The sequence below is a fragment of the Crinia signifera genome, chromosome 2 (assembly GCF_055691185.1).
Source record: "Crinia signifera chromosome 2, ASM5569118v1, whole genome shotgun sequence".
Taxonomy (NCBI): domain Eukaryota; kingdom Metazoa; phylum Chordata; class Amphibia; order Anura; family Myobatrachidae; genus Crinia; species Crinia signifera.
In genome coordinates this window covers 6398741-6687098 of record NC_139218.1, presented here as the reverse complement: position 1 = coordinate 6687098, position 288358 = coordinate 6398741, and the positions used below count along the sequence as shown (strand labels likewise).

Genomic DNA, 288358 nt, shown 5'->3' with positions numbered 1-288358 from the left:
CACACAGGATAGAGTGATATAATGGACATTCTACATACATAATGACAGATACCGAGATTAGCATCCAGCACACAGGATAGTGTGATATAATGGTCATTCTACATACATAATGACAGATACTGAGAATAGCATCCAGCACACAGGATAGAGTGATATAATGGTCATTCTACATACATAATGACAGATACCGAGACTAGCACACAGGATAGTGTGATATAATGGTCATTCTACATACATAATGACAGATACTGAGACTAGCATCCAGCACATAGGATAGCCTGATATAATGGTCATTCTACATACATAATGACAGATACCGAGACTAGCATCCAGCACATAGGATAGCCTGATATAATGGTCATTCTACATACATAATGACAGATACTGAGAATAGCATCCAGCACACAGGATAGCCTGATATAATGGTCATTCTACATACATAATGACAGATACCGAGACTAGCACACAGGATAGTGTGATATAATGGTCATTCTACATACATAATGACAGATACTGAGACTAGCATCCAGCACATAGGATAGAGTGATATAATGGTCATTCTACATACATAATGATAGATACTGAGAATAGCATCCAGCACACAGGATAGCCTGATATAATGGTCATTCTACATACATAATGACAGATACTGAGACTAGCATCCAGCACACAGGATAGAGTGATATAATGGTCATTCTACATACATAATGATAGATACTGAGAATAGCATCCAGCACATAGGATAACCTGATATAATGGTCATTCTACATACATAATGACAGATACTGAGACTAGCATCCAGCACACAGGATAGAGTGATATAATGGTCATTCTACATACATAATGATAGATACCGAGAATAGCATCCAGCACATAGGATAACCTGATATAATGGTCATTCTACATACATAATGACAGATACTGAGACTAGCATCCAGCACACAGGATAGAGTGATATAATGGTCATTCTACATACATAATGATAGATACTGAGAATAGCATCCAGCACATAGGATAGCCTGATATAATGGTCATTCTACATACATAATGACAGATACTGAGACTAGCATCCAGCACATAGGATAGCCTGATATAATGGTCATTCTACATACATAATGACAGATACCGAGAATAGCATCGAGCACACAGGATAGAGTGATATAATGGTCATTCTACATACATAATGACAGATACCGAGAATAGCATCCAGCACACAGGATAGAGTGATATAATGGTCATTCTACATACATAATGACAGATACCGAGAATAGCATCCAGCACACAGGATAGAGTGATATAATGGTCATTCTACATACATAATGACAGATAATGAGAATAGCATCCAGCACATAGGATAGCCTGATATAATGGACATTCTACATACATAATGACAGATACCGAGAATAGCATCCAGCACACAGGATAGAGTGATATAATGGTCATTCTACATACATAATGACAGATACCAAGACTAGCATCCAGCACATAGGATAGCCTGATATAATGGTCATTCTACATACATAATGACAGATACCGAGACTAGCATCCAGCACACAGGATAGAGTGATATAATGGACATTCTACATACATAATGACAGATACCGAGAATAGCATCCAGCACACAGGATAGAGTGATATAATGGACATTCTACATACATAATGACAGATACCGAGATTAGCATCCAGCACACAGGATAGTGTGATATAATGGTCATTCTACATACATAATGACAGATACTGAGAATAGCATCCAGCACACAGGATAGAGTGATATAATGGTCATTCTACATACATAATGACAGATACCCAGACTAGCACACAGGATAGTGTGATATAATGGTCATTCTACATACATAATGACAGATACTGAGACTAGCATCCAGCACATAGGATAGCCTGATATAATGGTCATTCTACATACATAATGACAGATACCGAGACTAGCATCCAGCACATAGGATAGCCTGATATAATGGTCATTCTACATACATAATGACAGATACTGAGAATAGCATCCAGCACACAGGATAGCCTGATATAATGGTCATTCTACATACATAATGACAGATACCGAGACTAGCACACAGGATAGTGTGATATAATGGTCATTCTACATACATAATGACAGATACTGAGACTAGCATCCAGCACATAGGATAGAGTGATATAATGGTCATTCTACATACATAATGATAGATACTGAGAATAGCATCCAGCACACAGGATAGCCTGATATAATGGTCATTCTACATACATAATGACAGATACTGAGACTAGCATCCAGCACACAGGATAGAGTGATATAATGGCCATTCTACATACATAATGATAGATACTGAGAATAGCATCCAGCACATAGGATAACCTGATATAATGGTCATTCTACATACATAATGACAGATACTGAGACTAGCATCCAGCACACAGGATAGAGTGATATAATGGTCATTCTACATACATAATGATAGATACCGAGAATAGCATCCAGCACATAGGATAACCTGATATAATGGTCATTCTACATACATAATGACAGATACTGAGACTAGCATCCAGCACACAGGATAGAGTGATATAATGGTCATTCTACATACATAATGATAGATACTGAGAATAGCATCCAGCACATAGGATAACCTGATATAATGGTCATTTTACATACATAATGACAGATACCGAGAATAGCATCCAGCACATAGGATAGCCTGATATAATGGTCATTCTACATACATAATGACAGATACCGAGACTAGCATCCAGCACATAGGATAGCCTGATATAATGGACATTCTACATACATAATGACAGATACCGAGACTAGCATCCAGCACATAGGATAGCCTGATATAATGGTCATTCTACATACATAATGACAGATACCGAGACTAGCATCCAGCACATAGGATAGCCTGATATAATGGTCATTCTACATACATAATGACAGATACCGAGAATAGCATCCAGCACATAGGATAGAGTGATATAATGGTCATTCTACATCTGTAATGACAGATACCGAGATTAGCATCCAGCACATAGGATAGCCTGATATAATGGTCATTCTACATACGTAATGACAGATACAGAGAATAGCATCCAGCACACAGGATAGCCTGATATAATGGTCATTCTACATACATAATGACAGATACCGAGAATAGCATCCAGCACACAGGATAGCCTGATATAATGGTCATTCTACATACATAATGACAGATACTGAGACTAGCATCCAGCACATAGGATAGCCTGATATAATGGACATTCTACATACATAATGACAGATACTGAGACTAGCATCCAGCACACAGGATAGAGTGATATAATGGTCATTCTACATACATAATGACAGATACCAAGACTAGCATCCAGCACACAGGATAGCCTGATATAATGGTCATTCTACATACATAATGACAGATACCGAGACTAGCATCCAGCACATAGGATAGCCTGATATAATGGTCATTCTACATACGTAATGACAGATACCGAGAATAGCATCCAGCACACAGGATAGAGTGATATAATGGTCATTCTACATAAGTAATGACAGATACCGAGAATAGCATCCAGCACACAGGATAGAGTGATATAATGGTCATTCTACATCTGTAATGACAGATACCGAGATTAGCATCCAGCACATAGGATAGCCTGATATAATGGTCATTCTACATACATAATGACAGATACTGAGACTAGCATCCAGCACATAGGACAGCCTGATATAATGGTCATTCTACATACATAATGACAGATATCGAGAATAGCATCCAGCACATAGGATAGAGTGATATAATGGTCATTCTACATACATAATGACAGATACTGAGACTAGCATCCAGCACACAGGATAGAGTGATATAATGGTCATTCTACATACGTAATGACAGATACAGAGAATAGCATCCAGCACACAGGATAGCCTGATATAATGGTCATTCTACATACATAATGACAGATACCGAGAATAGCATCCAGCACATAGGATAGAGTGATATAATGGTCATTCTACATACATAATGACAGATACTGAGAATAGCATCCAGCACATAGGATAGCCTGATATAATGGTCATTCTACATACATAATGACAGATACCGAGACTAGCATCCAGCACACAGACTAGCCTGATATAATGGTCATTCTACATACATAATGACAGATACCGAGACTAGCATCCAGCACACAGGATAGAGTGATATAATGGTCATTCTACATACATAATGACAGATACCAAGACTAGCATCCAGCACATAGGCTAGCCTGATATAATGGTCATTCTACATACGTAATGACAGATACCGAGACTAGCATCCAGCACATAGGATAGAGTGATATAATGGTCATTCTACATAAGTAATGACAGATACCGAGAATAGCATCCAGCACACAGGATAGAGTGATATAATGGTCATTCTACATCTGTAATGACAGATACCGAGATTAGCATCCAGCACATAGGATAGCATGATATAATGGTCATTCTACATACGTAATGACAGATACAGAGAATAGCATCCAGCACACAGGATAGCCTGATATAATGGTCATTCTACATACATAATGACAGATACCGAGACTAGCACACAGGATAGTGTGATATAATGGTCATTCTACATACATAATGACAGATACTGAGACTAGCATCCAGCACATAGGATAGCCTGATATAATGGTCATTCTACATACATAATGACAGATACCGAGAATAGCATCGAGCACACAGGATAGAGTGATATAATGGTCATTCTACATACATAATGACAGATACCGAGAATAGCATCGAGCACACAGGATAGAGTGATATAATGGTCATTCTACATACATAATGACAGATACCGAGAATAGCATCCAGCACACAGGATAGAGTGATATAATGGTCATTCTACATACATAATGACAGATACCGAGAATAGCATCCAGCACACAGGATAGAGTGATATAATGGTAATTCTACATACATAATGACAGATACTGAGAATAGCATCCAGCACATAGGATAGCCTGATATAATGGTCATTCTACATACATAATGACAGATACCGAGACTAGCATCCAGCACACAGGATAGTGTGATATAATGGTCATTCTACATACATAATGACAGATACTGAGAATAGCATCCAGCACACAGGATAGAGTGATATAATGGTCATTCTACATACATAATGACAGATACCGAGACTAGCACACAGGATAGTGTGATATAATGGTCATTCTACATACATAATGACAGATACTGAGACTAGCATCCAGCACATAGGATAGCCTGATATAATGGTCATTCTACATACATAATGACAGATACCGAGACTAGCATCCAGCACATAGGATAGCCTGATATAATGGTCATTCTACATACATAATGACAGATACTGAGAATAGCATCCAGCACACAGGATAGCCTGATATAATGGTCATTCTACATACATAATGACAGATACCGAGACTAGCACACAGGATAGTGTGATATAATGGTCATTCTACATACATAATGACAGATACTGAGACTAGCATCCAGCACATAGGATAGAGTGATATAATGGTCATTCTACATACATTATGATAGATACTGAGAATAGCATCCAGCACATAGGATAACCTGATATAATGGTCATTCTACATACATAATGACAGATACTGAGACTAGCATCCAGCACACAGGATAGAGTGATATAATGGTCATTCTACATACATAATGATAGATACTGAGAATAGCATCCAGCACATAGGATAACCTGATATAATGGTCATTCTACATACATAATGACAGATACCGAGAATAGCATCCAGCACATAGGATAGCCTGATATAATGGTCATTCTACATACATAATGACAGATACCGAGACTAGCATCCAGCACATAGGATAGCCTGATATAATGGTCATTCTACATACATAATGACAGATACCGAGAATAGCATCCAGCACATAGGATAGAGTGATATAATGGTCATTCTAGATCTGTAATGACAGATACCGAGATTAGCATCCAGCACATAGGATAGCCTGATATAATGGTCATTCTACATACATAATGACAGATACTGAGACTAGCATCCAGCACACAGGATAGAGTGATATAATGGTCATTCTACATACATAATGACAGATACCAAGACTAGCATCCAGCACACAGGATAGCCTGATATAATGGTCATTCTACATACATAATGACAGATACCGAGACTAGCATCCAGCACACAGGATAGAGTGATATAATGGTCATTCTACATACATAATGACAGATACCGAGACTAGCATCCAGCACATAGGATAGCCTGATATAATGGTCATTCTACATACGTAATGACAGATACCGAGAATAGCATCCAGCACACAGGATAGAGTGATATAATGGTCATTCTACGTCTGTAATGACAGATACCGAGATTAGCATCCAGCACATAGGATAGCCTGATATAATGGTCATTCTACATACATAATGACAGATACCGAGACTAGCATCCAGCACACAGGATAGCCTGATATAATGGTCATTCTACATACGTAATGACAGATACCGAGAATAGCATCCAGCACACAGGATAGAGTGATATAATGGTCATTCTACATACATAATGACAGATACTGAGACTAGCATCCAGCACACAGGATAGTGTGATATAATGGTCATTCTACATACATAATGACAGATACTGAGACTAGCATCCAGCACATAGGATAGCCTGATATAATGGTCATTCTACATACGTAATGACAGATACCGAGAATAGCATCCAGCACACAGGATAGCCTGATATAATGGTCATTCTACATACATAATGACAGATACCGAGAATAGCATCCAGCACACAGGATAGAGTGATATAATGGTCATTCTACATACATAATGACAGATACTGAGACTAGCATCCAGCACACAGGATAGTGTGATATAATGGTCATTCTACATACGTAATGACAGATACCGAGACTAGCATCCAGCACACAGGATAGCCTGATATAATGGTCATTCTACATACATAATGACAGATACTGAGAATAGCATCCAGCACACAGGATAGCCTGATATAATGGTCATTCTACATACATAATGACAGATACCGAGACTAGCATCCAGCACATAGGATAGCGTGGTATAATGGTCATTCTACATACATAATGACAGATACCGAGAACAGCATCCAGCACACAGGATAGAGTGATATAATGGTCATTCTACATACATAATGACAGATACTGAGAATAGCATCCAGCACACAGGATAGAGTGATATAATGGTCATTCTACATACATAATGACAGATACCGAGAACAGCATCCAGCACACAGGATAGAGTGATATAATGGTCATTCTACATACATAATGACAGATACTGAGAATAGCATCCAGCACATAGGATAGAGTGATATAATGGTCATTCTACATACATAATGACAGATACCGAGAACAGCATCCAGCACACAGGATAGAGTGATATAATGGTCATTCTACATACATAATGACAGATACCGAGATTAGCATCCAGCACATAGGATAGCCTGATATAATGGTCATTCTACATACATAATGACAGATACTGAGATTAGCATCCAGCACACAGGATAGAGTGATATAATGGTCATTCTACATACATAATGACAGATACCGAGAACAGCATCCAGCACACAGGATAGAGTGATATAATGGTCATTCTACATACATAATGACAGATACCGAGATTAGCATCCAGCACATAGGATAGCCTGATATAATGGTCATTCTACATACATAATGACAGATACTGAGATTAGCATCCAGCACACAGGATAGAGTGATATAATGGTCATTCTACATACATAATGACAGATACCAAGACTAGCATCCAGCACATAGGATAGCCTGATATATTGGTCATTCTACATACATAATGACAGATACCGAGATTAGCATCCAGCACATAGGATAACCTGATATAATGGTCATTCTACATACATAATGACAGATACTGAGACTAGCATCCAGCACACAGGATAGAGTGATATAATGGTCATTCTACATACATAATGACAGATACCAAGACTAGCATCCAGCACACAGGATAGCCTGATATAATGGTCATTCTACATACATAATGACAGATACCGAGAATAGCATCCAGCACACAGGATAGAGTGATATAATGGTCATTCTACATACATAATGACAGATACCAAGACTAGCATCCAGCACATAGGATAGCCTGATATAATGGTCATTCTACATACGTAATGACAGATACCGAGAATAGCATCCAGCACACAGGATAGAGTGATATAATGGTCATTCTACGTCTGTAATGACAGATACTGAGACTAGCATCCAGCACATAGGATAGCCTGATATAATGGTCATTCTACATACATAATGACAGATACCGAGAATAGCATCCAGCACACAGGATAGAGTGATATAATGGTCATTCTACATACATAATGACAGATACTGAGAATAGCATCCAGCACACAGGATAGAGTGATATAATGGTCATTCTACATACATAATGACAGATACTGAGAATAGCATCCAGCACACAGGATAGCCTGATATAATGGTCATTCTACATACATAATGACAGATACCGAGACTAGCATCCAGCACATAGGATAGAGTGATATAATGGTCATTCTACATACATAATGACAGATACCGAGAATAGCATCCAGCACACAGGATAGAGTGATATAATGGTCATTCTACATACATAATGACAGATACCGAGACTAGGATCCAGCACATAGGATAGCCTGATATAATGGTCATTCTACATACATAATGACAGATACCGAGACTAGCATCCAGCACATAGGATAGCCTGATATAATGGTCATTCTACATACATAATGACAGATACCGAGACTAGCATCCAGCACACAGGATAGAGTGATATAATGGTCATTCTACATACATAATGACAGATACCGAGACTAGGATCCAGCACATAGGATAGCCTGATATAATGGTCATTCTACATACATAATGACAGATACCGAGACTAGCATCCAGCACATAGGATAGCCTGATATAATGGTCATTCTACATACATAATGACAGATACCGAGAATAGCATCCAGCACACAGGATAGAGTGATATAATGGTCATTCTACATACATAATGACAGATACCGAGAATAGCATCCAGCACATAGGATAACCTGATATAATGGTCATTCTACATACATAATGACAGATACAGAGAATAGCATCCAGCACACAGGATAGAGTGATATAATGGTCATTCTACATACATAATGACAGATACTGAGAATAGCATCCAGCACACAGGATAGCCTGATATAATGGTCATTCTACATACATAATGACAGATACTGAGACTAGCATCCAGCACATAGGATAGTGTGATATAATGGTCATTCTACATACATAATGACAGATACCGAGTATAGCATCCAGCACATAGGATGGCCTGATATAATGGTCATTCTACATACATAATGACAGATACCGAGATTAGCATCCAGCACATAGGATAGCCTGATATAATGGTCATTCTACATACATAATGACAGATACTGAGACTAGCATCCAGCACACAGGATAGAGTGATATAATGGTCATTCTACATACATAATGACAGATACCGAGTATAGCATCCAGCACATAGGATGGCCTGATATAATGGTCATTCTACATACATAATGACAGATACCGAGAATAGCATCCAGCACATAGGATAGCCTGATATAATGGTCATTCTACATACATAATGACAGATACCGAGACTAGCATCCAGCACATAGGATAGCCTGATATAATGGTCATTCTACATACATAATGACAGATACTGAGACTAGCATCCAGCACACAGGATAGAGTGATATAATGGTCATTCTACATACATAATGACAGATACTGAGACTAGCATCCAGCACATAGGATAGAGTGATATAATGGTCATTCTACATACATAATGACAGATACCGAGATTAGCATCCAGCACACAGGATAGCCTGATATAATGGTCATTCTACATACATAATGACAGATACTGAGACTAGCATCCAGCACACAGGATAGCCTGATGTAATGGTCATTCTACATACATAATGACAGATACCGAGATTAGCATCCAGCACACAGGATAGAGTGATATAATGGTCATTCTACATACATAATGACAGATACCGTGACTAGCATCCAGCACATAGGATAGCCTGATATAATGGTCATTCTACATACATAATGACAGATACAGAGACTAGCATCCAGCACATAGGATAACCTGATATAATGGACATTCTACATACATAATGACAGATACCGAGACTAGCATCCAGCACATAGGATAGCCTGATATAATGGTCATTCTACATACATAATGACAGATACCGAGACTAGCATCCAGCACACAGGATAGAGTGATATAATGGTCATTCTACATACATAATGACAGATACCGAGACTAGCATCCAGCACACAGGATAGCCTGATATAATGGTCATTCTACATACATAATGACAGATACCGAGAATAGCATCCAGCATACAGGATAGAGTGATATAATGGTCATTCTACATACATAATGACAGATACCGAGACTAGCATCCAGCACATAGGATAGCCTGATATAATGGTAATTCTACATACATAATGACAGATACCGAGAATAGCATCCAGCACATAGGATAGCCTGATATAATGGTCATTCTACATACATAATGACAGATACCGAGAATAGCATCCAGCATACAGGATAGAGTGATATAATGGTCATTCTACATACATAATGACAGATACCGTGACTAGCATCCAGCACATAGGATAGCCTGATATAATGGTCATTCTACATACGTAATGACAGATACCGAGACTAGCATCCAGCACATAGGATAGCCTGATATAATGGTAATTCTACATACATAATGACAGATACCGAGACTAGCATCCAGCACATAGGATAGCCTGATATAAAGGGCATTCTACATACATAATGACAGATACTGAGACTAGCATCCAGCACATAGGATAGAGTGATATAATGGTCATTCTACATACATAATGACAGATACCGAGACTAGCATCCAGCACATAGGATAGCCTGATATAATGGTCATTCTACATACATAATGACAGATACCTAGACTAGCATCCAGCACATAGGATAGAGTGATATAATGGTCATTCTACATACATAATGACATATACCGAGACTAGCATCCAGCACACAGGATAGCCTGATATAATGGTCATTCTACATACATAATGACAGATACCGAGAATAGCATCCAGCACACAGGATAGCCTGATATAATGGTCATTCTACATACATAATGACAGATACTAAGAATAGCATCCAGCACATAGGATAACCTGATATAATGGTCATTCTACATACATAATGACAGATACTGAGACTAGCATCCAGCACACAGGATAGAGTGATATAATGGTCATTCTACATACATAATGACAGATACCAAGACTAGCATCCAGCACACAGGATAGCCTGATATAATGGTCATTCTACATACATAATGACAGATACCGAGAATAGCATCCAGCACACAGGATAGAGTGATATAATGGTCATTCTACATACATAATGACAGATACCAAGACTATCATCCAGCACATAGGATAGCCTGATATAATGGTCATTCTACATACGTAATGACAGATACCGAGAATAGCATCCAGCACACAGGATAGAGTGATATAATGGTCATTCTACGTCTGTAATGACAGATACTGAGACTAGCATCCAGCACATAGGATAGCCTGATATAATGGTCATTCTACATACATAATGACAGATACCGAGAATAGCATCCAGCACACAGGATAGAGTGATATAATGGTCATTCTACATACATAATGACAGATACTGAGAATAGCATCCAGCACACAGGATAGAGTGATATAATGGTCATTCTACATACATAATGACAGATACTGAGAATAGCATCCAGCACACAGGATAGCCTGATATAATGGTCATTCTACATACATAATGACAGATACCGAGACTAGCATCCAGCACATAGGATAGAGTGATATAATGGTCATTCTACATACATAATGACAGATACCGAGAATAGCATCCAGCACACAGGATAGAGTGATATAATGGTCATTCTACATACATAATGACAGATACCGAGACTAGGATCCAGCACATAGGATAGCCTGATATAATGGTCATTCTACATACATAATGACAGATACCGAGACTAGCATCCAGCACATAGGATAGCCTGATATAATGGTCATTCTACATACATAATGACAGATACCGAGACTAGCATCCAGCACACAGGATAGAGTGATATAATGGTCATTCTACATACATAATGACAGATACCGAGACTAGGATCCAGCACATAGGATAGCCTGATATAATGGTCATTCTACATACATAATGACAGATACCGAGACTAGCATCCAGCACATAGGATAGCCTGATATAATGGTCATTCTACATACATAATGACAGATACCGAGAATAGCATCCAGCACACAGGATAGAGTGATATAATGGTCATTCTACATACATAATGACAGATACCGAGAATAGCATCCAGCACATAGGATAACCTGATATAATGGTCATTCTACATACATAATGACAGATACAGAGAATAGCATCCAGCACACAGGATAGAGTGATATAATGGTCATTCTACATACATAATGACAGATACTGAGAATAGCATCCAGCACACAGGATAGCCTGATATAATGGTCATTCTACATACATAATGACAGATACTGAGACTAGCATCCAGCACATAGGATAGTGTGATATAATGGTCATTCTACATACATAATGACAGATACCGAGTATAGCATCCAGCACATAGGATGGCCTGATATAATGGTCATTCTACATACATAATGACAGATACCGAGATTAGCATCCAGCACATAGGATAGCCTGATATAATGGTCATTCTACATACATAATGACAGATACTGAGACTAGCATCCAGCACACAGGATAGAGTGATATAATGGTCATTCTACATACATAATGACAGATACCGAGTATAGCATCCAGCACATAGGATGGCCTGATATAATGGTCATTCTACATACATAATGACAGATACCGAGAATAGCATCCAGCACATAGGATAGCCTGATATAATGGTCATTCTACATACATAATGACAGATACCGAGACTAGCATCCAGCACATAGGATAGCCTGATATAATGGTCATTCTACATACATAATGACAGATACTGAGACTAGCATCCAGCACACAGGATAGAGTGATATAATGGTCATTCTACATACATAATGACAGATACTGAGACTAGCATCCAGCACATAGGATAGAGTGATATAATGGTCATTCTACATACATAATGACAGATACCGAGATTAGCATCCAGCACACAGGATAGCCTGATATAATGGTCATTCTACATACATAATGACAGATACTGAGACTAGCATCCAGCACACAGGATAGCCTGATGTAATGGTCATTCTACATACATAATGACAGATACCGAGATTAGCATCCAGCACACAGGATAGAGTGATATAATGGTCATTCTACATACATAATGACAGATACCGTGACTAGCATCCAGCACATAGGATAGCCTGATATAATGGTCATTCTACATACATAATGACAGATACTGAGACTAGCATCCAGCACACAGGATAGAGTGATATAATGGTCATTCTACATACATAATGACAGATACCAAGACTAGCATCCAGCACACAGGATAGCCTGATATAATGGTCATTCTACATACATAATGACAGATACCGAGAATAGCATCCAGCATACAGGATAGAGTGATATAATGGTCATTCTACATACATAATGACAGATACCGAGACTAGCATCCAGCACATAGGATAGCCTGATATAATGGTAATTCTACATACATAATGACAGATACCGAGACTAGCATCCAGCACATAGGATAGCCTGATATAATGGTCATTCTACATACATAATGACAGATACCGAGAATAGCATCCAGCACATAGGATAGCCTGATATAAAGGGCATTCTACATACATAATGACAGATACTGAGACTAGCATCCAGCACATAGGATAGCCTGATATAATGGTCATTCTACATACATAATGACAGATACCGAGAATAGCATCCAGCACACAGGATAGAGTGATATAATGGTCATTCTACATACATAATGACAGATACTGAGAATAGCATCCAGCACATAGGATAGCCTGATATAAAGGGCATTCTACATACATAATGACAGATACTGAGACTAGCATCCAGCACATAGGATAGCCTGATATAATGGTCATTCTACATACATAATGACAGATACTGAGAATAGCATCCAGCACATAGGATAGCCTGATATAATGGTCATTCTACATACATAATGACAGATACCGAGAATAGCATCCAGCACATAGGATAGAGTGATATAATGGTCATTCTACATACATAATGACAGATACCGAGACTAGCATCCAGCACATAGGATAGAGTGATATAATGGTCATTCTACATACATAATGACAGATACTGAGAATAGCATCCAGCACATAGGATAGCCTGATATAATGGTCATTCTACATACATAATGACAGATACTGAGATTAGCATCCAGCACACAGGATAGAGTGATATAATGGTCATTCTACATACATAATGACAGATACCGAGAACAGCATCCAGCACACAGGATAGAGTGATATAATGGTCATTCTACATACATAATGACAGATACCGAGACTAGCATCCAGCACACAGGATAGCCTGATATAATGGTCATTCTACATACATAATGACAGATACCGAGACTAGCATCCAGCACACAGGATAGAGTGATATAATGGTCATTCTACATACATAATGACAGATACCGAGAATAGCATCCAGCACACAGGATAGAGTGATATAATGGTCATTCTACATACATAATGACAGATACTGAGAATAGCATCCAGCACATAGGATAGCCTGATATAATGGTCATTCTACATACATAATGACAGATACTGAGATTAGCATCCAGCACACAGGATAGAGTGATATAATGGTCATTCTACATACATAATGACAGATACCGAGAACAGCATCCAGCACACAGGATAGAGTGATATAATGGTCATTCTACATACATAATGACAGATACCGAGATTAGCATCCAGCACATAGGATAGCCTGATATAATGGTCATTCTACATACATAATGACAGATACTGAGATTAGCATCCAGCACACAGGATAGAGTGATATAATGGTCATTCTACATACATAATGACAGATACCAAGACTAGCATCCAGCACATAGGATAGCCTGATATAATGGTCATTCTACATACATAATGACAGATACCGAGATTAGCATCCAGCACATAGGATAACCTGATATAATGGTCATTCTACATACATAATGACAGATACTGAGACTAGCATCCAGCACACAGGATAGAGTGATATAATGGTCATTCTACATACATAATGACAGATACCGAGACTAGCATCCAGCACACAGGATAGCCTGATATAATGGTCATTCTACATACATAATGACAGATACCGAGAATAGCATCCAGCACACAGGATAGAGTGATATAATGGTCATTCTACATACATAATGACAGATACCAAGACTAGCATCAGCACATAGGATAGCCTGATATAATGGTCATTCTACATACGTAATGACAGATACCGAGAATAGCATCCAGCACACAGGATAGAGTGATATAATGGTCATTCTACGTCTGTAATGACAGATACTGAGACTAGCATCCAGCACATAGGATAGCCTGATATAATGGTCATTCTACATACATAATGACAGATACCGAGAATAGCATCCAGCACACAGGATAGAGTGATATAATGGTCATTCTACATACATAATGACAGATACTGAGAATAGCATCCAGCACACAGGATAGAGTGATATAATGGTCATTCTACATACATAATGACAGATACTGAGAATAGCATCCAGCACACAGGATAGCCTGATATAATGGTCATTCTACATACATAATGACAGATACCGAGACTAGCATCCAGCACATAGGATAGAGTGATATAATGGTCATTCTACATACATAATGACAGATACCGAGAATAGCATCCAGCACACAGGATAGAGTGATATAATGGTCATTCTACATACATAATGACAGATACCGAGACTAGGATCCAGCACATAGGATAGCCTGATATAATGGTCATTCTACATACATAATGACAGATACCGAGACTAGCATCCAGCACATAGGATAGCCTGATATAATGGTCATTCTACATACATAATGACAGATACCGAGACTAGCATCCAGCACACAGGATAGAGTGATATAATGGTCATTCTACATACATAATGACAGATACCGAGACTAGGATCCAGCACATAGGATAAACTGATATAATGGTCATTCTACATACATAATGACAGATACCGAGACTAGCATCCAGCACATAGGATAGCCTGATATAATGGTCATTCTACATACATAATGACAGATACCGAGAATAGCATCCAGCACACAGGATAGAGTGATATAATGGTCATTCTACATACATAATGACAGATACCGAGAATAGCATCCAGCACATAGGATAACCTGATATAATGGTCATTCTACATACATAATGACAGATACAGAGAATAGCATCCAGCACACAGGATAGAGTGATATAATGGTCATTCTACATACATAATGACAGATACTGAGAATAGCATCCAGCACACAGGATAGCCTGATATAATGGTCATTCTACATACATAATGACAGATACTGAGACTAGCATCCAGCACATAGGATAGTGTGATATAATGGTCATTCTACATACATAATGACAGATACCGAGTATAGCATCCAGCACATAGGATGGCCTGATATAATGGTCATTCTACATACATAATGACAGATACCGATATTAGCATCCAGCACATAGGATAGCCTGATATAATGGTCATTCTACATACATAATGACAGATACTGAGACTAGCATCCAGCACACAGGATAGAGTGATATAATGGTCATTCTACATACATAATGACAGATACCGAGTATAGCATCCAGCACATAGGATGGCCTGATATAATGGTCATTCTACATACATAATGACAGATACCGAGAATAGCATCCAGCACATAGGATAGCCTGATATAATGGTCATTCTACATACATAATGACAGATACCGAGACTAGCATCCAGCACATAGGATAGCCTGATATAATGGTCATTCTACATACATAATGACAGATACTGAGACTAGCATCCAGCACACAGGATAGAGTGATATAATGGTCATTCTACATACATAATGACAGATACTGAGACTAGCATCCAGCACATAGGATAGAGTGATATAATGGTCATTCTACATACATAATGACAGATACCGAGATTAGCATCCAGCACACAGGATAGCCTGATATAATGGTCATTCTACATACATAATGACAGATACTGAGACTAGCATCCAGCACACAGGATAGCCTGATGTAATGGTCATTCTACATACATAATGACAGATACCGAGATTAGCATCCAGCACACAGGATAGAGTGATATAATGGTCATTCTACATACATAATGACAGATACCGTGACTAGCATCCAGCACATAGGATAGCCTGATATAATGGTCATTCTACATACATAATGACAGATACAGAGACTAGCATCCAGCACATAGGATAACCTGATATAATGGACATTCTACATACATAATGACAGATACCGAGACTAGCATCCAGCACATAGGATAGCCTGATATAATGGTCATTCTACATACATAATGACAGATACCGAGACTAGCATCCAGCACACAGGATAGAGTGATATAATGGTCATTCTACATACATAATGACAGATACCAAGACTAGCATCCAGCACATAGGATAGCCTGATATAATGGTCATTCTACATACGTAATGACAGATACCGAGAATAGCATCCAGCACACAGGATAGAGTGATATAATGGTCATTCTACATACATAATGACAGATACCGAGACTAGCATCCAGCACACAGGATAGCCTGATATAATGGTCATTCTACATACATAATGACAGATACCGAGAATAGCATCCAGCACATAGGATAGCCTGATATAAAGGGCATTCTACATACATAATGACAGATACTGAGACTAGCATCCAGCACACAGGATAGCCTGATATAATGGTCATTCTACATACATAATGACAGATACCGAGAATAGCATCCAGCACACAGGATAGAGTGATATAATGGTCATTCTACATACATAATGACAGATACTGAGAATAGCATCCAGCACATAGGATAGCCTGATATAATGGTCATTCTACATACATAATGACAGATACTGAGACTAGCATCCAGCACATAGGATAGCCTGATATAATGGTCATTCTACATACATAATGACAGATACCGAGAATAGCATCCAGCACATAGGATAGAGTGATATAGTGGTCATTCTACATACATAATGACAGATACCGAGACTAACATCCAGCACATAGGATAGCCTGATATAATGGTCATTCTACATACATAATGAAAGATACTGAGAATAGCATCCAGCACACAGGATAGAGTGATATAATGGTCATTCTACATACATAATGGCCGATACCGAGACTAGCATCCAGCACATAGGATAGCCTGATATAATGGTCATTCTACATACATAATGACAGATACTGAGAATAGCATCCAGCACACAGGATAGAGTGATATAATGGTCATTCTACATACATAATGACAGATACTGAGAATAGCATCCAGCACACAGGATAGCCTGATATAATGGTCATTCTATATACATAATGACAGATACCGAGAACAGCATCCAGCACATAGGATAGCCTGATATAATGGTCATTCTACATACATAATGACAGATACTGAGAATAGCATCCAGCACACAGGATAGCCTGATATAATGGTCATTCTACATACATAATGACAGATACCGAGAATAGCATCCAGCACACAGGGTAGAGTGATATAATGGTCATTCTACATACATAATGACAGATACCGAGAACAGCATCCGGCACATAGGATAGCCTGATATAATGGTCATTCTACATACATAATGACAGATACTGAGAACAGCATCGAGCACATAGGATAGCCTGATATAATGGTCATTCTACATACATAATGACAGATACCGAGACTAGCATCCAGCACACAGGATAGAGTGATATAATGGTCATTCTACATACATAATGACAGATACCGAGAATAGCATCCAGCACACAGGATAGAGTGATATAATGGTCATTCTACATACATAATGACAGATACTGAGAACAGCATCCAGCACATAGGATAGCCTGATATAATGGTCATTCTACATACATAATGACAGATACTGAGAACAGCATCCAGCACATAGGATAGCCTGATATAATGGTCATTCTACATACATAATGACAGATACTGAGAACAGCATCCAGCACATAGGATAGCCTGATATAATGGTCATTCTACATACATAATGACAGATACTGAGAACAGCATCGAGCACATAGGATAGCCTGATATAATGGTCATTCTACATACATAATGACAGATACCGAGACTAGCATCCAGCACACAGGATAGAGTGATATAATGGTCATTCTACATACATAATGACAGATACTGAGAATAGCATCCAGCACACAGGATAGAGTGATATAATGGTCATTCTACATACATAATGACAGATACTGAGAACAGCATCCAGCACATAGGATAGCCTGATATAATGGTCATTCTACATACATAATGACAGATACTGAGAACAGCATCCAGCACATAGGATAGCCTGATATAATGGTCATTCTACATACATAATGACAGATACTGAGAACAGCATCCAGCACATAGGATAGCCTGATATAATGGTCATTCTACATACATAATGACAGATACTGAGAACAGCATCCAGCACATAGGATAGCCTGATATAATGGTCATTCTACATACATAATGACAGATACCGAGACTAGCATCCAGCACACAGGATAGCCTGATACTGTATAATGGTCATTCTACATACATAATGACAGATACTGAGACTAGCATCCAGCACACAGGATAGCCTGATATAATGGTCATTCTACATACATAATGACAGATACTGAGAACAGCATCCAGCACATAGGATAGCCTGATATAATGGTCATTCTACATACATAATGACAGATACTGAGAACAGCATCCAGCACATAGGATAGCCTGATATAATGGTCATTCTACATACATAATGACAGATACTGAGAACAGCATCCAGCACATAGGATAGCCTGATATAATGGTCATTCTACATACATAATGACAGATACCGAGAATAGCATCCAGCACACAGGATAGCCTAATATAATGGTCATTCTACATACATAATGACAGATACTGAGAACAGCATCCAGCACACAGGATAGAGTGATATAATGGTCATTCTACATACATAATGACAGATACTGAGAACAGCATCCAGCACACAGGATAGCCTGATATAATGGTCATTCTACATACATAATGACAGATACCGAGATTAGCATCCAGCACATAGGATAGCCTGATATAAAGGGCATTCTACATACATAATGACAGATACTGAGACTAGCATCCAGCACACAGGATAGCCTGATATAATGGTCATTCTACATACATAATGACAGATACCGAGAATAGCATCCAGCACATAGGATAGAGTGATATAATGGTCATTCTACATACATAATGACAGATACTGAGACTAGCATCCAGCACATAGGATAGCCTGATATAATGGTCATTCTACATACATAATGACAGATACCGAGAATAGCATCCAGCACACAGGGTAGAGTGATATAATGGTCATTCTACATACATAATGACAGATACCGAGAACAGCATCCAGCACATAGGATAGCCTGATATAATGGTCATTCTACATACATAATGACAGATACTGAGAACAGCATCGAGCACATAGGATAGCCTGATATAATGGTCATTCTACATACATAATGACAGATACCGAGACTAGCATCCAGCACACAGGATAGAGTGATATAATGGTCATTCTACATACATAATGACAGATACTGAGAATAGCATCCAGCACACAGGATAGAGTGATATAATGGTCATTCTACATACATAATGACAGATACTGAGAACAGCATCCAGCACATAGGATAGCCTGATATAATGGTCATTCTACATACATAATGACAGATACTGAGAACAGCATCCAGCACATAGGATAGCCTGATATAATGGTCATTCTACATACATAATGACAGATACTGAGAACAGCATCCAGCACATAGGATAGCCTGATATAATGGTCATTCTACATACATAATGACAGATACTGAGAATAGCATCCAGCACACAGGATAGCCTGATATAATGGTCATTCTACATACATAATGACAGATACCGAGACTAGCATCCAGCACACAGGATAGCCTGATACTGTATAATGGTCATTCTACATACATAATGACAGATACTGAGACTAGCATCCAGCACACAGGATAGCCTGATATAATGGTCATTCTACATACATAATGACAGATACTGAGAACAGCATCCAGCACATAGGATAGCCTGATATAATGGTCATTCTACATACATAATGACAGATACTGAGAACAGCATCCAGCACATAGGATAGCCTGATATAATGGTCATTCTACATACATAATGACAGATACTGAGAACAGCATCCAGCACATAGGATAGCCTGATATAATGGTCATTCTACATACATAATGACAGATACTGAGAACAGCATCCAGCACATAGGATAGCCTGATATAATGGTCATTCTACATACATAATGACAGATACTGAGAATAGCATCCAGCACATAGGATAGCCTGATATAATGGTCATTCTACATACATAATGACAGATACTGAGAATAGCATCCAGCACATAGGATAGAGTGATATAATGGTCATTCTACATACATAATGACAGATACCGAGACTAGCATCCAGCACATAGGATAGAGTGATATAATGGTAATTCTACATATATAATGACAGATACCGAGAATAGCATCCAGCACATAGGATAATATGATATAATGGTCATTCTACATACATAATGACATATACTAAGAATAGCATCCAGCACATAGGATAGAGTGATATAATGGTCATTCTACATACGTAATGACAGATACCGAGAATAGCATCCAGCACACAGGATAGCCTGATATAATGGCCATTCTACATACATAATGACAGATACCGAGACTAGCATCCAGCACATAGGATAGCCTGATATAATGGTCATTCTACATACATAATGACAGATACCGAGAATAGCATCCAGCACATAGGATAGAGTGATATAATGGTCATTCTACATACATAATGACAGATACCAAGAATAGCATCCAGCACACAGGATAGAGTGATATAATGGTCATTCTACATACATAATGACAGATACCGAGTATAGCATCCAGCACATAGGATAGAGTGATATAATGGTCATTCTACATACATAATGACAGATACCGAGAATAGCATCCAGCACATAGGATAGCCTGATATAATAGTCATTCTACATACATAATGACAGATACTGAGACTAGCATCCAGCACATAGGATAGCCTGATATAATGATCATTCTATATACATAATGACAGATACCGAGAATAGCATCCAGCACACAGGATAGAGTGATATAATGGTCATTCTACATACATAATGACAGATACCGAGAATAGCATCCAGCACATAGGATAGAGTGATATAATGGTCATTCTACATACATAATGACAGATACTGAGACTAGCATCCAGCACACAGGGTAGAGTGATATAATGGTCATTCTACATACATAATGACAGATACTGAGACTAGCATCCAGCACATAGGATAGAGTGATATAATGGTCATTCTACATACATAATGACAGATACCGAGAATAGCATCCAGCACACAGGGTAGAGTGATATAATGGTCATTCTACATACATAATGACAGATACTGAGAATAGCATCCAGCACACAGGATAGCCTGATATAATGGTCATTCTATATACATAATGACAGATACCGAGAACAGCATCCAGCACATAGGATAGCCTGATATAATGGTCATTCTACATACATAATGACAGATACTGAGAATAGCATCCAGCACACAGGATAGCCTGATATAATGGTCATTCTACATACATAATGACAGATACTGAGACTAGCATCCAGCACACAGGATAGCGTGATATAATGGTCATTCTACATACATAATGACAGATACCGAGACTAGCATCCAGCACATAGGATAGCCTGATATAATGGTCATTTTACATACATAATGACAGATACCGAGATTAGCATCCAGCACACAGGATAGAGAGATATAATGGTCATTCTACATACATAATGACAGATACCGAGACTAGCATCCAGCACACAGGATAGCGTGATATAATGGTCATTCTACATACATAATGACAGATACAGAGACTAGCATCCAGCACATAGGATAGCCTGATATAATGGTCATTCTACATACATAATGACAGATACTGAGAATAGCATCCAGCACACAGGATAGAGTGATATAATGGTCATTCTACATACATAATGACAGATACCGAGACTAGCATCCAGCACATAGGATAGCCTGATATAATGGTCATTCTACATACATAATGACAGATACTGAGAATAGCATCCAGCACACAGGATAGCGTGATATAATGGTCATTCTACATACATAATGACAGATACCGAGACTAGCATCCAGCACACAGGATAGCCTGATATAATGGTCATTCTACATATATAATGACAGATACCGAGACTAGCATCCAGCACATAGGATAGCCTGATATAATGGTCATTCTACATACATAATGACAGATACTGAGACTAGCATCCAGTACACAGGATAGAGTGATATAATGGTCATTCTACATACATAATGACAGATACCGAGATTAGCATCCAGCACACAGGATAGAGTGATATAATGGTCATTCTACATACATAATGACAGATACCGAGACTAGCATCCAGCACACAGGATAGCCTGATATAATGGTCATTCTACATACATAATGACAGATACTAAGAATAGCATCCAGCACACAGGATAGAGTGATATAATGGTCATTCTACATACATAATGACAGATACCGAGATTAGCATCCAGCACACAGGATAGAGTGATATAATGGTCATTCTACATACATAATGACAGATACCGAGACTAGCATCCAGCACATAGGATAACCTGATATAATGGACATTCTACATACATAATGACAGATACCGAGACTAGCATCCAGCACACAGGATAGAGTGATATAATGGTCATTCTACATCTGTAATGACAGATACCGAGACTAGCATCCAGCACATAGGATAGCCTGATATAATGGACATTCTACATACATAATGACAGATACCGAGAATAGCATCCAGCACACAGAATAGAGTGATATAATGGTCATTCTACATACATAATGACAGATACCGAGACTAGCATCCAGCACACAGGATAGCCTGATATAATGGTCATTCTACATACATAATGACAGATACTGAGACTAGCATCCAGCACACAGGATAGAGTGATATAATGGTCATTCTACATACATAATGACAGATACTGAGACTAGCATCCAGCACACAGGATAGAGTGATATAATGGTCATTCTACATACATAATGACAGACACCGAGACTAGCATCCAGCACATAGGATAACCTGATATAATGGACATTCTACATACATAATGACAGATACCGAGACTAGCATCCAGCACACAGGATAGAGTGATATAATGGTCATTCTACATCTGTAATGACAGATACCGAGACTAGCATCCAGCACATAGGATAGCCTGATATAATGGACATTCTACATACATAATGACAGATACCGAGACTAGCATCCAGCACATAGGATAGCCTGATATAATGGACATTCTACATACATAATGACGGATACTGAGAATATCTACAGTGCGTATGATCAGTGTAATTGAGTATTGCTCCTTGTACATAGATAATGGTGAATACTGAGACGGCATCCAGCACATAGGATAAGATATGGGAACTGTGCAAAACTGGAGCAGACAATCACACTACAGAATAAGCCGGTACAGTGTGGCCTCGTGTCCTGCCTCAGTATAGGAGCTGGTCGTGTGTCCTGCCTCAGTATAGGAGCTGGACGTGTGTCCTGCCTCAGTATAGGAGCTGGTCGTGTGTCCTGCCTCAGTATAGGAGCTGGTTGTGTGTCCTGCCTCAGTATAGGAGCTGGTCGTGTGTCCTGCATATAGGAACTGGTCATGTGTCCTGCCTCAGTATAGGAGCTGGTCGTGTGTCCTGCATATAGGAACTGGTCATGTGTCCTGCCTCAGTATAGGAGCTGGTCGTGTGTCCTGCCTCAGTATAGGAACTGGTCGTGTGTCCTGCCTCAGTATAGGAGCTGGTCGTGTGTCCTGCCTCAGTATAGGAGCTGGTCGTGTGTCCTGCCTCAGTATAGGAGCTGGTCGTGTGTCCTGCCTCAGTATAGGAGCTGGACGTGTGTCCTGCCTCAGTATAGGAGCTGGTCGTGTGTCCTGCCTCAGTATAGGAGCTGGTCGTGTGTCCTGCCTCAGTATAGGAGCTGGTCGTGTGTCCTGCCTCAGTATAGGAGCTGGTCGTGTGTCCTGCCTCACTATAAGAGCTAGACTTGTGTCCTGCCTCACTATGGGGGGTTATTCTAGTCCATTCTTTCTGACAAAATCCTTCTTAGATGGACAAAACCATGTGAACTGCGGGTGGGGCAGATGTAACTTGTGCAGAGAGAATTAGATTTGGGTGGGGTTTTTCTTCAAAGTGAGATCTATATTGAAGTGTAAAATCATGCAGTCAGTATTTTCCCTGCACAGAAACAAAATAACTCACCCAAATCTAAATCTCTCTGCACATGTTACATCTGCCCCCCTGCAGTGCACATGGTTTTGTCCATCTAAGAAGGATTTTGTCAGAAAGAATGAACTAGAATAAACCCCTATAAGAGCTGGTCATTTGTCGTGCCTCAGTATAGGAGCTGGACATGTGTCCTGCCTCAGTATAGGAGCTGGTCATTTGTCCTGCCTCAGTATAGGAGCTGGACGTGTTTCCTGCCTCAGTATAGGAGCTGGCCGTGTGTCCTGCCTCAGTAAAGGAGCTGGACATGTGTCCTGCCTCAGTATAAGAGCTGGTCATGTGTCCTGCCTCAGTATAGGAACTGGTCGTGTGTCCTGCATCAGTATAGGAGCTGGACATGTGTCCTGCCTCAGTATAGGAGCTGGTCATGTGTCCTGCCTCACTATAGGAGCTGGTCGTGTGTCCTGCCTCAGTATAGGAGCTGGTCGTGTGTCCTGCCTCAGTATAGGAGCTGGTCGTGTGTCCTGCCTCAGTATAGGAGCTGGTCATGTGTCCTGCCTCACTAAAGGAGCTGGTCATTTGTCCTGCCTCAGTATAGGAGCTTGGACGTGTGTCCTGCCTCAGTATAGGAGCTGGTCATGTGTCCTGCCTCACTATAGGAGCTGGTCATAGCGCCCCTGTCCTTTACCGCACGCTCGCTCCATCATACATGGGGGAGAAGCGGCATCAGTACACATAATGGGCGGTATTCAATGTGAATACCGGCGACATGCAGCGAATCCTGTTTAGGATTCGCTGCACATTCGCCACTGGCCGCCGCGTTCCGGAGCCTCGCCGGCTCCGGTATTCAACGAGTCAGGGGCTCGCTGCCCCTGACCGGCGAAAATGAGCTCCTGCGGCGAACGCCGCAGGGAGCCTGAGGACGGTGGCAGGCAGGGAGATGGAAGTCTCCCTGCCTGCCCCAGAGCGTATGTGGGGGGGGTGCCAGCAGGGGACCGGGGGGGGGGGGCTCCCCGGGTGCCAGGCAGCACAGGCTGCCCCCCGGGGGTGCCAGCAGGGGACCGGGTATATTCACTACACCCGATCATGCATATGTAACGATCGGGTGCAGTGAATATATGAATATCTAATGAGCGGCTCGGCTCCGTCGCCCCCTGCTGACTGGTCAGTGTAAAAAATATATATATATATATTTTTTTTTATTAAATATATATTCATGTGCTTACAGCACATGAATAAAAGTAGCATGCCCCTCCTCAGAATAAAATTCCTGATTTTTTTACACCAAATGTAAAAAACAAAACACTTTATTTTAAAAGTTCACATTCCACTTCACCATAAAAAGATAGCGATTGCTACTCGGTGAATCATGGCGAAAAAAAACCTTGAAATGTATTCGCCATCTGGTCATTGAATAGGGTGATTCACCGTTTTTGTCAAAAATTCGCCTTACAGCACAAAATCGCCATAAAAACCTGGCGAATCAGCCTCATTGAATACCGCCCAATGTGCGCTGATACCCTTCTCCCCATAACGATCTTTCATACATCTGCCCCATTGTGTCTTATCAATAAGAGTGTCTGGTTGTCAGATCTTGCTAATAAGAAATAACTGTTGCAGTCTATTATTGGAAAACAGTAACTGTTACAATAAGTATTACAAGTAACAGTGTAAACTGTTTAATGTATCATTTTAAATATCACTAAACATTTGATGTATTTGTTTATTACATCATAATACACTTCAACGTATTTAGCTGTTAATATATTGGCTTATACTTGGCATAACCATGGCCCTTATTCTGATTGACGCGTACTTTACCGCATACTTTCGGATCGCGTCTTTTCGGCGTCTGCGCATGCGTGGAGAACGCAACGCGCATGTGCCACGCCATGACTCCGTACCAGTTCGGCCAAATCCCGTACAAAACTGTTCCCCGCAATCAGTCGGGAAATATGGGCGTATTATGGGCGTCATGCGGAATGTCACATGGGCGTAGTTTCAAAGTGGGCAAAACGGGGCGGAAACATGGGCGGACACGGGGGAGTACACTTATGTTGGGGGGCGTACATTCGGATACCACTCCGAATGCACGCGATCAAAAGGGGAAGAAATGTGCGGTGTCCACAAGTGTACTATTGCTTTGCGGACACCACTCGTTCATGCGGTAGGCGAACGTACGCCTAATGACTACAAGCATTAACACCTGAACCCAATAGAATCTACTCCTTTACTCATTACTCACTAATAGGACGCTTGTCAGTGCTTTAATTGAAACCATTGCTGCTTCAAGGAACCCTTACTAAACACCCACATATCCTGTACTTGTCAGACACTTTAAAACTGCTAACAATGGACATGACAGAATATTAATACTAGCAATACACATGTGTATTCGACATGTACTCATGAAACCACACATTTTTGGGTAAAGTAAAAAAAGTTTTTTATGAGGATAGGTAATTGAATAAGTGGGTCATGTGATGTCTTGCAGAAGATACTTCATAGTGGGTTGTTTGGCGTAAATACTCCGCTTACGTGCGGTAGCACCGCTTGGCTCCCGGTCGGATGCGGTATTTCCGAGCATACTCTGTAATACTCTGTAATACCGTGCCGAATCGGAGTGTTTCTCCCGCACACGCATGGTTTGTATGTCGTCCGTAAACACGCCCTGTTCTTAAAGAGTGAGTCCGTCCGAATGCGGAGGACACGTGGGCGTTTCTACGGACGATGGCCGCATGCGGCAAAACACCGTAGCGTGCGGACCGCTCCGTAAGAATGCGGGAATATCCGCACCATTCAGAATAAGGGCCTTATATGCTGTAAAGCAGCCCAATCATGTTCCCAGCATAGGGGATGCAAAACTGTTTTTCAGACTGTTTTTCAAACAAATAGGGTGAGATTCTATGCTTTGCGCTAAATGCGCATGTTTTATTCGCGCACCACATCGCCGCAAATCGCATTTTTCTAAATCGCACTTTTCAGTCACAATTCGATTATTTAATGTGAAGCGCATTTGAGGCTGAAAAGTGCGAAGAGGTGCGAATTGCGGCGAAGAGGTGCGATTTTTAGTAACAAAAAAGTGCGATTTAAAGTAACAAAAAAATGCGAGTTGTTCCGGCGGTCATGTGCGAGTTTTGGACCATCCGGAGTGCGATTTACAAAACTGTCTCTGCATGACTAAGAACCCCCAAACCTATTGGCCCACCTATGTCCCCTCCATTATGCATCACACCCCCTATATAAAGGGGCATTGGCGCCATTTCACTCTTTGATAGGAAGTAAGGAGCATGGAGAGGAGCAGTGGAAGCGTGAGTTCAGGAAGAGGTGTTGGTGGCAGAGTGAGGAGTGGCAGAGTGATGAGTGGCAGAGGGAGCAGTGGCAGAGGAAGCAGTGGCAGAGGGAGCAGTGGCAGAGGGAGCAGTGGCAGCAGCCAGTCAAGTGTGAGAGGCAGCAGTGTGGCAGGCAGCATGGCCACAGCAAGGCCAGCCTCAGCCCAGACCCTGGCCTTCCAGCCCCAGCAGGAGGAGGTGGAGGATCCGCTGGCATCCCCATCCTACAGCCAAGCCCTAGACCATACCCCACACCAGCTGCAGGAGGGCCACATGTCAGAGGTGGAGGAAGATGCTGGTGAGGAGGAGGAAGACACTGGCATGGAGGAGGAGGAGGGCGACATGGCTGGTGGTGAAAATGAGGAGGAGGAGGAGGAGGTGGTAGCTGGTCGCACCAAAAGTGGCCGCATGGTCAGGTTCTCCTATGATGCCAGTGTTCGAGCGTCTGCTTGGCAAAAGTAATTACAAGACCACTGCCCAGCGCAAGCGGGCTATATGGAAGGACATCACCCAGGCGGTGAACGCTGTCAGTAATCACAAGCGGCTGGTCCGCAATGTGAAAAAGCGCTTTAATGATATAAAACGCCAGTTAAAGCATAAAATGGCCCTGGAGATGGAGGAGGCCACCAGGACTGGAGGAGGAAGCCCCACCACTGTGTGCTACAATGCGTATGAGGTGAAGCTGAAGCGCATCATCCCCCCTGAGGTCCTGCCTGGCATGCATGTGGCGGATTCCGACAGGCCACAAACGCCACCGCGAGCTGGTAAGTGTGACCCCATGCAAACTTTAACATACATGCCAATGTATTATACCTGTAATGTGCACTTGTATTGTTATGCTTTGTAAAGTGCTGCTGTGGAACTACATAGCCCAGCAAGGTCATGTACAAGAAAATGGCTGCTCCTACTATGAAATTGCTGATAATGCTGGGCCTTGTAGTTCCTCAACTAATCTGATTGATTAACAGTGTACTATTCTTTGCAGCAGACTAACATGTATGTGTACAAAAACCCTGTGGTGTACTGGTGGTTTAGCTGCCATGCCAACATACCACCGATTAGCCCATAGTTGTCATGTGTACAATAGTTTACTACTAAGTTTTAACTTAAATATTTGACTTAAAACCAAAAAAAGGTGGTCCAGATATAATGCAGTCCTTTTCCATTGGGTATTGTCCATTATTGCCATTTGAATGCATGTTTTCTGAAAATGCTTATCCATTGCAAGGTCCATAATGCCTGGCCATCTTTCCTTGTACAGATTGTCCGTCCCGAAGTACTGCGGCATCCAAGAGAAGAAGGCCCGTTGCTGCGGAATCTGCGGAAGCAGGTAAATGACTAAACAACACCCCATTACACATACAGTACACACACCCATGTCACATCAACAATATCTCACACTACATTCAGCTCCTGCTGCTACATTGCAACAGAAATGAATGTAATCTGAGCTAGGCATGTGACATATTATTAATGTCAATGTTACATGCTGTATCGGGGTACATGTGTAAGTTCATAACACCCCCAGGTATGTGCGTCAGCCATCTATAGCCCTATGTAAAAAAGTGTAGATGACAGTGTGGCCTATATATGCATCAATACTTACCTCTTCATCTGTATCCACAGGTGCTATACAACTAGGGAGCAACACAACCGATTCTTCAATAGTGGTGCTAGACGAAATGGACATCATTCTTGATCCGGTCGACACCTTTGCGGCAGAGGAAGAAATGCAGACCTCGTCCCAGAGTGATCTTCCCCCAAGTGGGGTGTCTCCCAACCCACCCCCAACCACCCAGCAACCCCATACACCAGCTACAGCTTCCCAAGTAGCTAACTCCTTGGTTAATTTCAAGGACAAACAGCTAGAATTCATGGCCTCCCAAAGCCTCCAAATTGGTAATATACAGGGGTACATGCGTGACACCTTCCTGCAGTTACGCAAAATTGCACGTAGTGTACGGGTAGGTGTAGGCACTCAAGTGCGCATTGCCAACAGTATTGACACCCATTTTGCAGAACTAACGGCTGCAATAAGGGAGCAGAATAGCCATATTGGGAGCCTGGCCCAAAGTCTCACAGCCCTAACCCACACATGCACAGCGCAGACCAATGCCCTCCTAGCTATGCAGGCACAAATACAGCAGCAGCAGGAAGGCATTGTGGGAGGTGGCACTACCTCAACCCTCAGCAGTGTCTCCAGCACCCCAATAAGTGTCTCCCCCACTTCCCCCACTTCCCCACCCCGTCGTAGTGTGAGGACCCGTGGTGGGCATAGTGCCGGCTCTAGAAGTGGTGTAGGGCTGCCTGATGCTGGCCGAAGGTAGCTGCTACATCAGTGTTTATACTTATTAAAATGCCAAAGATCTTTGTAAATGGCCCCACAGTTGGTATTTTGCACATGTAAAAATGCAGAATGCTTTACACCAAAAAAAGTAAAAGTTGCAAACCGCATACCATTGTTTCTGTGTCTTTTTCTCAATATAAATTAATGTGTGAATTCTAACATATTGTAATGGTATATGACTATGGGATTGCAGTAAAGTCGTGTGGTATAACTCCTTGGCTGCCAAAGGTTGTGGATCTACATTTTCCAGCAGGCTCTGACACTCATGGTTTGGACTGTAATGGTTGTAGTGCATACCTCCCAACTTTTCATGTGAAGAAATAGGGACACTCGCGCGGCGAAGCCGCACGAGCGCCCGAAAAGGTGGCGTGGCGTATGCAAATGAGGGCGCGGTTTATGCTAATTAGCCGCGACCTCATTTTCATACGAGAATAGACGCTGTGCGCATGCGCACAGCGTCTATTCTACTACATTGGGGGGTCTCCCAACTGCCACCCCCCCCGCAGCGGGACAATGCCTGCCGCGGGTGGGACGTCGGGACAGGACCCGAAAATCGGGACTGTCCCGACGGAATCGTGACAGTTGGGAGGTATGGTAGTGTGTCTGGGCATGCTGGCACATGTAGTTCCACAACACCAGTGAGCCATGTTTCACTGCAAACGTCATTCATACATGTACCAAGAGTACTTACAAGGTAGATATCAGCAAGGGATAGGTCAGCACCACCATGTGCATACGTTGTGGACTGGTGTTGGGTTAAATGTGTGTGGAAACAGATGGTATTGGTCAATAATTTGTTTATGAGTACACTTACAACACAGGTACATTTTGGAGTACAGGCCACATGTGCTTACCAGAAAAGTAACGGCTGCTGATGTATGTCCGCAACAACTTCTTTATAGCAAGTAACAGTTGAGTCAAATGCTTGGACAAAGTGGCCTGTGATACCACCAAGGCCCATGAGGTCACAGACTGAGTGGAGGCTGTGGACAAATAGGAGAGGGCACACATTAATTAGTGCTGGCCAGACACTACATAGTTGGCACCCACAAAATGGGACAAATCCTCTCTCACCTGCTCATATAACTCCGACAGGATAATGGGGTTCAGCGTAACCATCCCCACAACCTGTTGGTCCGACAGGTAGTCCAGGTACAGGTGAGCACCATACATACGTGGGGTACCCAGTAGTGGGGGGGCTACCAGCATCTTTTGCCCACCTTCCTCCCTCCTGCGTTGCTCCTCCAAATGGGACACATCGCAGATAAGCAACTTTAAAATAGTCATAAAAATCTACATGAATTAAACCCTCACAGGTGTCCTTACTGATGTTGGGGTTAATGTAGGGGGGTTGGTGAGTGATAATGAAGGCACCTGTGTTGAAATTAACCATGTGTGCACTTGACCAAAATGAGTTCTGTGCAAATGCGCCAAACAGAACCATGTCTGAAATAAGTGCGATAAATAGACACCTAAAAAGTGCGAATTTCAAATGCGCATAGCATTAAATAAGCGGTTTGTATACTTTTGCATTGGAAAACATCTGGATGCGCTAAAAGTGCGAATTAATCTCGCACTTTTGGTCCGCATACCTTTACGCACAAAATATGCGATTTCAGTCCCTTAGCGCATCACATTAAATTTGCGATTTCTCTGAAAAATGCGATATCGCCATTTTGTGGTCTAAATAACACCAAAAAACGGAAATCGCATCCCATAGAATGTCACCCATATACTGCCACAAGTAAAGATAATAAACAGAAGTGTATAAAATCCTGCACCTAAAGAACAGAGTGTAACGCATTGTTACTGAGCTTACTGGAGCATTCAGTAAAGAGTTTGTTGGACATTAGAAGACACAGAGGTGCACTATTCTACCGTATTGAAGGCAAACAAAAGGGATTTAACCTGTTTTTTTTTTCCCACCAAGTTTCTTTTCTTGATCACATCAATTACAGAGGGTCCTCTCTCCCCCCCCAAAAAAAACACGTTCCGGAGAAAACACCATATTCACAATTAAAACCATGAAAATGGGTCATTTATCTGGGATTTTTTCTCCGGCCAAAGTCAGTCACTTTGCACTAGGACAAGCTCATACTCTCTTTTACTGAGCTAAAGTATATTAATAATCCACTCTTCATGACATTATTTTAACTAGATTGGAGCATCTTCACAGTTTTCGTCATTTTCACCAAAAAAGTGAAACTTCAGGCCTCTTGCCAGAACAGAAGATGTTGACTCAGATGTCTCAGGGTGTCTTGTCCCCGAGTGGCAACCGGGTGTCTTGTTCCTGAGTGACACCTGAGTGTCTTGTCCCCAGTGACACCCGAGTGTCTTGTCCCCAGTGACACCCGAGTGTCTTGTCCCCGAGTGACACCTGAGTGTCTTGTCTCCAGTGACACCCGAGTGTCTTGTCTCCAGTGACACCCGAGTGTCTTGTCCCCAGTGACACCCGAGTGTCTTGTCCCCAGTGACACCCGAGTGTCTTGTCCCCAGTGACACCCGAGTGTCTTGTCCCCAGTGACACCCGAGTGTCTTGTCCCCGAGTGACACCTGAGTGTCTTGTCTTCAGTGACACCCGAGTGTCTTGTCCCCTAGTGACACCTTTCTCTTGCAGTCTGCAGTAGGACTAGAATGAGGTTCCGAGTATTCGGTGACCTGGAATTAACCTGTAAGATGTGATATGTTATCTGCTGCATGAGGATCATAAAACAGGAACTGATAGAGATCCAGCTGTACGGGAGGAATGTGCACACGCCAAGCCTACACGTGTTCATATCCCGTGTACTATCGTGACTGAGACACCATCATAACATACCCGACTATTGAGGGACAGTCCCGTTTTATTGGAACCGTCCTGCTTCCCACCCAGGCCTGGCAGTGTCATATTGATGGCCATCGGTGCAGTCTCCCATACCTCCCAACTTCTGTCCGTATGAAAAGCGCCCGAAAAGGGGGCGGGGTGTATGCAAATGAGGGCGTGGCTTATGCTAATTAGCCGCAACCTCATTTTCATACGAGAATAGATGCTGTGCGCATGCGCACAGCGTCTATTCTACTAGATTGGGGGTCTCCCAACTGTCACCCCCCCGCAGCGGGACAATGCCTGCCGCGGGTGGGACAGCGGGACAGGACCCGAAAATCGGGACTGTCCCTCTAAAATCGTGACAGTTGGGAGGTATGGTCTCCCATGGGCCAATCAGAACATGGGGGTGGGCCTTCACAGGTGCCGGGGGAGGAGCTATGCTCCGTGTCCCAGCACTTTGAAAATAAACACAAGCAAGACATTGGTTTTGCTGTGCCATCGATGGAGGGAAACCATCTGGTTCTCCGCCATCAATAGCACAAGTATTCAACATCGGCCATAAAGCATCGATGATTTTGAATCATCAATGGTCGATGACCATCCCTACAGTGTCATGGGGAGGGGGTGCGCTCCGTCAGCATCTCCTGCAATAACATCTCAGCGGGCACCGCTGAACACAGCCTGCGGCCTAGTTACTCACAAACACCCAGCACTGGGCCTTCTCTCTGTTACAGGCCTCAGACCTTTCCACATGCACACCAAACATTGTTTGAGTCTCCAACATGGGAGCGCCCATATTGGTTTGATTCACAGGAGTTCAACAGCCAATCTGGGAATGGATATTCTGACATCATTCTGCAACAGCCAATCAGCTGCAGGCTCTGCCTATATATACCCAGAGACTGGAGCCAGAAGCCAGTCAGTACAATGTTGTCCTATGAGTAGCAGCTTCCACAGTACTCTAGTACTTCTGCTAATCCGGCACCTGCAGCATTCCACAGTAGCGCACGCAGGGGGGGTTTCTGAGTACCTAGAAACCCCCCAGGATTCTAATGGCCTAGGCTGAAAGCTGAGGGTCTCCTCTTTCCATGGGTACAAGAATTTTAAAAATCGGCCCTTGGGAACCGGAGATATCTGACTTCAAATCAGTGGTCCCCATCCAAGCCTGTTAATTGCTCTTCCCAGTTAGATATTTCAGGTTCTGTCTGACTTAGAGTTTTTCTGAGGATATATTCCAAAAGCTGAGACTCTCCCCCTTTGAGGGACACTAGTAGCTTGTCTCTACTGTTCCCAGAACCAGAGATATCAGCCTTCCAGCAGCTGGTTACTGCTCCAGCTCCTCCACACACCTGGTATGTAGTTTTATATACTCGTTGGCGGATTGCTCTGCCTCCTGAACTCTGATCCCCTAGTCCCCAATACCATTTGGTAGGTGCGATTCTCTAGTTATTAGTTCCATTAAAATCTAAGAAATTTATTTCTGGGAACTGGAGATATCTGCAGTCAAGCAAGCTGTCCTCCCACCAGAAAATTATGAATAATGAACCCACTCCACTATACACCCCTCCTCTGCATATTAAACATCCTCTACCACCCTGGAAGTTATGTATCAGGGCCCCTTCATTCAGCCCAATGCCCCCTTCTCCCACCACATCTCCCACCATCTGTGCAGTAAAGAGGTAATTAGTGGAAATTACTGATCCAGGCCCTACATGCTGAGCGGTTGATATAATAGACCCTACCACCTGCAGGACATCAAAGCTTCCCCCACCCCTACCGCTGGAGGATCGGTAGGGGCCCCAATACATTGCTATGCCCAGGGGTCTACACTGCTGTTATGTATGTATGTATATATATATATATATATATATATATATATATGTGTGTGTGTATAATATTATTATTATTATTATTATTATTATTATACATTTGGTCTATCTTTAATACTTTAACTGACCCGGCATATACTGGGTCACCTAAGTGTCCATCTCTGTGCTTTGCTCCGCCCCTCTGGAAACCCCCTTCTGAAAATCCTGCGTTTGCCACTGATTCCACACTGCCTGCATCCTGACTCCCTCTAGTGTCCAGTCCGGGACATTGCATCCACTATCAGAATACCTGGTCTATGGCTGCTGTTCAGTCTGCCTGCTAATGGTTCCAGTATTGCATCATCCTCACTACAGCCGGCTAGTCACCAGTCAGAGAGGCTGCAATAGAAACAGATCCCTGCTGCTGCCGTTATCATCATCTGTGACCCTCCCCTGTGATGACCATAGTGATAGCCAGTGTGTACTTACCTGCAGTGACTCTCCTCATTGTCCTATTCATACTTACCAGTTCTATCCAGCTTCCCCTGCGTGGGGTTCCTCCACAGACCCCTAATACTCTCCAGAGGCTCCAGCTTCCCCTGCGTGGGGTTCCTCCACGGACCCCTAATACTCTCCAGAGGCTCCAGCTTCCCCTGCGTGGGGTTCCTCCACAGACCCATAATACTCTCCAGAGACTCCAGCTTCCCCTGCGTGGGGTTCCTCTCCAGCTTCCCCTGCGTGGGGTTCCTCCGCAGACCCCCTAATACTCTCCAGAGACTCCAGCTTCCCCTGCGTGGGGTTCCTCCACAGACCCCTAATACGCTCCAGAGACTCCAGCTTCCCCTGCGTGGGGTTCCTCCACAGACCCCTAATACTCTCCAGAGACTCCAGCTTCCCCTGCGTGGGGTTCCTCCGCAGACCCCTAATACTCTCCAGAGACTCCAGCTTCCCCTGCGTGGGGTTCCTCCGCAGACCCCTAATACTCTCCAGAGACTCCAGCTTCCCCTGCGTGGGGTTCCCCCGCAGACCCCTAATACTCTCCAGAGACTCCAGCTTCCCCTGCGTGGGGTTCCTCCGCAGACCCCTAATACTCTCCAGAGACTCCAGCTTCCCCTGCGTGGGGTTCCCCCGCAGACCCCTAATACTCTCCAGAGACTCCAGCTTCCCCTGCGTGGGGTTCCTCCACAGACCCATAATACTCTCCAGAGACTCCAGCTTCCCCTGCGTGGGGTTCCTCCGCAGACCCCTAATACTCTCCAGGGACTCCAGCTTCCCCTGCGTGGGGTTCCTCCACAGACCCTCTAATACTCTCCAGAGACTCCAGCTTCCCCTGCGTGGGGTTCCTCTCCAGCTTCCCCTGCATGGGGTTCCTCCACAGACCCCTAATACTCTCCAGAGACTCCAGCTTCCCCTGCGTGGGGGGAACATGTGTATGCCATATAACTGGTACTAGCACAGGTCATGTGACCTGGTTCAGCGCTCCGGAACATGTGTATGCCATATAACTGGTACTAGCACAGGTCATGTGACCTGGTTCAGCGCTCCGGAACATGTGTATGCCATATAACTGGTACTAGCACAGGTCATGTGACCTGGTACAGAGCATGTGGGTGCCATATAACTGGTACTAGCAAAGGTCATGTGACCTGGTACAGCGCTCCGGAACATGTGTATGCCAAATAACAGGTACAATCACAGGTCATGTGACCTGGTACAGCGCTCCGGAACATGTGTATGCCATATAACAGGTACAATCACAGGTCATGTGACCTGGTACAGCGCTCCGGAACATGTGTATGCCATATAACCGGTACTAGCACAGGTCATGTGACCTGGTACAGCGCTCCGGAACATGTGTATGCCAAATAACAGGTACAATCACAGGTCATGTGACCTGGTACAGCGCTCCGGAACATGTGTATGCCATATAACAGGTACAATCACAGGTCATGTGACCTGGTACAGCGCTCCGGAACATGTGTATGCCATATAACCGGTACTAGCACAGGTCATGTGATCTTGTACAGTGCTCCAGAACATGTGTATGCCATATAACGGGTACTAGCACAGGTCATGTGACCTTGTACAGTGCTCCAGAACATGTGTATGCCATATAACCGGTACTAGCACAGGTCATGTGACCTGGTTCAGCGCTCCGGAACATGTGTATGCCATATAACCGGTACTAGCACAGGTCATGTGACCTGGTACAGCGCTCCGCAACATGTGTATGCCATATAACCGGTACTAGCACAGGTCATGTGACCTGGTACAGAGCATGTGGGTGCCATATAACTGGTACTAGCAAAGGTCATGTGACCTGGTACAGCGCCTTCCGGAACATGTGTATGCCAAATAACAGGTACAATCACAGGTCATGTGACCTGGTACAGCGCTCCGCAACATGTGTATGCCATATAACAGGTACAATCACAGGTCATGTGACCTGGTACAGTGCTCCAGAACATGTGTATGCCATATAACGGGTACTAGCACAGGTCATGTGACCTGGTACAGCGCTGCGGAGTATGTGTGCGCCATATTACTGGTACTAGCACAGGTCATTTGACCTGGTACAACGCTGTGGAGTATGTGTGCGCCATATTACTGGTACTAGCACAGGTCATTTGACCTGGTACAGCGCTGCGGAGTATGTGTATGCCATATAACCGGTACTAGCACAGGTCATGTGACCTGGTTCAGCGCTCCGGAACATGTGTATGCCATATTACTGGTACTAGCACCGGTCATGTGACCTGGTTCAGCGCTCCGGAACATGTGTATGCCATATTACTGGTACTAGCACCGGTCATGTGACCTGGTTCAGCGATCCAGAACATGTGTATGCCATATAACTGGTACTAGCACAGGTCATGTGACCTGGTACAGCGATCCAGAACATGTGTATGCCATATAACTGGTACTAGCACAGGTCATGTGACCTGGTACAGCGCTGCAGAACATGTGTATGCCATATAACAGGTACTAGCACAGGTCATGTGACCTGGCACAGCGCTCCGGAACATGTGTATGCCATATAACCGGTACTAGCACAGTTCATGTGACCTGGTACAGCGCTGCGGAGTATGTGTATGCCATATTACTGGTACTAGCACCGGTCATGTGACCTGGTTCAGCGCTCCGGAACATGTGTATGCCATATTACTGGTACTAGCACAGGTCATGTGACCTGGTACAGCGATCCAGAACATGTGTATGCCATATAACTGGTACTAGCACAGGTCATGTGACCTGGTACAGCGCTGCAGAACATGTGTATGCCATATAACAGGTACTAGCACAGGTCATGTGACCTGGCACAGCGCTCCGGAACATGTGTATGCCATATAACCGGTACTAGCACAGTTCATGTGACCTGGTACAGCGCTGCGGAGTATGTGTGCACCATATTACTGGTACTAGCACAGGTCATTTGACCTGGTGCAGCGCTGCGGAACATGTGTATGCCATATTACTGGTACTAGCACAGGTCATGTGACCTGGTACAGCGCTGCGGAGTATGTGTGCGCCATATTACTGGTACTAGCACAGGTCATGTGACCTGGTACAGCGCTGCGGAGTATGTGTGCACCATATTACTGGTACTAGCACAGGTCATGTGACCTGGTACAGCGCTGCGGAACATGTGTATGCCATATAACAGGTACTAGCACAGGTCATGTGACCTGGCACAGCGCTCCGGAACATGTGTATGCCATATAACCGGTACTAGCACAGTTCATGTAACCTGGTACAGCGCTGCGGAGTATGTGTGCGCCATATTACTGGTACTAGCACAGGTCATGTGACCTGGTACAGCGATCCAGAACATGTGTATGCCATATAACCGGTACTAGCACAGGTCATGTGACCTGGTACAGCGCTCCGGAACATGTGTATGCCATATAACTGGTACTAGAACAGGTCATGTGACCTGGTGCAGCGTTACGGAGTATGTGTGCTCCATATAACTCACTGGTGCTAGGAGAGGTCACGTGACCTGGTGCAGCGTTACGGAACATGTGTGCTCCATATAACTCACTGGTGCCACGAAAGGTCACGTGACCTGATACAGTGCTGCGGAGCATGTGGGGCCATATAACTCACTGGTACCAGGAGAGGTCACGGACCTGGTACAGCGCTGCGGAACATGTGTGCGCCATATAACTGGTACTAGAACAGGTCGTGTGACCTGGTACAGCGCTGCAGTGTATGTGGGTGCCATATATCTGGTACTAGCACAGATGACCTGTGACCTGGTACAGCGCTGCAGAGTATGAGGGTGCCATATTACCGGTACAATCACAGGTCATGTGACCTGGTACAGTTCTGCGGATCAAATGTGCTCCATATAACTCACTGGTGCCACGAAAGGTCACGTGACCTGATACAGCGCTGCGGAGCATGTGTGAGCCATATAACTCACTGGTACTAGCACAGGTCACGTGACCTGGTACAGCGCTGCGGAGCATGTGTGCTCCATATAACTCACTGGTGCTAGGAGAGGTCACATGATCGGGTACAGTGCTGCGGAGCATGTGGGGCCATATAACTCACTGGTACCATACCCTCCAACTGTACTGAATTTGCCGGTACAGTACCGTTTTTAACGGCTCCAGAACTCCTGCGTGCCCGGAATCCCCAAGTGTGCTGGGAGGCTGCGACCAGCGTGTCTGCGGCCGTGTCTGGAGTTGCGGTGAGCCTGGGAAGGAGCACGTCGTGGAGGCGGGCGGGGAGAGATCTCGGACCCGGAGTCCAGTCCGGTGAGGCTGGCTGCAGCGGGGAGATGCACAGGAGGACTCAGGCGGCGGCAGATCACAAGGCGGCAAAGGATCTATACGCCGCGGCAGCCGCTGTCCTTGGATGCGCCCAGGCTGAAGGCATCCCTGGAACTGGCTCCCAGCTCAGCACAGGGTATGTATTCTCAGGCAAGCCCAGTAGCCTAGCAGCCCCCGATCCCCTCCCATTAAGAATCGAATACCCGATTTTCAGGTCCTGTCCCGCTGTCCCACCAGCGGCAGGCATTGTCCCTCTGCGGGGGGTGGCAGTTGGGATACCCCCCAATCTAATAGAATAGACGCTGTGCGCATGCACATATTCTCGTATGAAAATGAGTTTGTGGCTAATTAGCATAAGCCACGTCCTCATTTGCATACACCCCGCCCCCTTTTCGGGCGCTCGCGCGGCTTTGCAGCGCGAGTGTCCCTATTTCACCAACACAGAAGTTGGGAGGTATGGAATCGGGTGCTGCTGGTAACCCCGCTATCCCAACTCACCACCAGGCTATGCATGGAAGTCCCAGTGTGGCAGGCATCCCAGCAACCCCCTCCCACCCCTGGGCAATCCATGCGATGCCCAGTGTGGCAGGCATCCCAGCAACCACCTCCCACCCCTGGGCAATCCATGCGATGCCCAGTGTGGCAGGCATCCCAGCAACCCCCTCCCACCCCTGGGCCCGCCATGCGATGCCCAGTGTGGCAGGCATCCCAGCAACCCCCTCCCACCCCTGGGCAAGCCATGCGATGCCCAGTGTGGCAGGCATCCCAGCAACCCCCTCCCACCCCTGGGCAAGCCATGCGATGCCCAGTGTGGCAGGCATCCCAGCAACGCCCTCCCACCCCTGGGTAATCCATGCGATGCCCAGTGTGGCAGGCATCCCAGCAACCCCCTCCCACCCCTGGGCAAGCCATGCGATGCCCAGTGTGGCAGGCATCCCAGCAACACCCTCCCACCCCTGGGCAAGCCATGCAACTTCCGGCGCAGCTGGCACCCCCACTTACCCCCAGGCAGGGACCCACGGTGCGGCTGGCATCCCTGCTTATGTACGGGCAGGAGTGGTGATCCCCAACACAGCTGAGGGGCCAGGTTGCGGACGTGCGGTAGCGGCCAGTGGCGCAGCCGGCTCCCCCACTACCCCCAAAAATGCCCAGTACACTTTTGGAAAGGAGGCATGGCCACGACACATTTACCCATGGTCACGCCCTGTTTACATGTGACCACGCCCCCTTTCTGAATGTGTACCGATTTCTGCCCTTCAGATGTTGGAGGCGGGTATGTGGTACCAGGAGGTCACATTGACCTGCGGCGCTCTGTTACCTGTACTCCTATTGTGTTATTCATTTGCTGTAATGGTAACTTTGCCTCCCTGTAATGTTCCTCTGTCGGCGCTGCGAAACACTTGTGGCGCCTTATAAATAAAATTATAATGATAATATAACTCACTGGTATATGTGGGCGCCCTATATACCTGGTACTAGCACAGGTCACGTGACCTGGCACAGCGCTGCGGAGCATGTGGGCGCCCTGTAACTCACTGGCACTGGCCTGGTACAGTCCACGAGAGGTCATGTGACCTGGGTGGAAAGTGCTGAGTAACGGCTGCTGTGTCATCATCTGCTACTCTGTATCAGTCCCACTGCCCCCGCCTCCTCGGTGACGTCACAACTCATCCCCGCCCGCCTGCTGTATAAGGCGCACAGACCGCCCCGACCTCCTGTATAACCGCCAGCTTCATACAGGTTCCGGGGCGGTGAGGCAGCCCTGCAGCCTGCGTTCTGGTGCTCAGCCTGCAGGCGGTTGGCCGGGACACAGCTGTCTATACAGGTTCCGGGGTCGCGCCCGTCTCCTCGGTGCTGGCAGTACACATACTTGCATAAGATTCCGGGAGTCGGGAGAGTACGGCCGCGGAATCAGGGTCGCTGCAGCCTGAGAGCAGGAGAGAAGCAGGTGGCGTGTGGGCTCCGTTCCTGGCCGCGGTGCCCGGACTGAGGAGGCTTTGTACCATAGAAGTGTGCCCTGTCCGCAGCCATGGAGGGCCCAGAAGCCCCTGAGGGGGACCATGTCCTGAACCTGGGGCGCCTGGGACTGGAGAACCTTAACCTGGAGCAGGTGACAGAGGAGAGGAGGAAGGAGGTGCAGCAGCTGCTGCTGCCCCACAACCGTCTGGTCTTCCTGCCCTCACCTGTGGCCACCTTCTCCCACCTCCACCTCCTGGACATCAGCAACAACAGCGTGGCCTACATAGGGGAGGAGATCCTGGGCCTCTCCAAGCTGAGGACCCTGCTGGCCAAGAACAACCGCCTGGATGAGTTCTCCCTGCCCAAGGAGCTGGGCAGCCTGAGGCTGGAGGCGCTGAACCTAAGTGGGAACCAGTTCGAGGAGATCCCACCTCAACTACTCCAGATGCAGACCCTCAAGACCCTGTCCCTGGGGGGCAACCGCCTGAAGAGCATCCCCGCTGAGATAGAGAACCTGCTCAGGTACGGGGGTGGGATACGGTCATTAGGTGGACCCATTAATTTTGTCGACAGGATTAGAAGGTCGACACGTTACGCTTTGACGATGTCTGTGTTGACTATGTCAACACTCGGGGGAAAAAACATTTGAAAACCTCATGTTGACATTCTTACTGTCGACCTTAGCCATGTTGACCTAATATGGGTAAACCCAAGGGCCCATGCAATTGGTCAACATGGAAAAAGTCAACAGGTTGACATAGAAAAGATCAATATGAGTTTTTGATTTTTTTTTTGTGTCCATGTTGACATGGACCCCAAATAGTGTGGCGCGTACCCTCCCCTCACTTGCCATGTGTCGGGCTTGGTGCCCCGCTTTCCACGCTTTGCTTTACCGTTCCCACTTGTTCTCCACATGGAAGGTAAAGGAAAAACAAAAGGTGAAAAACATGGCCACACTTGTCATGTTGACCTTTTATTTGTCGACATTTTCTCAATGTTGAGCTACTGCGTGTTGACCTATTGTCGACTTAGCAACCAGAAATGCTGACAAGGCGCTATGCAGGCCCGGTGCTCCTGTGGCTGGCACTGACGGGGCCCGGTGCTCCTGTGGCTGGCACTGACGGGGCCCGGTGCTCCTGTGGCTGGCACTGACGGGGCCCGGTGCTCCTGTGGCTGGCACTGACGGGGCCCGGTGCTCCTGTGGCTGGTAGGGAGAAGTTCTCTATGTACTGGGACAGTGTAACTCCCTGGCTGACATTGCATCAGGTGTAGGTTACCCCGAGTGTTGTTATCTATTTATTTATTTATTTATTTATTAACAGTGTCTTATATAGCGCAGCATATTCCGTTACAGCGTCTTATATAGCGCAGCATATTCCGTTACAGTGTCTTATATAGCGCAGCAGATTCCGTTACAGTGTCTTATATAGAGCAGCAGATTCCGTTACAGCGTCTTATATAGCGCAGCAGATTCCGTTACAGTGTCTTATATAGCGCAGCTGATTCCGTTACAGCGTCTTATATAGCGCAGCAGATTCCATTACAGTGTCTTATATAGTGCAGCAGATTCCGTTACAGCGTCTTATATAGAGCAGCAGATTCCGTTACAGCGTCTTATATAGCGGAGCTGATTCCGTTACAGCGTCTTATATAGCGCAGCATATTTCGTTACAGCGTCTTATATAGCGCAGCATATTTCGTTACAGCGTCTTATATAGCGCAGCAGATTCCGTTACAGTGTCTTATATAGTGCAGCAGATTCCGTTACAGTGTCTTATATAGCGCAGCAGATTCCGTAACAGGGTCTTATATAGCGCAGCAGGTTACATTACAGTGTCTTATATAGTGCAGCATATTCCGTTACAGTGTCTTATATAGCGCTGCATATTCCGTTACAGTGTCTTATATAGTGCAGCATATTCCGTTACAGCGTCTTATATAGCGCAGCAGATTCCGTTACAGTGTCTTATATAGCGCAGCAGATTCCGTTACAGTGTCTTATATAGTGCAGCAGATTCCGTTACAGCGTCTTAAATAGCGCAGCAGATTCCGTTACAGTGTCTTATATAGCGCAGCAGATCCCGTTACAGTGTCTTATATAGCGCAGCAGGTTCCGTTACAGCGTCTTATATAGCGCAGCAGATTCCGTTACAGTGTCTTATATAGCGCAGCAGATTCCGTTACAGCGTCTTATATAGCGCAGCAGATTCCGTTACAGTGTCTTATATAGCAGCATATTCCGTTACAGTGTCTTATATAGCGCAGCAGATTCGGTTACAGCGTCTTATATAGCGCAGCAGATTCCGTTACAGTGTCTTATATAGCGCAGCAGATTCCGTTGCGCTTTACAATAGCAGACAGTGATACAACAAAACAGGGTATTTACAGACAGTCAAAATGTAGGAGGGCCCTGCTCGCAAGCTTACAATCTATAGGGAAATAGGCATTGATACATATGGATACAGATGGGTCAGGTCCCATCTTTGCAGGGGATGGCGCTGGCGTCGCCAGCCGCCATCCCCCGCCAGCGCCATGGCGATGGTGAGAAGGGGATGCGCGCGTCCCCTTCCGACGGCGCTTCCATCTGTTCCCCGGGTCCCCGCCGCCTGCCCGCACCCCCCCCTAACCCCCCCTAACCCTGTCCGTCTCCCTGAGGCGGAGACGGACAGGGTTTCCGTCGCGCTAGCGACAGAGACTGAGACGTGCGTGCGCGTGAGACGCACGCGCGTCTCAGTCTCCTCGCTGGCGTGGCTGCTGGCGGGTCGCCAGCGCGTACGTTCTGGCGACCCGCCAGCAAGGATGACAATAATAACATACTGTAGATACTGTATTCTTTATTGCATCGATTCCACCAGAATGCAAGGTTCTATGACTGGTTCTGGAATTTGATAAGCTTGCCTGAAGAGATGAGTTTTTAGGGAACGCTTATAGGTTTGGAGACTGGAGGAGAGTCTTATTGGGCTTGGGAGGGCATATTTGCCTTAGTAGTCTGACCTTTCTCCCCACAATACTTGCACATAGTGTCAGTGTCGCTGCGGTGTGAGACGCTGAGGGTCGTATTCTGCTCCTTCCCATTGGAAATGTTCTACATTATCCGGATGCAGAGAATATCCTGACCTGGAGGCTTACTAACGGACGGACGCAGCGGTGATCTCACTGTTGATTGGCATCTGCCACATGCATTTATAAAATGGTCTATGAACCCCAAACTGCGTGCGTGCCAATCCAAGTGTCCGATTCTGTTTTTCATTGCATACGGCATCGCTAACTCTTGAGAAAGGGTTGCGTCCCGCGAGTCACTGGTAATGTAGCTGCGGGCAGGCACCAGTCGGGAGGGTGGCAGAGTGGTCAGCGGTGGGGGTGAGGGGACAGGCAGCCTTGGGTACCTGTGCAATGGCAGCTTCCCCTGCCCGGGTCGGAAAACCCGGGTAAGAGCCGTTTCCGGTATTTATCCTGCTTGATTCCCGGGTAGGAATCCCCCCCCCCCCCCCCAATGCATGCGCAGACCCCAAACATCGGGAAAGGGGACAAATGAAGGGCGCCGGGACTGTATAAAGCCGGCGCCGGGACTGTATAAAGCCCGCTCCATCTGTACCATTTCCTGTGAGGGAGAATTAACAAAAACAAATGAACAGCTAACAGAGCTCTGTGTGATCTGCCTGCTGTGACACACACACACACACACACACACACACACGGGTTAATGTGCGGCACTGAAGGCCCCTCCCCACGCTGTGTGCATTGTATGTTCATTGGGTCCACAGGGAAGTCTGTATAAAGTTCATTCCCTTTTGGGGCCTTTTTCCGTTCCCAGAGTGTAAGAGATTCCTAGAAGCTGCGTTCCAGGAACTGTACGTGCATGTATGCTGTACATTCCTGCGTCCTCTGTGCGCTGTATACAGTAACCTATTCCCGCGTCCTCTGTATACAGTCACACATTCCTGCGTCCTCTGTGCGCTGTATACAGTCGCCCGTTCCCGCGTCCTCTGCGTGCAGTCGCACGTTCCCGCGGCCGGTATACGGTCGTTACGTCGACACACCTAAGATTGACATGCATTGAGCCGCCCACTGGAGGTAAACATGGGCTTAGGCCTACACCCGAAAAGGTCAACATGGGCTTAGGTCTGCAGAGTCATTAGGTCGACACCAGCATTAGATCAACAGTCAAAAGTGGTTGACTCAATGCATGTCGGCCGAATGACCCATCAGAATCTAATACATAGATTGTTATACACAGATTCACATTAACATGACCTAGAGCGTTCTGTAATCTTGTCCCAGCAGTGGGAGTACTCCCATCTGACCCCCCCCCCCCCTCCCCCTCACAGTGATCCCCCTCCCGCATAATGAGGATGTCAGTAGGAGAGAATCCGTGCTGGGAGGTGTCACGTTGTTATATACAGGGTCTATTAGTAAGACCTCTGCCAGCAGTGGGAGTACTCCCATCTGACCCCCCCCCCCACCCCCCCCCCCTCACAGTGATCCCCTTCCCCCGTGTAATGAGGATGTCAGTAGGAGAGAGAATCAATGCTGGGAAGTGTCACGTTGTTATACACAGGGTCTATTAGTAACACCTCTGCCAGCAGTGGGAGTACTCCCATCTGACCCCCCCTCACAGTGATCCCCCTCCCCCGCGTAATGAGGATGTCAGTAGGAGAGAGAATCAATGCTGGGAAGTGTCACGTTGTTATATACAGGGTCTATTAGTAAGACCTCTGCCAGCAGTGGGAGTACTCCCATCTGACCCCCCCCCCCCCCCCCTCACAGTGATCCCCCTCCCCCGCGTAATGAGGATGTCAGTAGGAGAGAATCCGTGCCGGGAAGTGTCACGTTGTTATATACAGGGTCTATTAGGAAGACCTCTGCCAGCTGTGGGAGTACTCCCATCTGACCCCCCCCCCCCCCCCCACAGTGATCCCCCTCCCTCGCGTAATGAGGATGTCAGTAGGAGAGAATCCATGCCGGGAAGTGTCACGTTGTTATATACAGGGTCTATTAGGAAGACCTCTGCCAGCAGTGGGAGTACTCCCATCTGACCCCCCCTCACAGTGATCCCCCTCCCCCGCGTAATGAGGATGTCAGTAGGAGAGAGAATCAATGCTGGGAAGTGTCACGTTGTTATATACAGGGTCTATTAGTAAGACCTCTGCCAGCAGTGGGAGTACTCCCATCTGACCCCCCCCCCCCCCCCCCTCACAGTGATCCCCCTCCCCCGCGTAATGAGGATGTCAGTAGGAGAGAATCCGTGCCGGGAAGTGTCACGTTGTTATATACAGGGTCTATTAGGAAGACCTCTGCCAGCAGTGGGAGTACTCCCATCTGACCCCCCCCCCCCCCCCCCCACAGTGATCCCCCCTCCCTCGCGTAATGAGGATGTCAGTAGGAGAGAATCCATGCCGGGAAGTGTCACGTTGTTATATACAGGGTCTATTAGGAAGACCTCTGCCAGCAGTGGGAGTACTCCCATCTGACCCCCCCCCCCCCCCCCCCCCCACAGTGATCCCCCTCCCCCCGTGTAATGAGGATGTCAGTAGGAGAGAGAATCAATGCCGGGAAGTGTCACGTTGTTATATATAGGGTCTATTAGGAAGACCTCTGCCAGCAGTGGGAGTACTCCCATCTGACCCCCCCCTCACAGTGATCCCCCTCCCCCGCGTAATGAGGATGTCAGTAGGAGAGCGAATCAATGCTGGGAGGTGTCACGTTGTTATACACAGGGTCTATTAGTAAGACCTCTGCCAGCAGTGGGAGTACTCCCATCTGACCCCCCCCCCTCACAGTGATCCCCCTCCCCGTGTAATGAGGATGTCAGTAGGAGAGAGAATCAATGCTGGGAAGTGTCACGTTGTTATATACAGGGTCTATTAGGAAGACCTCTGCCAGCAGTGGGAGTACTCCCATCTGACCCCCCCCCCCCCCCCCCACACACACACAGTGATCCCCCTCCCTCGCGTTATGAGGATGTCAGTAGGAGAGAATCCGTGCCGGGAAGTGTCACGTTGTTATATACAGGGTCTATTAGGAAGACCTCTGCCAGCAGTGGGAGTACTCCCATCTGACCCCCCCCCCCCTCACAGTGATCCCCCTCCCCGCGTAATGAGGATGTCAGTAGGAGAGAATCAATGCTGGGAAGTGTCACGTTGTTATACAGGGTCTATTAGGAAGACCTCTGCCAGCAGTGGGAGTACTCCCATCTGACCCCCCCACAGTGATCCCCCTCCCCCATGTAATGAGGATGTCAGTAGGAGAGAATCCGTGCTGGGAAGTGTCACGTTGTTATATACAGGGTCTATTAGTAAGACCTCTGCCAGCAGTGGGAGTACTCCCATCTGACCCCCCCCCACAGTGATCCCCCTCCCCCGCGTAATGAGGATGTCAGTAGGAGAGAGAATCAATGCTGGGAGGTGTCACGTTGTTATATACAGGGTCTATTAGTAAGACCTCTGCCAGCAGTGGGAGTACTCCCATCTGACCCCCCCCCCCCCCCTCACAGTGATCCCCCTCCCCCATGTAATGAGGATGTCAGTAGGAGAGAATCAATGCTGGGAGGTGTCACGTTGTTATATACAGGGTCTATTAGTAAGACCTCTGCCAGCAGTGGGAGTACTCCCATCTGACCCCCCCACAGTGATCCCCCTCCCCCATGTAATGAGGATGTCAGTAGGAGAGAGAATCAATGCCGGGAAGTGTCACGTTGTTATATACAGGGTCTATTAGTAAGACCTCTGCCAGCAGTGGGAGTACTCCCATCTGACCCCCCCCCCTCACAGTGATCCCCCTCCCCGTGTAATGAGGATGTCAGTAGGAGAGAAAATCAATGCTGGGAGGTGTCACATTGTTATATACAGGGTCTATTAGTAAGACCTCTGCCAGCAGTGGGAGTACTCCCATCTGACCCCCCCCCCCCCCTCACAGTGATCCCCCTCCCCCATGTAATGAGGATGTCAGTAGGAGAGAGAATCAATGCCGGGAAGTGTCACGTTGTTATATACAGGGTCTATTAGTAAGACCTCTGCCAGCAGTGGGAGTACTCCCATCTGACCCCCCCCCCCCCTCACAGTGATCCCCCTCCCCCGTGTAATGAGGATGTCAGTAGGAGAGAGAATCAATGCTGGGAGGTGTCACGTTGTTATATACAGGGTCTATTAGTAAGACCTCTGCCAGCAGTGGGAGTACTCCCATCTGACGACCCCCCCCCCCCCCCCCCCCCCTCACAGTGATCCCCCTCCCCCATGTAATGAGGATGTCAGTAGGAGAGAGAATCCGTGCTGGGAGGTGTCACGTTGTTATATACAGGGTCTATTAGGAAGACCTCTGCCAGCAGGGGGAGTACTCCCATCTGACCCCCCCTCACAGTGATCCCCCTCCCCCATGTAATGAGGATGTCAGTAGGAGAGAATCCGTGCTGGGAAGTGTCACGTTGTTATACACAGGGTCTATTAGTAAGACCTCTGCCAGCAGTGGGAGTACTCCCATCTGACCCCCCCCCCCCCTCACAGTGATCCCCCTCCCCCATGTAATGAGGATGTCAGTAGGAGAGAGAATCAATGCTGGGAAGTGTCACGTTGTTATATACAGGGTCTATTAGTAAGACCTCTGCCAGCAGTGGGAGTACTCCCATCTGACCCCCCCCCCCCCCCCCCCCCCTCACAGTGATCCCCCTCCCCCGCGTAATGAGGATGTCAGTAGGAGAGAATCCGTGCCGGGAAGTGTCACGTTGTTATATACAGGGTCTATTAGTAAGACCTCTGCCAGCAGTGGGAGTACTCCCATCTGACCCCCCCCCCTCACAGTGATCCCCCTCCCCGCGTAATGAGGATGTCAGTAGGAGAGAATCCGTGCTGGGAGGTGTCACATTGTTATATACAGGGTCTATTAGTAAGACCTCTGCCAGCAGGGGGAGTACTCCCATCTGACCCCCCCCCCCCCCCCCCCTCCCCCTCACAGTGATCCCCCTCCCCGCGTAATGAGGATGTCAGTAGGAGAGAATCCGTGCTGGGAGGTGTCACATTGTTATATACAGGGTCTATTAGTAAGACCTCTGCCAGCAGGGGGAGTACTCCCATCTGACCCCCCCACAGTGATCCCCCTCCCCATGTAATGAGGATGTCAGTAGGAGAGAGAATCTGTGCTGGGAAGTGTCACGTTGTTATATACAGGGTCTATTAGTAAGACCTCTGCCAGCAGTGGGAGTACTCCCATCTGACCCCCCCCCCCCCCCCTCACAGTGATCCCCCTCCCCCATGTAATGAGGATGTCAGTAGGAGGGAGAATCAATGCTGGGAAGTGTCACGTTGTTATATACAGGGTCTATTAGTAAGACCTCTGCCAGCAGGGGGCATTGTCCTCATCTAGGAGGTACTGCTCCTTGTACAGCTTAGAGGTGGGCGAAGGGATCGCACCACAGGCTGTGGTTTCTTTTCTATTAGGTAAATAAATACTATTTAGGATAAACATTGGCCTGGCCATAGACACGACTGCGGTTACCACCAGCAACAGGTGCTCTGTATTCAGATTGTTCTACATTCTATATGTTATACTGCATTATGTGGCCAGACGGGGGGCTCCCGGCAGCTACCGCGTGACCAGGCAGGGGCTCCCGGCAGCGACCGTGTGACCAGGCAGGGGTTTCCAGGAGCGACCATATCTATAATCTCCTACTTCTTGTATTCCAGCTTGGAGTACCTGTACCTGGGCGGTAACTTCATCTCCTACATCCCACCGGAGCTGGCCAACCTGCCGTATCTCAGTTGTCTGGTGCTGTGTGATAACCGTATTGTCAGCGTCCCTCCGCAGCTGGCACAGTGAGTCCCTGTCTTTATGTCCGTACACTGTACCTAAGGGGCATCATAGCTGGGGGTTGTCTGTTACTGACATGGGGCCTATATTGTCATTGATGGGAGTGTTGTATTGGGCTTTATACCTGCTTTGACACTAAATACCATCTGTCCTCCTTCTGGGTCTAGGGTGCACTCGTTGCGCTCTCTCAGCCTACACAACAACCTCCTCAGCTACCTCCCCCGTGAGATCCTGAGCCTGGTCCATCTACAGGAGCTCAGCCTGCGTGGCAATCCCCTGGTGGTGAGATTCGTACGTGACTTGACCTACACCCCACCCACACTGCTGGAGCTGGCGGGGCGCACCGTAAAGAGTCGGGGTATCCCGTACTGGCCGCAGGAGCTCCCGGAGAATCTGCTGAAATACCTGGACCTGGCCAGCAAGTGTCCCAACCCAAAGTGTGGAGGTGAGGTTGCTGTAGATCGGGTGGGACCCGTTTATGTCCACCATATCTACTTGTGAAAATGTAGCCTTTCTCTCTGCAGTAAATCCTAGCAGGAAGCCACAATATTGTGTTTCTTTTTACTTTGTTGAAACAATGTTGCGCTGTGGAAAGTATCTTACTGTTACTATTGCAGAAAAGCCAATAAGATGTCATCTGGTCTTTCATCTACACACCAGGCAGTATGAATGTCATCCTGTAATTCCCTACTGACTGACCTGCTCTCTCTCCTTCCCCTTGCAGGAGTCTACTTCGACTGCTGTGTCCGTCAGATCAAGTTTGTGGATTTCTGCGGGAAGTACAGGCTCCCCCTCATGCACTATCTCTGCTCCCCTGAGTGTTCCTCACCCTGCAGCTCCCTCTCCTCGCAGAGTGAGTCTGACTCGGAGGATGAGGCCAGCGCGGCTGCTCGCAGAATGCAGAAAGTACTTCTGGGCTGACCGCCGCGAGGGCTCGAATCCTAAACTCGCCAGAGCGGGCTCTGAGGACGTATGGAGGATTTCATCACCTGAAGCTCCTAAAGGAGCAGAGACTACCAGGCCTGTAGAGCCCGCTCCCCAGCACTCTGCTGCCTATGTCCTGCGGCCAGCCGGCCGGCGGTGTACTGCTATCGCTGCCGTATCCCGCGGATGCACAGACTCCTTCTCCTATTGGGTGCTGATTTCTCAGACTGATCAGTGTTCTGTGTAGGAGCTAATACTGACTAACAATCTAGTCTTCCATCGGCCTGTGTAAGGCTGTACTGACCGCACTTAGAGGCTGCTGTGCTTCATCTGATCTCAGGCTTCTGACGCTGGAGGAAAACGCATCACATTTCATGACACGAGGGACATATACTTGTGGTATTTCTGGATAGAGAGTGTGCAGTTTTTCACCAGTTCTCGCACGTAACTCCTGTGGAATCTATAGCATTAAGTAATCACTGTGAGTAATGGGCAACAACCACCGCTGCCTGCACCAATATGGCGCCTGTGTCTTGGTCTCTATATGTTGTTGGTATAGTGACTCTGGTACTGGAGAGAACTGTGGTTTTATGTCTGTGAATATCCCGTGCGCACACATGTGACTTATCTCCTGGACGCTGCTCAGTAACGTGCCATAACCGCTCCTATAACAAAACGGTTATAAAGTTCCAAAGGAATCTGTATACTAATATTTGTCCGGTGCAGGGGTATTTACCCCATCTGTATACAGGGAGCAGTGACATGCCCTGTACATCAGAGATGTAGTATTAATCTTCCAGTGTAAGCCATAGTGCCCCCTACAGGACAAAATGTATGAAAATGTAACAATTATTTATTTTTACATGACCTTATAATTTTACGATTGTAGTTACTTTAATCCATAACTGATATATATATATTTTTTTCTGCAGTGTATATTGTTGCAGTGTGATACATGGGCTTGTAACACTCACAGGTGTATGTGCCGGGGTCTCTGTGTGTGAGTGCAGGCTGTTCGTGTGTGTGTGTTTGTGTGGGGGGGGGGGTACCATTCAAGTAGGGGAGCCCCTCCAACTGCCAGTGAGTCTGTTTGGAATGGCGGTTGATGGCAGTAGCTGTGGCTTCTATATTTGAATTTTGAGCTGTTCCGGAGCCTCCCCCGATAACACAGCTGTAAAGCCACTGTTTGTATAGTAACATTGTTGCTTCTACACAGAACAGGCAAATGGTGCCTGATTCTGAAATGGCCTACATTGAATGATGTTAATATTCTTATTGTCTCACCCCTGGAACTGCTACTAGCGCTGGGGCTGTTGAGCCTGACTAGACGTTGGACTTGAAAGGGTATATTAGTATTTTATCTGTTGCATTATCAGCCACTCAGCTCCTAACTGTCGCATGTTTAAAACAAAAAAAAGCATCATACATGCATCTGTATCATGGGGTCATGCACACCGGCCAGTGCCGCCATCTTCTGGTAACGCAGCCTAATCTCGCGTGTGCCGATCGGTTTCTGTTATGTTATATAATGTAGGAAAAAAAATACAGTAACAGAACAGAAGCCAACCGATCTCTAGAGAGCGCGGCTCCGGGGTAACTATGGCAATAGCATACAATCTCGTAGAGCAAACCACGCACAAGTATAACCGGGACTGCGCAGAACAATATAAGTGGCGCAGGAGAGCGAGGACACCAGTAACACAATGTAGCCATTACAGCAAACCAGTGTACCAAGGAATGGAACCCGTCCACATACAGCGGATATGGATGTAAGCAATGGCCGTACTGGTGATACTGGAGGAGAAGAGTTTAACACACTTGCCATTGGGCCTGATTCAGATGTGATCGCTGTGCTGCTAATATTCAGGGCCCTGTGATCACGTGTATGCCGCCCCACCAGAGTGTAATCCTGGCCTGTGTCAGCCTGCAAATGCTTAGCACAGGGTCCACAAATATCGCAGACCAGCGAATAACTGCAAATCCATAGACTACCCGCTCCCCATGTAATTTTCCCCAGTGTGTGCGTAGCCCAGGACTTACTCAGCGGCTGTGATAGAATCAGGCTGATCGGGGGCAGAGCTGACATCACATGACTTCCCCTCACACACCTGGCCACACCTGCGTATTACCTGACACTCCCAGATAACAGCCGCTCACCATGTAATGATTCCCCAGTGTGTGCAGTGTGTGTGTAGCCCAGGACTTACTCAGCGGCTGTGACAGAATCAGGCTGATCGGGGGCGGAGCTGATGTCACATGACTTCCCCTCACACACCTGGCCACGCCTGCGTATTACCTGACACTCCCAGATAACAGCCGCTCACCATGCAATGATTCCCCAGTGTGTGTGTGTGTGTGTAGCCCAGGACTTACTCAGCGGCTGTGATAGAATCAGGCTGATCGGGGGTGGAGCTGACATCACATGACTTCCCCTCACACACCTGGCCACGCCTGCGTATTCCCTGACACTCCCAGATAACAGCCGCTCAGCATGTAATGATTCCCCAGTGTGTGCGTAGCCCAGGACTTACTCAGTGGCTGTGATAGAATCAGGGTGATCGGGGGTGGAGCTGACATCACATGACTTCCCCTCACACACCTGGCCACGCCTGTGTATTACCTGACACTCCCAGATAACAGCCGCTCACCATGTAATGATCCCCAGTGTGTGTAGTGTGTGCGTAGCCCAAGACTTACTCAGCGGCTGTGATAGAATCAGGCTGATCGGGGGCGGAGCTGACATCACATGACTTCCCCTCATACACCTGGCCACACCTGCTTATTACCTGACACTCCCAGATAACAGCCGCTCCCCATGTAATGATTCCCCAGTGTGTGCAGTGTGTGCGTAGCCCAGGACTTACTCAGCAGCTGTGATAGGATCAGGCTGATCGGGGGCGGAGCTGACATCACATGACTTCCCCTCACACACCTGGCCACGCCTGCGTATTACCTGACACTCCCAGATAACAGCCGCTCACCATGCAATGATTCCCCAGTGTGTGTGTGTGTAGCCCAGGACTTACTCAGCGGCTGTGATAGAATCAGGCTGATCGGGGGTGGAGCTGACATCACATGACTTCCCCTCACACACCTGGCCACGCCTGCGTATTCCCTGACACTCCCAGATAACAGCCGCTCAGCATGTAATGATTCCCCAGTGTGTGCGTAGCCCAGGACTTACTCAGTGGCTGTGATAGAATCAGGGTGATCGGGGGTGGAGCTGACATCACATGACTTCCCCTCACACACCTGGCCACGCCTGCGTATTACCTGACACTCCCAGATAACAGCTGCTCCCCATGTAATGATTCCCCAGTGTGTGCAGTCTGTGCGTAGCCCAGGACTTACTCAGCGGCTGCAATAGAATCAGGCTGATCGGGGGCAGAGCTGACATCACATGACTTCCCCTCACACACCTGGCCACACCTGCGTATTACCTGACACTCCCAGATAACAGCCGCTCACCATGTAATGATTCCCCAGTGTGTGCAGTCTGTGCGTAGCCCAGGACTTACTCAGCGGCTGCAATAGAATCAGGCTGATCGGGGGCAGAGCTGACATCACATGACTTCCCCTCACACACCTGGCCACGCCTGCGTATTCCCTGACACTCCCAGATAACAGCCGCTCACCATGTAATGATTCCCCAGTGTGTGCAGTCTGTGCGTAGCCCAGAACTTACTCAGCGGCTGTGATAGAATCAGGCTGATCGGGGGCGGAGCTGAGGTCACATGACTTCCCCTCATACACCTGGCCACGCCTGCGTATTACCTGACACTCCCAGATAACAGCCGCTCCCCATGTAATGATTCCCCAGTGTGTGCAGTCTGTGCGTAGCCCAGGACTTACTCAGCGGCTGCGATAGAATCAGGCTGATCGGGGCGGAGCTGACGTCACATGACTTTCCCTCACACACCTGGCCACACCTGCGTATTACCTGACACTCCCAGATAACAGCCGCTCACCATGTAATGATTCCCCAGTGTGTGCGTACCCAGCACTTACTCAGGGGCTGTGATAGAATCAGGCTGATCGGGGCGGAGCTGACGTCACATGACTTCCCCTCACACACCTGGCCACGCCTGCGTATTACCTGACACTCCCAGATAACAGCCGCTCACCATGTAATGATTCCCCAGTGTGTGCAGTCTGTGCGTAGCCCAGGACTTACTCAGCGGCTGTGATAGAATCAGGCTGATCAGGGGTGGAGCTGACATCACATGACTTCCCCTCACACACCTGGCCACACCTGCGTATTACCTGACACTCCCAGATAACAGCCGCTCACCATGTAATGATTCCCCAGTGTGTGCGTAGTCCAGGACTTACTCAGCGGCTGTGATAGAATCAGAGTGATCGGGGGGCAGAGCTGATGTCACATGACTTCCCCTCACACACCTGGCCACGCCTGCGTATTACCTGACACTCCCAGATAACAGCCGCTCACCATGTAATGATTCCCCAGTGTGTGCGTAGCCCAGAACTTACTCAGCGGCTGTGATAGAATCAGGCTGATCGGGGCGGAGCTGACGTCACATGACTTTCCCTCACACACCTGCGTATTACCTGACACTCCCAGATAACAGCCGCTCACCATGTAATGATTCCCCAGTGTGTGCGTACCCAGCACTTACTCAGCGGCTGTGATAGAATCAGGCTGATCGGGGCGGAGCTGACGTCACATGACTTCCCCTCACACACCTGGCCACGCCTGCGTATTACCTGACACTCCCAGATAACAGCCGCTCACCATGTAATGATTCCCCAGTGTGTGCGTACCCAGCACTTACTCAGCGGCTGTGATAGAATCAGGCTGATCGGGGCGGAGCTGACGTCACATGACTTCCCCTCACACACCTGGCCACGCCTGCGTATTACCTGACACTCCCAGATAACAGCCGCTCACCATGTAATGATTCCCCAGTGTGTGCAGTCTGTGCGTAGCCCAGGACTTACTCAGCGGCTGTGATAGAATCAGGCTGATCGGGGGTGGAGCTGACATCACATGACTTCCCCTCACACACCTGGCCACACCTGCGTATTACCTGACACTCCCAGATAACAGCCGCTCACCATGCAATGATTCCCCAGTGTGTGCAGTGTGTGCGTAGTCCAGGACTTACTCAGCGGCTGTGATAGAATCAGAGTGATCGGGGGCAGAGCTGATGTCACATGACTTCCCCTCACACACCTGGCCACGCCTGCGTATTACCTGACACTCCCAGATAACAGCTGCTCCCCATGCAATGATTCCCCAGTGTGTGCAGTGTGTGTGTAGCCCAGGACTTACTCAGCGGCTGTGATAGAATCAGGGTGATCGGGGGTGGAGCTGACATCACATGACTTCCCCTCACACACCTGGCCACGCCTGCGTATTACCTGACACTCCCAGATAACAGCCGCTCACCATGTAATGATTCCCCAGTGTGTGCAGTCTGTGCGTAGCCCAGGACTTACTCAGCGGCTGTGATAGAATCAGGCTGATCGGGGGCGGAGCTGACATCACATGACTTCCCCTCACACACCTGGCCACGCCTGCGTATTACCTAACACTCCCAGATAACAGCCGCTCACCATGTAATGATTCCCCAGTGTGTGCAGTCTGTGCGTAGCCCAGGACTTACTCAGCGGCTGTGATAGAATCAGGCTGATCGGGGGCGGAGCTGACATCACATGACTTCCCCTCACACACCTGGCCACGCCTGCGTATTACCTGACACTCCCAGATAACAGCCACTCACCATGTAATGATTCCCCAGTGTGTGCGTAGCCCAGAACTTACTCAGCGGCTGTGATAGAATCAGGCTGATCGGGGGAGGAGCTGACATCACATGACTTCCCCTCACACACCTGGCCACACCTGCATATTCCCTGACACTCCCAGATAACAGCCGCTCACCATGTAATGATCCCCCAGTGTGTGCAGTGTGTGCGTAGCCCAGGACTTACTCAGCGGCTGTGATAGAATCAGGCTGATCGGGGGCGGAGCTGACATCACATGACTTCCCCTCACACACCTGGCCACGCCTGCGTATTACCTAACACTCCCAGATAACAGCCGCTCACCATGTAATGATTCCCCAGTGTGTGCAGTCTGTGCGTAGCCCAGGACTTACTCAGCGGCTGTGATATAATCAGGCTGATCGGGGGCGGAGCTGATGTCACATGACTTCCCCTCACACACCTGGCCACACCTGCATATTCCCTGACACTCCCAGATAACAGCCGCTCACCATGTAATGATTCCCCAGTGTGTGCAGTCTGTGTGTAGCCCAGGACTTACTCAGCGGCTGTGATAGAATCAGGCTGATCGGGGGCGGAGCTGACATCACATGACTTCCCCTCACACACCTGGCCATGCCTGCGTATTACCTTACACTCCCAGATAACAGCCGCTCACCATGTAATGATTCCCCAGTGTGTGCAGTCTGTGCGTAGCCCAGGACTTACTCAGCGGCTGTGATAGAATCAGGCTGATCGGGGGCGGAGCTGACATCACATGACTTCCCCTCACACACCTGGCCACGCCTGCGTATTACCTGACACTCCCAGATAACAGCCACTCACCATGTAATGATTCCCCAGTGTGTGCGTAGCCCAGAACTTACTCAGCGGCTGTGATAGAATCAGGCTGATCGGGGGCGGAGCTGACATCACATGACTTCCCCTCACACACCTGGCCACGCCTGCGTATTACCTGACACTCCCAGATAACAGCCGCTCACCATGTAATGATTCCCCAGTGTGTGCGTACCCAGCACTTACTCAGCGGCTGCGATAGAATCAGGCAGATCGGGGGCGGAGCTGATGTCACATGACTTCCCCTCACACACCTGGCCATGCCTGCGTATTCCCTGACACTCCCAGATAACAGCTGCTCACCATGTAATGATTCCCCAGTGTGTGCAGTGTGTGCGTAGCCCAGGACTTACTCAGCGGCTGTGATAGAATCAGGCTGATCGGGGGCGGAGTTGATGTCACATGACTTCCCCATTATGGTACTACCTATGGTGATAAGCGGGGTACACTTGACCCCAGGGGCCACATTTCAGGCTGTAAGAGGCACTGCCCCCTGCCATGTTTCCTTATAACAGACCATCGCATTGTACTCTGCTGCCCTCTGTGGTGATAAAGGGGTAAGACCGTAGTAACTGTCCCATCAGTGACCAGACCAACGTCATGTAGCCTCTATGAGCCCTAGGTCTTATAATGCGCCTCGCTATGACCATGTGATACATTCTGCCCAATCCGCAGGAGATATAGCTGTGATGTAACAGTACCACATGTGAGGACGCTTCTGTCCCTGTCCACCTGCTTCACATACTTCAGTCATATGTGTCGGCAGATGCACCCCCATCACTGCTTCAGAATCCGGGAGAATGGTTGACACATGAAAAAGTTGACATGGTCTAGGTTGACATTGACAAAAGGTCGACATGAGTTTTTCATTATTTCTTTTTAAAACTGCTGCCTACTCCCCGCTGCTTGGCTCCTATCCCCCTGCTGCTCCTGCCTACCCCCCGCTGCCCGGCTCCTGTCCCCTGCTGCTCCTGCCCCTGCCTACTCCCCGCTGCCTGGCTCCTGTCCCCCGCTGCTGCTCCTTCCTACCCCCCGCTGCCCGGCTCCTGTCCCCTGCTGCTCCTGCCCCTGCCTACTCCCCGCTGCCTGGCTCCTGTCCCCCGCTGCTGCTCCTTCCTACCCCCCGCTGCCAGGCTCCTGTCCCCTGCTGCTCCTGCCCCTGCCTACTCCCCGCTGCCTGGCTCCTGTCCCCCGCTGCTGCTCCTTCCTACCCCCCGCTGCCCGGCTCCTGTCCCCTGCTGCTCCTGCCCCTGCCTACTCCCCGCTGCCTGGCTCCTGTCCCCCGCTGCTGCTCCTTCCTACCCCCCGCTGCCCGGCTCCTGTCCCCCGCTGCTCCTGCCTACCCCCCGCTGCCCGGCTCCTGTCCCCTGCTGCTCCTGCCTACCCCCCGCTGCCTAGCTCCTATCCCCTGCTGCTCCTGCCTACCCCCCGCTGCCCGGCTCCTGTCCCCCGCTGCTCCTGCCTACCCCCCGCTGCCTGGCTCCTGCCTACCCCCCTGCTGCTCCTGCCTACCCCCCGCTGCCCGGCTCCTGCCCCCCGCTGCTCCTGCCTACCCCCCGCTGCCTGGCTCCTGCCTTTCCCCCTGCTGCTCCTGCCTACCCCCCGCTGCCCGGCTCCTGTCCCCCGCTGCTCCTGCCTACCCCCCCCGCTGCCCGGCTCCTGTCCCCCGCTGCTCCTGCCTACCCCCCCCGCTGCCTGGCTCCTGTCCCCCGCTGCTCCTGCCTACCCCCCGCTGCCCGGCTCCTGCCCCCCGCTGCTCCTGCCTGCACCCTGCTGCCTGGCTCCTGTCCCCTGCTGCTCATCTGCCGGTTACTGAGGAGATGCTGCACACTCAGTTCACTGATGACAGAGAGGATCTATACTTCATTTTGGGGAATGAGGAAAACAACTATTTTAATCCAGTTGTTCCTTTACAAATCACGAATAGCCCTGAGGTGTTGTCCTGACACAGCGCTTGTTCCTCTGCAATTATATCACGTCAGGGTAGACAACCAGCAACACACTAACTGTCAGCCACTGACGTCTCCAGTGTGTAGTTACACACCAGCAACACACCAACTGTCAGCCACTGACGTCTCCAGTGTGTAGTTACACACCAGCAACACACCAACTGTCAGCCCCTGACGTCCCCAGTGTGTAGCTCCACACCAGCAAGACACCAACTGTCAGCCACTGACATCCCCAGTGTGTAGTTCCACACCAGCAACACACCAACTGTCAGCCACTGACGTCCCCAGTGTGTAGTTCCACACCAGCAACAATCCCACAGTTAGCCACTGACATCCCCAGTGTGTAGTTCCACACCAGCAACAATCCCACTGTCAGCCACTGACATCCCCAGTGTGTAGTTCCACACCAGCAACAATCCCACTGTCAGCCACTGACATCCCCAGTGTGTAGTTCCACACCAGCAACAATCCCACTGTCAACCACTGATGTCCCCAGTGTGTAGTTCCACACCAGCAACACACCAACTGTCAGCCACTGACGTCTCCAGTGTGTAGTTCCACACCAGCAACACACCAACTGTCAGCCACTGACGTCCCCAGTGTGTAGTTCCACACCAGCAACAATCCCAATGTCAGCCACTGACATCCCCAGTGTGTAGTTCCACACCAGCAACAATCCCACTGTCAGCCACTGACATCCCCAGTGTGTAGTTCCACACCAGCAACAATCCCACTGTCAGCCACTGATGTCCCCAGTGTGTAGTTCCACACCAGCAACACACCAACTGTCAGCCACTGACGTCTCCAGTGTGTAGTTCCACACCAGCAACACACCAACTGTCAGCCACTGATGTCCCCAGTGTGTAGTTCCACGCCAGCAACAATCCCACTGTCAGCCACTGACATCCCCAGTGTGTAGTTCCACACCAGCAACAATCCCACTGTCAACCACTGATGTCCCCAGTGTGTAGTTCCACACCAGCAACACACCAACTGTCAGCCACTGACGTCTCCATTGTGTAGTTCCACTCCAGCAACACACCAACTGTCAGCCACTGACATCTCCAGTGTGTAGTTCCACACCAGCAACACTCCAACTGTCAGCCACTAATGTCTCCAGTGTGTAGTTCCACACCAGCAACACTGCAACTGTCAGCCACTGACATCCCCAGTGTGTGGCTCCACACCAGCAACACACCAACTGTCAGCCACTGACATCCCCAGTGTGTAGTTCCACACCAGCAACAATCCCACTGTCAACCACTGATGTCCCCAGTGTGTAGCTCCACACCAGCAAGACACCAACTGTCAGCCACTGACATCCCCAGTGTGTAGTTCCACAACAGCAACACACCAACTGTCAGCCACTGACGTCCCCAGTGTGTAGTTCCACACCAGCAACAATCCCACAGTCAGCCACTGACATCCCCAGTGTGTAGTTCCACACCAGCAACAATCCCACTGTCAGCCACTGACATCCCCAGTGTGTAGTTCCACACCAGCAACAATCCCACTGTCAGCCACTGACATCCCCAGTGTGTAGTTTCACACCAGCAACAATCCCACTGTCAACCACTGATGTCCCCAGTGTGTAGTTCAACACCAGCAACACACCAACTGTCAGCTACTGACGTCTCCAGTGTGTAGTTCCACACCAGCAACACACCAACTGTCAGCCACTGACATCCCCAGTGTGTAGTTCCACACCAGCAACAATCCCACTGTCAACCACTGATGTCCCCAGTGTGTAGTTCCACACCAGCAACACACCAACTGTCAGCCACTGACGTCTCCAGTGTGTAGTTCCACACCAGCAACACTCCAACTGTCAGCCACTAATGTCTCCAGTGTGTAGTTCCACACCAGCAACACTGAAACTGTCAGCCACTGACATCCCCAGTGTGTGGCTCCACACCAGCAACACACCAACTGTCAGCCACTGACGTCCCCAGTGTGTAGTTCCACACCAGCAAGAGGAGCGCAGTACACTGGTAGTACTCCCACTGTCAGACACTGACATCCCCAGTGTGTAGTTCCACACCAGCAACAATCCCACTGTCAGCCACTGATGTCCCCAGTGTGTTGTTCCACACCAGGAACACTCCCACTGTCAACCACTGACATCCCCAGTGTGTAGTTCCACACCAGCAACACTGCAACTGTCAGCCACTGATGCCACAAGTGTGTAGTTCCACACCAGCAACAATCCCACTCTCAGCCACTGATGTCCCCAGTGTGTAGTTCCATGCCAGCAACACTCCCACTGTCAGCCACTGACATCCCCAGTGTGTAGTTCCACACCAGCAACACTTCAACTGTCAGCCACTGATGCCCCCAGTGTCTAGTTCCACACCAGCAACACTCCAACTGCCAGCCACTGACGTCTCCAGTGTGTAGTTCCACACCAACAACACACCAACTGTCAGCCACTGACGACCCCAGTGTGTAGTTCCACACCAGCAACACACCAACTGTCAGCCATTGATGTCCCCAGTGTGTAGTTCCACACCAGCAACACTGCAATTGTCAGCCACTGACGTCCCCAGTGTGTAGCTCCACACCAGCAACACACCAACTGTCAGCCACTGATGTCCCCATGTGTAGTTCCACACCAGCAAGAGGAGCGCAGTATACTGGTAGTACTCCCACTGAGATCCCCAGTGTGTAGTTCCACACCAGCAACAATCCCACTGTCAGCCGCTGACGTCCCCAGTGTGCAGTTCCACACCAGCAACACTCCAACTGTCAGCCACTGACGTCCCCAATGTGTAATTCCACACCAGCAACACCAACTCTCAGCCACTGACATCCCCAGTGTGTAGTTCAGCCACTGAAGCCCCCAGTGTGTAGTTCCACACCAGCAACACTCCAACTGGCAGCCACTGAGATCCCCAGTGTGTAGTTCCACACCAGCAACAATCCCACTGTCAGCCACTGACGTCCCCAATGTGTAGTTCCACACCAGCAACACTCCAACTGTCAGCCACTGACATCCCTAGTGTGTAGTTCCACACCAGCAACACTCCAACTGTCAGCCACTGAAGCCCCCAGTGTGTAGTTCCACACCAGCAACACTCCAACTGGCAGCCACTGAGATCCCCAGTGTGTAGTTCCACACCAGCAACAATCCCACTGTCAGCCACTGACGTCCCCAATGTGTAGTTCCACACCAGCAACACTCCAACTGTCAGCCACTGACATCCCTAGTGTGTAGTTCCACACCAGCAACACTCCAACTGTCAGCCACTGAAGCCCCCCGTGTGTAGTTCCACACCAGCAACACTCCAACTGGCAGCCACTGATGCGTACAGTGTATATTTCCACACCAGCAACAATCCCACTGTCAGCCACTGACGTCCCCAATGTGTAGTTCCACACCAGCAACACTCCCACTGTCAGACACTGACATCCCCAGTGTGTAGTTCCACACCAGCAACAATCCCACTGTTAGCCACTGACATTCCTAATGTGTAGTTCCACACTAGCAACACTTCCACTGTCAGCCACTGACATCCGCAGTGTGCAGTTCCACACCAGCAACACTCCAACTGTCAGCCGCTGACGTCCCCAGTGTGCAGTTCCACACCAGCAACACTCCAACTGTCAGCCACTGACGTCCCCAATGTGTAATTCCACACCAGCAACACCAACTCTCAGCCACTGACATCCCCAGTGTGTAGTTCAGCCACTGAAGCCCCCAGTGTGTAGTTCCACACCAGCAACACTCCAACTGGCAGCCACTGAGATCCCCAGTGTGTAGTTCCACACCAGCAACAATCCCACTGTCAGCCACTGACGTCCCCAATGTGTAGTTCCACACCAGCAACACTCCAACTGTCAGCCACTGACATCCCTAGTGTGTAGTTCCACACCAGCAACACTCCAACTGTCAGCCACTGAAGCCCCCAGTGTGTAGTTCCACACCAGCAACACTCCAACTGGCAGCCACTGAGATCCCCAGTGTGTAGTTCCACACCAGCAACAATCCCACTGTCAGCCACTGACGTCCCCAATGTGTAGTTCCACACCAGCAACACTCCAACTGTCAGCCACTGACATCCCTAGTGTGTAGTTCCAAACCAGCAACACTCCAACTGTCAGCCACTAATGTCTCCAGTGTGTAGTTCCACACCAGCAACACTGCAACTGTCAGCCACTGACATCCCCAGTGTGTGGCTCCACACCAGCAACACACCAACTGTCAGCCACTGACATCCCCAGTGTGTAGTTCCACACCAGCAACAATCCCACTGTCAACCACTGATGTCCCCAGTGTGTAGCTCCACACCAGCAAGACACCAACTGTCAGCCACTGACATCCCCAGTGTGTAGTTCCACAACAGCAACACACCAACTGTCAGCCACTGACGTCCCCAGTGTGTAGTTCCACACCAGCAACAATCCCACAGTTAGCCACTGACATCCCCAGTGTGTAGTTCCACACCAGCAACAATCCCACTGTCAGCCACTGACATCCCCAGTGTGTAGTTCCACACCAGCAACAATCCCACTGTCAGCCACTGACATCCCCAGTGTGTAGTTCCACACCAGCAACAATCCCACTGTCAACCACTGATGTCCCCAGTGTGTAGTTCCACACCAGCAACACACCAACTGTCAGCCACTGACGTCTCCAGTGTGTAGTTCCACACCAGCAACACACCAACTGTCAGCCACTGACGTCCCCAGTGTGTAGTTCCACACCAGCAACAATCCCACAGTCAGCCACTGACATCCCCAGTGTGTAGTTCCACACCAGCAACAATCCCACTGTCAGCCACTGACATCCCCAGTGTGTAGTTCCACACCAGCAACAATCCCACTGTCAGCCACTGACATCCCCAGTGTGTAGTTCCACACCAGCAACAATCCCACTGTCAACCACTGATGTCCCCAGTGTGTAGTTCCACACCAGCAACACACCAACTGTCAGCCACTGACGTCTCCAGTGTGTAGTTCCACACCAGCAACACTCCAACTGTCAGCCACTAATGTCTCCAGTGTGTAGTTCCACACCAGCAACACTGAAACTGTCAGCCACTGACATCCCCAGTGTGTGGCTCCACACCAGCAACACACCAACTGTCAGCCACTGACGTCCCCAGTGTGTAGTTCCACACCAGCAAGAGGAGCGCAGTACACTGGTAGTACTCCCACTGTCAGACACTGACATCCCCAGTGTGTAGTTCCACACCAGCAACAATCCCACTGTCAGCCACTGATGTCCCCAGTGTGTTGTTCCACACCAGGAACACTCCCACTGTCAACCACTGACATCCCCAGTGTGTAGTTCCACACCAGCAACACTCCAACTGTCAGCCACTGATGCCACCAGTGTGTAGTTCCACACCAGCAACAATCCCACTCTCAGCCACTGATGTCCCCAGTGTGTAGTTCCATGCCAGCAACACTCCCACTGTCAGCCACTGACATCCCCAGTGTGTAGTTCCACACCAGCAACACTCCAACTGTCAGCCACTGATGCCCCCAGTGTCTAGTTCCACACCAGCAACACTCCAACTGCGAGCCACTGACGTCTCCAGTGTGTAGTTCCACACCAACAACACACCAACTGTCAGCCACTGACGACCCCAGTGTGTAGTTCCACACCAGCAACACACCAACTGTCAGCCATTGATGTCCCCAGTGTGTAGTTCCACACCAGCAACACTGCAATTGTCAGCCACTGACGTCCCCAGTGTGTAGCTCCACACCAGCAACACACCAACTGTCAGCCACTGATGTCCCCATGTGTAGTTCCACACCAGCAAGAGGAGCGCAGTATACTGGTAGTACTCCCACTGAGATCCCCAGTGTGTAGTTCCACACCAGCAACAATCCCACTGTCAGCCGCTGACGTCCCCAGTGTGCAGTTCCACACCAGCAACACTCCAACTGTCAGCCACTGACGTCCCCAATGTGTAATTCCACACCAGCAACACCAACTCTCAGCCACTGACATCCCCAGTGTGTAGTTCAGCCACTGAAGCCCCCAGTGTGTAGTTCCACACCAGCAACACTCCAACTGGCAGCCACTGAGATCCCCAGTGTGTAGTTCCACACCAGCAACAATCCCACTGTCAGCCACTGACGTCCCCAATGTGTAGTTCCACACCAGCAACACTCCAACTGTCAGCCACTGACATCCCTAGTGTGTAGTTCCACACCAGCAACACTCCAACTGTCAGCCACTGAAGCCCCCAGTGTGTAGTTCCACACCAGCAACACTCCAACTGGCAGCCACTGAGATCCCCAGTGTGTAGTTCCACACCAGCAACAATCCCACTGTCAGCCACTGACGTCCCCAATGTGTAGTTCCACACCAGCAACACTCCAACTGTCAGCCACTGACATCCCTAGTGTGTAGTTCCACACCAGCAACACTCCAACTGTCAGCCACTGAAGCCCCCCGTGTGTAGTTCCACACCAGCAACACTCCAACTGGCAGCCACTGATGCGTACAGTGTATATTTCCACACCAGCAACAATCCCACTGTCAGCCACTGACGTCCCCAATGTGTAGTTCCACACCAGCAACACTCCCACTGTCAGACACTGACATCCCCAGTGTGTAGTTCCACACCAGCAACAATCCCACTGTTAGCCACTGACATTCCTAATGTGTAGTTCCACACTAGCAACACTTCCACTGTCAGCCACTGACATCCGCAGTGTGCAGTTCCACACCAGCAACACTCCAACTGTCAGCCGCTGACGTCCCCAGTGTGCAGTTCCACACCAGCAACACTCCAACTGTCAGCCACTGACGTCCCCAATGTGTAATTCCACACCAGCAACACCAACTCTCAGCCACTGTAATCCCCAGTGTGTAGTTCAGCCACTGAAGCCCCCAGTGTGTAGTTCCACACCAGCAACACTCCAACTGGCAGCCACTGAGATCCCCAGTGTGTAGTTCCACACCAGCAACAATCCCACTGTCAGCCACTGACGTCCCCAATGTGTAGTTCCACACCAGCAACACTCCAACTGTCAGCCACTGACATCCCTAGTGTGTAGTTCCACACCAGCAACACTCCAACTGTCAGCCACTGAAGCCCCCAGTGTGTAGTTCCACACCAGCAACACTCCAACTGGCAGCCACTGAGATCCCCAGTGTGTAGTTCCACACCAGCAACAATCCCACTGTCAGCCACTGACGTCCCCAATGTGTAGTTCCACACCAGCAACACTCCAACTGTCAGCCACTGACATCCCTAGTGTGTAGTTCCACACCAGCAACACTCCAACTGTCAGCCACTAATGTCTCCAGTGTGTAGTTCCACACCAGCAACACTGCAACTGTCAGCCACTGACATCCCCAGTGTGTGGCTCCACACCAGCAACACACCAACTGTCAGCCACTGACATCCCCAGTGTGTAGTGTCACACCAGCAACAATCCCACTGTCAACCACTGATGTCCCCAGTGTGTAGCTCCACACCAGCAAGACACCAACTGTCAGCCACTGACATCCCCAGTGTGTAGTTCCACAACAGCAACACACCAACTGTCAGCCACTGACGTCCCCAGTGTGTAGTTCCACACCAGCAACAATCCCACAGTCAGCCACTGACATCCCCAGTGTGTAGTTCCACACCAGCAACAATCCCACTGTCAGCCACTGACATCCCCAGTGTGTAGTTCCACACCAGCAACAATCCCACTGTCAGCCACTGACATCCCCAGTGTGTAGTTCCACACCAGCAATAATCCCACTGTCAACCACTGATGTCCCCAGTGTGTAGTTCCACACCAGCAACACACCAACTGTCAGCCACTGACGTCTCCAGTGTGTAGTTCCACACCAGCAACACACCAACTGTCAGCCACTGACGTCCCCAGTGTGTAGTTCCACACCAGCAACACTCCCACTGTCAGCCACTGACGTCCCCAGTGTGCAGTTCCACACCAGCAACACTACAACTGTCAGCCACTGACGTCCCCAATGTGTAATTCCACACCAGCAACACCAACTCTCAGCCACTGACATCCCCAGTGTGTAGTTCAGCCACTGAAGCCCCCAGTGTGTAGTTCCACACCAGCAACACTCCAACTGGCAGCCACTGAGATCCCCAGTGTGTAGTTCCACACCAGCAACAATCCCACTGTCAGCCACTGACGTCCCCAATGTGTAGTTCCACACCAGCAACACTCCAACTGTCAGCCACTGACATCCCTAGTGTGTAGTTCCACACCAGCAACACTCCAACTGTCAGCCACTGAAGCCCCCAGTGTGTAGTTCCACACCAGCAACACTCCAACTGGCAGCCACTGAGATCCCCAGTGTGTAGTTCCACACCAGCAACAATCCCACTGTCAGCCACTGACGTCCCCAATGTGTAGTTCCACACCAGCAACACTCCAACTGTCAGCCACTGACATCCCTAGTGTGTAGTTCCACACCAGCAACACTCCAACTGTCAGCCACTGAAGCCCCCCGTGTGTAGTTCCACACCAGCAACACTCCAACTGGCAGCCACTGATGCGTACAGTGTATATTTCCACACCAGCAACAATCCCACTGTCAGCCACTGACATCCGCAGTGTGCAGTTCCACACCAGCAACACTCCAACTGTCAGCCGCTGACGTCCCCAGTGTGCAGTTCCACACCAGCAACACTCCAACTGTCAGCCACTGACGTCCCCAATGTGTAATTCCACACCAGCAACACCAACTCTCAGCCACTGACATCCCCAGTGTGTAGTTCAGCCACTGAAGCCCCCAGTGTGTAGTTCCACACCAGCAACACTCCAACTGGCAACCACTGAGATCCCCAGTGTGTAGTTCCACACCAGCAACAATCCCACTGTCAGCCACTGACGTCCCCAATGTGTAGTTCCACACCAGCAACACTCCAACTGTCAGCCACTGACATCCCTAGTGTGTAGTTCCACACCAGCAACACTCCAACTGTCAGCCACTGAAGCCCCCAGTGTGTAGTTCCACACCAGCAACACTCCAACTGGCAGCCACTGAGATCCCCAGTGTGTAGTTCCACACCAGCAACAATCCCACTGTCAGCCACTGACGTCCCCAATGTGTAGTTCCACACCAGCAACACTCCAACTGTCAGCCACTGACATCCCTAGTGTGTAGTTCCCCACCAGCAACACTCCAACTGTCAGCCACTGAAGCCCCCAGTGTGTAGTTCCACACCAGCAACACTCCAACTGGCAGCCACTGATGCGTCCAGTGTATATTTCCACACCAGCAACAATCCCACTGTCAGCCACTGACGTCCCCAATGTGTAGTTCCACACCAGCAACACTCCCACTGTCAGACACTGACATCCGCAGTGTGTAGTTCCACACCAGCAACAATCCCACTGTCAGCCACTGACGTCCCCAGTGTGTAGTTCCACACCAGCAACAATCCCACTGTCAGCCACTGACGTCCCCAGTGTGTAGTTCCCCACCAGCAGCAACACTTCCACTGTCAGCCACTGACGTCCCCAGTGTGTAGTTCCACACCAGCAACAATCCCACCGTTAGCCACTGACATCCCCAATGTGTAGTTCCACACCAGCAACACTTCCACTGTCAGCCACTGACATCCGCAGTGTGTAGTTCCACACCAGAAACAATCCCACTGTCAGCCACTGACATCCCCAGTGTGTAGTTCCACACCAGCAACAATCCCACTGTCAGCCACTGACATCCCCAGTGTGTAGTTCCACACCAGCAACAATCCCACTGTCAGCCACTGACATCCCCAATGTGTAGTTCCACACCAGCAACACTTCCACTGTCAGACACTGACATCCGCAGTGTGTAGTTCCACACCAGCAACAATCCCACTGTCAGCCACTGACGTCCCCAGTGTGTAGTTCCACACCAGCAACAATCCCACTGTCAGCCACTGACATCCGCAGTGTGTAGTTCCACATAAGCAACGGGATGCAGTTTAAATCCCAGCGGTCTGGATCCCGGCGTTCAGAATTCCGACGCCGAAATCCCGACAGTTTCTCTCTCCGTGGAGGGAGAATAAATTAGCGTGCCGAGCGCAGCTAGGCACCGGGCCCGCTGCGTGGCGAGCGCAGCGAGCCCGCAAGGGGGGGCGATCAACGTCCCCCCTTTGTCGGGATTTCGGCAGTCAGGATTTTGAACGCCGGGATCCCGACCGCTGGGATTTCATACTGAATCCCCAGCAACAATCCCAATGTCAGCCACTGACATCCCCAGTGTGTAGTTCCACACCAGCAGCAACACTCCCACTGTCAGCCACTGACGTCCCCAGTGTGTAGTTCCACACCAGCAGCAACACTCCCACTGTCAGCCACTGACGTCCCCAGTGTGTAGTTCCACACCAGCAGCAACACTCCCACTGTCAGCCACTGACGTCCCCAGTGTGTAGTTCCACACCAGCAGCAACACTCCCACTGTCAGCCACTGACGTCCCCAGTGTGTAGTTCCACACCAGCAGCAACACTCCCACTGTCAGCCACTGACGTCCCCAGTGTGTAGTTCCACACCAGCGAGTACTCCCATTGTTGGTGACTCAGAATGAGACCCTACACTATGGGAGAAATATACTAAGGTGAAATGGCTATGAATACGCCTATTTGTAGCCATTTCTTGCCATATACGTCCGTAACTCTGTATTTCCCAAATTTACCATAGCCGATATACGGCCATTTGTATTCTTTTGACAGGCGTATTCGTATTCCTATTCAGGAATATGAATGTATACACCATCGAAAGAATATGATTAGCAATCACTGTTCAGTCGAATGGTGAGTCCAAATTTACTAACCATCCTCATTTTACAGCCGAATTTGGGTGAAGCCTGCACGGATCAGTCAGATCAGTCATATCCATCAGATCTGTCATATCAGTCAGATCCATCATATCAGTCAGATCCGTCATATCAGTCAGATCCGTCATATCAGTCAGATATGTCAGATCTGGCATATCAGTCAGATCTGTCATATCAGTCAGATCCATCATATCAGTCAGATCCATCAGATCCATCAGATCTGTCATATCAGTCAGATCCATCATATCAGTCTGATCCGTCATATCAGTCTGATCCGTCATATCAGTCTGATCCATCATATCAGTCAGATATGTCATATCAGTCAGATATGTCATATCAGTCAGATATGTCATATCAGTCAGGTCCATCATATCAGTCAGATCTGTCATATCAGTCAGATCCATCAGATCTTTCATATCAGTCAGATCCATCATATCAGTCAGATCCATCATATCAGTCAGATCTGTCATATCAGTCAGATCCGTGCAGGCTTCAGTGTGTAAAAAAAAAAAAAAATGCTGATGTGCTGTCCCCCCGCCCGCCAATTATCAGCCCCAGACTCAAAGAGCCGGTCCTGATGGCAGAAATTAAGAGGGAAAAGAAGTTGGGGTCCCCCTGAATTTCTGAAACCAGCACCGAGCTCTTGGCACAGCCCTGGTTCCCAAAATACAGTGGACAGTAGGTGTCCCATATATTTTTAAAACCAGCACCGGGCTCAAAAAGCCAGTAGGGTAATGCCACCGCTGGGGGACACACAGCCGAAGCATTAACCCTGTGGCTGATCAGGCCAGGCAGGGACCCAGAGGGAGTGGGGACCCCCCTCTAGAATTAACCCTGCCCTGCCTGAAGCCCAGGGTTGTCCTCAGTGCCCCATGACGGTGGGCACCGGGCTGATTCAAGTGTCGGAAATAGAATGATGGTACTTGTTTCCTAGCACGGCCACAATCTTCTTGGTCGTGTGCCTTAACTTTAAGGCACACGATGGACCCGATTTTCTTTCAAATCAAGTCCATTTTACCGGCAAATGGAAAATCGGGTCCATCGCGTCGGTCGTGTGCCTTTAATAAGGCACACGACGCGACCGACGCGATGGACCCGATTCTCCATAGGCTTCAATGTTAAAAATATTTTAACATTGAAGCCTATGGAGAAATCGCGTCCATCGGGTCCATCGCGTCGGTCGCGTCGTGTGCCTTAACATGGCACACGACGCGACCGACGCGATGGACCCGATTTCTCCATAGGCTTCAATGTTAAAATATTTTTAACATTGAAATCGCGTCGGTCGTGTCGGTCTTGTGCCATTATAATGGCACAAGATAAGATGGACTTGATTAAGTCCATCTTCACATAGTAATTAATGGGAAAGGGGCCAATATGGGCCATTTCTCATTGTATATGGCCCCGTCATGCCCCCACATTTTAAACGCCACCCCACTATTGACGCCAACCCGAAGCGTGGCGAGCGCAGCGAGCCCGCGAGGGGCGGCGGTGCGCGTCCTCCGACCTTTTCATACCCCTACTATCCACGTCGGCGTGGAGTTGAGAATAGAATAGTGTGGCGAGCGCAGCGAGCCACCGAGCCCGAAGCGTGGCGAGCGCAGCGAGCCCCGCGAGGGGACGCGTATAACTTCACAGGTATACGCGGCCCCTCGCGGGGCTCGCTGCGCTCGCCACGCTTCGGGCTCCGTGGCTCGCTGCGCTCGCCACACTATTCTATTCTCAACTCCACGCCGACGTGGATAGTAGGGGAATGAAAAGGTCGGAGGACGCGCACCGCCGCCCCTCGCGGGCTCGCTGCGCTCGCCACGCTTCGGGTTGGCGTCTATCGTGGGGTGGGGTGTACGCCGTGACATTTGGGGGGGTTGGGAATATTTTACATTGAATCCAATGTAAAATCGGGTCCCAGGGACCCGATTTACATTTCATTAAAAAAAAAAAAATCGGGTCCAAAATCGGTCGGTCGCGTCGATCGCATCGCATGCGACCAAATCGCATGCGATGCGATCGACCCGATTTTTCCGACACGACCACCCCGATGTAAATCGGTGTGGCCGTGCTAGGAAACAAGTACCAGAATGATTAACTATTGGGTTCTGCAGCGGAACTATGAGTCCCAGCAGGCCTCCCGACATACTGGGAATTGGAGAACCACAACTCCCAGCAGTCTGCGAGGGGGGAGGAGGACGCGGGCGGCTACAGTGTGCACAGCGGGAGGAGGACACTTGTCGGCAGTGTGCGGGGGAGCCAGAGACCTGGGGCCCCACTGCCGGTACACAGGTAGTGCTGAAGGGTGAGGAGAGGAGGGGGAATTACAATCTGATGGCCCCCTTCCCCTCTTCCCCTTCCTTCCCCCTCTCCCTATCTCATTCTCTCTCTCTATCTACCTGCCACCCCCTCTCTATCCCTGTCTCTCTACCCAGCACTCTCACTCTGTCTTGCTTGCATCTTTCTCTCTCTTCCTCCCTGACATTCTCTCTCTCTCCTGTTCACAGCCTTCCCTTTCTCTCTCTCTTTCTTTCCCTTCTCTCTCTTCCTCCCTGACATTCTTTCTCTCTCTCCTGTTCACAGCCTTCCCTTTCTCTCTTGCTTTCCCTTCTCTCTCTTTCTCTCATGACCACTCCACTCTTCCTGCCTTTCTTGCTCCTCTCTCTTTTTCTGTCTCTTTCTCTGACCCTCTTTGTTGCTCACTTTCTTATAAGTTATGCCCCCTTAGCGGCATTGTAGTGACAAGGTGGGGGGGGGGGGGCTTTAAATATTTTGCTATGGGGCCCACAAAGAACTAGTTAAGCCCCTGCCTGCTGGCTTTTTCTGGTTCTCAAAATACCCCTACTCATTTTGTTCCCCATATTTTGGAAACCAGGACCGGCCCTTGAGCCTGATTGAGCTGGGTTTAAAAATTACAGGGAGCCCCTATGTTGTTTGTTCCCTGAGTTTTTAAAACCAGGACCCCACGCCATTTTTTAAATGACTATTTTTTTTTTCAATTTTTTTACACACTGCAGCCTGCAAGGATCTTACTGATGTGACTGATCTGACCCTTTTTACGAGTCAGATTTTCCCGAATATGGCTGATGCCGGTCGTATAGATTCTTGTCCTGTATTAGTCGTATTTGTATTTCTTAGTAAATTTCCCCCAATAGCTTTTATTTCGTCACTTGTCAGAAGCATTGTCCCCAGGAGCTGTAAGGGGAACGAGGAATGTGTCCACCTCTGTATATTACACTAGTATGCCCGCTCCAAGCAAAAGCTTCGAAAGCTAGTCTGCTACCTTCTGTCTTTGTGCATGTGTGATAATGAGATGCAGGGGGAAATTTACTAAAGGAAATTTGTAAAAAAATAGGTGTATTTGTATTTAGAAATACACTTATTTTTGACATTTAGGGGGAAATTTACTAATATGAAAAACCGAGTTTTTCGTATTAGTATTTTCCCTACGACTGCATACGACTGTTTCAGTCGTATGCAAAGTCGTGTTCCGGAGGGTCATTTACAAAGCAGTCATATATGACTGCTTTGTAACCCACCGATGTCGTAGGAATTCGTATTAGCGGCCGTATATACGGCCGCTAATACGAATTATTTGTAGCAGTCTGCACGGATCAGTCAGATCCGTGCAGGCTGCAATGTGTAAAAAAAATAAAAAAATAAAAATAAATGGAAAAAAAATCAGCGCGGGGTCCCCCCCACAGCCGAAACCAGCACCAGGCTGACAGAGCCTGGAGCCGGTAATTAAAAATCAGGGAACCCGACAAATAGGGGTTCCCTGATTTTTAACAACCAGCCCCAGGCTCCTGCTCTGGGGCTGGTTCCCAAAATACGGGGGACAAAATGAGTAGGGGTCCCCCGTATTTTATGAACCAGCCCCAGGCAAAACCAGCCAGCAGGGTAATGCCACAGCCGGGGGGAGACTTTTTATGCAAGTCCCCCCGGCCAAAGCATTAACCCTACCGACCAGTCAGCCTGGCCAGGGGCCCTGGGGGAGTGGGGACCCCCCCAATAAAGGGGTCCCCCCCCTCCAGGACTTACCTGACCAGGCTGAAGTCTGGTGCTGTCCTCGATGCCCCTGGGCGGTGGGCATTGAGCTGATTATGTGGTAAAAAATAGAACAAACTATTGTTTTTTACTGTGGCACTACAAGTGCCAGCAAGCCTCCCCAGCAAGCTGGGACTTGGAGAACCACAAGTCCCAGCCTGCTGGGCATTAAAGGGCCCGCTGGGTCTTGTAGTGCCACAGTAAAAAAAATAGTTAAATAAAACACACTGACACCCATTTTAAATAAAAGTTTAATACACACATTACATACATACTGATACTTACCTTTCTTGATCCCGTAGGTAGCCCTGGTCCTGATGTCCTGTGTCGTCCTCCAGGTCCATGTCGGCTGTCTGCGTCGTCCTCCAGGTCCATGTCGACGGTCCGTGTCGTCCTCCAGGTCCATGGCGGTGTCCGGGTCCGAAGAAATCCATGTTGGAGCTGTGGAAGGAAATCCTACTCACCTGGTCCTGCGCTGAAGAAGTCTTCTCTTGATCCGACGTAATCCAGGTAATGTTGAAGCTGTCGCCGGTCCCCGCTGTCTCCGCTGTCTCTGCATCGCGCTGAGGAGAGATGCTGAGATGTTTCATATTCGGCGCCTCTCCTCAGACTGAATTCTATTGGCCGCCTAGCAGGCCAATCAGGAGCCGACTTTCTCTTTATTTATCCCCACTCCCCCAGGGCCCCTGGCCAGGCTGACTGGTCGGTAGGGTTAATGCTTTGGCCGGGGGGACTTGCATAAAAAGTCTCCCCCCGGCTGTGGCATTACCCTGCTGGCTGGTTTTGCCTGGGGCTGGTTCTTAAAATACGGGGGTCCCCTACTCATTTTGTCCCCCGTATTTTGGGAACCAGCCCCAGAGCAGGAGCCTGGGGCTGGTTATTAAAAATCAGGGAACCCCTATTTGTCGGGTTCCCTGATTTTTAATTACCGGCTCCAGGCTCCGTCAGCCTGGTGCTGGTTACGGCTGTGGGGGGTCCCCACGCCGTTTTTTTTTTTTATATTTAATTTTTTTTCTATTTTTTTACACTGAAGCCTGCACGGATCTGACTGATCCGTGCAGGCTTAAAGCAAATACGACAGGAAAATGGTGTTCTATTTTCCTGTCGTATTTGCGTGGGTGTTTCACACCACTTAGCAGCCGTATTATCCATACGGCTGCTTAGTAAATCAGAAACCACCATTCTTTTGAATGGTGATTTCTGTCGTATCCTATCGATGGTGTAGACATTCGTATTTGTAAATACAAATACGAATGTTCCATCTTTAGGACTACGAATTGTTGTATTTTTGGGATTGTAAATCCCGAAAATACAAATTCGTAAAAAAAAAGGTGTATTTCTGCCTACGAATACACCTTTTTTCTACGAATCCATTTTGGTAAATGTCCCCCTTACTATCCCGAAAATACGGCAATTCGTATTCGTATTGATGTGCTATTGCCGTATTTTCGGGATAGTAAGGGGGAAATTTACTAAAGGAAATTTGTAAAAAAAATAGGTGTATTTGTATCCAGAAATACACTTATTTTTGACATTTACTATGCCGAAAATACGGCAATTCGTATTTGTATTGATGTGCTATAAATACGAATACGAATTGCCGTATTTTCGGGATAGTAAATGTCAAAAATAAGTGTATTTCTAAATACAAATACACCTATTTTTTACAAATTTCCTTTAGTAAATTTCCCCCGCAGTGTCACTCTCTGCCGGCAGATGGCAGTGTTTCGGATGGGATGCGGTCATTTGGTCTACAGCATGATGGTTGACAGTCATTAGGTCGACACCATTAGGTCGACATGAGAAAAAGTCGACATGGTTCTAGGTCGACATAGGAAAGGTCGACATGGTTCTAGGTCGAAAGGTCATTAGTTCAACAGGTCGTTAGTTCGACAGGTCATTAGTTCGACAATGTCTAGGTCGACAGTCAAAAGGTCTACATGGGGTTTTTCACTGTTTTTTGAGCCGACATGTGGCGACAGGCGGTATTTCATGCCCTACCATCCACTAGGGCATGGTGGGAGAATAAAATAGTGTGCCGAGCGTAGTGAGCGATGCGAGGGGATGCGGTGCACTTGAAACGGTGTCCATGTCGACTGTGTTGACATTCAGGTAAAAAAAACTGTGGAAAAACCCCATGTCAACCGTTTGACTGTCGACAAAGTCATTGTCGAACTAATGACCGGTCGACATAATGACCTGTCGAACTAATGACCTTTCGACCTAGACCCATGTCGACCTTTTCCCATGTCAACCTAGACCCATGTCTACCTTTTCCCATGTCGACCTAATGGTGTCGACCTTATGACTGTTGACCATCATGCTGTAGACCAAATGATGCCAACCCGTTTCGGATATGGCATTTTCCCCCAGCCCACCAGACATACCCGTCATTACACGGGATAAGAGAGGGGCTTACGCCACAAAGTGCATCACTTGCGCCAATGTCAGTAGACACTTTTGGTTGTTGTATTGTGTCCTCCTCCCCTTGGTGGTAAGGGCCTGGAGCTAGGGTTTGGGTAATGCGGAGACACTGGGACGTCACCAGGTAACCTGGACCTGCTAGACTGGAAAGTGTCAGTCACTGGTCGGGGAAGAGTCTGATTACTGTCCTCACTAAAAGCACCAGCTGGGGGACAGTGGCTGTTTCCTAGACAACATCAACACCTGGGCTCCTGCGAGCCGTCCCTCCCTGCAGGTAGCAAGGCGTGTCCCAGGCAGGGAATAGAGGTGACGACGGGAGAAGTGATGAGGAGTCTGTGTGTAACAGGGTGATGCCGACTCACATTACCTGTCGGATACACCTGTAACTTTATACCCGGCGACGGGCAGATCTCCTGCAACATGGGGCTCTCTCTGGAATGGGAGTGATGGACACAGGCTGCAGGACATGTGGTGAGTGACTATTATCCTATATATGTAACACATTATCCCTACACAGCTGAGGAGAATGTGGAGAGACAGGAGTAACATAAGGGTGGGGGGATTTACTAAGATGGGGGTGCTAGGTCACATGGGATGTTGCTACGGGCAACCAATCAGATACTATCTATGATCTGATTGGTTAAAACAATCTATTATCTTCTAAATATATAATAAGTACATCCAGCATCCCATGTGAAACAGAAATCTTATCCATCTGTGGAGACCCTCATCTTCTACTCTACCAGGGGCCCCTAGTCTGTTTCCTCAATACGAGGGCCCCAAAATTCTCTTCCTGTGGATTTAATGACTAATTAACTCATTATTTAAAGTAAGAAATTGTTATTTTGCTGAGAAAATATACAGAGAACAGATCCATAATGTGAGTGACCTAGAACAGACAGCGGACATTTCGGGCCCCCAGACAGCGGACATCTCGGGCCCCCAGACAGCGGACATCTCGGGCCCCGCTCACACCTTATCTCCTGTGTTATGTAATGGGATGTCTGCTGTGTATGTACTGGGGGTGGTAATGGTACAGTAACAGTAACACAGTGAAGGAGAGGGAGTTTAATACACTGACGGCGAGTTATCGGCACTTCTCGTCAACAGGGCATTGAATATACAGATGTAGCCGGTCTCACTCAGGCAGGGGCTGGTGAAACTATTGCCAGCCCCCGTCAGTTCCCGCCAGGAGCACCGTGGCCACGGGGCTACCCGCCACCCCGCCCCCCCCCCCCCCCCAACCCTGCCAGGGTACAGGGTGCCGCTGCTCAGCCGCTGAGAGACAGGGACACACGAGGCCTGGTTCAATGGAGTCCCTGTCAACTTTACAGAGTTGTGTTAGTGTGTGCAGTGTGTGTTCTCTCTATGATTGCAGTGGATGCAGTGACAGTGCCGGTTGTGGTACTGTGTATGCAGTGTGTGTTCTCTCTATGATTGCAGTGGATGCAGTGACAGTGCCGGTTGTGGTACTATGTGCGCAGTGTGTGTTCTCTCTATGATTGCAGTTGCTGCAGTGACAGTGCCGGTTGTGGTACTATGTGCGCAGTGTGTGTTCTCTCTATGATTGCAGTTGCTGCAGTGACAGTGCCAGTTGTGGTACTCTGTGCGCAGTGTATGTTCTCTCTATGATTGCAGTTGCTGCAGTGACAGTGCCGGTTGTGGTACTCTGTGCGCAGTGTGTGTTCTCTCTATGATTGCAGTGGCTGCAGTGACAGTGCCGGTTGTGGTACTATGTGCGCAGTGTGTGTTCTCTTTATGATTGCAGTGGCTGCAGTGAGAGGGCCGTTTGTGGTACTATGTGCGCAGTGTGTGTTCTCTTTATGATTGCAGTGGCTGCAGTGAGAGGGCCGTTTGTGGTACTCTGTGCGCAGTGTGTGTTCTCTTTATGATTGCAGTGGCTGCAGTGACAGTGCTGGTTGTGGTACTCTGTGCGCAGTGTATGTTCTCTCTATGATTGCAGTCGCTGCAGTGACAGTGCTGGTTGTGGTACTCTGTGCGCAGTGTGTGTTCTCTCTATGATTGCAGTGGCAGCAGTGACAGTGCCAGTTGTGGTACTATGTGCTCAGTGTGTGTTCTCTCTATGATTGCAGTGGCTGCAGTGACAGTGCCGGTTGTGGTACTCTGTGCGCAGTGTGTGTTCTCTTTATGATTGCAGTTGCTGCAGTGACAGTGCCGGTTGTGGTACTATGTGCTCAGTGTGTGTTCTCTCTATGATTGCAGTGGCTGCAGTGACAGTGCCGGTTGTGGTACTCTGTGCGCAGTGTGTGTTCTCTCTATGATTGCAGTGGCTGCAGTGACAGTGCCGGTTGTGGTACTCTGTGCGCAGTGTGTGTTCTCTTTATGATTGCAGTGGCTGCAGTGACAGTGCCGGTTGTGGTACTCTGTGCGCAGTGTATGTTCTCTCTATGATTGCAGTCGCTGCAGTGACAGTGCTGGTTGTGGTACTCTGTGCGCAGTGTGTGTTCTCTCTATGATTGCAGTGGCTACAGTGACAGTGCCGGTTGTGGTACTCTGTGCGCAGTGTGTGTTCTCTCTATGATTGCAGTGGCTGCAGTGACAGTGCCGGTTGTGGTACTCTGTGCGCAGTGTGTGTTCTCTTTATGATTGCAGTTGCTGCAGTGACAGTGCCGGTTGTGGTACTATGTGCTCAGTGTGTGTTCTCTCTATGATTGCAGTGGCTGCAGTGACAGTGCCGGTTGTGGTACTATGTGCTCAGTGTGTGTTCTCTCTATGATTGCAGTGGCTGCAGTGACAGTGCCGGTTGTGCTACTCTGTGCGCAGTGTGTGTTCTCTTTATGATTGCAGTGGCTGCAGTGACAGTGCCGGTTGTGGTACTCTGTGCGCAGTGTGTGTTCTCTCTATGATTGCAGTGGCTGCAGTGACAGTGCCGGTTGTGGTACTATGTGCTCAGTGTGTGTTCTCTCTATGATTGCAGTGGCTGCAGTGACAGTGCCGGTTGTGCTACTCTGTGCGCAGTGTGTGTTCTCTTTATGATTGCAGTGGCTGCAGTGACAGTGCCGGTTGTGGTACTCTGTGCGCATTGTGTGTTCTCTCTATGATTGCAGTGGCTACAGTGACAGTGCCGGTTGTGGTACTCTGTGCGCAGTGTGTGTTCTCTCTATGATTGCAGTTGCTGCAGTGACAGTGCCGGTTGTGGTACTCTGTGCGCAGTGTGTGTTCTCTCTATGATTGCAGTTGCTGCAGTGACAGTGCCGGTTGTGGTACTATGTGCGCAGTGTGTGTTCTCTCTATGATTGCAGTTGCTGCAGTGACAGTGCCGGTTGTGGTACTATGTGCGCAGTGTGTGTTCTCTCTATGATTGCAGTGGCTGCAGTGACAGTGCTGGTTGTGGTACACTGTGCGCAGTGTGTTCTCTTTATGATTGCAGTGGCTGCAGTGAGAGGGCCGTTTGTGGTACTCTGTGCGCAGTGTGTGTTCTCTTTATGATTGCAGTGGCTACAGTGACAGTGCCGGTTGTGGTACTTTGTGCGCAGTGTGTGTTCTCTCTATGCTCGCAGTGGCTGCAGTGACAGTACCGGTTGTGGTACTATGTGCGCAGTGTGTGTTCTCTCTATGACTGCAGTTGCTGCAGTGACAGTGCCGGTTATGGTACTATGTGCGCAGTGTGTGTTTTCTCTATGACTGCAGTTGCTGCAGTGACAGTGCCGGTTGTGGTACTATGTGCGCAGTGTGTGTTCTATGATTGCAGTTGCTGCAGTGACAGTGCTGGTTATGGTACTCTGTGTGCAGTGTGTGTTCTCTCTTTGATTGCAGTGGCTGCAGTGACAGTGCCAGTTGTGGTACTGTGTATGCAGTGTGTGTTCTCTCTATTATTGCAGTGACAGTGCTGGTTGTGGTACTCTGTGTGCAGTGTGTGTTCTCTTTATGATTGCAGTGGCTGCAGTGACAGTGCCGGTTGTGGTACTGTGTGCGCAGTGTGTGTTCTCTCTATGATTGCAGTTGCTGCAGTGACAGTGCTGGTTGTGGTACTCTGTGCGCAGTGTGTGTTCTCTCTATGATTGCAGTGGCTGCAGTGAGAGTGTCGGTTGTGGTACTCTGTGCACAGTGTGTGTTCTCTCTATGATTGCAGTGGCTGCAGTGACAGTGCCGGTTGTGGTACTTATGTGCACAGTGTGTGTTCTCTCTATGATTGCAGTGGCTACAGTGACAGTGCCGGTCGTGATACTATGTGCACAGTGTGTGTTCTTGTGTTCTCTCTATGATTGCAGTGTCTACTGTGACAGTGCCTTTTGTGGTACTATGTGCGCAGTGTGTGTTCTCTTTATGATTGCAATTGCTGCAGTGACAGTGTTGGTTGTGGTACTCTGTGCGCAGTGTGTGTTCTCTTTATGATTGCAGTGGCTGCAGTGACAGTGCTGGTTGTGGTACTCTGTGCGCAGTGTGTGTTCTCTCTATGATTGCAGTGGCTGCAGTGACAGTGCTGGTTGTGGTACTCTGTGCGCAGTGTGTGTTCTCTTTATGATTGCAGTGGCTGCAGTGACAGTGCCGGTTGTGGTACTGTGTGTGCAGTGTGTGTTTTCTCTATGATTGCAGTGGCTGCAGTGACAGTGCTGGTTGTGGTACTCTGTGCGCAGTGTGTGTTCTCTTTATGATTGCAATTGCTGCAGTCACAGTGCTGGTTGCGATACTATGTGCGCAGTGTGTGTTCTCGGTACTTGTGTAATATGATCGCATCGCACTACTTAAGGCATGCTATGCGATGCAATGCAATGAAATGTGATTTTTCATTGTAAAGACCCGATTTTTTATTCTATAGTCACCCATGGGTGATTTCATACCCCCACTATCCAACTACGCATGGAGTTGATTGTATATAGTGTGGCGAGCGGACACAGAATACATGTAAAGTAATCCGCGTGCACTCGCCACACTATATAAAATCAACTCCATGCGTAGTTGGATAGTGGGGGTATGATATCACCCATGGGTGACTATACAATTAAAAATCGGGTCTTTACAATGAAAAATCGCATTGTATGCCTTAAGTAGTGGCATGCAATGAAAGAATCGGGCGCCCAGATAATACACAAGTACCGATTGCAGTGGCTGCAGTGACAGTGCTGGTTGTGGTACTGTGTGCGCAGTGTGTGTTCGACCTATTGATGTGGTGTGTGTGTGTGTGTGTGTGTATATATATATGTATGTATGTATGTATGTATGTATGTATGTATGTGTGTATGTATGTGTCAGAGTTATAGTGATGTGGTGTGTGTGTGTGTGTGTGTGTGTATATGTATGTATGTATGTATGTGTGTGTGTGTATGTATGTATGTATGTGTCAGAGTTATAGTGATGTGGTGTGTGTATATATGTATGTATGTATGTATGTATGGGAGGTCGAGACTCTCGCGTGGCAAAGCCACACGCGCTCCCGAAGAGGGTGCGTGGCATCGCGGGATGACGCGTCCTCCGGCCGCGCCCCCGGTTTCCGCCGCTTGTCGGCGCTGAATAGACGCTGTGCGCAAGCGCACAGCGTCTATTCTTGGCAGGCTGCGGGGACTCCCAACTGTCCCCCCCCACCGCGGGACAATGACAGCCCCGGGCGGGGGGCGGAACGTCCCCGAATATCGGGACGTTCCCGCGGTAAGCGGGACAGATGGGAGGTATGGTGTATGTATGTATGTATGTATGTATGTTTGTGTGTGTCAGATTTATAGTGATGTGTGTGTGTCAGAGTTATAGTGATGTGGGGTGTGTGTGTGTGTGTGTATGTATGTATGTATGTATGTATGTATGTATGTGTGTTTGTGTGTGTGTGTGTGTGTGTGTATTGGAATTACAGTGATGTGGTGTGTGTATGTGTCAGAATTACAGTGATGTGTGTGTGTGTGTGTCAGAGTTATAGTGATGTGGGGTGTATGTATGTATGTGTGTTTGTGTGTATGTATTTGAATTACAGTGATGTGGTGTGTGTATGTGTGCGTGTGTCGGAATTACAGTGATGTGGTGGGTGGGTGGGTGTGTTTGTCTAAGCAACGGTAGGCTTGTCTGTACACTGGGCTGGAACCAGTGGTACGGTAGGTTGGTCTGTAGTGAACACCATGCTGGAACTGGTGGTGTGGTAGGTTGGTCTGTACACTGGGCTGGAACCAGTGGTAGGTTGGTCTGTACACTGGGCTGCAGCCAGTGGTAGGTTGGTCTGTACACTGGGCTGCAACCAGTGGTAGGTTGGTCTGTACACTGGGCTGGAACCGGTGGTAGGTTGGTCTGTACACTGGGCTGCAACCAGTGGTAGGTTGGTCTGTACACTGGGCTGGAACCAGTGGTAGGTTGGTCTGTACACTGGGCTGGAACCAGTGGTAGGTTGGTCTGTACACTGGGCTGGAACCTGTGGTAGGTTGGTCTGTACACTGGGCTGGAACCAGTGGTAGGTTGGTCTGTACACTGGGCTGGAACCGGTGGTAGGTTGGTCTGTACACTGGGCTGGAACCGGTGGTAGGTTGGTCTGTACACTGGGCTGGAACCGGTGGTAGGTTGGTCTGTACACTGGGCTGGAACCGGTGGTAGGTTGGTCTGTACACTGGGCTGGAACCAGTGGTAGGTTGGTCTGTACACTGGGCTGGAACTGGTGGTATACTATAGGGGACTGTAACAATTAGATTGTCAGCTTCAGGTACCACACTCCATTCCCTTAGATGGGACTAGGAGGAAGGGAGGGGGGTAGAAGGCAGAAGGCTCGGGTCAGGAGCCAGGCTCTAGTTGCCCTTCCAGTGTAAGAAGAACCAGAGCAATGTCTGTATGTTGTGTATCAGCTCTATATGATGGCATTGTGTACTGACACACTCTCCGCGGCACGCGCCTTAGTGTAGGGTTACCTCTCACATGTGGCGAGCAGCTCACATACACATATCCCCCCCCCCGCACACGTATCATGTGTCCACATACCATTCCCGAGCAGGGAAGGCGGCAGCCATCTAGATCATAACATTCTGTGCCTGGTCTGCGGCCAGCGAGGGAACTAGTGACTGGTGGGCCTGGGTGCGAACGTATGATTTGTGGCCCCTGCCCTCCTACCATCACCAGGAGTGCTCTACATTCACATTATACCGCACACTGTGCCCCCAAATCACATTATACCAGGCGCTGTGCCCCCAAATCACATTATACCACACACTGTGCCCCCAAATCACATTATACCACACACTGTGCCCCCAAATCACATTATACCACACACTGGGCCCCAAATCACATTATACCACACGCTGTGCCCCCAAATCACATTATACCACACACTGGGCCCCAAATCACATTATACCAGGCGCTGTGCCCCCAAATCACATTATACCACACACTGTGCCCCCAAATCACATTATACCACACACTGTGCCCCCAAATCATATTATACCACACACTGTGCCCCCAAATCACATTATACCACACACTGTGCCCCCAAATCACATTATACCACACACTGTGCCCCCAAATCACATTATACCACACACTGGGCCCCCAAATCACATTATACCACACACTGGGGATGCGGTCATTTGGTCGAATGCATTATGGTCGAATGTCATTACATCGAATCCATTAGGTCGAATTGCTAAAAGGTCGACATGATTCTAGGTCGACATGGGAAAAGGTCGAAATGATTCTAGGTCGAAAGGTCATTAGTTCGACAAGGTCATTAGTTCGACATTGTCTAGGTCGACATTCACAAAGTCGACATGGGGTTTTTCACTGTTTTTTGAGCCGACATGTGCTGACAGGCGGTATTTCATGCCCTACCATCCACTAGGGCGTGGTGGGAGAATAAAATAGTGTGCCGAGCGTAGCGAGGCACCGTGCCCGACGCATAGCGAGCGCAGCGAGCGATGCGAGGGGATGCAGTGCACTTTAAACTGTGTCCATGTCGACTGTGTTGACATTCAGGTAAAAAAACAGTGAAAAACCCCATGTCGACTTTGTGAATGTCGACCTAGACAATGTCGAACTAATGACCTTGTCGACCTAATGACCTGTCGAACTAATGACCTTTCGACCTAGAATCATTTCGACCTTTTCCCATGTCGACCTAGAATCATGTCGACCTTTTAGCAATTCGACCTAGTGGATTCGATGTAATGACATTCGACCATAATGCATTCGACCAAACGATCCCAACCCACACACTGGGCCCCCAAATCACATTATACCGCACACTGTGCCCCCAAATCACATTATACCACACACTGGGCCCCAAATCACATTATACCAGGCACTGTGCCCCCAAATCACATTATACCACACACTGTGCCCCCAAATCACATTATACCACACACTGTGCCCCCAAATCACATTATATCACACACTGTGCCCCCAAATCACATTATACCACACACTGGGCACCAAATCACATTATACCAGGCGCTGTGCCCCCAAATCACATTATACCACACGCTGTGCCCCCAAATCACATTATACCACACACTGTGCCCCCAAATCACATTATACCACACGCTGTGCCCCCAAATCACATTATACCAGGTGCTGTGCCCCCAAATTACATTATACTGCACACTGTGTCCCAAATCACATGATACTGTGCGCTGTGCCCCCAAATCATATTATACAGGCGCTGTGCCTCCAAATCACATTATACCGCACACTGTGCCCCCAAATCACATTATACCGCACACTGTGCCCCCAATCACAATATACCACGCGCTGTGCCCCCAAATCACATTATACCAGGCACTGTGTCCCCAAATCACATTATACCAGGTGCTGTGCCCCCAAATCACATTATACCAGGTGCTGTGCCCCCAAATCACATTATACCGCACACTGTGCCCCCAAATAACATTATACCACACACTGTGCCCCCATATCACATTATACCAGGCGCTGTGCCCCTAAGTCACATTATACCGCACACTGTGCCCCCATATCACATTATACCAGGTGCTGTACCCCCAAATCACATTATACCGCACACTGTGCCCCAAATCACATGATACTGCGTGCTGTGCCCCCAAATCACAATATACCACACACTGTTCCCCCACATCACATTATACCAGGCGCTGTGCCCCCAAATCACATTATAGCATACACTGTGCCCCCAAATAACATTATACCGTGCACTGTGTCTCCAAATCACATTATACTGCACACTGTGCCCCAAATCACATTATACCACGCACTGTGCCCCCAAATCACATTATACCACGCATTGTGAACCAAATCATGTTAAACCTTGCATTGCGCCCCCAAATTAAAGTAGACCACACACTGTGCCCCCAAATCACATAATACCACACACTGTGCCCCCAATCACAATATACCAGGCGCTGTGCCCCCAAATCACATTATACCAGGCGCTGTGCCCCCAAGTCACATTATACCGCACACTGTGCCCCCAAATCACATTATACCACACACTGTGCCCTTAAATCACATTATACCACACACTGGGCCCCAAATCACATTATACCAGGCGCTGTGCCCCCAAATCACATTATACCAGGCACTGTGTCCCCAAATCACATTATACCAGGTGCTGTGCCCCCAAATCACATTATACCAGGTGCTGTGCCCCCAAATCACATTATACCGCACACTGTGCCCCCAAATCACATTATACCACACACTGTGCCCCCATATCACATTATACCAGGTGCTGTACCCCCAAATCACAATATACCGCACACGTGCCCCAAATCACATGATACTGTGTGCTGTGCACCAAATAACAATATACCACACACTGTGCCCCCACATCACATTATACCAGGCGCTGTGCCCCCAAATCACATTATAGCACACACTGTGCCCCCAAATAACATTATACCGTGCACTGTGTCTCCAAATCACATTATACTGCGCACTGTGCCCCAAATTACATTATACCACGCACTGTGCCCCCAAATCACATTATACCAGGTGCTGTGCCCCCAAATTACATTATACTGCACACTGTGTCCCAAATCACATGATACTGTGCGCTGTGCCCCCAAATCATATTATACAGGCGCTGTGCCTCCAAATCACATTATACCGCACACTGTGCCCCCAAATCACATTATACCGCACACTGTGCCCCCAATCACAATATACCACACGCTGTGCCCCCAAATCACATTATACCAGGTGCTGTGCCCCCAAATTACATTATACTGCACACTGTGTCCCAAATCACATGATACGGTGCGCTGTGCCCCCAAATCATATTATACAGGCGCTGTGCCTCCAAATCACATTATACCGCACACTGTGCCCCCAAATCACATTATACCGCACACTGTGCCCCCAATCACAATATACCACGCGCTGTGCCCCCAAATCACATTATACCAGGCACTGTGTCCCCAAATCACATTATACCAGGTGCTGTGCCCCCAAATCACATTATACCAGGTGCTGTGCCCCCAAATCACATTATACCGCACACTGTGCCCCCAAATAACATTATACCACACACTGTGCCCCCATATCACATTATACCAGGTGCTGTACCCCCAAATCACATTATACCGCAGACTGTGCCCCAAATCACGTGATACTGCGTGCTGTGCCCCCAAATCACAATATACCACACACTGTTCCCCCACATCACATTATACCAGGCGCTGTGCCCCCAAATAAAATTATACCGTGCACTGTGTCTCCAAATCACATTATACTGCACACTGTGCCCCAAATCACATTATACCACGCACTGTGCCCCCAAATCACATTATACCACGCATTGTGAACCAAATCATGTTAAACCTTGCATTGCGCCCCCAAATCAAAGTAGACCACACACTGTGCCCCCAAATCACATAATACCACACACTGTGCCCCCAATCACAATATACCAGGCGCTGTGCCCCCAAATCACATTATACCAGGCGCTGTGCCCCCAAGTCACATTATACCGCACACTGTGCCCCCATATCACATTATACCAGGTGCTGTACCCCCAAATCACATTATACCGCACACTGTGCCCCAAATCACATGATACTGCGTGCTGTGCCCCCAAATCACAATATACCACACACTGTTCCCCCACATCACATTATACCAGGCGCTGTGCCCCCAAATCACATTATAGCACACACTGTGCCCCCAAATAACATTATACCGTGCACTGTGTCTCCAAATCACATTATACTGCACACTGTGCCCCAAATCACATTATACCACGCACTGTGCCCCCAAATCACATTATACCACGCATTGTGAACCAAATCATGTTAAACCTTGCATTGCGCCCCCAAATTAAAGTAGACCACACACTGTGCCCCCAAATCACATAATACCACACACTGTGCCCCCAATCACAATATACCAGGCGCTGTGCCCCCAAATCACATTATACCAGGCGCTGTGCCCCCAAGTCACATTATACCGCACACTGTGCCCCCAAATCACATTATACCACACACTGTGCCCTTAAATCACATTATACCACACACTGGGCCCCAAATCACATTATACCAGGCGCTGTGCCCCCAAATCACATTATACCAGGCACTGTGTCCCCAAATCACATTATACCAGGTGCTGTGCCCCCAAATCACATTATACCAGGTGCTGTGCCCCCAAATCACATTATACCGCACACTGTGCCCCCAAATCACATTATACCACACACTGTGCCCCCATATCACATTATACCAGGTGCTGTACCCCCAAATCACAATATACCGCACACGTGCCCCAAATCACATGATACTGTGTGCTGTGCACCAAATCACAATATACCACACACTGTGCCCCCACATCACATTATACCAGGCGCTGTGCCCCCAAATCACATTATAGCACACACTGTGCCCCCAAATAACATTATACCGTGCACTGTGTCTCCAAATCACATTATACTGCGCACTGTGCCCCAAATCACATTATACCACGCACTGTGCCCCCAAATCACATTAGACCACGCATTGTGCCCCAAATCATGTTAAACCTTGCATTGCGCCCCCAAATCAAAGTAGACCACACACTGTGCCCCCAATTCACATTATACCATGCACTTTGCCCCCAAAATATATTATAACGCACACTGTGCCCCCAAATAACATCATACCACGCACTGTGCCCCAAATCACATTATACCACACACTGTGCCCCCAATCACATTTTACCACACACTGTGCCCCCAAATAACATTATACTGTGCCCTGTGCCCCCAAATTTCATTATACTGCACACTGTGCCCCCAAATTACATTATACCGCACACTGTGCCCCAAATCACATTATACCGCACACTGTTCCCCCAAATCACATTATACCGCACACTGTGCCCCCAAATCACATTATACCACACACTGTGCCCCCAAATCACATTATACCACACACTGTGCCCCCAAGTCACATTATACCGCATGCTATGCCCTCAAATCACATTATCCTAGTGAGTAGTGAGTGAGCAGTAGAATAATATCTGTGTTGCATAGGCCCCACCCCCATAGGGATGACACACCCATTTTCGGTGCCAGTGTCCCAGATTCATCATTCTAAATGTTGGGTGGTGAGCATAAATCCCTAATTAATGTATTACTTTCAACTGCGTCATGTAAGTGTAACTGGGATGCTCTCTGTATTGCACATTAGTCCTTTGGTTCCCAAACTGTGTGCCGTGGCACCCTGGCGTGTTTTGGGACACTTGCAGGGGTGCCTTGGGTTAATGGTCCATGATTAATTAAAATTGATATTGGTTAGTATAGTAGGGAAAACCCATAATAAGATATGTGGACAAACAGAAGTGAATCCTGCCCCTCAGCACATCACTAACCCATACCTCCCAACTGTCACGATTCCGTCGGGACAGTCCCGATTTTCGGGTCCTGTCCCGACGTCCCACCCGCGGCAGGCATTGTCCCGCTGCGGGGGGGTGGCAGTTGGGAGACCCCCCAATGTAGTAGAATAGACGCTGTGCGCATGCGCACAGCGTCTATTCTCGTATGGAAATGAGGTCGCGGCTAATTAGCATAAGCCGCGCCCTCATTTGCATACGCCACGCCCCCTTTTCGGGCGCTCGCGCGGCTTCGCCGCGCGAGTGTCCCTATTTCTTCAAAAGAAAAGTTGGGAGGTATGCTAACCCTAAGCATGACATATAAACACAATCTACTTCATTTCATATGTTCATTGGGTGCCGTACTCTGGGGTACCATTTGGGAACCCCTGCACTGGTCACTAGATGTGTGATATACAGCCGGCAGGTTACGGTACTGCTCCTGGAGAATGTATTTAGCTGCTTGTTACTGTATTATCCTGGTGAAGTGTTACAGGTAACAGTATCCAGCAGGTTGGAGTGACAGCGGGTAACAGTATCCAGCAGGTTGGAGTGACAGCTGGTAATGAGATCCCCACAGCCGCTACCCTCTGTCTAAACAATGCCATTGTTGTGGTTTAGTGGAATTGACTGATCTGTTGCTAGGAGCCGTCTTATGGGCAATAAACGGCCCGACCCCTGCATTATGTGCAGTTACATTGTATCACTGTATAATTATAGCGTGACAATAGCATCGACCTGTCTATCTGGGCCAGCCATGTGACTTCACCACAGGTACCCCCCCCCCCCCCTCCTCCCATAGCCCAGCTACAGGATGCTCCGCAACTGGATTTCCTTTTTCCAATTGCAGCTATTTAGTCTAATATATATATATATAAGGGGGGAGTATCAGAGTGCGCTAGTATACAATCAATACAGATTTGAAAATTTGATATTTAATATAAAATGTACAAATATATATACAATGTACAGAAATAAAACAAGCCCTTATTAGGGTATCACAAATACACAAATGGTGAACAGACATAAATAATTATTGCTCAGTTCAGGAGATCTTGATCACAAATAGATTGTGATTACAGTACAGATGCTAATTAGGACAAGACAGGCCCCCATACACTATGCGATTTTGGGACGATTTCATCCGATTTCGCCACTTTGTGCCGATAATCGGATGAAATCGGCCCAAAATCGTAGGTATGTGACATTTGATCCGATCCGATGCGCGGTCCCGTGCGCATCGGACCGGATCAGGGAGGTCGGACGGTCTGTACATACGATCACGTCCGACCTCCCTGTATGCATATGCCTGCCACCTGACAGGCATATGCATACAGACACCGGGGGAGTAGTGGGGGCGGCCAGCGGCAGCGGGGGCGGCCAGCGGCGGTAGTGGGGTCGGGCAGCGGCGGCGGGGACGGGCGGCGTTTGCGGTGAGCGCAGTGTACTTACACATAGCAGCAGCGGCGGGGACGGGACGCGCAGTGGCGGCTATTATATTTTTAAAATACTTGTCAAATGACCGGCCGCTCTCTGATTGGCCGGAGAGCTCTCAGCCAATCAGAGAGCGGCCGGTCATTTGACAAGTATTTTAAAAATATAATAGCCGCCACTGCGCTGCCCGTCCCCGCCGCTGCTGCTATGTGTAAGTACACTGCGCTCACCGCAAACGCCGCCCGCTGCCGCTGCCCGCCCCCCCCCCCCACCGCCGCTGCCCGCCCCCACTACCGCCGCTGGCCGCCCCCACCACCGCTGCCCGTCCCCACTACTGCTCACCGCCCTGCAGCTCCCTGGGTTTTTTTTTACATGGGATAAATCGCATGCGATTTATCCCATGTAAAAAATGGCACATCAAGTGCCAAATTGTATGTGAGCCTCCCGGGGAGCTGCCGGGCGGCTCGCAGGTAAATTGGGTCCGACTTGTCCCTAGGACAAGTCGGCCTAATGTATGGGGGCCTGTGACAGAGATATGAGGAGAGAGGGCCCTGCTCGTGCTTAGAGATACGGTGATAAGTTTGATCCTATTAAGGTCGACATGCATTTAGTCAACAGGCCTTAAATAGTCAACATGGGCAAGGTCGGAAGGTCGACACAAGCATTAGGCCGACAATGGGAAGGTTGACAGTTAATAGCTCAACATGAGTTTTTCACAGTTTTTTTTCCCTCCATCCACTACAGTGTGGTGGGAGAATAAGCCATGCGAGGGGATGCGGTACACGTAGCCGGTGTCCATGTCGACCGTGTCGACATTTGGTACAGAAATTTAAGAAAAACAATCATTTAAACCTTTTGACTGTTGACCTTCCCATTCTCCAACCTGCTTGTGTCGACCTTCCGGCCCCGTCAACTTTGCCCATGTCGGCCTACTTCAGGTGTCCAGTGCTTGTCGACCTAATTACCGATAGAAAACAATGAAAACACATTTATAGGTCTTCCGCCCGTATGTGTGAGTAAGGAGCGTTTTACTGACATAGAGCCGTTTATGAGCACAGAAGCCGCAGCTTCTGATTCATGTTCTGGTGTGATCCGAGCACAGAAGCCGCAGCTTCTGATTCATGTTCTGGTGTGATCCGAGCACAGAAGCCGCAGCTTCTGATTCATGTTCTGGTGTGATCCGAGCACAGAAGCCGCAGCTTCCGATTCATGTTCTGGTGTGATCCGAGCACAGAAGCCGCAGCTTCCGATTCATGTTCTGGTGCAATCCGAGCACAGAAGCCGCAGCTTCCGATTCATGTTCTGGTGTGATCCGAGCACAGAAGCCGCAGCTTCCGATTCACGTTCTGGTGTAATCCGAGCACAGAAGCCGCAGCTTCTGATTCATGTTCTGGTGTGATCCGAGCACAGAAGCCGCAGCTTCTGATTCATGTTCTGGTGTAATCTGAGCACAGAAGCCGCAGCTTGTGATTCATGTTCTGGTGTGATCCGAGCACAGAAGCCGCAGCTTCTGATTCATGTTCTGGTGTAATCCGAGCACAGAAGCCGCAGCTTCTGATTCATGTTCTGGTGTAATCCGAGCACAGAAGCCGCAGCTTGTGATTCATGTTCTGGTGTCATCCGAGCACAGAATCCGCAGCTTCCGATTCACGTTCTGGTGTCATCCGAGCACAGAATCCGCAGCTTCCGATTCACGTTCTGGTGTGATCCGAGCACAGAAGCCGCAGCTTCCGATTCACGTTCTGGTGTGATCCGAGCACAGAAGCCGCAGCTTCCGATTCACGTTCTGGTGTGATCCGAGCACAGAAGCCGCAGCTTCCGATTCACGTTCTGGTGTAATCCGAGCACAGAAGCCGCAGCTTCCGATTCACGTTCTGGTGTGATCCGAGCACAGATGCCGCAGCTTCTGATTCATGTTCTTGTGTGATCCGAGCACAGAAGCAGCAGCTTCTGATTCATGTTCTGGTGTGATCCGAGCACAGAAGCAGCAGCTTCTGATTCATGTTCTGGTGTGATCCGAGCACAGAAGCAGCAGCTTCTGATTCATGTGTTAGTGTAATCCGAGCACAGATGCCGCAGCTTCTGATTCATGTTCTGGTGTGATCCGAGCACAGAAGCAGCAGCTTCTGATTCATGTTCTGGTGTGATCCGAGCACAGAAGCAGCAGCTTCTGATTCATGTTCTGGTGTGATCCGAGCACAGAAGCAGCAGCTTCTGATTCATGTGTTAGTGTAATCCGAGCACAGAAGCCGGAGCTTCTGATTCAAGTTCTGGTGTGATCCGAGCACAGAAGCCGCAGCGTCTGATTCCCGTTCTGGTGTGATCCGAGCACAGATGCCACAGCTTCTGATTCACGTTCTGGTGTAATCCGAGCACAGAAGCCACAGCTTCTGATTCATGTTCTGGTGTGATCCGAGCACAGAAGCAGCAGCTTCTGATTCATGTTCTGGTGTGATCCGAGCACAGAAGCAGCAGCTTCTGATTCATGTGCTAGTGTAATCCGAGCACAGAAGCCACAGCTTCTGATTAAAGTTCTGGTTTAATCCAGACACAGAAGCCGCAGCTTCTGATTCATGTTCTGGTGTGATCCGAGCACAGATGCCGCAGCTTCTGTTTCAAGTTCTGATGTGATCCGAGCACAGAAGCCGCAGCTTCTGATTCACATTCTGGTGTAATCCGAGCACAGAAGCCGCAGCTTCTGATTCATGTTCTGGTGTGATCCGAGCACAGAAGCAGCAGCTTCTGTTTCGTGTTCTGGTGTGATCTGAGCACAGAAGCCACAGCTTCTGATTCACGTTCTGGTGTAACCCGAGCACAGGTGCAGCAGCTTCCGATTCACGTTCTGGTGTGATCCGAGCACAGATGCCGGAGCTTCTGATTCAAGTTCTGGTGTGATCCGAGCACAGAAGCCGCAGCGTCTGATTCACGTTCTGGTGTGATCCAAGCACAGATGCCACAGCTTCTGATTCACGTTCTGGTGTAATCCGAGCACAGATGCCACAGCTTCTGATTAAAGTTCTGGTGTAAACCGAGCACAGAAGCCACAGCTTCTGATTCATGTTCTGGTGTGATCCGAGCACAGGAGCAGCAGCTTCTGATTCATGTTCTGGTGTGATCCGAGCACAGAAGCAGCAGCTTCTGATTCATGTGCTAGTGTAATCCGAGCACAGAAGCCACAGCTTCTGATTAAAGTTCTGGTTTAATCCAGGCACAGAAGCCGCAGCTTCTGATTCATGTTCTGGTGTGATCCGAGCACAGAAGCAGCAGCTTCTGTTTCGTGTTCTGGTGTGATCTGAGCACAGAAGCCACAGCTTCTGATTCACGTTCTGGTGTAATCCGAGCACAGATGCAGCAGCTTCCGATTCACGTTCTGGTGTGATCCGAGCACAGATGCCGCAGCTTCTGATTCACGTTCTGGTGTGATCCGAGCACAGAAGCCGCAGCTTCTGATTCACGTTCTGGTGTGATCCGAGCACAGAAGCCGCAGCTTGTGATTCATGTTCTGGTGTGATCCGAGCATAGAAGCCGCAGCTTGTGATTCATGTTCTGGTGTGATCCGAGCATAGAAGCCGCAGCTTGTGATTCATGTTCTGGTGTGATCCGAGCATAGAAGCCGCAGCTTGTGATTCATGTTCTGGTGTGATCCGAGCATAGAAGCCGCAGCTTGTGTTTCATGTTCTGGTGTGATCCGAGCACAGAAGCCGCAGCTTGGGATTCATGTTCTGGTGTGATCCGAGCATAGAAGCCGCAGCTTGTGATTCATGTTCTGGTGTGATCCGAGCACAGATGCCGCAGCTTCTGATTCACGTTCTGGTGTGATCCGAGCACAGAAGCCGCAGCTTGTGTTTCATGTTCTGGTGTGATCCGAGCACAGAAGCCGCAGCTTGTGATTCATGTTCTGGTGTGATCCGAGCATAGAAGCCGCAGCTTGTGATTCATGTTCTGGTGTGATCCGAGCACAGATGCCGCAGCTTCTGATTCACGTTCTGGTGTGATCCGAGCACAGAAGCCGCAGCTTGTGATTCACGTTCTGGTGTGATCCGAGCACAGAAGCCGCAGCTTGTGATTCACGTTCTGGTGTGATCCGAGCATAGAAGCCGCAGCTTGTGATTCATGTTCTGGTGTGATCCGAGCACAGAAGCCGCAGCTTGTGATTCACGTTCTGGTGTGATCCGAGCATAGAAGCCGCAGCTTGTGATTCATGTTCTGGTGTGATCCGAGCACAGATGCCACAGCTTCTGATTCACGTTCTGGTGTGATCCGAGCACAGAAGCCGCAGCTTGTGATTCACGTTCTGGTGTGATCCGAGCACAGAAGCCGCAGCTTGTGATTCACGTTCTGGTGTGATCCGAGCATAGAAGCCGCAGCTTGTGATTCATGTTCTGGTGTGACCCGAGCACAGAAGCCGCAGCTTGTGATTCACGTTCTGGTGTGATCCGAGCATAGAAGCTGCAGCTTGTGATTCATGTTCTGGTGTGATCCGAGCATAGAAGCCGCAGCTTGTGATTCATGTTCTGGTGTGATCCGAGCACAGAAGCCGCAGCTTGTGATTCATGTTCTGGTGTGATCCGAGCATAGAAGCCGCAGCTTCCGATTCACGTTCTGGTGTAATCCGAGCACAGAAGCCGCAGCTTCCGATTCACGTTCTGGTGTGATCCGAGCACAGAAGCTGCTGCTTCTGTTTCGTGTTCTGGTGTGATCCGCAGCTTGTGATTCATGTTCTGGTGTGATCCGAGCATAGAAGCCGCAGCTTGTGATTCATGTTCTGGTGTGATCCGAGCACAGATGCCGCAGCTTCTGATTCACGTTCTGGTGTGATCCGAGCACAGAAGCCGCAGCTTGTGATTCATGTTCTGGTGTGATCCGAGCACAGAAGCCGCAGCTTGTGATTCACGTTCTGGTGTGATCCGAGCATAGAAGCCGCAGCTTGTGATTCATGTTCTGGTGTGATCCGAGCACAGAAGCCGCAGCTTGTGATTCATGTTCTGGTGTGATCCGAGCATAGAAGCCGCAGCTTGTGATTCATGTTCTGGTGTGATCCAAGCACAGAAGCCGCAGCTTGTGATTCACGTTCTGGTGTGATCCGAGCATAGAAGCTGCAGCTTGTGATTCATGTTCTGGTGTGATCCGAGCACAGAAGCCGCAGCTTCTGATTCATGTTCTGGTGTGATCCGAGCACAGAAGCCGCAGCTTCTGATTCATGTTCTGGTGTGATACGAGCACCTGCGTCACACTCAGGCCCACAGACAGACGCATAGCTGTGCACCTGCGTCACACTCAGGCCCACAGACAGACAGATAGTTGTGCACCTGCATCACACTCAGACACACACACAGACAGACAGATAATTGTGCAGGGCACTTGTGTGCGACTCTGAACCAGGCCCAGGATTGTTGTTGCCCTCAGTGCAGAACCAATGATAATGCCCAGCTGCTGGCTACTACTTCTACACGGGTACAAATATGCGGAGTGTGGCTGTTGGACTGATCTCAGGGCCTTCTATAGAGTTATACAGGAGACAGGGCCAGATTAACGGGGGGGGGGGGGGGGGGCAGTAGCACTGGGCCCCCTGTGGTTGGCATGTATTTTAAGCTAAAGGTTTTGTGCATGGCAGTGGGATAGTGCTGCAACTTCACCTATCTGCCAATGTGACAATGATTAATGGTTCTGAGTGTACATATCCACATTAATCCCGCACCCTGCAGTTACCCATTGACCAAGTTTATACTGCCTCTACTCCATACTTGCCGACTATGGAGCCAGCGCTGTTAGGGTGGGGCCATCGACGGGAGGAAAAAGAGCCGGCTTCGGGGCGGAGCCACAGATGGGTTGTCCTGTTGGGGGCGTGTCTATGGTAATCACATCATTTTAGCCACGCCCCATTGTGCAATGCCAGTATTTCAGGACACCCCCGCCGAGGGGCAATTCGCGGGAGATGGAGGGTTATGCTGGAGGGTTTCCCCCCTTTCCGGGGGGGCTGGGAGGGGGACCCGATTTCCGGGACCCTCCCGGCCATTCCTGGAGGGTAGGCAACCTTGCTCTACTCTGTTTTGGCAGTGTAATATTCTCCCGTGCAGTTTGTGGCCAGTAATGACAAATGAGAGGGGGCCCCCTGTCTATAGTGATCCGGCCCTGACAGGAGACGTATAGAGTTGTGCGAGCACAGGTATCACTTGGTGACGGTGACTGCGGCCCGTGGTGTGGCAGGTCACATTATTATGATCCCATGTGGAGCAGCCAGTGCCCTGACATGTGAAGTGTGCGTCTCCACGTTACATATGAAGCTGTGTCTGGCATCTCCTGCTGGGAATGATATCAGCTCAGAGAACAATCCCAGCGGCTCAGTGGCAGTTACCCCAGGCACTCACTGCCCTGACGCTCACAAGCTGCCCAGGCTGGAGACGGTGGAGGTAAGAGCATAGCCGGGGGCTTGGCATGCAGGGGATGGAGGGGAACCGGTGTTGGGCTGGCTGCAGGAGCCCGCGTTACGTCTGCGCTATCACTGTCACTCTGCCTCTTGGGAATGATTTAAATCACATTTTTATTGTGTTCACTAATTATTTTTTCAAAGCTTTCTGTAGTACAGGAAAGGAAATGAGTGTAACAGGTTGGGACATATAGCAGTGAGTCAGGGAAAGTCAGGAGCACATTCTGTACAACAGCAGCAGAGGGGTACGCACATCACAGGAGTGCCGAGAGGTAAGCAGAGGGGTACACACATCACAGGAGTGCAGAGGGGTACACACATCACAGGAGCACATTCTGTACAACAGCAGCAGAGGGGTACACACATCACAGGAGTGCCGAGAGGTAAGCAGAGGGGTACACACATCACAGGAGCGCAGAGGTAAGCAGAGGGGTACACACATCCCAGGAGTGCAGAGGGGTACACACATCACAGGAGTGCCGAGAGGTAAGCAGAGGGGTACACACATCACAGGAGCACAGAGAGGTAAGCAGAGGGGTACACACATCACAGGAGTGCAGAGGGGTACACACATCACAGGAGTGCCAAGAGGTAAGCAGAGGGGTACACACATCACAGGAGTGCAGAGGGGGTACACACATCACAGGAGTGCAGAGGGGTACACACATCACAGGAGTGCAGAGAGGTAAGCAGAGGGGTACACACATCACAGGAGCGCAGAGGGGTACACACATCACAGGAGTGCAGAGGGGTACACACATCACAGGAGCGCAGAGGGGTACACACATCACAGGAGTGCAGAGAGGTAAGCAGAGGGGTACATACATCACAGGAGTGCAGAGGGGTACACACATCACAGGAGTGCCGAGAGGTAAGCAGAGGGGTACACACATCACAGGAGTGCAGAGGGGTACACACATCACAGGAGTGCCAAGAGGTAAGCAGAGGGGGTACACACATCACAGGAGTGCAGAGGGGTACACACATCACAGGAGTGCAGAGGGGTACACACATCACAGGAGTGCAGAGGGGTACACACATCACAGGAGCGCAGAGGGGTACACACATCACAGGAGCGCAGAGGGGTACACACATCACAGGAGCGCAGAGGGGTACACACATCACAGGAGCGCAGAGGGGTAAGCAGAGGGGTACACACATCACAGGAGTGCAGAGAGGTAAGCAGAGGGGTACATACATCACAGGAGTGCAGAGGGGTACATACATCACAGGAGTGCCAAGAGGTAAGCAGAGGGGTACACACATCACAGGAGCGCAGAGAGGTAAGCAGAGGGGTACACACATCACAGGAGTGCCGAGAGGTAAGCAGAGCGGTACACACATCACAGGAGTGCAGAGGGGTAAGCAGAGGGGTACACGGTACACACATCACAGGAGTGCAGAGGGGTACACACATCACAGGAGTGCCAAGAGGTAAGCAGAGGGGTACACACATCACAGGAGTGCAGAGGGGTAAGCAGAGGGGTACACACGTCACAGGGGCGCAGAGAGGTAAGCAGAGGGGTACACACGTCACAGGGGCGCAGAGAGGTAAGCAGAGGGGTACACACATCACAGGAGTGCAGAGGGGTACACACATCACAGGAGCGCAGAGGGGTACACACATCACAGGAGTGCAGAGTGGTAAGCAGAGGGGTACACACATCACAGGAGTGCCAAGAGGTAAGCAGAGGGGTACACACATCACAGGAGCACAGAGGGGTACACACATCACAGTAGCACAGAGGGGTACACACATCACAGGAGTGCAGAGAGGTAAGCAGAGGGGTACACACATCACAGGAGCGCAGAGAGGTAAGCAGAGGGGTACACACGTCACAGGGGCGCAGAGAGGTAAGCAGAGGGGTACACACGTCACAGGGGCGCAGAGAGGTAAGCAGAGGGGTACACACATCACAGGGGTGCAGAGAGATAAGGAACCAGGATGGCACATTGTCACCAGGCGCCAGGGGTGACCGCACACCTGATGCCAAAACTGGGACATATCTGCAGCCAGTGAGACCTCCAGAAACGGCTACTCACCTACAGGTCTGACCTCTGCCACCAGCCCCTTCTCTGGTGAGGTTGTCAACTTGTGGTCTCTGGTTCTACAGATGATGATAACAAAAACTGGCCCTTTCCTCCATCTCCTGGTGACTGTATTAGTATGTTTCCTTTCTCTATTCTCTGCCTTGTAGCCTTGTGTATACAGCATCTGCCCTGTGTGCTTCTCACTGCCACCCTAGCTCTTATAGAGACACCACTATACTCAGTGCTGTGTATGGGAATCTCTGCCTTGTAGCCTTGTGTATACAGCATCTGCCCTGTGTGCTTGTCACTGCCACCCTAGCTCTTATAGAGACACCACTATACTCAGTGCTGTGTATTAGGCTGGGAATCTCTGCCTTGTAGCCTTGTGAATACAGCATCTGCCCTGTGTGCTTGTCACTGCCGCCCTAGCTCTTATAGAGACACCACTATACTCAGTGCTGTGTATGGGAATCTCTGCCTTGTAGCCTTGTGTATATACAGCATCTGACCTGTGTGCTTGTCACTGCCGCCCTAGCTCTTATAGAGACACCACTATACTCAGTGCTGTGTATGGGAATCTCTGCCTTGTAGCCTTGTGTATACAGCATCTGCCCTGTGTGCTTGTCACTGCCACCCTAGCTCTTATAGAGACACCACTATACTCAGTGCTGTGTATTAGGCTGGGAATCTCTGCCTTGTAGCCTTGTGTATACAGCATCTGCCCTGTGTGCTTGTCACTGCCACCCTAGCTCTTATAGAGACACCACTATACTCAGTGCTGTGTATGGGAATCTCTGCCTTGTAGCCTTGTGTATACAGCATCTGCCCTGTGTGCTTGTCACTGCTGTTCTATAGCTCTTATAGAGACACCACTATACTCAGTGCTGTGTATGGGAATCTCTGCCTTGTATATACAGCATCTGCCCTGTGTGCTTGTCACTGCCACCCTAGCTCTTATAGAGACACCACTATACTCAGTGCTGTGTATTAGGCTGGGAATCTCTGCCTTGTGTATACAGCATCTGCCCTGTGTGCTTCTCACTGCCGTCCTAGCTCTTATAGAGACACCACTATACTCAGTGCTGTGTATGGGAATCTCTGCCTTGTAGCCTTGTGTATACAGCATCTGCCCTGTGTGCTTGTCACTGCCACCCTAGCTCTTATAGAGACACCACTATACTCAGTGCTGTGTATGGGGATCTCTGCCTTGTAGCCTTGTGTATACAGCATCTGCCCTGTGTGCTTGTCACTGCTGTTCTATAGCTCTTATAGAGACACCACTATACTCAGTGCTGTGTATTAGGCTGGGAATCTCTGCCTTGTGTATACAGCATCTGCCCTGTGTGCTTGTCACTGCCACCCTAGCTCTTATAGAGACACCACTATACTCAGTGCTGTGTATGGGAATCTCTGCCTTGTAGCCTTGTGTATACAGCATCTGCCCTGTGTGCTTGTCACTGCCGCCCTAGCTCTTATAGAGACACCACTATACTCAGTGCTGTGTATGAGAATCTCTGCCTTGTAGCCTTGTGTATACAGCATCTGCCCTGTGTGCTTCTCACTGCCGCCCTAGCTCTTATAGAGACACCACTATACTCAGTGCTGTGTATGGGAATCTCTGCCTTGTAGCCTTGTGTATACAGCATCTGCCCTGTGTGCTTGTCACTGCCGTCCTAGCTCTTATAGAGACACCACTATACTCAGTGCTGTGTATGGGAATCTCTGCCTTGTAGCCTTGTGTATACAGCATCTGCCCTGTGTGCTTGTCACTGCCGCCCTAGCTCTTATAGAGACACCACTATACTCAGTGCTGTGTATGAGAATCTCTGCCTTGTAGCCTTGTGTATACAGCATCTGCCCTGTGTGCTTCTCACTGCCGCCCTAGCTCTTATAGAGACACCACTATACTCAGTGCTGTGTATGGGAATCTCTGCCTTGTAGCCTTGTGTATACAGCATCTGCCCTGTGTGCTTGTCACTGCCGTCCTAGCTCTTATAGAGACACCACTATACCCAGTGCTGTGTATGGGAATCTCTGCCTTGTAGCCTTGTGTATACAGCATCTGCCCTGTGTGCTTGTCACTGCCGTCCTAGCTCTTATAGAGACACCACTATACCCAGTGCTGTGTATGGGAATCTCTGCCTTGTAGCCTTGTGTATACAGCATCTGCCCTGTGTGCTTCTCACTGCTGTCCTAGCTCTTATAGAGACACCACTATACCCAGTGCTGTGTATTAGGCTGGGAATCTCTGCCTTGTAGCCTTGTGAATACAGCATCTGCCCTGTGTGCTTCTCACTGCCGTCCTAGCTCTTATAGAGACACCACTATACCCAGTGCTGTGTATGGGAATCTCTGCCTTGTAGCCTTGTGTATACAGCATCTGCCCTGTGTGCTTGTCACTGCCGTCCTAGCTCTTATAGAGACACCACTATACCCAGTGCTGTGTATGGGAATCTCTGCCTTGTAGCCTTGTGTATACAGCATCTGCCCTGTGTGCTTCTCACTGCTGTCCTAGCTCTTATAGAGACACCACTATACCCAGTGCTGTGTATGGGAATCTCTGCCTTGTAGCCTTGTGTATACAGCATCTGCCCTGTGTGCTTCTCACTGCTGTCCTAGCTCTTATAGAGACACCACTATACCCAGTGCTGTGTATTAGGCTGGGAATCTCTGCCTTGTAGCCTTGTGTATACAGCATCTGCCCTGTGTGCTTGTCACTGCTGTTCTATAGCTCTTATAGAGACACCACTATACCCAGTGCTGTGTATGGGAATCTCCACCTGTGGGGGCAATGGTATATAACGGGCCAAGTGGTTCTTATCTGCTGCCCAAATCTCTGCTTCTGTGATGACAGATATAACAGGGCTCCGATTCCCTGTATCATATACGAGGTGACTACTGTTAGTTCCCCTCTGTATGGACTGTTACAGTTATCTGCATCAATACCTCTAGGACTTCATAATAATACATAGTATCTGATTGGTTGCCCAGAGCAACAGCTTGTCTCTCTGTAAGTATATTGCTACTGTATATGTCGGTATACTTGGCTATTTTTGAAAACTAGACTCATTATAGTTATAGTAAGATTATAGTTGGTAGTAGAATTATTTTGCTGAGCCCTGTTGAAGGTGTGTTGGTAATAACATTGCTGCATGCGATAGTGTATGTATGTATGTATGTATGTATGGTATGTATGTATGGTATGTATGTATGTATGTATGTATGTATGGTATGTATGTACGTCTGTATGTATGTATGTATGTATGTATGTATGTATGTACGTCTGTATTTATGTATGTATGTATGTATGTATGTATGGTATGTATGTACGTCTGTATTTATGTATGTATGTATGTATGGTATGTATGTACGTCTGTATTTATGTATGTATGTATGTATGTATGTATGTATGTATGTACGTCTGTATTTATGTATGTATGTATGTATGTATGTATGGTATGTATGTACGTCTGTATTTATGTATGTATGTATGTATGGTATGTATGTACGTCTGTATTTATGTATGTATGTATGTATGTATGTATGTATGTACGTCTGTATTTATGTATGTATGTATGTATGTACGTCTGTATTTGTGTATGTATGTATGTATGTATGTATGTATGTAAATATGGTATGTATTTACGTCTGTATTTATGTTTGTATGTATTGTAACACTGTAGGTGTATTTGTGGTGCAGTCTTTGTGGACAACTGGCCGCAACCAGTTTTATTCAGCAGAAAATAAAATAAACATCAAAAGAAAATACCTGGCCTGTCCGGCACTAACTATACACAGGGTGCTCCTAACTGTCACTAAAGAAAAATACAAAGTTTCCCAGTCAACACTGGGTGGCTCACTTGTATAAGGCAGCTTGTTTCTCACACAGAGATTCTGCAGTCTCCCCAGGCAGTCTGCACACACTGCTCAGTCTGGCAGCCTTTTCTCATCCCACTCGCAGCTGCTCACTGATTAGCCCTCTGTGAGGTCAAACACCTGTTTCTAAAAGGTGTTGGACAAGAACCTGGGACAAATATACCTGCCCTCAAACACTACTCTTGTCACAGTATGTACTGTATGTATGCATGTATGTATCTATGTATGCATGTATGTATGTATGTATATGTATGTATGTATGTACATACGTCTCTATGTATGTATGTGTATGTATGTATGTATGTTTCTATGTTCTCACCCAGGAAGCGGGTGGCCGGGTTACAGTATCTAGGTCGACATTGAAATTTGACACGCAATAGGTTGACACAGACGAAAGGTCGACGTGCACTAGTTCGACAATGGCCAAAAGGTCGACATGTAATAGGTAGCCATGGTCAAAAAGTTGACATGGCCAAAGGGCTACATGAAAAGGTCAACGTGAAAAAGGTCGACACAAGTTTCTCACAATTTTTCCGTTTTTTGTACTTTACCATCCACATGGACTACAGCTGGGAACAGGCCGGAGCTTGGTCAGCGGAGCGGGCCATATGGGGGTACACTAATTGGGGGTCCATGTCTACAGTCTGCCCCTGAAAAGTGTGTCAGGGACATTGTGAAGGTGACACTCACACCTCCCAACATTTACATACTGGGATTCCCGAAAAGAGGTGTGGTCTCTCAGGAGGGGCGCGGCTTCACAGCAATGCTGCAGTCATGAGCCACGCCCCCATTTTATTCACTGTGGGGGCGTGGCCAGTGCTGTGAGAACTGCCGGCCACGCCCATTTTCTCTTGTTCTCCATGAATAGACGCTGAGCGCATCCTCACAGCGTCTATTCAGGCTGCTCTGCTGAGCTGTGAGTGACAGGGAAACCCCCAACTGTGGGTCACAGCTGCCCAAAGATGGGACACGGGACAGTCACGAAATATTGTGGGTGCTATTTACACACATATGTAGATGAGCCCCATAGCAGTCAGTAAGAGCTAGTGTACTAGACACTGGTACGTGTCAGGGCTTGATCATGTATTGTGTGTGTTACACGTGGTTCCATATAATTGGCCACGACAAACCTTATCTCAAATCACTGTCCCTTATACCCCGTGCAGGGAAATGCCACCGATGATTCTATTTCAATCATATATCTCTGGTTTATTTCTTTCCAAACATCTGCATAATGTGGGTTAGGTGAGATCAGGGAGATTGCTGACTCTGCCGGGACTCAGGGAGATCGCTATTATTCCGGGGAGTCTCCTGCAGAATGCAGGAGGGGAGGCGTAGTGATCTGAAGGTGCACGTCCCTTCTCCTGTACTGATACTCCTGCTGTGTGCTGCATTACATACTGCCCTAGCTGTCCGCTCTGTTGTGTATGCTGTGTGCTGCATTACATACTGCCCTAGCTGTCCGCTCTGTTGTGTATGCTGTGTGCTGCATTACATACTGCCCTAGCTGTCCGCTCTGTTCTGTATGCTGTGTGCTGCATTACATGCTGCCCTAGCTGTCCGCTCTGTTGTGTATGCTGTGTGCTGCATTACATACTGCCCTAGCTGTCCGCTCTGTTGTGTATGCTGTGTGCTGCGTTACATACTGCCCTAGCTGTCCGCTCTGTTGTGTATGCTGTGTGCTGCATTACATACTGCCCTAGCTGTACGCTCTGTTGTGTATGCTGTGTGCTGCATTACATACTGCCCTAGCTGTCCGCTCTGTTGTGTATGCTGTGTGCTGCATTACATACTGCCCTAGCTGTCCGCTCTGTTGTGTATGCTGTGTGCTGCATTACATACTGCCCTAGCTGTCCGCTCTGTTGTGTATGCTGTGTACTGCATTACATACTGCCCTAGCTGTGTCCGCTCTGTTGTGTATGCTGTGTGCTGCATTACATACTGCCCTAGCTGTGTCCGCTCTGTTGTGTATGCTGTGTGCTGCATTACATACTGCCCTAGCTGTCCGCTCTGTTGTGTATGCTGTGTGCTGCATTACATACTGCCCTAGCTGTCCGCTCTGTTGTGTATGCTGTGTGCTGCATTACATACTGCCCTAGCTGTCCGCTCTGTTGTGTATGCTGTGTGCTGCATTACATACTGCCCTAGCTGTCCGCTCTGTTGTGTATGCTGTGTGCTGCATTACATACTGTCCTAGCTGTCCGCTCTGTTGTGTATGCTGTGTGCTGCATTACATACTGCCCTAGCTGTCCGCTCTGTTGTGTATGCTGTGTGCTGCATTACATACTGCCCTAGCTGTCCGCTCTGTTGTGTATGCTGTGTGCTGCATTACATACTGCCCTAGCTGTCCGCTCTGTTGTGTATGCTGTGTGCTGCATTACATACTGCCCTAGCTGTGTCCGCTCTGTTGTGTATGCTGTGTGCTGCATTACATACTGCCCTAGCTGTGTCCGCTCTGTTGTGTATGCTGTGTGCTGCATTACATACTGCCCTAGCTGTCCGCTCTGTTGTGTATGCTGTGTGCTGCATTACATACTGCCCTAGCTGTCCGCTCTGTTGTGTATGCTGTGTGCTGCATTACATACTGCCCTAGCTGTCCGCTCTGTTGTGTATGCTGTGTGCTGCATTACATACTGCCCTAGCTGTCCGCTCTGTTGTGTATGCTGTGTGCTGCATTACATACTGTCCTAGCTGTCCGCTCTGTTGTGTATGCTGTGTGCTGCATTACATACTGTCCTAGCTGTCCGCTCTGTTGTGTATGCTGTGTGCTGCATTACATACTGTCCTAGCTGTCCGCGCTGTTGTGTATGCTGTGTGTCACGTAGACGTAACCTAATTATCACCTTTCTGTGTTACAGAGCCCCACAAGCACAATCTACTGAGCCTTGCCTATGTGGTGTTCTATACGAGCCTTTCCCCTATAATGCTGGCATATGCTGCCCTCTTGTGTTAGATCCGAGGTACTGCACCAGCAGCTAGTACACCTGAGCACTCCACAGAAAGTAATGGGGGAACGAACTCCAACAACGGAACTGTCCTTTTGAAGTGGAGTTACCCACTGCAGGTGGCTGAGCGCACGCCTGGATTTCAGGACGGCAGGGAATGGAAGAGCTACAACAGTCACAATGACTGCACATTTATAGCACCTTATTGATCTGTAAGATAAAGACACTTATTGTTGGACTGGTGTATTAGATACAGATTCTACTACCGGCACAGGAGGATGATGAAACCCGCGGCTCCCACGGTTCGGAGGCAGTGCCGTGTTCTGCATGCCAGTGTATGACCCCTGCAGTGGGCACAGGGTATGGAGCACACCCTGAATTGCAGCTTACTGTCAGAGAGTCACATTGACACGTTGCTGGACAGGACGGAGGCTCTGCGTGTGCTGATCGATCTCTGCTGGCTGTCCAGGGTGAGATGCGATGCTCTGTATATAATAATATAGAACCACACCGGTACATGCCAAGGGCCCTGGGTACACAGACACCAACATATACAACCCCACAGGGTACAGGGTGCCATAGATACCTAGGATAAATGTATATACGATGGACGGCAGGTTATAACATACCTATACAATAATAACATACTGTATATACTGCGCTGTATAGGTGGGTGGGTGGATATAGCAATAACACAACATGCATGGTGTAATAACGCCCTCATGCATGTAATGCACAACGGAATCTGCTGCGCTATATAAGACGCTGTAACGGAATCTGCTGCGCTATATAAGACACTGTAATGGAATCTGCTGCGCTATATAAGACACTGTAACGGAATCTGCTGCTCTATATAAGACGCTGTAACGCAATCTGCTGCGCTATATAAGACACTGTAACGGAATCTGCTGCGCTATATAAGACGCTGTAACGGAATCTGCTGCTCTATATAAGACGCTGTAACGCAATCTGCTGCGCTATATAAGACGCTGTAACGCAATCTGCTGCGCTATATAAGACACTGTAACGGAATCTGCTGCGCTATATAAGACGCTGTAACGGAATCTGCTGCGCTATATAAGACGCTGTAACGGAATCTGCTGCGCTATATAAGACGCTGTAACGGACTCTGCTGCGCTATATAAGACACTAACGGAATCTGCTGCGCTATATAAGACACTGTAACGGAATCTGCTGCGCTATATAAGACGCTGTAACGGAATCTGCTGCACTATATAAGACACTGTAACGGAATCTGCTGCCCTATATAAGAAACTGTAACAGAATCTGCTGCGCTATATAAGACGCTGTAACGGAATCTGCTGCGCTATATAAGACGCTGTAACGGAATCTGCTGCGCTATATAAGACGCTGTAACGGAATCTGCTGCGCTATATAAGACGCTGTAACGGAATCTGCTGCGCTATATTAGACGCTGTAACGGAATCTGCTGCGCTATATAAGAAACTGTAACGGAATCTGCTGCGCTATATAAGACACTGTAACGGAATCTGCTGCTCTATATAAGACGCTGTAACGGAATCTGCTGCGCTATATAAGACACTGTAACGGAATCTGCTGCGCTATATAAGACACTGTAACGGAATCTGCTGCTCTATATAACACACTGTAACGGAATCTGCTGCGCTATATAAGACGCTGTAACGGAATCTGCTGCACTATATAAGACGCTTTAACGGAATCTGCTGCGCTAAATAAGACGCTGTAACGGAATCTGCTGCGCTATATAAGACGCTGTAACGGAATCTGCTGCGCTATATAAGACGCTGTAACGGAACCTGCTGCGCTATATAAGACACTGTAACGGAATGTGCTGCGCTATATAAGACACTGTAACGGAATGTGCTGCGCTATATAAGACACTGTAACAGAATCTGCTGCGCTATATAAGACACTGTAACGGAATCTGCTGCACTATATAAGACACTGTAGCGGAATCTGCTGCACTATATAAGACACTGTAACGGAATCTGCTGCGCTATATAAGACACTGTAACGGAATCTGCTGCGCTATAGAAGACACTGTAACAGAATCTGCAGCGCTATATAAGACACTGTAACAGAATCTGCTGCACTATATAACACACTGTAACGGAATCTGCTGCGATATATAAGACACTGTAACGGAATCTGCTGCGCTATATAAGACGCTGTAACGGAATCTGCTGCGCTATATAAGACGCTGTAACGCAATCTGCTGCGCTATATAAGACACTGTAATGGAATCTGCTGCGCTATATAAGACACTGTAACGGAATCTGCTGCGCTATATAAGACACTGTAACGGAGTCTGCTGCGCTATATAAGACACTAACGGAATCTGCTGCGCTATATAAGACACTGTAACGGAATCTGCTGCGCTATATAAGACGCTGTAACGGAATCTGCTGCACTATATAAGACACTGTAACGGAATCTGCTGCACTATATAAGAAACTGTAACGGAATCTGCTGCGCTATATAAGACGCTGTAACGGAATCTGCTGCGCTATATAAGACGCTGTAACGGAATCTGCTGCGCTATATAAGACACTGTAACGGAATCTGCTGCGCTATATAAGACGCTGTAACGGAATCTGCTGCACTATATAAGACACTGTAACGGAATCTGCTGCACTATATAAGACGCTGTAACAGAATCTGCTGCGCTATATAAGACGCTGTAACGGAATCTGCTGCGCTATATAAGACGCTGTAACGGAATCTGCTGCGCTATATAAGACGCTGTAACGGAATCTGCTGCGCTATATAAGACGCTGTAACGGACTCTGCTGCGCTATATAAGACACTAACGGAATCTGCTGCGCTATATAAGACACTGTAACGGAATCTGCTGCGCTATATAAGACGCTGTAACGGAATCTGCTGCACTATATAAGACACTGTAACGGAATCTGCTGCCCTATATAAGAAACTGTAACAGAATCTGCTGCGCTATATAAGACGCTGTAACGGAATCTGCTGCGCTATATAAGACGCTGTAACGGAATCTGCTGCGCTATATAAGACGCTGTAACGGAATCTGCTGCGCTATATAAGACGCTGTAACGGAATCTGCTGCGCTATATTAGACGCTGTAACGGAATCTGCTGCGCTATATAAGAAACTGTAACGGAATCTGCTGCGCTATATAAGACACTGTAACGGAATCTGCTGCTCTATATAAGACGCTGTAACGGAATCTGCTGCGCTATATAAGACACTGTAACGGAATCTGCTGCGCTATATAAGACACTGTAACGGAATCTGCTGCTCTATATAACACACTGTAACGGAATCTGCTGCGCTATATAAGACGCTGTAACGGAATCTGCTGCACTATATAAGACGCTTTAACGGAATCTGCTGCGCTAAATAAGACGCTGTAACGGAATCTGCTGCGCTATATAAGACGCTGTAACGGAATCTGCTGCGCTATATAAGACGCTGTAACGGAACCTGCTGCGCTATATAAGACACTGTAACGGAATGTGCTGCGCTATATAAGACACTGTAACGGAATGTGCTGCGCTATATAAGACACTGTAACAGAATCTGCTGCGCTATATAAGACACTGTAACGGAATCTGCTGCACTATATAAGACACTGTAGCGGAATCTGCTGCACTATATAAGACACTGTAACGGAATCTGCTGCGCTATATAAGACACTGTAACGGAATCTGCTGCGCTATAGAAGACACTGTAACAGAATCTGCAGCGCTATATAAGACACTGTAACAGAATCTGCTGCACTATATAACACACTGTAACGGAATCTGCTGCGATATATAAGACACTGTAACGGAATCTGCTGCGCTATATAAGACGCTGTAACGGAATCTGCTGCGCTATATAAGACGCTGTAACGCAATCTGCTGCGCTATATAAGACACTGTAATGGAATCTGCTGCGCTATATAAGACACTGTAACGGAATCTGCTGCGCTATATAAGACACTGTAACGGAGTCTGCTGCGCTATATAAGACACTAACGGAATCTGCTGCGCTATATAAGACACTGTAACGGAATCTGCTGCGCTATATAAGACGCTGTAACGGAATCTGCTGCACTATATAAGACACTGTAACGGAATCTGCTGCACTATATAAGAAACTGTAACGGAATCTGCTGCGCTATATAAGACGCTGTAACGGAATCTGCTGCGCTATATAAGACGCTGTAACGGAATCTGCTGCGCTATATAAGACGCTGTAACGGAATCTGCTGCGCTATATAAGACGCTGTAACGGAATCTGCTGCGCTATATTAGACGCTGTAACGGAATCTGCTGCGCTATATAAGAAACTGTAACAGAATCTGCTGCGCTATATAAGACACTGTAACGGAATCTGCTGCTCTATATAAGACGCTGTAACGGAATCTGCTGCGCTATATAAGACACTGTAACGGAATCTGCTGCGCTATATAAGACACTGTAACGGAATCTGCTGCTCTATATAACACACTGTAACGGAATCTGCTGCGCTATATAAGACGCTGTAACGGAATCTGCTGCACTATATAAGACGCTGTAACGGAATCTGCTGCGCTAAATAAGACGCTGTAACGGAATCTGCTGCGCTATATAAGACGCTGTAACGGAATCTGCTGCGCTATATAAGACGCTGTAACGGAATCTGCTGCGCTATATAAGACGCTGTAACGGAACCTGCTGCGCTATATAAGACACTGTAACGGAATGTGCTGCGCTATATAAGACACTGTAACGGAATGTGCTGCGCTATATAAGACACTGTAACAGAATCTGCTGCGCTATATAAGACACTGTAACGGAATCTGCTGCACTATATAAGACACTGTAGCGGAATCTGCTGCACTATATAAGACACTGTAACGGAATCTGCTGCGCTATATAAGACACTGTAACGGAATCTGCTGCGCTATATAAGACACTGTAACGGAATCTGCAGCGCTATATAAGACGCTGTAACGGAATCTGCTGCGCTATATAAGACGCTGTAACGGAATCTGCTGCGCTATATAAGACGCTGTAACGGAATCTGCTGCGCTATATAAGACGCTGTAACGGAATCTGCTGCTCTATATAAGACACTGTAACAGAATCTGCTGCGCTATATAAGACGCTGTAACGGAATCTGCTGCGCTATATAAGACACTGTAATGGAATCTGCTGCGCTATATAAGACGCTGTAACGGAATCTGCTGCGCTATATAAGACGCTGTAACGGAATCTGCTGCGCTATATAAGACGCTGTAACGGATTCTGCTGCGCTATATAAGACGCTGTAACGGAATCTCCTGCACTATATAAGACGCTGTTACGGAATCTGCTGCGCTATATAGGACACTGTAACGGAATCTGCTGCACTATATAAGACGCTGTAACGGAATCTGCTGCGCTATATAAGACGCTGTAACTGATTCTGCTGCGCTATATAAGACGCTGTAACGGAATCTGCTGCGCTATATAAGACACTGTAACGGAATCTGCTGCGCTATATAAGAAACTGTAACGGAATCTGCTGCGCTATATAAGACACTGTAACGGAATCTGTTGCACTATATAAGACATTGTAACGGAATCTGCTGCGCTATATAAGACACTGTAACGGAATCTGCTGCGCTATATAAGACACTGTAACAGAATCTGCTGCGCTATATAAGACATTGTAACGGAATCTGCTGCGCTATATAAGACACTGTAACGGAATCTGCTGCGCTATATAAGACATTGTAACGGAATCTGCTGCGCTATATAAGACACTGTAACGGAATCCGCTGCTCTATATAAGACACTGTAACGGAACTTGCTGCGCTATATAAGACACTGTGACGGAATCTGCTGCACTATATAAGACGCTGTAACGGAATCTGCTGCGCTATATAAGACACTGTAACGGAATTTGCTGCGCGATATAAGACACTGTAACGGAATCTGCTGCGCTATATAAGACGCTGTAACGGAATCTGCTGCGCTATATAAGACACGGTAAATAAATCATTATAACTGCATGTCCAGCACAATAATCCCCCAATACACAGTAGCCCCCGCCGGGGTCACCCAGCCCCACCGCCCGTGGAATGAGCTGGATTTCCCCATGTGATGCAGTTACTCATTGTCTCCCCTGCAGGCACCAGACACCACCCAGATCTCAGACGCTGTACATGGGGTCATGGGCACCCTGCTCACCTGCGGTCTCCTCCTCTCCCTCTTCTTCTTCATCTTCACTGTACGATTCCGGAGAAACAGGTACTAGCTCTGCTCTTCTGGAAGACATAGACTGTGGTGAGCGAGTATAGTGCGGGTTACACTGAGTGGCCGTGGTACAGGAATCATTAACTCTTTCATTACCTGGCACTTCTGGCTATACACTGTATTATATGTACCTGCTATGGTGTATTGCTATGCCCCTATGTCCTGTCCTGCCAGTGCTGGGAATATGTGGTGTAATCTCCAGGCTGCAGGTATTGTAGAGCCAGGGGGCATGTGGGGTCCATAGCACAGATTCCGTGGGGTGGTACTGCTCCTTCAGGGTGGGGGGCTGGGGAAGGGGTGGTACTGCTCCATCAGGGTGGGGGGCTGGGGAAGGGGTGGTACTGCTCCGTCAGGGTGGGGGGCTGGGGAAGGGGTGGTACTGCTCCATCAGGCTGGGGGGCTGGGGAAGGGGTGGTACTGCTCCGTCAGGGTGGAGGGCTGGGGAAGAGGTGGTACTTCTCCATCAGGGTGGGGGGCTGGGGAAGGGGTGGTACTGCTCCGTCAGGGTGGGGGGCTGGGAAAGGGGTGGTACTGCTCAATCAGGGTGGGGGGCTGGGGAAGGGGTGGTACTGCTCCGTCAGGGTGGGGGGCTGGGGAAGGGGTGGTACTGCTCCGTCAGGGTGGGGGGCTGGGGAAGGGGTGGTACTGCTCCGTCAGGGTGGGGGGCTGGGGAAGGGGTGGTACTGCTCCATCAGGCTGGGGGGCTGGGGAAGGGGTGGTACTGCTCCGTCAGGGTGGAGGGCTGGGGAAGGGGTGGTACTGCTCCATCAGGGTGGGGGGCTGGGGAAGGGGTGGTACTGCTCCGTCAGGGTGGGGGGCTGGGAAAGGGGTGGTACTGCTCTGTCAGGGTGGAGGGCTGGGGAAGGGGTGGTACTGCTCCGTCAGGGAGGGGGCTGGGGAAGGGGTGGTATTGGGGGGGGTATGTAATCACTTTGCGTTGTGTTGTATGATGTAATGTGACTGATGATCTGTCTGTGGATCAGGATAGTGAAGATGTCCAGTCCCAACCTGAACCTGGTGACCGTGCTGGGCAGCGTCTGTGTGTACATCAGCGCTTACATGTTTGCGGTGCAGGAGAACGCCTCCGCCATGGAAACGGTAATGCAGGTGAGTGACAGCCATATCGCCCAATCTCCTCTCTTACTGGGGTGACGCTAGTGCCAGTGATAAGGTTATTACATGTCTCCAGGCTGGGTAGATAACAATGTTGGGATTGGTACGAAATCCCGGCGGACGGAATCCTGGCAGTCAAAATTCCGACCGCCGAAATCCCGGCGTGGATCGTCCCCCCCTCCCCCCTTTGTGGGCTCGCTATGATCATCACACTAATTTATTCTCCCTCTATGGGTGTCATGGACACCCATAGAGGGACAAAGTACCAGGATTCCGGCGTTGGGATTTTGATCGCCGGGATTCCGACCGCCGGGATTTTAACTGTATCCCTACATAACATACGTAACACTGCTCCCCACTTACTGACCACCCGACATGTCCCCTCCCACCCGGTACATAACGTGCTGCTCCCCACTTCTGACTCCCCAACATGTCCTTTCCCACCTGGTACATAACGTTCTGCTCCCCACTTACTGACCACCCAACATGTCCCCTCCCACCCGGTACATAACGTGCTGCTCCCCACTTCTGACTCCCCAACATGTCCTCTCCCACCCAGTACATAACGTTCTGCTCCCCACTTACTGACCCCCCAACATGTCCCCTCCCACCCGGTACATAACGTGCTGCTCCCCACTTCTGACTCCCCGACCTGTCCTTTCCCACCCAGTACATAACGTTCTGCTCCCCACTTCTGACTCCCCAACATGTCCTTTCCCACCCGGTACATAACGTTCTGCTTCCCACTTCTGACTTCCTAACATGTCCTCTCCCACCCGGTACATAACGTTCTGCTCCCCACTTACTGACCACCCGACATGTCCCCTCCCACCCGGTACATAAAGTTCTGCTCCCCACTTACTGACCCCCCAACATGTCCCCTCCCACCCGGTACATAACGTGCTGCTCCCCACTTCTGACTCCCCAACATGTCCTCTCCCACCCGGTACATAACGTGCTGCTCCCCACTTCTGACTCCCCGACCTGTCCTTTCCCACCCGGTACATAACGTTCTGCTCCCCACTTCTGACTCCCCAACATGTCCTTTCCCACCCGGTACATAACATTCTGCTTCCCACTTCTGACTCCCCGACCTGTCCTTTCCCACCCGGTACATAACGTTCTGCTCCCCACTTCTGACTCCCCAACATGTCCTTTCCCACCCGGTACATAACATTCTGCTTCCCACTTCTGACTCCCCAACATGTCCCCTCCCACCCGGTACATAACCTTCTGCTCCCCACTTACTGACCCCCCAACATGTCCCCTCCCACCCGGTACATAACGTTCTGCTCCCCACTTACTGACCACCCGACATGTCCCCTCCCACCCGGTACATAAAGTTCTGCTCCCCACTTACTGACCCCCCAACATGTCCCCTCCCACCCGGTACATAACGTGCTGCTCCCCACTTCTGACTCCCCAACATGTCCTCTCCCACCCGGTACATAACGTGCTGCTCCCCACTTCTGACTCCCCGACCTGTCCTTTCCCACCCGGTACATAACGTTCTGCTCCCCACTTCTGACTCCCCAACATGTCCTTTCCCACCCGGTACATAACATTCTGCTTCCCACTTCTGACTCCCCGACCTGTCCTTTCCCACCCGGTACATAACGTTCTGCTCCCCACTTCTGACTCCCCAACATGTCCTTTCCCACCCGGTACATAACATTCTGCTTCCCACTTCTGACTCCCCAACATGTCCCCTCCCACCCGGTACATAACCTTCTGCTCCCCACTTACTGACCCCCCAACATGTCCCCTCCCACCCGGTACATAACGTTCTGCTCCCCACTTACTGACCCCCCAACATGTCCCCTCCCACCCGGTACATAACGTTCTGCTCCCCACTTACTGACCCCCCAACATGTCCCCTCCCACCCGGTACATAATGTGCTGCTCCCCACTTCTGACTCCCCGACCTGTCCTTTCCCACCCGGTACATAACGTTCTGCTCCCCACTTCTGACTCCCCAACATATCCTTTCCCACCCGGTACATAACGTTCTGCTTCCCACTTCTGACTCCCCAACATGTCCCCTCCCACCCGGTACATAACGTTCTACTCCCCACTTACTGACTCCCCAACATGTCCCCTCCCACCCGGTACATAACGTGCTGCTCCCCACTTCTGACTCCCCGACCTGTCCTTTCCCACCCGGTACATAACGTTCTGCTCCCCACTTCTGACTCCCCAACATGTCCTTTCCCACCCGGTACATAACATTCTGCTTCCCACTTCTGACTCCCCAACATGTCCTCTCCCACCCGGTACATAACGTGCTGCTCCCCACTTCTGACTCCCCAACATGTCCTCTCCCACCCGGTACATAACGTGCTGCTCACCACTTCTGACTCCCCGACCTGTCCTTTCCCACCCGGTACATAACGTTCTGCTCCCCACTTCTGACTCCCCAACATGTCCTTTCCCACCCGGTACATAACGTTCTGCTTCCCACTTCTGACTCCCCAACATGTCCTCTCCCACCCGGTACATAACGTTCTGCTCCCCACTTCTGACTCCCCAACATGTCCTCTCCCACCCGGTACATAACGTGCAGCTCCCCACTTCTGACTCCCCAACATGTCCTTTCCCACCTGGTACATAACGTTCTGCTCCCCACTTACTGACCACCCAACATGTCCCCTCCCACCCGGTACATAAAGTTCTGCTCCCCACTTACTGACCCCCAACATGTCCCCTCCCACCCGGTACATAACCTTCTGCTCCCCACTTACTGACCCCCCAACATGTCCCCTCCCACCCGGTACATAACGTTCTGCTCCCCACTTACTGACCCCCCAACATGTCCCCTCCCACCCGGTACATAACGTTCTGCTCCCCACTTACTGACCCCCCAACATGTCCCCTCCCACCCGGTACATAATGTGCTGCTCCCCACTTCTGACTCCCCGACCTGTCCTTTCCCACCCGGTACATAACGTTCTGCTCCCCACTTCTGACTCCCCAACATATCCTTTCCCACCCGGTACATAACGTTCTGCTTCCCACTTCTGACTCCCCAACATGTCCCCTCCCACCCGGTACATAACGTTCTACTCCCCACTTACTGACCACCCGACATGTCCCCTCCCACCCGGTACATAAAGTTCTGCTCCCCACTTACTGAACCCCCAACATGTCCCCTCCCACCCGGTACATAACTTTCTGCTCCCCACTTCTGACTCCCCAACATGTCCCCTCCCACCCATACTTAACACTGCTCCCCACTACTGACCCCCAACATGTCCCCTCCCACCTTGTAGATAACGCTCTGCACATCCCTGATATTTGGCTCTTGCAGTACCAGGGCACTGTAATAGGAAATGACATCATTAGCGCAGGCCGCCTTGGTGATCAAACAGGAAAGCAGATTACACCTAGATAAGGTTCTGCTCCGAACACAACATTACTAAATATATGGCAGCAGGTCTCCTGTTCTCCACGTCTGTACCGGGAATGGTTCTCCCGATCCCTCGGATCATCCAGGTGTCTCTGGTGAATGTGTGACAGCAGACGATGCCCACCACACGCCCTCAGGGCTCATAAACCCGGATGTTAGGGGTACAGGTTGCCTTGGGGCCCTTGTCACCCGCCCAGTACTCTGCAATGGATGTTCATTAGAACAATGATGATGAATATTCTCTATAATACCTGGCGCAGGACTGATGGTATTCTATCCAGTCTTCTGCTACACCAAGCAATGTAAATGGTCCTTATACTCCTACTCATGGTGTTCTTCCTGTCCCAGATCCGGATCAGCCTCCTGTACGTTGGTGTCACGCTGGTGTTTGGGCCATTGCTGGGGAAGAGTTGGAGACTTCATCGGGTGTTCACCCACAGAGTCCCCGATAAACGCGTGGTGAGTGATACACAATGTTCTATAATGTGCTCTAGCAAATATAAAAACTGAGCCCTTAAAGTGATCATAGTACGATGTCAGCATCCTATAACAGTGCAGTACGATGTCAGCATCATATAACAGCGCAGTACGATGTCAGCATCATATAACAGCGCAGTACGATGTCAGCGTCATATAACAGCGCAGTACGATGTCAGCGTCATATAACAGCGCAGTACGATGTCAGCGTCATATAACAGCGCAGTACGATGTCAGCGTCATATAACAGCGCAGTACGATGTCAGCGTCATATAACAGCGCAATACGATGTCAGCGTCATATAACAGCGCAGTACGATGTCAGCGTCATATAACAGCGCAGTACGATGTCAGCGTCATATAACAGCGCAGTACGATGTCAGCGTCATATAACAGCGCAGTACGAGGTCAGCGTCATATAACAGCGCAGTACGATGTCAGCGTCATATACCAGCGCAGTACGATGTCAGCGTCATATAACAGCGCAGTAAGATGTCAGCGTCATATAACAGCGCAGTATGATGTCAGCGTCATATAACAGCGCAGTACAATGTCAGCATCATATAACAGCGCAGTACGATGTCAGCATCATATAACAGCGCAGTACGATGTCAGCATCATATAACAGCGCAGTACGATGTCAGCATCATATAACAGCGCAGTACGATGTCAGCATCATATAACAGCGCAGTACGATGTCAGCATCATATAACAGCGCAGTACGATGTCAGCATCATATAACAGCGCAGTACGATGTCAGCATCATATAACAGCGCAGTACGATGTCAGCATCATATAACAGCGCAGTACGATGTCAGCATCATATAACAGCGCAGTACGATGTCAGCATCATATAACAGCGCAGTGCGATGTCAGCATCATATAACAGCGCAGTGCGATGTCAGCGTCATATAACAGCGCAGTGCGATGTCAGCGTCATATAACAGCGCAGTACGATGTCAGCGTCATATAACAGCGCAGTACGATGTCAGCGTCATATAACAGCGCAGTACGATGTCAGCGTCATATAACAGCGCAGTACGATGTCAGCGTCATATAACAGCGCAGTACGATGTCAGCGTCATATAACAACAGCGCAGTACGATGTCAGCATCATATAACAGCGCAGTACGATGTCAGCATCATATAACAGCGCAGTACGATGTCAGCGTCATATAACAGCGCCCGATGAAGCACTGAAGAACAGTCTGCGAGCTCATTGAGGGCCAGATGTATCAAGCTTCAAAAAGTGATAAATGGAGAGTGAGAAAGAACCAGCCAATCAGCTCCTACCTGTCATTTTTCAAACCCAGCCTGTAACATGGCAGTTAGAAGCTGATTGGTTGGCTCCTAATCACTCTTCATCTGGCCCTGGATGAGGTGTAGGAGATGGAGCCTCTCACAAACAGTTTGAGGATATGGGAGTCCCGAGTGATCACCAAAGTTCCCCAATACACAGTCCAATATTCAGCCGTCTGCACAGGATATAGGATCATAGGCACTCACCGGGATGTAGACAGAAATGTGCACTCGGACCGTGCTTGTAATTCTGATGTAGGGTGACTGCACATGCAGGGTGACAGGCGCAGGGCCGTCTTAACATTAGGAAGGGCCCCTGGGCAACCTAGTTCACTGGACCCCCCCCCCAAATTAGTTTGCCCAGGAGCCCACAGTCACCTCCCCAACCCTCACCTCTCTGGCTCCGTGCGGCAGCCAGTCAGCTTCCGGCGGCCGGGGATCCGATCATCTTCGCTGGGGGATCCGGGCAGCGGGATCAGGGCAGCGGCGGTAGCTAGGAGCCTGCCCTGAAGTGGCAAACGCTATTAACTGGCAGGGCGGGAAGCGCTGTTGCATTTGAAAAGACTGGCCAGACGCTGATTGGCTGAATTCAGCCAATCAGCATTCAGCCAGTCATTTTAAATGCAGCAGTGCTTCTCGCCCCCCCTGCCGGCAAATAGCGCTTCGCCGCTTCGGGCTCCTAGCTACCACCACCGATGCCCTGATCCCCCTGCCGGATCACCCAGTGAGGGTGATCAGAACCCCGGCACACGGACCCCCGAAATTAAATTCACTGCTAGCTAGGAGGTGAAGCGCTATTTGCCGGCGGGGTGGGAAGCGCTGTTGCCTTTTCAAAGACTGGCCGGATGCTGATTTTCTGAATTCAGCCAATCAGCGTCCGGCCAGTCTATTCAAATGCAACAGCGCTTCCCGCCCCGCCGGCAAATAGAGCTTCGCCGAATCAGGCTTATAGCTACCGCCACCGCCCTGATCCCCCTGCCCGGATCCCCCAGCGAGGGTAAGCGGATTCCCGGACCCCGGCCACCATCTTTCCCATTGGGCTGGGCTGGGGGCCCCTAGGTCCTAGGGCCCCCGGGCAACTGCCCATCGTGCCCAATGGGAAAGACGGCACTGGACAGGCGCAGCAGTAGCCGGCAGCCACAGAGGACAGCAGGGGATAAAGAGCAGGGAGAGTGTGCTTGTAATTCTGATGTGGGGTACCAATGACTGCGCACGCAGGTTGGCGCCATGTATAGGACGCGGTTCAGTGCTGGCTGTGCGATTACATCAGAACTAACCACTGAAATTTCATCAATATTGATAAAATAAAGGTTTCTTTTTTTATCATCAATTAAAGGGCCCCAAAATATATTTTTATCTTTGATATAGCTTAGAAACATAGAAACATAGAATTTGATGGCAGATAAGAACCAGTTGGCCAATCTAGTTTGCCCCTGGCTTACTGTAGATAGTACTTAATGTAGCCTCGGTCACTACAATAGTAAATAATTTGGGAAGTGTGGGAGTAGAGAGTTTTAGCGTGGAAGGAAATCTGAGATGTGCGGCCAGCGATCAGGAACACGCCGCCCGCTAGAGTCAGATCCCGCTAGAGTCAGATCCCGCCTTGCTAATGAATGTGCTCGCTGTGCGAATAGACGTGTACGGCTACAAATCTATACTCAGCCATGGGAATATGTCCAGAGCCCATGGTAACAGGGTCACCATGGAATCATTTCCCACTGGTCACCATTAATCGCAGGCTCAGAGTAACCCTCAACAATAATAATATATAGAGAAATAAGACGAAGGGCACAAGATGTGCGGTGATTACTTCTGTAAATAAACAGGAAGCGGTTAATGGAATAAACCTCCTGCCGCACAGGCATGCTGGGTAATACCTCCTGCCGCACAGGCATGCTGGGTAATACCTCCTGCCGCACAGGCATGCTGGGTAATACCTCCTGCCGCACAGACATGCTGGGTAATACCTCCTGCCACACAGGCATGCTGGGTAATACCTCCTGTCGCACAGGCATGCTGGGTAATACCTCCTGTCGCACAGGCATGCTGGGTAATACCTCCTGCCGCACAGGCATGCTGGGTAATACCTCCTGCCGCACAGGCATGCTGGGTAATACCTCCTGTCGCACAGGCATGCTGGGTAATACCTCCTGCCGCACAGGCATGCTGGGTAATACCTCCTGCCGCACAGGCATGCTGGGTAATACCTCCTGCCGCACAGGCATGCTGGGTAATACCTCCTGCCGCACAGGCATGCTGGGTAATAGTACGTGTTCAAAAACGTATACAATATACAATGTTTCCTTAACTACGTATTATTGGAATCCTTTAGGCCAGTGGTACTCAAACTCGGTCCTCAGGACCCCACACAGTTCCCGTTTTCCAGGTCACCCGGCAGCTGCACTCATTACTCATTGACACATTTTAAAAGATCCCCAGGTGGGGCTAATTATTTCACTTGATTCTGTGAGGAGACCTGGAAAACATGCACTGCGTGGTGTCCTCAGGACAGAGTTTGAGAACCTGTGCTTTAGAATAATGCTGGGCACACTCCAGAAATATTTGGCCTCAATTTCGCCAATTTCAATACAATCTCGCCTAATTGTATGTAAATTGGGCATGATTTGGCATGTTTCAGATCCGATCCGATGCGCATCTCGCCGGTTATTTGGTCATTTTGCAGATCGGATCGGATGCAGATTGTGAGCAGATTGTGTGCTCCGGCAGATCCTGTGCTCCGGCAGATCCTGTGCTCCGGCAGATCCTGTGCTCCAGCAGATCATGCGACCATCGCTTAGTCGTCTCACAATCTGATCGCTCTGGTGTGTACCCTACATTAGACTTTGCCGGGCGCAGGGGCAGCTACTAAATATTTTCAAATGACTGGCCGGACATTGATAGAATTCTCTCAGCCAATCAGTGTCCGGACAGTCATTTCAAAATATTCAGCAGCCGCATCCCACCCGCCGCCTGGCAAATTGCGGCTACAAGCTCCCAGCTGCCACCGCCGGTTTATTTTATGGACTTCTTCCTTTTTATTTACAAAAGTAATTACCGCACGTCTTGTGCCCTTTGTGCTGTCTTATTTCTCTTTTTATTGTTCTTCTTTTAATATTAGGGAAACTTATACAGAGGTTCCCATAGGCTGCTGCAGGGGGCTGAAGATGTGTGGACTTTGTATTAAATGTACTTTATAGCTCAAAGCTTTTGATAGATCTAAGCACCTTATAGGCTGTGTGTTTTGATGTAATAAGACTAGCCCTGGACTTACTCAGCGTCCTCGATTAAATCAGGGATCACATGACGCCACCACACCTTACAGGAATCTGTCTAATACACAGTGGCGTAAATTGCGCAAGGCAGCCCCCGCCACTGCTTGGGGGAGCGGGGGCTGCGTGGGCGCCTGCTCCCGCCCGGGGCACTGAGCAAAGCGAGGTGGCTGGTTTGTGCTGCTGGTGACCGTGCGCCGCGCCGCACAGGAGAGTCGGCCGGGGCACGGGCGCAGCCATGACAGTCTGACAGACTCAGTGTCAGACTGTCCAATGGGAGGGTAGGCGGGCGGGCGGCTGTCCAATGAGCAGGCGGGGGTAAGGCAGCAGCAGTGACTGCTGGTTACGCTCAGCGGCGTAGCTAGGCACCGGCACCTCCGCCCTGCTTCCCCCAGTTTGCCCGCTCGCTGTTCCCCGCTGTGCCGGCTTGAGACGGCGTCCCGGCGTGTTCGCATGACCAGGAACTGCGTTTTAAAAATTGGGCGGGTCCCCTGGGACGCGCCTCACGCTAGTTGGTCGGGCAGCTCAGGATCGACATGCCTGGGCGGCAGCAGCGCAGGAGCACTGCAGCGCAGGACAGGAGTCACCGGCTGGGAAGAGGAGCCAGGAGCGGCAGATGGGGAGGACGGCAGCCCGCCCCATGTCACAGCAGGTCTGTCTATTATCTACAATACCCGAACAGGCAGCTGTGGGTGGCCCTGGGGAAATGTCAATGTCTGTGTGTGGGGATTCGCATGTGGTCCACCCCGGAGCAGCGCCCGCAAATCTAACTATTTCGCAGATGAAAAGGAGGGTTTGTGGGCACTGGAAAGGTGTTACTTCTTCCCCCTCCTGTATATCACATGTTTTTGCCCTCAATCTCCTCAACGGTATATACATCTGCTGACCACCCCCTGTAGGTGTCAACCTGGCCATTTGCGCTTACCTGCATGTGCCTGCCAAACCCTATGAGTGACAGCCTACCCCCCCCCCTTGCTTTTGCATGCATGTGCAAACCCTCCCCTTTTTGCATGCATGGGAAAACCCTCCCCTTGTAAGTGACAACCTGAACCCTTGCTCTCCTCTGTAATGTGTACTGGGCATAACGGTGTGTGCTATAATGTGTACTGGGTATAGCGGTGAGTGCTATAATGTGTACTGGGCATAACGGTGTGTGCTATAATGTGTACTGGGTATAGCGGTGAGTGCTATAATGTAGGAGCCGGACTGGAGGCAAAGCCTGGGGGTAGGCTCCCCTGACAGGGTTTGTAGGGAGCTGACTAGCTGGACAGTCATAGAAGGGGTGTCTAAGGAGAGGGTCATAGGGGGAGGGGCTTAACAGGGTGTTGGAGGGGTATATAAGCAGAGTGCAGGCAGGAAATAGGGGTCACTGGGAGATTTTTCTGAACAGCTAAGCAGCACTGCATCTCCCATGGCTTCCCCAAACGCTGATGCTGAGGTATCTGCAGCGCTGGCTGCCCTCAGGGAGGCAGCAGGCACCAGAGGGACAGAGTGGCTGCAGCAGCAGATGTCAGGTCTGCTGGGGGGACTGGGAGCAGCAACGCAGGAGGCTGCTCCAGCGGGCGCACGGCCTCGGAGGTCCAGGCCTCCGGAGCGCTTCAGCCCATCCGTGTCCCCCAGGGTTCAGCGCCATTCTAGGAGCCCCGTCAGGGACCCTCCAGGCCAGGCTGCGGGCCGGGCACCTTCCGCCCGCAGGACCAGGTCTGGGAGGAATCCAACATGCAGGCGGAACCCTCCGCGCGGGGGGAACCCCCCCCACGTGCAAGAAGATCCGGCGTCACGTGGGTCTGGACCTGGAGCGGCGGGGCATGCGGGGCATGCTGCTGCCCAGCGCGGGGTGAGTCGTGCCAGGGGGGCAGAAGTACAGGCTGTGGACCGCAGGCCTGGTACACGGAGCGAGAGACGCACAGCTGGCTCCGCCTCCAACGCGGTCACGCCGGCTGGTGCTATACCTGAAGGTCGGGAGGACAGGAGAAGAGAGATGGCAGCGTCAGCAGACGATGGAGAGATACCTGGTCCTTCTTCATCTGGGACCCGTCAGGACACTGGACCTGCGGCTGCTGGGTTCACAGCCCCCAGGCAGCCTGGTGAGTCTGTCTCTATGTCTATTAATGCTTTAGCTCAAAGTCAGGGGGGGGGAGGGTTAGCCCCCCAGGGGGAAATGAGTAGGGGCTTTACCGAATTATTGAGTGGTTTTGCAGATTGGCTGGTGGGTTTGCGGCAGGGGGCGGGGCCGTCCCCGGCGGCAGCATGGGCACCGCAGAATTCGGGCACACCAGCTAGCATTAGTGTGCCGGTCAGTAATAGTGTGCCTGTTAGCAGTGGGGTGCCGGTTAGCAGTGGGGTGCCGGTTAGCAGTGGGGTGCCGGTTAGCAGGGCAGTGTGGTGACGCAGGATGAGAGTGGGAGGCTTAGTGACACTGCGAAAGGGGAGGTGTATGTATGTTTTGAGGGGTCATTGGGGGCCCACCTGAAGCAGGAGGTGAGGGAGAAGATTTGGAAAGGGGAATATGTGGATATATTTTCATTACTACCCTTAGAGCGTTTTAACCTGGATAGGCCCCGCAAGGAGGAAAAAAAGGAGGAGGAGGAACGGCGGCGGTATCGGCTGATACCGCGGTCATTCACAAATTGGTTACAGGCATTTGCTATTTTAGCTAGTGTGATTGGGGAGAAGGCACCTGACAATTGTTCAGGCTTATTCTGTTACATGGATGCGATAGGAGAGGCATACCGTGTGTACGGGGGCATGGCCTGGCTCAGGTATGATGAGCAGTTTAGGCAGAGGAAGGCGGTTCGCCCCAACATTCGTTGGGATCATAAGGATATTGCTTTATGGTTAAAGGTAACGGCCCCCATAAAAAGTGGGCAGCCCTTTCGTGGGGATGGGGGGGGGCCGAGAGAGGCCACAAGCGGGACGGCCATGCAGAAGGGACTCTGCTTTGCCTTCAACGACGGGTCATGCCGGTTTGGAGCAAAATGCAAATTCAAGCATGAATGTTCATCATGTGGAGGGAACCATGGGGCAAATAAATGCTTCAGAGGGAAGTCCCGAGACAGTAGTTCAAAAGGGGGCGACACCAGTTCGGCTGGAAAGGATGCTGGGTTATCTGCGTAGGTATCCTGACCAGCGGACAGCCGCCTTGTTGGAGGAGGGGTTTAGGGAAGGTTTTAAGATACCTTCTGACGTGCAGGTGTCAGGAAGTTTTAGGAGGAATTTGAAGTCTGCTAGGGAGCATCCTGAAGTGGTGCAGGAAAAACTGTTTAAGGAGGTGCAGCTGGGTCGTATGGCTGGACCGTTTAGGGCGGCACCGTGGCCAGATTTGATAGTCTCTCCGTTGGGGGTGGTGCCAAAAAAGGAGGCGAACAAGTTTCGTCTGATACACCATTTATCCTTCCCAAAAGGGGCGTCGGTCAATGATGGCATTGACCCCGACATCTGCTCGGTGGTTTATACATCCTTTGATGCGGCCGTTAAGTGGGTGAAGCGGTTTGGGAAAGGGGCCATGTTGGCAAAGACTGATATTGAATCGGCATTCCGGTTGCTGCCTGTTCATCCAACCAGTTTGCGCTTGTTGGGATGTTGTTGGGATGGGGAGTTTTTTGTTGATCGTTGTTTACCGATGGGGTGCTCCTTGTCGTGTGCTTATTTTGAGGCCTTTAGTTCCTTTTTAGAGTGGGTGGTTAAGGATGTCTCTGGGTGCAGTTCAGTTATTCATTACCTAGATGATTTTTTATGTATTGGTCCCGGGGGGACCGGTGTATGTGATTTATTGTTGAGGACTGTTGAAAGGGTGTCGGCAGACTTTGGGGTCCCGCTTGCTCCGGGAAAGACGGAGGGCCCTGCGACTGTGATCAGTTTTTTGGGTATTGTCATTGATACTGTGAATATGGAGTGTCGCTTGCCTGAAGAAAAGTTACTGGGTTTGAAGGCCGAGGTAGGGAGGGCGTTGCTGTTGAAGAAAATCAGATTGAGGGAATTACAGTCCTTGCTGGGTAAGTTGAATTTTGCGTGTCGCATTATGCCGATGGGCCGCATTTTCAGCAGGAGGCTGGCAGCAGCGACAGCAGGGGTGGTTCTTCCTCATCATTTTGTCAGATTAGGTAGTGAGTTGAAAGGGGACTTGCGGGTGTGGGCATCTTTTCTGGAAACCTTTAATGGCAGAGCGTTGTGGATGTCAGACACGTGCGTGGCTACAGAGCTAGACCTTTTCACAGACGCCGCTGGGAGTGGCGGTTTTGGGGCTTATTGCCAGGGACATTGGTGTGTGGGCCGGTGGCCGGAGTCTTGGGTGCAGAGAGGCTTGGTTAAAAATTTAGCATTGTTGGAATTGTTTCCTATTTTGGTTGCAGTTGTTGTTTGGGGTGAGCTGTTCCGCGATAGGAAGATTTGTTTTTACTGCGATAATTTGGGGGTGGTCATGGCTATTAATCAATTGTCGGCATCTTCACCGCCGGTGGTTACTATTTTGCAGCAGTTGGTATTGGAATGTCTGGCTTTGAATTTGTGGGTTGTGGCTAGGCACGTTCCCGGTGTCTCTAACGGCATTGCGGATTCTTTATCTCGTTCACAGTGGGAACGATTCCGGGAGTTGGCGCCAGAGGCGGACAGGGAGGGGACCGGGTTCCCGAGTCGGCTCTGGGCTCTGCTGGACGGGTAGTCGATCAGCTCATCAGGGAATCCTTGGCCCCAAATACATGGTCGGCATACAATCAGGAATGGCGGAGCTGGTTAGAATGGCGTGAGGTAGTAGGTTTGAAAGAGGATGATGACGAGTTGGCTGTCTTGCTATACATAGGCCATTGTAAGGAGATTGGTTGGTCAGTGGCTAAGATCACGCGCTGTATGGCGGGCTTAGCTTTTGGGTTTCGTGCAGGTGGGAGGCCTGATGTCACAAAGAATTTCCTGATTGCGCAGGCTTTAAAAGGCTGGAGAAAAGGACATGTAGTACAGGATCAGAGAAGGCCGGTGTCCTTCCAGTTGTTGCAGAATATGGGCAGGAAGTTGGGTGAGGTCTGTAGTTCCAATTTCGAGGAAAGGTTGTTCGGGGTAGCCTTTTCGCTTGCCTTCTTCGGGGCGCTGCGGATTGGTGAACTCGTGAGTCCAAGCGTCTCCAGGCCGGGAGGTTTGTTAGGGGAGGATGTGGATTTATACTCGGATAGGGTGGAGCTAGTGGTGAGGAGGTCTAAGACGGATCAATTAGGGAGGGGGAAGAAGGTAGTTCTCTTCTCTGTACCGGGCTCAGATATGTGCCCGGTAGCACGGCTGAGGATATTTAAGGAAGTCAGAGTGGGCAGAGAAAGGGATCCTTTGCTGATGCATGCGAATGGGTCCTTTTTATCACGGTTCCAGTTCACAAGCGTGTTTAGAGCAGTCCTGCGGACGTTGGGCCTCAAGGGGGAGGAATACGCGGGTCACTCTTTCCGCATCGGGGCCGCAACTGAGGCTGCTAGGATGGGTTTGGGAGATGAGCTGATTAAGCGCATTGGGCGATGGGAATCGTCTCGTTTTCGTTCATATGTTCGTTTAGGGGATTGTTGAGGCTGATTGTGTTCTTTCTAATTTTAGGGCATCCCCCGTGCCTGATTTGGATTTTAGGACATTCATATGTCTTTTGGGGAGCTTTGCGGGCTGATGTCAGACCGAACGGCCGCCAGCTAGGTTTGGATAGAGAGGAGGCAGTGGTTCGATGGCTGGGGAAGCGCGGTATGGTATGGAGTGGAATGTTACAGGAATTTCACCGTTTTGTTCGGCTCGATAGGGCTCCCGACATATTAGTGTTGCACGTGGGAGGGAATGACCTTGGGAGCAGACCATTTAGGGAGTTGATACGGGATATCAAGTTTGATCTCCTACGTTTATGGGCAATGTTTCCAGAGGTGATCACAGTTTGGTCGGATATTGTGCCGCGCCGTTATTGGAGGGATGCAAGGTCGGCTGACAAGATCAATAAGGCACGGATAAAAGTCAACAGGGCAATTGGGCGTTTTATGGCTAGAAACGGCGCGGTAGTGGTGAGGCACAGGGAACTTGAGTCTGGTGCCGGTGCTTTTTGGAGAGGAGACGGTGTGCATTTGAACGCTGTAGGGATCGATGTTTGGTCCTTGGGACTACAGGAAGGGATAGAAACAGCGTTCCGGATGTGGGGGGGTCGCCCGGGGTCAAGGGCTTAACCCCGTGCTTGGTGGCGGAGGGGGGTCCTCGAGGTTAGTGGCATTGAGGCTTAATTATGCGGCGGGGAGGGCCCCATGAGGGGGCTGGACTCCCCTGGGTGAGGCTAATTAATGAGCACTGGGTGTTGACAATTGGTGCCCTCGAGCCAATCGCTATCGGCTGGGGGTAACAACTCCTGGAAGTGCTTAGAGGTGTGGATTGATTTATTGAGGGCCTCGGGGACCACCTTCCGTGGGGAATGTTTTTGATTATTGTTAATTTTGTATTGTTTCAATAAAGATGGCTGCTGTGGCCAATTTTATCCAACAAGAGAGTTATGTCATTTGTGGGGGGATAATTGGGCACAGCGATTAGACAATACCCTGTCATGTAGGAGCCGGACTGGAGGCAAAGCCTGGGGGTAGGCTCCCCTGACAGGGTTTGTAGGGAGCTGACTAGCTGGACAGTCATAGAAGGGGTGTCTAAGGAGAGGGTCATAGGGGGAGGGGCTTAACGGGGTGTAGTAAGGGTATATAAGCAGAGTGCAGGCAGGAAATAGGGGTCACTGGGAGATTTTTCTGAACAGCTCCCACCCACCCTCCCTAATTTTATAATTTTTAGGAAGAATTATTGATAGGTTGTCTTTTGTCACAGTGGCCTGTGCGGAGGGGGGTCCTCGAGGTTAGTGGCATTGAGGCTTAATTATGCGGCGGGGAGGGCCCCATGAGGGGGCTGGACTCCCCTGGGTGAGGCTAATTAATGAGCACTGGGTGTTGACAATTGGTGCCCTCGAGCCAATCGCTATCGGCTGGGGGTAACAACTCCTGGAAGTGCTTAGAGGTGTGGATTGATTTATTGAGGGCCTCGGGGACCACCTTCCGTGGGGAATGTTTTTGATTATTGTTAATTTTGTATTGTTTCAATAAAGATGGCTGCTGTGGCCAATTTTATCCAACAAGAGAGTTATGTCATTTGTGGGGGGATAATTGGGCACAGCGATTAGACAATACCCTGTCATGTGTACTGGGCATAACGGTGTGTGCTGTAATGTGTACTGGGCATTACGTTGTGTGCTGTAATGTGTACTGGGCATAACGGTGTGTGCTGGAATGTGTACTGGGCATAACGGTGTGTACTGGGCATAACGGTGGGTGCTGGAATGTGTACTGGGCATAACGGTGTATGCTGGAATGTGAATTGGTACTACTATGTGACCACACCACTTCCCCCAAAAAAACATGCCCTAAATTTTTAGCGCGCGCCTTCGGCGCGCACTGTCCCTGTTTTCCGGTTTATATTGTTTTTAGTATATATGTATCTTTATGCGAGTGGGCCAATTCATACTTCCCCCCGACCCACATATGCCATGCTGGGAAGAAGGGGAGAGAAGGCTTTATTCGGTTGGACCCAGAAAAGGTCAGGTAGGACCCCAATTTTAAGAAGTGAAGAGTCCCCAGGACCCACTTTTTTGGGTGGTTTTCGCAAAATATATTATAAAATATATATATAGGGGGCGCAATAAATTTTTTGGCAGGGGGGAGCAAAATTTATAGTTACGCCACTGCTAATACAGCACTATGACCTATTGGGTAGAATTATTACTGTCCAGCGATCCATCGATGGTATCATTGAGGGGCAACCTCGATAGTGTGAAACCAACTGCAAGGAAATCATCGCTGGTTTCACCCACTAGTGGTCACCCCGGCATTACAATACAGTAGGCTGTGGGCCAATACAAGTCTGGAGGAAGAGTTTCATGGCAGTTGATGTGGTTCCCAGTTGCAGCCCCCCCCCCCCTCCTGGATTCGCCATTGGAGAGGAGCCCTCCTCATAGCTCAGAGAGTTAGCGTGTCGCTGATCTGTCACTTTTGTCCTGCAGATTATAAAGGACCTGACGCTGCTCGGCCTGGAAGCTGGCCTTCTGTTTGTGGATGCCTTGCTGCTTCTGTCCTGGGTTCTGTCTGACCCTGTTCTCTGCACCCAGAATGTGAGCGCCAGTATCACGGTGAGACCCCCTGACCAATGCACTGCTCATACTTGCTGTATATACCTCCATGGCAGACAGAAAGCTGACGTACTGCTACTGACCTATGCCCCTGACAATGATATACTGTGCCACATGTAACGGACAGTGTAATGGTCAGCATTACCGCCTCACAGCACTGAGGTCATGGGTTCTATCCCCACCATGTGTTATATATACGGGGCAGTACGGATGGTGTAATGGTTACATTACTGCGTCACAGCGCTGAGGTCATGGGTTCTATTCCCACTATGTGTTATATATACGGGGCAGTACGGATGGTGTAATGGTTACATTACTGCCTCACAGCGCTGAGGTCATGGGTTCTATCCCCACCATGTGTTATATATACGGGCAGTACGGATGGTGTAATGGTTAGTATTACTGCCTCACAGCACTGATGTCATAGGTTCTATCCCCACCATGTGTTATATATACGGGCAGTACGGATGGTGTAATGGTTACATTACTGCCTCACAGCACTGAGATCATGGGTTCTATCCCCACCATGTGTTATATATACGGGGCAGTATGGATGGTGTAATGGTTACATTACTGCCTCACAGCGCTGAGGTCATAGGCCAGGGAATAGGGAATATAGATTAGTAGCTCCACTCTGTTTGGTAGCTCACTCTCCATTCTTGACTAAGCATTGTTACCATTCTGTATATCAGTCTGTATTACAGACATAGGGCCTTATTCTGATCGGAGCGGCCAAACGTGCGTACGTTCGCTATTAACGTACGCTATCCGCACGCGGCCGTTGGGGTTAAGTCCTCCCACAACTCAGCCGCATACGTACGGCCAGAAACAACGTCGAAGGGGAGTGGCGTACAAATGTGCGTACGCCAACGTACACGGACGGGCCAGCCCTTACACTCCGACAACTGGCGTACAATTGAGCGTACACCACCGTTTACGGACGTCTCTCGTCCGTCTTCCCACCGACTTCTTGCGGCTATCTGAGCGTACGCCAGCTTGCACAGACGGGTCCCTATAGTTTTCAATAGAAAAGTCAGCTTATGTCACCGCTCGTGAGAGTGAGCGTACGTCCGTGTACGCTGACATACCCTTCACATATATGGACCTGCAAATCTTGCCTTTCAACTATAATTATGAAAATTAATTAATTGATTGAATTAATTATTGTGCAAAATAGTGGGCATGGGCTTAAAACATTGCTGAAACATCCTTTGTAGGTGTTAGATGTGGTTTATGTTATTGTATCATAAATACAAAACCTATGTTTGTATTAGAGTGAACACGTTGACACATGTCGACTTTTGTAGATTGAGTGTGCTACTGTGTAATGTCTATGAAAGCACGTAGTGAATGTGTCTAACTGTTTAACAAATACCTACCTTAGCATATATAAGCAGGTCTTACAAAGATTCTTACCTTAAATTAAACAAACCTTTAAATGTAGAGAAGTATGGAAAGATAAGCTTCCAATGTGTTTGAGTGCTGTGTGTGGCTTGCAGGTAGTAAAATAATGGTTTGGACTTAATAGACTGCAGCATTGCTTATTACATTCAGGTGTATGTGTTTGGTAGTAAGCAGCGTAAATTAGCAAACCCAGGCGCACGCTGGCATGCGGTATCTGTAGGGGTGGTTTGAGATGGCGGTTGGCGGCCGCCTGTTTTGTGTCCGAAATGAACGGTGCTTTAGTCGATCGTGCGGTAGTAGCACCGCTCATTTTTGGTGCACACCCCCGTGTACGCCCATATTTACGCCCATTTTCCCTCATTATTTCGGCCGCTCCCCTCATCACGCCCCTATGCCGCCCCCAATGCCCGTACACTCGCGTATAGGTTTTTTCGCACGTAGAGACCCGTCCGTAAGCGTTGTGGAGTGTTCGCGCCTGCGCATTAGCGAATGTACGCATGCGCAGATCATAAAAAACCCCGGGACGTCCGCGTACGGCCCGGCCGCTCCAACCAGAATAAGGCCCATAGTCAGTCAGGCTGCTGCGGGCCTATAACTACAATCACACATGCTGCCTCCTGCTGCCTTACTCAGAAGCCCCTGAGATCTGCATGTTTGTGTACTGCCCCCAAGACAGATGTGATGACCATACCTTACTTTGTCTCCCCACAGGCCGCTCGTCAGGGGACCTTCTGCACGGTGAACAGAGCACGCTCCTGCTCATCCCTGTATGCAGACTTCTGGATCGCCCTCCTGGTGGGCTTCAAGGTAGGAAGTTTATTGTGAAGGCCCAGATTGGTGTCTTCCCAACGTTCCTGGTAAGAAGAAATGCTGGGTCACCTGGAGAGGAACTTAACCCTTTGTGTGTCAAAAAAGGCATGGGGTTCCCCCCCTGATCATAACCTGCCCCAGTCTCATTGAGCCCGACCTGGTTCCAAAAATACAGTGGACAAAAAACTGGGGGTCCCCTGTATTTTGGAACTAGCGCCGTGTTTCAACAGCCCGCAGTGTCATGTAACAGCCGCGGGACACTTTTTACATAAGGTCTTCGGCCGTACCATGTGCAACCTGGCTTGTCAGCTCTGGATAGGGTACCTGGGGGAGTGGGGACCTCCCCAATAAAGGGGTCCCCCCTCAGGCTTCACCCGTCCAGAGCTGAAGCCCAGGGCTGTCCCCGGTGTCCTTAGGCGGTGGATGACGGGCTGATACGTGTAAAATGACAGTTAAGTTTGTTTTTTTACAGTCGAACTACACGTCCCAGCAGGCCTCCCCTGCCTGCTGGGACTTGGGGAACCACAAGTCCCAGCATGTGGGGCATTAATGTGCCCCCTTGGACTTGTAGTTCACCTGTAAAAAGAATGTTCAAATAAAAATACACACACAGAAAAGTATAACTTTAATACATACACTAATTTGAATCCGCGGGGTGAGCTGACTCTCCTCATACTGACTGCGGGGTGAGCTGACTCTCCTCATACTGACTGCGGGGTGAGCTGACTCCCCTCCCACTGACTGCGGGGTGAGCTGACTCTCCTCCCACTGACTGCGGGGTGAGCTGGCTCCCCTCCCACTGACTGCGGGGTGAGCTGGCTCCCCTCCCACTGACTGCGGGGTGAGCTGGCTCCCCTCATACTGACTGTGGGATGAGCTGACTCCCCACCCACTGACTGCGGGGTGAGCTGACTCCCCTCCCACTGACTGCGGGGTGAGCTGGCTCCCCTCATACTGACTGCGGGGTGAGCTGGCTCCCCTCATACTGACTGCTGGGTGAGCTGGCTCCCCTCATACTGACTAGGGGTGAGCTGACTCCCCTCCCACTGACTGCGGGGTGAGCTGACTCCCCTTCCACTGACTGCGGGGTGAGCTGGCTCCCCTCCCACTGACTGCGGGGTGAGCACATTATTACATCTCACACAAAGGCTCAATATCACAGGAAGATGCCAGCTTCAGACATAACCCTAAACAAAGTGATATTGCTCAAATTACCAAATTAGTCATGTGACTGTGGTTGCTATAGTGAAATATAAATGTATTACTGGAAGAATAAGTGAAAAAAATACAAGAAAAATTGATCTAAACTAAACAAACAAAAAAACATAAATTATTGGCTGTTTAGGACCTAACCACTGAAAACCTCCCTTCTTCCCACCTTTATACAGGGTGTCCTCCTGGTGTACAGCAGCTACTTGGCTGGCCTGACCAGGAATATCAGCACCCCGCCAGTTAACCAGTCTCTGGCGATCATGGTTGGTAGCAGTCTTGTGGTTGTTTGCACTGCGGCTGTGTTCTTAGTGACCCGCTTCTTCCACACCTGGCCCGGCCTGGTCTACGGAACGACGTCTGGAAGCATCCTCATCTGCACTACCACAATTAACGGCCTCATCTTCATTCCACAGGTAACAATCCACAGCCACACTGGTCACTCAGTGGGGGTGGGTTGGGACATTGCAATTTAAAAAAAAATTCTATTTACAGACTTGGGGCCTAATTCAGCTTGGGCTGTAGTTTTGGGAATCGTCGCAAAACTGCAACCCACAGGGGTGGAATGTGGGGTCTTCACCGAGCACAGGGTAAAGCTGCACTGCACGCCAGGTCCTGCCTAGCGATGCATCCGTAAAATGCTGCGGGCGCATCACTGAAGTGAGATCGCTTCGCTATACATCAAAGTGCTCGCACATCATCAACTGCCCCTAGGTGAAGCAAGACGCTGGATGGCCATTTTTCGGGTTGCAGCGGCTGCATGTGACATCATCCCCCTTTCCAAAACGGTCCGTACACGTTTGCGTTGTCTGGATTTTGCCCCAGTAATGCTGCAACACTGCCTCTGCAAACATTCATTAGCCCCTCCCTGTTGGCGCCCCCCATTCGCATCCGTGACCGCAGCTTAAGTGCATGCGATTAGCGATTTCCAGAGATCTGTGCGACTAGTTGACGTAAGCAGTGTATACAGAGTGCGATACAGTGTCACTATATAGTCCAAATCTAATCCAAAATGACACTGAATCGCACAGTGTTGGCCGCATTCGATGCTAAATCGATCCCAATGTGTGGCCCCACAGCACTGAGACCGTAAGCAGAAATAGGCTAGGCAGGCAAGTCTATTTACTGACTTACAGCTGAATACAATAGAGGACAGGTACAGGGCACATAACCATAGCTGCATCAGCAGGCAGCACTGACATAAGTATCAGGGGGCAGAAAACAAGAGATCCGCAGCGCCCTATTACAGAGTATATAACCCAGGAGACAATGACTTACAGCTGAATACAATAGAGGACAAATACAGGGCACATAACCATAGCTGCATCAGCAGGGGATACTGACATAAGTATCAGGGGGCAGAGAACAAGGGATCTGCAGCACCCTATTACAGAGTATATAACCCAGGAGACAGTGATTTACAGCTGAATACAATAGAGGACAAGTACAGGGGACATAACCATAGCTGCATCAGCAGAAGACACTGACATAAGTATCAAGGGGGAAGAGAACAAGGGATCCGCAGCGCCCTATTACAGAGTATATAACCCAGGAGACAGTGACTTACAGCTGAATACAATAGAGGACAAGTACAGGGCACATAACCATAGCTGCATCAGCAGGGGACACTGACATAAGTATCAGGGGGCAGAGAACAAGGGAACCGCAGCACCCTATTACACAGTATATAACCCAGGAGACAGTGACAGTGACTGACAGCTGGATACAATAGACGACAAGTACAGGGCACATAACCATAGCTGCATCAGCAGAGGACACTGACATAAGTATCAGGGGGCAGAGAAGAAGGGATCCGCAGCGCCCTATTACACAGTATATAACCCAGGAGACAGTGACTGACAGCTGTACACAATAGATGACAAGTACAATACACATAACCATAGCTGCATCAGCAGAGGACACTGACATAAGTATCAGGGGGCAGAGAACAAGGGATCCGCAGCGCCCTATTACAGAGTATATAACCCAGGAGACAGTGACTTACAGCTGAACACAATAGAGGACAGGTACAGGGCACATAACCATAGCTGTATCAGTAGAGGACACTGACATAAGTATCAGGGGACAGAGAACAAGGGATCCGCAGCGCCCTATTACAGAGTATATAACCCAGGAGACAGTGACTTACAGCTGAACACAATAGAGGACAGGTACAGGGCACATAACCACAGCTGCATCAGCAGAGGACACTGACATAAGTATCAGGGGGCAGAGAACAAGGGATCCGCAGCGCCCTATTACACAGTATATAACCCAGGAGACAGTGACTGACAGCTGGATACAATAGACGACAAGTACAGGGCACATAACCATAGCTGCATCAGCAGGGGACACTGGCATAAGTATCAGAGGGCAGAGAACCGCAGGATTGTGTAAGAGGGGGAAAAGCGCATGAGAGAAGAGGGTCCTGCTCGTGATAGCTCACATTCTATAGAATGGTTGACATTTAACTAATTTCTGACAATGCCGCAACCTCTACCTGAAACTGAACACCAGCAAAACTACATGTAACAATGCCGGAATAATCCAGAAACCGGACATTTCTGTCAAGCAAATGTTGTGGCATGAAAGGATCTTTAGTTTCATCGTCACAAAATACTATTACACACCCTTAATCCACACACAGACGGTAGATAAGGACACGTAGCAGGGGCACGCCACCATCAAAGCCCATCGCTAGCTTCAGCCCTGTAACTTTTGTACGGATTTGGGGGAAATTATTATCTTTTTGACTACTTATAGAAAGATTTACAAGAAAACGTCCCGTTCCCTTTTCTGTAATATGACCTCTTCCCCAAATCGGAGCCTGCAACTTCTTACGTGACCTAAAAATAGTAACATAAACACTTGTAAAATCCCAAATGTCTCTAGAGTTCTGCAGAAAGGAATAGACGCGCAGCACATTTGCAGAGCCTCCGATTGTATGTCCACAAATGACACATTTTATTTTGGGTGAATTGCAGACATATAGGGTTACATTAAGGTCAGATAAGGAGCTTTTATATCCAGGTCCCTTAATGTCTCAAGCCACTCCCCTAATACATTGCTTCAATTACCGCAGGGGTGAGGTACGGGCAATAGGGTGGTGTTTGGAGTCGTTTTGAAGTGGGCTGTGGACCCAAGGAGAAAGCACAATTTGAGGCGTGGGCATCTGGGCACTAATCCTCTATAGGCGTCATTGCCTGCCATTAAAAAGGACAAATCTTACAAAACTGCACACATACAACAACAAAGTGCACTCATTATTTTTAAAGAGACAATGGCAGGCATTCAATGCTGTTTGCGAGTGGTGACAGTGAGCAGGGCTTCCTGCTCGCTGTCACCACTCACCCTGACAGTATTCAACACACCCTCCGCATACGCCAATTCCCCCTCGCTCCGTTTTTTGAGCGAGGGAGATTTGGCGGACGCGGCTCCAGAAGCATCAAGACTCGCGGCTAAAAACAGCGAGTTTTCTGCAGTAGCCGCGGGTCTCGCTGTTTTGGGGAATTCTCGCCGTCCTGTGACGGTGAGGATTTCCCCAGAACGTTGAATAGAGCGAGTGGCCGGCGTGGGGGTTAAACAGCGAGGATTGCTGGTTTTCTGCAATCCTCGCTGTTTAACCCCCTCGACGGCCGCTCGCTGCAGCATTGAATACCCCCCAATGTGTAGGCTTGTCACCTTGAGGGTGGAAGTATTCAACTCATAAGCTTGTCACCTAAAGTGGTGGAAGCATCCATTGCACAGGTCTGTTGCCTAGAATGGTCAAATCATTAGTCTTGTAGGTTTGTAGCCTAGAGTGGTGGATGCATCCATCTTGTAGGCTTGTCACCTTGAGCGTGGAAGTATCCATCTCATAAGCTTGTCACCTAGAGTGGTGGAAGCATCCGACAAGTACAGTTGGCTTTATACCTAGGGTGGTGGAAGCATCCATAACTTAGGCTTGTCATCCAGAGTGGTGGAAGCATCTGTCTTGTAGGCTTGTCACCCTGAGTGGTGGAAGCATCTGTCTTGTAGGCTTGTCACCCAGAGTGGTGGAAGCATCTGTCTTGTAGGCTTGTCACCTAGAGTGGTGGAAGCATCCGACAAGTACAGTTGGCTTTATACCTAGGGTGGTGGAAGCATGCATAACGTAGGCTTGTCAACTAGAGTGGTGGAAGCATCCATCACATAGGCTTGTCACCCAGAGTGGTGGAAGCATCTGTCTTGTAGGCTTGACACCCAGAGTGGTGGAAGCATCTGTCTTGTAGGCTTGTTTGCTTAGTGGTGGAAGCATCCATTTCTTAGGCTTGTTATCTAGAGTTTTGTAAGCATCCATTGCATAGGTTTGTCATCTACAGTGGTGGAAGAATTTATCACATAGGCTTGTCCCCTAGAGTGGTGAAAGCATCCATTGCATAGGTTTGTCATCCAGAGTGGTGGAAGCATCCATCATGTAGGCTTTTCGCCTGAAGTGGTGGAAACATCTGTCCAGTAGGCTTATCACCTAGAGTGGTGAAAGCATCCATTGCGTAGGTTTGTCCTCTAGAGTGGTGGAAGCATCCATCATGTAGGCTTTTCGCCTGAAGTGGTGGAAACATCTGTCTAGTAGGCTTATCACCTAGAGTGGTGTAAGCATTCATTGCGTAGGTTTGTTCTCTAAAGTGGTGGAAGTATACATTACCTAGACTGGTGGACGCATCTCTCATGAAGGCTTGGAAGGATCTGTCATGTAGTCTTGTTACCTGAAGTGGTGGAAGCTTCCATCGCATAAGCCTGACACCTAGAGAAGTGGATGCCACCATCACATAGGCTAAAACAGTATTGATTCAATAATAATATCTCTGATGACATTCAATATGAATAATATCTATCATAATCTTCTCCGTTCGACTCCCTGACTTCTTGTTACCAGTAAATTATATAGCGCACACATATTCTGGAGCGCTTTACAGAGAATACTTAAACATTCACATAATTCCCTGCCCCAGTGGAGCTTACAATCTATATTCCCTACCACATGTACATGCACACAGACATTTTAGGGGTAATTTTGTTGAGAGACAATTAACCCACCAGTATATTTTCTTCCCAAGTACAGTCTCTGTGAGTGTAACAGTGAACTACACATCCCATCATGCCCTGCTGCAGTTTTACTATGTGGCTCCCGATACTCCCAAGCAGGCCACCTGTAAGATCTTATATCTGCACCTGCTTCTGTGATATGTGTAGTATGAGAATGCTTGTGCTGTGCACCCCCAGCTGTTGCAGTGGAGGCAGTTTGAAGAAGAGCCAAGTCAGACGAACATCCAGATGGCCAAATATTTCAACAGTCCCAGCAAAAGCATGAGGTCGATGTACAGTGAGGAGCAAATCTACCAGCTGTTGGGCGAGAACACGTCGATGAGACGTCTGCTGACCGAGGTAAAACTCCTGTCTGATTTCATGGGGGCAAAGTTACTTTTGGGACCTTTCCAAGCGTGCATCATGAATATAACTCCCACTGGGGGTTGGGGGTTTCAGAGTGACCAGAGCAGCTTGGACAGGAGGTGACACTTTCTGTCCAGGCTTCTTTGTTCTTGATCTTTATTTAAAAGTGTATATACTAATTAGAGTCAAGCTTCCCAGTTAGAAGGATTCATCATTCTTGCCCACCTAGAAGGCTCGTCCAACTGAAGCAATGTGCAGAGGGCCTAATTCACATCGGTACGCAATGGCCGATTATCACGCAACAGAGTGATTATCGGCCAAATGCGCATGTGCTGAGATTGCAATGAGTAACACAGCTCAGTTTTAGACATGTTAAGTTTAATAAAGCGCTGGGACATCCAAGAAGAGATAGCAGCAGAGAGACAGTTGGTGAGATGAGAGAGGGACAGAGAACAGACGAGAGCCTTCTCAGTCATAGCATTGACATGGCTATCTCTTCATCATCAACAAGTATATGAAATGAATGAGAAGACTATGTTCTTTCATGGAGCGACTTCTCGGAATTCCCTCATTGCTGGTGCAGTGTAGTGTAGTGCAGTGTAGTGCAGTGTAGAGCTCAATGACTGTCTCTCTCTCTCTCTCTCTCTCTCTCTTTGACTTGCACTAAACGGTGTCATCTGTGTTGGATTTTCTCAACAGAAAACCGCTGTGATAGAAAGCCTACAGGAGCAGGTGACGAACGCTAAGGAGAAGCTGGTCCAGCTCCTGAAGTCTGAATGTAGCGTGATCCCAGATGCTTCCGCTATCTCTGCGTCAACACTGACTCTTCAGCTGCACAAAGACTCCCAGGAGGAGCGTGTCAATGCAGAAAGCAAAGGGCCAGCTATCAATGATCCAGGAGATGACACAAACCACCTCCTGTATGTCCAGCCAGGTCAAGGCTATACCTCCTCTAGATCGAACGATGAAGGATTCCAGTCCCCTAGTGAAGAAGGATGTGAATTACAAATCAAAGTTCCCCCATCCCCTAACTGCGCAGTCCTAAAACAAGAGACTGAAGCAGCTGCCCTGTCTAAAAACGTCAGCTTTGCAGACGGTGCCTCCAAATCTCAGCAGGAGCTCAGAGAGAGAGTTGCAGACCGTCCGTCCGAGGCTTGCGAGCAGTTGTCCACAAAGGTGAACTATGTCAGTAGCGAGAAGCTGCAGGATATCCTCAGGGAACTCAGCATAGAGACTAGGTCGGGCTCTGGGAAGTCTTCTCCTCGGTGGCAGAGACGCGCCAGTCACAGCTCCCACGGTGAGGCCGCAGCACATCCCAGCGAAGGGTTCCGCAATGTTTGCCTCAGCTTGTCGCCTTACATAACGCGGAGAAGACGGGGCCATGGATACGGCTGTAGGAACGTTACCCGTTTCTCACAGAACTCCAGACCGGTGCCTCCACAGGCTCGTTATTTTATAAACCGAGGTTGCCCAGACAGATCCAATGAAGCTGATGTGTGCGGAGATGACCTGTTAAATCCCACTCATGAGGTGGGACTGGATGACCGCTGCCTTCCATCTACCCCAGCGAGGAGTGTGGAATTGTGCTTCCAAGCTGAAGAAAGGATCCAAGTGAATGACGGCTTATGGATTACACAACTATCAGACCGTCCCAACCCCAGTACGCGATCTAGTCGTGTCACCAACTGGGGCCATATGGAGTCAGAACTAAGGAGCACTCACAGATCCCAGGCTCCCTTCTCCGAGTCAGATTCCAGTAGCTCCGAGGAGGCTCTGTGCTTCTGCCACAGGCCCCACTGTGACATCTGTTCTCTGAATACATGGGACTCCAGTGACAGCTGCAACACCGAAACAGAGGCGGACAGCTACCTACACAGGTGGCCGAGGCATCTCAACCATTCCAAGCCAGTCATAAACTTTAATGAGGACCTTCAGCCGACGTTTGTTTGATGAAAGCACACAGGTGGCCGAGGCATCTCAACCATTCCAAGCCAGTCATAAACTTTAATGAGGACCTTCAGCCGACGTTTGTTTGATGAAAGCGAGTTGTGCTTTTGTCTTGCCCTCGCTGCCTGAGGAACACGTATCAGTCTGCAGCCATTGGAGCACAGTTGCTGCACCGTCTGGTCTCAGCGCTTTGGCGTGTACGCAGCCAGAAGTTGTGCGCTAGTCTGAATTTTGATTGTTGTGAAGGTTTTTGGTTATGTTTATGTTTGAGCTACACGAACACGTTTATGTGTCTCACAAGAAAAGTGTTTAGTATATTTCTCATTAAATTATTAAGAAATCAGAGTGTTTTTTCTTGTGTAAAATGATGTCATAGCAGCCACAGAACCTGTGTAATTAATATGTGTCCAGAATGAAAGGGATGAGGTGGTAACCCTAGTCACACCCCTTTCACACCAGTGACCCGTGCCCAGGGCTTAAAGTGGTCCCGGAGAAGTGATGGAACTCCCTTCCCTAACAACGGCAAGCACCTCCCCACCTCCTCCCCCCCCCCCCCCGAATTGGGCAGAGCCTAGACCAGTGTCAGGAAATTTGTGCCCTACCTCCCATAAAGGGACCAGGGGCGTAACTAACTATTTAGCGCCCCCCCTGCCGCACGTTTATTCGGCGCCCCCCCCCCCACACACCTAACCTGCCCCCCCTTCTTACCCGCAGTCTGCGTCTCGCCCGGCTCTCTGTCGGGACCTTCCTGACGTCACGGTCCCGGCCGGCTCCTGCTGCTACAATGAAAACGGACTCTTAGAAAATGGCTGCCCCCATACTGCAGACAGAAAACTGTCTGCAATATGGGGGCAGCCAGTTTCTAATTGTCAGTTTTCATTGCAGCAGGAGCCGGCCGGGACCGTGACGTGACGAGCAAAGCTTCACTCCGCTACCACATGGATGGTAATATAAACGTATGTGTCGACCATGGCAACCTTTTATCTGTGTCAACATATTATACATGTCGACCAAAGGCATGTCAACACAATGTCTGGATCCCTTCTACTGTGCACAGCGGCGGCGCAGCGTCAGGTTAAAGCTGGACAATGCACTTTCACCTTCATTTTAATTTAGACATTAAGGGGGGAATTCAATTGGGTAAGGGTCATTGGGACAACCCAATTAGGTTGACATGCATTGGGTCGATCACCGAAGGTCGACACATAAAATAGGTCGACATAGCTAAGATTGACAGCGTTTGAAGATTGACACAAGCAGTAGGTTGGGAAGGTCGACAGTCACACGGTCGACATCATTTTTTCACGTCCGTCCCCCCCCCAAATGTTGACATGGACACCATCAAAGTTACTGTGTCTCCTGGCCATGCTTTGGGCAGAGTAACTATTTTATGCTCCCACCACGCCGTAGTGGACGGTAGGGTATGAAATATCGCCTGTCGGCACAATTAAAAAAAGCAAAAAAATCTAATGTCGACCTAATGCTTTTGTCAACCTATTTTATGTGCCCTTTTGACCTTCAGTGGTGGACCCAATGCATAGCGACCTAAATAGGATCGTCCTAGTGACCGTACCCCATTCAATTAGCTGCTGACAATTTTTGGGGATAAAAACCCCCCAAAAAACGTTTTAAATGAATGCCCTTTTTTGGGGGTTTAACGTTTTCATGTCCTGAGTGTTTTTGTGATAGTGGTGCTGATAGTGGTGCTGATAGTGATGCTGATAGTGATAGTGGTGCTGATAATGGTGCTGATAGTGATGGTGATAGTGATAGTGGTGCTGATAGTGATGCTGATAGTGGTGCTGATAGTGATGCTGATAATGGTGCTGATAGTGATGGTGATAGTGGTGCTGATAGTGATGCTGATAATGGTGCTGATAGTGGTGCTGATAGTGATGCTGATAGTGGTGCTGATAGTGATGGTGATAGTGATGCTGATAATGGTGCTGATAGTGATGGTGATAGTGGTGCTGATAGTGGTGCTGATAGTGATGCTGATAGTGGGGCTGATAGTGATGCTGATAGTGATGCTGATAGTGGTGCTGATAGTGGTGCTGATAGTGGGGCTGATAGTGATGCTGATAGTGATGCTGATAGTGATGCTGATAGTGGTGCTGATAGTGATGCTGATAGTGGTGCTGATAGTGATGCTGATAGTGATGCTGATAGTGGTGCTGATAGTGATGCTGATAGTGGGGCTGATAGTGATGCTGATAGTGATGCTGATAGTGATGCTGATAGTGGTGCTGATAGTGGTGCTGATAGTGATGCTGATAGTGATGCTGATAGTGATGCTGATAATGGTGCTGATAGTGATGGTGATAGTGATGCTGATAGTGGTGCTGATAGTGATGCTGATAATGGTGCTGATAGTGATGGTGATAGTGGTGCTGATAGTGATGCTGATAATGGTGCTGATAGTGATGGTGATAGTGGTGCTGATAGTGGTGCTGATAGTGATGCTGCTAGTGATGCTGATAGTGATGGTGATAGTGATGCTGATAGTGATGCTGATAGTGGTGCTGATAGTGATGCTGATAATGGTGCTGATAGTGATGCTGATAGTGGTGCTGATAGTGATGCTGCTAGTGGTGCTGATAGTGATGCTGATAGTGGTGCTGATAGTGATGCTGATAGTGGTGCTGATAGTGGTGCTGATAGTGATGCTGATAGTGGTGCTGATAGTGATGCTGATAGTGATGCTGATAGTGGTGCTGATAGTGATGCTGATAGTGGTGCTGATAGTGGTGCTGATAGTGATGCTGATAGTGATGCTGATAGTGATAGTGATGCTGATAGTGGTGCTGATAGTGGTGCTGATAGTGATGCTGATAGTGATGCTGATAGTGGTGCTGATAGTGGTGACTATCAGCATCGATTGAATGACTCCCTCCCAGCCAGGAACTGACTGGCCGTGGTCACTTTCCGTGGCTGATGAATTCCTCTAAGTTGCGGTTTAAACTCTCCGAGATATAAATGGTTCCGTATATTTGGCAACTTGCAATAACAGCCTCAGGAGACATAGGGGGTTATTCTGAGTCCACCAAACGCTGCCTTGCTAGTGGTGGCCTGGCACACACTGGCTGCAAATGGATGTTTTACATAGAAATCATTCACTTGACTCTCAGGTCACTTAGATTTGCACCCTCAGGGGGAACACCGCAGCAGCAGCACCACCGACGTCACGGGCCGATTACCATGGGAACGCCCAGCATTTACATGGGAATGCTGGGCATTCCCATTGGCACGACTGTATGCCGCCACCCCTCCGGGCGCATGCATTTGATGAACAGTCTGTTCGCCGTGGCCACACACACCCGGCGTGTGAACATGCGCAGAAATGACCCTGTGTATGCGCATACACCCACCATCGGTCCCGTGTGAATGTTCTGGTCCGTGCGAACAGACCAGAATAACCCCCAGAAAACCATCGCAGCACAAACAACTTTAAAAAAAAAAAAACTAAAACTTGGCAACAAATACAAAAATTGTAATTCATCACTGAACACTCAGCGACCCGCACTGTTGTCATGTTACTGGAATGCAAACAATCTTTCCACTTAAAAAACACAAACAAACACCCTAGGTATGTTACTGAGAACATTACATTAAACACGGGGTATTCCTACTCCGGTCACATGACACTACTCAGGGCCGGCGCCACCACTAGGCAGCTCTAGGCATTTGCCTAGGGCGCCGGCCACTGGAGGGCGGAAGAAAGGAGCGGGAGGTGTGCCCCCTCCCCCCCGATGGAGGTTAGCGGCAACTATCCCCCCCTCACCTGACACCCCCCGAGTGATGCGGTGGCGCCCGCGCACCCCCCCTCACACGGCACTATCCCCCCTTGTGGAGCGATGCAGCGGCAGTCACATCACCCCCCCCCCCCCCCCCCCCGGTGGAGCGGGCAGGCACTGGGCCCCCTGGATGGGGGTAAGAGCCGATTCCCCCCCCCACCCCCCCGTAGAGCAATGCCCGCACGATGCATCACCTCACCCGGCCCTGACACTACTAAATGCACCTTTATAGCCCCAGGCTGCCAAAAGCCAGGGAATACACGTAATTATACATAGACATAAAGCCAGCGGCTACACTCTTTCCTGAGCGCTCCCATCAGTGTATCTCATGTGTGTAGTCTGTTACTATGAGCCCGATACAGATGTCGCGGTTATTATTTTCTGTGTATGACTGGGGCAGATTTATTAAGCTGGGAGAAGAAATAAACTGGAGATAAAGCGGAGAAAAGGTAAAAGGAGATAAAGCACCAGCCAATCAGCTCCCAACTGTCTTTTTCAAACACAGCTGATTGGCTGGTGCTTTATCTCCTTTTACCTTTTCTCCGCTTTATCTCCAGTTTATTTCTTCTCCCAGCTTAATAAATCTGCCCCTCAGTCACACTGCGCATTAGGGTGGTCGCAAGGTATAGGTGGGGACGACACATTTGTTTTCATGATCTCTTTTGGGAGACCCCTAAATAGTTGCCAATTTGTATGAAAAAGGGATTGCCAAAGTTTCGGCTTGATGGGATAATGTTAAGATCTGCCTCATCAGCCCTAAAAATCTTTCTCTAAATGTATAAATCATTTAAAGTTGCTTTTGAGGTTTTTATTTTTTTTTTAATGAAAATTTAGACATAAAGGTTATAATAAATATGGCATTAAAATCTTTCCGGCAAGCCACCGATGACGAGATAATAAAAGCTCAATCGATGTGGTAGCAGCTCAATTTTTGGGGGGATAAAGAGGTCGACTTCTTTATTTGGCCTCAAACATTGAACTTCTTCAATAAATGTAATATCGCAACAGACTTTTTATGTACTGATCCAGATGTTTGGTTTGATAATGAAGATTTCTAGAAGGGGTAGAAAATAGTCAGGGGTCTAAAGGTGCCCACACTAGAACGATTTTGTTGATGATTGGCCGCTTTCCGACTGGTCGAAAAATCAGCCGACTTTTACCGATAATCGATTGAATGTGCGCTCCCGCTGATCTTTTGCTAAATCTTCTGATCTTACATGCTGTATGAAAGATTAGAAGATTTGGCAAAAGATCCATAGGAACGCACATGCTACCTTGAAATCTTAAGGTGCCCACACACTAGAAAGATCTGCGATCATAAGATGTGCGCATAAATAGCCTTCAAATCTTTTGCCTGTCCAGGACAAGCGCACATCTTTACCAAAGATTTTTCGGTACTTGTTTCCTAGCACGGCCCCCGTCGTGGTACATCACATGCCTTAAGTTAAGGTACTTAAGGCATGCGATGGACGCGATGGACCCGATTTTCTGTGTTTAACTGGCTCAATTGCCGGTAAAACTGAAAATCGCGTTGATCGCGTCCATCGCGGCCCCTAATAGGGGGCCGCGATGCGACCAACGCGATTTCCCCATAGGGAACAATGTTAAAGTGAAAATCAGGTTGATCGCGTCCATCGCAGGTCATTATAATGGCCCGCGATGCGATCAACCCGATTTCACATAGGTGACAATGTTAAATGGGCCAATATTGACGCCAACCCGAAGCGTGGCGAGGTGCTACGGTTCACTTCAAACTGTGTCCATGTCGACTGTGTCAACATTTCGGCCAAAAAACTGTGAAAAAAACATGTCGACCTTTTGACTGTCGACCTAATGGCAGTGTCGACCTAATGACATGTCGACCTAATGGTATGTCGACCTAATGACATGTCAACCTAATGGTATGTCGACCTATTGAGTTGTTGAACTAATGGTGTCGACCTAATGGCTGTCTATCTTCTTGTTGTCTACAAATGGTCCCGCATCCATACAAATGGGGTGTTTTGGGGCATTTCACATTAAAATCAATGGAAAATCGCGTCGATCGCATCGCATGCGATTTGGTTGGCATGCATTGCGATCTACGCAATTTTTTCCGACGCGGTGGGGCCGTGCTAGGAAACAAGTACCGATTTTTCTTAAGATCCCGTGTGCGTTCCTATAGATCTTTTGTTAAATCTTCTGATCTTTCATGCAGCACGTAAGATCAGAAGATTTAGCAAAAGATCCACGGGAACGCGCATCGGACCGAAATCGGCCGATTTTCAACCAATTATCGGAAAACATCGGAGGATATATCGGAAATCGGCCAAAAAATCGTTCTAATGTGTGGGCACCTTTAGGTGAAGATTGTCCAGGACGGACAAAAGATTTCAAGGCTAATTTATGCGCACATCTTAAGATTGCAGATCTTTATAGTGTGTGGCCACCCTAAAGACCCCCATACATAGATACCTTAAGGCCCCCATACATTAGGCCGACTTGTCCTAAGGACAAGTCGGACCCAATTCTCCTGTGAGCCGCTTGCGATTTATCACATGTAAAACAAATGGGGAGCTGCAGGGCGGTGAGGAGCAGTGGGGCGGGTAGCGGTGATGCCAATGAGGAGCAGGTGGGGTGCAGCACCAGTAGTGGGGGTGGGCGGCGGGTGCGGCGAGTGCTGCTGACCTGGCCGGGCATGTGAGCACAAATAGTGGGGGCGGGCGGCGGGAGCTGCTGACCTGGCCGGGCATGTGAGCACAAATAGTGGGGGCAGGTGGCGGGTGCCGGGTGCGGCGAGTGCTGATGACCTGGCCGGGACGGGCAGTGCAGTGGCGGCTATTTAGATTTTCAAAATACCTGTCAAAGAGCTCTCAGCCAATCAGAGAACGGCCGGTCATTTGACAGGTATTTTAAAAATCGAATAGCCGCCACTGCACTGCCCGTCCCCGCTGCTGCTATTTGTGATAACAGCATACCCGGCCAGGTCAGTGTGTGCTGGTGCTCAGGGACCCGCTGCCCGCCGTGCTGCTCCCGGTCAGTCTGTCAGGTGGGCAGGCATATGCATACAGGGAGGTCGGACGTGATCTTATGTGCTGACCGTCCGACCTTCCTGATCCGGTCCGATGCGCACGGGACCGCGCATCGGATCAGATGTCACACACCTGCGATTTTGGGGCGATTTCACCCGGTTATCGGCCCAAAGTGCCGAAATCGTATGAAATTGTCCCAAAATCGCATAGTGTATGGGGGCCTTTACTTGATTGTCCCGGAAGCTCCCCAGGAGGGATCACATGCGATTAGGCACTTCATGTGCCAAGATTTGCATGTGATCAATCGCAGCTTCTCTGCCTCTTGGCTAAGATCAAGTGTAGTATCTGTTCTTATCAGTGGGTATGGACTGGCCCCTGGCAGAGAATAGAGAAAGGCTGGACTGAGTAGCTGCTCTGATGGGCGGAGGGGATGGGTCCCTCATGCCTGGAAAAGTCTGCTGAGTACGTTCACCTCTGCCAGATGGTGGGACAGTTCTAGCGCCGTAATTCCACTGGTAGGAGGAGAGGGGGGGGCGGACACTGGGCCCAGTAGGTGAATTTCTTGATGGGGTTTGTAGCCCCTGAAGGATGAGACAGCGAAAGGCCCATTCTAGTATCCATTCCCAAGGAGCGGAGAAACGCTGGGACTGAGTAGATTGCCCCCATTCCATAGGTTCATAGCCTCTGATGGGGAGCCAGCGAAAAGCCCAGCTTAGTACCTTAACCTTGGGATGCGAGAAACACTGAGACTGAGTAGATTGCTCTTCTGAGGGGGCCTCAACCCCTAAGGGAGTAATTCAAAAAGCCCAGTGGAGAATCCATTCCCATTCCAGGGGCTGGAAAGTGCCCTAGGTGGGGGCAGAGACACACTTGGTCAGATGCTTACTGGCTGGAGCCCAAGGCTGCACTGTGCCCCCGGGGAAACTTGGGGGTGCCAAACATGCACGGGTGATCCTAAAACCACTATGCGCAAGTATGGCACTTGCACAGCGCACTCTCCCTTTAGGTTAGCGCTTCACGTCCTTACCCTGGGTCTTGTGGCTGGGGTAGGACAATTTTTCACACCCCCACCCTGGCCTTCTGGCTGGGGTCTCTTTATTATTTATTTCTCTTCCTTCTTCACGTTCGTTCACTTTTCACATTTTCTGTAGTGTGTCACGTTTTTTGGGGGGTTGTGTGTATGACCCTTATGGGCCATCCACTCCACAATGTACCGAAGCTCTCATCCTTTTGGGGAAAGCTTCAGTCCCTCGAGGGCAACCCCAAACCGCAAGGCTGAGGAAAGCCTACTGCGTGCGGAGGACTCACCGTCCCAACCCTTCCGAGGGTTGAGGAAAGAGGGTCCTTCTAAGCCTTGGCGAAGAGGACCCACCAATACCTTTTTTTCCCCTCTTTGGCCTTATGCCTGAGAAGGGTTAGGGGAGTAATGGGGCCCTTACTCCGTTGGAAGAGGGTCCATAAGAATGTACGGCCCCCTATGCACGATTTAGGTTCATCCGCGACCTAGCTCTGCAGCGGGATCGGGTGCTGTATCTGCGACCTAGGTTTTCAGCGGGATCGGGTGATGCATTTGCGACCTAGGTCTCCAGCGATATCGTGTGATGTATCAGTGACCTAGGTCTCCAGCGGGATCGGGTGCTGTATCCGCGACCTAGGTCTCTAGCGGGATCGGGTGCTGTATCCGCGGCTTAGGTCTTCAGCGGGATCGGGTGCTGTATCTGCGACCTAGGTCTTCAGCGGGATCGGGTGCTGTATCCGTGTCCTAGGTCTTCAGCGGGATCGGGTGCTGTATCCGCGACCTATGTCTTCAGCGGGATCAGGTGCTGTATCCGCGGCCTAGGTCTTCAGCGGGATTGGGTGCTGTATCCGTGACCTAGGTCTTCAGCGGGATCGGGTGCTGTATCCGCGACCTATGTCTTCAGCGGGATCGGGTGCTGTATCCGCGACCTATATCTTCAGCGGGATCGGGTGCTGTATACGCGACCTATGTCTTCAGCGGGATCGGGTGCTGTATCCGCGACCTATGTCTTCAGCGGGATCAGGTGCTGTATCCGCGACCTATGTCTTCAGTGGGATCGGGTGCTGTATCCGCGGCTTAGGTCTTTAGCGGGATCGGGTGCTGTATCCGCGACCTATGTCTTCAGCGGGATCGGGTGCTGTATCCGCGACCTATGTCTTCAGCGGGATCGGGTGCTGTATCCGCGACCTATGTCTTCAGCGGGATCGGGTGCTGTATCCGCGACCTATGTCTTCAGCGGGATCGGGTGCTGTATCCGCGGCTTAGGTCTTCAGCGGGATCGGGTGCTGTATCCGCGGCTTAGGTCTTCAGCGGGATCGGGTGCTGTATCCGCGGCTTAGGTCTTCAGCGGGATCGGGTGCTGTATCCGTGGCTTAGGTCTTCAGCGGGATCGGGTGCTGTATCCGTGGCTTAGGTCTTCAATGGTATAACTCTTACCCCAAGCACAGCTGCACTTTAGAGAGGATCCCCACAAGCCAATTCAGTCCTCCCAAAGGACCGGGACACCTCCAGCAGCACATAAGGATTATACCAATTGGACTCCCACTTTATCTCTCTCCAATCGTGCTGGGACTTTTGCGTGACCAGAGCAGGTTATATAAAATGTCTTTTTCTTGGCAGGTCCATATATCATATTGCTTTTATTCATTAATTGCCACACTGTCTTTTTTATCGCTGTTTTTTATTATATTTCACTATTAATAAATATGTATTGTACAATATATTGTTTGTATCATTAAAAGAGCGCTGCATACCCCCCCCTCCTTTTTGTGCTGTATCCACAACCTAGTCTCAAGTGGGATTGTGTGCTGTATCCGCGACCTAGTTCTCCAGCCGGATTGGGTGCTGTATCCGCGACGTGGTTCTCCAGCAGTATCGAGTGCTGTATCTGCGAACTAGGTCTCCAGCTGGATCGGGTGCTGTATCTGCGAACTAGGTCTCCAGCTGGATCGGGTGCTGTATCTGCGAACTAGGTCTCCAGCTGGATCGGGTGCTGTATCTGCGAACTAGGTCTCCAGCTGGATCGGGTGCTGTATCTGCGAACTAGGTCTCCAGCTGGATCGGGTGCTGTATCTGCGAACTAGGTCTCCAGCTGGATCGGGTGCTGTATCTGCGAACTAGGTCTCCAGCTGGATCGGGTGCTGTATCTGCGAACTAGGTCTCCAGCTGGATCGGGTGCTGTATCTGCGAACTAGGTCTCCAGCTGGATCGGGTGCTGTATCTGCGAACTAGGTCTCCAGCTGGATCGGGTGCTGTATCTGCGAACTAGGTCTCCAGCTGGATCGAGTGCTGTATCTGCGAACTAGGTCTCCAGCTGGATCGGGTGCTGTATCTGCGAACTAGGTCTCCAGCTGGATCGGGTGCTGTATCTGCGAACTAGGTCTCCAGCTGGATCGGGTGCTGTATCTGCGAACTAGGTCTCCAGCTGGATCGGGTGCTGTATCTGCGAACTAGGTCTCCAGCTGGATCGGGTGCTATATTTGCGAACTAGGTCTCCAGCTGGATCGGGTGCTGTATCTGTGAACTAGGTCTCTAGCTGGATCGGGTGCTGTATCTGCGAACTAGGTCTCCAGCTGGATCGGGTGCTGTATCTGCGAACTAGGTCTCCAGCTGGATCGGGTGCTGTATCTGCGAACTAGGTCTCCAGCTGGATCGGGTGCTGTATCCGCGAACTAGGTCTCCAGCTAGATCGGGTGCTGTATCTGCGAACTAGGTCTCCAGCCGGATTGGGTGCTGTATCCGCGACGTGGTTCTCCAGCAGTATCGAGTGCTGTATCCGCGACGTGGTTCTCCAGCAGTATCGAGTGCTGTATCTGCGAACTAGGTCTCCAGCTGGATCGGGTGCTGTATCCACGACCTAGGTCGGTAGTGGAGAGTTGGATCCCCCAAGGATTGCGTACTTGGCTTTACTAAGAGAGAGGTTAGTTTTCAGGGATTTCAGTAACTCCAGGGTAACACTGAACTGTATATTTTATCTTTACGGCTCATACCGGATCCCGTCAGGATGGCATTAGGTTATGATGTAACACAACAGGGATACAAGGAGGATTTAAAAATTTGGAAACTATTCAACATTTTGTCAAAACACTTGATAAAGTCTTACCAATCATGTCCTCATTTTCCTTTGACTTTGTAGTGGGGTAGTTCGGACTATCCAGGGAAGTAATGAGCAGCCAAGTCTAGCTGACTGGTTGGCCCATTGCAGCCACTCTATTTCCAATTGGTCGCCCTACTCACCTACTAGGACAGGGCCAGTATATCTGGTGCTATGTGAATGAATGGAAGGGGTGGAGGCTGGTTTCTGTTCAATGTAAGGAATATACAGGGCTTGTCCGGAAAGTAACGAGACTAAGGACCTAATTCTGGTCCACACATAATGCTGCAAAATTAGCATCTTTGCGTGTGGATTAAACGCTGTCCGCATAAACGCGGCCCCCCTCTCACACACCGAGTTGCCCCACACGCGTGCGAATGGATCCATTCGCAGCTTGCATGCGGGGAGGAAATCGTTCAGATGTAAGACCCCCCCCACGGGCGCATTAGCTTGGGAATGCCCAGCGTTTTCATCCGAATACCCATGAAACACTGGGCATTCTCTTGGACACGACCACTTGCCGCCGCCACCACCCCCCCCCCCCTGCTGCAAACGGGACAGAGAACAAGCAGTTGGCAGTGCCCACTCACACCAAGCAGTTGCACATGCCCATAATTGCTTATGCGCAGTCTTTAAACATTGCTCCCCTATGTGGACGCTCATGGGCAGAGCAGATTAGAATGACCTAAATCTGGAAAAGCCATCCATTGAACATTCAGATACATGGGGTACTAATCTTCAAAGTATGACCAGTGATCATCGATACACCATTGACAGCGTGCCTACCAAGTGTCACAAACCGTGGGTCTCAGCCCCGTCTGAGACCACGTCCATTACCTTCCCGGTGGTCAGCGCTGAGAGTTAAGCCTCTGGTCGGTGTCAGTGCCTGGCGAGATGTCCCATGTTTAGCTGGTGTTGACCCGTGTAATCGACATGCCGGCACGCTGGAGTCCGCGCGACATGGGCGCCGCCATGACACATGCGCTCAGCTGACCAGAGGGTCCAATCCCGCTGCTCAGCCTGGGTAACCTCTGACCCACACACCTGCATACCTTCAGGTATGCTCAGTCTTTCCCTGTACTGATTGGTGCTGCTGCAGCTAACCAATCAGCAACACGCAGGGGGGATATATTCCGGCCTCTGATACTCAGTCATTGCCTTGAACTTGTGTTCATCTGTTCTCAGTACCTCCTGTGTTCAGCTGTTTCCAAGGCTCCTGGTTATCCGGACTCCCCGTGTACCTCTCGCAGTACCTGCGGCTACTACCTGGTTTGTCATCCCCAGAAGACTCTGCTAATCCACTCTGCAGTCGAGTAACTGATTCCTGCTAATCATCCTCACCTGGCATACCATCTCCAGAAGCCTCCTGCAGTTACCACCTTGCAGTTGAGTGATCCCGACAACCTCGCTGTCGACATCTGTGTTGACACTTTCACACTGTGCCATCTAGAGACTGTTCCATCTGCCAGTGTCTTCAGTGTCATTCCTACAGTCATCTCCGACCCTCACAGCTCCAGTCCCAGCCTACGTCCAGAGGGCCAGGGCAGGGGGCCGCGACCTGCCTGTCAGACGCAGCCAAGTCCATATCCCCTTGCGGGGGTCCCTGGTGAATACCGCTGGCAGGTTAGACTCCGCGCCTCTGCTTTTGGTCTCTGTTAACACTCTGGTACGCTAGGTCCTGCCCCTGTGCATGTCATACATCAGGCCTCCGGCCTTCCACTACTCAGCGCCCTCCACTGGTCCACCACGGTCAGAGTCGGGAACACAACAGACCACAGACCTGACAGTAAGTTCAAGGCCGATGGACTCGGCTCAAGACCCAAGCGTGGGACCAGCGGTTCTCCAAAATGTCGCTGCCAGAATGGAGACCCAAGAAGCCACTCAGCAGCAGGTGATCAAATTCTTACAGGATGTGTCCAGTCGGTTGGATACCCTGCAGCAATCCCTGTCGACTTCTATGTCAACTTCCCCCGGAAATTCAGCATCACCAGCCCCACCTTCTCGTCTCCAACTGCCCGCCCCCAGCAAATATGATGGCGACCCCAAGACCTGCAGAGGGTTTATCAACCAGTGCCAAATCCAGTTCGCATTGGTTCCTCATAATTTTCCCACGGCCAGAATTAAAATTGCATATATTGTGTCATTATTAACTGGTTCCGCCCTAAATTGGGTGTCACCTTTATGGGAGAGAGCAGATCCTCTGCTGGCGGACTATGACCAATTCATCCAGACCTTTCGCCGCATATTCGATTTGCCAGGTCGACCCGTGTCAGCAGCTACCGACATCCTCCAGATCAAGCAAGGGTCTCGCCCCATGGGGCAGTATGTAATCCACTTTCAAACTCTCGCGTCTGAATTACAGTGGAACAATGAAGCCCTGACAGCTGCATTCTGGTTGGGAGTCTCTGACCGGATCAAAGATGAGTTGGCCTCTCGTGATCTTCCTGACCGATTGGAAGATCTTATTTCTCTATGTGTCAAGATTGATCTACGTCTTCGTGAGAGAGGACTAGAAAAACATAAGAAGTTAATTCCCAAAGTTTCTCCCAAGATTCGTTCTGAGTCTCCTACGCGTGAAGAACCAATGCAAGTGGGTAGATCACGACTGACTCCCGAAGAACGTACCCGTAGGCAGCGCAATCGTTTGTGCCTATATTGTGCTGCTCCCAGTCATTTCATTAACAATTGCCCCGAGCGTTCGGGAAACGACCAAGCCTAACCTGTAAGGGAGGAGTCAGGTTAGGTCAAGTGGCTAAGTCTCCTCCAGACTATGACTTTGTTTTGCCAGTATCTTTGGATACCCCTGCCGGTGCCCACTCCAGCACCGCCTTGGCAGATTCCGGCTTGGCCGGAAATTTAATTTCACAAGAACTGGTTACTAAACTGAAGATTCCCATGGAACTGTTAGTTCCACATCTAGCTGTTACGGCAGTTGATGGCAGCAGAATTCCAGGCAGTGAGGTTCGTTTCTGTACCAGCCTCCTCACCCTCAGAGTTGGCATGTTGCATCAGGAGCAGATCAAATTTCTCATCCTTCCCAAATCTTCTTATGAAATCGTCCTCGGTCTCCCCTGGTTCCGTCTTCATAATCCCAACATCAATTGGAAGACATTACAGATCGAGCAATGGAGTTCTCATTGCCAACAGCACTGTATCAAGTCAGTGGTGCCCACTCGTTCAGCCAATGCGAAAGTTCTCCCTGAGCTCCCCGAAGTCTACAGTGAATTCACTGATGTGTTCTGCGAGCAGTCTGCTGATACTCTACCTCCTCATCGTGATTGGGACTGTAAAATTGACCTTCTTCCCGGGAAATTTCCCCCTAAAGGTCGAACTTACCCTTTGTCTGTTCCTGAAACCCAAGCCATGTCCGCATACATTCAGGAGAATCTTCAGAAAGGGTTCATCCGGCGCTCGAGTTCCCCAGCAGGCGCAGGTTTCTTTTTCGTAAAGAAGAAAGATGGAGGCCTTCGTCCGTGCATCGATTACCGAGGGTTAAACAATATCACGGTTAAGAACAGTTACCCTCTTCCTTTAATTACAGAACTCTTTGACCGGGTGAAGGGTGCCAAAGTCTTCACCAAACTGGATCTCCGTGGTGCATACAATTTGATACGAATCCGTGAAGGCGACGAGTGGAAGACCGCATTTAATACCCGGGATGGTCATTACGAGTACCTGGTAATGCCATTCGGTCTCTGCAATGCCCCAGCAGTCTTCCAGCAATTTGTAAATGAGGTCTTCAGGGACATGCTCTACGTTTGCCTTGTGGTATACCTCGATGACATCCTCATTTTTTCAAAAGACTTATCCTCTCATCAAACTCAGGTCAAGGAAGTATTGTCTCGTCTTCGCCGAATCAAACTGTATGGCAAGATTTCCAAATGTACCTTTGAAGTTCCTTCCGTACCCTTTTTAGGTTACATCATTTCTGGCTTTGATTTGCGTATGGATCCAGAGAAAGTGGAGGCTATTAATGGGTGGTCACAACCCACTTCCCTCAAAGCAGTCCAACGCTTTATAGGATTTGCCAACTACTACAGTAAATTCATTCGAGGCTTCTCCACACTGATTGCACCCATTACCGCACTCACCAAAAAGGGGCTAATCCAGCCAGCTGGTCTCCAGAAGCCGTCGCAGCCTTTCAGTTTTTGAAGCAAGCCTTTGTCACCGCACCTATCCTGTCTCAGCCCGATGTCGATCAGCCCTTTTTCCTTGAGGTGGATGCCTCTAACATAGGAGTAGGTGCTGTGCTATCCCAGAAAAACAGTGATGAGAAACTCCACCCCTGTGGGTTTTTCTCTCGCAAGTTTCTTCCAGCAGAAAGAAATTACTCCATTGGAGATCAAGAATTACTTGCCATCAAATTATCCCTCGAAGAATGGAGATATTTATTGGAAGGTGCCAAGTTCCCCGTGACGATCTTCACAGATCATAAAAACCTGCTTTACCTCCAGTCTGCCCAGTGTATGAATCCCTGACAGGCTCGTTGGTCTCTGTTTTTCTCTCTTTTCTCTTTTAAACTGTTGTACCGTCCAGGCACCCAGAATGTAAAAGCTGATGCTTTATCCCGTTCCATGGAAGAGGATTCAGACCTACAAGAGAGTCGGCCCATCCTTGACCCCATCGCCTTTGTTCCCACACAAGTGTCACCTGTGCCTCCTCCAGGTAAAATCTTTGTTCCCACTGAACTTCGTCAAAAATTACTCTCCTGGGCACACAAGTCATTATTTTCTGGGCATCCCGGCGCCCAGGGGACATTAAAAATTCTTCAGAGATCCTACTGGTGGCCACAGATTGGAAAAGAAGTGAAGGAATTTGTGGCCTCCTGTCCAGAATGTGCACAGCACAAAGTGTCCCGACAAGCTCCAGCCGGCCAGCTACATCCTTTGTCTATTCCATCTCGTCCCTGGACTCACATTTCGATGGACTTTATCTGCGACTTACCCAAATCTCAAGAATACAACACCATCTGGGTAATAGTTGACAGATTTTCCAAGATGGCCCGGTTCATTCCATTACCCGGGCTACCATCCGCTCCTAGTCTGGCTCAGCTGTTTGTACAGCATATCTTCAAAAGTCATGGCTTGCCTAGTGAAATTGTGTCCGATCGTGGGGTACAATTTGTAGCACGGTTTTGGAGAGCTTTGTCCGATGCATTCCAAATAAAATTTAAGTTTTCCTCAGGCTATCACCCCCAGTCCAACGGCCAGACAGAAAGGGTAAACCAGGACTTGGAGACCTTCCTTCGTCTTTATGTATCATCCTCTCAAGATGACTGGTCTAGACTCCTCCCATGGGCTGAATTTGCCCATAACTTCAGGTATCACACAACCACTGGTCATTCCCCTTTCTTTACAGTCTATGGTCAACATCCTCAGGCCCCCAATTTTGAAGCTTTACCTGCGATAGATGTACCTGCAGCCGCAGCAGCCGTTAACCATATCTCTCAAATCTGGAGAGAGGTTCATTCTAACATCAAGAAAGCTTCAAAAAGGTACAAGTTCTTTGCAGATCGCAAGAGAAGAGCTGTCCCTGAGTTGTGTCCAGGGGATAAAGTGTGGCTTTCTACACGGAATCTCAGGCTGAGAGTTCCTTCTATGAAATTTGCTCCCAGATTTGTCGGCCCTTATACTATTATACAAAGGATCAATCCTGTGGCGTATAAGTTGAAGTTACCCAAGTCGTTACGCATTCCCAACTCGTTTCACATCTCTTTGTTACGTCCTCTCATCCTGAATCGCTTCCATACCTCTTCCCCATCACTACCCAAAGTTCGAACCAGCAGGGGAGTAGAATTTGAAATCAACAAAATCATTGATTCTCGTCGGAGGTATGGGCGTCTCCAATACCTCATTGACTGGAGAGGATATGGTCCTGAGGAGAGGAGTTGGGCGGATGCGGAAGATGTACATACTCCTCGATTACTCAAAATGTTTCACAAAGAAAATCCGTCCAAGCCTAAAGGGTGTTCGGTGCCCACCCTAAAAGGGGGGGTACTGTCACAAACCGTGGGTCTCAGCCCCGTCTGAGACCACGTCCATTACCTTCCCGGTGGTCAGCGCTGAGAGTTAAGCCTCTGGTCGGTGTCAGTGCCTGGCGAGATGTCCCATGTTTAGCTGGTGTTGACCCGTGTAATCGACATGCCGGCACGCTGGAGTCCGCACGACATGGGTGCCGCCGTGATACATGCGCTCAGCTGACCAGAGGGTCCAATCCCGCTGCTCAGCCTGGGTAACCTCTGACCCACACACCTGCATACCTTCAGGTATGCTCAGTCTTTCCCTGTACTGATTGGTGCTGCTGCAGCTAACCAATCAGCACCTAGCAGGGGGGATATATTCCGGCCTCTGATACTCAGTCATTGCCTTGAACTTGTGTTCATCTGTTCTCAGTACCTCCTGTGTTCAGCTGTTTCCAAGGCTCCTAGTTATCCGGACTCCCCGTGTACCTCTCGCAGTACTTGCGGCTACTACCTGGTTTGTCATCCCCAGAAGACTCCTGCTAATCCACTCTGCAGTCGAGTAACTGATTCCTGCTAATCATACTTACCTGGCATACCATCTCCAGAAGCCTCCTGCAGTTACCACCTTGCAGTTGAGTGATCCCGACAACCTCGCTGTCTACATCTGTGTTGACACTTTCACACTGTGCCATCTAGAGACTGTTCCATCTGCCAGTGTCTTCAGTGTCATTCCTACAGTCATCTCCGACCCTCACAGCTCCAGTCCCAGCCTACGTCCAGAGGGCCAGGGCAGGGGGCCGCGACCTGCCTGTCAGACGCAGCCAAGTCCATATCCCCTTGCGGGGGTCCCTGGTGAATACCGCTGGCAGGTTAGACTCCGCGCCTCTGCTTTTGGTCTCCGTCAACACTCTGGTACGCTAGGTCCTGCCCCTGTGCATGTCATACATCAGGCCTCCGGCCTTCCGCTACTCAGCGCCCTCCACTGGTCCACCACGGTCAGAGTCGGGAACACAACAGACCACAGACCTGACACCAAGCTTGGGCCGCCTCCTGGAAGGCATTAACCAGAATGTCTTTGAGTGTCCTTGTTGCGGCCGATTCTACTTTGCCTGCGGTCTGAAAACGGTGTCCTATTTGGCCGCATATGATCAGGATGAACAAAAAGAAGTACGCCAGGGCCAGATCTGGACTGCAGGGTGGTAAAAGCAGCCTTGTCATGTTGTGCTTGGCCAAAAACTCTCTCACTTGCAGCAGTGTGTGCCTTGGGGCATAGTCGTGATTGAGGACCCGGGTAGCTGCAGTCTCCTTGCGGACGTGCAGGGGGGGGGGGGGATGGTGTTTCTCAACAGAATGAGCACTTCCATATAAAATGCATCATGACAAGTTTGATCAGTAGGTAGAAATTCCTTGTGGACCACACCCTTTGAGTCCAAAAAGACAATGAGCAAGGATTTGGTCTCTGATTTGTTTATTTGGCCCTTGTTTGGGTGAGGCGACGGTAGTGTGTGATACTCTGCGCACGCTCCGAAAGTTTGCCGGAAATCGACAAAACTTGATCGCATATCGTTGCTCAATGGTACGCTCCATCTCGAATCCTCAACCAAGATGAAAAGGACACTTCATTTACAGGTACACTGTAAAGGCTCACAGGCAACTGCTGCTGAAGGGAACTTGCAGCTGAGACAACCCTCCACCCATCCAGCCCTACAGCGCCGCCATGTGTCTGTCTGCTGCCCTGCAGTCCTGATCCTAAGTAGGCAGTCCTGAAAAATCAGGAATCTGTAAAAGAAAGCGAGTGGAAAGCGTTATTTGAGGGGAAAAATGCAGAGTAAATGTGGGAAACCCTAAAGCATTCGCTAGAAACACCAAAGTTAAAAAGGTTAAAAGCAATAGGGAAAAAACCACCATGGTTGGACAAAAAGGTAAGGACAGCAATAAACAATAAGACAGGAGCATTTAAAATGTATAAGGCTAATGGGAATGATGAGGAGTTCTTAAAGTACAAACAATTAAATAAAATTTGAAAAGTGGTAATCAAAGTAGGGAAGAGCGCATAGCCACGGAGAGTAAAACCAATCCCAAGAAGTTCTTTAAATACATAAACAGCAAAAGAATAATAAAATAGAACATAGGTCCCATAACCAACATCAATGGTTATAGCTGTACTGAGGATAAGGACAAAGCAGAACTGATAAATACATCCCATATGTTGTACCTGGAACCGTCAGGTACAACATATGGGAGGAGCCTACAGTGGAACCGTCAGGTACAACATATGGGAGGAGCCAACTCCACCTTAGTATTGAATCCTCCACAGATGAGATTAATAAGAGGCTCCGCAACATTAAAACAAACAAATCCCCAGGTCCGGATGGGATTCATCCTAGGGTTCTAATGGATGCTGTAATATACAGAATACAAGACTTTAATCAAATACGATTTCTTAAAATATAAATTGTAATAATTGTTAAAGACCAATAACTGTGAGAGGGCAGATTATGAGCTCATTCACATGTGCGGCCATGTCTCCTGAAGATACGCATAGGGCTGAATCAGGCCCATTGTTCAGGAATGGTTTCACGATTATGACAGATATCAAGGTGTTGACTTGACCTCCAAATCCCCCAGATCTTAATTGGATTGAGCACCTGTGGGATGTGCGGCAGAATTTCATGTCAAGTGGGCCAGTTTTGTCTGGGGGACTCAGAATAAGGGCCCAGGTTGAATGTGATGCGCATCAGAGCCTGAAGATTGCACAGGCTGCACTAGAAATATGTGGCCAATGCTCAGGCAGGCTCGGTTGGGATCGCATACGATACATAGTATGCAAAAGGGCTGCATACGGTCTGTCATATGCTGCCCCTCGTAGTGTATGGGCACAACATGCAATGGTACGAAGACTATGCAGGGCAAGATAGGAAAATCACCAACTCAGCAATGTGTAAGATACTGCCGCAGTGGATGAAGAGAAGTCTGTACAGCTTCTGGTAGTAACTTCACACATCGAGGTAAAGTCCCGCACACCTTGACAAAGCCACATCTATGGGCGAAACGTATTGGTGACACTGCTGGGACCTACTTTGGCTTTACTGCATCACCGGCAAATTGATCTGGACTCTGCACTTTAATCTTTCCCCACTGGGTAATCGACCACAACGACCAAGTATAAGTATACTCTAAGGAGGACCCACTGTGGCCAAACCAGTCCACCATTGGACCAGGAAACCCCCAGTGGTCAGCTTGGTGACTTTCCAAGTATTCTCGCACCCTGGAGAGGATCTCTTTTTGGTACTCCTGAAACACAGCACGGGATAAAGAAACCCCTCAGGACTTTCTGGTCTACATTGGACGCCAGTGACAAATTTGGAATCCAATTGGACTACACCCTAGGAACTGAACTGTCCAGAGAAGGTTTTTCACATTTTTTCCTTATGTAGGTCCCAGCATTTTAACAATTTCCTGTTACTGAGCAGCTCTTAGCTTTTTAACTAATTTACATTAATTGTTATTTTATCATGTTAAAAATGTCTCATTAAAGTGTCTTTTTATTACCTACTATAATTTGGCATCTTAATATTTTCCATTTTGGAACTGAGGGGCAGATTTATTAAGCTCGGTGAAGTGATAAATTGTCTGTTTTTTTATCACCGGCCAATCAGCTCCTAACTGTGAAGTTACAGGCTTGGTTTGAAAAATGACAGGTAGGAGCTGATTGACCGGTGATAAAAACCAGACACTTTATCAGTTCACCGAGCTTAATAAATCTACGGTACTTGTGTATTTTGGCGGCGCCCGATTTAAGCATCGTACGATGAACGTATCGCATCGCATGCCATGTACCCGATGGCATGCGATGCGACGAGATTTTGACCCCCTATACGATGAAAAATCGTATAAGCACCCTAAAGGGTGCTTTTGAGCACCCTAATGGGTGCTTACAATGTTAAATGCACCCCCACGCCACCCCCTCACTATAAACGTGAACCCGAAGCATGGCGAGCGCAGCGAGCCCGCGAGGGGCGGCGGTACGCGTCCTACGACCTTTTCATACCCCCACTATCCACGTCGGCGTGGAGTTGAGAATAGACTAGTGTGGCGAGTGCAGCGAGCCACCGAGCCCGAAGCATGGCGAGCGGACGCGGATACCTTCAAAGGTAAACACGTCCCTGCGCGGGCTTCACAGGTATCCTGTGCATGCAATGCAATGTGATGAAAACAAAGTACAAAAAGTAAGTGCAAGCACATACTTTTTGTACTGTGCGATGAGGTGCCACGGGAGTGCACACCTCAAAGCACAAATCGCACAGCCCTGCATCGCAGCGTGTATGGGCTGCTTACCCCTTAATTTTTTAGCGCGGTGCACAACCATTCTCCTTTTCTCTGTATCTGTTCCTGGACTTCCCTGGTAATGTAGGATTGCCAGCACCTGTGCTGACACCTTTCTTATCAGTTACCTAGCTCCTCACAGGTGCATTACCAGGGAAGCCCAGGAGCAGAGCATTGTGTCCTCCTGGAGAGGGGCATGCTGAGAGGTATGGATAATGTATGATTGCCAGCACCTGTGGGGAGCTAGGTAACTGATAAGAAAGGTGTCACCACAGGTGCTGGCAATCATACATTACCGGGGAAGCCCAGGAACAGAGCACTGTGTCCTCCTGGAGAGGGGCATGCTGGGAGGTATGGATAATGTATGATTGCCAGCACCTGTGAGGAGCTAGGTAACTGATAAGAAAGGTGTCACCACAGGTGCTGACAATCATACATTACCAGGGAAGCCCAGGAACAGAGCATTGTGTCCTCCTGGAGAGGGGCATGCTGGGAGGTATAGATAATGTATGATTGCCAGCACCTGTGAGGAGCTTGGTAATTGATAAGAGAGGCGTTTCACCACAGGTAATGGCAATCATACATTACCAGGGAAGCCCAGGAACAGAGCATTGTGTCCTCCTGGAGAGGGGCATGCTGGGAGGTATGTATAATGTATGATTGCCAGCACCTGTGGGGAGCTAGGTAACTGATAAGAAAGGTGTCACCACAGGTGATGTTAATCATACATTACCAGGTAAGCCCAGGAACAGAGCATTGTGTCCTCCTGGAGAGGGGCATGCTGGGAGGTATGGATAATGTAGGATTGCCAGCACCTGTGAGGAGCTAGGTAACTGATAAGAAAGGTGTCACCACAGGTGCTGGCAATCATACATTACCAGGGAAGCCCAGGAACAGAGCATTGTGTCCTCCTGGAGAGAAGCATGCTGGGAGGTATGGATAATGTATGATTGCCAGCACCTGTGGGGAGCTAGGTAACTGATAAGAAAGGTGTCACCACAGGTGCTGGCAATCCTACATTACCAGGGAAGCCCAAGAACAGAGCATTGTGTCCTCCTGGAGAGGGGCAAACGCAGGAATTTCTGAAGGGGGTTTTCAGAGATGCGGAGCAAAGTACGGAGATGGACACTTAGGTGACCCAGTATATGTTTTGATGTCCCGCGGGTGGTAGGGGGTATTATATCAACCCCTCAGCATGTAGGGCCTGGATCAGTAATTTCCACTAATTACCCCTTTACTGTACAGATGTGGGAGATGGGGGCATTGGGCTGAATGAAGGGGCCCTGATACATAACTTCCAGGGTGGTAGAGGATGTTTAATACGCAGAGGAGGGGTGTATAGTGGAGTGGGCTTATTATTCATAATTTTCTGGTGGGAGGACAGCTTGCTTGACTGCAGATATCTCCATTTCCCAGAAATAGATTTTAATGGAATTAAAAACGAGAGAATCCCACCTACCAAATGGTGTTGGGGACTAGGGGATCAGAGTTCAGGAGGCAGAGCAATCTGCCCACGAGTATATAATACTACATACCAGGTGTGTGGAGCTGGAGCAGTAACCAGCTGCTGGAAGGCTGATATCTCTGGTTCTGGGAACAGTAGAGACAAGCTACTAGTGTCCATCAAAGGGGGAGAGTCCCAGCTTTTGGAATATTCCCTCAGAAAAACTATAAGTCAGACAGAACCTGAAATATCTGACTGGGAAGAGCAATTAACAGGCTTGGATGGGGATCACTGATTTGAAGTCAGATATCTCCGGTTCCCAAGGGCCGATTTTAAAAATTCTTGTACCCATGGAAAGAGGGGACCCTCAGCTTTCAGAAAATGGCCCTTAGATTCCTGGGGGGGGGTGTGTGTGTGTTTCTGGGTACTCGGAAACCCCCCCTGCGTGCGCTACTGGTATGCTGGGAGGTATGCATCGGATAACCTCATGGGCCCCACACAAATGCCATTGGGGCGCGTCCTGGGTCCCACACAGTCATATCTGGGGCAACACAGCCATCTCTGCTTTTCCCACTCTACCAATGCAGTGCCAGTACTGGCACAGGTGATAACACTCCCTAGATAAGAGCAGCAACCACCTCACCCCCCAATATAAGCGCATCTATCTATTCCTACTGGGCTCACTCCTTGTTTCTATAGCAACTCCTGCCAACCAGGTTAGAGATGTGTCGTTCGCGAACGATCCGGTTCTTTTGAACGGATCCATCAAAAGAACGAGCGAGCCGCCGATCCCAAAATGGTGATCCGGATCGGTTGCGCTTTGCATTACATACAATACAATGCACATTGCATTGCTTGAGCTCAGCACTGCCCCCTTTGGCAGCTGAGATATTTTCTTCTAATTGGCTGCTTGTGCTGCTGCTGCTGCTGCTGTGTCACGTGCAGATCTAGATTCTTCTGAATCTGGAAGCCCTGAGGGAGGTCTGGTGACTACACATCAACAGCAGACTAAGCAGAGCAGAGGCATTGGCACTGGCAGGCATTTCAAGATTGCTTCACCTGAGTTCACCAGTAGTATCACAGAAAGGTGTGTAGTAGAAGTATGAACACACAGACACACAGACATAAATTAGGCAGTGCACATGTGTTTTTTTTTTTTTTACTAGATCTGTGTTTGCTGGGCTGTGTAGTACATTTAACTTTAATTTGGAGGGGGAGGGGGCCTTCTTTTAACTTTCATTTGGGGGGGGGGGGAGGGGGGGCTCGGCAATGAGCAAATTTAGTCTCCCTTGGCAACGAGCAAATTAATACCCCTTTTACACCGCTGCAAAACCCCGGGTCTTCAGCGGGTCAGACCCCTGTCAGCGGCAGTGTAAATGGGACACGCCGTGTCCCTTTATACGGGACTTCTACCCAGGTCCTGGGAACTGGATTGTTCGTCAGACAAGCGTTGGTCAGACAGTCACTAGGTCGACATGCAGAAAGGTCGACATGGGAAAAGGTTGACATGGGAAAAGGTAGACATGGACGTTAGGATGACATGAGGAAGGTCATAAGGTCGACATGGGGTTTTCGCTGTTTTTTGACCCGAATGTCAACACAGTTGACATGGACACAGTTGGAAGTGAGAATCGGACCCTCGCATCGCTCGCAATGCTTTGGGCACAGTGTCTCACTTCGCTCGCCACACTATTATAATCTCACTCCATGCCCTAGTGGAAGGTAGGGCATGAAATACCGCCTGTCGGCACATGTCGGCTCAAAAAACAGTGAAAATCCCCATGTCGACCTTATGACCTGTCGACCTTCCTCATGTTGACCTATAACCATGTCGATCTTGTTCCACGTCGACCTTTCAGCATGTCGATCTAGTGTTGTTGACCTAATGTCGACCTAGATCAGTCGACCAAACGACTATCTATGTTAAGTGCACCACCTAGGTCAGGGTTAGAGAACCTTTGGCCCCAGCTGTTGTTGGACTACACATCCCAGCATTCCCTGCAACAGTGTTATCATGGCCAAATAGCAAATTGTAGCAGGGCATGCTGGGATGTGTAGTCCAACAACAGCTGGAGGGCCAAAGGTTCCCCATCTCTGACCTACGACTTTGCTCTGTTTCTGGACTTCCCTCTTAACGAATGATTGCTATTACCTGTTCTAAACAGGTAAATGGGCAAGAAAGGTGTTTCCACACAGGTAATAACAATCAAACATTAAGAGGGAAGTCCAGAAACAGAGCATTGTGTCCCTCCTGGAAAGGGTCATGTTGGGAGGTATGGTACACTAACTCAAACCATAAATAACTGTCTTTTTTACACAAACTGATCCGTAGAGCCGCCCAAAGGATCTAGATCTTTTCAGTGACCGACCCGGGTCGAGCCGGGTCCGCGAAAAGATCCGTTTTGCCCATCTCTAGGTCGCTTAATGGATGTCATAGGGCGCGCTTCCGGCGTCTGTCAGAGCCTCCGGGCCACGCCCACTTCCGCCCGGACACTCCTTGCGCTGTCAGCTGCTCGTTTGAGCCAATCAGCGTCCACGATTGATTTCTCCTCTCGCCTCGCCTTTTTCCTGAGGCGTTAATCAAGAATGGCAGGTGGATGACCAATCGGCGGCCTCCATACACCGGAAGGCGGGGAAGACATGTGTTGTGCTCTGTAAATGGGCAAGGCTCTGAGGACGCTCAGGCATGAGCTAATCAGCAGCGAGTTATCCCAGCAGCCAGCCACGGTAGGAGGGGTCCGAGGAGAGCGCTCAGTGAAGCTTGACGGCTGCGACCATTGGTCGCTTCTCACCTCGGGCCCCGCCCCCTCTCTCCATCCGCAAGCGTCATTGGCCGGCGGGCGCTAGCGAGCGCCGTAGGAGGAGCGAGGCGATAAAGGGACGTCATGAAGGAACGGGCTGCTGCGCTCCCCTCCCCTACTCCCATTCTCCAAGCCCAAGTACGCAGTGTCCGTAGCGTAGCCGCAGTACTGCGCCCGGGCGCTACGTCACTGGGGAGAGAGGGAGGAGAGCATTGCAGGAGAAGGGAAAAAAAAACCGACAGGCGAATGCGGTCAGTCCGCGGACGGAGAGTGACAAAGGGAGAGCGAGCGAGCTGGGAGCCGAGACCGGGCCGGGCAACGGGGGGAAGCACCGGACTCTCCGCAGCCTGACACTGCCGAGCAGCCGCTATCCGCCGAGCGGGGACCCGGATCACAGCCGCTCATTGTCTGGGCCTGCTTCTGAGGGGAAAGGGACCGCCATGAGCGCACTGTCCGCACCCCCTGCTGCGTGAGAGGGGTCTCTGGGGCAGGACTGACCACCCCCCCCCCCTCCTAAATACCTACCTCCCCCATCCTGACACCCCCCACATCTAATATCATCTGCCCCCCTCCCCCAATCTGAGACATCCCCCTCCCCAAATATCACCCCCCACCTGAAACATCCACCCCCCAAATAATCATCTCCTCACCAATGTGAGGAGCGCCCCCAAATCACCCCCCCTACATGAGGGCCCTAAAATTACCCACCTCCAACATCATCCACCCCCCTGTGTGAGGGCCCCCAATAGCATAATTGCCCCCCCCCCCCAAAAAAAAAATCTGAGGGATACCTAAGCATCCCCCACCCCTAAATTCTGAGACACCTTACAACCCCCCCCCCAAGAGTGAAGCATACTGCAGTCACCTACACCCCAATCTAAGACCCCCCCCCCCCCCCCCCACCACACACACATTATCTGCCCCTGTCCCAGTTCGCTGCCACGGCCTGAGGCCCCTCTCCCCACATTCTATCCTGCCCATCTCCCACATGGGCCTGTAACCCCCCCCCTGCTGCTGCTGTGCACTGGAGCGCTGATTCTGGGGATGCTGGTTAAGGAGTCACCTGCACAGACTTAGGGGAGGAGGGAGACCGTGACATTACACAAGGGGTGGAGGACCACCACTACCTATACGCTCCCCCCCCCCCCCCCCCCCGAATCTTCAAGGGGTGCAAGGTTGCTCGGCTGGGGTCCCGGGCCTTGATGTACTGTCTTCTGTTGCCTGGCTTTTATAAAGAAGAGTGAAGGAGAGGAAGAGCACCATGTCGGGGAGGCCGCGAACCACATCCTTTGCGGAGAGCTGCAAGCCTGTGCAACAGCCATCGTCATTTGGCAGCATGAAAGTCAGCCGTGAGTATCCACTCCATCATTAGTGTCACTTACTGAGTGCCAGCCTATTGTGCTTCGTGGTGTAGCCTGAACTGTAAATGGGCACCTACTGTAGGGTTATCGCTGGCTGGCGGAGGTAGGTATCCCCTGTCCTGCCTAGCATGTGGGGGATACCAGGTTCTGCTGATGTGTAAGAATGGGTGGGTGAGGCATCCGCTACTCCTATGTCCAGCAGTCGCTCGGCATAACATTGCAGGTATTAAGGATATCCCCACATATATGTGGCCATTCTATATTCAGTGAGTGAGTCCCCTGTTACATCATGGATACCGCGGTTTGCGCCTGGCCCTCTATTAGTGAGTTGGTGTGATACATTGTGGCAACGAATATTGTACCTAAAGGCTGTGATACATTGTAGCAGCACATATTGTACCCGGAGGCTGTGATACATTGTGGCAACGAATATTGTACCTGAAGGCTGTGATACATTGTAGCAGCGCATATTGTACCCGGGGGCTGTGATACATTGTAGCAGCACATATTGTACCCGGGGCTGTGATACATTGTAGCAGCGCACATTGTACCCGGGGGCTGTGATACATTGTAGCAGCGCACATTGTACCCGGGGGCTGTGATACATTGTAGCAGCGCACATTGTACCCGGGGGCTGTGATACATTGTAGCAACGAATATTGTACCTAAAGGCTGTGATACATTGTGGCAACGAATATTGTACCTAAAGGCTGTGATACATTGTAGCAGCACATATTGTACCCGGAGGCTGTGATACATTGTAGCAGCACATATTGTACCCGGAGGCTGTGATACATTGTGGCAACGAATATTGTACCCGGGGGCTGTGATACATTGTAGCAGCACATATTGTACCCGGGGGCTGTGATACATTGTAGCAGCACATATTGTACCCGGGGGCTGTGATACATTGTAGCAGCACATATTGTACCCGGAGGCTGTGATACATTGTAGCAGCACATATTGTACCCAGAGGCTGTGATACATTGTGGCAACGAATATTGTACCCGGGGGCTGTGATACATTGTAGCAGCACATATTGTACCCGGGGGCTGTGATACATTGTAGCAGCACATATTGTACCCGGAGGCTGTGATACATTGTGGCAACGAATATTGTACCCGGGGGCTGTGATACATTGTAGCAGCACATATTGTACCCGGGGGCTGTGATACATTGTAGCAGCACATATTGTACCCGGAGGCTGTGATACATTGTAGCAGCACATATTGTACCCGGAGGCTGTGATACATTGTGGCAACGAATATTGTACCCGGGGGCTGTGATACATTGTAGCAGCACATATTGTACCCGGGGGCTGTGATACATTGTAGCAGCACATATTGTACCCGGAGGCTGTGATACATTGTAGCAGCACATATTGTACCCGGAGGCTGTGATACATTGTGGCAACGAATATTGTACCCGGGGGCTGTGATACATTGTAGCAGCACATATTGTACCCGGGGGCTGTGATACATTGTAGCAGCGCATATTGTACCTGGAGGCTGAGTTACATTGTACCCGGAGGTTGTGATACATTGTAGCAGCACATATTGTACCCGGGGGCTGTGATACATTGTAGCAGCGCATATTGTACCCGGGGGCTGTGATACATTGTAGCAGCGCATATTGTACCTGGAGGCTGAGTTACATTGTACCCGGAGGTTGTGATACATTGTAGCAGCACATATTGTACCTGAAGGCTGTGATACATTGTAGCAGCGCATATTGTACCCGGGGGCTGTGATACATTGTAGCAGCGCATATTGTACCTGGAGGCTGAGTTACATTGTAGCAGCGCATATTGTACCCGGGGGCTGTGATACATTGTAGCAGCGCATATTGTACCCGGAGGCTGTGATACATTGTAGCAGCGCATATTGTACCCGGAGGCTATGATACATTGTAGCAGCGCATATTGTTCCCGGAGGCTATGATACATTGTAGCAGCGCATATTGTTCCCGGAGGCTATGATACATTGTAGCAGCGCATATTGTACCCGGGGGGGGGGGGCTCAGTACCCACCCTGCCACTCATCCCCTAATAGTGAAGCCGGTCAGAGCAATGTGTAACTGAGAACAGCTTCTGGCTGTGGTAATAATGGCGGTGACCTCCCTGCCTGTCCTTGCAGGCTGTGTTCTGCATTGCTGTGACTTATTACACAACCGCCCAGCGTTACTCCTACAGGCTTGCGACCCCTCTGCGGTCAGACAGATCAGGCAGAATCCGCCATTGCTGCAGGTCTCCAAGGCAGCTCCATGGTTAATACTATAGAGGCTGCTGCCATAATGAGGAGCTGTGTCCTCTCCATCTCTATGGTACATAATGGTCCTGCTGTCTGGGAGCCAGTAGCCGGGGCGGTCGCGTTTGATGCTGTCTATCAGCGCCTCTCATTTACTGCCTCAGTGATGTTTCCTTGCATTGTGCGGGGAGCTGCAGCTGTCTTGGGTAGGCTTGCAGACGGCCCCACCTTAAATGCAGGCGTACGACTCCCCCAGCATCAGCAGGGCCTCTCTCACCGAGCTCTGTGATGTATGATCCGTCCCTCGCATCCGCCTGTCCCTGAAAGGGCTGCTGTCATGGCAGATGAGCCACCAGCACTGTCCTCATCTCCCCCCATTTTCCAGCAGCCTGGCTTCCTCCTGCCCCACCCTTTTCCAGGAGGAGTACTGACCCACAGATCAGGCATCTTCTGCGGATACCCTGGTTGGTACCCGGCCCCTGCAGCTGCTGTACAATAATAAGAATGGCCCGTTGTAGTCGGCACAATGCCATCTAGTTCTCTGTATTCATGTGACGGGTGCCGTAATGCAGCTGATACTCAGATGTATTCTGGGGTTGGGATTGTACAGTCTTCCATTCATCTCCTCACCGCGTGCCGGTCGGTGCTGCACAGATGCAGGTCCCTGTGTAGGTATACAGCGCAGATGCAGGTCCCTGTGTAGGTATACAGCACAGATGCAGGTCCCTGTGTAGGTATACAGCGCAGATGCAGGTCCCTGTGTAGGTATACAGCACAGATGCAGGTCCCTGTGTAGGTATACAGCACAGATGCAGGTCCCTGTGTAGGTATACAGCACAGATGCAGGTCCCTGTGTAGGTATACAGCACAGATGCAGGTCCCTGTGTAGGTATACAGCACAGGTGCAGGTCCCTGTGTAGGTATACAGCGCAGATGCAGGTCCCTGTGTAGGTATACAGCGCAGATGCAGTATACAGTGCAGATGCAGGTCCCTGTGTAGGTATACAGCACAGATGTAGGTCCCTGTGTAGGTATACAGCACAGGTGTAGGTATACAGCACAGGTGTAGGTATACAGCACAGGTGTAGGTATACAGCACAGATGCAGGTCCCTGTGTAGGTATACAGCGCAGATGCAGGTCCCTGTGTAGGTATACAGCGCAGATGCAGGTCCCTGTGTAGGTATACAGCGCAGATGCAGGTCCCTGTGTAGGTATACAGCGCAGATGCAGGTCCCTGTGTAGGTATACAGCGCAGATGCAGTATACAGTGCAGATGCAGGTCCCTGTGTAGGTATACAGCGCAGATGCAGGTCCCTGTGTAGGTATACAGCGCAGATGCAGGTCCCTGTGTAGGTATACAGCGCAGATGCAGGTCCCTGTGTAGGTATACAGCGCAGATGCAGGTCCCTGTGTAGGTATACAGCGCAGATGCAGGTCCCTGTGTAGGTATACAGCGCAGATGCAGGTCCCTGTGTAGGTATACAGCGCAGATGCAGGTCCCTGTGTAGGTATACAGCGCAGATGCAGGTCCCTGTGTAGGTATACAGCGCAGATGCAGGTCCCTGTGTAGGTATACAGCGCAGATGCAGGTCCCTGTGTAGGTATACAGCGCAGATGCAGGTCCCTGTGTAGGTATACAGCGCAGATGCAGGTCCCTGTGTAGGTATACAGCGCAGATGTAGGTCCCTGTGTAGGTATACAGCGCAGATGCAGGTCCCTGTGTAGGTATACAGCGCAGATGCAGGTCCCTGTGTAGGTATACAGCGCAGATGTAGGTATACAGCGCAGATGCAGGTCCCTGTGTAGGTATACAGCGCAGATGCAGGTCCCTGTGTAGGTATACAGCGCAGATGCAGGTCCCTGTGTAGGTATACAGCGCAGATGCAGGTTCCTGTGTAGGTATACAGCACAGATGCAGGTCCCTGTGTAGGTATACAGCGCAGATGCAGTATACAGCGCAGATGCAGGTCCCTGTGTAGGTATACAGCGCAGATGCAGGTCCCTGTGTAGGTATACAGCGCAGATGCAGGTCCCTGTGTAGGTATACAGCGCAGATGCAGGTCCCTGTGTAGGTATACAGCGCAGCTCTGCTTCCTTCTCATTATCTTGCTCATTTGCTGACTCTTTATGTTGCATTGTTAATGCCGGATTGCACCCGAATACTGGAACTGGCCAGGTCTTATGTAGGCCCAGACCCTCTCACTGACACTCCCACAGGCCCCAAATGCCCTCACAGACCCTTAACATTTGTATATGAAAAATATTTATTTATTACTAGCTATTTATATAGTGCACACACATTCCGTAGCGCTGTACAGACATAATTACTATTCCACAGCGCTGTACAGAGATTATTATTACCAGCTATTTATATAGAGCACACATATTCCACCCATGACCTCAGTGCTGTGAGGCAGTAATACTAACCATTACACCGTCCGTACTGCCCCGTATATATAACACATGGTGGGGATAGAGCCCATGACCTCAGTGCTGTGATGCAGTAATGTAACCGTTACACCGTCCGTACTGCCCTGTATATATAACACATGGTGGGGATAGAACCCATGACCTCAGTGCTGTGAGGCAGCAATGTAACCATTACACCATCCGTGCTACCCCGTATTTATAACACATGGTGGGGATAGAACCCATGACCTCAGTGCTGTGAGGCAGTAATACTAACCATTACACCGTCCGTACTGCCCTGTATATATAACACATGGTGGGGATAGAACCCATGACCTCAGTGCTGTGAGGCAGCAATGTAACCATTACACCATCCGTGCTACCCCGTATTTATAACACATGGTGGGGATAGAACCCATGACCTCAGTGCTGTGAGGCAGTAATGTAACCATTACACCGTCCGTACTGCCCCGTATATATAACACATGGTGGGGATAGAACCCATGACCTCAGTGCTGTGATGCAGTAATATAACCATTACACCTTCTGACTGCCCCGTGTATATATAACACATGGTGGGGATAGAACCCATGACCTCAGTGCTGTGAGGCAGTAATGTAACCATTACACCGTCCGTACTGCCCCGTATATATAACACATGGTGGGGATAGAACCCATGACCTCAGCGCTGTGAGGCAGTAATATAACCATTACACCGTCCGTACTGCCCTGTATATATAACACATGGTGGGCATAGAACCCATGACCTCAGTGCTGTGAGGCAGCAATGTAACCATTACACCATCCGTGCTACCCCGTATTTATAACACATGGTGGGGATAGAACCCATGACCTCAGTGCTGTGAGGCAGTAATGTAACCATTACACCGTCCGTACTGCCCTGTATATATAACACATGGTGGGGATAGAACCCATGACCTCAGTAATGTGAGGCAGTAATGTAACCATTACACCATCCGTACTGCCCCGTATATATAACACATGGGGGGGATAGAACCCATGACCTCAGTGCTGTGAGGCAGTAATGCTAACCATTACACCATCCGTACTGCCCTGTATATATAACACATGGGGGGGATAGAACCCATGACCTCAGTGCTGTGTGGCAGTAATGCTAACCATTACACCATCTGTACAGCCCCGTATATATAACACATGGTGGGGATAGAACCCATGACCTCAGCGCTGTGAGGCAGTAATACTAACCACTACACCATCCGTACTGCCCTGTATATATAACACATGGTGGGAATAGAGCCCATGACATCAGCGCTGTGAGGCAGTAATGTAACCATTACACCATCCGTACTGCCCTGTATATATAACACATGATGGGGATAGAACCCATGATCTCAGCGCTGTGAGGCAGTAATGTAACCATTACACCATCTGTACAGCCCCGTATATATAACACATGGTGGGGATAGAACCCATGACCTCAGTGCTGTGAGGCAGTAATGTAACCATTACACCATCCGTACTGCCCCGTATATATAACACATGGTGGGGATAGAACCCATGACCTCAGTGCTGTGAGGCAGTAATGTAACCATTACACCATCCGTACTGCTCTGTATATATAACACATGGTGGGGATAGAACCCATGACCTCAGCGCTGTGAGGCAGTAATGTAACCATTACACCCTCCGTACTGCCCTGTATATATAACACATGGTGGGGATAGAACCATAACCTCAGTGCTGTGAGGCAGTAATGTAACCATTACACCATCCGTACTGCCCTGTATATATAACACATGGTGGGGATAGAACCCGTGACCTCAGCGCTGTGAGGCAGTAATATAACCATTACACCATCCGTACTGCCCGTATATATAACACATGGTGGGGAAAGAACCCATGACCTCAGGGCTGTGAGGCAGTAATGTAACCATTACACCGTCCGTACTGCCCGTATATATAACACATGGTGGGGATAGAACCCATGACCTCAGCGATGTGAGGCAGTAATGCTAACCATTACACCGTCCGTACTGCCCCGTATATATAACACATGGTGGGGATAGAACCCATGACCTCAGTGCTGTGAGGCAGTAATGTAACCATTACACCATCCGTACTGCTCCGTATATATAACACATGGTGGGGATAGAACCCATGACCTCAGTGCTGTGAGGCAGTAATGTAACCATTACACCGTCCGTACTACCCCGTATATATAACACATGGTGGGGATAGAACCCATGACCTCAGCGCTGTGAGGCAGTAATACTAACCATTACACCATCCGTACTGCCCCGTATATATAACACATGGTGGGGATAGAACCATAACCTCAGTGCTGTGAGGCAGTAATGTAACCATTACACCCTCCGTACTGCCCTGTATATATAACACATGGTGGGGATAGAACCATAACCTCAGTGCTGTGAGGCAGTAATGTAACCATTACACCATCCGTACTGCCCTGTATATATAACACATGGTGGGGATAGAACCCGTGACCTCAGCGCTGTGAGGCAGTAATATAACCATTACACCATCCGTACTGCCCGTATATATAACACATGGTGGGGAAAGAACCCATGACCTCAGGGCTGTGAGGCAGTAATGTAACCATTACACCGTCCGTACTGCCCGTATATATAACACATGGTGGGGATAGAACCCATGACCTCAGCGATGTGAGGCAGTAATGCTAACCATTACACCGTCCGTACTGCCCCGTATATATAACACATGGTGGGGATAGAACCCATGACCTCAGTGCTGTGAGGCAGTAATGTAACCATTACACCATCCGTACTGCTCCGTATATATAACACATGGTGGGGATAGAACCCATGACCTCAGTGCTGTGAGGCAGTAATGTAACCATTACACCGTCCGTACTACCCCGTATATATAACACATGGTGGGGATAGAACCCATGACCTCAGCGCTGTGAGGCAGTAATACTAACCATTACACCGTCCGCACTGCCTATATATATATATATATATATATATATATATATATATATATATATATATATATATATATATATATATATATATATATATATATATATATATATATATATATATATATATATATGTATGTATATATATATATATATATATATATATATATATATATATATATATGTATATATATATGTATATATATATGTATGTATATATATATATATATATATATATATATATATATATATATATATATATACATATACATAGTGGGGATAGAACCCATGACCTCAGCGCTGTGAGGCAGTAATGCTAAACATTACGCTCAGGGGACACTATCGATGTGCATACATTCATGCACTTTATCGCACCGATGTGGTCGAAATCAACAGATTGTATGAAAAATCGATGTTTTGGTTTTTGCCAATGGATCTGGGAATATATTGCAATTTTACCAGGGGTGTTTATCTTTTTTTTTTTTTTTATTGCAGGCAACTAATGGGCGCAACGGGAAAAAGTGCTGTTTTGTGCGACCCAAACAGCTGATTTTTTTACACATTTCAGTTTGCCACATCCCGGGATCTGTGGGTGGAAATATCTGTCATCACTAATGGGAGTCTGATTGAAGCAACAATTGAATAGCTCCGACAGATGATCATTCGTTTAGATGCGCATAAAAATGGAATCCCCCTCCTATAGAGTCATGTATTACATAAGACATTATGAGGAATTCATGTGGTTTTTTTCCCGGGTCCTGTCGGAGCTAATCAATTATTTTGAAGATGTGGCGCAAGGGCTGCAGGTGCCCATTACTTCTGCCGCGGATTCCCCAGTGGCGACCAGATATGCGCGCTAAGGGGATACGGTCATTCGTCAGACTGCATTTAGGTCTACAGTCATTAGGTCGACCCCACTAGGTCGACTGGCAGGAAGGTCGACCTGACTTAAGGTCGACATGGGCCAAGGTCGACATGACTTAAGGTCGAATTTGCATAAAGGTCGACATGAGGAAGGTCGACTGGTCATAAGGTCGACATGGGTTTTTCACTGTTTTTTGAGCCGACATGTGCCGACAGGCGGTATTTCATGCCCTACCATCCACTAGGGCGTGGTGGGAGAATAAAATAGTGTGCCGAGCGCAGCGAGGCACCGTGCCCGAAGCATAGCGAGCGAAGCGAGCGATGCGAGGGTCCGATTCTCATTGCCAACTGTGTCCATGTCGACTGTGTCGACATTCGGATCAAAAAACAGTGAAAAACCCATGTCGACCTTATGACCAGTCGACCTTCCTCATGTCGACCTTTATGCAAATTCGACCTTAAGTCATGTCGACCTTGGCCCATGTCGACCTTAAGTCAGGTCGACCTTCCTGCCAGTCGACCTAGTGGGGTCGACCTAATGACTGTAGACCTAAATGCAGTCTGACGAATGATCCCATTCCGCGCTAAGTTGTGCTTTTGGCCAATAAAACAGCACCTCAGCACCGCACCTAGTATTATAGATGGATTCAGCCAATCCAGCTGCATTCGGGTGAGACAATTGGGTCCTGTGGCCGGAGAGCCCGGCACACGGGGTTAATGACGGTCACAGCACTGAAGGGGTTAACCTTCCGTGCTGCGGCGCCATTCTGGACAAGGGCACTTGACATGTTTTAAACTGTATGAGGAGCACTAAGCTGGGACTGCACTAAGCTGGGACTGCACCATATATTTTGTATATTGTATTGAGGAATGCATTCTAAACTTAAAATGCACTTTGTACATTTCTGGAGGAAGGAATTTAGAAGTCTGTGACGAGGAAATGAGACGTTAAACAGCCCTTGTGCTAACGATGTCTGTCAGTGGCCACTACACAGCAGATAGCAGGCTTTGTGTCTGTAGTTCCTGTGCAAAGGTGTTAGTAAGGAGCCCCTGCAGCCAGGATGTCTTTCCTGGGCTGCAGGGCTAAAGAAGCCCAGCGCTGAACACAATATATAAAACCACACTGAAAGTGATCACAAATGTATGACCCACTGTTATGAAATGTATTAATGTAACATGCACTTACTGTACTTGTTATGTCCCAAGGGAATCCAGAGTCCTGTGTGGGCTGCTGGGTTCCCCCCAGTCTTTACCCCCAAAACAGAATGCTTTCCCAGATAGCCTCCAAGCTGGGAGCTGCAGGGAACAGCAGCTTTCTAACAAGCTGAGTGGTTCCCTGGAGCTCCATGGGGCTCTCCGTCGGCGGGCAGGGGATCAGTGCTGCCCTTCTCTGGAGCTCACGCCTGGGCTAGAGGTGTTCAGCTGGTCCCCTGGCAGGCTCCCCGGAAGTTAGTTTTGGAGGGAAACCTTCCATCTAGCCAGACAGACCGGCACCTGGGTGGTATCTGGCTCCCCCCCAGGTGGGCTGTGGCTCAGAGGAGTAACCACTCCCCTCTGTACATAGGGGTCAATGCTGAATGTGCCCAATGCATGCACATCTCTGGCACTTAAGGTGATTGGTTGGAGGTCACAGGCTGGGCATACCCCCCCCTGTGGTAATGTGTGTTGGAGTAGCATAAAAGGAGGGCAGCTGCCTGTGTAAAATTGTTCTTCTGCCTGACTTGAATGCTGTAACATCTGTATTCTGTGCCTCCTAGCGATAGGAGAGGGCCCTTTTTAAGGGCTTATATTTGAGCAAATAAAACATCTTGGCTTAAGGCGACGCTTTCATCTTGCGACCAACAGAATTATTGCAATAGTTCTGTTCTCCGGCTGTTCTGGGTACAGTATCCAGCGTCTCCCAAGTTCCGCTCTGCCTGCTACCGAAGCAGAGGTCTGGTCCGTGACGAGTGGGGAACCAACCGATGCCAGTTGGGGAGTGTGTCAGCAGCGGGTCAACGCACACACTCCAGCAGGTAGTACTCAGGTGGCAGTGTTTGGGCCTAAAGAGGTAGCGGTGGTTCCAGGCGCCACCTAGTAGGAGTCTGGTGGTGGCAGCGATATCCCCGCCCACTGCGGAGTCAGTAACAGGCGGTTACTGACGGTAACAGGTCCCGTGAGACCAGGAACTGCCATCTGTGGACCCGAAGGGCGTAGCCAGAGCGTAAGGGCAGGCGTCCGGTCACAGGTCCCTATCTGTAAAACAATTGAATAGCTCTGTTGTGGCATCCATAACTTACAGGTGTGCAAAAAAACAATTTCATTCACCCCAATAGTTTAGTTTTTGGGTGGCATAAAAACAAAAATTGTTCAGAGAGAGCCATATTTGTTTTTCCTCCAGAGAGAGATAATGAGGTGGATTCTGATGTAAGTGATAAAGGCTCGTTCCGAAAGTCCCTTATTAGGGTAACAGGATTGAAAAGCTTTCATGTAGAAATGCTGCATTAAATTCCCCTCCTGCTAGGCTGATGTCCCGCTAGGGTTTCCCAGCTAGAAGCTGTAGCCCATCTTCCGTTTGGAGATCCTGCTACCCTGGCATGTTGGATGGATTGGACGCTGCGATGCGGCTTGTTGGATATTGCTTACTCTAGAGGGATTACTAATGCTGCGTGTCGTTTGTCAATAATTAATGATTAATTAGCAGGGCACCGATCAGCAGCGGTGGTGAAACCAGTTCCAGTGCTTCTGGTTCCATGTAAAGTGCGTTTTTGGGTGGTGGTTCTCCGATGCCAGCGATGACCAGCCTGGGTCTTCAGCAGGTTAATGGAAGCCCTTGACGGGCGCAGATTGAAAGAAACTGTTTAGACCGCTGTTTGTATTGCAGTCGCAGTTTTACAAGGGGCGTCTTTATTTATGTCTGGGCAGAGGCTTTCTGAACTCTCTTATTAGCGTTCCAAGCTGAATTAGCCCCCATGTGGGAATCGCTGTTCTCACGCCTAGGTCAGCTGACACTTCGGTGGGTAGGATGAGCAGCCTGCGGAACCACAAATTCTGTGCTATATTATATTCGCTTATTGTAGCGCGCACAAGATGGCGGCCTCCTGTGTGACTTCTAACACAAAGCCTTTTATTGCGTAGTGATGGAGCGTCATGCTCTGGTTGGCAGGTATTCAGTATCCATCCTATCCTAATAGCCGGCATGAGGTAATAACACCGGCACTTGTCATTAGCATCAGCCCTCAGACCACGAGACCGGTGCTTGACGCGTCACTGGAACGCATACTGCGGTCCAAGCACCGTTACTAGCAATAGCCGCGCCGGCTATTGAGCTCAGTCACAGCTCTTATTGTCAATTAACCAACTTTTGCCTATTTTTACAAACATTTGGCTCTTAGCTCCCATTATTACTCAGCAATATAATACCTCAGTCACCAAACTTTAGTTAATTCACCTAGGCTAACGTCAGGTAACTATGGAAACCAGCTGCATCGGTCCCCCCTGTTATATCATTTAAAGTGCAATGTGCTACCAAAGTAAATTACACCCCCAAAAAATTACAAATACACAAAAAAGTACATACATCATCTCAACATTAAAAAAGACCATATGCCAATGGCTACCAATACCGAAATTTTTTTATTTTGATTTTCTTTTCCATTTCACTCTTATTTCATAGAATATGGGATATCATGTTCCCATCACTTTTCATTGGATGATACAACAGCCTGGTGAGTTCTCTCTACAAAATTGGATTATATCTATCTCTATATCCATAACTATACTGAGGAACACACTATACATACATACATACATACATACATAAACACACACACGGGGGGGTCCGCACGAGCATGGGAAGAACATACAAACTCCACACTTACAGCAATGGAGAAAATCAGACCCCAGACCTTATTGCTAACCCCTACACCCACTGCACTGCCAAGCTGGGCGCATCATGCTTCCAGTGCACCTATTTCAGACCAGGCGCCCCCGTATTGATCTGCTATGCTTGTCACTGGTCCCTGCTGTACGGATCCAGGTGTGTCCGTTACATCCTGTCCCCCTGACAGCTGCTGCTTCTCCCCTGCCTGTCACTGGTCCCTGCTGTACGGATCCAGGTGTGTCCGTTACATCCTGTCCCCCTGGCAGCTGCTGCTTCTCCCCTGCCTGTCACTGGTCCCTGCTGTACGGATCCAGGTGTGTCCGTTACATCCTGTCCCCCTGACAGCTGCTGCTTCTCCTCCTCCCCTGCTCTGCATTTGTGGTGTGAATGGGGTATAACGTGACTGCCTCTGTGCGGACTGGAATGTGTCTGACAGTCAGGCTGGAATTCCAGACGGGCTTATTGCTGCGGGGTGATAGGTCGCTGAGGAGTTCCTTGCAGTAGTCTGATCACTGTCCTGCGCCTTCAGTCCTCTGTCACCCATGAATCACTCTTCCGCTCGTGTCCTGGAGCTGTGCCATGTACATAAATCTCAGACTATAGTCAGTGATGTTACAGGGATCGCCTACAGATAGATCCTCCCGGCTTACTGCTGTGTATCCTAAAGGAATAGATCAGCCGGTGTTTGAGGAACACACTATACCGTACGCTCCGTGGGTGACCTATCGCTAATGCCGAGCTCGCAGGCAGACGCGCGCATCCATATCTATACTGAGGAACACACTACACCGTACGCTCCGTGGGTGACATCGCTAATGCCGAGCTCGCAGGCCGACGCGTGCATCCATATCTATACTGAGGAACACACTACACCGTACGCTCCGTGGGTGACATATCGCTAATGCTGAGCTCGCAGGCAGACGTGCGCTTCCATATCTATACTGAGGAACACACTACACCGTACGCTCCGTGGGTGACATCGCTAATGCCGAGCTCGCAGGCCGACGCGTGCATCCATATCTATACTGAGGAACACACTACCGTACGCTCCGTGGGTGACCTATCGCTAATGCCGAGCTCGCAGGCAGACGCTCGCTTCCATATCTATACTGAGGAACACACTACACCGTACGCTCCGTGGGTGACATCGCTAATGCCGAGCTCGCAGGCCGACGCGTGCATCCATATCTATACTGAGGAACACACTATACCGTACGCTCCGTGGGTGACATATCGCTAATGCCGAGCTCGCAGGCAGACGCGTGCATCCATATCTATACTGAGGAACACACTATACCGTACGCTCCGTGGGTGACATATCGCTAATGCAGAGCTCGCAGGCAGACGCGTGCATCCATATCTATACTGAGGAACACACTATACCGTACGCTCCGTGGGTGACATATCGCTAATGCCGAGCTCGCAGGCAGACGTGCGCATCCATATCTATACTGAGGAACACACTATACCGTACGCTCCGTGGGTGACATATCGCTAATGCAGAGCTCGCAGGCAGACGCGCGCATCCATATCTATACTGAGGAACACACTACACCGTACGCTCCGTGGGTGACATATCGCTAATGCCGAGCTCGCAGGCAGACGCGCATCCATATCTATACTGAGGAACACACTATACCGTACGCTCCGTGGGTGACATATCGCTAATGCTGAGCTCGCAGGCAGACGTGCGCATCCATATCTATACTGAGGAACACACTATACCGTACGCTCCGTGGGTGACATATCGCTAATGCCAAGCTCGCAGGCAGACGTGCGCATCCATATCTATACTGAGGAACACACTATACCGTACGCTCCGTGGGTGACATATCGCTAATGCCAAGCTCGCAGGCAGACGTGCGCATCCATATCTATACTGAGGAACACACTATACCGTACGCTCCGTGGGTGACATATCGCTAATGCTGAGCTCGCAGGCAGACGCGTGCATCCATATCTATACTGAGGAACACACTACACCGTACGCTCCGTGGGTGACATATCGCTAATGCTGAGCTCGCAGGCAGACGCGCGCATCCATATCTATACTGAGGAACACACTATACCGTACGCTCCGTGGGTGACATATCGCTAATGCCGAGCTCGCAGGCAGACGCGCATCCATATCTATACTGAGGAACACACTATACCGTACGCTCCGTGGGTGACCTATCGCTAATGCTGAGCTCGCAGGCAGACGCGTGCATCCATATCTATACTGAGGAACACACTACACCGTACGCTCCGTGGGTGACATATCGCTAATGCCGAGCTCGCAGGCAGACGCTCTCTTCCATATCTATACTGAGGAACACACTATACCGTACGCTCCGTGGGTGACCTATCGCTAATGCCGAGCTCGCAGGCAGACGTGCGCATCCATATCTATACTGAGGAACACACTACACCGTACGCTCCGTGGGTGACCTATCGCTAATGCCGAGCTCGCAGGCAGACGTGCGCATCCATATCTATACTGAGGAACACACTATACCGTACGCTCCGTGGGTGACATATCGCTAATGCCGAGCTCGCAGGCAGACGCTCTCTTCCATATCTATACTGAGGAACACACTATACCGTACGCTCCGTGGGTGACATATCGCTAATGCCGAGCTCGCAGGCAGACGCGTGCATCCATATCTATACTGAGGAACACACTATACCGTACGCTCCGTGGGTGACATATCGCTAATGCTGAGCTCGCAGGCAGACGTGCGCATCCATATCTATACTGAGGAACACACTATACCGTACGCTCCGTGGGTGACATATCGCTAATGCCGAGCTCGCAGGCAGACGCGCGCATCCATATCTATACTGAGGAACACACTATACCGTACGCTCCGTGGGTGACATATCGCTAATGCTGAGCTCGCAGGCAGACATGCGCATCCATATCTATACTGAGGAACACACTATACCGTACGCTCCGTGGGTGACATATCGCTAATGCTGAGCTCGCAGGCAGACGCGCGCATCCATATCTATACTGAGGAACACACTATACCGTACGCTCCGTGGGTGACATATCGCTAATGCCGAGCTCGCAGGCAGACGCGCGCATCCATATCTATACTGAGGAACACACTATACCGTACGCTCCGTGGGTGACATATCGCTAATGCAGAGCTCGCAGGCAGACGCGTGCATCCATATCTATACTGAGGAACACACTATACCGTACGCTCCGTGGGTGACATATCCCTAATGCCGAGCTCGCAGGCAGACGCGTGCATCCATATCTATACTGAGGAACACACTACACCGTACGCTCCGTGGGTGACATATCGCTAATGCCGAGCTCGCAGGCAGACGCGCGCTTCCATATCTATACTGAGGAACACACTATACCGTACGCTCCGTGGGTGACATATCGCTAATGCCGAGCTCGCAGGCAGACGCGCGCATCCATATCTATACTGAGGAACACACTATACCGTACGCTCCGTGGGTGACATCGCTAATGCCGAGCTCGCAGGCCGACGCGTGCATCCATATCTATACTGAGGAACACACTATACCGTACGCTCCGTGGGTGACATATCGCTAATGCCGAGCTCGCAGGCAGACGCGTGCATCCATATCTATACTGAGGAACACACTATACCGTACGCTCCGTGGGTGACATATCGCTAATGCCGAGCTCGCAGGCAGACGTGCGCATCCATATCTATACTGAGGAACACACTATACCGTACGCTCCGTGGGTGACATATCGCTAATGCCAAGCTCGCAGGCAGACGTGCGCATCCATATCTATACTGAGGAACACACTACACCGTACGCTCCGTGGGTGACCTATCGCTAATGCCGAGCTCGCAGGCAGACGTGCGCATCCATATCTATACTGAGGAACACACTATACCGTACGCTCCGTGGGTGACATATCGCTAATGCCGAGCTCGCAGGCAGACGCTCTCTTCCATATCTATACTGAGGAACACACTATACCGTACGCTCCGTGGGTGACATATCGCTAATGCCGAGCTCGCAGGCAGACGCGTGCATCCATATCTATACTGAGGAACACACTATACCGTACGCTCCGTGGGTGACATATCGCTAATGCTGAGCTCGCAGGCAGACGTGCGCATCCATATCTATACTGAGGAACACACTATACCGTACGCTCCGTGGGTGACATATCGCTAATGCCGAGCTCGCAGGCAGACGCGCGCATCCATATCTATACTGAGGAACACACTATACCGTACGCTCCGTGGGTGACATATCGCTAATGCTGAGCTCGCAGGCAGACATGCGCATCCATATCTATACTGAGGAACACACTATACCGTACGCTCCGTGGGTGACATATCGCTAATGCTGAGCTCGCAGGCAGACGCGCGCATCCATATCTATACTGAGGAACACACTATACCGTACGCTCCGTGGGTGACATATCGCTAATGCCGAGCTCGCAGGCAGACGCGCGCATCCATATCTATACTGAGGAACACACTATACCGTACGCTCCGTGGGTGACATATCGCTAATGCAGAGCTCGCAGGCAGACGCGTGCATCCATATCTATACTGAGGAACACACTATACCGTACGCTCCGTGGGTGACATATCCCTAATGCCGAGCTCGCAGGCAGACGCGTGCATCCATATCTATACTGAGGAACACACTACACCGTACGCTCCGTGGGTGACATATCGCTAATGCCGAGCTCGCAGGCAGACGCGCGCTTCCATATCTATACTGAGGAACACACTATACCGTACGCTCCGTGGGTGACATATCGCTAATGCTGAGCTCGCAGGCAGACATGCGCATCCATATCTATACTGAGGAACACACTATACCGTACGCTCCGTGGGTGACATATCGCTAATGCCGAGCTCGCAGGCAGACGCGTGCATCCATATCTATACTGAGGAACACACTACACCGTACGCTCCGTGGGTGACATATCGCTAATGCTGAGCTCGCAGGCAGACGCGCGCATCCATATCTATACTGAGGAACACACTATACCGTACGCTCCGTGGGTGACATATCGCTAATGCCGAGCTCGCAGGCAGACGCGCGCATCCATATCTATACTGAGGAACACACTATACCGTACGCTCCGTGGGTGACATATCGCTAATGCCGAGCTCGCAGGCAGACGCGCGCATCCATATCTATACTGAGGAACACACTATACCGTACGCTCCGTGGGTGACATATCGCTAATGCAGAGCTCGCAGGCAGACGCGTGCATCCATATCTATACTGAGGAACACACTATACCGTACGCTCCGTGGGTGACATATCCCTAATGCCGAGCTCGCAGGCAGACGCGTGCATCCATATCTATACTGAGGAACACACTATACCGTACGCTCCGTGGGTGACATATCGCTAATGCCGAGCTCGCAGGCAGACGCGCGCTTCCATATCTATACTGAGGAACACACTATACCGTACGCTCCGTGGGTGACATATCGCTAATGCTGAGCTCGCAGGCAGACATGCGCATCCATATCTATACTGAGGAACACACTATACCGTACGCTCCGTGGGTGACATATCGCTAATGCCGAGCTCGCAGGCAGACGCGTGCATCCATATCTATACTGAGGAACACACTACACCGTACGCTCCGTGGGTGACATATCGCTAATGCTGAGCTCGCAGGCAGACGTGCGCATCCATATCTATACTGAGGAACACACTATACCGTACGCTCCGTGGGTGACATATCGCTAATGCTGAGCTCGCAGGCAGACGCGCGCATCCATATCTATACTGAGGAACACACTATACCGTACGCTCCGTGGGTGACATATCCCTAATGCCGAGCTCGCAGGCAGACGCGTGCATCCATATCTATACTGAGGAACACACTATACCGTACGCTCCGTGGGTGACATATCGCTAATGCTGAGCTCGCAGGCAGACGTGCGCATCCATATCTATACTGAGGAACACACTATACCGTACGCTCCGTGGGTGACATATCGCTAATGCTGAGCTCGCAGGCAGACGCGCGCATCCATATCTATACTGAGGAACACACTATACCGTACGCTCCGTGGGTGACATATCGCTAATGCCGAGCTCGCAGGCAGACGCGTGCATCCATATCTATACTGAGGAACACACTACACCGTACGCTCCGTGGGTGACATATCGCTAATGCTGAGCTCGCAGGCAGACGCACGCATCCATATCTATACTGAGGAACACACTATACCGTACGCTCCGTGGGTGACATATCCCTAATGCAGAGCTCGCAGGCAGACGCGCGCATCCATATCTATACTGAGGAACACCCTATACCGTACGCTCCGTGGGTGACATATCGCTAATGCCGAGCTCGCAGGCAGACGTGCGCATCCATATCTATACTGAGGAACACACTATACCGTACGCTCCGTGGGTGACATATCGCTAATGCCGAGCTCGCAGGCAGACACGTGCATCCATATCTATACTGAGGAACACACTATACCGTACGCTCCGTGGGTGACATATCGCTAATGCCGAGCTCGCAGGCAGACGTGCGCATCCATAACTATACTGAGGAACACACTATACCGTACGCTCCGTGGGTGACATATCGCTAATGCAGAGCTCGCAGGCAGACGCGCGCATCCATATCTATACTGAGGAACACACTACACCGTACGCTCCGTGGGTGACATATCGCTAATGCTGAGCTCGCAGGCAGACGCGTGCATCCATATCTATACTGAGGAACACACTATACCGTACGCTCCGTGGGTGACATATCGCTAATGCCGAGCTCGCAGGCAGACGCGTGCATCCATATCTATACTGAGGAACACACTATACCGTACCCTCCGTGGGTGACATATCGCTAATGCCGAGCTCGCAGGCAGACGCGCGCATCCATATCTATACTGAGGAACACACTATACCGTACGCTCCGTGGGTGACATATCGCTAATGCCGAGCTCGCAGGCAGACGCGCGCATCCATATCTATACTGAGGAACACACTACACCGTACGCTCCGTGGGTGACATATCGCTAATGCCGAGCTCGCAGGCAGACGCGCGCATCCATATCTATACTGAGGAACACACTACACCGTACGCTCCGTGGGTGACATATCGCTAATGCCGAGCTCGCAGGCAGACGCGCGCATCCATATCTATACTGAGGAACACACTATACCGTACGCTCCGTGGGTGACATATCGCTAATGCCGAGCTCGCAGGCAGACGCGCATCCATATCTATACTGAGGAACACACTATACCGTACGCTCCGTGGGTGACATATCGCTAATGCCGAGCTCGCAGGCAGACGCGCATCCATATCTATACTGAGGAACACACTACACCGTACGCTCCGTGGGTGACATATCGCTAATGCAGAGCTCGCAGGCAGACGTGCGCATCCATATCTATACTGAGGAACACACTACACCGTACGCTCCGTGGGTGACATATCGCTAATGCCGAGCTCGCAGGCAGACGCGCATCCACAGTGTTCGCGAAAACCCTCAAAAAACATGGGTCCCTGGGACCCCTCACTTATAAAAATTGGGGTCCTACCGGACCTTTTCTGGGTCCCAACAGAAATGAAGGTTCTAAATATCTAACAACTTAAACAGAAAGAAAGGTAAAACTGTTTTGTAAAGCAGTACTGCTTTGGGGGGACAAAATTACGTCAGTACCAACACTGGCATCCTGACTACTGCCAGGAGATCAGAGCTGGCATCAGTGAAGATACAGGCGCCAGGATCCTAACTATTTGGATGCTGATTGCGAGTATGCTGGGGCGGGTTGGGGTGAGGAAGGAGAGTTTAGGTACTAATGCTGTGTACACACGGGGGCGATAGGGGCTATAATCGCTGGGAATATGGTCGCAGGCGACCATATTGCCAGTGATGGAAGTGTGCCCCGGCGATAAATTGCCGGGTGCGCGCTCCCATTTTCTGCCCCATTGTAATCACTGGTCGCAGGAGCTTGCTCCTGCGACCAGCTAATTACCTCTGCGGCTCCCCCAGCAGAGGTTCCTTTTCAAAGGAGACACTGAGCAATATATTGCTCAGCAATATATCTCCCCCCCCCCCCGTGTGTACGCACCTTAAGGGTAGGCAAGGTTAGGGTTAGGCGCAGTGGGACCCACACTGTACAGTGTCTTCTAGGGGCACACTGACATACACATAATGTACAGGGTCTAGGAGCACACTGACATACACACATACTGTTCAGGGTCTAGGGGCACACTGACATAAACACATACTGTACAAGGTTTAGGGGCCACTGTCCACTGTACAAGGTATAGGGGCACACTGACACACACACTGTACAGGGTCTAGGGGCACACTGACATACACACATACTGTACAAGGTCTAGGGGCACACTGACACACACACTGTACAGGGTCTAGGGGTACATTGGTACACACACACACACTATTATAAAGGAACACTGACACACACACAGGGACCAGAGGCCTGCCTTCCCCATCGACGAACAGGAATAGGAGAAGTACAGGGCCGGATTTCCCACTAGGCCCGTGAGGCACGGGCCTATGGGCGGCACCTGCTGGGGGCGGCAAACAGTTGCATGATTTTTTTTTCTTTTAAAAATATAATTACCTCACGGAAAGTGCCCACCTACAGCTGTACCTGCGGCACTTGTAAACTAGCACGGGGGATCGAGTGTTGAACACCCGGCGCCAGAGAGGCAGCCCTTTAGTGCCAGCGAGTCAATGACAGGAGCTTTGCCCTTCCGGCGCTGGGGATCGAGTGCTGCTGACCTGACAGTCAACAGCTTCCGGCGGCGACCATGAGACGAGAATAGCCCTGGCAGCAGCTGCCAGGGCCGGGGACTACAAAATGAGCAGCGGCGGCAGGCGCAGGGGAGGAGGAGAGAGAGGAGCAGTTTCAGGTGCCTTGGAACACAAGATGAGCAGCGGCGGCAGGCGCAGAAGAGGAGGAGAGAGAGGAGCAGTGACAGTTGCCGGGACCACAAGAGGAGCAGCGGCGGCAGGGGACAAGGAGAGAGAGGTGCAGCGGCAGGCAGCCCTGTAGCACAGGGATCAACTTCTGCTGAAGACCTGGTGTAAGGGGGATGCCACATTGCTATGCTGGGGAGAGGGAGCTGAAGACCCGGGGGAAAGCAGCCCTGCAGTGCTGTTGAAGGTACATGCACTGTTTTGGAGTGGGCAGAGCTCTCCCTATCCCCCCTCTCCCTCCCTCCCCCCTCTCTCTCTCTCTCTCTCTCCTTCTCCCCCCTCCCTCTCCCCCCCTCTCCCCTTCTCTCCCCCCCTCTCCCCTTCTCTCCCCCTCCCTCTCTCCCCCCATCTCTCCCCCTTCCTTTCTCTCCCCCCTGCCTCTGCCTATCCCTCTCTCCCCCTCCCTCTTTCCCTGCTCTCCCCTCCCACTATCTCCCCCCTCTCTTCCCCTCCTTCTATCTACCCCCTCCCTCTACCCCCCTCTTTCTCCCCTCTCTCTCCCCCCCCCCCCATCCTCTCTCTCCCCCCCCCCCCTTCTCTGTCTCCCTTTTATCTCCCTGCCTATATTGAGGGGGGGGGGGGGGCGGCAAAAAAAGTGGTGCCTAGGGGCGGACTAACACTTAAATCCGGCCCTGGAGAAGTACCTATTTGCTGGTCTGCCCTATGGGTGACCCTGGACGAGGAGCGTGTTCGCAGCGGTGCTTTCTTCAGTGGGGCCGGGGAGCACATTTTGTGTTTCATCCGGCTGCGGAACTTGGTGGGCTGGCAGGGGCTGCAAGCAGCTGCTGTCGCTGGCAGACAGAGGGATAGTCTCCGGTGCAAGTGGCGCGTGTTTAAGGCAGTGACTAGTGACTGGGAGGGGGGGCAGCTTGCGCCCCATAGCCGCTGCATCCCCGTAGCTATGCAGTGTCAGTCCCCCACATCATGTCATTCTATAACACCTGAGCCCCCACAACAAAAATCCAGCAGCTGCCTCACAGCACAGGCACCACTTCACTTTCCTCCCCTTAAGCCCCCACACATCCCAGCAATCATTAAGCCGCGGCCTCTCTCCTTCCCCCCAGCATGCCTCTTCCTCAGTCTCCACAGCACAGACAGTGTCACTGGCTTCCCATCATTAGCCCCTGCCCCCACTTTGTATGTGCATACCCGGTCACGGTGGTTAAGACGATCCGGAGCTCCAGGAGGGGGTACGCACACTGAAGTGCTCAGCACGCGGGAATACAGCAGACAGTAAACTTGCCATTATCCCAGCAGTGGGTCACCTTGGCAGAGCGGCAGCGGGTGTCCTGCGCGGCATCCTCCGCCGCTTCCTCCCACAACGTTTTGCATGCGCATCGCTGACTCCGCCCTGCGGCATGCTGTTGCCCTTTAGGATGGTCTCCTACGCAGCCGCATCACCACAAAGCCAGCAATTGAGGATCCCTCCTCCATAGAACATGCTAAATGCCGGGTCGGGCGGAGCGCGTCCCAGGGGACGCAGCCATCTTTGAAAAACGAGTCCCCACTATGCAAAAGTGAGTAAAATACTCGCTATAGCGAGTATTTGCGAACCCTGATCCATATCTATACTGAGGAACACACTACACCGTACGCTCCGTGGGTGACATATCGCTAATGCCGAGCTCGCAGGCAGACGCGCGCATCCATATCTATACTGAGGAACACACTACACCGTACGCTCCGTGGGTGACATATCGCTAATGCCGAGCTCGCAGGCAGACGCGCGCATCCATATCTATACTGAGGAACACACTATACCGTACGCTCCGTGGGTGACATATCGCTAATGCCGAGCTCGCAGGCAGACGCGCATCCATATCTATACTGAGGAACACACTATACCGTACGCTCCGTGGGTGACATATCGCTAATGCAGAGCTCGCAGGCAGACGTGCGCATCCATATCTATACTGAGGAACACACTACACCGTACGCTCCGTGGGTGACATATCGCTAATGCCGAGCTCGCAGGCAGACGCGCATCCATATCTATACTGAGGAACACACTACACCGTACGCTCCGTGGGTGACACATCGCTAATGCCGAGCTCGCAGGCAGACGCGCATCCATATCTATACTGAGGAACACACTACACCGTACGCTCCGTGGGTGACATATCGCTAATGCCGAGCTCGCAGGCAGACGCGCGCATCCATATCTATACTTAGGAACACACTACACCGTACGCTCCGTGGGTGACCTATCGCTAATGCAGAGCTCGCAGGCAGACGCGCATCCATATCTATACTGAGGAACACACTACACCGTACGCTCCGTGGGTGACCTATCGCTAATGCAGAGCTCGCAGGCAGACGCGCGCATCCATATCTATACTGAGGAACACACTATACCGTACGCTCCGTGGGTGACATATCGCTAATGCCGAGCTCGCAGGCAGACGCGCGCATCCATAACTATACTGAGGAACACACTATACCGTACGCTCCGTGGGTGACATATCGCTAATGCCGAGCTCGCAGGCAGACGCGCGCATCCATAACTATACTGAGGAACACACTATACCGTACGCTCCGTGGGTGACATACCGCTAATGCCGAGCTCGCAGGCAGACGCGCGCATCCATATCTATACTGAGGAACACACTACACCGTACGCTCCGTGGGTGACATATCGCTAATGCCGAGCTCGCAGGCAGACGCGCGCATCCATATCTATACTGAGGAACACACTAGACCGTACGCTCCGTGGGTGACATATCGCTAATGCCGAGCTCGCAGGCAGACGCGCGCATCCATATCTATACAGAGGAACACACTACACCGTACGCTCCGTGGGTGACATATTGCTAATGCCGAGTTCGCAGGCAGACGCGCGCATCCATATCTATACTGAGGAACACACTACACCGTACGCTCCGTGGGTGACATATCGCTAATGCTGAGCTCGCAGGCAGACGCGTGCATCCATATCTATACTGAGGAACACACTATACCGTACGCTCCGTGGGTGACATATCGCTAATGCCGAGCTCGCAGGCAGACGCGCGCATCCATATCTATACTGAGGAACACACTATACCGTACGCTCCGTGGGTGACATATCGCTAATGCCGAGCTCGCAGGCAGACGCGCGCATCCATATCTATACTGAGGAACACACTATACCGTACGCTCCGTGGGTGACATATCCCTAATGCCGAGCTCGCAGGCAGACGCGTGCATCCATATCTATACTGAGGAACACACTATACCGTACGCTCCGTGGGTGACATCGCTAATGCCGAGCTCGCAGGCAGACGCGCGCATCCTTATCTATACTGAGGAACACACTATACCGTACGCTCCGTGGGTGACCTATCGCTAATGCTGAGCTCGCAGGCAGACGCGCGCATCCATATCTATACTGAGGAACACACTATACCGTACGCTCCGTGGGTGACATCGCTAATGCCGAGCTCGCAGGCAGACGCACGCATCCTTATCTATACTGAGGAACACACTATACCGTACGCTCCGTGGGTGACCTATCACTAATGCTGAGCTCGCAGGCAGACGCGCGCATCCATATCTATACTGAGGAACACACTATACCGTACGCTCCGTGGGTGACATATCCCTAATGCTGAGCTCGCAGGCAGACGCGCGCATCCATATCTATTCTGAGGAACACACTATACCGTACGCTCCGTGGGTGACATATCGCTAATGCCGAGCTCGCAGGCAGACGCGTGCATCCATATCTATACTGAGGAACACACTACACCGTACGCTCCGTGGGTGACATATCCCTAATGCCGAGATCGCAGGCAGACGCGCGCATCCATATCTATACTGAGGAACACACTATACCGTACGCTCCGTGGGTGACATATCGCTAATGCCGAGCTCGCAGGCAGACGCGCGCATCCATAACTATACTGAGGAACACACTACACCGTACACTGAGTCATTCCCCATATACAGTAATTACATGGTGACCAGTCACCTCTCCAGCCCCGAGCAGTCATCTTCTCTATCAGTCTGCGGCCACATTAGTTACATCTCGTGCTGCTGCGCCGTATTCCAATGAGCTATAGGCGCCAGCAGCAAAGTGTGGTATATTGTACAGTGTGTGTGATGTCCTATAGAGAAATGCACTTGTAGAGGGGTGGTTATTCAGTTTGCACACTAGGGGGTCTCCCACGTGTCTGTGTGTAACATGTACGGCAGGTATTGGGGGGAGGTATATGAGATGCACACTAGGGGGTCTCCCCACGTGTCTGTGTAACATGTACGGCAGGTATTGGGGGGGAGGTATATGAGACGCACACTAGGGGGTCTCCCGCGTGTCTGTGTAACATGTACGGCAGGTATTGGGGGGAGGTATATGAGATGCACACTAGGGGGTCTCCCGCGTGTCTGTGTGTAACATGTACGGCAGGTGTTGGGGGGAGGTATATGAGATGCACACTAGGGGGTCTCCCGCGTGTCTGTGTGTAACATGTACGGCAGGTATTGGGGGGGAGGTATATGAGACGCACACTAGGGGGTCTCCCGCGTGTCTGTGTGTAACATGTACGGCAGGTGTTGGGGGGAGGTATATGAGACGCACACTAGGGGGTCTCCCGCGTGTCTGTGTGTAACATGTACGGCAGGTGTTGGGGGGAGGTATATGAGATGCACACTAGGGGGTCTCCCGTGTATCTGTGTAACATGTACGGCAGGTATTGGGGGGAGGTATATGAGATGCACACTAGGGGGTCTCCCGTGTGTCTGTGTAACATGTATGGCAGGTATTGGGGGAGGTATATGAGACGCACACTAGAGGGTCTCCCGCGTGTCTGTGTGTAACATGTACGGCAGGTGTTGGGGGGAGGTATATGAGATGCACACTAGGGGGTCTCCCGTGTGTCTGTGTGTAACATGTACGGCAGGTATTGGGGGGGAGGTATATGAGACGCACACTAGGGGGGTCTCCCGTGTGTCTGTGTAACATGTACGGCAGGCATTGGGGGGCGGTATATGAGACGCACACTAGGGGGTCTCCCGCGTGTCTGTGTGTAACATGTACGGCAGGTATTGGGGGGGAGGTATAGGAGACGCACACTAGGGGGTCTCCCGTGTGTCTGTGTGTAACATGTACGGCAGGTATTGGGGGGGAGGTATATGAGACGCATACTAGGGGGGGTCTCCCGTGTGTCTGTGTGTAACATGTACGGCAGGTATTGGGGGGGAGGTATATGAGATGCACACTAGGGGGTCTCCCGCGTGTCTGTGTGTAACATGTACGGCAGGTATTGGGGGGGAGGTATATGAGATGCACACTAGGGGGTCTCCCACGTGTCTGTGTAACATGTACGGCAGGTATTGGGGGGAGGTATATGAGATGCACACTAGGGGGTCTCCCACGTGTCTGTGTAACATGTACGGCAGGTATTGGGGGGGGAGGTATATGAGACGCATACTAGGGGGTCTCCCACGTGTCTGTGTAACATGTACGGCAGGTATTGGGGGGAGGTATATGAGACGCACACTAGGGGGCTCCCGCGTGTCTGTGTAACATGTACGGCAGGTATTGGGGGGAGGTATATAAGATGCACACTAGGGGGCTCCCGCGTGTCTGTGTGTAACATGTACGGCAGGTATTGGGGGGAGGTATATGAGATGCACACTAGGGGGTCTCCCACGTGTCTGTGTGTAACATGTACGGCAGGTATTGGGGGGAGGTATATGAGATGCACACTAGGGGGTCTCCCACGTGTCTGTGTAACCTGTACGGCAGGTATTGGGGGGGAGGTATAGGAGACGCACACTAGGGGGGTCTCCCGTGTGTCTGTAACATGTACGGCAGGTATTGGGGGGGAGGTATAGGAGACCCCAACTAGGGGGTCTCCCGCGTGTCTGTGTAACATGTACGGCAGGCATTGGGGGGGAGGTATATGAGATGCACACTAGGGGGTCTCCCACGTGTCTGTGTGTAACATGTACGGCAGCTATTGGGGGGAGGTATATGAGATGCACACTAGGGGGTCTCCCGCGTGTCTGTGTGTAACATGTACGGCAGGTATTGGGGGGAGGTATATGAGATGCACACTAGGGGGTCTCCCGCGTGTCTGTGTAACATGTACGGCAGGTATTGGGGGGAGGTATATGAGATGCACACTAGGGGGTCTCCCGCGTGTCTGTGTGTAACATGTACGGCAGGTATTGGGGGGAGGTATATGAGATGCACACTAGGGGGTCTCCCACGTGTCTGTGTGTAACATGTACGGCAGGTATTGGGGGGAGGTATATGAGATGCACACTAGGGGGCTCCCACGTGTCTGTGTGTAACATGTACGGCAGGTATTGGGGGGAGGTATATGAGACGCACACTAGGGGGTCTCCCGCGTGTCTGTGTAACATCTACGGCAGGTATTGGGGGGAGGTATATGAGACGCACACTAGGGGGTCTCCCACGTGTCTGTGTGTAACATGTACGGCAGGTATTGGGGGGAGGTATATGAGATGCACACGTGTCTGTGTGTAACATGTACGGCAGGTATTGGGGGGAGGTATAGGAGACGCACACTAGGGGGCTCCCACGTGTCTGTGTGTAACATGTACGGCAGGTATTGGGGGGAGGTATATGAGATGCACACTAGGGGGTCTCCCACGTGTCTGTGTGTAACATGTACGGCAGGTATTGGGGGAGGTATATGAGACGCACACTAGGGGGTCTCCCATGTGTCTGTGTGTAACATGTACGGCAGGTATTGGGGGGAGGTATATGAGACGCACACTAGGGGGTCTCCCGTGTGTCTGTGTGTAACATGTACGGCAGGTATTGGGGGGAGGTATATGAGACGCACACTAGGGGGTCTCCCGCGTGTCTGTGTGTAACATGTACGGCAGGTATTGGGGGGAGGTATAGGAGACGCACACTAGGGGGCTCCCACGTGTCTGTGTGTAACATGTACGGCAGGTATTGGGGGGGAGGTATATGAGATGCACACTAGGGGGCTCCCACGTGTCTGTGTGTAACATGTACGGCAGGCATTGGGGGGGAGGTATATGAGATGCACACTAGGGGGTCTCCCGTGTGTCTGTGTGTAACATGTACCGCAGGTATTGGGGGGGAGGTATATGAGATGCACACTAGGGGGTCTCCCGCGTGTCTGTGTGTAACCTGTACGGCAGGTATTGGGGGGAGGTATATGAGATGCACACTAGGGGGTCTCCCACGTGTCTGTGTGTAACATGTACGGCAGGTATTGGGGGGAGGTATATGAGATGCACACTAGGGGGTCTCCCGTGTGTATCTGTGTAACATGTACGGCAGGTATTGGGGGGGAGGTATATGAGACGCACACTAGGGGGTCTCCCGTGTGTCTGTGTGTAACATGTACGGCAGGTATTGGGGGGGGGAGGTATATGAGATGCACACTAGGGGGCTCCCGCGTGTCTGTGTGTAACATGTACGGCAGGCATTGGGGGGGGAGGTATATGAGATGCACACTAGGGGGTCTCCCACGTGTCTGTGTAACATGTACGGCAGGTATTGGGGGGGAGGTATAGGAGACGCACACTAGGGGGGTCTCCCGTGTGTCTGTGTGTAACATGTACGGCAGGTATTGGGGGGAGGTATATGAGACGCACACTAGGGGGTCTCCCGCGTGTCTGTGTGTAACCTGTACGGCAGGTATTGGGGGGGAGGTATATGAGATGCACACTAGGAGGTCTCCCGTGTGTCTGTGTAACATGTACGGCAGGTATTGGGGGGGAGGTATATGATATTCACACTAGGGGGTCTCCCGCGTGTATCTGTGTAACATGTACGGCAGGTATTGGGGGAGGTATATGAGACGCACACTAGGGGGTCTTCCGTGTGTGTGTAACATGTACGGCAGGTATTGGGGGGAGGTATATGAGACGCACACTAGGGGATCTCCCGTGTGTCTGTGTGTAACATGTACGGCAGGCATTGGGGGGGAGGTATATGAGATGCACACTAGGGGGTCTCCCACTTGTCTGTGTGTAACATGTACGGCAGGCATTGGGGGGGAGGTATATGAGATGCACACTAGGGGGTCTCCCACGTGTCTGTAACATGTACGGCAGGTATTGGGGGGAGGTATATGAGATGCACACTAGGGGGTCTTCATATATATATATATATTTGTTAAGCAGAATGCCCATTGCTGTGAGTACTGTGCAGCCTGGCACGGAGTGTACCACCTTGGCATCAGGACACATGCCTGGACTGCCACCTCCTGTAGCACTCCCCTACCAATAACAGCGTTCTAATCCCTGATTGAGGTGTTGGTAATTATTGGCTAGGATGGCTGGGAAATCCGGAGACTTGTTGTGGCCGCTGGAAGTGCTACTATCATAGACTAGTAACCGGTGGGTGACCGGCAACGTAACCACGTACAGGAATAGTTACTGTGTGATGTCATGCATCGTTCTCAGTCTGTCACTCTGTAACATGTCACCGCTGGCTCCGGGTGTGCGACGCGGATGATGTTACAGGGCATCTCCTCCGTGCTATCAGGCGTAATCTCAATGGTAGTAGTTGATAACGCAGCGCTAGGTCTGTGTAACATTAGCAGTGATTACCGATGAATCGCAGAAACCTTGATGGTTGGTATAGGTTCCGCGTGTGTTTATACCAGGGATGGGGAACCTTGACCCTCCGGCTGTTGTGGAACTACACATCCCAGCATGCCTTGTTACAGTTTTGCCATGGGGCCATGATACAACTCTTGCAGGGCATGCTGGGATGTGTAGTTCAACAACAGCTGGAGGGCCGAAGGTTCCCCATCCCTGGTTTCACCTTGCAGCGTTTGCGGGCTAGCAGTGTTGGTTGTGGCATGGGCTGTGCAGTGTTGGGTTACACATCTGGAGTCACTCGTCTAGATGAAAGGAAGGCTGAGAGTGCGGAACACATCTGGTCTGGCATCTGCCGTTGCTGGAGGAAACCTCAAAACAGAGAAGAAAACATAACTCCCCGAGTTCTAATACCTGTCCCTGTACAACGCTGAGGTGCGGCGGGGAACTGGGCAGTGCTGAGGTGCGGCGGGGAACTGTACTGCGCGCTCCCGTGGCTGGAAGCTGCTTGGATGTAAATATGCAGAAATGCAGGTCACGCTGTAGTGCCACAGACCAGTTGTGGTGTATTTTGTTGAATGTTCTTAGTCTGTCATTTGAATGTCTTTAGATTGTCTGAGGCGTCTGGTGGTGATTTACCTGGTAAGCGGTGGATCCAGTGGCAACATCCTAATCCCAATTCCAGCTGCGAGTATGGCTTTACCCCTCTCCCATAGTGCTTCCTGCGGCCTCTACCTGGTTTAAACCTCTCTTGTAGTGCTACTTGCGGCCTCTACCTGGATAAGGCCTCTCCTGTGGTGCTACCTGCGGCCTCTACCTGGATAAGGCCTCTCCTGTAGTGCTACCTGTGGCCTCTACCTGGATAAGGCCTCTCCTGTAGTGCTACCTGCGGCCTCTACCTGGATAAGGCCTCTCCTGTAGTGCTACCTGCTACCTCTTCCTGGATAATGACTCTCCCGTGGTGCTACCTGCGACCTCCTCCGGGATAAGGCCTCTCCCGTGGTGCTACCTGCGACCTCCTCCGGGATAAGGCCTCTCCCCTGGTGCTACCTGCGGCCTCTACCTGGCTAAGGCGTCTCCTGTAGTGCTACCTGCGGCCTCTACCTGGATAAGGCCTCTCCTGTAGTGCTACCTGCTACCTCTTCCTGGATAATGACTCTCCCGTGGTGCTACCTGCGACCTCCTCCGGGATAAGGCCTCTCCCGTGGTGCTACCTGCGACCTCCTCCGGGATAAGGCCTCTCCCCTGGTGCTACCTGCGGCCTCTACCTGGCTAAGGCGTCTCCTGTAGTGCTACCTGCGGCTTCTTCTTGGATAATGCCTCTCCCGTTGTGCTACCTGCGACCTCCTCTTGGATAATGCCTCTCCCGTTGTGCTACCTGCGACTTCCTCCTGGATAATGCCTCTCCCCTGGTGCTACCTGCGGCCTCTACCTGGATAAGGCCTTTCCCGTGGTGCTACCTGCGGCCTCTACCTGGATAAGGCCTCTCCCGTGGTGCTACCTGTGGCCTCTATCTGGATAAGGCCTCTCCTGTAGTGCTACCTCTTCCTGGATAATGCCTCTCCCGTTGTGCTACCTGCGACCTCCTCTTGGATAATGCCTCTCCCGTTGTGCTACCTGCGACTTCCTCCTGGATAATGCCTCTCCCCTGGTGCTACCTGCGGCCTCTACCTGGATAAGGCCTTTCCCGTGGTGCTACCTGCGGCCTCTACCTGGATAAGGCCTCTCCCGTGGTGCTACCTGTGGCCTCTATCTGGATAAGGCCTCTCCTGTAGTGCTACCTCTTCCTGGATAATGCCTCTCCCGTTGTGCTACCTGCGACCTCCTCCTGGATAATGCCTCTCCCCTGGTGCTACCTGCGGCCTCTACCTGGATAAGGCCTTTCCCGTGGTGCTACCTGCGGCCTCTACCTGGATAAGGCCTCTCCCGTGGTGCTACCTGCGGCCTCTATCTGGATAAGGCCTTTCCTGTGGTGCTACCTGCGGCATCAGGCCTCTCCCATGGTGCTACCTGCGGCCTCTATCTGGATAAGGCCTCTCCTGTGGTGCTACCTGTGGCCTCTATCTGGATAAGGCCTTTTCTGTGGTGCTACCTGCGGCCTCTATCTGGATAAGGCCTCTCCTGTAGTGCTACCTGCTACCTCTTCCTGGATAATGCCTCTCCCGTTGTGCTACCTGTGGCCTCTATCTGGATAAGGCCTTTCCTGTGGTGCTACCTGTGGCCTCTATCTGGATAAGGCCTTTCCTGTGGTGCTACCTGCGGCATCAGGCCTCTCCCATGGTGCTACCTGCGGCCTCTATCTGGATAAGGCCTCTCTTGTGGTGCTACCTGCGGCCTCTATCTGGATAAGGCCATTCCCGTGGTGCTACCTGTGGCCTCTATCTGGATAAGGCCTCTCTTGTGGTGCTACCTGCGGCCTCTATCTGGATAAGGCCATTCCCGTGGTGCTACCTGTGGCCTCTATCTGGATAAGGCCTTTCCTGTGGTGCTACCTGCGGCATCAGGCCTCTCCCATAGTGCTACCTGCGGGCTCTATCTGGATAAGGCCTCTCCTGTAGTGCTACTTGCGGCCTCTATCTGGATAAGGCCTCTCCCGTGGTGCTACCTACGACCTTCACCTGGATAAGGCCTCTCCCATGGTGCTACCTGCGACCTCTACCTGGATAAGGCCTCTCCCGTGGTGCTACCTGTGACCTCCACCTGAATAATGCCTCTCCCGTGGTGCTACCTGCGACCTCCACCTGGATAATGCCTCTCATGTGGTGCTACCTGCGACCTCCACCTGGATAATGCCTCTCCGGTGGTGCTACCTGCGGCCTCTACCTGGATAATGCCTCTCCCGTAGTGCTTCCTGTGGATAATGCTAGGTTCCTGTGTAATAGTGGGGTGTTGGGTTATTGGCTGTGTGCCGATGATGCACATCTCTTATATATTTGACTACATCTGTCACTCAAAGTGTGTGAGTGTGTGTATAATGCTGGGTGGAGCCTCTGACTCACATGACTGACTCACATGACAGAGAACCAGCCCAGTGAGCCCAAAGACAGTGCCAGACACCCTCTGCCTCCCCATGTTGCCCAGCACTGCTACTCCACAGCCACCAGGTGAGCGACCCCCGCCGCGACCCCTCCCCCTCCAACGATTCGCGGCGACCCTCCCGCGATTCGCGGCAAAAACACACCCCCCCTCTCGCGATTTGCGGCAAAAACACCCCCCCCTCCCCCGCGACACCCCCCCCCTCCCGTGATTCGCGGCAAGAAGAACCCCCCCGCAATTCACAGCAGCCCCAAGATTAAATGGCACATGCAAAACACTGACATGGCTATGGTCGACAATGAAAAAGGTTGACATGAGTTCTTGATTTATTTTTAATTTTTTGAATGTTTTCATATTCATTCTCATGTGTCGACATGGACACCAATGAAGTGCCACACTTATGTCAACATTTACATGTGTTGACCTTTCTGTGTTGATTTTTTTTCTTGTGGCGTCACACCCCCCCACCCGCGATTCACTGCACCCCCCTTCGACCCTCCCCCCCTCCCACAATTTGCGGCACCCCCCCACGGAACTCCATTGAACCCCGCGATTCGCGGCACCCACCCCGGCGACCCCCCCCCTCCCGCAATTCGCCGCACCCCCCCGCGCGCGATTCGCGAAAGCCCCAGGATTAAATGGCACATGCAAAACACTGACATGGCTATGGTCGACCACCAATGAAGTGCCACACTTATGTCAACATTTACATTTGTTGACCTTTCTGTGTTGATTTTTTCTTGTGGCGATTCGCGTCACCCCCCCACCCCCACTCCCGCGATTCACGGCACACCCCCCCCCCCGCGACCCCCCCTCCCGTGATTCTCGGCACCCCACCCCGTTATCCCCCCTCCAGCGATTCGCGGCCCCCCTCCCACAATTCGCCACAACCCACCACCCCCTCACGCGATTTGCAGCAATCACCCCCCGCAACCCCCCCCTCCCGCAATTCGCGGCACACCCGCGACCCCCCCCCCCCTCCCGCGATTCGCGGACACCCAAGTTGCAATACAGGGCATCTTTCATACAATTCTAACCATATGTCTCACAATACAAACGTTCACAAATTAAGGGGGGCGCAGCCCCTTACGACGGTGTGAAGAGCGCCCGTAGGGCGCGATGAATCACCTAGTGGATTATATAACGCCCTTGGTCACGTCCTGCGATCTGCTGCTGTAATCTCAGCGCGTTACATGGGTTGTTATAACATCTGGTAGCTATGGTGGGACAGGTGGCATTATCTGGCCACAAAGGTGTGAGGGCTGCGTGGATTACCAAGTACCACGTGTGCTCCACTTTATATGGGAACTTTAGGGTTCTTCGTCGGCGTGGCCCCTGTTCCGTGTCTGTCACACTCCTTTGATAGGGGAAATGTCCATGTACAAATCCAGTGTCCTGTCCCTGCCACCTCCGCACTGTGTAACATTTGGCTGCCAGAATTGATGTCTGTAATAGTTACTGTGCTACAGATCCCACATCTGCCGCTGCGCACAGCTACACCGACAGGTGGAGACTTGTCCAACACCTGACAGTCACTACAGGAATGCGCTCTGCTCCGTGCATCCAGGGTTCATGTACTGGGGCCGCGAGTCTGGTCTGACCGGAATACAGATCATCATCCTGTCCTGTCACTCCAGGCGCCTACATCTAGCAGTTATAGAGAGGTGTTTCCACTGCAATAGCTGATCACGTTCTGGGAAACCCAAGGTACATTGTTACAGAGCACAGTAATGCCCCATTACTAGCTCCTACCGAGATCTGCTCATACACCCGCTATTGTCTCTGGTGTCCTCGTACAGCTTCTGTACACCCGTCCTCATCTGTGACGCCCACCTCCGGGCTCCGTACACCCGTCCTCATCTGTGACGCCCACCTCCGGGCTCCGTACACCCGTCCTCATCTGTGACGCCCACCTCCGGGCTCCGTAGACCCGCCCTCATCTGTGACGCCCACCTCCGGGCTCCGTAGACCCGCCCTCATCTGTGACGCCCACCTCCGGGCTCCGTAGACCCGCCCTCATTTGTGACGCCCACCTCCGGGCTCTGTAGACCCGTCCTCATCTCTGACGCCCACCTCCGGGCTCTGTAGACCCGTCCTCATCTCTGACGCCCACCTCCGGGCTCTGTAGACCCGTCCTCATCTCTGACGCCCACCTCCGGGCTCTGTAGACCCGTCCTCATCTCTGACGCCCACCTCCGGGCTCTGTAGACCCGTCCTCATGTCTGACGCCCACCTCCGGGCTCTGTAGACCCGTCCTCATGTCTGACGCCCACCTCCGGGCTCTGTAGACCCGTCCTCATCTCTGACGCCCACCTCCGGGCTCTGTAGACCCGTCCTCATCTCTGACGCCCACCTCCGGGCTCTGTAGACCCGTCCTCATCTCTGACGCCCACCTCCGGGCTCTGTAGACCCGTCCTCATCTCTGACGCCCACCTCCGGGCTCTGTAGACCCGTCCTCATCTCTGACGCCCACCTCCGGGCTCTGTAGACCCGTCCTCATCTCTGACGCCCACCTCCGGGCTCTGTAGACCCGTCCTCATCTCTGACGCCCACCTCCGGGCTCTGTAGACCCGTCCTCATCTCTGACGCCCACCTCCGGGCTCTGTAGACCCGTCCTCATCTCTGACGCCCACCTCCGGGCTCTGTAGACCCGTCCTCATCTGTGACGCCCACCTCCGGGCTCTGTAGACCCGTCCTCATCTGTGACGCCCACCTCCGGGCTCTGTAGACCCGTCCTCATCTGTGACGCCCACCTCCGGGCTCTGTAGACCCGTCCTCCTCTGTGACGCCCACCTCCGGGCTCTGTAGACCCGTCCTCCTCTGTGACGCCCACCTCCGGGCTCTGTATAAGCACAGGCTGATCCTGCCATGCCATCATTGTGCAGTCTGCAGACGTCACATCCACACTTTTGGCCTTTGGGACCTGCTCTATTGGGCACAAAGGTCGATACTGTCCATCTTCTCACATGTCCCACGTGTGCGGCTTCACCTGTTCCCTTATCTCACCTGGAGAACACGACGGTTCTGTTTACTTTGGTCATGGATAAGCGTACCGTGGCAGGCTGCCATACATGTGGCTCCCATGCCTAGCTACCTTTCAGGTGAGACTCTTGTCCTCTGGCTGCTGGAACCCCATAATTCTCAGAATTCAATCCTGACACATTACCCAGAAGAGGAGACGCTCACGCAGTCCTCCCAGATCTCTGCCTGGGGCCATTCATCACCTCGTGGAGTTCTGCTGCAGCGTCTGCTGCCACCCAGTGACCTTCTGCTTACTCCCAGGGCTGTTCCTGTGCAGTTATAATGTATGTGTCATATTCTCCTTCTATGCCGACTGGGATGGTAAAGGGATGAATGAGTTGTAACAAAACAGGAAACCGCACGTCATCCTTGGGCGCCCAGACTAGTGCAGTAATGTGCACTGAGTTAGCAGCAACCGGGCACATTGGGCACACTGACTGTCGCACGCACACACACACACACACTCACTCCCCAAGCAGTATGTCCCATAATGTAGTGCTGGTTCTCAGATCAGCCCCTCCCTGCGTACCAATCAGTGATCTGAGTGTGCTGCAGCCGGTGCTTCTGTGCATTGTAGTACAGAGAACGCTGAGGATGGGACACAGATGTCACTGCACATGAGCCGGAGTAGTGATGTGTTACACAGGCCCCGTTCCCTGCTGCTGAGGAGCGCTCACCCCTGTCACTTGTTTGCTGGTGAGAAGATCAGCACAGTCTGCCCCAGACTCTGAGCATCATGTCCTGGTCTACTCTGATGGCGGTGTGCGGCGGGGTCCTTTCTGCCTATGGCGGTGTGCGGCGGGGTCCTTTCTGTCTATGGCCAGATACAACGGGATCTTTTCTGCCTATGGCCAAGTACAGCGGGGTCTTTGCTGCGTGTGGCAGAGTGCCCTTGGTGTCCTGATTAGTGTGCAGGAAACAAAGGAACGTCTTCTTGTTGTATGCCCATTATTGTAATTTGAGTCTGTAAGTCCAGCGTTGCAGGTGACGGAGCTGTAGTGCAGCGTTGCAGGTGACGGAGCTGTAGTGCAGCGTTGCAGGTGACGGAGCTGTAGTGCAGCGTTGCAGGTGACGGAGCTGTAGTGCAGCGTTGCAGGTGACGGAGCTGTAGTGCAGCGTTGCAGGTGACGGAGCTGTAGTGCAGCGTTGCAGGTGACGGAGCTGTAGTGCAGCGTTGCAGGTGACGGAGCTGTAGGCCGGTGCTGCAGGTGACGGAGCTGTAGGCCGGTGCTGCAGGTGACGGAGCTGTAGGCCGGTGCTGCAGGTGACGGAGCTGTAGGCCACTTTGCTGCAGGTGACGGAGCTGTAGGCCACTTTGCTGCAGGTGACGGAGCTGTAGGCCACTTTGCTGCAGGTGACGGAGCTGTAGGCCACTTTGCTGCAGGTGACGGAGCTGTAGGCCACTTTGCTGCAGGTGACGGAGCTGTAGGCCACGTTGCTGCAGGTGACGGAGCTGTAGGCCACGGTGCTGCAGGTGACGGAGCTGTAGGCCACGGTGCTGCAGGTGACGGAGCTGTAGGCCACGGTGCTGCAGGTGACGGAGCTGTAGGCCACGGTGCTGCAGGTGACGGAGCTGTAGGCCACGGTGCTGCAGGTGACGGAGCTGTAGGCCACGGTGCTGCAGGCGACGGCGCTGCAGGTGACGTAGAGCTGTAGGCCGGTGCTGCAGGTGACGGAGCTGTAGGCCGGTGCTGCAGGTGACGGAGCTGTAGGCCGGTGCTGCAGGTGACGGAGCTGTAGGCCAGTGCAGAGCAATTCAGGTGGCAAAGTTTGTCCAATAGAATCTGTTCTGGCCAATGGGAAGAGCTTGCCTGCCCCCCCCCCCCCTTCATAGGACTGAATGCTGTCTTTCCTCCCCAGACAGATCTGCCTGCAGTCTATTATATCAGATTCGGCTTCTCAGTAACCCCTTGTGCTCCGCAGCATCGCTCGCACACTGTTAAATAAACCAGCGAGTCTGTCCTGCCAGCGCGGTTACGTGGTATTTCCAGCTGTGCCGGATGATGAGCGGTTACGCAGCTAATTAGTGCCAAGCGGGATAATAGTGTTTAGTCATTTGCCTCTTAATGAAGATTAACAATGCCTGCGAGGAGTAAGGAACGTGTCCGCTCTGCCAGTGTGCTGGTGCTGTACATTCCCTGGTCGTCCCCGCACCTACAGCTTCTCAGCTGCTTCCTGCATGTTCCGTGGGGCAGGCGTCCGCACCTCTGTGTTCCTGACATCATGTCTGGAACCAGCAGTCACAGCCTCCGTCACTGGTGAGTTTCCAATCTGTCTGCCCGCACGCTGGCACCAGTCCCGACATCGCCCGTCATACTGCTGTACAGTGCTGACGTGGGCTGACATGTCCTGACTAGGAGGGCGGCCTGAGAGCTGTAACCTATGATTCAGCCCCAACCACAGAGCCCTGCTGCGAGCGTAACGTATATCACGTAGGCTGACTCCGGTCATAGGACCTCTATAGGTATTTACAGGTGGCCTGTCCGATCTGCCCCCAGGGCTGCATACATGAGCACATCGCTCTGCGGATTCCTGGGGATAGCCGTGTGGACACTGTGCTGATGGGGACCCTGCTCCTCCCACTATATACCTCTCAGTCCTTGGGTGATTAGAGCATAGTATAGTTATAACATCGGTGCCATAGTGACCTTTCTCTGACGGGCAATGATGTGTAAATGTGACATGCTTTGTGTCCCCTGCGTGTGTTCCTCACCACCTGCCCTTTTTGCTTTTACCAGGAGACAAAGATGGCAGCAAAGTTACCACTGTGGTGGCCACTCCGGGCCAGGGCCCCGACCGCCAGCAAGAGGTCAGCTACACGGACACAAAGGTCATCGGCAATGGATCCTTCGGTGTGGTCTATCAGGCCAAGCTCTGCGACTCGGGGGAGCTGGTCGCCATTAAAAAGGTTCTGCAGGACAAGAGGTTTAAGGTGAGTGCGACCGGCTGAGAGTAACGTGCCTAATACTGTGGTGTTCTCATGTCCACCGTGGCAATTCCTAATCCATTAACATCACCCATTGCTTCCACATACAGACGCGGCTGCCATTCTGTCGTTAGTATCACCTGCTGCTCCCCGCAGACCAGTCACATCGCTGAGCTGCATTCACTCTGCTGCTTCCAGGGATTTGATTGGCTGCCGCCTCTGCTGTGTGTAGGTGATCACTTTAGCTAAATGCGTTATTTATAGCAAAGTAATTACAAGATACTGAGCTTTTTATAGACGCGTCCAATGTGAGCAAAACAAGGGAACTGTATGAGCGCTCTTGGATTTTCACCACACACTACTGTATTTTGGCTTATCCCATGCTACTTCTACTATGTAACTCTGTCCTCACTGACACATAACTCATCTCCTGATATACTCTGTGCTGCTGGGGACCCTGCTCCTCCCACTATATAACTCTGTCTGTGGCTTCCTGCTGCCTCTATTCCCCTCCTCACGTCATGTCACTGGCCCTGTCACATGCAGCCCTGTCCTCACTAACACATCACTCATCTCCTGATATACTCTGTGCTGCTGGGGACCCTGCTTCTCCCACTATATAACTCTGTCTGTGGCTTCCTGCTGCCTCCATTCCCCCCCTCACATCATGTCACTGTCACATGCAGCCCTGTCCTCAATGACACATCACTTATATCCTGATATACTCTGTGCTGCTGTGGGCACCCTGCTCCTCCCACTATATAACTCTCAGTCTGTGGTTTACTGCTGCCTCCATTCCCCTCCTCACATCATGTCACTGCCCCTGTCACATGCAGCCCTGTCCTCACTGACACATCCCTCATCTCCTGATATACTCTGTGCTGCTAGGGACACTGCTCCTCCCACTAGATAACTCTCAGTCTGTGGCTTCCTGCTGCCTCCATTCCCCTCCTCACATCATGTCACTGCCCCTGTCACATGCAGCCCTGTCCTCACTGACACATCACTCATCTCCTGATATACTCTGTGCTGCTGGGAACACTGCTCCTCCCACTAGATAACTCTCAGTCTGTGGCTTCCTGCTGCCTCCATTCCCCTCCTCACATCATGTCATTGCCCCTGTCACATGCAGCCCTGTCCTCACTGACACATCACTCATCTCCTGATATACTCTGTGCTGCTGGGGACCCTGCTCCTCCTACTATATAACTCTCAGTCTGTGGCTTCCTGCTGCCTCCATTCCCCTCCTCACATCATGTCACTGCCCCTGTCACATGCAGCCCTGTCCTCACTGACACATCACTCATTTCCTGATATACTCTGTGCTGCTGGGTACCCTGCTCTCCCACTATATAACTCTGTCTGTGGCTTCCTGCTGCCCCCATTCCCCTCCTCACATCCTGTCACATGCAGCACTGTCCTCACTGACACATCACTCATCTCCTGATATAATCTGTGCTGCTGTGACACCTGTTCGGCAGAATGTTTTTTTATTGCTGCGCCTCTGGCCCTACTCCAGCATCTGGTGACACGTGACCCTGGCAGTGACTTACTGCTATTAATATGCAGATTGGGCAATAGATGCTTATGATGTTGACATGCCTGTAATGGTGCCATACTCCCCCCCCCCCCCCTCCTACTGTGCTATTCTGGCTTGCCCGCTGCATGTCTCAGGAGAAGGTGCTGTAGCTGCGGGACAGGCATCGGCCGCTGCGTCCTCTAATCTCAATCAAACTTTAATCGTTCAATTAATTTAATTAATGGACTTAATTATAAGTTTTCTTGTGCTCTACCCGGAGACCTCTGAATGTGTAAGTGGGAATATAAGTGTTCCTAGGGCAGCGAGGTTCCGCGCCCGAAGCATATTATATGGGGTGTCACTGTCAATTTACGATGACACCCCAAAAAATGACCATTTGACTGTCGACATTGCCTATATCGAGCTATATAAGCTTATGTCAACCTTTTTCTTGTGACAGCCTAGTGACTGTCGACCTAGTTTGTGTCTACCTAGACATTGTCTATCATCTATACCGTAGCCTCCAGATGCAGCAGGAGGGCGATCCTGGGGTGACCAGGGAAGGAGAGGTGGATCTGGAGGTTCTGTGGGGATGCGGAAGATCCGATTGGTTACATATAGGGCTGGATACGGAACAGGGGGAAGATTTCCCTGTACCGTGTCCTGGACGCGTCGGCAATAGAGCGTGTCCAATAGGAGCGCAGCTAGCCTGCTGTGCGACGCAAAAGCCTGGTCTACATTGTTCCATCATGCACCAGTAATCTAGCAGTGCCATCAGTACGGGACCTTTATAGCAGGTTTTACATGCGTGTCCGGAAGGAGCCTGCGGACAGATCGGAACATGTGATTCCCGGTATAGGTGGTTATACATGCGTGTCGGGAAGGAGCCTGCGGACAGGTCGGAACGCGTGATTCCCAGTATAGGTGGTTATACATGCGTGTCCGGAAGGAGCCTGCGGACAGGTCGGGACGCGTGATTCCCGGTATAGGTGGTTATACATGCGTGTATGGAAGGAGCCTGCGGACAGGTCGGGACGCGTGATTCCCGGTATAGGTGGTTATACATGCGAGTCGGGAAGGAGCCTGCGGACAGGTCGGAACGCGTGATTCCCGGTATAGGTGGTTATACATGCGAGTCGGGAAGGAGCCTGCGGACAGATCGGAACATGTGATTCCCGGTATAGGTGGTTATACATGCGTGTCCGGAAGGAGCCTGCGGACAGGTCGGGATGCGTGATTCCCGGTATAGGTGGTTATACATGCGTGTATGGAAGGAGCCTGCGGACAGGTCGGAACGCGTGATTCCCGGTATAGGTGGTTATACATGCGTGTCCGGAAGGAGCCTGCGGACAGGTCGGAACGCGTGATTCCCGGTATAGGTGGTTATACATGTGTGTTGGGAAGGAGCCTGCGGACAGATCGGAACGCGTGATTCCCGGTATAGGTGGTTATACATGCGTGTTGGGAAGGAGCCTGCGGATAGATCGGAACATGTGATTCCCGTTATAGGTGGTTATACATGCGTGTATGAAAGGAGCCTGCGGACATATCGGAACGCGTGATTCCCGGTATAGGTGGTTATACATGCGTGTCTGGAAGGAGCCTACGGATAGATCGGAACACGTGATTCCCGGTATAGGTGGTTATACATGCTTGTATGGAAGGAGCCTGCGGACAGAACGGAACACGCGATTCTCGGTATAGGTGGTTATACATGTGTGTATGGAAGGAGCCTGCGGAGAGAACGGAACACGTGATTCCCGGTATAGGTGGTTATACATGCGTGTATGAAAGGAGCCTGCGGACATATCGGAACGCGTGATTCCCGGTATAGGTGGTTATACATGCGTGTATGGAAGGAGCCTGCGGACAGAACGGAACACGTGATTCCCGGTATAGGTGGTTATACATGCGTGTCTGGAAGGAGCCTGCGAACAGAACACGTGATTCCCGGTATAGGTGGTTATACATGCGTGTCTGGAAGGAGCCTGCGGACATATCGGAACGTGCGATTCCCGGTTTAGGTGGTTATACATGCGTGTCTGGAAGGAGCCTGCGAACAGAACACGTGATTCCCGGTATAGGTGGTTATACATGCGTGTCTGGAAGGAGCCTGCGGACATATCGGAACGCATGATTCCCGGTATAGGTGGTTATACATGCGTGTATGGAAGGAGCCTGCGGACAGAACGGAACACGTGATTCCCGGTATAGGTGGTTATACATGCGTGTCTGGAAGGAGCCTGCGAACAGAACACGTGATTCCCGGTATAGGTGGTTATACATGCGTGTCTGGAAGGAGCCTGCGGACATATCGGAACGTGTGATTCCCGGTATAGGTGGTTATACATGCGTGTATGAAAGGAGCCTGCGGACATATCGGAACGCGTGATTCCCGGTATAGGTGGTTATACATGCGTGTATGGAAGGAGCCTGCGGACAGAACGGAACGCGTGATTCCCGGTATAGGTGGTTATACATGCTTGTATGGAAGGAGCCTGCGGAGAGATCGGAACACGTGATTCCCGGTATACGTGGTTATACATGCGTGTCTGGAAGGAGCCTGCGGACAGAACGGAACACGTGATTCCCGGTATAGGTGGTTATACATGCGTGTATGGAAGGAGCCTGCGGACATATCGGAACGTGCGATTCCCGGTATAGGTGGTTATACATGCGTGTATGGAAGGAGCCTGCGGCGAGATCGGAACATGTGATTCCCGGTATAGGTGGTTATACATGCGTGTATGGAAGGAGCCTGCGGACAGAACGGAACACGTGATTCCCGGTATAGGTGGTTATACATGCGTGTATGGAAGGAGCCTGCGGACAGGTCGGGACGCGTGATTCCCGGTATAGGTGGTTATACATGCGTGTCCGGAAGGAGCCTGCGGACAGGTCGGGATGCGTGATTCCCGGTATAGGTGGTTATACATGCGAGTCGTGAAGGAGCCTGCGGACAGAACGGAACACGTGATTCCCGGTATAGGTGGTTATACATGCTTGTATGGAAGGAGCCTGCGGACAGGTCGGAACGCGTGATACCCGGTATAGGTGGTTATACATGCGTGTATGGAAGGAGCCTGCGGACAGGTCGGAACGCGTGATTCCCGGTATAGGTGGTTATACATGCGTGTCCGGAAGGAGCCTGCGGACAGGTCGGAACGCGTGATTCCCGGTATAGGTGGTTATACATGCGTGTCCGGAAGGAGCCTGCGGACAGGTCGGAACGCGTGATTCCCGGTATAGGTGGTTATACATGTGTGTTGGGAAGGAGCCTGCGGACAGATCGGAACGCGTGATTCCCGGTATAGGTGGTTATACATGCGTGTTGGGAAGGAGCCTGCGGATAGATCGGAACATGTGATTCCCGTTATAGGTTGTTATACATGCGTGTATGAAAGGAGCCTGCGGACATATCGGAACGCGTGATTCCCGGTATAGGTGGTTATGGCCCTCCTACCTCCATGTCTGTCTGTTGTTACCCAGTTTGTTTTATCACTGTTTACTATTGTAAAGCGCAACGGAATCTGCTGCGCTATATAAGAAACTGCAAATAAATAAATAAATAAATAATACATGCGTGTATGGAAGGAGCCTACGGATAGATCGGAACACGCGATTCCCGGTATAGGTGGTTATACATGCGTGTATGGAAGGAGCCTGCGAACGGAACACGTGATTCCGGTATAGGTGGTTATACATGCGTGTATGGAAGGAGCCTGCGAACAGAACACGTGATTCCCGGTATAGGTTGTTATACATGCTTGTATGGAAGGAGCCTGCGGACAGAACGGAACACGCGATTCTCGGTATAGGTGGTTATACATGTGTGTATGGAAGGAGCCTGCGGAGAGAACGGAACACGTGATTCCCGGTATAGGTGGTTATACATGCGTGTATGAAAGGAGCCTGCGGACATATCGGAACGCGTGATTCCCGGTATAGGTGGTTATACATGCGTGTCTGGAAGGAGCCTGCGGACAGAACGGAACACGTGATTCCCGGTATAGGTGGTTATACATGCGTGTATGGAAGGAGCCTGCGGACATATCGGAACGTGCGATTCCCGGTATAGGTGGTTATACATGCGTGTATGGAAGGAGCCTGCGGCGAGATCGGAACATGTGATTCCCGGTATAGGTGGTTATACATGCGTGTATGGAAGGAGCCTGCGGACAGAACGGAACACGTGATTCCCGGTATAGGTGGTTATACATGCGTGTATGGAAGGAGCCTGCGGACATATCGGAACGTGCGATTCCCGGTATAGGTGGTTATACATGCGTGTCTGGAAGGAGCCTGCGGACATATCGGAACACGTGATTCCCGGTATAGGTGGTTATACATGCGTGTCTGGAAGGAGCCTGCGGACATATCAGAACACGTGATTCCCAGTATAGGTGGTTATACATGCGTGTATGGAAGGAGCCTGCGGACATATCGGAACACGCGATTCCCGGTATAGGTGGTTATACATGCGTGTATGGAAGGAGCCTGCGGACCGATCGGCACACGTGATTCCCGGTATAGGTGGTTATACATGCGTGTCCGGAAGGAGCCTGCGGACCGATCAGGACGCGTGATTCGCGGTATAGGTGGTTATACATGCGTGTCCGGAAGGAGCCTGCGGACCGATCGGCACACGTGATTCCCGGTATAGGTGGTTATACATGTGTGTCCGGAAGGAGCCTGCGGACCGATCGGCACGCGTGATTCCCGGTATAGGTGCTAGGAGTCACCCAGCATCTCCATGGCACATACAGGGAGGTGGTGTCTGCACCGTTATGTACCTCTCCTGTGCCCTCTAAGAACTGGTTGCACTGAGCCTGGTGCCGATCGTGGCGTGACCTGCAAGGGTTCAGCACTGCACCGCGGCACAGTAGGTAGGGGATATCGTGCAGTGTACGGCAGCTGGCGGTGGCACCCCCCAGCACATCACAGAACCGGTCCTGTGATTGATGAGGGGCTGTTCCTGATGGCCTGTCTGTGCCAGCTGTCATCTCCCCCTCTTCATATTGTAGTAGTGCAACAGCTGTAGGAGCAGACACCCAAATCCTCAGCCAGACCCTCCCCCACCAGGACTTCCACACAGAGCAGGGACAAAGGAATGAAGAGGTCACATTAACCCCTCCCGGCCTGTGCAACGTCACACTGAGCCACTGTCACTTACATAATGTGTCTGAGCGCGGGAGGCCGCAGGGAATCCCATCCCCCCCATCCCTTCCCCTCCCTCCGGATGGGTGTATTGGGGAGGGGAATGTCACAGGCTGTGGGATAACGCAGAGTGATAGAGAAGGGTTAATGTGAGGGGGGTGGGGTATTTAAAAATACTCTTCGCTGTCCCTGATAGTTATTGTACCCCTGGCAGTTCTGTGGCTGCAGATCCATGGTGATAAAACCACTCAGAACCAGCAGTGTGTGTTTATATGTATACTGGTGGTGTGCTATGTGTGTGTATATATATATACTGGTGGTGTGCTGTATGTGTGTGTATATATATATGTATACTGGTGGTGTGCTGTGTGTGTGTGTGTGTGTGTGTGTGTGTGTGTATGTGTGTGTGTGTGTGTGTGTGTGTGTGTGTGTGTATATATATATATATATATATATATATATATATATATATATATATATATATATATATATATATATATATATATATATATATATATATATATATATATACTGGTGGTGTGCTGTGTGTGTATATGTATACTGGTGGTGTGCTGTGTGTGTGTATATGTATACTGGTGGTGTGCTGTGTGTGTATATGTGTACTGGTGGTGTGCTGTGTGTGTATATGTGTACTGGTGGTGTGCTGTGTGTGTGTATATATATATATATGTATACTGGTGGTGTGCCATGTGTGTATATATGTATACTGGTGGTGTGCTGTGTGTGTATATGTGTACTGGTGGTGTGCTGTGTGTGTATATGTATACTGGTGGTGTGCATTTGAATGCCCCGCTCTTGCATCCAAGCCATGTACCACTCTTTGGTGGTACATGGCTTGGATGCAAGAGCGGGGCATTCAAATGCAGTGGCTGCGTCAATTGCCAATATATGTTAACAGGTGATTCCTTCTGCAACCCCAAGACGGGCATCGTGTTCAAGTTGAAACAACGCATGAACTGTGATAGTAAATAAGTTATATATGTCATCGTATGCCCTTGCAAATACCTGTATATCGGAAAGACGATCCGGATGCTTAAGGAGCGAATAGGTATGCATCGCTCATCGATTAAGAAAGCTATGACTATTCGTGACCAAACTACCCCACCAGTGGCTAGACACTTTTTCGAAGCAGGCCATACTATGAAGGACTTTAAATTTATGCCACTCTTCCAAATTAAGGCCCCCAAAAGAGGAGGGGATCGTCATCTTACCCTTCTACAGAAAGAATGTGAATTCATTTATAATCTGAATTCCCTTGCCCCAGAGGGCCTTAATGAAGAAAATAATTTGAATGTCTTTCTGTAGTGGGACTACTTGTGTATATATGATGGTATTACTTACCAGTTATAACTTTGGTGACAATTATGCTTTATTGGGTGGCTGTATTGGCCACCATTACCCTTCGTGTGCTAGACTGACTTTAGCACAAGCCATACTGGCGTAATCTGTATATATTCCTCTTCTTCACTAGGGTCACTACTTATTTTTGGTGCATATTTTATTACATATTTGGTGTGTGGTTTTGTAATTATATTCAGATTTCTGTATATAATAACTTTTTTCTTGGCATTTTTCTTAATGTTTGATGGACATAAGTTGAAAAGCATTCCCAATGTGTAGCCTATGATGTGGGCCATCATCGGTAACAGACAGCCATTCACTCACCAGATGTCCACTCTCTACCATGGTTTTAATAGCCTAGTGTTATATGTTGATATTCCGCTTGTATTTAACACTGTATTTACTGCCTGCGCTGACACCTATGTCATGGCCGTGCGTTCCACGGTCTGACTATGGGCGTTCCAGCGGCAGTAGCTAGGACACTTCCTGTACGGGTAGCCCTGCCTTGTTTGACGCGGATGTCATGGCCGTGCGTTCCACGTCCTGACTCCATGCGTTCCAGCGGCAGTGAGGCTCCCATGCGCCAGCGATCTGTCGGCGGGACACGCTGCTCATACCGGAGGGGATGAGCGGCGGTGGACTTGCATGATGGGATCAACGGGCGTTGTTCGGCAGGTAGTCAGTTTCACTTACATTGTATATTTGTGAGATTTGTTTATGCCGATTCCGGAAACCGGATATGCGGTTCACTTGCGGTTCACAGCACAGGTGTACCAGGTGAGTTAGTGTGACAGGTGAGTGCTGTTTGGCCGATTTTGGCGCCATCTGGGGCTTTATATATGGCTTACAATCTAGTTATGCTCATACCCTTGAGGAAGGTGGTCGCACCACCGAAACAGGCTGTCGGGTATACATGCTGTGGAATTGGTGGCAGGTCCCCCTATGACGCTATGATGGGCTGTGGATAAGTAACCTGCACCTACTTACTTGTTTTTTGATTCCTATGTAATGCCATGTGCTGCAACTTTTTCATCTACATAAAGATGTTTCTTTCTTCAACTTGGTGTGCAGACCACTCTCTGTTAAAGGAGAACACCCAGTATATATATATATATATATATATATATATATATATATATATATATATATATATATATATATATATATATATATATATATATATATATATATATATATATATACTGGTGGTGTGCTGTGTGTGTATATACTCTATTTATGCTGGTGGTGTGCCGTGTGTGTATATGTATATGTATGCTGGTGGTGTGCCGTGTGTGTGTGTGTGTGTATATATGTTATATATATATATATATATATATATATATATATATATATATATATATATATATATATATATGTATGTATGTATGTATACTGGTGGTGTGCCATGTGTATATATGTATACTGGTGGTGTGCTGTGTGTGTATATATATATATATATATATATATATATATATATATATATATATATACTGGTGGTGTGCTGTGTGTGTATGTGTGTATGTATGTATGTATGTATATATATATATATATATATATATATATATATATATATATGTGTGTGTGTGTGTGTGTGTGTGTGTGTGTGTGTGTGTGTGTGTGTGTGTGTGTGTGTGTGTGTGTATACTGGTGGTGTGTGTGTGTGTGTGTATGTATATGTATATATATATATATATGTATGTATACTGGTGGTGTGCCATGTGTATATATGTATACTGGTGGTGTGCTGTGTGTGTATATACTCTATTTATGCTGGTGGTGTGCCGTGTGTGTGTGTGTATATGTATGCTGGTGGTGTGCTGTGTGTGTGTATATATATATATATATATGTATACTGGTGGTGTGCTGTGTGTGTATATATATGTATACTGGTGGTGTGCCATGTGTATATATGTATACTGGTGGTGTGCTGTGTGTGTGTGTGTATATATATGTATACTGGTGGTGTGCCATGTGTATATATGTATACTGGTGGTGTGCTGTGTGTGTATATACTCTATTTATGCTGGTGGTGTGCCGTGTGTGTATATGTATGCTGGTGGTGTGCCGTGTGTGGGGTGTGTGGATCATTAGGTCTACACAATGATGGTTGACTCCATTAGGTCGACATTGGTCTAGGTCGACATAAGCATTAGGTCGACACGGTTTTACACATTTTTTTTTTTTTACCAGAATGTCGACACAGCCGACATGGACACTGAAACATAGCGCTGCGTCCCGTCGCATGGCTCTCTGCACTCACCATGCTTCGGACAGTATTATTATTCTCCCTCCACGCCCTATTGGATGGTAGGGCATGAAATTCCACCTGTCGGCACATGTCGACTCCAAAAAGTCTAAACCCCCATGTCGACCGTTTGACTGTCGACCTTGCCCATGTCGTCCTAATGCTAGTGTCAACCTAAAGACCTGTCAACCCAGACCCATGTTGACCTAATGCTTGTCGAACATCATGCTGTAGACCTAATGACCGTATCCCTGTGTGTGTGTGTGTGTGTATATGTATACTGGTGGTGTGCCATGTATTAATACCATGTATTGCCCCCTTTAACATCAATGACAGGTTGTAGTCTCTTGTGGTAGTTGTGGATGAGGCTCTTTATTGTCTCAGATGGTAAAGCTGCCCATTCTTCTTGGCAAAAGCCTCCAGTTCCTGTAAGCTCTTGGGCTGTCTAGTATGAGCTGCAGGTGTGAGATCTCCCCAGAGCGGCTTAATGATACTGAGGTCAGGAGACGGAGATGGCCACTCCAGAACCTTCACTTTATTCTGCTGTAGCCAATGAACACCGGGACTGTAGTTGCTGGGTGAGGTGGTTGGTACTGTGATACACCGGGACTGTAGCTGCAGGGTGAGGTGGTTGGCACTGTGATACACTGGGACTGTAGCTGCAGGGTGAGGTGGTTGGTACTGTGATACACCGGGACTGTAGCTGCAGGGTGAGGTGGTTGGCACTGTGATACCCCGGGACTGTAGCTGCAGGGTGAGGCGGTTGGTACTGTGATACCCCGGGACTGTAGCTGCAGGGTGAGGCGGTTGGTACTGTGATACCCCGGGACTGTAGCTGCAGGGTGAGGCGGTTGGCACTGTGATACCCCGGGACTGTAGCTGCAGGGTGAGGCGGTTGGTACTGTGATACCCCGGGACTGTAGCTGCAGGGTGAGGTGGTTGGCACTGTGATACCCCGGGACTGTAGCTGCAGGGTGAGGCGGTTGGCACTGTGATACCCCGGGACTGTAGTTGCAGGGTGAGGTGGTTGGTACTGTGATACACCGGGAGTGTAGCTGCAGGGTGAGGTTGTTGGTACAGTGATACACCGGGACTGTAGTTGCAGGGTGAGGTGGTTGGTACTGTGATACCCCGGGACTGTAGCTGCAGGGTGAGGTGGTTGGCACTGTGATACACCGGGACTGTAGCTGCAGGGTGAGGTGGTTGGTACTGTGATACACCGGGACTGTAGCTGCAGGGTGAGGCGGTTGGCACTGTGATACGCTGGGACTGTAGCTATAGGGTGAGGCGGTTGGTACTGTGATACACCGGGACTGTAGTTGCAGGGTGAGGTGGTTGGTACTGTGATACACCGGGAGTGTAGCTGCAGGGTGAGGTTGTTGGTACAGTGATACACCGGGACTGTAGCTGCAGGGTGAGGCGGTTGGCACTGTGATACACTGGGACTGTAGCTGCAGGGTGAGGTGGTTGGTACTGTGATACCCCGGGACTGTAGCTATAGGGTGAGACGGTTGGCACTGTGATACGCTGGGACTGTAGCTATAGGGTGAGGCGGTTGGCACTGTGATACACCGGGACTGTAGCTATAGGGTGAGGCGGTTGGCACTGTGATACACTGGGACTGTAGCTGCAGGGTGAGGTGGTTGGTACAATGATACACTGGGACTGTAGCTACAGGGTGAGGTGGTTGGCACTGTGATACCCCGGGACTGTAGCTGCAGGGTGAGGTTGTCGGCACTGTGATACACCGGGACTGTAGCTATAGGTTGAGGCGGTTGGCACTGTGATACACCGGGACTGTAGCTGCAGGGTGAGGTGGTTGGCACTGTGATACACCGGGAGTGTAGCTGCAGGGTGAGGTGGTCGGCACTGTGATACACCGGGACTGTAGCTGCAGGGTGAGGTGGTTGGCACTGAGATACACCAGGACTGTAGCTGCAGGGTGAGGTGGTTGGTACTGTGATACACCGGGACTGTAGCTGCAGGGTGAGGTGGTTGGCACTGTGATACACCGGGACTGTAGCTGCAGGGTGAGGTGGTTGGTACTGTGATACCCCGGGACTGTAGCTGCAGGGTGAGGTGGTTGGTACTGTGATACCCCGGGACTGTAGCTGCAGGGTGAGGTGGTTGGTACTGTGATACCCCGGGACTGTAGCTGCAGGGTGAGGTGGTTGGTACTGTGATACTCCGGGACTGTAGCTGCAGGGTGAGGTGGTTGGTACTGTGATACCCCGGGACTGTAGCTGCAGGGTGAGGTGGTTGGTACAGTGATACCCCGGGACTGTAGCTGCAGGGTGAGGCTGTTGGCACTGTGATACACTGGGACTGTAGCTGCAGGGTGAGGCGGTTGGCACTGTGATACACTGGGACTGTAGCTATAGGGTGAGGCGGTTGGCACTGTGATACACCGGGAGTGTAGCTGCAGGGTGAGGTTGTTGGTACAGTGATACACCGGGACTGTAGTTGCAGGGTGAGGTGGTTGGTACTGTGATACCCCGGGACTGTAGCTGCAGGGTGAGGTGGTTGGCACTGTGATACACCGGGACTGTAGCTGCAGGGTGAGGTGGTTGGTACTGTGATACACCGGGACTGTAGCTGCAGGGTGAGGCGGTTGGCACTGTGATACGCTGGGACTGTAGCTATAGGGTGAGGCGGTTGGTACTGTGATACACCGGGACTGTAGTTGCAGGGTGAGGTGGTTGGTACTGTGATACACCGGGAGTGTAGCTGCAGGGTGAGGTTGTTGGTACAGTGATACACCGGGACTGTAGTTGCAGGGTGAGGTGGTTGGTACTGTGATACCCCGGGACTGTAGCTGCAGGGTGAGGTGGTTTGCACTGTGATACACTGGGACTGTAGCTACAGGGTGAGGTTGTCGGCACTGAGATACACCGGGACTGTAGCTGCAGGGTGAGGTGGTCGGCACTGTGATACACTGGGACTGTAGCTGCAGGGTGAGGTGGTCGGCACTGAGATACACACGGGACTGTAGTTGCAGGGTGAGGTGGTTGGTACTGTGATACACCGGGACTGTAGTTGCAGGGTGAGGTGGTTGGTACTGTGATACACCGGGACTGTAGCTGCAGGGTGAGGCGGTTGGTACTGTGATACACCGGGACTGTAGCTGCAGGGTGAGGCGGTTGGCACTGTGATACGCTGGGACTGTAGCTATAGGGTGAGGCGGTTGGCACTGTGATACACTGGGACTGTAGCTGCAGGGTGAGGCTGTTGGCACTGTGATACACCGGGACTGTAGTTGCAGGGTGAGGTGGTTGGTACTGTGATACCCCGGGACTGTAGCTGCAGGGTGAGGTGGTTGGCACTGTGATACACCGGGACTGTAGCTGCAGGGTGAGGTGGTTGGTACTGTGATACACCGGGACTGTAGCTGCAGGGTGAGGCGGTTGGCACTGTGATACGCTGGGACTGTAGCTATAGGGTGAGGCGGTTGGCACTGTGATACACCGGGAGTGTAGCTGCAGGGTGAGGTTGTTGGTACAGTGATACACCGGGACTGTAGCTGCAGGGTGAGGTGGTTGGCATTGTGATACACTGGGACTGTAGCTACAGGGTGAGGTTGTCGGCACTGTGATACACCGGGACTGTAGCTGCAGGGTGAGGTGGTCGGCACTGTGATACACTGGGACTGTAGCTGCAGGGTGAGGTGGTTGGTACTGTGATACCCCGGGACTGTAGCTGCAGGGTGAGGCTGTTGGCACTGTGATACACTGGGACTGTAGCTGCGGGTGAGGTGGTTGGTACTGTGATACACCGGGACTGTAGCTGCAGGGTGAGGTGGTTGGTACTGTGATCCACTGGGACTGTAGCTGCAGGGTGAGGTGGTTGGTACTGTGATACACTGGGACTGTAGCTGCAGGGTGAGGCGGTTGGCACTGTGATACGCTGGGACTGTAGCTATAGGGTGAGGCGGTTGGCACTGTGATACACCGGGAGTGTAGCTGCAGGGTGAGGTGGTTGGTACTGAGATACACCGGGACTGTAGCTGCAGGGTGAGGTGGTCGGCACACTGATACACCACCTCACCCTGCAGTATATATACTTCACATAGGTCTAAGACTAGACCAGGCCGGCACTCTGGAGACGAACACCATAAGAAAAGAGACTACACCATGTCGGCTGCGGAGATATATATATAGCTTCTTTTTCCTATGATACCCCAGGGTGATGTCCAATACTGAAGTGCCTTATTACTCTATAAGAAGCAGTTCACTTTGTACTACTCATTATACAGCTATCCCTGAATGACCCCCGATGAAGTCTCTCTGTAGATGAAACGCGTTGCATCCTTCTCTATATTGATAATATCTCACTTACGTATGAAGAGATCTGCATTTTGGGGAACTTTTCTCTGCTTTTACGAACCAAAGACTTTTTAGAAAATAAAACACCACCTATATATGGACTTCTCATTTATTATCGAGCCTACGAACGCCACTTGATTAGGAATACAGTTGTCTGTACATTGTTTCTTTGTTTCCTTTCCAATGGGAAGTTGTGCAGGACAGGCAGCCATAGTTCTATACAGTATATTTGTGTATTAGAAATATTCTGTTGAGCATAATTTAAGGAGTGTTTCATATGTATGTCGCAAAAGCTAATCTGCTACCGTCTGTGTTTGGGCGTGTGTGTGTGTGTGTGTGTGTATGTGTATATAGATATATATAGATATATAGATATATATATCTATATATCTATATCTATATCAAACGATGCAGCACTCGGAGGGCTTTTAAAAGTGCTTTTTATTGAAAAAAGTGCATCAACGTTTCTGGGTTCAGGACCCCATCGTCAGGATGGGTTATATATATATATATATATATATATCAGCATGGGACAGCTCGCACAGCACATACACGGTGAAGGATCGCAGTGCATCAGCCAGATAGAAAAGCGGCAGTGTCTCCACGGTACACACGACGGGACTTGGACACAGCACGTCAGGAAGCCACACCCCAACGCGTTTCGTCATCAAGGACTTTGTCAAGGGATTGAATACAGTCCAAATACGGGCAGTGTGACTGTGCTGCCGGCATGCCTGACACTGTGCAGACCCCCATCTGTACGGACAGTGTGACTGTGATGCCGGCATGCCTGACACTGTGCAGACCCCCATCTGTACGGGCAGTGTGACTGTGCTGCCGGCATGCCTGACACTGCGCAGACCCCCATCTGTACGGGCAGTGTGACTGTGCTGCCGGCATGCCTGACACTGCGCAGACCCCCATCTGTACGGGCAGTGTGACTGTGATGCCGGCATGCCTGACACTGCGCAGATCCCCATCTGTACGGGCAGTGTGACTGTGCTGCCGGCATGCCTGACACTGCGCAGACCCCCATCTGTACGGCAGTGTGACTGTGATGCCGGCATGCCTGACACTGCGCAGACCCCCATCTATACGGGCAGTGTGACTGTGCTGCCGGCATGCCTGACACTGCGCAGACCCCCATCTGTACGGCAGTGTGACTGTGATGCCGGCATGCCTGATACTGCGCAGACCCCCATCTGTAAGGGCAGTGTGACTGTGCTGCCGGCATGCCTGACACTGCGCAGACCCCCATCTGTACGGGCAGTGTGACTGTGCTGCAGGCATGCCTGGCACTGCGCAGACCCCCATCTGTACGGGCAGTGTGACTGTGCTGCAGGCATGCCTGGCACTGCGCAGACCCCCATCTGTACGGGCAGTGTGACTGTGCTGCCGGCATGCCTGACACTGCGCAGACCCCCATCTATACGGGCAGTGTGACTGTGCTGCCGGCATGCCTGATACTGCGCAGACCCCCATCTGTAAGGGCAGTGTGACTGTGCTGCCGGCATGCCTGACACTGCGCAGACCCCCATCTGTACGGGCAGTGTGACTGTGCTGCAGGCATGCCTGGCACTGCGCAGACCCCCATCTGTACGGGCAGTGTGACTGTGCTGCCGGCATGCCTGACACTGCGCAGACCCCCATCTATACGGGCAGTGTGACTGTGCTGCCGGCATGCCTGACACTGCGCAGACCCCCATCTATACGGGCAGTGTGACTGTGCTGCCGGCATGCCTGACACTGCGCAGACCCCCATCTGTACGGGCAGTGTGACTGTGCTGCCGGCATGCCTGACACTGCGCAGACCCCCATCTGTACGGGCAGTGTGACTGTGCTGCCGGCATGCCTGACACTGCGCAGACCCCCATCTGTACGGGCAGTGTGACTGTGCTGCAGGCATGCCTGGCACTGCGCAGACCCCCATCTATACGGGTAGTGTGACTGTGCTGCCGGCATGCCTGGTACTGCGCAGACCCCCATCTGTAAGGGCAGTGTGACTGTGCTGCCGGCATGCCTGACACTGCGCAGACCCCCATCTGTACGGCAGTGTGACTGTGATGCCGGCATGCCTGACACTGCGCAGACCCCCATCTATACGGGCAGTGTGACTGTGCTGCCGGCATGCCTGACACTGTGCAGACCCCCATCTGTACGGCAGTGTGACTGTGATGCCGGCATGCCTGACACTGCGCAGACCCCCATCTATACGGGCAGTGTGACTGTGCTGCCGGCATGCCTGACACTGTGCAGACCCCCATCTGTACGGGCAGTGTGACTGTGCTGCCGGCATGCCTGACACTGCGCAGACCCCCATCTGTACGGGCAGTGTGACTGTGCTGCATTAGGCAGGTGACATCCGCGCTGGTTAGACCATTTCCTTTCCTTCTCCATAGACTGGGCAGCAGCCATCTCCTACAGAGCAGCCATAAATCCCAGGCTCTGGCCTGTGCAGCCGCCATGTGTTAGAGATTACAGCGCTGGAGAGCTGGCTGCACATGTCCCTGTACTCTGTGCCGATGTCCCAGCATCTCCATCTCCTGACCTCCAGCGTAACCTTCGCTGCGCTCTTCCTGCTGCTCTCATTCCACTCCTCCGGTCTGTGCTGTTCGGCCATTATGTCACACGTTACAGCTATAATTACCTGCTGTAAGCCTGCCAGGGATTTCTTGGCCCAAAAATAGCAGCGTGGAAGTGTAACAGGCGGGAGATCTGCGCTCACTCCTGCATTGTCCTGTATGGGAACAGGTGTTAGCATTGTACCCTGGTACGTGCCCTCTGATCAATGGGCATCACTTGTTATCTGCCACCCCTATTGCCTATTACATTGGCACCACACAGGCGGTCACAGAGCGGGTGGTAATATGTTACGCTGATGCCGGACAGGCGGTCACACAGGTGGCGGTAATACGTTACGCTGGACAGGCGGTCACACAGGTGGCGGTTATACATTACGCTGATGCCGGACAGGCGGTCACACAGGTGGCGGTAATACGTTACGCTGGACAGGCGGTCACACAGGTTGCGGTAATATGTTACGCTGATGCCGGACAGGCGGTCACACAGGTGGCGGTAATACGTTATGCTGATGCCGGACAGGCGGTCACACAGGTGGTGGTAATACGTTACATTGATGCTGGACAGGCGGTCACACAGGTGGTGGTAATACGTTACGCTAATGCAGGACAGGCGGTCACACAGGTGGCGGTAATACATAATGCTGGACAGGCGGTCACACAGGTGGCGGTAATACGTTACATTGATGCCGGACAGGCGGTTACACAGGTGGCAGTAATATGTGATGCTGATGCCGAACAGGCAGTCACACAGGTGGCAGTACTACGTTACATTGATGCTGGAAAGGCGGTCACACAGGTGGCGGTAATACGTTATGCTGATTCCGGACAGGCATCAATGTTAATACTGTGTACAGCGCTGCAGAATGTGAATGTTAGTACCGTGTACAGCGCTTCAGAATGTGAATGTTAGCATTGTGTACAGCGCTGCAGAATGTGAATGTTAGTACTGTGTACAGCGCTGCAGAATGTGAATGTTAGTACCGTGTACAGCGCTGCAGAATGTGAATGTTAGTACCGTGTACAGCGCTGCAGAATGTGAATGTTAGTACTGTGTACAGCGCTGCAGAATGTGAATGTTAGTACTGTGTACAGCGCTGCAGAATGTGAATGTTAGTACTGTGTACAGCGCTGCAGAATGTGAATGTTAGCATTGTGTACAGCGCTGCAGAATGTGAATGTTAGTATTGTGTGTAGTGCTGCAAAATGTGAATGTTAGTACCGTGTACAGCGCTGCAAAATGTGAATGTTAGTACCGTGTACAGCGCTGCAGAATGTGAATGTTAGTACCGTGTACAGCGCTGCAGAATGTGAATGTTAGTACCGTGTACAGCGCTGCAGAATGTGAATGTTAGTACTGTGTACAGCGCTGCAGAATGTGAATGTTAGTACTGTGTACAGCGCTGCAGAATGTGAATGTTAGTACTGTGTACAGCGCTGCAGAATGTGAATGTTAGTACTGTGTACAGCGCTGCAGAATGTGAATGTTAGTACTGTGTACAGCGCTGCAGAATGTGAATGTTAGTACCGTGTACAGTGCTGCAGAATATGAATGTTAAGACTGTGTACAGCGCTGCAGAATGTGAATGTTAGTACTGTGTACAGTGCTGCAGAATGTGAATGTTAGCATTGTGTACAGCGCTGCAGAATATGAATGTTCGTATTGTGTACAGCGCTGCAGAATGTGAATGTTCGTATTGTGTACAGCGCTGCAGAATGTGAATGTTAATACTGTGTACAGCGCTGCAGAATGTGAATGTTAGCATTGTGTACAGCACTGCAGAATGTGAATGTTAGTATTGTGTACAGCGCTGCAGAATGTGAATGTTAATAGTGTGTACAGCGCTGCAGAATGTAAATGTTAGTACCGTGTACAGCGCTGCAGAATGTGAATGTTAGTACCGTGTACAGTGCTGCAGAATGTGAATGTTAGTACTGTGTACAGCGCTGCAGAATGTGAATGTTAGTACTGTGTACAGCGCTGCAGAATGTGAATGTTAGTACTGTGTACAGCGCTGAAGAATGTGAATGTTAGTACTGTGTGTAGTGCTGCAAAATGTGAATGTTAGTACCGTGTACAGCGCTGCAGAATATGAATGTTAAGACTGTGTACAGCGCTGCAGAATGTGAAGGTTAGCATTGTGTACAGCGCTGCAGAATATGAATGTTCGTATTGTGTACAGCGCTGCAGAATGTGAATGTTCGTATTGTGTACAGCGCTGCAGAATGTGAATGTTAATACTGTGTACAGCGCTGCAGAATGTGAATGTTAGCATTGTGTACAGCGCTGCAGAATGTGAATGTTAGCATTGTGTACAGCGCTGCAGAATGTGAATGTTAATACTGTGTACAGCGCTGCAGAATGTGAATGTTCGTATTGTGTACAGCGCTGCAGAATGTGAATGTTAATACTGTGTACAGCGCTGCAGAATGTGATTGTTAGCATTGTGTACAGCGCTGCAGAATGTGAATGTTAATACTGTGTACACTGCTGCAAAATGTGAATGTTAGTACTGTGTACAGTGCTGCAGAATGTGAATGTTAGTACTGTACCTTGGTGCCTGGTATTGGCTCCTTAGTGCCCTATAAGTGGCCGTAATCTCCTCTCCAGCTGGGTGTCCCAGGAAAGCCCACCCTGTCCCATCACTCCTATCTGTGGCCTGAGAGCAACCACTTAGCCCTGACCTTTCCCCCAGAGCCTGCCTGCTGAGTGATGCTGGGCAGAGGGATCTGTTCTGTGACGTGCCCATGTGTTATATGGGTCTCCGCCACCCATGTAAGATGTGCCTGTTATACCCATCAGCACGTGGCCTAGCAACCTGCACACAGCACAACACGCCCTGCTCTGCTGCATGTGCTCAGGTTACCACGCTGCTCGCTGCGTCTCCTGTAGATGTGACAGGATAAAGGTCACCCGGGGACACTGCCCAGCTGTCTGAGCGCACCTAATATTGTACCCCTGCCCCGTGCACCAGGTGGTATGTGGGGATCTACCTGTGCTGCCTTGTGTATCGCTCACATTACCTGCGTTCTTATTAGCCTCACATATGCATACGCTGTGTAATGCAAGGACCTGTCCTCACCGGGTAGGGGCAGAGGTCCCCGTCCCCATCCCCCATCTCGCCGGGTAATAGGGAGGAGCGCCAGTACATAGAGCTTTCATTGGTGTGTATTATGAATAAATAATATGCATATACAGTACATAGCCCACTTTACTTTGTGTGATATATATGTATTCTGTACATTGGTCCTAAATGATTGTGTAATAGGGAGGGTTACATGTGTACTAATACAAAGAGAAATAATGCTATTTATTTTGTTTTTTTTTCAGAACCGAGAGCTGCAAATCATGAGAAAGCTGGATCACTGCAATATTGTACGTCTGCGCTATTTCTTCTACTCCAGCGGAGAGAAGGTGAGTCGTCTGTGCAGTGTGTATATTACCTGCTGTGTACACTGTCACCTTGCCTGCTGTCCCAGCTCCCCCGTGGTACTGTTACCTGGCCTTCTGTCCTGCCTCCTATGCAGTACTGTCACCTGGCCTGCCTCCTATGCCGAACTGTTCCCTGGCCTGCTGTCCCGCCTCCTATGCAGTACTGTCACCTGGCCTGCCTCCTATGCAGTACTGTCATCTGGCCTGCCTCCTATGCCGTACTGTTTCCTGGCCTGCTGTCCCGCCTCCTATGAAGTACTGTCACCTGGCCTGCCTCCTATGCCGTACTGTTCCCTGGCCTGCTGTCCCGCCTCCTATGCAGTACTGTCACCTGGCCTGCCTCCTATACAGTACGGTAACCTTGCCCGCTGTCCCACCTCCTATGCAGTCCTCCTATGCTGTCAAAACTCCGACAGCCACCCACTATTCTCCCTCGTGGAGGTCCACGACCCCCATAGAGGGGGAATGGAATAGGTGGCAAGCGTAGCGAGCCACCGTACCCGCAGTGTGGCGAGTGCAGCGAGCACGTAAGGGGCTTTGTTGCACTCACCATGCTGTCTGAGTCCGGGCAGTCGGGATCCCGACATCGGGCTAATGACTTTTGGGATCCCGACTGTCTGTACCCTATACCAGGCCCCACCTGGCCTGCTGTCCTGCCTCCTGTGCAGTACTGTCACCTATCCCACCTCCTGTGCAGTACTGTCACTTGACCTGCTGTCCCTCACCCTGTGCAGTACTGTCACCAGTACTGTCACCTGTCCCGCCTCCTGTGCAGTACTGTCACTTGTCCCGCTTCCTGTGCAGTACTGTCACCTGTCCCGCTGTCCCTCCTCCTGTGCAGTACTGTTGACATGCTTTGGGCACGGTGCCTCGCTATGCTCTGCTTTTCATTATATACTCCCTCCACGCCCCAGTGCAGTGGTTTCCAACCTGTGGTACTATTACCCCTGGGGCTACGCTGCAGACTAGTTGGGGGTACTTGAAAATAATATTGGTAATGGTGGAGACAGTATTATTTATTAACGGTTTCTTATATAGCGCAGCAAATTCCGTTGCGCTTTTCAATTGGAAACAGTGATCCAACAAACTGGGTATTTACAGAGAGTTAAAGTAGGAGGGCCCTGCTCGCAAGCTTGTAGGCAATGGCCAGACACGGTGGGACCCGATTCCTGAGCACACACTACTCATTGGAATGTACTGTCGATATTTCACATTCAGAGGAGGGGGCGCTGATAAATGGAGGGGGGGGGGAAGGTTGGGGATCGCTGCCCTAGTGGATGGTAGGGCATGGAATACCTGAAAACCTATTTCAGCCTGTTGACCTTACCAATGCTTGTTTTGACCCTGTTGACCTTAGGCATGTAGACCCTTTTCATGTGTCAACCTAAGTGGTCAACCCAATGTTTTTCAACCTTAATAGTGTCAGCCTAAAGACCTATACCCTGCAGATTTGGGTTATAGTGTTCCATTGTCCTGATGGGAGGATACGAGGATAGTCTCATTAGACCAAGGCCTATTGGGTGGTATCAGCTGCGCGCATTGTCCCACCTGCCTTCTCCCCATAGATGTTCCATGGGAGTCTGAATAGGGCTTATAGAGGCCGCTACAGAGTGCGCCAATGTTTCAGCTCCCGTAACCGGTGACTGGGCAGCGAGTATTGCTCGAGGATGCTGCAATAGCCCTGAGATAATAGTTTTTCATGTAATCGCTTTTCAGGAGGAATTCAGCATTGTTACCATGAGCTGTAAGCGCGGCTTTACTCTCATCTGTATTATTACATGGTTTAGATCTATAATGGGGTGCGGAGGGGGAGAGCTGGGCCGCGGATAGTGAGATCAGGGGTGGGATGTGGAGGGGGAGAGAGATGGGCTGCGGAGAGTGAGATCAGGGGTGGGGGTTGAAGGGGGAGAGAGCTGGGCCGCGGACAGTGAGATCAGGGGTGGGATGTGGAGGGGGAGAGAGCTAGGCAGCGGAGAGTGAGATCAGGGGTTGGGTGTGGAAGGGGGAGAGAGCTGGGCTGCGGACAGTGAGATCAGGGGTGGGGTGGGATGTGGAGAGGGAGAGAGCTGGGAAGCGGTAAGGGAGATCAGGGGTGGGATGTGGAGGGGGAGAGAGCTGGGCAGCGGAGAGTGAGATCAGGGGTGGGATGTAGAGGGGGAGAGAGCTAGGCAGCGGAGAGTGAGATCAGGGGTGGGATGTGGAGGGGGAGAGAGCTGGGAAGCGGAGAGTGAGATCAGGGGTGGAATGTGGAGGGGGAGAGAGCTGGGAAGCGGAGAGTGAGATCAGGGGTGGGGGTTGGAGGGGGAGAGAGCTGGGCAGCGGAGAGTGAGATCAGGGGTGGGATGTGGAGGGGGGGAGAGAGATGGGCTGCGGAGAGTGAGATCAGGGGTGGGGGTTGGAGGGGGAGAGAGCTGGGCCACGGACAGTGAGATCATGGAATGTGGTGAGGGATAGTGCTGGGCAGCGGAGAGTGAGAACAGGGTGGGAGGGGGAGAGTGAGCTCAGGGGTGGGATGTGGAGGGGGAGAGAGATGGGCCGCAGAGTGTGAGATCAGGGGTGGGATGTGGAGGGGGAGAGAGCTAGGCAGCGGAGAGTGAGATCAGGGGTGGGATGTGGAGGGGGAGAGAGCTGGGCAGCGAGAGTGAGATCAGGGGTGGGATGTGGAGGGGGAGAGAGCTGGGAAGCGGAGAGTGAGATCAGGGGTGGGATGTGGAGGGGGAGAGAGCTGGGAAGCGGAGAGTGAGATCAGGGGTGGGATGTGGAGGGGGAGAGTGCTGGGCAGCGGAGAGTGAGATCAGGGGTGGGATGTGGAGGGGGAGAGTGCTGGGCAGCGGAGAGTGAGATCAGGGGTGGGATGTGGAGGGGGAGAGTGCTGGGCAGCGGAGAGTGAGATCAGGGGTGGAATGTGGAGGGGGAGAGTGCTGGGCAGCGGAGAGTGAGATCAGGGGTGGAATGTGGAGGGGGAGAGTGCTGGGCAGCGGAGAGTGAGATCAGGGGTGAAATGTGGAGGGGGAGAGAGCTGGGCAGCGGAGAGAGATCAGGGGTGGGGTTTGGAGGGGGATAGAGCTGGGCAGCGGAGAGTGAGAACAGGGTGGGAGGGGGAGAGTGAGATCAGGGGTGGGATGTGGAAGGGGAGAGAGCTGGGCAGCGGAGAGTGAGATCATGGGTGGGATGTGGTGGGGGATAGTGCTGGGCAGCAGAGAGTGAGAACAGGGTGGGAGGGGGAGAGGGAGATCAGGGGTGGGATGTTTGGAGGGGGAGAGAGCTGGGCAGCCTAGAGGGAGATCAGGGGTGGGATGTAGTGGGGGATAGTGCTGGGCAGCGGAGAGTGAGATCAGGGGTGGGATGTGGAGGGGGAGAGTGCTGGGCAGCGGAGAGTGAGATCAGGGGTGGGATGTGGTGGGGGATAGTGCTGGGCAGCGGAGAGTGAGAACAGGGTGGGAGGGGGAGAGTGAGATCAGGGGTGGGATGTGGAGGGGGAGAGTGCTGGGCAGCGGAGAGTGAGATCAGGGGTGGGATGTGGAGGGGGAGAGAGCTGGGCAGCGGAGAGTGAGATCAGGGGTGGGGTTTGAAGGGGGAGAGTATTGGGCAGCGGAGAGTGAGATCAGGGGTGGAGGGGGAGTGAGATCAGGGGTGGGATGTGGAGGGGGAGAGAGCTGGGTAGCGGAGAGTGAGATCAGGGGTGGGATGTGGAGGGGGAGAGTGCTGGGCAGCGGAGAGTGAGATCAGGGGTGGGATGTGGAGGGGGAGAGTGCTGGGCAGCGGAGAGTGAGATCAGGGGTGGGGTGTGGAGGGGGAGAGACGGATGATGCTGGATCCATACATCTGACATGTTTTACGCTTTGTATGATCTTGTGTTTTCACATGTCATGTACTTAATATGTTTCATCCTGTGACTTCTAAAGGGCTCTGTGTGATCCTGTGTAGTGACGTGTGAGGTGTATGATCCTGTGTAGTGACGTGTGAGGTGTATGATCCTGTGTAGTGAGGTGTATGATCCTGTGTAGTGACGTGTATGATCCTGTGTAGTGACGTGTATGATCCTATGTAGTAAGCTGTATGATCCTGTGTAGTGACGTGTATGATCCTGTGTAGTGACGTGTATGATCCTGTGTAGTGACGTGTATGATCCTGTGTAGTGACGTGTATGATCCTGTGTAGTGACGTGTATGATCCTGTGTAGTGACGTGTATGATCCTGTGTAGTGACGTGTATGATCCTGTGTAGTGACGTGTGAGGTGTATGATCCTGTGTAGTGACGTGTATGATCCTGTGCAGTGACGTCTATGACCCTGTGTAGTTACGTCTATGACCCTGTGTAGTTACGTGTGACGTGTATGATCCTGTGTAGTGACGTGTATGATCCTGTGTAGTGACGTGTATGATCCTGTGTAGTGACGTGTGAGGTGTATGATCCTGTGTAGTGACATGTGAGGTGTATGATCCTATGTAGTGAGGTGTATGATCCTGTGTAGTGACATGTGAGGTGTATGATCCTATGTAGTGAGGTGTATGATCCTGTGTAGTGACGTGTGAGGTGTATGATCCTGTGTAGTGACGTGTGAGGTGTATGATCCTGTGTAGTGACGTGTGAGGTGTATGATCCTGTGTAGTGACGTGTGAGGTGTATGATCCTGTGTAGTGACATGTGAGGTGTATGATCCTGTGTAGTGAGGTGTATGATCCTGTGTAGTGAGGTGTATGATCCTGTGTAGTGACGTGTATGATCCTGTGTAGTGACGTGTGAGGTGTATGATCCTGTGTAGTGACGTGTGAGGTGTATGATCCTGTGTAGTGACGTGTGAGGTGTATGATCCTGTGTAGTGACATGTGAGGTGTATGATCCTGTGTAGTGACGTGTATGATCCTGTGTAGTGAGGTGTATGATCCTGTGTAGTGAGGTGTATGATCCTGTGTAGTGAGGTGTATGATCCTGTGTAGTGAGGTGTGTGATCCTGTGTAGTGACGTGTGTGATCCTGTGTAGTGACGTGTGTGATCCTGTGTAGTGACGTGTGTGATCCTGTGTAGTGACAGGTGTATGATCCTGTGTAGTGACGTGTATGATCCTGTGTAGTGACGTGTGAGGTGTATGATCCTGTGTAGTGACGTGTGAGGTGTATGATCCTGTGTAGTGACGTGTATGATCCTGTGTAGTGACGTGTATGATCCTGTGTAGTGACGTGTATGATCCTGTGTAGTGACGTGTATGATCCTGTGTAGTGACGTGTATGATCCTGTGTAGTGACGTGTGAGGTGTATGATCCTGTGTAGTGACGTGTGTGATCCTGTGTAGTGACGTGTGTGATCCTGTGTAGTGACGTGTGAGGTGTGTGATCCTGTGTAGTGACGTGTGTGATCCTGTGTAGTGACGTGTGAGGTGTGTGATCCTGTGTAGTGACGTGTGTGATCCTGTGTAGTGACATGTGAGGTGTGTGATCCTGTGTAGTGACGTGTGTGATCCTGTGTAGTGACGTGTGTGATCCTGTGTAGTGACGTGTGTGATCCTGTGTAGTGACGTGTGTGATCCTGTGTAGTGACGTGTGTGATCCTGTGTAGTGACGTGTGTGATCCTGTGTAGTGACGTGTGTGATCCTGTGTAGTGACGTGTGACGTGTGTGATCCTGTGTAGTGACGTGTGACGTGTGTGATCCTGTGTAGTGAGGTGTGTGATCCTGTGTAGTGAGGTGTGTGATACTGTGTAGTGACGTGTGTGATACTGTGTAGTGACGTGTGTGATACTGTGTAGTGACGTGTGTGATACTGTGTAGTGACGTGTGTGATCCTGTGTAGTGACGTGTGTGATCCTGTGTAGTGACGTGTGACGTGTATGATCCTGTGTAGTGACGTGTGAGGTGTATGATCCTGTGTAGTGAGGTGTATGATCCTGTGTAGTGACATGTGACGTGTATGATCCTGTGTAGTGACGTGTGAGGTGTATGATCCTGTGTAGTGAGGTGTATGATCCTGTGTAGTGAGGTGTGTGATCCTGTGTAGTGAGGTGTGTGATCCTGTGTAGTGAGGTGTGTGATCCTGTGTAGTGACGTGTGTGATCCTGTGTAGTGACGTGTGTGATCCATGTGACGTGTATGATCCTGTGTAGTGACGTGTGAGGTGTATGATCCTGTGTAGTGAGGTGTATGATCCTGTGTAGTGACATGTGACGTGTATGATCCTGTGTAGTGACGTGTGAGGTGTATGATCCTGTGTAGTGAGGTGTATGATCCTGTGTAGTGAGGTGTATGATCCTGTGTAGTGAGGTGTGTGATCCTGTGTAGTGACGTGTGTGATCCTATATCCTGTATATGCCTGGCTAGTTAGTGTATGACACATGTATCCTGGATAGACACCCGTGACACACAGGTCTCCCTGCCTGGCACTGCAGCAGATGTGCTGGGAGCACGAGGTTGGCCGGTGGGAGCCAGGCTCCGCCCCCCCGGTGGGCCGCTGCCGGGATCCTTTGAAGCAGTCTCATATGACTCCAATTTAATCCGTCCTCCGACCTTAACCCCGTCCTCTTCGGGAAGGTCTGTGGCTGCCCCAGATTATTTTGTGCTTGGGCCATCCCATGTTATTGAGAGGGCTTAGAAAGCAGACAGATTCTAGCTGGATTATTCCCTGAGGGAGAGGATATATATATATATATATATACACACAGTCCACAGGGTGATCGGCACTCAATAATCTAACTCCCAATCTGTATGGCCTGGATGCCTTCCTATGTGCAGTAACAATCTGCACCGTGTATAGACAGCTGGCGGCACTCGCAGTACACAGACGCAGTGTCCGGGGGCGACGTTTCCATCTTTACTGATACTATACATATACAAGTATAAATACCTTTACCAACACCATGTGCAGGTCGTCTGGTTCTAGTGACGTCTCCGTCCGGTGACGCATGCCGGACACGCTGACTGGGTTGCTAGGCGACCCTAAACCAAAACAAAGTGTAATCGTGAACACAAATGTGAAAGTGCAACAAATACAAAAGTTCCTGGCACTAATGAATATCGGAATAACGGATGTAACTATTGCCTTGCAGTAACCTAATAGATATGTTAGTTAAACACATGCAGAGAAAATAATCGAATACCAGAAAATCCAACATTGACACCGGTGTATATAATACCGGATACATAAATGTACGTTTATAAAAACACAGCAAGCTGGTGCACCAGGAGGCGTAAACGAAACTTGCAGCTTGCTGTGTTTTTATAAACGTACATTTATGTATCCGGTATTATATACACCGGTGTCAATGTTGGATTTTCTGGTATTCGATTATTTTCTCTGCATGTGTTTAACTAACATATCTATTAGGTTACTGCAAGGCAATAGTTACATCCGTTATTCATTAGTGCCAGGAACTTTTGTATTTGTTGCACTTTCCCATTTGTGTTCACGATTACACTTTGTTTTGGTTTAGGGTCACCTAGCAACCCAGTCAGCGTGTCCGGCATGCGTCACCGGACGGAGACGTCACTAGAACCAGACGACCTGCACATGGTGTTGGTAAAGGTATTTATACTTGTATATGTATAGTATCAGTAAAGATGGAAACGTCGCCCCTGGGGACGGGAGGCTGCAGGAGATTGTGGATTTCTAGGAACGGTCCCATACCCTGCCTGCACACTGGGAATCACATACAGGAAACTGCACTGGGTGCTCCATTACCTGTGTCTGTAACGCACTGTTCGTCCGTCACTAGGTATAAGTGTGCGGGGTGCTCCATTACCTGTGTCTGTAACACACTGTTCGTCCGTCACTAGGTATAAGTGCGCTGGGTGCTCCATTACCTGTGTATGTAACGCACTGTTCGTCCGTCACTAGGTATAAGTGTGCGGGGTGCTCCATTACCTGTGTATGTAACGCACTGTTCGTCCGTCACTAGGTATAAGTGCGCTGGGTGCTCCATTACCTGTGTCTGTAACGCACTGTTCATCCGTCACTAGCTGTAAGTGCTCTGGGTGCTCCATTACCTGTGTCTGTAACGCACTGTTCGTCCGTCACTAGGTATGAGTGCTCTGGGTGCTCCATTACCTGTGTCTGTAACGCACTGTTCATCCGTCACTAGCTGTAAGTGTGCTGGGTGCTCCATTACCTGTGTCTGTAACGCACTGTTCATCCGTCACTAGGTATAAGTGCTCTGGGTGCTCCATTACCTGTGTCTGTAACGCACTGTTCGTCCGTCACTAGGTATGAGTGCGCTGGGTGCTCCATTACCTGTGTCTGTAACGCACTGTTCCTCCGTCACTAGGTAGAAGTGCTCTGGGTGCTCTATTACCTGTGTCTGTAACGCACTGTTCGTCCGTCACTAGGTATAAGTGCGCTGGGTGCTCCATTACCTGTGTCTGTAACGCACTGTTCGTCCGTCACTAGGTATAAGTGCTCTGGGTGCTCCATTACCTGTGTCTGTAACGCACTGTTCATCCGTCACTAGGTATGAGTGCTCTGGGTGCTCCATTACCTGTGTCTGTAACGCACTGTTCGTCCGTCACTAGGTGTAAGTGTGCGGGGTGCTCCATTACCTGTGTCTGTAACGCACTGTTCATCCGTCACTAGGTGTAAGTGTGCGGGGTGCTCCATTACCTGTGTCTGTAACGCACTGTTCGTCCGTCACTAGGTATAAGTGCGCTGGGTGCTCCATTACCTGTGTCTGTAACGCACTGTTCGTCCGTCACTAGGTATGAGTGCGCTGGGTGCTCCATTACCTGTGTCTGTAACGCACTGTTCATCCGTCACTAGGTATAAGTGCGCTGGGTGCTCCATTACCTGTGTCTGTAACGCACTGTTCGTCCGTCACTAGGTATAAGTGCGCGGGGTGCTCCATTACCTGTGTCTGTAACGCACTGTTCGTCCGTCACTAGGTATAAGTGCGCTGGGTGCTCCATTACCTGTGTCTGTAACGCACTGTTCGTCCGTCACTAGGTGTAAGTGTGTGGGGTGCTCCATTACCTGTGTCTGTAACGCACTGTTTGTCCGTCACTAGGTATGAGTGCGCTGGGTGCTCCATTACCTGTGTCTGTAACGCACTGTTTGTCCGTCACTAGGTATGAGTGCTCTGGGTGCTCCATTACCTGTGTCTGTAACGCACTGTTCGTCCGTCACTAGGTATGAGTGCTCTGGGTGCTCCATTACCTGTGTCTGTAACGCACTGTTCCTCCGTCACTAGGTGTAAGTGCGCTGTGTGCTCCATTACCTGTGTCTGTAACGCACTGTTTGTCCTTCACTAGGTATGAGTGCACTGGGTGCTCCATTACCTGTGTCTGTAACGCACTGTTCCTCCGTCACTAGGTATAAGTGTGCGGGGTGCTCCATTACCTGTGTCTGTAACGCACTGTTTGTCCGTCACTAGGTATAAGTGCGCTGGGTGCTCCATTACCTGTGTCTGTAACGCACTGTTTGTCCGTCACTAGGTATGAGTGCTCTGGGTGCTCTGGGTGCTCCATTACCTGTGTCTGTAACGCACTGTTCCTCCGTCACTAGGTGTAAGTGCGCTGGGTGCTCCATTACCTGTGTCTGTAACGCACTGTTTGTCCGTCACTAGGTATGAGTGCGCTGGGTGCTCCATTACCTGTGTCTGTAACGCACTGTTCCTCCGTCACTAGGTGTAAGTGCGCTGGGTGCTCCATTACCTGTGTCTGTAACGCACTGTTCGTCCGTCACTAGGTATGAGTGTGCTGGGTGCTCCATTACCTGTGTCTGTAACGCACTGTTCGTCCGTCACTAGGTATGAGTGCTCTGGGTGCTCCTTTACCTGTGTCTGTAACGCACTGTTCCTCCGTCACTAGGTATAAGTGTGCTGGGTGCTCCATTACCTGTGTCTGTAACGCACTGTTCCTCCGTCACTAGGTATGAGTTCTCTGGGTGCTCCATTACCTGTGTCTGTAACGCATTGTTCATCCGTCACTAGGTGTAAGTGTGCGGTGTGCTCCATTACCTGTGTCTGTAACGCACTGTTCGTCCGTCACTAGGTATGAGTGCGCTGGGTGCTCCATTACCTGTGTCTGTAACGCACTGTTCGTCCGTCACTAGGTATAAGTGCGCTGGGTGCTCCATTACCTGTGTCTGTAACGCACTGTTCGTCCGTCACTAGGTATAAGTGTGCTGGGCGCTCCATTACCTGTGTCTGTAACGCACTGTTCCTCCGTCACTAGGTATGAGTTCTCCTGGTGCTCCATTACCTGTGTCTGTAACGCACTGTTCGTCCGTCACTAGGTATGATTGCTCTGGGTGCTCCATTACCTGTGTCTGTAACGCACTGTTCGTCCGTCACTAGGTATGAGTGCTCTGGGTGCTCCATTACCTGTGTCTGTAACGCACTGTTCGTCCGTCACTAGGTGTAAGTGTGCGGGTGCTCCATTACCTGTGTCTGTAACGCACTGTTCGTCCGTCACTAGGTATGAGTGCTCTAGGTGCTCCATTACCTGTGTCTGTAACGCACTGTTCGTCCGTCACTAGGTATGAGTGCTCTGGGTGCTCCATTACCTGTGTCTGTAACGCACTGTTCGTCCGTCACTAGGTATAAGTGCGCTGGGTGCTCCATTACCTGTGTCTGTAACGCACTGTTCGTCCGTCACTAGGTATGAGTGCTCTGGGTGCTCCATTACCTGTGTCTGTAACGCACTGTTCGTCCGTCACTAGGTATGAGTGTGCGGGGTGCTCTATTACCTGTGTCTGTAACGCACTGTTCGTCCGTCACTAGGTATGAGTGCGCTGGGTGCTCCATTACCTGTGTCTGTAACGCACTGTTCGTCCGTCACTAGGTATGAGTGCTCTGGGTGCTCCATTACCTGTGTCTGTAACGCACTGTTCGTCCGTCACTAGGTATGAGTGCTCTGGGTGCTCCATTACCTGTGTCTGTAACGCACTGTTCGTCCGTCACTAGGTATGAGTGTGCTGGGTGTTCCATTACCTGTGTCTGTAACGCACTGTTCGTCCGTCACTAGGTATGAGTGCTCTGGGTGCTCCATTACCTGTGTCTGTAACGCACTGTTCGTCCGTCACTAGGTATATGTGCGCTGGGTGCTCCATTACCTGTGTCTGTAACGCACTGTTCATCCGTCACTAGGTATGAGTGCTCTGGGTGCTCCATTACCTATGTCTGTAACGCACTGTTCATCCGTCACTGGGTGTAAATGTGCGTGGTGCTCCATTACCTGTGTCTGTAACGCACTGTTCATCTGTCACTAGGTATAAGTGCTCTGGGTGCTCCATTACCTGTGTCTGTAACGCACTGTTCGTCCGTCACTAGGTATGAGTGTGCGGGGTGCTCTATTACCTGTGTCTGTAACGCACTGTTCGTCCGTCACTAGGTATGAGTGCGCTGGGTGCTCCATTACCTGTGTCTGTAACGCACTGTTCGTCCGTCACTAGGTATGAGTGCTCTGGGTGCTCCATTACCTGTGTCTGTAACGCACTGTTCGTCCGTCACTAGGTATGATTGCTCTGGGTGCTCCATTACCTGTGTCTGTAACGCACTGTTCGTCCGTCACTAGGTATGAGTGCTCTGGGTGCTCCATTACCTGTGTCTGTAACGCACTGTTCGTCCGTCACTAGGTGTAAGTGTGCGGGTGCTCCATTACCTGTGTCTGTAACGCACTGTTCGTCCGTCACTAGGTATGAGTGCTCTGGGTGCTCCATTACCTGTGTCTGTAACGCACTGTTCGTCCGTCCCTAGGTATAAGTGCGCTGGGTGCTCCATTACCTGTGTCTGTAACGCACTGTTCGTCCGTCACTAGGTATGAGTGCTCTGGGTGCTCCATTACCTGTGTCTGTAACGCACTGTTCATCCGTCACTGGGTGTAAATGTGCGGGGTGCTCCATTACCTGTGTCTGTAACGCACTGTTCATCCGTCACTAGGTATAAGTGCGCTGGGTGCTCCATTACCTGTGTCTGTAACGCACTGTTCGTCCGTCACTAGGTATGAGTGCTCTGGGTGCTCCATTACCTGTGTCTGTAACGCACTGTTCGTCCGTCACTAGGTATGAGTGCTCTGGGTGCTCCATTACCTGTGTCTGTAACGCACTGTTCATCCGTCACTGGGTGTAAATGTGCGGGGTGCTCCATTACCTGTGTCTGTAACGCACTGTTCGTCCGTCACTAGGTATGAGTGCTCTGGGTGCTCCATTACCTGTGTCTGTAACGCACTGTTCGTCCGTCACTAGGTATGAGTGTGCTGGGTGCTCCATTACCTGTGTCTGTAACGCACTGTTCGTCCGTCACTAGGTATGAGTGCTCTGGGTGCTCCATTACCTGTGTCTGTAACGCACTGTTCGTCCGTCACTAGGTATATGTGCGCTGGGTGCTCCATTACCTGTGTCTGTAACGCACTGTTCGTCCGTCACTAGGTATGAGTGCTCTGGGTGCTCCATTACCTGTGTCTGTAACGCACTGTTCGTCCGTCACTAGGTATGAGTGCTCTGGGTGCTCCATTACCTGTGTCTGTAACGCACTGTTCATCCGTCACTGGGTGTAAATGTGCGGGGTGCTCCATTACCTGTGTCTGTAACGCACTGTTCGTCCGTCACTAGGTATGAGTGCTCTGGGTGCTCCATTACCTGTGTCTGTAACGCACTGTTCATCCGTCACTAGGTATAAGTGCGCTGGGTGCTCCATTACCTGTGTCTGTAACGCACTGTTCATCCGTCACTAGGTATAAGTGCGCTGGGTGCTCCATTACCTGTGTCTGTAACGCACTGTTCATCCGTCACTAGGTATAAGTGCGCTGGGTGCTCCATTACCTGTGTCTGTAACGCACTGTACGTCCGTCACTAGGTATGAGTGCTCTGGGTGCTCCATTACCTGTGTCTGTAACGCACTGTTCGTCCGTCACTAGGTATGAGTGTGCGGGGTGCTCCATTACCTGTGTCTGTAACGCACTGTTCGTCCGTCACTAGGTATGAGTGCTCTGGGTGCTCCATTACCTGTGTCTGTAACGCACTGTTCGTCCCTCACTAGGTATGAGTGTGCTGGGTGCTCCATTACCTGTGTCTGTAACGCACTGTTCGTCCGTCACTAGGTATATGTGCGCTGGGTGCTCCATTACCTGTGTCTGTAACGCACTGTTCGTCCATCACTAGGTATGAGTGTGCAGGGTGCTCTATTACCTGTGTCTGTAACGCACTGTTCGTCCGTCACTAGGTATGAGTGCGCTGGGTGCTCCATTACCTGTGTCTGTAACGCGCTGTTCGTCCGTCACTAGGTATGAGTGCTCTGGGTGCTCCATTACCTGTGTCTGTAACGCACTGTTCGTCCGTCACTAGGTATGAGTGCTCTGGGTGCTCCATTACCTGTGTCTGTAACGCACTGTTCGTCCGTCACTAGGTATGAGTGTGCTGGGTGCTCCATTACCTGTGTCTGTAACGCACTGTTCGTCCGTCACTAGGTATATGTGCGCTGGGTGCTCCATTACCTGTGTCTGTAACGCACTGTTCGTCCGTCACTAGGTATAAGTGCGCTGGGTGCTCCATTACCTGTGTCTGTAACGCACTGTTCGTCCGTCACTAGGTATATGTGCGCTGGGTGCTCCATTACCTGTGTCTGTAACGCACTGTTCATCCGTCACTAGGTATGAGTGCTCTGGGTGCTCCATTACCTGTGTCTGTAACGCACTGTTCATCCGTCACTGGGTGTAAATGTGCGTGGTGCTCCATTACCTGTGTCTGTAACGCACTGTTCATCCGTCACTAGGTATAAGTGCTCTGGGTGCTCCATTACCTGTGTCTGTAACGCACTGTTCGTCCGTCACTAGGTATGAGTGTGCGGGGTGCTCTATTACCTGTGTCTGTAACGCACTGTTCGTCCGTCACTAGGTATGAGTGCGCTGGGTGCTCCATTACCTGTGTCTGTAACGCACTGTTCGTCCGTCACTAGGTATGAGTGCTCTGGGTGCTCCATTACCTGTGTCTGTAACGCACTGTTCGTCCGTCACTAGGTATGATTGCTCTGGGTGCTCCATTACCTGTGTCTGTAACGCACTGTTCGTCCGTCACTAGGTATGAGTGCTCTGGGTGCTCCATTACCTGTGTCTGTAACGCACTGTTCATCCGTCACTAGGTGTAAGTGTGCGGGTGCTCCATTACCTGTGTCTGTAACGCACTGTTCGTCCGTCACTAGGTGTAAGTGTGCGGGTGCTCCATTACCTGTGTCTGTAACGCACTGTTCGTCCGTCACTAGGTATGAGTGCTCTGGGTGCTCCATTACCTGTGTCTGTAACGCACTGTTCGTCCGTCCCTAGGTATAAGTGCGCTGGGTGCTCCATTACCTGTGTCTGTAACGCACTGTTCGTCCGTCACTAGGTATGAGTGCTCTGGGTGCTCCATTACCTGTGTCTGTAACGCACTGTTCATCCGTCACTGGGTGTAAATGTGCGGGGTGCTCCATTACCTGTGTCTGTAACGCACTGTTCATCCGTCACTAGGTATAAGTGCGCTGGGTGCTCCATTACCTGTGTCTGTAACGCACTGTTCGTCCGTCACTAGGTATGAGTGCTCTGGGTGCTCCATTACCTGTGTCTGTAACGCACTGTTCGTCCGTCACTAGGTATGAGTGCTCTGGGTGCTCCATTACCTGTGTCTGTAACGCACTGTTCATCCGTCACTGGGTGTAAATGTGCGGGGTGCTCCATTACCTGTGTCTGTAACGCACTGTTCGTCCGTCACTAGGTATGAGTGCTCTGGGTGCTCCATTACCTGTGTCTGTAACGCACTGTTCGTCCGTCACTAGGTATATGTGCGCTGGGTGCTCCATTACCTGTGTCTGTAACGCACTGTTCGTCCGTCACTAGGTATGAGTGCTCTGGGTGCTCCATTACCTGTGTCTGTAACGCACTGTTCGTCCGTCACTAGGTATGAGTGCTCTGGGTGCTCCATTACCTGTGTCTGTAACGCACTGTTCGTCCGTCACTAGGTATGAGTGCTCTGGGTGCTCCATTACCTGTGTCTGTAACGCACTGTTCGTCCGTCACTAGGTATGAGTGCTCTGGGTGCTCCATTACCTGTGTCTGTAACGCACTGTTCCTCCGTCACTAGGTGTAAGTGCGCTGGGTGCTCCATTACCTGTGTCTGTAACGCACTGTTCGTCCGTCACTAGGTATGAGTGCTCTGGGTGCTCCATTACCTGTGTCTGTAACGCACTGTTCGTCCGTCACTAGGTATAAGTGCGCTGGGTGCTCCATTACCTGTGTCTGTAACGCACTGTTCGTCCGTCACTAGGTATAAGTGTGCTGGGTGCTCCATTACCTGTGTCTGTAACGCACTGTTCGTCCGTCACTAGGTATGAGTGCTCTGGGTGCTCCATTACCTGTGTCTGTAACGCACTGTTCGTCCGTCACTAGGTATGGGTGCACTGGGATAGGATGGGGGTGAGCAGACCCTGAGGACACCTGGACTCTTCCCTTATTATTGCAGCATTATGTGGGGTACACACCAGGACAATATGGCCCAAAACGAGCCAATTTGGATACAATCTCGACTGATTTGTATGTAAATCGGCCGTGTTTTGGGCCATTTCGCTGCCCTTTTGATGCGATCCCGATCCGATGCGCGGCACCGCGGGTCGGTCGGTCTTTTCTGAGATCCTACCCGCTGCAGGTAGGATCTCGGAAACGACCATTGTAGTGGGTGTGGGTCGCGATCGGATCGCAATCACATCAGGGGCTTTTTCTGTGCCGGTCGGCGGCTCCGTCAGCTTGTGAGCGGGTGGTACGTTCCTGTGACGACCCGCTCACGAGCAGGATCGTCCTCGTGTGTACCCAGCATTACTCATTGTGACTGCCGCTGTGGCCCCGTGACTGGCGCTGTAACAGGTCCCAGCATCTCCTCTGAAGGGGTTACGTCTGATTAAAGCCGCAAGCTCTTGCGCTCTCCACCCATGTCCATCTTAGCGGTGGCATATTCCCAGCAATCCCCCAAGTATACAATTTGTCTCCCTGTAATCGCTTTCTGAAGATTGCCACCCAGTACAGTTCCCAGAGAGCGATCATATCTGTCCTGAGGAATCCGCACTTTCCCAAAGCTAATAGTGCGTACTGTATGTTACATGCAATTACTAGGCAGCCTGGTCGTGTCCTGCGACGGTATAGACACGCTCTGGTCTCTGATGGGAGAATGGTCCGCGCAGTATCCCAGGCACTTCACACAAAAACTAAATATCCCGAGAGTTTTCCAGAGAGCAGACTGGAGACTCTCGTGCCAAGCAGAGGAGTCTCTATGGTCTGCTGAGAACTTCCTGGCCTCAGTGATGGAAGCGCAGTGTCCCATGAGGGGGGAGAATCTGTCCCCATAGAGGGGGAGCACTTTATGCACAGTTTAGGGCCTGGATGTATGTTACAGCTGCATAGTAACTACACACTAGTAAGTTTTACACTGAGAAGTGTGTAGTGTTATGTCTGGTAATTAACATGGTTATAATGGTATATATGGTCCGTATAATGCATTCTCAGACAGTGTCTCTTACTCACTGAGCCAAACTTACCTCTTACTGAGCCATCTCTCACTCACTGAACCATGTATTTTATCTTACAGAAAGACGAGGTCTACCTAAACCTGGTGCTGGACTACGTGCCGGAAACGGTGTACAGAGTGGCGAGACATTACAGCCGGGCAAAGCAAGCTCTACCCATGATCTATGTTAAGGTAGTTGGATATCTGCTGTACTATTGTGTGACGCAACAGTAGCACAGGTATAGCCTTGTGTATCATTCGGATTAAGTTACTGCTTCTGTAGATGGTACAGACATATGAGGCACTCCCAGGTCTTGCCTCTCTCCACCATTCATAACACAATATAATCCGTTTCCAGATCTACCCACTAGCCTGCATTTTACACAGTATGATACACTCCCAGGTCTTCCTTCTCTCCTCCGCTTATTTGATCCTCTGCACATTACACAGTGTAATTCACTCCCAGGTCTTCCTTCTATCCTCCATGCATTGTACAGTATAATCTGCCCCCAGGTCTTCCTTCTATCCTCCATGCATTACACAGTATGATCCACTCCCAGGTCTTCCTTCTCTCCTCCATGCATTGTACAGTATAATCTGCCCCCAGGTCTTCCTTCTATCCTCCATGCATTGTACAGTATAATCTGCGCCCAGGTCTTCCTTCTATCCTCCATGCATTGTACAGTATGATCCACCCCCAGGTCTTCCTTCTATCCTCCATGCATTGTACAGTATGATCCACTCCCAGGTCTTCCCTTTCTCCTTCATGCATTACACAGTATGATCCACCCCCAGGTCTTCCCTTTCTCCTTCATGCATTACACAGTATGATCCACCCCCAGGTCTTCCCTTTCTCCTTCATGCATTACACAGTATGATCCACTCCCAGGTCTTCCCTTTCTCCTTCATGCATTACACAGTATGATCCACTCCCAGGTCTTCCCTTTCTCCTTCATGCATTACACAGTATGATCCACTCCCAGGTCTTCCCTTTCTCCTTCATGCATTACACAGTATGATCCACCCCCAGGTCTTCCCTTTCTCCTTCATGCATTACACAGTATGATCCACTCCCAGGTCTTCCTTCTCTCCTCCATGTGCTGTACAGTATAATCCACTTCCAGGTCTTCCCTTTCTCCTCCATGCATTGTGCAGTATAATCCACCCCCAGGTCTTCCCTCTCTCCTCCATTCATTACACGGTATGATTCATTCTCAGGTCTTCCTTCTCTCCACTGCGCATTACACAGTATAATCCACTTACAGGTCTTCCCTTTCTCCTCCATGCATTGTACAGTATAATCCACCCACAGGTCTTCCCTCTCTCCTCCATTTATTACACAGTATGATTCATTCTCAGGTCTTCCTTCTCTCCACTGCGCATTACACAGTATGATCCACTCCCAGGTCTTCCCTCTCTCCATCGTGCGTTGCATAGTATGATCCACTCCCAGGTCTTCCTTTTCTCCATCGTGCGTTGTACAGTATAATCCGCCCCCAGGTCTTCCTTCTCTGCTCCATGCATTACACAGTATTATCCACTTCCAGGTCTTCCCTTTCTCCTCCATGCATTGCACAGTATGATCCACTCCCAGGTCTTCCTTCTCTCCACCACGCGTTGTACAGTATAATCCGCCCCCAGGTCTTCCTTCTCTCCTCCATGCGTTGTACAGTATAATCCGCCCCCAGGTCTTCCTTCTCTCCTCCATGTGTTGTACAGTGTAATCCGCTCCCAGGTCTTCCCTCTCTCCTCCATGCATTACACAGTATTATCCACTTCCAGGTATTCCTTCTCTCCTCCATGCATTACACAGTATTATCCACTTCCAGGTATTCCTTCTCTCCTCCATGCATTGCACAGTATGATCCACCCCCAGGTCTTCCTTCTCTCCTCCATGCATTACACAGTATGATCCACCCCCAGGTCTTCCTTCTCTCCTCCATGCATTACACAGTATGATCCACCCCCAGGTCTTCCTTCTATCCTCCATGCATTGCACAGTATGATCCACTTCCAGGTATTCCTTCTCTCCTCCATGCATTACACAGTATGATCCACCCCCAGGTCTTCCTTCTATCCTCCATGCATTGCACAGTATGATCCACCCCCAGGTCTTCCTTCTCTCCTCCATGCATTACACAGTATGATCCACCCCCAGGTCTTCCTTCTCTCCTCCATGCATTACACAGTATGATCCACCCCCAGGTCTTCCTTCTCTCCTCCATGCATTACAGAGTATGATCCACTCCCAGGTCTTCCTTCTATCCTCCATGCATTGCACAGTATGATCCACTCCCAGGTCTTCCTTCTCTCCACCACGCGTTGCACAGTATGATCCACTCCCAGATCTTTCCACTCTCCTCCGCACATTACACAATATGATCCGCTCCCAGGTCTTTTCCCCGCTGGACATTGCACAGTATGATCCACTCCCAGGTCTTCAGTGGGATCCGCTCCGAGCGCAGGATTCCAGGTCCCTGATGTTCTCTCTCTCCGCTTGCCTTACAGTTGTACATGTACCAGCTGTTCCGCAGTTTAGCCTATATCCATTCCTTTGGGATCTGCCACCGGGATATCAAACCACAGAACCTGCTGCTGGACCCGGACACAGCCGTGCTAAAGCTCTGCGACTTTGGCAGGTAAGTGGCCCGCTTCCCCAGATCCATGTTAGTGTGACGTGGGATACGCACTAGGAGGCCGTGATTAGGGCGTATCCAGAAGCTGTGTATCTATAGGAGCTCACATTGCCCTCCCCGTCCGCCAGTGTACGGCAGAATATCATTATAGGGTAACAGTACTGTACTTTATATGGATAATAGTGACCAAATAATAGTTTAGTGTTCTTCCGTTCTATAACACCTTGGCTGCTGTGTCTGTGAATGGCACTGGAGCCGGATACACGGTTGGTGCACTTCTGTTTGATGGGTTGGACCTGGGCCCTTGTCCACAATTTTCCTTCTGCTTCTGTATTACATTGGTTCTGTATGAATCTGATCCATCTCTCCTACGTCTGGATTTCATCTTCTACAAAGTGGCTCCATCTAGAGAGATGATAACATGGGGGGGTCCTATGACTTGTGTCCCCTGCAGTTCGGGAGAGCCCGCGTATGCTGATGTACAGAGCAGCTCGCAGAGTTAGTACCTCCAGACTATCACAGAGGTATAGACACAGGGGCATGAATGGCCCTACCGAACCAAACGAGCAAATGTCCTCCTAACCTTCTGTTCCTCGCCTCCGTGTCACCCCTGTCTGTCTGCCCCTCCTCTTTAGAATGTAAGCTCTCACGCGCAGGGACCTCTTACCTCATGTGCTTATTTATTTACAGTGTCTTATATAGCACAGCAGATTCCGTTACAGCGTCTTATGTGGCGCAGCAGATTCAGTTACAGCGTCTTATGTGGCGCAGCAGATTCAGTTACAGCGTCTTATATAGCGCAGCAGATTCCGTTACAATATCTTATATAGCGCAGCAGATTGCGTTACAGTGTCTTATATAGAGCAGCAGATTCCGTTACAGTGTCTTATATAGCGCAGCAGATTCCGTTACAGTGTCTTATATAGCGCAGCAGATTCCGTTACAGCGTCTTATATAGCGCAGCAGATTCCGTTACAGTGTCTTATATAGCGCAGCAGATTCTGTTACAGTGTCTTATATAGTGCAGCAGATTCTGTTACAGCGTCTTATATAGCACAGCAGATTCCGTTACAGCGTCTTATATAGTGCAGCAGATTCCGTTACAGCGTCTTATATAGCGCAGCAGATTCCGTTACAGCGTCTTATATAGCGCAGCAGATTCCGTTAGTGTCTTATATAGCGCAGCAGATTCCGTTACAGTGTCTTATATAGCGCAGCAGATTCCGTTACAGTGTCTTATATAGCGCAGGAGATTCCGTTACAGCGTCTTATATAGCGCAGCAGATTGCGTTACAGCGTCTTATATAGCGCAGCAAATTCCGTTACAGCGTCTTATATAGCGCAGCAGATTCCGTTTCAGTGTCTTATATAGCGCAGCAGATTCCGTTACAGTGTCTTATATAGCGCAGCAGATTCCGTTACAGTGTCTTATATAGCGCAGCAGTTTCCATTACAGGTTCTTATATAGCGCAGCAGATTCCCTTACAGTGTCTTATATAGCGCAGAAGATTCCATTACAGTGTCTTATATAGCGCAGCAGATTCCGTTACAGTGTATTATATAGCGCAGCAGATTCCGTTACAGCGTCTTATATAGCGCAGCAGATTCCGTTACAGTGTCTTATATAGCGCAGCAGATTCCGTTACAGTGTCTTATATAGCGCAGCAGATTCCGTTACAGGTTCTTATATAGCGCAGCAGATTGCGTTACAGTGTCTTATATAGAGCAGCAGATTCCGTTACAGCGTCTTATATAGCGCAGCAGATTCCGTTACAGTGTCTTATATAGCGCAGCATATTCCGTTACAGCGTCTTATATAGCGCAGCCGATTCCGTTACAGGTTCTTATATAGCGCAGCAGATTCCGTTACAGCGTCTTATATAGCGCAGCAGATTCCGTTACAGCGTCTTATATAGCGCAGCCGATTCCGTTACAGGTTCTTATATAGCGCAGCAGATTCCGCTACAGTGTCTTATATAGCGCAGCAGATTCCGTTACAGTGTCTTATATAGCGCAGCAGAGTCCGTTACAGCGTCTTATATAGCGCAGCAGATTCCGTTACAGTGTCTTATATAGTGCAGCAGATTCCGTTACAGTGTCTTATATAGCGCAGCAGATTCCGTTACAGTGTCTTATATAGCGCAGCAGATTCCGTTACAGGTTCTTATATAGCGCAGCAGATTGCGTTACAGTGTCTTATATAGAGCAGCAGATTCCGTTACAGTGTCTTATATAGCGCAGCAGATTCCGTTACAGGTTCTTATATAGCGCAGCAGATTGCGTTACAGTGTCTTATATAGAGCAGCAGATTCCGTTACAGGTTCTTATATAGCGCAGCAGATTGCGTTACAGTGTCTTATATAGAGCAGCAGATTGCGTTACAGTGTCTTATATAGTGCAGCAGATTCTGTTACAGCGTCTTATATAGCGCAGCAGATTGCGTTACAGTGTCTTATATAGAGCAGCAGATTCCGTTGCGCTTTACAATAGGAGACAGTGATACAACAAACTGGGTATTTACAGATAGTCAGAGGTAGGAGGGCCCTGCTCGCAATCTTACAATCTATAGGATCCGTTCTTACTTCAGCAGTCTTAGACTGCACCATAGCTCGCTGTCTGCTGCCACCTGGATACTTATGTTGCAGTAATCGACTGAAGTTCCTATAATAATTTACCCTGTATTTGTCCTGTATTGTCAGCTCCCGATAGATAGACAGCTCCCGATAGATGGATAGATGGAAGGTCCCACCACTGGTCCGGTGGTTTCATTCTCCGGGGGGTTCTGGGAACTATGTAACTGTCACTTATCTCCCGTCTCCTCCTTGTCTTTCAGTGCGAAGCAGCTGGTCCGTGGAGAACCTAACGTCTCTTACATCTGCTCTCGGTACTATAGGGCCCCAGAGTTGATCTTTGGGGCCACTGATTACACGTCCAGCATAGGTAAGCATTGCTGGTCACTGGTGGGTGCTGTGTGGCAGTGGGATAGTTATAGCATGTCTGTGCATGCCAGGAAAGCCAGCTAGCCCTATAGGGACAGTGAGAAATACTGGAATGTCCTGTATGATGAGAGGGGTGGGGATCGGTAACAGCGCCCCCATCCTGTCAGAGAGTGAGATCAGTGCTCCGCAGGTTGTCCTGTATGATGAGGGGTGGGGATCGGTAACAGCTCCCCCCATCCTGTCAGAGAGTTAGATTAGTGCTCCGCAGGTTGTCCTGTATGATGAGCGGGGTGGGGATCAGTAACAGCGCCCCCCATCCTGTCAGAGAGTGAGATTAGTGCTCCGCAGGTTGTCCTGTATGATGAGAGGGGTGGGGACCGGTAACAGTGCCCCCATCCTGTCAGAGAGTGAGATTAGTGCTCCGCAGGTTGTCCTGTATGATGAGCGGGGTGGGGATTGGTAACAGCGCCCCCGTCCTGTCAGAGTGAGATTAGTGCTCCGCAGGTTGTCCTGTATGATGAGCGGGGGTGGGGATCGGTAACAGCGCCCCCATCCTGTCAGAGAGTGAGATCAGTGCTCCGCAGGTTGTCCTGTATGATGAGGGGTGGGGATCGGTAACAGCGCCATCATCCTGTCAGAGAGTGAGATTAGTGCTCCGCAGGTTGTCCTGTATGATGAGAGGGGTGGGGATCGGTAACAGCGCCCCCATCCTGTCAGAGAGTGAGATTAGTGCTCCGCAGGTTGTCCTGTATGATGTGCGGGGTGGAGATCGGTAACAGCGCCCCCATCCTGTCAGAGAGTGAGATTAGTGCTCCGCAGGTTGTCCTGTATGATGAGGGGTGGGGATCGGTAACAGCGCCCCCATCCTGTCAGAGAGTGAGATCAGTGCTCCGCAGGTTGTCCTGTATGATGTGCGGGGTGGGGACCGGTAACAGCGCCCCCATCCTGTCAGAGAGTGAGATTAGTGCTCCGCAGGTTGTCCTGTATGATGAGGGGTGGGGATCGGTATCAGCGCCCCCATCCTGTCAGAGAGTGAGATCAGTGCTCCGCAGGTTGTCCTGTATGATGTGCGGGGTGGGGACCGGTAACAGCGCCCCCATCCTGTCAGAGAGTGAGATTAGTGCTCCGCAGGTTGTCCTGTATGATGTGCGGGGTGGAGATCGGTAACAGCGCCCCCATCCTGTCAGAGAGTGAGATTAGTGCTCCGCAGGTTGTCCTGTATGATGAGAGGGGTGGGGATCGGTAACAGCGCCCCCATCCTGTCAGAGAGTGAGATTAGTGCTCTGCAGCTTGTCCTGTATGATGAGAGGGGTGGGGATCGGTAACAGCGCCCTCATCCTGTCAGAGAGTGAGATTAGTGCTCCGCAGGTTGTCCTGTATGATGAGCGGGGTGGGGATCGGTAACAGCGCCCCCATCCTGTCAGAGAGTGAGATCAGTGCTCCGCAGGTTGTCCTGTATGATGAAAGGGGTGGGGATCGGTAACAGCGCCCCCATCCTGTCAGAGAGTGAGATTAGTGCTCCGCAGGTTGTCCTGTATGATGTGCGGGGTGGAGATCGGTAACAGTGCCCCCATCCTGTCAGAGAGTGAGATTATTGCTCCGCAGGTTGTCCTGTATGATGTGCGGGGTGGGGACCGGTAACAGCGCCCCCATCCTGTCAGAGAGTGAGATTAGTGCTCCGCAGGTTGTCCTGTATGATGAGAGGGGTGGGGATTGGTAACAGCGCCCCCATCCTGTCAGAGAGTGAGATTAGTGCTCCGCAGGTTGTCCTGTATGATGAGCGGGGTGGGGATCGGTAACAGCGCCCCCATCCTGTCAGAGAGTGAGATTAGTATTTCGCAGGTTGCCCTGTATGATGTGCGGGGTGGAGATCGGTAACAGCGCCCTCATCCTGTCAGAGAGTTAGATTAGTGCTCCGCAGGTTGTCCTGTATGATGTGCGGGGTGGGGACCGGTAACAGCGCCCCCATCCTGTCAGAGAGTGAGATCAGTGCTCCGCAGGTTGGCCTGTATGATGTGCGGGGTGGGGACCGGTAACAGCGCCCCCATCCTGTCAGAGAGTGAGATCAGTGCTCCGCAGGTTGTCCTGTATGATGAGGGGTGGGGATCGGTAACAGCGCCCCCATCCTGTCAGAGAGTGAGATTAGTGCTCCGCAGGTTGTCCTGTATGATGTGAGGGGTGGGGATCGGTAACAGGAGCTGCGGCACAGCGCCCCATCCTGTCAGAGAGTGAGATTAGTGCTCCGCAGGTTGTCCTGTATGATGTGCGGGGTGGGGATCGGTAACAGCGCCCCCATCCTGTCAGAGAGTGAGATTAGTGCTCCGCAGGTTGTCCTGTATGATGAGAGGGGTGGGGATCGGTAACAGCGCCCCCATCCTGTCAGAGTGAGATTAGTGCTCCGCAGGTTGTCCTGTATGATGAGGGGTGGGGATCGGTAACAGCTCCCCCCATCCTGTCAGAGAGTTAGATTAGTGCTCCGCAGGTTGTCCTGTATGATGAGCGGGGTGGGGATCAGTAACAGCGCCCCCCATCCTGTCAGAGAGTGAGATTAGTGCTCCGCAGGTTGTCCTGTATGATGAGAGGGGTGGGGACCGGTAACAGTGCCCCCATCCTGTCAGAGAGTGAGATTAGTGCTCCGCAGGTTGTCCTGTATGATGAGCGGGGTGGGGATTGGTAACAGCGCCCCCGTCCTGTCAGAGTGAGATTAGTGCTCCGCAGGTTGTCCTGTATGATAAGCGGGGGTGGGGATCGGTAACAGCGCCCCCATCCTGTCAGAGAGTGAGATCAGTGCTCCGCAGGTTGTCCTGTATGATGAGGGGTGGGGATCGGTAACAGCGCCCTCATCCTGTCAGAGAGTGAGATTAGTGCTCCGCAGGTTGTCCTGTATGATGAGAGGGGTGGGGATCGGTAACAGCGCCCCCATCCTGTCAGAGAGTGAGATTAGTGCTCCGCAGGTTGTCCTGTATGCTGTGCGGGGTGGAGATCGGTAACAGCGCCCCCATCCTGTCAGAGAGTGAGATTAGTGCTCCGCAGGTTGTCCTGTATGATGAGGGGTGGGGATCGGTAACAGCGCCCCCATCCTGTCAGAGAGTGAGATCAGTGCTCCGCAGGTTGTCCTGTATGATGTGCGGGGTGGGGACCGGTAACAGCGCCCCCATCCTGTCAGAGAGTGAGATTAGTGCTCCGCAGGTTGTCCTGTATGATGAGGGGTGGGGATCGGTAACAGCGCCCCCATCCTGTCAGAGAGTGAGATCAGTGCTCCGCAGGTTGTCCTGTATGATGTGCGGGGTGGGGACCGGTAACAGCGCCCCCATCCTGTCAGAGAGTGAGATTAGTGCTCCGCAGGTTGTCCTGTATGATGTGCGGGGTGGAGATCGGTAACAGCGCCCCCATCCTGTCAGAGAGTGAGATTAGTGCTCCGCAGGTTGTCCTGTATGATGAGAGGGGTGGGGATCGGTAACAGCGCCCCCATCCTGTCAGAGAGTGAGATTAGTGCTCTGCAGCTTGTCCTGTATGATGAGAGGGGTGGGGATCGGTAACAGCGCCCTCATCCTGTCAGAGAGTGAGATTAGTGCTCCGCAGGTTGTCCTGTATGATGAGCGGGGTGGGGATCGGTAACAGCGCCCCCATCCTGTCAGAGAGTGAGATCAGTGCTCCGCAGGTTGTCCTGTATGATGAAAGGGGTGGGGATCGGTAACAGCGCCCCCATCCTGTCAGAGAGTGAGATTAGTGCTCCGCAGGTTGTCCTGTATGATGTGCGGGGTGGAGATCGGTAACAGTGCCCCCATCCTGTCAGAGAGTGAGATTATTGCTCCGCAGGTTGTCCTGTATGATGTGCGGGGTGGGGACCGGTAACAGCGCCCCCATCCTGTCAGAGAGTGAGATTAGTGCTCCGCAGGTTGTCCTGTATGATGAGAGGGGTGGGGATTGGTAACAGCGCCCCCATCCTGTCAGAGAGTGAGATTAGTGCTCCGCAGGTTGTCCTGTATGATGAGCGGGGTGGGGATCGGTAACAGCGCCCCCATCCTGTCAGAGAGTGAGATTAGTACTCCGCAGGTTGCCCTGTATGATGTGCGGGGTGGAGATCGGTAACAGCGCCCCCATCCTGTCAGAGAGTGAGATTAGTGCTCCGCAGGTTGTCCTGTATGATGTGCGGGGTGGGGATCGGTAACAGCGCCCTCATCCTGTCAGAGAGTTAGATTAGTGCTCCGCAGGTTGTCCTGTATGATGTGCGGGGTGGGGACCGGTAACAGCGCCCCCATCCTGTCAGAGAGTGAGATCAGTGCTCCGCAGGTTGGCCTGTATGATGTGCGGGGTGGGGACCGGTAACAGCGCCCCCATCCTGTCAGAGAGTGAGATCAGTGCTCCGCAGGTTGTCCTGTATGATGAGGGGTGGGGATCGGTAACAGCGCCCCCATCCTGTCAGAGAGTGAGATTAGTGCTCCGCAGGTTGTCCTGTATGATGTGAGGGGTGGGGATCGGTAACAGGAGCTGCGGCACAGCGCCCCATCCTGTCAGAGAGTGAGATTAGTGCTCCGCAGGTTGTCCTGTATGATGTGCGGGGTGGGGATCGGTAACAGCGCCCCCATCCTGTCAGAGAGTGAGATTAGTGCTCCGCAGGTTGTCCTGTATGATGAGAGGGGTGGGGATCGGTAACAGCGCCCCCATCCTGTCAGAGTGAGATTAGTGCTCCGCAGGTTGTCCTGTATGATGAGGGGTGGGGATCGGTAACAGGAGCTGCGGCACAGCGCCCCATCCTGTCAGAGAGTGAGATTAGTGCTCCGCAGGTTGTCCTGTATGATGTGCGGGGTGGGGATCGGTAACAGCGCCCCCATCCTGTCAGAGAGTGAGATTAGTGCTCCGCAGGTTGTCCTGTATGATGAGAGGGGTGGGGATCGGTAACAGCGCCCCCATCCTGTCAGAGTGAGATTAGTGTTCCGCAGGTTGTCCTGTATGATGTGCGGGGTGGGGACCGGTAACAGCGCCCTCATCCTGTCAGAGAGTGAGATTAGTGCTCCGCAGGTTGTCCTGTATGATGTGCGGGTTGGGGACCGGTAACAGCGCCCCCATCCTGTCAGAGAGTGAGATTAGTGCTCCGCAGGTTGTCCTGTATGATGTGCGGGGTGGAGATCGGTAACAGCGCCCCCATCCTGTCAGAGAGTGAGATTAGTGCTCCGCAGGTTGTCCTGTATGATGAGAGGGGTGGGGATCGGTAACAGCGCCCCCATCCTGTCAGAGAGTGAGATTAGTGCTCCGCAGGTTGTCCTGTATGATGAGAGGGGTGGGGACCGGTAACAGTGCCCCCATCCTGTCAGAGAGTGAGATTAGTGCTCCGCAGGTTGTCCTGTATGATGAGAGGGGTGGGGACCGGTAACAGCGCCCCCATCCTGTCAGAGAGTGAGATTAGTGCTCCGCAGGTTGTCCTGTATGATGTGAGGGGTGGGGATCGGTAACAGGAGCTGCGGCACAGCGCCCCATCCTGTCAGAGAGTGAGATTAGTGCTCCGCAGGTTGTCCTGTATGATGTGCGGGGTGGGGATCGGTAACAGCGCCCCCATCCTGTCAGAGAGTGAGATTAGTGCTCCGCAGGTTGTCCTGTATGATGAGAGGGGTGGGGATCGGTAACAGCGCCCCCATCCTGTCAGAGTGAGATTAGTGCTCCGCAGGTTGTCCTGTATGATGAGGGGTGGGGATCGGTAACAGCGCCCCCATCCTGTCAGAGAGTGAGATTAGTGCTCCGCAGGTTGTCCTGTATGATGAGAGGGGTGGGGACCGGTAACAGTGCCCCCATCCTGTCAGAGAGTGAGATTAGTGCTCCGCAGGTTGTCCTGTATGATGAGAGGGGTGGGGACCGGTAACAGCGCCCCCATCCTGTCAGAGAGTGAGATTAGTGCTCCGCAGGTTGTCCTGTATGATGTGAGGGGTGGGGATCGGTAACAGGAGCTGCGGCACAGCGCCCCATCCTGTCAGAGAGTGAGATTAGTGCTCCGCAGGTTGTCCTGTATGATGTGCGGGGTGGGGATCGGTAACAGCGCCCCCATCCTGTCAGAGAGTGAGATTAGTGCTCCGCAGGTTGTCCTGTATGATGAGAGGGGTGGGGATCGGTAACAGCGCCCCCATCCTGTCAGAGTGAGATTAGTGCTCCGCAGGTTGTCCTGTATGATGAGGGGTGGGGATCGGTAACAGCGCCCCCATCCTGTCAGAGTGAGATTAGTGCTCCGCAGGTTGTCCTGTATGATGAGAGGGGTGGGGATCGGTAACAGCGCCCCCATCCTGTCAGAGTGAGATTAGTGCTCCGCAGGTTGTCCTGTATGATGAGAGGGGTGGGGATCGGTAACAGTGCCCCCATCCTGTCAGAGAGTGAGATTAGTGCTCCGCAGGTTGTCCTTTATGATGTGCGGGGTGGGGATCGGTAACAGCGCCCCCATCCTGTCAGAGAGTGAGATTAGTGCTCCGCAGGTTGTCCTGTATGATGTGCGGGGTGGGGATCGGTAACAGCGCCCTCATCCTGTCAGAGAGTGAGATTAGTGCTCCGCAGGTTGTCCTGTATGATGTGCGGGGTGGGGACCGGTAACAGCGCCCTCATCCTGTCAGAGAGTGAGATTAGTGCTCCGCAGGTTGTCCTGTATGATGAGCGGGGTGGGGATCGGTAACAGCGCCCCCAACCTGTCAGAGTGAGATTAGTACTCCGCAGGTTGTCCTGTATGATGTGCAGGGTGGGGATCGGTAACAGCGCCCCCATCCTGTCATAGTGTGAGATTAGTGCTCCGCAGGTTGTCCTGTATGATGAGAGGGGTGGGGATCGGTAACAGCGCCCCCATCCTGTCAGAGTGAGATTAGTACTCCGCAGGTTGTCCTGTATGATGAGCGGGGTGGAGATCGGTAACAGCGCCCCCATCCTGTCAGAGAGTGAGATTAGTGCTCCGCAGGTTGTCCTGTATGATGAGCGGGGTGGAGATCGGTAACAGCGCCCCCATCCTGTCAGAGAGTGAGATTAGTGCTCCGCAGGTTGTCCTGTATGATGAGAGGGGTGGGGATCGGTAACAGCGCCCTCATCCTGTCAGAGAGTGAGATTAGTGCTCCGCAGGTTGTCCTGTATGATGAGCGGGGTGGAGATCGGTAACAGCGCCCCCATCCTATCAGAGAGTGAGATTAGTGCTCCGCAGGTTGTCCTGTATGATGAGAGGGGTGGGGGATCAGTAACCGGAGCCGCGGCACAGCGCCCCCATCCTGTCAGAGAGTGAGATTAGTACTCCGCAGGTTGTCCTGTATGATGAGAGGGGTGGGGATCAGTAACCGGAGCCGCGGCACAGCGCCCCCATCCTCTCAGCTTAGTGCTCCGCTCAGCAGTGCTGTGTAAATGAGCTAATGGCCCTTACATCTTTATTGCTGCACTTTAATGGTGGCCAAACATCTGTCCCTAGATGACTTTCCATTACCCTCCGCCTAATGAGCGCTGCCCGGGACTGCTGACTGCAAACAATGCATCTCATCGTTCATCTGCTGAGTCACCAGCGCTTGTTGGGGAGAGTGCGTGGGGGAGGGGGAGTTACCTGCGCTGAGTGCCCGGCCTGTGTACGCTTACCTTGTGTGTACTACATTTCCCCCCTTACCTGGAAGCAGTGCGGGGTGCCCATGGCACCAGCCTTGTATTGGGGGTGACAGATGTGGGCGCAGACAGGGTAGTAAGTGAGCCCCCCATGCCTCCTGTCTCGTTGCATGTGTGTTACTGATTCCTCCCATCCCCCCTTTGTTCCATCAGATGTGTGGTCAGCGGGCTGTGTCCTGGCAGAACTCCTCCTGGGCCAGCCCATATTTCCCGGGGACAGCGGCGTGGACCAGCTGGTGGAGATTATAAAGGTGAGTGCGGCAGATGTATGGGCACCGCCAGCCTGTATGCATCAGTTATACAACGTTACACACAGTATTTTGGTCACGTGTGCAGGAGCCGCTGACGTGTAAAATAAGACACACGACACATGGCTTAGCGTGTGTTTGCTATGTGCGCCTGTCCTGCACGTGTCTCTGTGTGTGCACTAGGGCATATGGGGCTCTGTAGGCAGTAGGGAGTCAGTGTAGGGATCTGCAGAGTGCTGACATAGATCTGTCTCACAGGGGGGACTGGGGGAGCGGCAGAAAGTGGCCGGTCTGTGTAGTGACAGCACCACCTCCTCACCCAGTAAGTGGACGGTCTGTGTAGTGACACCACCACCTCCTCTGTCCAGTAAGTGACCGGTCTGTACAGTGACACCACCACCTCCGCTCCCCAGTAAGCTGCCGGTCTGTGTAGTGACACCACCACCACCTCTTCCCAGTAAGTGGACGGTCTGTGTAGTGACAGCACCACCACCTCTCCCCAGTAAGTGGACGGTCTGTGTAGTGACAGCACCACCACCTCTCCCCAGTAAGTGACCGGTCTGTGTAGTGACAGCACCACCACCTCTCCCCAGTAAGTGACCGGTCTGTACAGTGACAGCACCACCACTTCTCCCCAGTAAGCGTCTGGTCTGTGTAGTGACAGCACCACTACCTCTCACCAGTAAGTGGCCAGTCTGTGTAGTGACACCACCACTACCTCTCACCAGTAAGTGGCCGGTCTGTGTAGTGACAGCACCACTACCTCTCACCAGTAAGTGGACGGTCTGTGTAGTGACAGCACCACCACCTCTCACCAGTAAGTGACCGGTCTGTGTAGTGACAGCACCACTACCTCTCACCAGTAAGTGGACGGTCTGTGTAGTGACAGCACCACCACCTCTCCCCAGTAAGTGGACGGTCTGTGTAGTGACAGCACCACCACCTCTCCCCAGTAAGTGACCGGTCTGTGTAGTGACAGCACCACCACCTCTCCCCAGTAAGTGACCGGTCTGTACAGTGACAGCACCACCACTTCTCCCCAGTAAGCGTCTGGTCTGTGTAGTGACAGCACCACTACCTCTCACCAGTAAGTGGACGGTCTGTGCTGTGACCCAGTTCTATCTCTCTGTAGCGGTGCCTCAAAATTCATGTGGAATTAACCTGTCAGGAAAATTAATTGATAATCCCCTTTTATTATGATTCTGAACTCTAGTGAATATGTATGTATGTGTACTGTATGTATATGTGTGTGTACTGTATGTATGTGTTCTCTATGTATATGTGTTCTGTATGTATATGTGTGTTCTGTATGTGTGTGTGTGTGTTCTGTATGTGTGTGTGTGTGTTCTGTGTGTGTGTTCTGTGTGTGTGTGTGTTCTGTGTGTGTTCTGTATGTGTGTTCTGTATGTGTGTGTGTTCTGTATGTATATGTGTGTGTGTGTTCTGTATGTATATGTGTGTGTGTGTTCTGTATGTATATGTGTGTGTGTGTTCTGTATGTATATGTGTGTGTGTGTACTGTATGTATGTGTTCTGTATGTATATGTGTGTGTGTCTTCTGTATATAAGTATGTATGTCTTCTGTATGTAAGTATGTATGTGTGTGTTCTGTATGTATATGTGTACTGTATGTATATGTGTGTGTACTGTATGTATGTATATGTATGTGTTCTCTATGTATAGGTGTACTGTATGTATGTGTTTTGTATGTACTGTATGAATGGGTGTATGTACTGTGTGTATGTGTTTTGTATGTATGTGTACTGTATGTATGTATGTACTGTGTGTGTGTATGTGTACTGTATGTATGTACTGTGTGTATGTGTACTGTATGTATGTATGTACAGTATAATGGCAGGGCAGCCGAGAGGAATGCCGGACCCCGGTAAAAAATGTGGGCGTGGCCTAAGTGTGGGGGGTGTGGGCACCTCCCACACTTAGGCCACGCCCCCAAAATGTTTAGAGGAGGGTGAAAGAAAACTCTAAAAACTGTAATCTCAGCAGCAGCAGACACCTACACACCTGCGGGGCCCCTCCAGCAAGCCTGGGCCCAGGCAATTAGTACCCGCTCCCCCCCCCCTCTCGGCTGCCCTGTATAATGGCAGACTAGATGGGCCACATCCTAAGTTTGCAGTTGCTGGATTCCCCACATGGGCTGTGGAGAGCACAGTATACTAACTTTGGCTCCAGCCTTGTTGCTGCCCCCTAGTGTCCAGATGGGAGATGGCGCACAGTCACTGATGACATTGCAGTTTATGGATTTAGAAGGAGAGGTCATTATTGGCGAGTGCTGCTTCTGGCCGCCATTAGGTGAAAGGTCATTTTATTATTAGGTGGATATTACAGCCGGGGATAGAGGCTCTCCTTGTGTCTGACAGGTCAGGAGCTGCATTCTGACTGAGCTCTGAGACATAAGGTGGTATAAGGTGAGCACCGATTCACTGTAGTCTTGTCTTGTATCCTGATGAAATTTGCGTTCCGCAAATGAAACGTTGATAAACGCTATTACCGTCTCTGTTTGTTTATTGGCCTGAGTGATTGGCCTGAGTGACACCTACAAGTGGTAATATATATATATATATATATATATATATATATATATATATATATATATATATATATATATATATATATATATATATATATATATATATATATATATATATATCTATATCTATATATCATATACTGTCACTACTTCAGTATCTATATAGGCAGTAATGAAAATACATATGCGTGTTGCTATGGGTTACAGCGGTCCTACAGAGCTGCTGGTGGAACAGCTTTAATAAAAGTATAATAATTTGATGTTAGTTTTGGTGCTTACTGTGTATATAATTGGGACGTGACTGATGTATATTACAGGTAAGTGAGAAGCGGCTGCTTAGTGTAGGGCGGCACTGTTGGTGCAGTGGTTAGCATCACAGCACTGCGGTCGTGGGTTCAATCCCCACCATGGCCGAGTGCCGTTTGTATATTCTCCCCGTGCCTGCGTGGGTTTCCTCTGGGTACTCATCTCCTCCCACTGCTTAGTGTAGGGCGGCACTGTTGGTGCAGTGGTTAGCATCACAGCACTGCAGTCGTGGGTTCAATCCCCACCATGGCCGAGTGCCGTTTGTATATTCTCCCCGTGCCTGCGTGGGTTTCCTCTGGGTACTCATCTCCTCCCACTGCTTAGTGTAGGGCGGCACTGTTGGTGCAGTGGTTAGCATCACAGCACTGCAGTCGTGGGTTCAATCCCCACCATGGCCGAGTGCCGTTTGTATATTCTCCCCGTGCCTGTGTGGGTTTCCTCTGGGTACTCTCATCTCCTCCCGCTGCTTAGTGTAGGGGCGGCACTGTTGGTGCAGTGGTTAGCATCACAGCACTGTGGTCGTGGGTTCAATCCCCACCATGGCCGAGTGCAGTTTGTATATTCTCCCCGTGCCTGCGTAGGTTTCCTCTGGGTACTCTCATCTCCTCCCACACTGCAAGGTTCCGTGGCCTCCGCAGCATGGCTCTCTCCCTAACCATCATTCTATAGTGTGACTGATTTAGACTCACTGACCGTTTGTGCCTGGTCCTGTTCATTGTCACATGTAAAGGGGCTGACACAGCATGGATTGTCCAGCAGGTGGCACTCTTGGTGCAGGATCTGCTCTGTACCCAGACGTGGTCCTCTATGCTGAGGACGGTGCCCGGTACAGCGGCTCCTGCACAGCTGAATGTGTTGGAGAATCCTATTGGTCCTATAGAGGTTCCAGTACCGTCCCTGCTTCCAGTGTTGTGCTGCTGCTATTGGATGTATAATGTAACCTGCTTCTGCCTCTTGCAGGTCCTGGGCACCCCTACACGGGAGCAGATCCGAGAAATGAACCCCAACTACACAGAGTTCAAGTTTCCCCAGATAAAGGCGCACCCCTGGACTAAGGTGAGCCTGCAGTATGTGTTCTACCTCACCTCGCATGTCCCTCTCAATTACCTGCCTGTATGAGTGGGGTGTGACTCCCCTTCCCCTGGTATGGGGTGGGAGTGGACTCTCCTGCCCCTGGTGTGTGTGTGTGTGTATGGGGTCAGACTCTCCTTCCCCCGGTGTGTGTGTGTATATGGGGTGGAACTCTCCTACCCCCGGTGTGTGTGGGGTGGGACTCTCCTGCCCCCGGTGTGTGTGTGTATGGGGTGGGACTCTCCTGCCCCCGGTGTATGGGGTGGGACTCTCCTGCCCTCGGTGTGTGTATGGGGTGGGACTCTCCTGCCCCCGGTGTGTGTATGGGGTGGGACTCTCCTGCCCCCGGTGTGTGTGTGTGGGGTGGGACTCTCCTGCCCCCGGTGTATGGGGTGGGACTCTCCTGCCCTCGGTGTGTGTATGGGGTGGGACTCTCCTGCCCTCGGTGTGTGTGTGGGGTGGGACTCTCCCGCCCTCGGTGTGTGTGTGGGGTGGGACTCTCCCGCCCTCGGTGTGTGTGTGTGGGGTGGGACTCTCCTGCCCCCGGTGTGTGGGGTGGGACTCTCCCGCCCCCGGTGTGTGTGTGGGGGGCGGGACTCTGATGTACCTGCAGCATCACCCTGTGATGTGTGGATCTGGTGCTAGGCCGCCATGCCGCTGTCTGTCCCATACAGGTGATCCATAGAGATATTAGACCTTGTACCATGCACGCATGCCTTGCTCACGGCTCATCCATCTCATCCACTCCATAACGAGGCCCTAACGAGCCGCACACTCAGCCAGATCTATTTTTTTTTTTCCTTTAAAGGGTTATGTCTTTTTGCAGGTTTTCCGAGCTCGGACCCCGCCGGAGGCCATCGCACTGTGCAGCCGGCTGCTGGAGTACACCCCCACCGCCCGCCTCACCCCCCTGGACGCCTGCGCCCACTCCTTCTTCGATGAGCTGCGAGACCCCAATCCCAAGCTTCCCAACGGCCGGGAATTTCCTGCACTGTTTAACTTTACCACTCAAGGTACCTACCTGCAGCCTGGGGCGGGGGGACCCCTGATACATGTGCTGAGAGGCCGCTGTGCGACGTTCTGCCGAACCCCTGATACATGTGCTGAGAGGCCGCTGTGCGACGTTCTGCCGAACCCCTGATACATGTGCTGAGAGGCCGCTGTGCGACGTTCTGCCGAACCCCTGATACATGTGCTGAGAGGCCGCTGTGCGACGTTCTGCCGAACCCCTGATACATGTGCTGAGAGGCCGCTGTGCGACGTTCTGCCGAACCCCTGATACATGTGCTGAGAGGCCGCTGTGCGACGTTCTGCCGAACCCCTGATACATGTGCTGAGAGGCCGCTGTGCGACGTTCTGCCGAACCCCTGATACATGTGCTGAGAGGCCGCTGTGCTACGTTCTGCCGAACCCCTGATACATGTGCTGAGAGGCCGCTGTGCGACGTTCTGCCGAACCCCTGATACATGTGCTGAGAGACCACTGTGCGACGTCCACTGTGCGACGTTCTGCCGAACCCCTGATACATGTGCTGAGAGGCCGCTGTGCTACGTTCTGCCGAACCCCTGATACATGTGCTGAGAGGCCGCTGTGCGACGTTCTGCCGAACCCCTGATACATGTGCTGAGAGGCCGCTGTGCGATGTTCTGCCGAACCCCTGATACATGTGCTGAGAGACCGCTGTGCGATGTTCTGCCGAACCCCTGATACATGTGCTGAGAGGCCGCTGTGCGACGTTCTGCCGAACCCCTGATACATGTGCTGAGAGGCCGCTGTGCGACGTTCTGCCGAACCCCTGATACATGTGCTGAGAGGCCGCTGTGCGACGTTCTGCCGAACCCCTGATACATGTGCTGAGAGGCCGCTGTGCGACGTTCTGCCGAACCCCTGATACATGTGCTGAGAGGCCGCTGTGCGACGTTCTGCCGAACCCCTGATACATGTGCTGAGAGGCCGCTGTGCGACGTTCTGCCGAACCCCTGATACATGTGCTGAGAGGCCGCTGTGCGACGTTCTGCCGAACCCCTGATACATGTGCTGAGAGGCCGCTGTGCGACGTTCTGCCGAACCCCTGATACATGTGCTGAGAGGCCGCTGTGCGACGTTCTGCCGAACCCCTGATACATGTGCTGAGAGGCCGCTGTGCGACCTTCTGCCGAACCCCTGATACATGTGCTGAGAGGCCGCTGTGCTACGTTCTGCCGAACCCCTGATACATGTGCTGAGAGGCCGCTGTGCGACGTTCTGCCGAACCCCTGATACATGTGCTGAGAGGCCGCTGTGCGACGTTCTGCCGAACCCCTGATACATGTGCTGAGAGGCCGCTGTGCGACGTTCTGCCGAACCCCTGATACATGTGCTGAGAGGCCGCTGTGCGACGTTCTGCCGAACCCCTGATACATGTGCTGAGAGGCCGCTGTGCGACGTTCTGCCGAACCCCTGATACATGTGCTGAGAGGCCGCTGTGCGACGTTCTGCCGAACCCCTGATACATGTGCTGAGAGGCCGCTGTGCGACGTTCTGCCGAACCCCTGATACATGTGCTGAGAGGCCGCTGTGCGACGTTCTGCCGAACCCCTGATACATGTGCTGAGAGGCCGCTGTGCGACGTTCTGCCGAACCCCTGATACATGTGCTGAGAGGCCGCTGTGCGACGTTCTGCCGAACCCCTGATACATGTGCTGAGAGGCCGCTGTGCGACGTTCTGCCGAACCCCTGATACATGTGCTGAGAGGCCGCTGTGCGACGTTCTGCCGAACCCCTGATACATGTGCTGAGAGGCCGCTGTGCGACGTTCTGCCCAACCCCTGATACATGTGCTGAGAGGCCGCTGTGCGACGTTCTGCCCAACCCCTGATACATGTGCTGAGAGGCCGCTGTGCGACGTTCTGCCGAACCCCTGATACATGTGCTGAGAGGCCGCTGTGCGACGTTCTGCCGAACCCCTGATACATGTGCTGAGAGGCCGCTGTGCGACGTTCTGCCGAACCCCTGATACATGTGCTGAGAGGCCGCTGTGCGACGTTCTGCCGAACCCCTGATACATGTGCTGAGAGGCCGCTGTGCGACGTTCTGCCGAACCCCTGATACATGTGCTGAGAGGCCGCTGTGCGACGTTCTGCCCAACCCCTGATACATGTGCTGAGAGGCCGCTGTGCGACGTTCTGCCCAACCCCTGATACATGTGCTGAGAGGCCGCTGTGCGACGTTCTGCCGAACCCCTGATACATGTGCTGAGAGGCCGCTGTGCGACGTTCTGCCGAACCCCTGATACATGTGCTGAGAGGCCGCTGTGCGACGTTCTGCCGAACCCCTGATACATGTGCTGAGAGGCCGCTGTGCGACGTTCTGCCGAACCCCTGATACATGTGCTGAGAGGCCGCTGTGCGACGTTCTGCCGAACCCCTGATACATGTGCTGAGAGGCCGCTGTGCGACGTTCTGCCGAACCCCTGATACATGTGCTGAGAGGCCGCTGTGCGACGTTCTGCCGAACCCCTGATACATGTGCTGAGAGGCCGCTGTGCGACGTTCTGCCGAACCCCTGATACATGTGCTGAGAGGCCGCTGTGCGACGTTCTGCCGAACCCCTGATACATGTGCTGAGAGGCCGCTGTGCGACGTTCTGCCGAACCCCTGATACATGTGCTGAGAGGCCGCTGTGCTACGTTCTGCCGAACCCCTGATACATGTGCTGAGAGGCCGCTGTGCGACGTTCTGCCGAACCCCTGATGCATATGCTGAGAGGCCGCTGTGCGACGTTCTGCCGAACCCCTGATACATGTGCTGAGAGACCACTGTGCGACGTCCACTGTGCGACGTTCTGCCGAACCCCTGATACATGTGCTGAGAGGCCGCTGTGCTACGTTCTGCCGAACCCCTGATACATGTGCTGAGAGGCCGCTGTGCGACGTTCTGCCGAACCCCTGATACATGTGCTGAGAGGCCGCTGTGCGATGTTCTGCCGAACCCCTGATACATGTGCTGAGAGACCGCTGTGCGATGTTCTGCCGAACCCCTGATACATGTGCTGAGAGGCCGCTGTGCGATGTTCTGCCGAACCCCTGATACATGTGCTGAGAGGCCGCTGTGCGACGTTCTGCCGAACCCCTGATACATGTGCTGAGAGGCCGCTGTGCGACGTTCTGCCGAACCCCTGATACATGTGCTGAGAGGCCGCTGTGCGACGTTCTGCCGAACCCCTGATACATGTGCTGAGAGGCCGCTGTGCGACGTTCTGCCGAACCCCTGATACATGTGCTGAGAGGCCGCTGTGCGACGTTCTGCCGAACCCCTGATACATGTGCTGAGAGGCCGCTGTGCGACGTTCTGCCGAACCCCTGATACATGTGCTGAGAGGCCGCTGTGCGACGTTCTGCCGAACCCCTGATACATGTGCTGAGAGGCCGCTGTGCGACGTTCTGCCGAACCCCTGATACATGTGCTGAGAGGCCGCTGTGCGACGTTCTGCCGAACCCCTGATACATGTGCTGAGAGGCCGCTGTGCGACCTTCTGCCGAACCCCTGATACATGTGCTGAGAGGCCGCTGTGCTACGTTCTGCCGAACCCCTGATACATGTGCTGAGAGGCCGCTGTGCGACGTTCTGCCGAACCCCTGATACATGTGCTGAGAGGCCGCTGTGCGACGTTCTGCCGAACCCCTGATACATGTGCTGAGAGGCCGCTGTGCGACGTTCTGCCGAACCCCTGATACATGTGCTGAGAGGCCGCTGTGCGACGTTCTGCCGAACCCCTGATACATGTGCTGAGAGGCCGCTGTGCGACGTTCTGCCGAACCCCTGATACATGTGCTGAGAGGCCGCTGTGCGACGTTCTGCCGTACCCCTGATACATGTGCTGAGAGGCCGCTGTGCGACGTTCTGCCGAACCCCTGATACATGTGCTGAGAGGCCGCTGTGCGACGTTCTGCCGAACCCCTGATACATGTGCTGAGAGGCCGCTGTGCGACGTTCTGCCGAACCCCTGATACATGTGCTGAGAGGCCGCTGTGCGACGTTCTGCCGAACCCCTGATACATGTGCTGAGAGGCCGCTGTGCGACGTTCTGCCGAACCCCTGATACATGTGCTGAGAGGCCGCTGTGCGACGTTCTGCCGAACCCCTGATACATGTGCTGAGAGGCCGCTGTGCGACGTTCTGCCCAACCCCTGATACATGTGCTGAGAGGCCGCTGTGCGACGTTCTGCCCAACCCCTGATACATGTGCTGAGAGGCCGCTGTGCGACGTTCTGCCGAACCCCTGATACATGTGCTGAGAGGCCGCTGTGCGACGTTCTGCCGAACCCCTGATACATGTGCTGAGAGGCCGCTGTGCGACGTTCTGCCGAACCCCTGATACATGTGCTGAGAGGCCGCTGTGCGACGTTCTGCCGAACCCCTGATACATGTGCTGAGAGGCCGCTGTGCGACGTTCTGCCCAACCCCTGATACATGTGCTGAGAGGCCGCTGTGCGACGTTCTGCCCAACCCCTGATACATGTGCTGAGAGGCCGCTGTGCGACGTTCTGCCGAACCCCTGATACATGTGCTGAGAGGCCGCTGTGCGACGTTCTGCCGAACCCCTGATACATGTGCTGAGAGGCCGCTGTGCGACGTTCTGCCGAACCCCTGATACATGTGCTGAGAGGCCGCTGTGCGACGTTCTGCCGAACCCCTGATACATGTGCTGAGAGGCCGCTGTGCGACGTTCTGCCGAACCCCTGATACATGTGCTGAGAGGCCGCTGTGCGACGTTCTGCCCAACCCCTGATACATGTGCTGAGAGGCCGCTGTGCGACGTTCTGCCCAACCCCTGATACATGTGCTGAGAGGCCGCTGTGCGACGTTCTGCCGAACCCCTGATACATGTGCTGAGAGGCCGCTGTGCGACGTTCTGCCGAACCCCTGATACATGTGCTGAGAGGCCGCTGTGCGACGTTCTGCCGAACCCCTGATACATGTGCTGAGAGGCCGCTGTGCGACGTTCTGCCGAACCCCTGATACATGTGCTGAGAGGCCGCTGTGCGACGTTCTGCCGAACCCCTGATACATGTGCTGAGAGGCCGCTGTGCGACGTTCTGCCGAACCCCTGATACATGTGCTGAGAGGCCGCTGTGCGACGTTCTGCCGAACCCCTGATACATGTGCTGAGAGGCCGCTGTGCGACGTTCTGCCGAACCCCTGATACATGTGCTGAGAGGCCGCTGTGCGACGTTCTGCCGAACCCCTGATACATGTGCTGAGGCCGCTGTGCGACGTTCTGCCGAACCCCTGATACATGTGCTGAGAGGCCGCTGTGCGACGTTCTGCCGAACCCCTGATACATGTGCTGAGAGGCCGCTGTGCGACGTTCTGCCGAACCCCTGATACATGTGCTGAGAGGCCGCTGTGCGACGTTCTGCCGAACCCCTGATACATGTGCTGAGAGGCCGCTGTGCGACCTTCTGCCGAACCCTTGATACATGTGCTGAGAGGCCGCTGTGCGACGTTCTGCCGAACCCCTGATACATGTGCTGAGAGGCCGCTGTGCGACCTTCTGCCGAACCCCTGATACATGTGCTGAGAGGCCGCTGTGCGACGTTCTGCCGAACCCCTGATACATGTGCTGAGAGGCCGCTGTGCGACGTTCTGCCGAACCCCTGATACATGTGCTGAGAGGCCGCTGTGCGACGTTCTGCCGAACCCCTGATACATGTGCTGAGAGGCCGCTGTGCGACGTTCTGCCGAACCCCTGATACATGTGCTGAGAGGCCGCTGTGCGACGTTCTGCCGAACCCCTGATACATGTGCTGAGAGGCCGCTGTGCGACGTTCTGCCGAACCCCTGATACATGTGCTGAGAGGCCGCTGTGCGACGTTCTGCCGAACCCCTGATACATGTGCTGAGAGGCCGCTGTGCGACGTTCTGCCGAACCCCTGATACATGTGCTGAGAGGCCGCTGTGCTGCCATCCCGTCCCGGCGGTCACTGGCCACATGCGGCATTTGTACAGGCCTGCGCTGGCCATTATTACAGGGTGACGCTGACGCACAGACCCCTGACTACACCACAATGGTGTCTGCCGCTGGTCGCCCATCACATAGAGACCCCTCTGCCCGCTGCAGTCAGATCGTGGTGTCATCTTGCATGTACATGTGGAGCAGGGCTTAGTGTCTCATTGTTTCTCTCTGACCCACCACTGCCGCTCTTCATCCACAGAACTGTCAAGCAATCCCTCCTTATCGTCCATTCTGATCCCAGCCCACGCCCGCAACCAGGCCTCTGTGTCTACGCCCACGAACGCACCGGCCACGTCAGGTAAGGAATCTAGCGCGCGGGGGGGGGTGGGGGGTGGTGGTGGTGTATGGGCAGACGTGGTCACTCTCACCGGGTAACTTCCTGATATATGGGAAATTATTTATACTGTTCTGTACTTAGCCGGAACACTCTGCGGACAATGGAGATGGCGATTTATCAAAACTACAGCGCACAAGACCTCAGCGGGCAGCCTGGCACTATATGGAGTATCTGGAAAATTCAGTAGGGTGTCGGCTCTCCCTGTGTCGGCTGCTCCTGCCGCAAAATACCAGATTTACTTTTCATATCCGGTTCTTGTGTAGTTTCACGGCGCCAGCTACATCCGGGTTGGGTACGCTCGCCAAACTATCTAAAATAAAGTAACTTAACTCCATGCCAACGTGGATAGTTCATACCCCCACTATCCACGTTGGCATGGAGTTGATATTAGATAGCGTGGCGAGCTTAGCGAGCCACCGAGCCCGCAGCGTGTGCGAGCGAAGCGAGCCCCGTAAGGTTACTCACCATGCTGGCGCCGTGAAACTACACAAGTGCCTCATATCCACCTACAGCACCTGTGCTACGTACCAAACTACATGCAGCCGCCCCAAAAGTCTCTCGCCCTTCTAACGCGCCGTCTTTATCATTTCAGATTCCAACTCCGGGGACCGCGGGCCGACCAACAACGCAGCCTCAGCATCAGCCTCCAACTCCTCCTGAAGCATCCTCAGCGCATGTTCCTCGCACGAGCGACACGGAAACGGGCAAAGTAACAAGAGGGTGGGGAATGAGAGAGGGGGTAGCACACACCCTGACCCTGGACTCTTCCACAGAACACTGGCCACATCTATCAAGGAATGAGATATATATATATATATATATATATATATATATATATATATATATATATATATATATATATATATATATATATATATATATATATATATATATATATATATATAATATTTGTAAAGGAAATACCATCCTCTGTTGATTTTAGTGGTTCAGTTTTTTATTATAATTATTATTATTATTTAACCTTGTAAAATATCTATAAATACAGGTTTTTGTTTTATTTTTTATTTCATTTCTGAATCTCACTCCGTAGGAGTTTCCCGGGCGAGAGGGGAGAGCGCCGCGTCTCTCCCGGTTTCCCAGGGGGGGGGGCGGCGCCGGTCACCTCCATCCTGGCACTTTGCCCTCTCAGACCCCAGTCTGCGCCATAGTCACCAGGGCCAGCGAGAGTCGGGGCTGGTTTCCCATCGTTACGCCGGATTGAATCTCGGAGTGCCTTATTGTTTGTGACCCGTACAGGCGGTTCTGTTCCACCACCTCATGTAACGCTGTCTCAGCTTCTATGTGTGTCTGTGAGTGTCGCGTTCCTCTGCGGGGGGGAAGGATGGGGTCCGTGTACAATGAGGTCCATTCGCTGGTCTGGCTAAGCCCCCCCAAAGCTGTATGATGCATCTGCACCAGCATGACAGCCATATATAGCGGTAACCTGCCTGCCCATTAACCCTTTCACTGCAGCCAGGATATACCGCACCCCCCTACCTTCCAGGGTCCCCGTATACAGGTATCTGTGCCAAACTATTGCACGCCTCCATTGTCTGAGCTAGTGTACGCCTAATCTTCCATGGCTGGCGCAAAGGTGGCTCTCTGGGCGCGCTTCTTGGGGGGGGGGGGGGAAATAAGACTTTTACTGTGCTAAATTGAGATGTACGTTGTAGGTGGAGACCCCAAACTGTGACCTGGTGGTGTGTAGCGTCATTCTCATACCTCTCCGGGACTAGCTCATACTGAGTACTACCCGATGGTGGGGGTCGTTGTCCTGCCGCTGGCCGCATCACTCTCCCCTGCAGTCTGAGTGCGCCTCTTTCATCTTGTGTGCGCTGTATTTGGTAACACACGTGTTCAGATTACATGGCTGCCGTCGTCTCGCGTCCCTGCAGTAACCAGCACCCACTGTACATTTACTATATAAGTGTAGTACCTGGCGCTTCACAGAGTGACCGCGGACATTTTAGTGGTTTTACCCTACAGCCTGACCACTCTCTCGGATGTAGTCACTGAGCCATGAGGTATATAGTGCCTCCATTGAATTGATTCCTCCCCTAATCTGCCCGGCTTCATAACCTGCAACAGAACAGACTGCGTTGTATAAGCCACCGAGGGTCTTCTCTCTGGGGGATGTTCTGTATGTTGGCAGGTACATGGGACACGTTGTGGGGTCCCTGCACCAATCGCTATTTACTGCCTAACCTCTACAATGTATCAAGCGGCACCTGGTGTGTTATTGCGGCGTTGTGCACATCACCTGGGGTGAAGTATTATGGTCACACCGCCTTGTGTCCCTATCTGCAGATAAACGCTCAATTAATATCCTACTTGTATCCTCTTGTGCGTCTTCCCATTAACGGGAACGGTAATCCAGCGTAGATAGGGACACAATGTATCCAGCATCTCCTGCGTTCTGTCACCAAGCACTGAGTCGTGCTCCTGTGTTGTAACGTTACACTGTTTCCACTCCACCTGCGTATTCCGTACCACCCTGGTTTCTGTGGCCGCAGATTAGTAACCGCAAGAGGTGTCTGCCGTGTATTACGATCATTCCCCATAAATCCACCTAGAAGTTTTCCCCATGTCTGCTGTGAAAGGGTTAAGCGGCCACAGGTGCGTAACCTCAAACCTCACAGGTGCCCCCAAGGTCACCCCATGCAGCATAACCCGGTTGTACAGAGAGCACGGACATATTGCGCGTCCCGGCCGCTGCCCCAGATTAAGCACAGTTGCATGCGATACACTAATTTGCATATTACGGAAGCGCACAGTTCTCCAGGATGGCTGGGTGTAAGTTACTATTGGGGGCGGGGCGCTGGGAGAATCCGCTGCGATTCACCAGGGCGGAGGCGGCAGGTTCCAGACCGTTTTTGTCCGCAAATTTTGGAGCAAAAAAAAAAACAAAAAACTGCAATAATGGTTTTTATTTGATTTTTTTTTTTTTAAGTCTTACATGACGTGGGTTGGAAAAGGGACGTGAACGGCAATGTGCTTCAGAATGTAGCCTACAGCTGTGATTTTCCTCTTTATAGAATTATATATACATATATATATATTTTATTTTATGTTTTTGTTATTTTTCTTGCTTTGCCTGTAATATCGCTGCACCGTGTGTTACTGATGGGCTGACGTGGCGACGCATCGGAGCTTCTCCATCAGACTTATGTGTATAAATACCAGAGCGACAACATCCTGCATTCACGTTCAACAAACAATGCGTAGAACATGATTACTACTTGAATGCCTTTGTGACTGAACATTTGTATTTTATTTCGACCTGCGCGGCCTCTGAGAACCCCCCGACATCTTTTTTTATTATTTTATTATGTCTGAAAGTATATTGCCTGTAGCCGCCTCTCCTCCCTACATCCCCCGTTCCTCTTTGTAAATACATTTTGTTCTGTGTGACACAATTCCGGAAACAGTTATAACTGGTATCTGTAATTTGCATTAAATAAAAAAAAAATGTAGGTTTAGTCTGGAAATGAAATTAAAAAAAAAAAATCAAAAATATAAAAACCTTAATATGGAGGCGTGAATTGCGTGTTGGGTGCTTTGTTTCCTGCTGTTAGCGTGTGTGTATGTAGTGTTGCTTGTATGTTGTAGTCTAATCGGTACTGGCTGTGGCAGGGACCACTCTGATTAGTCATGCTGCGGATTGCTGCGGGGTAACGTGTGTACGCTGCAAGCGGCCTGGTTACTGAGTAGCATTTGTCATTAAAGCCCAGCTCCGTAAGCACCTCTGCTGATTAAATCCAGGACTATAGCGGTTAATAGGCATTACATCAATGGCGTGGAGCCTGTCTTCCTACTCCAATGACGTCTTTAAAAAAAAAAAAGCTTATTGTAAAGGAATCTTCAATGGTGGTGTTCTTCATTTTTGTTGCTTGTGGTCTTCATCTAGGTAAGCTGAACCAATGCAGTAAATTATACACACAACAAACATGTAGGGAGGTGATTCAGATAAGAGAGGTGCTAAGTCTGCCTAGCATCAAGCTTTATTCCCAACATTCGTTAATGCTAATGTATTTCTCTTATTGAACAACTTCTGACTGACGAATCATATTCAGCTAGTGTAGAATATTTTTTTCTTTTGGTTTAGTTCATTCTTCGCTTTGAAAAGGCATCAGAATGTGTAAGGCCTGTGACCCATCCAGCGCTAACGCTGAACTTCTTTCTGTTTTGTGTTTGTGCCTTTCTCTGAAAATTACTTTTGCAGATTTTAATTAGGTTTAATCTATAATTGGTTTTATTGAAAGATTTCAAATAAATCCTATCAGAGCCTAATAACTTTGTATTGTTAGAGGTAAGATGGAAGATCTACTGAAGATTGGATGCTGCCCATAGGAACCATCAGGTTCTCCATTTTATTTTAGTATTTTCTAGAAGATAATAGAATCTGGTTGGTTGTTATGGGCTAACATCCCACCTTCAATAGAACTTTTATGTTAGAAAGTATTAATCCTGTGGGTACTTGTTTCCTAGCACGGCGCCACCTATTTTAATTGTATGCAATCGGGTTGCAAAAATCTGGCCAATCGCATGTGATGCGATTGACCAGACCGACCCGATTTTTTACATTAGAACCAATGTTAAATGGTCCCTGAGACCAGATTTTACATTGGCCCCAATGTTAAATGCCCCTCAGACCCCATTTTTCATTGTATGCCCCCCCTTTGTTAACGCCACGATCAACGTGAACCCGAAGCGTGGCGAGCACAGTGGTACGTGTTCTCCGACCTTTTCATACCCCCACTATCCATGTCTGTGTGGAGTTGATTTTATATAGTGTGGCGCGCGCAGCGAGCCACTGAGCCTGAAGCGTGGCGAGCATAACTTCACAGTTATTACGCGTCCCCTCGCTGCGCTTGCCATGCTTCGGGCTCTGTGGCTCGCTGTGCTCGCCACACTATATAACATCAACTCCACGCCGACGTGGATAGTGGGGCCCCCCGCGGGTTCGCTGCGCTCACCACGCTTCGGGTTCTCGTTAACAATAGGGGGGGGGCATTTGACATACAAATTACCCATTAGGGTGGGTATACAATCAAAAATTGGGTATGGGGGGCCCATTTAACATTGGTTCCTATGTAAAATCGGGTCCGTCGCATTGTATGGCATACAATGGACCCGATTTTACATAGGAATTTAACATCGAGTACAATGCTTACAATGTAAAATCGCGTCGGTCGCATCACAAGCCCATTATAATGGCATGCGATGGACCCGATTTTACATTTGTCGGGAAACCTCAAAAAAAAAGCCCGAAATCGGGTCGGTCGGGTCCCATCGCATACCTTAAGTTAAGGTATGTGATGGGACCCGTGCTAGGAAACAAGTACCATCCTGTGACTGCCAACATTGCTGTGAGCGATTCTCCAAATACCCGCTAGACCCGCCAGCATCGCTCACAGCGACTGTTCCTTTAGTGTAAGTAAAATACAAATACGGCCGAGTAACTTCATTGGAGTTTAGATAAATATTGCTCCCAAATAAAGAGCAGTCGCTGTGAGCTGCGCTGGCGTTTATAATGGATATTTTCAGCATCTCACAGCGAGGTTTTCTTCGTTAATGCGACAAAAAAATAAGTTTAAACTAAAGAAAAAAAAGGTTCTACAAAAGGAAAAGCTATTTTTGAATCTAAAACCTGTACGGCAGAATGCCAAGATGGATTCCGGTAGCCTGTGAGCGAGGCAGACCACTGCAGGAATAACTGCTGGGGGCTTTGGCGCTTTCTGCCAATGCGCTCAGTAAGAAAAGCCTAACAATTACCACGAGTGGTAGTAATTGGTACAGTCGGGATATACTATAGAAAACATTGTTCTCGCTGCGCCTACCAGTAACTGGTGATGCTTTATGGATTTATTTCACTGGACGCAGGAGGTGTCATTATCGACCCAGCAAAATGATTAATGCATCTGTGTGTGGTTAGTTTTGAAGCGCTGGATATTTTTTGTAAATGCAAATTATCTGGTGGCCGTAGGATACACGAAACTGGAAAATTGGGGGATACCAGTTATACTGGGCAAAATGTCTTAGTGCACGGTTTCCGTAACACAGTCCCACTCACAGTCCAGGAATTTCGGATATCCCTGTTTCTGCACAGGTGTCTAAATCATCCTGACTGAGGAAATAATCACGCCACCGGTGCTCCTGAGTGGATATCCTTAGCACCAGGACTGTCAAGTTTAATTATGACAATTTTGCATTTTAAACAATAATGGCCCTAGAGGACAAGGCCTTGCCCCGGTAGCAGCTACTTGTCATTCTGATGAGGGGCAGGAGAGTCTACATCCCTGTTATTACCACGTTTCATAGTTCAGGATGTCCTGTGAACTCTGGAATGGGCGAGACTCTTACTGCATGGGCACCTGTGGGCAAAGACGGTTATGTAGGTGGTAAAAGGTGCCCACCTTATTCCCGATCAATCCGGAGATTATCCGGCAGCCACGAGTCATGGCCATTGCTGCAGCAGTTCATGGTGAAGTAGGTGGATGGGCCCACTACCAAATCCAGGATGCTGGACACCCCACGTCGGATCACTAACCCAGGCAAGTACCCACTCGTTTCACCCTAGCTATAGGAGCTGTTAATGGAGCCCTAATGTGACCCAAGCTGTAGGAAGGGGGGGTCCCCCAAGTGTGAGATACCCCCATTCTGAGTGCTGGAAATTGCCCCATTTGTCTGACCAATGGCGTTAGGGCCACACAGACCGGAACCAATCCTTTCAGCCCAGGAGAATATAAGGTGGAACATTACCAAAACCCATGGAGGTAGATGGGAAGGTGACAAACAAGGGTCTGGATTGTATGGGGACACAACAGTCCTACGACGCCAATGCCATTTCCTACAGCTGCTTACAAGCAGCCATATCTGACAATAGCAGTAAGCCTGTAATAAGTTATTGGCGGGTATGGTACAGCATTGTAGATGGCATTGGAGCAGTTGGTAAGAGAAGAAGGGTACTGGGTGTAACTTGTGTCCTAATGCTGTAGCTGCCTGGAAATGCCAGTCATCAAACTGAGGTAATAAGTCGTCTGTACCGAAGCGCGGCTATCCTTAATACCTGCACTGTTTATGTGCTGTGAGGGCTATCTTTATAACATGCACTGTTAATGTGCTTTGAGGACTATGTCTGTCACCTCTGCCCTAAACAATTCCTGTCAATCATTTTGCAAAGAAGTCCTCGGTGCAAGCAGTGTTGTGTGTGCAGCATGACTGTGATACAGTTGGGCAGTGGTTTCATCTCTGAATCAGGCCCTTTGATGGGAGCATCGCTCTAGCGCTCTGTGGGAGAGGAAGCGATACAGTCATTAAAGAAAGATAAAGCAAAAAAACGGTTCTCAGTCCTCGTCATGTAGCGTCTCTGTTTCCTCTGCCATTCGTGGTGATGTGCTTCTCCCGTGTCCGTGAGTTCTCTGTTCGTGGTGATGTGCTTCTCCCGTGAGTTCTCTGTTCGTGGTGATGTGCTTCTCCCGTGTCCGTGAGTTCTCTGTTCGCGGTGATGTGCTTCTCCCGTGTCCGTGAGTTCTCTGTTCGCGGTGATGTGCTTCTCCCGTGTTCGTGAGTTCTCTGTTCGTGGTGATGTGCTTCTCCCGTGTCCGTGAGTTCTCTGTTCGTGGTGATGTGCTTCTCCCGTGTCTGTGAGTTCTCTGTTCGCGGTGATGTGCTTCTCCCGTGTTCGTGAGTTCTCTGTTCGTGGTGATGTGCTTCTCCCGTGTCCGTGAGTTCTCTGTTCGTGGTGATGTGCTTCTCCCGTGTCTGTGAGTTCTCTGTTCGTGGTGATGTGCTTCTCCCGTGTTCGTGAGTTCTCTGTTCGTGGTGATGTGCTTCTCCCGTGTCCGTGAGTTCTCTGTTCGTGGTGATGTGCTTCTCCCGTGTCCGTGAGTTCTCTGTTCGTGGTGATGTGCTTCTCCCGTGTCCGTGAGTTCTCTGTTCATGGTGATGTGATTCTCCCTTGTCTGTGAGTTCTCTGTTCGCGGTGATGTGCTTCTCCCTTGTCCGTGAGTTCTCTGTTCGCGGTGATGTGCTTCTCCCGTGTCCGTGAGTTTTCTGTTCGCAGTGATGTGCTTCTCCCGTGTCCGTGCGTTCTCTGTTCGCGGTGATGTGCTTCTCCCGTGTCCGTGAGTTCTCTGTTTGTGGTGATGTGCTTCTCCCGTGTCCGTGAGTTCTCTGTTCATGGTGATTAGGGTTGCCAATCCCGGAGCATTTTTTCAATCCCGGAATTCGGGATTGAAAAATGCCCGATCCCGGGATTGGCTTCCCTGATTAAAAAGGCCTCCCCGCATATTTACTTACATGTGCGGTGCGGCCGGGAGGGTGGTCGGTGAAGCTGGGAGGGTGGGCGGCTGATTGATGCCGGGAGTCGGGCGGGTGAGCAGTCTGCAGCAGGAGCCAGGCGGGCGGTCGTGTCATGCTGGACGCGTCTGCTCTGTGCAGCTGCTTGAGCCTGCGCAGAGTGACCTCTGGCCTTGTCACGCTGCGCAGAGCATTACTGCTGGGTAAGGGAGAAGCCGGGCAGCGTCTGAGCACTTGCTCAGACGCTGCCTGGCATTAGACTGCGCATGCGCAGTCTAATCCCGAAAATCCCGGGATTGGAAACCCCGGTGTTTTAGGGGCCAAATCCCGGGATCCCCCGATCCCGGGATTGGCCACCCTAGTGGTGATGTGGTTCTCCCATGTCCGTGAGTTCCCTGTTCGTGGTGATGTGCTTCTCCCGTGTCCGTGAGTTCTCTGTTCGTGGTGATGTGGTTCTCCCATGTCCGTGAGTTCCCTGTTCGTGGTGATGAGCTTCTCCCGTGTCTGTGAGTTCTCTGTTCGTGGTGATGTGCTTCTCCCGTGTCCGTGAGTTCCCTGTTCGTGGTGATGTGCTTCTCCCGTGTCTGTGAGTTCTCTGTTCGTGGTGATGTGCTTCTCCCGTGTCCGTGAGTTCCCTGTTCGTGGTGATGTGCTTCTCCCGTGTCCGTGAGTTCCCTGTTCGTGGTGATGTGCTTCTCCCGTGTCCGTGAGTTCTCTGTTTCTCTGTTCACGGTGATGTGCTTCTCCCGTGTCCGTGAGTTCTCTGTTCGTATCAATCTGCTGATTTATGTATCCAGCTAATACGGTGGGACCCCCACTCCACACGCAGCTCACACTGACAACCAGGAGGTGGCGCAGGAGACAACTGGACTCTGTCTCCAGAAGAGCACTGGTCACTGGGGATGATACGGTTATGGGGCAGTATGGTTCCGGGATCTGCTGGAGAATCTTTAGGGCCTGCGACCCAGGCTTAGCACCACTAGATGGTTCCTGATGGGCAATTGCGCTGACATTACTGTTCTGTTGTTCCGTCGCTATGATGGGCTGGTACCGTACAGTATATATGTATAATAGGGAAACAAGAAATCCTCACCATAACAATGGGATACGGTCGCTAGTTTGACAGTGAAGGTTGACACACATTAGGTTCACCATTAAGGTCGACATGAGATTTCCCCCTTTTTAAAATAATAAAACCAGGTGTAATTTTATACCCTACCATCCACTAGGGCAGAGGTTCCCAAACGCGGTCAGTCTGATTTAACCATCTGTGCTGAGCCATGGATATACCTAAAACCTGGACTGTTAGGGTGCCTTGAGGATTGTCTTTGGGAACCTCTGCACTAGGGCATGGAGCCTGGCGAGCGCAGCGGCATACCGACACGGTGTCAATGTCGACATAGACACAAAAAAGCGGAAAAAGAACTACCTATTTCACAATACATATCACACCCAATAACCTTTATTGTTTATAGGTTATTCAGACCTGATCGCAGCAGCGGGATTTGGCGGAGTCCAGCAATCAGATAGCCGCCCGTCTCACCAGACTGATATCATGCCCTGTCTCACAGCTGCAAGTCCATGCGCACCTCATTCCCCATCTAATGATTCCCCAGTGTGTGCGTAGCCCAGGACTTACTCAGCGGCTGTGATAGAATCAGACTGATCGGGGGCGGAGCTGATGTCACATGACTTCCCCTCACACACCTGGCCATGCCCGCGTATTACCTGACACTCCCAGATAACAGCCGCTCACCATGTAATGATTCCCCAGTGTGTGCAGTCTGTGCGTAGCCCAGGACTTACTCAGCGGCTGTGATAGGAACAGGCTGATCGGGGGCGGAGCTGATGTCACATGACTTCCCCTCACACACCTGGCCACGCCTGCATATTCCCTGACACTCCCAGATAACAGCCGCTCACCATGTAATGATTCCCCAGTGTGTGCAGTGTGTGTGTAGCCCAGGACTTACTCAGCAGCTGTGATAGAATCAGGCTGATCGGGGGCGGAGCTGACATCACATGACCTTCCCTCACACACCTGGCCACACCTGCATATTCCCTGACACTCCCAGATAACAGCCGCTCACCATGTAATGATTCCCCAGTGTGTGCAGTCTGTGCGTAGCCCAGGACTTACTCAGCGGCTGTGATAGAATCAGGCTGATCGGGGGCGGAGCTGACATCACATGACTTCCCCTCACACTCCTGGCCACGCCTGCGTATTACCTGACACTCCCAGATAATAGCCGCTCACCATGTAATGATTACCCAGTGTGCGCAGTCTGTGCGTAACCCAGGACTTACTCAGCGGCTGTGATAGAATCAGGCTGATCGGGGGCGGAGCTGATGTCACATGACTTCCCCTCACACACCTGGCCACGCCTGCGTATTACCTGACACTCCCAGATAACAGCCGCTCACCATGTAATGATTCCCCAGTGTGTGCAGTCTGTGCGTAGCCCAGGACTTACTCAGCGGCTGTGATAGAATCAGGCTGATCGGGGGCGGAGCTGACATCACATGACTTCCCCTCACACACCTGGCCACGCCTGCGTATTCCCTGACACTCCCAGATAACAGCCGCTCACCATGTAATGATTCCCCAGTGTGTGCAGTGTGCGTAGCCCAGGACTTACTCAGCGGCTGCGATAGAATCAGGCTGATCAGGGGCGGAGCTGACATCACATGACTTCCCCTCACACACCTGGCCACACCTGCATATTACCTGACATTCCCAGATAACAGCCGCTCACCATGTAATGATTCCCCAGTGTGTGCAGTCTGTGTGTAGCCCAGGACTTACTCAGCGGCTGTGATAGAATCAGGCTGATCGGGGGCGGAGCTGATGTCACATGACTTCCCCTCACACACCTGGCCACGCCTGCGTATTACCTGACACTCCCAGATAACAGCTGCTCACCATGTAATGATTCCCCAGTGTGTGCAGTCTGTGCGTAGCCCAGAACTTACTCAGCAGCTGTGATAGAATCAGGCTGATCGGGGGCGGAGCTGATGTCACATGACTTCCCCTCACACACCTGGCCACGCCTGCGTATTCCCTGACACTCCCAGATAACAGCCGCTCACCATGTAATGATTCCCCAGTGTGTGCAGTCTGTGCGTAGCCCAGGACTTACTCAGCGGCTGTGATAGGATCAGGCTGATCGGGGGCGTAGCTGACATCACATGACTTCCCCTCACACACCTGGCCACACCTGTGTATTCCCTGACACTCCCAGATAACAGCTGCTCACCATGTAATGATTCCCCAGTGTGTGCAGTCTGTGCGTAGCCCAGGACGTACTCAGCGGCTGTGATAGAATCAGGCTGATCATGGGAGGAGCTGACATCACATGACCTTCCCTCACACACCTGGCCATGCCTGTGTATTACCTGACACTCCCAGATAACAGCCGCTCACCATGTAATGATTCCCCAGTGTGTGCAGTCTGTGCGTAGCCCAGGACGTACTCAGCGGCTGTGATAGAATCAGGCTGATCATGGGAGGAGCTGACATCACATGACTTCCCCTCACACCTGGCCACGCCTGCGTATTACCTGACACTCCCAGATAACAGCCGCTCACCATGTAATGATTCCCCAGTGTGTGCAGTGTGTGTGTAGCCCAGGACTCACTCAGCGGCTGTGATAGAATCAGGCTGATCGGGGGCGGAGCTGATGTCACATGACTTCTCATACACCTGGCCACACCTGCGTATTACCTGACACTCCCAGATAACAGCCGCTCACCATGTAATGATTCCCCAGTGTGTGCAGTCTGTGCGTAGCCCAGGACTTACTCAGCGGCTGTGATAGAATCAGGCTGATCGGGGGCGGAGTTAATGTCACATGACTTCCCCTCACACACCTGGCCACACCTGCGTATTACCTGACACTCCCAGATAACAGCCGCTCACCATGTAATGATTCCCCAGTGTGTGCAGTGTGTGCGTAGCCCAGGACTTACTCAGCGGCTGTGATAGAATCAGGCTGATCGGGGGGCGGAGCTGATGTCACATGACTTCCCCTCACACACCTGGCCATGCCCGCGTATTACCTGACACTCCCAGATAACAGCCGCTCACCATGTAATGATTCCCCAGTGTGTGCGTAGCCCAGGACTTGCTCAGCGGCTGTGATAGAATCAGGCTGATCGGGGGCAGAGCTGACATCACATGACTTCCCCTCATACACCTGGCCACACGTGTGTATTACCTGACACTCCCAGATAACAGCCGCTCACCATGTAATGATTCCCCAGTGTGTGCAGTGTGTGCGTAGCCCAGGACTTACTCAGCGGCTGTGATAGAATCAGACTGATCGGGGGCGGAGCTGATGTCACATGACTTCCCCTCACACACCTGGCCATGCCCGCGTATTACCTGACACTCCCAGATAACAGCCGCTCACCATGTAATGATTCCCCAGTGTGTGCAGTGTGTGCGTAGCCCAGGACTTGCTCAGCGGCTGTGATAGCATCAGGCTGATCGAGGGCGGAGCTGATGTCACATGACTTCCCCTCACACACCTAGCCACGCCTGCGTATTACCTGACACTCCCAGATAACAGCCGCTCACCATGTAATGATTCCCCAGTGTGTGCGTAGCCCAGGACTTACTCAGCGGCTGTGATAGAATCAGGCTGATCGGGAGCTGAGCTGACGTCACATGACTTCCCCTCACACACCTGGCCACACCTGTGTATTCCCTGACACTCCCAGATAACAGCCGCTCACCATGTAATAATTCCCCAGTGTGTGCAGTCTGTGCGTAGCCCAGGACTTACTCAGCGGCTGTGATAGAATCAGACTGATCGGGGGGCGGAGCTGATGTCACATGACTTCCCCTCACACACCTGGCCACGCCTGCGTATTACCTGACACTCCCAGATAACAGCCGCTCACCATGTAATGATTCCCCAGTGTGTGCAGTGTGTGCGTAGCCCAGGACTTACTCAGCGGCTGTGATAGAATCAGGCTGATCGGGGGCGGAGCTGACATCACATGACTTCCCCTCACACACCTGGCCACGCCTGCGTATTACCTGACACTCCCAGATAACAGCCGCTCACCATGTAATGATTCCCCAGTGTGTGCAGTGTGTGTGTAGCCCAGGACTCACTCAGCGGCTGTGATAGAATCAGGCTGATCGGGGGCGGAGCTGATGTCACATGACTTCTCATACACCTGGCCACACCTGCGTATTACCTGACACTCCCAGATAACAGCCGCTCACCATGTAATGATTCCCCAGTGTGTGCAGTCTGTGCGTAGCCCAGGACTTACTCAGCGGCTGTGATAGAATCAGGCTGATCGGGGGCGGAGCTGACGTCACATGACTTCCCCTCACACACCTGGCCACACCTGCGTATTACCTGACACTCCCAGATAACAGCCGCTCACCATGTAATGATTCCCCAGTGTGTGCAGTGTGTGTGTAGCCCAGGACTTACTCAGCGGCTGTGATAGAATCAGGGTGATCGGGGGCGGAGCTGATGTCACATGACTTCCCCTCACACACCTGGCCACACCTGCGTATTACCTGACACTCCCAGATAACAGCCGCTCACCATGTAATGATTCCCCAGTGTGTGCGTAGCCCAGGACTTACTCAGCAGCTGTGATAGAATCAGGCTGATCGGGGGCGGAGCTGATGTCACATGACTTCCCCTCACACACCTGGCCACACCTGCGTATTACCTGACACTCCCAGATTACAGCCGCTCACCATGTAATGATTCCCCAGTGTGTGCGTAGCCCAGGACTTACTCAGCGGCTGTGATAGAATCAGGGTGATCGGGGGCGGAGCTGATGTCACACTGACTTCCCCTCACACACCTGGCCATGCCTGCGTATTACCTGACACTCCCAGATAACAGCCGCTCACCATGTAATGATTCCCCAGTGTGTGCGTAGCCCAGGACTTACTCAGCAGCTGTGATAGAATCAGGCTGATCGGGGGAGGAGCTGACGTCACATGACTTCCCCTCATACACCTGGCCAGGCCTGCGTATTAGCTGACACTCCCAGATAACAGCTGCTCACCATGTAATGATTCCCAGTGTGTGCAGTCTGTGCGTAGCCCAGGACTTACTCAGCGGCTGTGATAGAATCAGGCTGATCAGGGGCGGAGCTGATGTCACATGACTTCCCCTCACACACCTGGCCACACCTGCATATTCCCTGACACTCCCAGATAACAGCCGCTCCCCATGTAATGATTCCCCAGTGTGTGCGTAGCCCAGGACTGACTCAGCGGCTGTGATAGAATCAGGCTGATCGGGGGTGGAGCTGACATCACATGACTTCCCCTCACACACCTGGCCACACCTGCGTATTACCTGACACTCCCAGATAACAGCTGCTCACCATGTAATGATTCCCAGTGTGCGCAGTCTGTGTGTAGCCCAGGACTTACTCAGCGGCTGTGATAGAATCAGGCTGATCGGGTGCAGAGCTGACATCACATGACTTCCCCTAATACACCTGGCCACGCCTGCGTATTCCCTGACACTCCCAGATAACAGCCGCTCCCCATGTAATGATTCCCCAGTGTGTGCGTAGCCCAGGACTTACTCAGCGGCTGTGATAGAATCAGGCTGATCGGGGGCGGAGCTGATGTCACATGACTTCCCCTCACACACCTGGCCACGCCTGCGTATTCCCTGACACTCCCAGATAACAGCCGCTCACCATGTAATGTTCCCCAGTGTGTGCAGTGTGTGCGTAGCCCAGGACTTACTCAGCAGCTGTGATAGAATCAGGCTGATCAGGGGGCGGAGCTGATGTCACATGACTTCCCCTCACACACCTGGCCACGCCTGCGTATTACCTGACACTCCCAGATAACAGCCGCTCCCCATGTAATGATTCCCCAGTGTGTGCAGTCTGTGCGTAGCCCAGAACTTACTCAGCGGCTGTGATAGAATCAGGGTGATCAGGGGCGGAGCTGACATCACATGACTTCCCCTCATACACCTGGCCACGCCTGCGTATTCCCTGACACTCCCAGATAACAGCAGCTCACCATGTAATGATTCCCCAGTGTGTGCAGTGTGTGCGTAGGCCAGGACTTACTCAGCAGCTGTGATAGAATCAGGCTGATCGGGGGGCGGAGCTGATGTCACATGACTTCCCCTCACACACCTGGCCACAACTGCATATTCCCTGACACTCCCAGATAACAGCCGCTGGTACTTGTTTCCTATCTGGGCGCCCACTAAGTTAATTGCGCACCATGCTATTCTCCGTAGTGAAATCTGATCGCATCGCATCGTACACATACACGATATTGAACGATGCGATGCGATGCGATGCGATCCGATTCGATTTCCCATAGGAAACAATGTTAAATGGCTCAATTTAGCCAAATTATCATAGGAACAATAGTAAATGGGCCAAAAACACCCCTGAACATTGAAATGTCCCCCCAAAAGTAGTTGACGCCACCCCGCCATCAACGTGAACCCGAAGCGTGGCGAGCGCAGCGAGCCCGCGAGGGGCGGCGGTACGCGTCCTCCGACCTTTTCATGCCCTACTATCCACTAGGGCGTGGAGTGAGAATAGAATAGTGTGGCGAGCGCAGCGAGCCACCGAGCCCGAAGCGTGGCGAGCGCAGCGAGCCCCGCGAGGGGACGCGGATACCTTCACAGGTAAACGCGTCCCTTTGCGGGCTTCCCAGGTGTCCGCGTCGCCATGGACACCTGGGAAGCCCGCGAGGGGACGCGTATAACTGTGAAGGTATCCGCGTCCCCTCGCGGGGCTCGCTGCGCTCGCCACGCTTCGGGCTCGGTGGCTCGCTGCGCTCGCCACACTATTCTATTCTCACTCCACGCCCTAGTGGATAGTAGGGCATGAAAAGGTCGGAGGACGCGTACCGCCGCCCCTCGCGGGCTCGCTGCGCTCGCCACGCTTCGGGTTCACGTTGATGGCGGGGTGGCGTCAACTACTTTTGGGGGGACATTTCAATGTTCAGGGGTTTTTTTGGCCCATTTACTATTGTTCCTATGATAATTTGGCTAAATTGAGCCATTTCACATTGTTTCCTATGGGAAATCGGATCGCATCGCATCGCATCGTTCAATATCGTGTATGTGTACGATGCGATGCGATCCGATTTCAGTACGGTGCCGTACGTAGAAAACCTGGGCGCCCAGATAGGAAACAAGTACCCAGCCGCTCACCATGTAATGATTCCCCAGTGTGTGCGTAGCCCAGGACTTGCTCAGCGGCTGTGATAGAATCAGGCTGATCGGGGGCAGAGCTGACATCACATGACTTCCCCTCATACACCTGGCCACACGTGTGTATTACCTGACACTCCCAGATAACAGCCGCTCACCATGTAATGATTCCCCAGTGTGTGCAGTGTGTGCGTAGCCCAGGACTTACTCAGCGGCTGTGATAGAATCAGACTGATCGGGGGCGGAGCTGATGTCACATGACTTCCCCTCACACACCTGGCCATGCCCGCGTATTACCTGACACTCCCAGATAACAGCCGCTCACCATGTAATGATTCCCCAGTGTGTGCAGTGTGTGCGTAGCCCAGGACTTGCTCAGCGGCTGTGATAGCATCAGGCTGATCGAGGGCGGAGCTGATGTCACATGACTTCCCCTCACACACCTAGCCACGCCTGCGTATTACCTGACACTCCCAGATAACAGCCGCTCACCATGTAATGATTCCCCAGTGTGTGCGTAGCCCAGGACTTACTCAGCGGCTGTGATAGAATCAGGCTGATCGGGAGCTGAGCTGACGTCACATGACTTCCCCTCACACACCTGGCCACACCTGTGTATTCCCTGACACTCCCAAATAACAGCCGCTCACCATGTAATAATTCCCCAGTGTGTGCAGTCTGTGCGTAGCCCAGGACTTACTCAGCGGCTGTGATAGAATCAGACTGATCGGGGGGCGGAGCTGATGTCACATGACTTCCCCTCACACACCTGGCCACGCCTGCGTATTACCTGACACTCCCAGATAACAGCCGCTCACCATGTAATGATTCCCCAGTGTGTGCAGTGTGTGCGTAGCCCAGGACTTACTCAGCGGCTGTGATAGAATCAGGCTGATCGGGGGCGGAGCTGACATCACATGACTTCCCCTCACACACCTGGCCACGCCTGCGTATTACCTGACACTCCCAGATAACAGCCGCTCACCATGTAATGATTCCCCAGTGTGTGCAGTGTGTGTGTAGCCCAGGACTCACTCAGCGGCTGTGATAGAATCAGGCTGATCGGGGGCGGAGCTGATGTCACATGACTTCTCATACACCTGGCCACACCTGCGTATTACCTGACACTCCCAGATAACAGCCGCTCACCATGTAATGATTCCCCAGTGTGTGCAGTCTGTGCGTAGCCCAGGACTTACTCAGCGGCTGTGATAGAATCAGGCTGATCGGGGGCGGAGCTGACGTCACATGACTTCCCCTCACACACCTGGCCACACCTGCGTATTACCTGACACTCCCAGATAACAGCCGCTCACCATGTAATGATTCCCCAGTGTGTGCAGTGTGTGTGTAGCCCAGGACTTACTCAGCGGCTGTGATAGAATCAGGGTGATCGGGGGCGGAGCTGATGTCACATGACTTCCCCTCACACACCTGGCCACACCTGCGTATTACCTGACACTCCCAGATAACAGCCGCTCACCATGTAATGATTCCCCAGTGTGTGCGTAGCCCAGGACTTACTCAGCAGCTGTGATAGAATCAGGCTGATCGGGGGCGGAGCTGATGTCACATGACTTCCCCTCACACACCTGGCCACACCTGCGTATTACCTGACACTCCCAGATTACAGCCGCTCACCATGTAATGATTCCCCAGTGTGTGCGTAGCCCAGGACTTACTCAGCGGCTGTGATAGAATCAGGGTGATCGGGGGCGGAGCTGATGTCACACTGACTTCCCCTCACACACCTGGCCATGCCTGCGTATTACCTGACACTCCCAGATAACAGCCGCTCACCATGTAATGATTCCCCAGTGTGTGCGTAGCCCAGGACTTACTCAGCAGCTGTGATAGAATCAGGCTGATCGGGGGAGGAGCTGACGTCACATGACTTCCCCTCATACACCTGGCCAGGCCTGCGTATTAGCTGACACTCCCAGATAACAGCTGCTCACCATGTAATGATTCCCAGTGTGTGCAGTCTGTGCGTAGCCCAGGACTTACTCAGCGGCTGTGATAGAATCAGGCTGATCAGGGGCG

The 288358-nt window shown here is 50.6% G+C and overlaps 3 protein-coding genes and 1 pseudogene across 5 annotated transcripts; all 4 read left to right on the top strand.

The window, feature by feature from the left end:
- Positions 1 to 42614: 42614 nt before the first annotated feature.
- On the top strand, positions 42615 to 53494 carry LRRC58 (leucine rich repeat containing 58). The gene is made up of 4 exons (XM_083171502.1): positions 42615 to 43357; positions 51511 to 51639; positions 51802 to 52079; positions 52359 to 53494. The coding sequence occupies exons 1-4, from the start codon at positions 42906 to 42908 to the stop codon at positions 52553 to 52555; spliced, it is 1056 nt and encodes a 351-aa protein (XP_083027628.1). The 5' UTR covers positions 42615 to 42905; the 3' UTR covers positions 52556 to 53494.
- Positions 53495 to 107636: 54142 nt separating this feature from the next.
- GPR156 (G protein-coupled receptor 156) lies at positions 107637 to 142831 on the top strand. Of its 2 annotated transcripts, XM_083171500.1 has the most exons (9): positions 107637 to 108223; positions 113871 to 113989; positions 114979 to 115102; positions 118863 to 118973; positions 131591 to 131716; positions 133832 to 133927; positions 135319 to 135555; positions 140381 to 140542; positions 141248 to 142831. In XM_083171500.1, the coding sequence occupies exons 1-9, from the start codon at positions 108116 to 108118 to the stop codon at positions 142496 to 142498; spliced, it is 2334 nt and encodes a 777-aa protein (XP_083027626.1). In that variant the 5' UTR covers positions 107637 to 108115; the 3' UTR covers positions 142499 to 142831. The 2 variants fall into 2 exon arrangements, with proteins under 2 accessions (XP_083027626.1, XP_083027627.1); XM_083171501.1 differs by lacking the exons at positions 107637 to 108223; positions 113871 to 113989; positions 114979 to 115102; positions 118863 to 118973 and adding an exon at positions 125012 to 125645.
- Positions 142832 to 149606: 6775 nt separating this feature from the next.
- Positions 149607 to 149742, top strand: LOC146060909 (U2 spliceosomal RNA; annotated as a pseudogene).
- Positions 149743 to 168829: 19087 nt separating this feature from the next.
- Positions 168830 to 273304, top strand: GSK3B (glycogen synthase kinase 3 beta). Of its 2 annotated transcripts, none has more exons than XM_083171499.1 (11): positions 168830 to 169294; positions 207893 to 208086; positions 228596 to 228679; positions 245223 to 245333; positions 247650 to 247780; positions 250611 to 250717; positions 258478 to 258575; positions 262387 to 262482; positions 263324 to 263510; positions 269693 to 269791; positions 270423 to 273304. In XM_083171499.1, the coding sequence occupies exons 1-11, from the start codon at positions 169207 to 169209 to the stop codon at positions 270488 to 270490; spliced, it is 1263 nt and encodes a 420-aa protein (XP_083027625.1). In that variant the 5' UTR covers positions 168830 to 169206; the 3' UTR covers positions 270491 to 273304. The 2 variants fall into 2 exon arrangements, with proteins under 2 accessions (XP_083027625.1, XP_083027624.1); XM_083171498.1 differs by having other exon boundaries at positions 263306 to 263510.
- Positions 273305 to 288358: the final 15054 nt, after the last annotated feature.

What these genes read in the sequence shown, in the direction of transcription:
- LRRC58 (XM_083171502.1), top strand. Translation starts at nt 42,906, where the DNA reads ATGGAGGGCCCAGAAGCCCCTGAGGGGGACCATGTCCTGAACCTGGGG. An exon ending in GAGATAGAGAACCTGCTCAG is followed by an intron (nt 43,358 to 51,510) that starts GTACGGGGGTGG and finishes CTTGTATTCCAG; the next exon opens with CTTGGAGTACCTGTACCTGG. An exon ending in GTCCCTCCGCAGCTGGCACA is followed by an intron (nt 51,640 to 51,801) that starts GTGAGTCCCTGT and finishes TTCTGGGTCTAG; the next exon opens with GGTGCACTCGTTGCGCTCTC.
- GPR156 (XM_083171500.1), top strand. Translation starts at nt 108,116, where the DNA reads ATGGAGCACACCCTGAATTGCAGCTTACTGTCAGAGAGTCACATTGAC. An exon ending in GTACGATTCCGGAGAAACAG is followed by an intron (nt 113,990 to 114,978) that starts GTACTAGCTCTG and finishes TCTGTGGATCAG; the next exon opens with GATAGTGAAGATGTCCAGTC. An exon ending in CCATGGAAACGGTAATGCAG is followed by an intron (nt 115,103 to 118,862) that starts GTGAGTGACAGC and finishes TTCCTGTCCCAG; the next exon opens with ATCCGGATCAGCCTCCTGTA.
- GSK3B (XM_083171498.1), top strand. Translation starts at nt 169,207, where the DNA reads ATGTCGGGGAGGCCGCGAACCACATCCTTTGCGGAGAGCTGCAAGCCT. An exon ending in TCTACTCCAGCGGAGAGAAG is followed by an intron (nt 228,680 to 245,222) that starts GTGAGTCGTCTG and finishes TTTATCTTACAG; the next exon opens with AAAGACGAGGTCTACCTAAA. An exon ending in AGGCGCACCCCTGGACTAAG is followed by an intron (nt 262,483 to 263,305) that starts GTGAGCCTGCAG and finishes TTTCCTTTAAAG; the next exon opens with GGTTATGTCTTTTTGCAGGT.